Genomic DNA, 288,358 nt, shown 5'->3' with positions numbered 1-288,358 from the left:
TGAAAAGGATATCATTGTTTGATATGGCAAAGCAAATAGTGTGTATTTAAGTGAAACAAACTGAAATTCATTGCTGAAACATTTTTGTTTGACAACAGTCAGACTTCAGAGGTATATATCATCAATAAAAATGGCTACAAACACGTGATGTGTAAAATGAATTATCTTTCTTAAAGTGGCTCTGAAAATATTTGAAGACCTCTTCTGGAAGGCTATTTAGCATGAGCAGTCCTGTATAATCAGATATTTTTCACAGAATTCTAACCATCCTCAGAGATGATGCTGTCATAATACAGCCGTGTTACATTATAGTAACCCATGTAGTTGCTTCATACAGCCCAGTCTTCCTTTGAAGTTTGTAACCACCACTGATCAGAGTATATAATTTTCTCAGATAGCCCTCTCATGTTGCCATGGTATGGTAAATACTGATGCATTCTGTTTCATTTTCTGTGTCTTCATTTACAGATGCATTAGCAGAGACTCCACATCTGAGGAGGAGAAGGGTGACACATCTGTTAGGCTAGGGATTATTTTAGAAGCTGATGTCTCACAGCATTCAGACAAGAAAGAAACACAAACCCACTCAATGGCACTTTCTCAGGGAAAACTGGAAAAAAATGAGCTCACTTTTTCCAGTTTTTAATGAGGAAATGCAATTGATTGGTTTTGTTTTTCTTTTGGTTGGCTTTACCACTATTCAACTGGGACATTTGTTCTTTTTACCATTCAGAAAAGAGTGCAGTCATCATGCATGCACACCAAGGTGTGTCTTTCAGTTCTGGAGACTGCAGACTTGCAAGGCATGACTAATCTAGTTTGTTGATGCTGTTTCTTCCCCACTTGTTATCAAAATAGTGGGCATATCCAAAACAATGAGAACTTGATTAAGTGATCATGAGTGCATAAAGTTTTACCTCTTCTTGGGAAGGTGTTTAAGCCTCATGACATCTGGCCCAGTTGTGTCAACTAGCATTCCCTCTTAATGACATTTTCTACATTGCCCCAATCTGCAATCACATGTGCCATACCTATGCAGGAGTCTATTGACTGCAATATTCTATGTATTTAGGCCATTAACTGTGAGACTGATATACCAAAATGCAGATAATGTCTGGAATGAATAGGACATATATTGCCGGACACAATGTGTGTCATCTTTGTCCTGACATTAGATGAAAACTGTGAAAGAACTTTTATGCATACATCTACTGCCTTCTTTATAAAGCACATCTATGCACTGGATTCCCTCATGGAGTGCATTGTATGTGGCCTCTGCCTTATGGCTTTTTTTATTATATGCATGCATAGTCATTCAGCACATCCGCAACTATTGGGTTCTCAGTAAACTGTGGTTTGATTTCATGCCCATTTCATACATATGCACAAACTCTTTTTATCCCTTTCTAGTTATATTAAACTAATCCCTGTTTGCATTAGTTTACTAGTTTGTCTTCTTTTATATGTATCACGCCTTCTTTCACTTTAATTTACAGGTTTGCTTTTTACTATGTGACTTCCTTATTTGCTATCATTGTGTCCTATACTGATTTCTTAAAAATGAGCTTTGCTTTCAACATTTACTAATATACTATCTCTCTCTGTACATACGTATATGAGTGTAAATGGTTAGGTTGAAAGTGTGTTTAGTCAGTATCACTTTAGTTGTACGCTATTGATTGAACAGATGGTCGGCAGGTGTATGAGATTGTAAAATTCTAGGGGTTTGGGAATATTTCCTTTTACAATGTTGTATGATCTCTGAATTAGTACATTTAATTAGTAGGTAGGTGTAAGGGGGTGCAAGGGGGAAAACATTGTTTTTATGTTTCTTTTTATTTTTGTTTTTGTATGCACTGAGGCTGTTTCTTGGTACGTGCATAGCGTTGCGCTCACAGTCTTACTTTTCCCATATCGTGGATGCTGTTTTACTTGTCAACAAGTCTGAATGTCCATGTAGCATAAGATAATCATATATATATATATATATGCATATATATATATATATATATATATATATATATATATATATATATATATATACACACACACACATGGGCATAGGGTAAATGGTTGAAGTGGACTTAGTTCAAATTCTTTTGCTCCATAGCAAGGTTCTAAAACAAAAGAATTATCAAACTAAGGCAGTATTTTTCTTTCTTTCTGGATTTGACATTTTGGGATAATATCTCATTTTTAGCAGAGTCCCCATTGTCAATAGATAATGTATTCACAACTTGCAGTTCATACAGATGCCATTAAACACACACAGCACACTCCTTGGAACAGAAATGACTTGGTAATATAGCCTATCCAAAATACATATTTGATCTTTGTCTAAGAAATTTTATTAATTCTTTCTCTCTGAATATAGTCAAAATATGCTGGTGGCTGAAGGAGGGGGGACTAATTCAGCCTGAAGTAATGCAGGATCAGAGGCAGGTTTTATTTAGGTAGTTTTTTAATAGTTGTTTGTAGATGGAGAGGTTAGAAGTAGATCTAATCTGCACTGGGATAGAATTCTAAGAGTATGAGTAGAGACATCCAGAAAATTTGTGGGACTTATATTTGCTGAGAAGATGCTCATTAAAGCAAAGTAGTTTATTAGGATGATATGAACAGAGTATAGGAGTAAAATCAGGGCAGTCATTGGCTTTGTGAATAATGTTGTGTGTGGAGATAAGCTGTATGTAATCTAACTGGTGAGACAGTTCAAGCCAATTCTAGGCCTTAAGGGTAATACAGTGGTGGCTGTGGTATTGTTTGTTGGTGGAAATTTTGAAACCTTATTACTGCATGCCGCCAGCTTATTTTTAACGGTAGCCTGAAGGTTGGTTAGGACGAGTGCACCGTGTAAGAGAGAAGTAAGAAGGTAGGTAGTGGAAGAGTGGTTTTGCTAAAGAATTTTTTATGCCTTAATAACATTATTTCTAATTTTGGTGAGTCATTTTTATGTTATTTTGAGCATGCAGATAAAAATTAAGGTTATCATCTATAATTATCTATAATCCAAGAATTTCTGGATGAGACACTGCTTCAATTATCGTTTTGTTTAGTGAAAAGATTCTGAAATTCATTTTACCAGGTGTGTGTGTGATTTTGGAAAAAACAGCAGCAACTTTGTTTTTTAGGGTTGAGTAGTAACTAGGCATTATGGAGACATTTCTTAACTAAGGAAAACGCTTCTTGCATGAAATGGAGGAGTTGAGGCAAGTTATTAGATGCATGTATAAGTAAAGTATCCTCATCAAATTGCATGAGAGAGGCTGGACCTATACCTCCATAAATATCATTGATAAAGATATTAGAGAAGGGAACCAATAACAGAGTCTTGTAGAACACCTGGGGAAAATTACAGGTATGGAGAGAAAGAGTATCCGGCCATTTTAGGGAATGGACACTGTCAGTTAAATAGCTATGAGCCACAGTAATTAAGAAGGGGATAGTCCAAGCTGAGGACAGTATTTTCACTGTGTTTTGCATGGATGTTAACAATCATTTTTACAGAAGATAGTGGAGGAGTTGCTTATGAATACATCTTTCAAGAAGTTTTGAGAGAGGTGATAATATTGTAATAGGCCAATGTCATCCGAGATACCACCTTTATAAAAAGAGATAATATTGGATTTTTCCAAATTGAGGGTGCATAGAAGTCAGGTTTTGATCTATTGATAAGGATAGACACTGTGTGTGTTATGGCATGTTATGGCACTGGCAGCTGTTTTTAGGAATTCAGGTGGGAGGTTGTCAGCTGCAGTAGAATAAGATTTTAGTTTTAGTGTTTTTTTTTATCTTTGATGAGGAGAAAGGCCCAAACTGAAAGCTACTGTCAATGGCTATAGCAGATAAATTAGGTTCAGGTGGAGATGCTTGAGGGGGGGAGTAAAAAGTGGTAGTGTGAATGGTTTATGGAAAATGCTGGTTTTGGTCTAAGCTGCTGTTTGTTGAATTACTAGGAGTCGATGTTATTGACTAGCACTGAAAGGGGGTTAAGAATTTTTAATTAGAGGGCAATGCTTTCTATGAAGAATATGTTGAATAAGGTTACAATTTTTACTGGAGAATTGTTATGAGAAGGGTTATGTTCCTTGTTTGATCCTGGATGCAATGTTACCTGTTGATGGCCAACATTTTTGAAGATCATTTTTGTGCTGAAGTTGTAGATGGCTATAATATTGCTTTTTTTCTAGGTAAACTTGGTTTTTAATCAGTTTGCATAATTCTCTATGAAGTTGTAGGTTATAGTGAGTTTTAAGTTGAAGTTATTTTTTCCAAGCTTTGGCTCTGTTAGACATTATAGTTTTAGTCTGGGTAGTCAGCCATGGTGCATGGTTAACTTTCACTCTTTTTGTGGACTGAGGAGAGGCTGTCTAAAGAAAAAGGTATTAAAAGTGTTGACTGCCTGCCTCACTGAGTGTAAGAGTTTTTAGGATAGACCAGCTAAAGGCATTCATTGTATTAATGAAAAAGTCTATGTTGAATTTAGAAAGGGTTGGGGTTGTTTTAAGTTGGTGAGTGTTAGGTTGGTGGCTGGGTGGTATTTCTATGGGTATAACTTGGAAATTGGTTTCTAAGTGAGTTTGGATAGATCCCAGAGGTTATATAGTTATTAGGGTCAGAGACCATTATCCAGTCTAAAACCGCACCTTTACCGTTGGTATTATTACATCTAGCGGGTATTTTCATAAATTGTGAGTAACCTTAAAGGTTTATACTAACTGAGGGAAAGTCTGATGTAAGGTTTTGCCAGTCAATATTTACATTTCCCAGTATGATTTTTTTTCATATGGTGTATAGCTAGACAGGATTTCTTCTAAAGTTGTTATTTTATTTCCAGGTAGAATACAAAACATAGCTGTTTGCTATTATTAAGCTTTAGCACTGATACTAGTAATTTTGGCATTTTGGAATTTGGGGATGTTTTATTAATGTTAGGCTTAAGACAGGGTTCTGTGATGGAAAGAATATCAGGGTTATACTGTGATATACAATCATGTAGTTCTGTAATTGTGTTACAAATGCTACTGAGGTTGATAGTGACAGTATTCAATATTTTTGGAATCCAAATGGGAGAATGAGGTGGGAGGTTTATTAGTATGGACAGGTGGTTATTTAATGATAGGGCAGTACAGCTGAGAAGAAGTATAGTTAGAGGTGATAGATGATACCACCTCACAAATGAGAGACCACCACACAGATCATAGACCACCACATGTACCGAATGTTACACCTTCAGGATGGTGGACTGCAACCACCACACTCCTGCTAACTTAAGTATACAAGCTCTGGTTGTTTTTGTATATTGCATTTCTGCTTTCAGATCACAACTGTTGCCGGTGCTATTCAACTGTAATCCTCACACAGTTTCAGTGACACAATACAAAATTACATTTTTATGTCTTTCTGGGATGCTATGCCACAGATGTATATGATCGTGAATCATGTGTATGATGATTCTAAAGACATGCTTCTGGAGCATTTCTCCCCAGGCCTCTGCTGAAAACAGGATCTGTGGAACCTAGTCAGACTTTCCCGGTCAACAAATGTTAAATAAATAAATAAATAAATCATGCATGGTTTTGTGAAATGTTCACACAGACACAAAGATACTCACTCACACACACACACACACACACACACACACACACACACACACACACACACACACACACACACACACACATGCATGTATACACGTGCAAACAAATGCTCCCACATTGAAAAGCGTACACAAGTACATATACACAAGCACAGACAGAAAATGAATCTGTCTATGGGGACTCTGCATTACACCTGCAAATATGTGCGCACTTTGCGGGCATTACCATGTATGTTCATATTAGCATTCATTTAGTTAATTGCATAGAATGGAGATTTTTGAAAGAGTGAAAAAAAGAATATTGTGCAAGATAAGTTTTCAGTGAGCTAGGTTTTTCGAGTGGAACTGCATATACTGCTTATTCTGCTTCATTTTAGCTACAGTGAACTTATTAAAATATTTTTCAATAACATTGTATAATATCATTCATTCATAGTTCAGCACTGCAGATTATTTTCAGCAAAACAAACGCATATGCACACAGACAGATACACTAATACACATACTTTCTATATACATGTGTCTATCTATAACTATATATAACTATATATATATATATATATATATATATATATATATATATATATATATATATATATATATATATAGATATAGATGTCTCTACTTTACAAGCTTGAAGTTTCAAACTTTGAACTGCATATGGTTGAGACCATAAGATCAAAGTTTTGAGACTTCAAAATTGTAATAAAAAAAAAAATGTATGCTTTTATAGGGGGCCAAGCCCCTTGCACCCCCATATCCCCTATTAAATAAATATACCAACTCTGAGATTGCACTACAGTGAGGTAAAACAGTAAATTTTCCATTCCGTGCTGTACGATGATCTCCATTCATAATGTTGAAAGTTTCAAAACTTCACTCTTATGGTCTAAGCCATTTTCAGTTCTACATTTTGAAACTTTGAGCTTGTGAAGTAGATCCATATAGATATATATATATATATATATATATATATATATATATATATATATATATATATATATACACACACACATGTATATATATATATATATATATATATATATATATATATATATATATATATAGATATAGATATATCACAAGGTTGAAGCCCACAATCCTGAAATGCATAATCACAATAACATAACCCAGAAGACAAAATGCTGAAGAGAACAATGTCAAAAAATCTTGAATACTGAAAATTCCTACCAGTATAAACCCAGGAATAAGATATAAGATGCGTCCTTTGAGAAAAGTAAGCCCAGAAGTTCAACATTGTGGTCTACTTCACCTATTTTGATTATCTGAGTCCTATCTGTGGCCCAGATGGCAATCCAATGAGTGACATAGGTGTTTATTCCCAGCTTATTTAGCTTTTCTATTATACTTGAGAGGGGTATTGCATCAAAAGCTTTGGCCAAGTCAAAGTATGCAGTGTGTTCCATTTTGCCTTCATCCATTGCTTTAAAATCCACCAGGCTGAGTAAGCATGGGTTCCCCATGTCTTGAGTGATTAATTCCATGATAAGCCTTTCCATGGGTTTTCATATGATGCTGGTCAAATTTATGGGTCTGTAACTACCTGGGTCTGTAAAAGGTCCTCCCTTATGCAGGGGAATGACTGTAGCTATTCTACAGGGTCTATAACTACCTTTGTCTGTGGAAAGTCCTCCCTTATGCAGGGGAATGACTGTAGCTATTCTCCATTCATTTGGTATAAAACCTGTATGGATGCTGAGATTGAGCAGTGTTGTTAGAACTGTGGCCAAATCATGCTTCATGCTATTTAAAATGCATCCAGGAATATTATCAGGACCCATGGATACATTATTTTTAGCTTTTGATACCACTTTTAGGACTTGGTCTTGCATGATAGCTGGAGGAGAACCAGTTTCAGGTATATCTTGAGGGACAGACAGAGGGGAGAGAGTGATAAAATTAGAGCTAAATTTATCAGCCAGTAGGCTCGCTATATCTTCAGCCTCATTGTAGGTAACATTGTTCACAATAAGCTCAGTGCATTGCTGCATTGTGCTTTTGAGACTGTCTTTGGCTAGGACAGCTATTTTAGCCTCAAACTTGACTTTGGTGGATTTTATTAAGCTCCTGAGTTGTTTGTTTATTTGAGTGACAAGGACTCTAGCATTCTGGGAAGTATACGTCTTACTTTTTATCAGAATTTTCTTCTTTTTATTATAAAGTTTGCTGATACAGTTCTACCATGTAGGTTTGCTTCTGGGGTTTCACCCGCCCTACACATGTTCCTACAGGGGTACAGCATCTGTTTACATGGTGGTATAGTGTGGTGGTGGACATTTCTGCATATTCAGTGGAGTTAACTGAGTTTGGTAGTTATATGAAGCTTGTCAATGTTATCACTACAGAGTATGCAGTTTGTTTTAAAGAAATTTCTAAAGGTATCTTAATACCAATTTTATTTCAAAGGAGATGGCTTTATGGTCAGACCTAAAACATGATTAAGACATGCAAGGGATGGTGCAAGATGTCTCATATATTAATTCCCTGTAGCCTGATTAACTGTTTCAGGGCATTTGAATTGATGAAGTCCAGGAATTTCTGTTCTTGTCCACTAGTGGTGGTGTAAGTTCCCCAGTCTATTGTTGGATAGTTTAGATCATGAATGAAAATGGTACTGGGTTTAATACTAAATAATTCTACTTCCTGTAGATAGGTGTTGTGGCTTTATTTAGAAAGAGCTGGAGGTCTTTAGCTAGCTAATATATGGTATGGGACCTTTCTGATGGTTACTGGGACAAGAAACTCTAGTGTATCATGCTACCTTGATGTGAGTCTCTTCTGAAAGTTGACAGATACACCTCTATCTTTTTTCCTGTCTTGCGCAGTAGCTGGTCTGTGGAAGGTGTTATAACCCTGCTCAGCCAGAGTGCTCCACGCTATTTCAAACCAAGTCTCCATCACTACATAGATATCAGTGTCATCCAGGGTATGAAGGGCTTGTAGGAAGTGGATTTTAAGCTTCTAGTGTTGATTAGTAACACCATCATATTTTCCTTTTCTTGTTTCGTTATGTTGCTAGGTTTAACAGGCTGACATTGCCTAAAAAGGCACTATGGAGGTGGACAACATCTTCGCCAATAAGCAAAACTGTAGATGTGACAAATACAGGCCATCCCTAGAGAAGTTTCATGATCTGTTTTTCATGTCCTCCCAGGCTGACAAATGTTGGACCCCCATTGAATGACACCAAAACCAAAGCCAATTATTTAAGTTGATTATTTTTTGATGATATCAATGCTTCATCCTTTGTGAAGGTAGAATACTGCTTAATCCTAGGCTCATACCTGCCTTGCTCAAATAGTCTGGAAGCTCCAGTATGTCTCTCATCATATATTTAAAAAAACAGAGATAAACCAAAAGATTTGAGTCAAGTCTACTCTCCCACATGTGACCCAGAAGGTGAAAGGACTAGCAAGAAACAGTGTACAAAGGATTAGTCCAGATAAATTCACTTTAACTAGCAGATTTAGGAGCCGCTTTCACTCCCCATGATACCCTGCCTGTGGAAGGAATAAATATGCCTTCTTGAAAGGGAGGAAATCATGGAGATGGAAAAACAAGGAGTCAATCCAGTGCTTAGAGTTAAATCCCAAGGCTTAACAAGTTTATTTAAAATGTTGTCATGTTTTTTTTTTTTTTTTAATTGTTAAAAACAATTGTTAAAAAATAAAAATAACAATCTTTTAACTAAGAAAAAGGTTCCACAGGCTGCTGAGCTGGTAAACCCTCATGGGTCTTTCAGGAATATTCAAGTAACAGACTGACCTCTAAGAATTGGGATTGGCCACTTGCTTTTCCATCTCCCTGATTTTCCTCCATTCAGATCCCCTGGACCCTCTCACCATTGTCTGTATCTAACTTTAAATTAATAACCTGTTGAATGCAATGTATTAGAACAAGAACACTCATCCACCTATCTATTTAATTGAATTTGAAAATTTAGCAAGACAACTTTATTCCTCTCAAAAGTGTGGGTATTGGAATGAAAGTCTCCTAGATCTGCTATTTTGGATCTGGACTAATCCTTTGTATTCTGCTTTATCATATAATCCAGGGGAGTACATCTCAAGTCATTGACACCCATATGTACAATGAAAGAGTCATATGTTACTTGTTGTTCAAGGACTTGAGTGCATGCATGATTTGATGGATCCTGGCAACAGACAGGTAACTAACCATCACTCTTTCCTTGCTCAGACTGGTAAGAGGAACATCTGTATATTGTACAATGAAGTCACATATAACAAGAACGCTTGGTTGGGTCAATAACTGTGTTACAGGCTCAGCATCTGTGACTTTGTAACTCTTGTGCTATGTGAGAAAGTGGACTTAATATGGTTAGTGTCCTTTGTGCTTGTGCTGTTTTTGGTAGTGTTTTTGGTTTAGGCAAGTTAATCTTCAGAACCTCAGCATATAATGGATTATGTGCATTTTTATGGCCTTGAAGAGGTGTGATGTGTGGTGTACTGCTGAGGATTTTGTTATCTGAGTTTACTGTGTGTGAGATTTTTGCCTTCAAGGTTAATATGTGTGTACATGTCTCACCCACTGGCTTATGCTATTTAAATAATAGATAACCATCAGAAAACATGAGACAATTTTTACACTGTCTCAAGATACCCATCTCAATCAGGCTGGCAGGAGAAATTGTGGGGATATGCTGGTCTGTGATGCCAACAGGAATGACGCTGGGGCTGGGTTAAGTATAACTGCTTGGAGTCTTGTTTTAGAATAATGCTTAGGTGAACTTGCTACTGAGTATTTAAATTTCAATACAAAACTTCTAGCCTGGAAACCTTTTTCTGCCACCAGCAAAAAACAGTAAACTAATTATAGTTAAAAAAAATAAAATAAAAATAATCCTCACTAAAGTCAGTGCAAGTATTATCTGAATCGCAAACATTTTTATCAAAATACTTTTAACATGGTGAGTAGTTTAAGGGGATAAACTTTGAAAAATTATAGTTATCTCCTTATTGTAAAAAGCTAATAAATGGGGAGAGGAAAGGAATTATTTTGTCAAATTATCATAAGCAAGCAACAACAGATATACTTGGTTTAAGAATACAACTGCAACAGGATGGGTGGGAGGGAAAAACAATTAGATCCTTAGCTCTGAGCTGACTGGCCTGGAACTGCCCCAATGCAAAGACATGTCCTGGACTAGCCTGACATACACTCACTACACGAGAATGTAACAAGGACTTAATAACAACAGTTAGACCACCTGAAAGTAAAAACACAGTACAACTATGTACTGGAATTACTAATATAAGCTTAAAGATCTTAGCTAAAGCAGATACAGACTGTTAAAATGAATGCAAAACAGATCGAGACATGAAAACACTTAACTGTCTTTCACTGTGTAGTAGAACTAATACAATGTGATAGTAATTGCAAAAAAATCACAGCAAACAGCAACTTTGGAATTCTCAGACCCTTAGCTCTGAGCTGACTGGTCTGGAACTGCCCCAATGCAAAGACAAGTCATGATGTAGCCTGACATACACTTAGTACGCAGGAATGAAACTAGGGCTTAAAAACAGCAGTTAAACTAATTAAACAGCAAAAATGCAGTGCAGCTATGTACTGAAATACTAATACAGACTTAAAGACCTTAGTTTACACACTCTTAAAATTAATTTAAAATCAGATCAAAAAATGGAAACACTTATCTGTCTTTCTCTGTCTAGTAGAACTATTACAATGCAACTGTAATTTAAAAAGAAAATCATAACATATAGCAAGTATGGAATTCTGACCCTTCACTCTGAGCTGACTGACTCAGAATTATGTTATATATTATGTTATGCTATGAGTTGGTTATATTATCATATTAGATTATGTTGCATATTTATAGTAATCTACCTGAACAATGGCTTAATGAAGCATTTGTTGTTAGAGCAGCAGGCCAAACTCCTGCTGACAGTGGATACATTGTTCTGATAAATGGCGACAAGATGAATTCATTACTATTTCAAATATAACACCAATAATTTGGTTAATCAGTCTACACACCTTACCTTATCGCCGCAATGTGTTATGCATAAGAATTACCTCATCCAAGTTCTAATGCCAGCTGTTAAGCATTTTTGCTGGTTCTCAAGAGCTAAAATAATGTGAGGAAGTGCCATAAGTTGTTCATTTCAATCTACAACACTTCATGCTAAGCATGCTAAACTCCAAATTAGGCTCTTAAGTGTAAAACTAAACTGTTGTATGCATCTAAACCAACATTGTCTGCATCTTTGCATCGGTTAAATACTAGAATGGAAATATTATCTGTGGATTTGAAAGAGTAAAGAGGTGAAACTAAAATCCAAAAAAATATATTAAAAAATGCAGAATGCCTGTAAAATATTTGAGGAAGGCAACTGATTTCCATGGGAATGACCTGCCTTGAATGTCCCAGCAACAGAGGAATTCTGGGAGAATGTGGTACACTAGAGGCAAGCAGCAAATACATAGAACTCTTTCTCTTCAACTGCAGCTTCTTCTGACAGCAGAAAGGTGAAGAGTGATTATAATGAAGGAGATGTGGGATAAAAAAACAGCAACTCCATTTTGCAAAAACAAGAGCAATTTTACTCAAAGAAGTTAATTGTTTTTAGGCCTGGGACTGTAGTTTCTTCTTAGACTGACTCTGATTTAAATAAGAGGTGATAGTGATTTTTCTGTGCATAGTACTTTCTACAGGAGCAGAGAATTACTTGCGAGTCATGTTGGGGGGTATTTAGAATGCATTCTAACCTCACGGATGTCGAGTTCTGAGGTTCTGTTGGACCGTTGGCATTTTTATTAATGTTTCAACTAAATGATTACTTTTGTAATAAACCAAGGACTTCAGCATAGCATGAAATGATATGGGACAAAACTGTTAAATTAGGGAATTTTAAAAGTCAAAAATGTTTCATTCCCCTTTTTAAATATGGGAGTGAATTTTATCATAATTATATTATGAAGGAAATTAGGGAATATCTGACTCACTGCTCCTTAAGTGTTTTTGTAAAAAACAATCTAACCACAAGTGAATTGTTAAGTTAGACTCAATTAAGTGTCTAATTTGTATAAAGTAATTATCCTTGCAAACAAACAGGAACAAAACCAAAGTTCCAAACATTTAAATACTTAATCTTGTATTATGACTGACACTATTTAAACTCTAATCAACTTATTGCTTATATCCTTGAACTTGTTGTTTATTATTGTACATAACTCTTACTGTATTATAACTGTTTTAGCTTTCTTAAGCAATATTATGTTCACTGTTACTTTTCTTAATGTGTTCTGATCTCTGAAATGTAAAAACTTCCTGTTTTATTTGGTTATTATAACTGTTTTAGCTTTCTTAAGCAATATTATGTTCACTGTTACTTTTCTTATTGTGTTCTGATCTCTGAAATGTAAAATCTTCCTGTTTTATCTGGTTTATTAATCCTGTATTTACCATGTAACAATATTTTTATACTTTTTATATTTTCGTTTATCTGTGTGGAGCTTTTCTCCCCGGGCCTCTACTGAAAATGGATTTATATCCAGCTAGACTAGCCTGGTCAACAAATGTAAAATAAATAAATAAATGACAAAGGAGATTTATTTAAAGATATTTTCTGATTGTTGGATAATACTGATGAATATCTTAGGCTCTAGGACAATCCTTTGAAGGAGCTACAAGACAGGCTCTTATCTTTTCATTACTAAGAATCCAAGGCTTTCTGCTTTTCATGGCCTACCCAAAATATATAAGAACAAAATAACCCACCTGGTAGACCTATTGTGCCCCAAGTTGGGTATTATTTAGAGAAGAAAGGTACAGTGTTATACATGCTTTTGTAATGCAGTGCTTTAACACTAAAGTCATATATAGGAACAGTGTTCATTTTTTCCCAATGAACTTAATTAAGTAAATAGCATGAAAGTTATAGTTCTGTGTCAGTAAACATTAATAGATGATAGGTTATCCATAATTCATGAACTTGGTCTAGCATCAGTTGAGTCACTTCTTAGAAACATGGATGGAATTGTGTATGCGGTTCATAGATTAGTACTAGGCTAACTGCCCTTGCGAGCCATTTTTTAAGCCTAGCCAATTATACTTTGTGAGACTCAAACCCTGCACCTTATGTTTGTAAGGCAAACACCTTAACAATTAGGCCACCCTCCCAACCAATGTGTTGTGATTGTTGGATATTTATTTGTATTCTAATGATTTATTTTTTTCATGGAGACTATTTTAAGCAAGTGAAAGCAGAAGCTATGGATGTTAAATTTGAACCAGGTTGTACTGACCCATTTATAGGGAAATCCAAAGATGAGGTATTATATGTGGATTCCTGTTTCTTCTAAAGTGATGTCTTATAATCATTATATAGGCAACTTCCTTTTAATTACTAACAGTCCCTCATCTCATTTTATGATTCTTGAGAGGCTAAAACACAATAACAGCTAAGGCAAATTTAACCTGAGCCCCAGTGAAGTTCCTGTTCTCCATCAGTAGGGGATTTTGGTGGTACAATGATGGCTGTTAGTCTAGTGGCAGCTGTATAGGAAGTTACAGCACATCAAAAAGAGGTGATTGTGACTTACAACCTGGGGGTTTAAGTAAACAACAGTTACAAGAGATGAAGGTACAGAATGCAAATGACTCCTTGGATAGAGTGTTATTATCTAAAATTATGGATAAAATTGCAACGAGTTACAATATGGTAGATTTCAATAATTTTACTATAGCACTTGATCTGATTTTTCATTTGAGAATTTCTTCACCTATGCAGAATAAAACTGGAGGCTTGAGAAAGAAAAATCTGTTGTCTTTAGCTGTTATCAGTGATCCCTGGTCACAAGAAATGGTACTGTTTTAGGTCATGGGTCATTTACTGATGTAGGAAGAAGGAGGCTAGGGAAAATGGAGCTGTTATGAGCTGCAGGATGTTTGAGTCAATGTAAATTCTTAGTTAGATTCCGATATCATCTTAACGGGACCTTATGGGTCATTATAACTTTTGGAATAAAATAATACCACCCATTAGTGTAATGGTTTTACAGCTGAAAACACTGGTTCACTTTAACATGGAAACAATTTATGATGTTTCTTTAGTGACAAAAATAGCTCTGCTAACTATAGTCAAAACTTTGCGAAAAAAAAGGCTTGTGTACTATGGTCAGACTTTATAAGATTTATATCTCTTCACTAAGAGTAATGTGCAAATCTTGTAGAAATATGTACTTCACAGAAGCATATGTTTACATAGAACTATTGAAACATTGTGACACTGCACGTTTTGAAGAAAATAAATGACAAACTGCGATTACGGTCTAGGGGCTGGGAAGGAAATATAGATCTGTTTGTAGTAAACAAGCATGTAAAACACATTAATAATCAACTTTTTTTGTACAAAATAACTGTATCTTAAAATATGCAAGCTATCAAAAAACTGTTTTATTTGTGGTAAAATGGGCCATTTTGCATGAAATTGTCCTCATTTAGTATGATAGGATTGTGACCAAATACATTACAATAAACTGAACTGTGATCAAATGTATATTAGGGGTGTTAGGATGGAGGAAGGTAAGATAAGTTTTGAATAGATTACCCAAAAAATAATTAACAGAACAATGATGAAGGAAAAAAAAGAAAGTTAGAAATGTTTTAGAGTTGGATCCAGGTCATGTGGAGTTTTCTGAGGGACACACTACTGAGCCAAAGGCTGATGAGGGTTGTTCTGAGACCCGTATTTCATTTACTATAATGAATTGGCTTAGGAGACTGAGGATGATGGAAATGAATAGGTACGAAAAGGCAAAATGGCTAAAGAAATAAATGAACCAAAAAAAAACGAGAAGTTTTAATGATAAAGGGGCTAATAAAAAATAGTTGTGGAAATGAAAGTGTAACAAAAGGTGAAGCAGGTAAATGAATACATGAACCAAAACAAAAAATAAAACTTAATAACAGAGGGAAAAACAATTGATTATATTTTGAGTGTTCACATGTACAGAACTAGGCAGTTTGGTTGAAATGTTTAAATGTTTCAGGATATTAAGAGGTTTCTGATACGGAGCCGTACTGTTAAGAGAATGTTTTGGATGGAACAGGTTCTGTTTGTTTGGACCAAACCAATGTTCTTACTATACAGCAATCTGCTTGTATTTTACATGTCAATATAGCTGAACCATTAAGAATCTTGGTAGTGAACACAGAAAGTGAAAGTAACAGGCAGAGAATAAGTAACTCTTATACATATATAGCATCAGAAACAAACATGTAAGAGATGTGTTTTAATGTGGTTAAGGAGTTGTGGCAAGATGGATGGATATACAGAATACAGTTTTATATGATGGTATTTTAACTAAAATTTGTTATAAGTGCTAAATTTCATAAATGTGAGGTAAGAATAAAGAGAACATGTGGCTGTTAGATTTTACAGGGTCTTGGTAAATAAAAACAGACAGACCTGGATTCAAGAAAGCCTACATTACTCACTAAGCACATGTCAAGATGCTCAGTGAAGCCCGCACTGTTTTGCATTCATTATACAGCTCTAACCATCCCACCTGTTCACAAAACAAGGGTAATATGCTAATGAGGGAATAAGTAGGTGAATTAAATAATAATAAAGCAATTCAGAATGGTGGAGAGATTCAGGAATGTATAAAACCTGATCCTAAATGCCACCCTCCCTTTAGCCTTCAGTCCCAATACTCCTTGGAATACAGCCATGAACACACTTAGTAACAAATCTTAGGGGTTGATGCTGCTATTGCTAATGTGTATGTGCAGCACACCTTGATACAAGGTGCTGCTGCTACCAGACCTCGGCTTAGAAGGAGAAGAGTGTTCAGTCTGTGTCTGATCTATCATGGACTTATGATTTTAAAACATTAGAGTGCTAGATGGTGGGCTGGGATACCATATAACAAATAGTCAGTCTCTGCTACCCTCACCTAAGACCCCAGGGAAATCATGGAGAATCCATCCCAGTGGAAATCAAGGCATGTGTAGCATTATATATCCTAGCTAGAGTCACTTCTCAAAGACCCACAGGGTCATATTAGGAGTGCTACAGTTCACATCTTCTAGAGGATTACACTGCTGTTTTACTGTAATGTTGCAAAATATAATGAAACATATCTGTTTTTTACATGTGCCAAAGGAGAGAGCTACCTCCATGCAACATGCCATAGCACATTTCCCTGAGTTTTTTTTGGGCCACAGACTGTACACATATTGAAATAAAAAACCCACCAGGTGAACAAGGAATGAGGTACATTAACAGAAAAGGATATCACTCTGTCAACTAATAGGTGGTCTGTAATGCTCAAGAAATCACCTATAGCATGAGTGCATGTTAACACTGGCAGTTTCCACAACTCCCACATATGGTAAATTTGTGCCCTGTATCTTTGTAGACATGACTTTTTACAAGGGCATCTAGTGGAGAATGCAGGTTGTGCTCTTGAACCTTGGCTCATGACATCCATGATAAAACCACAGAACCCCACTGAGCAAGGTTACAGTGATGTACACACACAACTATAAATATTACAGAACATGCATTTGGATTGTTCAAATCATGTTACTGATTTCTAGCTGTAGCTGGAGGTGCTCTGCATTATGACCCAGCCACTTCAACCAAAATACTGATAGTTACACAATATAATTGTTAGGAAACAGTTGCAGCAGGGACAGTAAAGCCATGGACCACAGTTCCTAGCACCACAGGCAGGGCCAGGAGACACAGATGAAGAGTCTGATGAAAAAACAGCATCTAGGGATAGTGGAGAGGTGCACAACATGCTATTTCCTGGGCTAAGAGGCAGTGAATAGTGCACACACTCACTACTTAAGTGAAAAACATAAGAAGCTAAGCACATACAAATAATAAAATTAATGCATGAGAAATTATCAGTCTTTACTTAACCATGCAATAGTTGTGTTCTGTGAGCATTAGAGTAAACCTTAGAAGATGAAAATAAACTAAATTGCTCAGAGTGCAGAGAGGTGCAGAATAGCAAGACCAAGTGAAAAAAGAAAGCTGCACCAAACTTACAACCACTACATTTATTAGCAAAAAAATAAAAATACGATACTGTTAGTGCTTTCACGACTGCTCTTGTCGCTTCATCAGACAAACTGAACAACTCTCCAACCAGTTTATATCATGTTAGCTATCAGCTGATAGGAATCAAATGTTCCAATTATACAATTAAAGCAAGCTAATGTTCTAGTCAGAGAATGCCATAGTAAATTACATCTAAAATTTTAAAAAGCCAGTCCATAAAAATGCATATGTAAAAGTATAAATAAACATCTCTAAATATATATATATATATATATATATATATATATATATATATATATATATATATATATATATATATATATATATATATATATATATATATATATAAATATAGGAAAACCTATATACACAATCCCCAGGATTCATGAAGCTCAGCGCAAGGCCGGTGTAAGGCTTGCGCCGGCAGAGCAGTGTATAATCGGCGTAGCAGCGCCACATGCATAGTAATGAGTGCGCGCCGCAACCACAGACATGTGCAGAGGGCACGTGTGCAAGCCCAAGTAGGATGCGCCCGTAGGCGTGGCCAAGCCGGCAGGCGATGAGCAACCTAAAGTGCTGACTGTCACAGGCTGCCTGCAATAGTAACCGCACCAGCCAGGGTCCGTGGATAATGAAACGTATGCAGAGTATGCAACATAGTACCCGTTCACACAAAACGGAGTACCAAACATTAACCCACGAAGTCCAAATTGTACCCATCCAAGGAACAAAGGATACGCGTAATACCGTGTCCGTCACGCAATGCACTGTCAGTGGGCATACCCAGTGAAGGTGTACCGCAGCATGTCAGCGTGCCGCACCTACACACAAGTAGCCACATGGGCATGGTCACCAGCAGTAGTGAGAGTACACAGCCGGGCAGCCGTGTCGATACAACAACCAGAAGGAAACCAGATACCCTAAACACAGACAAACATGTGCATAGCAACATGTACTACACCCAGCGACGTGCCCGTCGCATACACATAGGACGGCGTATGCCTAAGCGTAATATCCAGAAGCAGAACCCATGCATGCAAATGTAATACACAACAGCCCCATCATAGCACGTAACCCGCACCCATGTACGACCATGCACCCAACCCAGCTAGCAGCCTTGTGCAGCTGCACACCTACACACAATGGGTATACCTGAAATGTAGTAAGAAGTATTGTCCTAGGCAGTGCCACACGGGCAAATATGTACCCCACATGTCAACATCCCACCTCAGGTACTGATATCCAAATGGCTGCATGTGAATGTGTCGGCAGAATGTGTACATCCCGCATGTGGTATGGACCTGTCGAAACCCCATAGGAGTGCACATGCCACGGTGCCCATAACTGTACACATCTGGACAAGGCAGTATGTTCAGCCACCGTACTGATGATTAGCTATGCAGACATGTCAAACACAACACATATAGCGGAACATCTGCCCACCAAGCAGGACACCCCAACAGGGTGCCACATGCACAGAAGGTGAAGGTGGGACATCACACGTTGAGAATAGCGTTGCCGGATGGCCAAACACCCACGGCCAACGCAAAGGATGGAATAGCATGTATATGCCTGGTTGAATGGGTATGTCATAGCATGGGAATAGGCCAAGCTATCCAACATAATAGCCATGCGTACCAGATACAAACTGCCAGTAACACGCAGTAGTAATGCAGGAAGGCATACACGACTGTGGGAATAGCACAGGACATATGGCACGTGCCAAGTGTTGACGCATGACACAAATGTCCAGGATGGGGCTCCCTGCGAAGAGGAACATGTGCCAACCCCACCCCCCACAGATGTACCGGCAGTGGAAACACATCCCAAACACACACCAACACTACCGTCCATCCCACGATAGCAACGGAGGCTGGTCAAAGACCACCATGATGCGTGCACAAACAGGGACACGTGTAACCGTTGCCCTAACAACCCCCCACAGGCCAACGAATAATAGTATGGACATATGCATGTAATGCTGTGAAGGATGTGTGGTAGTCCTCAGTATCACAGAGGTAGGTACACAGATACACTGTAATCAACCGTGACGTATGTGCACTGTACACAGCATACCTGCAGGTAATACATAGTTCAATCATGTGCCACAGAAATATACACATACGAATGAGGATAGGGATAGACAAGTGTGAATGGGACAAACTATGAACATAGGTTCATAGGTCCATAGGTACATAGTAGGCTATCTGCCCAAGGGCAGCTATAACCCTAGCCCATAGTTATGTTGCCTTTGCCAACCCTCCAGTCCGAAGATAACAATGCCTATTATATTGCTGTACCTCTGTCAAGCAGTGACAATGAAGTAATCCCTGGGGTATATCTGCAATCTCCCATCCATTGGTCAAGATCCCTCGAACAAGGCCAGCGAGGTGCTCTGCCTCACATGTACTGGGATGTTGTTCCACAGCATAGTGAGTGTCTGGGTGATGAATCTGTCCCTCCAACACATTCTATTAATGACCGTGTCAAGGTTCACGTCACCTGCCCCTGTGGTTCTGAGGGATGTAGATCCATTAGGTGAAGCATAGTCATCAAATATGGGTCGACATGGCCTTGTATGTCAGGCACAGGTCACCACTGAGCAAGTGGTATGTGACTGAATGGAGCAGGAGTCCTTTCAGTCGGGCAGCATAACACAAATTCCTGAGACCCTGCATCCGTTTGACGATGAACCTATGGGGCCTTCCCAGCTGCTGCAGGTGTCGGGTCAGATACCTTCCGAACGGAAGTACTCAATCATAGGTCTAATGAGTGATGAGTACAAGGAGACGATGACCTCCCCTGATCTAGATGTGAATCCCTGCACGATCAGGTGGGCAATGTAGAAGGTCTACCTAACTACATTAGCAACGTGTGTGTCGAACGAATGGTGACTGACAACCTGGGTCCCCAGATCCCTGGTAACTCCCTCTGTGCTCAGTGGATTGCCACCTATATGGCAGCTAGGGGTAACCTTGTTCTTCCCGAAGGGTATGACTATGCATTTCCCAGCATTTAGCTGTAGGCCATGTCCCTGGCACCAGATATCCATATCTGTGAGGCCCTTCTGAAGGATATCTGTGTCAGATGTCCGTCCCACTATGGTACCCAGGTCGCAGTCATCTGCAAACATTGTCAGCCATAACCCCCCTGTGTTTGCTTGTACTTTGGAAATGTAGATGCAGAAAAAGAGTGGACCCAGGACTGAGCCCCGTGGGACACCGCCTGTGACCGGCTGTGAGTCTGACATGGTGCCAGCAACTATGACCGTGTGGGTTCTGTCACCTAGCCAGTTTGCAACCCATCCTGCGATGTACGGGTTCACATTCAAGCCGATGGGTTTATCAATGATACCTGAGGGGGGTATTGTGTTGAAAGCCTTTGCCAGGTCGAGGTAGGCTGTATGGACTGCCTGACCCTCATCAATGGCCTCGGTGACTGTTCCTAAAACGTCAACCAAGTTTTAAATGCATGATCTGCCTTTGACCAAGCCAAACTGGGTTGGATGCAAAGTATGCAAGTCCCCTATGTCTTCATCTATGAGTTCCATTATGATCCTTCCCCATGGCTTTGCAGATAAGGCTTGTCAAGCTAATGGGATGGTAATTACCAGGGTCAGTGGAGGCACTGCCCCTGTGAAGTGGGACTACAGTTGCCGTGCGCCACAACTTGGGTACGTTACCTGAGGTGAGGCTAAGATTAAACAGCTGTCCTAACTGTGGGTCTAATTCCTCATAGAGTTCGTGGAGTACACAGCTTGGACACCATCTGGTCCCATGGATGCTGTGTTCACTGCCTTGGAGAGAGCATGTCCCACCTGTGCGTTACAGAAGTTTCGGGGGCCACAATCCTCTGGTACAGACATCTCTCCATGTGGTGGGGAGGGGGGGGATGTTTGCACCGAACCTGTCAGCCAGTATGTTGGCAATGTGTGTAGGTTCAGTAAACTTCACATCATTCTAAACCCAGTCCGAGCATATCTGGGAGTGTCCTCCCAGGTGTCCAACATAGCTAAAGAAGGCCGTATGATTGTCTGTCGAGTCCTTGGTGATATATCTGTCGGATTTGCCCTGGATGATGTCATGAGAGCTTGTAGTTCTTCACATATAATGAGCAAGGGTGTCATACCTTACAAGGATTCTGCTCTGTCTTGTAGTAGCTACCTCCTTTCGTTGTAGAGCTTGTGTATGGCTGGGGTACACCAGACTGGATGCTTGGCATTGGTACAAAGACTCACAGTTGTGTAAGGGATTGCCTGATCCATGCAGTCCTGTAGGTGCTGGTAGAAGGCATATGTAAGTGATTCAGTGGCTTGAGTAATGTTTACCACTGGCTCAGGGGCCTTAAAGGAGACCACACTAATGTTTAGAACTGTGAAGTCGGCTTTTGAGAAAGCCATATGTATGGTAACCGGCACCAACCACAGCATTGTATGCCAATAGCAGAAGCTATTGTATGTTGTCCAAGCACACGTGTCCGTACACATGGAACATCATAGCAATAAACCATGCCTGGATGTGAGTAATGCTAGACATACCCATGGCAGACGTGGTGCGTTCCCGAGCCCAACGCCCGAGGGACCACACACATAGCCGGCTTTAGGCATAGGCCAAGTAGGCAGCTGCCTAGGGCAACGCTCTGCTAGGGGCACCTTACCAGCCTTTATTCGGTGTAGGTAGACCAGGATGGGGGTAGCGGGTGATGTGGTGGGGGCACCATGGAGTCCTTCTGCCTAGGGCACCACCTGACCCAAGGCCACACCTACAGTACCCACACCCAGACGCGGGTCATTGCTAGTATGCTATATCATCTATGGAAAGAAACCATATATTCCCAGACATAATGGCACATCATAATGCCTGTCCACCGCCCAAAGCAGACATACGGCACCCGCGGCGGTGCGGACGTACTGCGCGAGATGTCCATAACCAATGTCGACACAGTCACGCTATGTGAAATAATGTCAACATAGCGATTCAATACTAAACAGTGACGGAGAGCCCGATGTCCCCGTTGCTGAGCTGTACAACTTATTCCGCCATGTTAAATGTGTGTAGCAGAGCGGGACTGCCCCAAACTAAGTAACGGACATGTCCATGGCTCGGTGGAAGCCGTCACGCAATGTTAAACCCATGTAATATAGCGATACAGGTTATAAATACCGAAGTTTAGTAATGGAAATAGGTCCGTTCGACCAGACCGTGTGCAATTACTATAACAAGATCTACAACGGGCACGCCGGCCAATCAGCGCACACGGTTAGGAATAATGGGGGGGGGATATGGTATCATAGACACGGACAAACCGTGCCCATGTGACTCGTCTGACATTCGTACACGGTCAAGGCAGTTCCGTACACTAGGCGGACAAGACCAAACCCAAAGCACCACAGGAACACCCTGACAATCAAAGGCCTGTATGCGTAGGGGATATAAGCCCCTGTGATCTGAATATCCCTGCAGTCACGACATATGCATCCTGGGCCATGAGCGGGAGGGAATGAGGAATGTTTAACATGTAGTACCGCACCTTTCCCAGCAGGAGAATGGATGCCTGTGACGTACGTGAGTGCGGGGGGGGATATGTAAATTTAGCTAAGTACCATGGGTATGCATGTAAATGAGACCGAACAGCTAATGTGTAGTGGTCACAGTAACCGGCAAACGTGAATGCAGTCCCGTTTGAATTACGACTATAGAACATATAAATGTGCACGTGTACGTAATGCGTCCATGCCGCAAAGACTGTTACATGTGTAAAGGTGAAAGTGCGTTTGCACGTCCGTCAACTGGATCAGAGATATGTTACTGGAACAGTCACAACTAACACAGGCCACGTAACCACACAGACCCAGTAAACATATGTAACCAGAATACGGATATGCATGTGCGCCTGCGCGTAACCCACAATTAGGAAATGCAAGTGCGCGTGTGCGTGTGTGATCCGCTCACAGCAGGGAATGTTAAGGCCGTGTCCTCCATGTCAATCATACATGTCTCAAAACTGTCAGCCCCTGAAAGTATGGAATCGGGCAGTGCCATGTAAAGTACCGTTAGAAGTAGTGAGAAACACACGCTATGTGATAAGACAAACATAGAATGTGGATAGAATAACGTGTGCATTAGTAGTATGGATAGACGACGGTTATGCATCTGTAACTCGACCCACTTGTCAGAAGGTGCACCCGTATGAAAAGTGTTCAGTGGGCTCACACTTGTTGACCGGGCTAGGCTAGCTGGATATATATCCAGTGTCAGCAGAGGCCCGTGGAGAAATGCTCCACACAATAATAGCACAACATACCAGAGTACTCATATATGTACCAAAGAACAACAACAATAGAAAGTGTCCTGAAAGGACTGGTTACACACAGATCACAGACGACAGAGAAATATATGGCCAGTGGAAGCACGTCACAATTATGGGATCATGTCCCTATAGAAGCAAGAAGGTCTCACATGTAACACACAGCAACATTAAGGGCCAACCAGCCATACACCATGCCCGAACCTGTACAGTGGAAAGGTATGGCATGGTAATTGATGTGTGTACACAGGTAATCCACAGACAGTAACAAAGCAAGGTATGAAACGAGGGATTCACATGTATATATCTACACACAGCAGTCCGACGGCCCGTATATATGACGCATGGACATAGATTTGTCACCTGAAAACAAGATGTGAACAACTACAGTTTAGTCCATATCATATTGATATAGTAATAATACAGTCATATCAATATTTAACATTGTGACCCTTATTTACATTCATATTTATACAAAATATGCATGTAATTGTACTTATTTATTACATGAATTGGAATCTTAATGCAACAATTATACACATTGATAAACAAAAGCATTACCAACACACTACATTCTAAGGTTTACTCACAACAATTATCAACTATGTTTCAATATACTGATGGTATTGACCAATATTGTATTTATATTAACACATCGTTGTTGTATCATTGTTTCCATTCAGTAATGTATGCAACACCGAGTTCTACATGTCACTTTATCATCAGGACTTGGAGCACGATCCACTGAACTATGAGCAAGTCTATTAATTAGTTGACATTAAACTGACTCAGAAGGAAGTATATAAGGGCCGACTATCGAATATATCACGTACTCCGACGTTGCCCCATGTTAGTGGGTGAAAGAGCTCAGTATCCTATGACTGTGGAGTGTATCGTTTTTGTCATCATCTGTCTTGGCATGGTTTATGTTCAAGAATGTATTTTATGAAGATGAGCAGGACTCAGGGTCTGCTGTATTTCCGCTTACTGGAACATGGATATAGATAGGCCAAGTAATACATAATATGGGTAAGAAGAAAGGAACAGTTTACCAAGAAAAAACTAGGAAAAGGACCCACCAGGTCCTAAACCGAGAGCACCAAGCAAACACAATGTAGTGCTACAAAAACCAAGTGTTTCAAAAATGAACCCAAATGGTGTAAATCCAAAGATGCAAGTTAGCAACTGCTCTAAATAATCCTCAGAAGTCCCAATAGGAAAGATGCGCCACTGTATTGTCAAAATAACACCACCAAAACAAGTAGATCACGAGCGCTGTCGCCCGGTCTTACCGGGCTTTTTCAGGTGTAATTAGCTAAACCAATAACTCTAGCTTTTATAGAACTAATTGATTAAAATATCACCATGGTACTGATGTTTTATTTGGTTCAAATGGTTCACAAACAACTTTGAACATAAAGAATGAATTTTGTTTGAATTCATATAAGTTGCATACATACATTTTAACAATGCATTTATTGTGTCGAGCATTTTTAAATATGTATTTGTCTCTTTAATGCTTGTAGAAGTGGATTTAATTTATTTACAATATGGTGATATTTTAATCAATTAGTTAATTAACAGAACGCACTTGCGCTATAAAAGCTAGAGTTATTGTTTTAGCTAATTACACTTGAAAATGCCTGGTAAGACCGGGCGAAAGTGCTCGTGATCTACTTGTTTTGGTGGTGTTATTTTGACAATAAAGTGGCAAATCTTTCCTATTGGGACTTCTGAGGATTATTTAAAGCAGTTGCTAACTTGCATCTTTGGATGTACACCATTTGGGTTCAGTTTTGAAAAACCTGGTTTTCGTAGCACTACATAATATGGGTAGTCAAACAGACATCCGCGATTGGGGAACATACAGCAGCAGTCAAAACCACTGGCCAGATGGACACAGTCCAACAAGTTCTACACTTTACATATGCACATTGGTGTCCATTGTAGGACCCCAAAAATTGATCCGTATGCAATATCTACCAGCTGCGATCGAGCGACCCTGAAGGAGTGACAGCCGTGACTACGGCACAGCTAGACATATGCACCACCAGCATGTTTAAGGTTGATGACAAGTGTCCATGAAATGCAGGACATATGAACAGAAATCCCCAGATTGTCGAGTCCATAGAAGTGCGTCCACATCCCAGTCCCGCACACATGAAGGATGTGTAATGGGTACCATCGTGGGTTGCAGCCATGGGATCCTGGCTATGCAGAAATGGGGCTCGGTGTTGTTTGGCAGATAATCCGTTGTCCCGCCTCGTGGGAGGGATGTGGGTATAGCACATGCCTTACTCCCCACTAATAATGCAAAGCATCCACTGGATAATGCTAAATGCAGGTGTGAAATGTGTACAGCCCTATACCAGTGTCCAGTAGGCAATTTCCATGGATGGACAAGCGTACGACCAAGATGGCACCCATAACTGGAAACCTGGTGGAATTACACAGCTGCAGTAAGGCATAACACAGGGAATACAGATAGGGACTACAGTAGACACTCCCCATACAAAGTCAGAGCGCCGTGCGAATACCGGCGTACACAGCACTCAATCTGCCAGCACCAAAATGGGGATCACTCGCTTCCATACTGCGGAACAAATGGGCGACATGTGGAACACATACTAATGGCACACCAACAACATCAACTAGGAAGGTCATAGGATGGTTAAACTATGGCGTTCCCACTTATAAAGAATATCCTTCAATGAATTAATAGGATCTACATGTTTTGGTGGTGTTATTTTGACAATACAGTGGAGGATATTTCCTATTAGGACTTCTGAGGATTATTTAAGCCAGTTGCTAACCTGCATCATTGGATTTACACCATTTGGGTTCATTTTAGAAAAACCTGGTTTTCGTAGCACTACATAATATGGGTAGTCAAACAGACATCCGCGATTGGGGAACATACAGCAGCAGTCAAAACCACTGGCCAGATGGACACAGTCCAACAAGTTCTACACTTTACATATGCACATTGGTGTCCATTGTAGGACCCCAAGAATTGATCCGTACGCAATATCTACCAGCTGCGATCGATCGATCCAGAAGAAGTGACAGCCGTGACTACGGCACAGCTAGACATATGCACCACCAGCGTGTTTAAAGTTGATGACAAGTGTCCATGAAATGCAGGACATATGAACAGAAATCCCCAGATTGTCGAGTCCATAGAAGTGCGTCCACATCCCAGTCCTGCACACATGAAGGATGTGTAATGGGTACCGTCGAGGGTTGCAGCCATGGGATCCTGGGTATGCAGAAATGGGGCTCGGTGTTGTTTGGCAGATAATCCGTTGTCCCGCCCCGTGGGAGGGATGTGGGTACAGCACATGCCTTACTCCCCACTAATAATGCAAAGCATCCACCGGATAATGCTAAATGCAGGTGTGAAATGTGTATAGCCCTATACCAGTGTCCAGTAGGCAATTCCCATGGATGGACAAGCGTACGACCAAGATGGCACCCATAACTGGAAACCTGGTGGAATTACACAGCTGCACTAAGGCATAACACAGGAAATACAGATAGGGACTACAGTAGACACTCCCCATACAAAGTCAGACCGCCGTGTGAATACCGGCGTACACAGCACTCAATCTGCCAGCACCAAAATGGGGATCACTCGCTTCCATACTGCGGAACAAATGGGCGACCTGTGGAACACATACCAATGGCACACTAACAACTTCAACTAGGAAGGTCATAGGATGGTTAAACTATGGCGTTCCCACTTATAAAGAATATCCTTCAGTGAATTAATAGGATTAATGTCAATTGACCATGGAATACACCTAATCAACATCAAAGAACCGCTGGCACCTTATGGCACACAATCCAAAACACACATCTCCAAAAACATCCTATTGAAACATGTATTATATGATATTGTACTATGCCTAATACTTATCAATCAAAGATCTAACAATATATATAGAAGATATGTATATCATATCAATGTAATACCGTGGTAAACAACTGAAAGAGTGGACTAATGTGTGTTAACTGTATATCTGTACCTAAACTACATTCCTGTTACTTGGGTTTAAGCCACCTGCTTCTCAAAAGAGGCTTAATCAGTGTTTCATCAGTCAGCCCTGGTGTGTGGTCAACTCTCCACCTAATAATCCATCTCAATCCGCATTCTAAAGCATAGTTGATGAGGTCCCCCCTCTGGTATTATAACCTAGCCTTTGTAAAACACTGAATGTAAACGTATGCCTTGTGATGTGCTCATAGCCGGCCATAGGCATACGCCAATCCTGCGGCTGCCTAGGGCGCCGCACTAGTAGGGCCATCTGTCTAGTAGGTATGTCATGTAGGTACACCAGGATGGGGGCACCATGTGTTGTGGTGTTGGGCGCCATGGAGCCCTATAGCCTAGGGCAGCGGTCGATCTAAGGCCGCTGCAGTAAGGAGGGGTAGTACAGTCTGCAGGTATGTGCCGAAGTGCACATGAAACAGCGGTCTACAAGGATTACCCATAGTGGCGACACCTGCACAGACGGCTATAGCGGGACACACACATGACCATGCATACAGCAGAGATAGACATACACACACCATAAACAGGAAATTATACACAAGGTTTATGGCGTGTACAGGTACAGTGTCAGTACAGCAAGGATAGCTGTCTGCCACGATATCCAGCAGATGTCTCTAGGGCGTTCTGGAATACGGACGTTGCATGGACAATGAGTGGATATGCATCGTACCACAGTTCCATGTGTCAGCCGTGCAAATATGCGATACATGGGACAGACAGCTGTCCATGCAAGAGCAGTGCTATGGGCACAACATAGGTATGTATATATACAACGAGACAGATACAGACGGACACATGTGGCAAGGCCGTGAGTGTAACGTACACAGCACCATCCCACCACACCACAGCAGGGTGCACGTGGAAAACACGCTACGGAGGTCGCCAACCACAGCAGGCACACAGGCAGTCCACGAGCTGCATCTCACCATCCACAAACACAGGGATGGCGGCAGGATATAAGTGTTCTGCGGAAACTCTAAAGCCATACCCTATGAACCCATGCGGCTGGGAGCATAGACACACACACACACATCTGGCAGGCATGGTGATTGACCACACCCCCACATACCCAACCGCACAACAGTATGACACAGGTATGGAACGCGCTACGTGGACCACTGAACACAGCACCGTCAGAGGCACACGTACAGGTGGGTGACAACATCCGTAAAGGAATAGCCGCCGATAGCCAAGGTATGTGTTGCCAAGTGTCTAAAATAACTACACTCTACTAGGGCAGCTGTGAACACACACACCCCACACACACACGGGGAAGAGCCGGGAGTCGAACCTACGCCTACCTACATGAACTCACTACAGCATGATGCATTTACAGAATGCGCTACCGAGATTACTGAGCACAGCACTGTCAGAGGCATACTTCTAGGCGGGTGACATCAACCGTAAGGGAATAGCTGGCAATAGCCAAGGTATGTGTTGCGAAGCGTCTAAAAGCATGTCCATCCACAGAGGCAGCTGGAAACACACACACACACACACACACACCTCACACACACACAGGGAAGGGCCGGGAGTCGAACCTACGCCTACCTACATGAACACACTACAGCATGATGCATTTACAGAACGCGCTACCGAGATTACTGAGCACAGCGCTGTCAGAGGCATTCTTCTAGGCGGGTGACATCATCCGTAAGGGAATAGCTGGCAATAGCCAAGGTATGTGTTGCGAAGCGTCTAAAAGCATGTCCATCCTCAGAGGCAGTTGGAAACACACACACGCACACACCTCACACACACACACGGGGAAGGGCCGGGAGTCAAACCTACGCCTACCTACATGAACACACTACAGCATGATGAACTTACAGAAAGCGCTACCGAGATTACTGAGCACAGCGCTGTCAGAGGCATACTTCTAGGTGGGTGACATCATCTGTAAGGGAATAGCTGACAATAGCCAAGGTATGTGTTGCGAAGCGTCTAAAAGCATGTTCATCTGCAGAGGCAGCTGGAAACACACACACACACACACACACATGGGGAAGGGCCGGGAGTCAAACCTACGCCTACCTACATGTACTTACTACAGCATGATGCATTTACAGAACGCGCTACCGAGATTACTGAGCACAGTGCTGTCAGAGGCATACTTCTAGGCGGGTGACATCATCCGTAAGGGAATAGCTGGCAATAGCCAAGGTATGTGTTGCGAAGCGTCTAAAAGCATGTCCATCCGCAGAGGCAACTGGAAACACACACACACACACACACACACACACACACACACACACACACACACACACACACACACACACACAGGGAAGGGCCGTGAGTCGAACCTACGCCTACCTACATGAACACACTACAGCATGATGCATTTACAGAATGCGCTACCGAGATTACTGAGCACAGCACTGTCAGGAGGCATACCCCTAGGTGGGTGATATCATCTGCAGAGGCAAGGCAGCCGATAGGGAATGAAGACAGAGTGCGCAGTCACACAGCATGTTACCATCCCAAGGTGGGCGTACACTAACACGGTAGTGCTGCAGTCGGGAATACCAACTAACTACGGAGTAGTACATCACGACATGGATACGGGATGCACCACATACAGTATACCCTATGAGAGGGCATCCGGCGTGCACGATGTAGGCAGCCGTTGTGGCATAACAACCACATATGACTCACCTGGATGGTCACCATGGCTATGCAGGATGTCATTGGCCATGGCTACATGCCTAGTAGCAGACATCGGTGCCGACTGTAGTGTGTACCCCCGAATGGTGTACTGGCCATGTCCTCACACCTAGCGGTTGCGAAGGGGAGACAGACATGCTCACAGGGTATCAACGCAGACGGGTGCGGTGTGCACTGTACTGTGTGTCCATCTACACAGCTGCTTACTGGGCATGCTCAGACACTTAGAATCTGCACAGTGCAGACATGCATACACATGGGGTGAAATCATGGGAGGCAGAATGTGGACCGTCGTGTGTGTCCACCCACACAACAGCAACCCGGCCATGCCACAGACGTGGCGGTTGTGAAGGGGAAACAGGCATGCACACGGGGTATCAACGCAGACGGGCGCGGTGTGCACTGTACTGTGTGTCCATCTACACAGCTGCTTACTGGGCATGCTCAGACACTTAGAATCTGCACAGTGCAGACATGCATAGACATGGGGCGAAATCATGGGAGGCAGAATGTGGACCATCGTGTGTGTCCACCCACACAACAGCAACCCGGCCATGCCACAGATGTGGCGGTTGAGAAGGGGAAACAGGCATGCACATGGGGTATCAATGCAGACGGGCGTGGTGTGCACTGTACTGTGTGTCCATCTACACAGCTGCTTACTGGGCATGCTCAGACACTTAGAATCTGCACAGTGCAGACATGCATACACATGGGGCGAAATCATGGGAGGCAGAATGTGGACCGTCGTGTGTGTCCACCCACACAACAGCAACCTGGCCATGCCACAAACATGGCGGTTGCGAAGGGGAAACAGGCATGCACACGGGGTATCAACGCAGACGGGCGCGGTGTGCACTGTACTGTGTGTCCATCTACACAGCTGCTTACTGGGCATGCTCAGACACTTAGAATCTGCACAGTGCAGACATGCATACACATGGGGCGAAATCATGGGAGGCAGAATGTGGACCGTCGTGTGTGTCCACCCACACAACAGCAACCCGGCCATGCTCACACACATAGTATGTGCTACGTGCCGTCCGGCATGCAGACGGAGTGCACACACCACAAGTCATGGCCAGGTAAACCCGTACACACGCACAGGGTGGACACACATGCAGTTACACGTACACACACAGATGACAGCACAGGCATCACGGGTGCAGGCTGAACATGTACACACTGCAGTGAACACTGTAGCTGCCATGCCAGCACCATGTCATCAGTGCAGCAGTATGCCTCACGGTCCAGCAACAGCATGTGACATATGTCCACAAGACTATGTGGCGGTGTACGTCCGTCGTGCAGAGTACACATGTACTATCAATGATCCCACAGGTGTGATGTAGTCCACCCATACCGGTATACATGGACAGGCGTGCTCCACACATACCACGGGCCTGACACAGATATGACACATGACTGCAGCTGTACCACAGTGAAACAATGTCTGGTTATGTCACATATGTTATTTCCTGGCTGTGTGCATGGACTGCACGCAGGACACATACAAAGCCTGTGATGTACCACATGCATAACACAGGCATACGTGGTAATACACACACGAAGGGAAGGCGGACACATGTCTGTGGTATGCACCCCCTACAGGGTGTAGCGGTGTTCACTGGGACACATACCCTTGTACAGTTTGCCTGGGACAGCTGTGATACCATACCACAGTCCATGTTCCATGTATGTCGACACACATGTCACAACGTAGCAATGCATACACACATGGCAACAGGGGATACATGTGACACGTGTACTGTGCACGGTGCAGCCGTGCATGAGCGGTGTCCAGTGTCCATAACACAGTTGCAACCCCCTACCACATGCATACCCATCATGGGGCCCGTCATATGGTGGCATAGTAACAGCACGCATGGCAGTCTGTGTGTACACCATGTGTTTAAACACCTGTCCACATGCATGTGTGCAGGTGCTGGTCACAGGTGTGTCACACACCATCCTACCCTGCCATGTGCATACAGTCTGCTATGTCGCCTTTACATGACAGCGCTGCCATAATGCATACCCATCGGCCATGCGGCATCGACCATATGTCACATGGCCACTGTAACCCCTACCACCTCCCAAGTGCAAATATTGGCACAGCTGCCAGATACAGTTGTAGTACGCAAGATGCACTACATACCGCTGCATGCCTGCACATATCCCATATAGCGGGTGTGGCATTCCTAGCACCAACATGTGTGCAGGAATGTGTGCCCATGTATGCCACAGATCGGGGGGACTATGTGCCACGTGCCACACATCACTGTACACCATGGTAGAGATCTGTACCTACCTCAGTGTGGGGTGCATGGATGTGGATGGTGCAGTACATGCAACACGTCATCCCTCCATGTAGACATGTGTGGTCACCACCATGTCAGTGTGTCAACATGTGTGTATGTCTGCTGTTGTTGTGAGGGTGTATGCAGATATAGTGTTGTGACTGGACACTGACCACACAGGGTGACCATCCCGTACTGGTGCTGCATTGTACAGCCCTGTCAGTGCCATACCTGTGAGCCTTACTGGCCACCTGTGCAAGACCACCCCCTGTGACATGGCGCGTGGGTGCATTGTCTTGTGAGGGTGCTGACCACACTAACAGGTGTCCCCATCTGCACACAATGGGGTGTGTGCCATAGAGGTGTACGCACCGCAATTGCGGACATATTCCTGTACCGTTTCAGCATCCGACTGCTGCACACTGTGCACCACAGCTGACAGGTGACACCTGCGGTCAGTAGCCAGCACACTGCGTATGACACCTGCAGAATGTCACCATACCTGTACTGTGTCATGCCATGTATGTGATGTCTCTGTCCACCGTAGCCTGTGGCACCGACCACAGGCGTCAGGTGCAGTATATGTGTGGACATGTGCGTCATGTACCATGTAAGCAACGTTGCACTGTATCTGGCTCCGTGCTCCGCAGGTTTATGTGTATAACCTCTCTTCTTGCAATCCCGACTGTCTGTTCTCTATATCACAAAAGCTCTGTACCTGCTCCCATAGTATTCCTACATAGGTAAAGTACATGTATACTAAATGGAGTACTACACTGGCCTAGAATCCCCTTGTGTACCCACTTCCCTATAGGTGCCTTCTGACCCAGTTACACAGCAAATGCATTCACATTCTCTGGCATGTCGAAGGGTCAATTGCTAGCGACCTCTCCTCTTCAGATGGTGAATCTGGGCATCCTGGGCACTGTTACAGGTGCCTCATGGACACAGACAAGCCGCACCTCCCCCACTGAACATAATACATGTGACAGATGCAACTATATAGCCAGACAGGGGGCTGTGCTCTCTCAAACCATGACCGGCAAGACCAAACGGGAGGGAAAGGACACCATGCACACCACAAACCCAGTGTCACATGTGACTATCGCAAATGCTAATCAAACACATGAACACACTAAGACATACCTGGAGGCACTGTTAAAACATGTCACGAACCTAACGAGCCCTCTGAAGCAGACAACCAAGCAACTGCCTCATGGACACAGACAAGCCGCACCTCCCCCACTGAACATAATACATGTGACAGATGCAACTATATAGCCAGACAGGGGGCTGTGCTCTCTCAAACCATGACCGGCAAGACCAAACGGGAGGGAAAGGACACCATGCACACCACAAACCCAGTGTCACATGTGACTATCGCAAATGCTAATCAAACACATGAACACACTAAGACATACCTGGAGGCACTGTTAAAACATGTCACGAACCTAACGAGCCCTCTGAAGCAGACAACCAAGCAACTGCCTCCACAAGACATAGGACATGCAACACATAGTTCTCAACGTCAGTGTGCTAAACATTCAGAGCCCCAAAGGCAACACACGCAATGCCAGACACACTTGTAATGGGTGACTCCACTGTCAGACACACCGACGTCCCACCCACCAGACTGAACAAGGGAATGATCACAGTAGGCTGCCTGTCGGGCGCTGGAATCTGCCACATAACACACGCACTCAGGTCACTCCGCAGCATGTACAGGTATGACGCGATCATTGCCCATGCTGGTGTCAATGACTGGAGACATACCACCCTGGGATACATTAAAGGAGACATAGAGGGCCACTCAGATTGTGTAGCCCAGGCCAGCATGTCCCTGACCCTGGGCAGTATCCCACTCTCATCAAGTATGATGCCACTATACTGGCTCCAAGTGGTCACCCTTGATAATGTGCCTGGTTATTGGTGTCAGTCTGAGGGGATCCAGATTCCTCATACCTGGGATGACATGCTTGGCACGCCACGCCCCTTCGCAAGGGATGGCTCGCACCTGTCGCCCCTGGTCTTCAAGGGTTTGGCTAAGGCACCTGCCACCCCCACAGTGCCCACTGCAGGAAAGGCTGGAATGATAAACCTACCACCCTACACTACAAACCTGGAGAACAGACAGGGTAATACTGCTCAGTGCCAGTGGTCTACGCCCAAGCTGCACACCCTCAAATGCCCTCCTCAGCATGGAGGACATTGATGTCAGTGCTGTGACTGAAACATTGTTCAGGGCTGCTGAGAGCACCCCATCACTATCAGGTCATACCCCATATCACGCGTTCAGGACCATAACCCGGACCTAACACAGAAGGAGGGGGAGTCTCCATTTCCATGAAGGATACACACACCTCCAGGTTGGCAGAAATGCACGTAGCAGCGGGGAATATCCAGGTGCAATTAACCATGGGTAGGACTGCCCTACAGTTTGTTGCATGCTACAGACCACCCTCCCAAACCCAGGATACCTGCACAGCCTTCCTGAAGACACTGGTGAGTATGAATGCTCTCACAACACCGTCATATTGGGTGACATCAACCACCCATACATAGACCGGGAACATTACCCAGGACACAACACCCTACACCAAAGGTTCCAGGTGTTCATACACCTGAATGCTGTGGAACAACCATGCACCATACCCACAAGGGGGGGAACTATACTAGTTCTGATCATCACACATGGGGACGACATGCTCCACACAGGATGTACATCCCTCAATGGTGAGGTCAGACCATATAGTGAACTCACTGGAGATCCGCATCCTGCACCCAACACCGGCATGGGAGACCACAGTGAAGACCTCCCCACAGCGAACCACACACGTCATATGACTGGTGTGGTACCCTACAAGGCCTCCATGCCAGTGGTAAACACAGGCCACACTGATGAAACCCTTACAAATGCCTTCTATGAGCACCCCCAGGAATGTCTGCACCAAGCAATCCTGATAACATCAGGACCTTGTCCACCAAAGGCAGGCACATGGTCTGGTGGACCCCAGCCATTGACAAACCGTACAACAAGAGTTGAAAGCTAATACATGACAGAGCAATATCAGTACCAGGGAAGGCATCACTGATTAATACCGGCGTTAACATACGATCACTCATACAATCATCCAAGGCCGCCTGTGGGACTGGTACTGCAAAGGACACATAAGACAACCATAGGGCCTTCCTTAGCTATGGTAGGAACATGGGTGGAAGCACACAGTTATGCTCGGAATTACTCCAGAATGGTACAATGATCACTGAACCCACAGACATTGCCAACAAATCAGCGGACAGGTTCCGTGCATACATCTACCCCCCCCAAGAGGGGACGTATCCATCCCACCAGAGTCTAGCCTCCCAAACATCCCGTATGCCCAGGAGAGAGCTGATATCTGTTAAGCAGTGAACACAGCATCAATGGGACCAGATGGTGTCCCCGGCTGTGTGCTACACAACCTCATTGAGGCCCTCACCCCGCACATAAGACTGCTGTTTCATCTTAGCCTTACTACGGGCTACGTCCCCAATGGATGGCATACGGCAACTGTGGTCCCACTACACCAGGGTAGTGCTCTTATGGACTCTATACATCCTTGCCCTATCAGCTTGACAAGCCTTGTCTGCAAAGCTGTGGAGAGGTCCATACTGGAGCCCATAAATAAAGACATTGGTGTATGGCAAATACCGGAACATACCCACATCGGCTTAGTCAAGGGCAGATCCTGCCTCCCAAACCTGGTCGACCTGTTTGGAGGAGTCACTAAGGCCATTGATGGGGGTACGTCGGTTTGCACAGACTACCATGACCTGGTGGGAGCGTTCAAACCACACTCCACATGGGCATCATAGAAAGGCTCACCAGCGTAGATGTAGAGACATATGTCACACGATGGTTTGCCAACTGGATGGAGGTCAAGGGTTTGTGTTCCTGGTGCCATGTCAGACTCCAAGCTGGTCCCGAGTGGTGGCCCACAGGGCTCAGTCCTGGGGCCCCTCCTGTTCGGCATTCAACTTTCCAATGTACATGCAAACATAGGGGGATTGTGGCAGACAAGGTATGCAGACGACTGCACACCGGCCACCATACTCAACACCCCATCAGACACGGACATCCACCTGGGGTTTCATAGAAATGGATAACTGGTGCCAGAGCCATGGCCTGATGCTACATGCCAGGGAAGGTATAGACCTACCCTTTGGGAAAGACATGTTCACCCCAAATTACCATATAGGTGGTAATCCATTAAACATGGTGGACGTGATCAGGGACATGGGTACCAAACCTGTTGGTAACCTCTCTCAACACTCACATTGCCAATGTGGTTGGGAAGACATTCCACTGTGCCCACCTGGTCATGAAGGGATTCACATCCACATCAGGGGAGGTCATTGTACCCCTGTACTCTTCACACATCAGACCAATGATTGGGTACAACGCCACATTTGGAATGTACCTAACCTGACACCTGCAGCACTCGGAAGGACCTCAAACATTCCACAACACAGGGATAAAGGTGCTGAAACATATGTCACACGCTGCCCGAATGAGGGGACTCCGGCTGTATACCTTCTCATACCGTCTGCTCTGAGGTGATCTGTGCCTGACATACACGGCCATGTCCGACCTGGGTGACATGGACATGTTCCACCTCCTAGGCTCCAAACAACCACGGGCACAGAAGCAACTGACAGAAACCTCAACACGGACATAAATAAGACGTGCTGGAGGGACAGGGTCATCGCCCAGAGACCCCCTACAACATGGAAAAGATTCCCAGCCCATGTGAAGCAGAGCCCCTCACTGACTCTGTCCAAGAGTAATCCTGATGTGTGGATGGGTGATCATAGGTATGCGCCAGGCATCATCTCTGTGTCACTGCTGGACATAGTATCCTCATCCTAAGGGGTGGTAAAAGCCACACACACTCTGGCTAGGCTTACACATGCCGTAGGGCACATAGCCATGTATGTACCTATGCACCTATGTACCTATGTAGGAGTCCATGCAGGTTGCGGGTACCTGTGGTATGCTGATATTGCCAGATGTGCCTGTGGGTAACCCACAGCTACACGTGGGGGACTGATAACAGTGTTCCCAGTAGGCACATGCAAGTACATCATATGAAGCATACAGGTTAACAGAACCAACATGGTGCTACACATGTAACCGTCACGCATATCGTGTACACAGCTCAATGTATGCTGCACCTGCACTACATGGTATGTCTGCTGCATGATGTCAGTACACAACCCACGTCACATACGCACCTGTCACCTGTCATACACAACCACTGCAACATACACATCACGCACTATGCAGACACAGGTATCACATACACCTCTCACTAACTTGTCCATCCTGTGCATCAGAAAATATTTGCATAACCGTGCACCGATGGTGTGGATGACAGTGCTGCAGCAGAGGCTTCATCATATGCACACGGTGATATGTGTGCCAGGGGCATAGGCTGTACCAATGGATGACATCATGTGTGTGTGTAAGGGCCGGTGCATTTACTGGGCATGACTGTGCAGAATGCATGTGGATGTGGTGGAGCCCTACAGTTGTGTCTGCTGTGTGTGGGTATGTGTGTACACAGTTCAGCCATCTGTGATGCCTACACGGGGTATACTTGGCAGCCCCAGATTGTACAGTGCAGGTTGTACGGCTCACTGTGTCCATCTGCGGCCACGTGACCCGTGCCTGCCTGAGGTCGCACGGGCACTACCGGGTGGAGGTATGGAGTGGCCACTCTCCGATGACACGTGTCCGCTGGAACTGTGTCCACGCTGGGACCGGCCAGGGCCACATCCACGTGGCCTGCTGTGTCCTGGTGTGGTTGGTGTAGCACCAGCTGCACTGCTGCTGCTACTGGCACTGTGTGAGTGGGCATGAGAGGTGGCACGCACACGTCGACCTACACTAGGTGGTGTTGCTGGCCTATGGCCACGTGTCCTACGCCTCACCCCTACCAGGTGTTCCAGCACAGACAGCTCACACTCGCGGATTGACATGCCTCGGTCGAGGATTCCAACCATCTCACCTAATCGCCTATCCAGAACATCAGCAAGCTGCTGTTGAGCATTCGCCAATGACTGGATGTTCTCATTTAGGGAATGGATTGTGGCCCTCTGCAGCCTCTGCCCTTCTTGGTTCTGCCATTCAGCACGTGCCTGTGCCGCCATTACAGTCTGGAACATGCATCTGGTGATACCAGCTGCTGCACCCTGTACAGCATGTGCATGTCTACCAGAGCTCCTCCTACGAACAGCACCAGCCACATGCCTGTGTGGCACATCACCAGTCATTACACTGGCAAAATGGTGTGTACCCGCACCTTCTGTAGCCACCACACATTCCTGCTCAATGCCAACAGACGCTGACTGTCCTTCCTCTATGGGCAATGGTGATGTGGTATGTGTCGGCATCAGAACCGTGTGCGGAGATGAAGGGGACATAGGTGGGATGTTAACCAATGGCACAGCTTCTGCCCTGACAACCCTGCCTGTGCCTCATGCATATGGTCATCACCGCTAGTATCTCTGGGGACACTAGCATCAGATGGACCGCAGGAGGGGAACGCACCTACACCACCTGTGAATACAAAGACATACTGTAAGATACATTACACACACTCAGACACACACGCAGACACACACACACACACACACACACACACACACACACACAGACACACACACAGACAAACACACACACACAGACACACACACACACGCAGACACACACATGCAGAGACACACACACGCTGACACACACACGCAGACACACACACATGCAGACACATCATGCATGTGATATTGCAGATGGCATGCAGCATTCCCACACCACAGCTCAGTGAATGCAGGCCAGACATTAATAGTGGTAGTATGCATACTGCCCTGTGGTACAGACTACATCAAGCAGGTGTCATTTCAGTAGGCATGCAGTACACACATTCATGGTAGTTTGCATGCATCACCGTGATACACCGTGTGGCCACAGGCAGGTTAACAGTACACATGGCTGGCGTCACTTGGTCATGTACTCCGCCAACATGTGCGATAACATGTGGACATGTGACAATGGTGTCCCACCACATGCACCACATCAAACTGGATGTCACAGTGCAGTGTTTTGTGTACAGGCTACAGATAGAGTGCATGTGTAACAAAGATGTCTGTGCAGGTGTGGTTGGTGTGAGCTGTGTACATAGCTATACAGTGGGGAGTACAGGCACTGTGCCACTGCATGGCAGCAAGACACAGGTATGTTTCTGTGCGATGCGTAACATGGACGCATTGCATTGCCATGTCTGCAACACAGTCATGCTGTTCCACAGCACGTATATGGTAGACATTGGTGGCACCTCCAGTGGCTGCAGACAGGCATTGCGGTTGTCTGGTGTGCCACATCAGATGTACAGGTGGTCCACTACAGCTATGATCGCACTATGTGTGGACAAAGTGCAACGGTGACTACCCACTCCAGATGTACTGTGTGGCAACATGCCTGTGGGTATCACCCATGGCCATGTTTGACTGGGTCATGGACAATTGTGTGTGATGGGCATCATGTACACATCCCTGTGGTGGCCCATGTGACATACACCCATACTAGTCTGAGGTGTCACAATCCCGAGGGCTATGCAGACAGTGTGGATGTCTGCTATGTCGGGCGTAGGTCATGTCATGGTGTGACAATGTTGCAGACAGAACACCATGTGCATGGGACATGTCATGTGCCATGTCACAACGTGTGCACACAATGCAGGGGCATAGGTCACATTGGTAACACCTGTGTGCTGGCCAGATCACATCTCACTATGTGGTACTGTGTGCATACCGCAAATGGCATTCCGATGCATACTACATATACAGCCATTGTAGAACACCTCCACCATTGTATGCATAGCTGACTGCACATATCACACCGATGGGTTATGTGGTGTCATGCCGGTGTATACTAATGGTTGTATCTACTGTACATGGGTGGCGTGTGTGTCAGGTGGTGCAACCTTTATACCATGACTGGAGCAGACCCAGGTGTGCATGTCATACCTGGCCACATGGCGAATATCTATACACTGTAACATGCCTGTTACTAGCAACAGTCTCACGACGGACCCATGGCTGTGCGACACGCCAGAGGTACCTGTATAGGGGCGACACAACAGTATACACATTATCCATTACTGTACCCACAGTAAGCACTGTGCATGTCACATCATGTATCTGTGTGGTAGCATGTGTTATGCACATGTCTGCAAACACAACGTAGCATACTGTAGTATGCAGCTTGTGTGGCCATATACCTGGCATGTGTTGGTACATTATGTGGTGTACTGTGACACCCACACCTACGTCAGTTATCATACACACATGCAAGACTGACTTACCAGGCAGCCCCAGGCTCGTTGGTTGGGAGACACCCACCTCCACGATGGCAGCGAGTGTTTCTGCATGATGTTCCCTGGGTGTCCCCAGACTGGCCAGGAGCTCCTCCGTGTGTGTGAGTGGGTGCTGGGTTGGTGGCCCACCACCTATCCCACCTTGTTCTCTGGCGATTGCGGTGGCACGCTGTTTCGTGTGCCATATTAGGTCTGTGCAGTGTCGGCGTATCTGCTGGTAGGTGCGGTTGTTGCCACCCACGTTGTTCACCTTCCTGCGCATATCCTGCCACAGGTCATCCCGCTGCTGTGCTTGCTGTGGAACATGGCTGAATAGCAGGTCATAGTTGTCATGGAGCAACGGTATGATTACGTCATCCTCCTGGTGGCTGAAGGCTGGCAGCCGGGAACGTGGCATTATCTGTAAGACATAATGATGGTGACAGGTCACATTTACACTGATGTACTGGCATACCGCTGGACATACATTGCTATGACATGTACGACATCTGCACAGTAATCTCTGCAATACATCATGGCACTGACACAGCTGACATGTTGCCGTCACACCATTAAGCAGTGGGTATCATATCATATCTGTGTGTCAACTCATCACACTGTACACACACCATGTTGATGGTAACCTGCTGTGGACATGTGTACCTGCCTGCACCTGTGTTCATACCAGTTGGCACGTGTCCCAATGTGCACACAGTTCTACTGTTCACCTGGATGCTGTGTATATGTCACTAGGCATCACGTACACAGCCATTTTGAACGTCAGCAGTGGCACTGCACACATACACATGGACACCTGTACATGCATGTGTTGTGCCATGTACATCTACACAGCACTGTACGGGTGTTGAACAATCTGCCACGGCTCACCTGTATTGCACATGTGATACACATGGGACATTGTGTAACCATATGACATTAGCAGGGAAGGTCATGCATAGCATGTGCGCGCGCACGTTGTACACACCAACACACAGCACCTGTGACACCACAGGGTGCATCAGTGCCACATTACTGCTCTGGACGGTTGATAGTGCATGTGCCATTTGTCCATCGCACCATGTATGACTGTGATAGCACGTGCAGCCTTGCTGGGCAGGGCTGCATGGTATGGCAGGGTATGTCACATACATGGCACAGGGATGTGTCCCACCTGGGGGGTACTGATATTGGCAGGGTGGCTGTCCATTCCATATGTCATTGCTATGTGTATATGCACATTACACATGTCTATCATCATGGTGTGGACAATGGCCTTCTGCAAGGTAGGCAGCATGCTGCTTGGTGGGGTGTGTATGGTGCATGCTGGTATCGCACATCCATGCATACACATTACCCCTGACAGGTGCTATGTGCTGCGATATTGTTCAACACAGTGCTGTATGTGCCCACACACTGCTATCCCGTGCACATGGATGGTTGCCTGGCCTGACATGGGTACCACATATGTCTACATCCAGTGCCTGCTGCCACCCCCATGTCAGCTGGTGCACCACACAGCACCATCCCTCCCACAGGGACCGTGGTGTTGGGCACAGCATAGGTATCCATGTATGGGGACAGGGATGTTCACATAGCAGGGGCACTGATGGTATCATCCATCGGACCATACAGGTATTACGCACACCTCACACACACAGCCCATTCAGTATGTTGTTCGCAACACTGACACAGCTATACTGCTAGGCCAGGGACATTCCCAGACGTACATACACAGATGCGTGAACATCTGTCTGTGGCATGGGCTACAATAATGGTGGGGTTCAACACATAACGTGTTTGAGTGTGGCTGGCTCAGACGTTCTGTGCACATGTCTACACAGTAAGCCTGTTCTACAGTAGCCAGCGGTGATGTGCTATGCACATGTCAATGCTGCACATTGTGTTGGTGTCTGTCTGTCCACAGGCCAGTGGTGGGACACACAGGGGTATTAGTGAACATATATGCATGCCAACCTGTACTGCTGTACTGCTAGCTTCTCGGGTGCTAATGTGTCATGGACATGCACACCTTACCCGGACAGGTGGTAGTGGGTTGCCACCCATACCCATCTCCTCTTGTGGGTTGCTATGATCCAACACCCTCTTTGTATTGTATGTTCAGGCTATGCACCTGTGTGGGGCATGTGGGCATGCAATGCACTACTGCGTACCTTTGCACCCATTGCAGAACATGTCACACAGGTACACTGGCAGCCATACACTTCACAGCTTGATGATGGTACAACACGTGTTGTACACACGTAACACATATCCTGTGGGACATGGTCATATGTACAGGCATGTCCAACAGTCACGTACCACTGCTACCCCTACATGACGGATATGCAGTACATGTGGCGGTACAGCAACTGTCACATGTAGTCGTGCAATGCCCCCCTACCTACATGGCGTGGTACTGCCTGTGGGGGATATGCGTTTGCATCCATGCTGTGCCCATAGCTGACAGTTGTACATCGATATGTGCAACATACCTCATTTGGTGTTCTCATGGGTGCATGTTCAACATGGCTCCGCATTGTTTGTGTCTGTCACACAGTCATTGTTGTACATGGTTTACATGCCAGCCATGGCTTACTGTGTGTGATTCCATGTACTTCATTGGGATACCAGCATTATACATTATAACAGCGTATTCCAGCCATCACATAGCCTTCCTAGATGACACTGTTAGCCAGCCAGTAGGAGGTGTTCCGCCATCTGCACATAGGTCACACAGTACGAGGGCGGCTGACACCCATTCTGGGGACAGGGTTCTGACAGCTGTGGATGGGTGTGATGCTGTCGACAACAATGACTGCGCCTGATGGTCACATCTGGATGGGTAACATTCACAACACACACCTACCTTCACGTAGTAACACATCATCTACAACAATGGACATTCCTGCCAGAACAATGTGTGCAGTATGTCTGTATGACCACTGCAGGCACCACTGGTGGCCCCCAGCATGGCAGCCAACACCACCAGTGTATATCCCGTGGAACCATGGGTTACACCATTCACAACACACCTGTCTCAGATGACCCTGTTGTGGATCACAGTGCAGTTTCACACATCATGTTACACTAGGCATCATGCACTGATATGTTGCGGATGTGTGAACGGCTGTGCAACTCAACATATGCACACATGACACATCACCTGGTACAACATATCTGTCATACAACATGTTATTGTGACCGCCCTGTGATGGCATTACACAGGCTACGTGTACTGGGACATGTGATGGCTCACCGGTATATTCACCCTCTGGGTGTGTGTCTAGCCAAGTGTACAGTAGGCAGTGGTCTGAACACAGGGACACTGTACATTGACCTACTCTGTCACTGCAACTGTTGACTATGCTCATACTGTACTTACACAGGCATGTGGTATCTGACCACTATGACAGTCCTAGTCGACCACACTGCGGTGGCACACATGACCTGTGGACATCTGCCTGGGGTGTGGAGCACACATGTACATCTTCACATGCTATACTGCCTCTCTGGCGGTGTCACATGACTGTCTCCAGCAGGGCTGTAACAGGCAGGCATGGCATGGGGTCATGTGGGACAATGCTTGCACCTTCCACTGTGCTGCACACAAGCAAGGCACACACACTAGTGCACCACTCACATTTATCTGCAGTGCCTGGGACCTGCCTCCATGCTCTGTACAGCACACCTGCAAGTACAGATTGTACACGGATCATACCTCCCAGGCACATACCTGGACTGCAACACACACAGGTGAGGGGATCCCACATCACACAGTGTTTTGCACACATACCACATACTGGATATTTGCCGAACACAATGCATCATAGGTGCTCCATGTTCAGATACCCATGTTTGTGACTGCTAGACACATTGTAACACGCAACAGAGCTTACATTGTACACCACAGGTTACATGCTGTCTGTGTTGTCATACTGTACATTGGGCCTCAGACAGCTGATACTGCCATGTGCTGACAGCAACCCACACTTCCCTAGAATGGACACCCATGTACCCACACATGCTTGAGGCATGCACTCCACCTAGCTGGGTGACACATTACACAACACATACCATACCTACACTACCCTCAGCATGCACGATACCTCCATGTGTCTGGTGTGTTAAACCTGGGGTTATCCCCCCTTTGGTAGATGAACATATATGCTTCACGGCCCTGCTAGCCACACCCTGGACACACACCCATTGCAGCATACATGGAACATGTGTTCTACAGCCAGTACTACTGATGTCTGCTGACAGGGGTTGTTAATGGCATGGCACCCCGGCAGATGGACAGTGTACATAACTATGCTGACACATACCACAGTGCACTTCCGTAGCATGTACGCAATGGTAGGGACCATGCTATTCCACACAGAGACATGGCGGTACTGGCCTTTTCACAGATGCCATGGTGGTGGTCATGTTCCATGCACATCTGCTGTATGGGCACATGTGCAGGCTGTTGCACGGTGGTGTATATTCACATGTGTGGGGTGCATCACTTGACAGCCATGGTGGGTCCTCGTGGTCCATCACATGCTCCAAGGCTAGCTACCTACACATGACTGCCGCACATTGCAGTGTGGGTCCTCAGGCAGTGTGGTGGTATGTCTGTGTTGTTTGGCTACATCCACATTCGATGTCGCATAACAGTCACCCAGGCATTGCAGACTGAGATAATGTTGGCAACATGCCAGGCAATGGTGTACTTACCAACAATACACACTCTCACTCACTACAGGGTTGCAATCCATACATGGACATTGTAGTGTCCCTGTGGACACATACATGGTACTGCCATGCACACGTTATGTCCTAAGACACTGTCCCAATGTCACCTTCCGATCTCCCTAGCTGTTATGTCCCGCCAACCTGTTTGGTATGTGTCTCCACACCAGCCCACTGAATTCACTGCTAGCCTGCTGTCGGACATTGTGTACCTTGACCGTCACACTGCCGCATCTATCACACTACACATGGGTGGCACTGCATTGCATGTGTGGGACTGCATTCGTACACCCATGACTGGACCATTCTGTATGGCACTGGGGCACATCCTCACAAACGTGCTTCACGCACTCATTGATGACCTCCATGCCTTTACTGGCACCCTTGTTGGGCTTCTGTGTGTCACAGCATGCCACATACACATGCTGGCCACCTGTCATACCATTGCATGGGTGGTTGGTGTGGTACAGAGGGCAACAGATCAGACATTGTCCTCACATTGCCCTTCAGCACCATTCCACGTTCTGGTATTGGCAACGTACACATCCACCTGCACATCATACCCTGTGTCTCAGGATGTTAGGCTATATGACTCCTGGACAGGGCACACAGTGGTGCAAGCATATCATGCTACCTACTACATGTCAGGTACATATGGCATTACACAGTCCTCAGTCATGGGGCCCCTCATGTTCACTATGTGCTTACATACACAACATGCTGTCACAGAGTACTGTCCATGCCTAGATATCCCACATCTACATACCTGGCACCATTATAGCTCCACCAGCTCATACTGATAACAACCATACGGGTGTCGGTGTGGCAGATACATCATGTGGGTGTCATGGCATCAGGATGCATGACACATGGTGCATGCACATCACCTTTGCATAGCAACATTCATCCACTGAGTATCACATGGATACTGTCCCCGTACATGCATATCAAATTGTACATGGTTGCTGTACACACAAATGCCCCACATGGTGCTGTGGTTACCGTATTCCACTGTGGCATGGGTACACATCTGCAGGGCCACACCTATCTGTACTGTGTGTGATGCTGGTACATAGGTAGCCATTGTACCTGTGGCATACACACATCTACACACGGGCAAGGTTACAATACCACATTCGTGGTGTACCTTCCACAATGGCTATGACTTTACATGGCACAGCATTGTCATGCCATGATGTGTACCAGGCTCAGACAGTTTACATATGCGGCTGACAGATGGAAAACACATCTGTACACATCTGCATACCACATACACAGGGTGTCTTCTGCTCTGACATGGACCATGTCCTCCGCATTACTGATGCATGTAGTACTCATACATGGCAATTGCAGTGGGCAGTGTGAACGGACCACTGATGGATATGTGCACACATGCCACATTGCATGGGCTGGGCTTCTGTGTTACTTCCGCAGACACAACACACACCATGCTGTGGAACATAGGTCCTGTGCACATCCCACAGGGACACACAGTGGCACTGTTCATGTGATAGCTCCCTTGCTGTTTGAGTGACACATAGTCATGGTACCACCACAGCAGCAGTACTGTGTAGACATGCAGTTGACACCTACCTCTGCTGTTCACTGGACACTACCATGGGGAGGTGACACTACTGTGTACACTGCACATGTGTTTACACATGGACCTGCCGGACTTCATTGTTGCCCACATTGCACCTGCTACAGATCGTTTGGCCATGGTTAATTGGTGTTCCTTCCATTTCGGATGGCTATTATGCTACTACTCTGTCCCATATCTACAGGCTATATGTATCCTGTTATTGTGCATACCAATAGGCAATAACTCCATTATACCAACGAAGCAGATGAAAACCAGAACAAAACCAGGAAAAGCTCACCAGACCCGGACCAAACCAAAACGGAAGATAGCAGTTTTCAATGGATGTAGTAAAATTTAGTAAACCTGCTGTAAGATACAAGCTGGTGAACCAAACAGAGCAAATAAAAAGTCAGCTGCATAAATGTTGAATTTCTTCCAAAGATGGTAAAAAGCAGTCCAAATAGTTCCACCACAAAGCTTTTATTCACAAAACACCAAGCGCTTTCGCCTGGACAATTCCAGGCTTTTTCAAGGTTAAATTTCAAATGAGGCCACACTGCTTTTATACACTAGTTAATTGGCCAATTGAACAATTAAGTTCATCATTAAGATGTTTCAATCTACTTTTAAAGTGCAAACGTGCAGTGTTGTTACTGAAATTCCTCTTATTTTAAAACAAGTGTGTTGCAGGTAAATACTAAACAAGACAAAATACCTAAACAAACATACAGTTCAAATATTGTTAGAACCTGAATCTTTTATAAAACCATTCAAGTTAGCAATTTCTACTAAACACTCTTAGGTCACAAGTTTGTCTAAACTTAAAACTACTCATTTAAAAACATCAGTAAAAATAAAAATAACAAAACTTATAACTATAAAAATTCTTAAGATATAAAATATCATATTGTTTTAGAAGGAACAGAAAAAATACCCATTGTAATTGCTATTGGAATTAATTTGTTGTCCACTATACTACAAAACAATTCGTGTTAATTCATTGTGTTATTCCTAATGTTCATAATTGATTTTTATTTAAATTAATTATATATTGTTTGTCTTTTTTAAAAACTACTAAGTTCAAATAGCCCAACTATTCCTAAAATTGTAAATTTATACACTTGTATATGTGAGTTGAAGGAATTTAAAGCTTGTTCCTTCTCATTTTCAGTATGCTATTAATGCTAATGCTTTCATTCATACCAGGACTCCTTGAAGCATCTAATTTAATTTGCCAGGTTAACTCTCTAGTTTCCAAATAGGTTTCCCAGTCACCTCCCCTGGGGTCATTGGTGACTCTTTCTAAGATGAAAAATTTTATACACATCTTGTCACAGATTAGAGAGTGTTTATAGAAAGCATTAGTATTTTTCTTTCTTTCAATTTCATATGTATGTTCGTATATACGCTTTTTAAGGGTTCTAGTGGTTTTACCCACGTAGAAACCATTACAAAAAGTGCAAATGTGCGAATGCCAAGGTAAACTATACCTGTAGTATTACAATTGTAGTGGCCCAACGCTCTTAAAGTGCAATTCCTAGCAGGAATGAATATTTTATCAGCATTTAACAGGAACTTACATTGTCTACATGCCCCACATTTGAAAGTTCCATTCTTCCTATGTGGGGATGTGGTGTTGAAGGTGTTCCTTATGCTGGTATTCTGTTCTAACATTCCTTTAATATTTATGTCCCGCTTTCTAATGAAAGTTAGTGACCTTGGTAAATAGTTCTTAATGTCTTCTTGTGATGTGAGCATGGACCAAAAGTTTGTAGTGTATTTTCAATAAAAGCAGCATCTTTAGTGTATGTGTAACTAAAACTGTTTTGTATGTCTTTATTTTCTTTGCTCCTGTTGTTGATAGCCAGAAGACCTTTACTTAACAAAGGTGGAAACTCAGAGTCTCTTTTCTTACTATCTCTTCAGTTATCATATTAATTAACTGAGGTGGGTACCCCTTTCTACTAGCATGTTAGCTAGATTTGCAGCCTCCTTCAAAAGGCTTCTAAGGTACTGCAGATTCTCGATGCTCTAATCAACTGGCTCCTTATAATTCCCTTCTTAGTATAAAAGGGATGTGAACTCTCAAAGTGCAGGAATGTGTTAGAATATAGGGCTTCCTAAAATAGTCGATTCAAAGTGTTCCCTTTGTTGTCCTTGGTAAGAAGGATGTCCAAATAATGCAATGAATTAGTGTCAAGTTCGTAAGTAAAGAACAAGAAGTTAGTTGTTGTGTTGATGTATTCAAAGAACTCCAAAAAACATTCTTTTGAACCCTGCCACAATAAACAAATGTCATCAAGGTATCGTTTGTAAAAAAGAATGTTATGCTTCCACCTTGAAGAATGTATGTAATCTTGTTCCCATTTGTGCAGGACAATGTTCGCATAAGATGAAGCACAAGGGGAGCCCATGGCTACCCCTTTTTCTGCCTAAAATGCTTTCCATTAAAAAAAATGTAATTGTTGTTGAGAATAATTTCCATAAATTCTATCAATAAGTTAATCTGGTTGTTACTTAATTCACTTAAGTTTATCAAAATGTCAGAAAACCAGTCAATTCCAGTATCGTGAGGTATACTTGGGAATAATTCTATTACGTCTATAGTAATCATCAAGACGTCTTTATGACAGATGTTAGATGGAATACTGGCCAAAATTCCCAAGAATCTTTACACACGTAAGGAAGTGTGGAAATAACTGGTTTAATTTTGTGTTCTACATATTTACCTAAAGGTTCAGTGATGCTGTTTGCTCCAGCTACAATTGGCCTAAATTTCAAAGGAAATATTCCTTTGTGAACCTTTGGTATCCCAAATAGTATTGGGTTTTTGGATGTGGAACATGTAAATAGTTAAATAGTTCTTCATTTATCACCCCTTGGAGTAAGTGGTCATTTAAAGTGTGTTTGATGTTAGCTTGGGCAACATTAAGTTCATTAATAGATGATTGTTCATAAGTGTTAGAATCCTGCAAAATGTCAAACATTGCTGTGTCATAGTCGGAGGTCTTCATTAAGACCATCCCACCCCCTTTGTCCGGTTTCATAACCCTGATTTTTTGCTCCCTTATCACTTCCATAGCTTCTACTAAGTAGGTGTTAAAATTAAGTGGAGAATCCTGTCTGTTTGATAAGTTACCTCTCAGGGTATTTTCAATAAGTTCTTCAAATATTTTTAAACTCGGGTGCAAAGGTGGGTTAAAAAGACTAGACCTAGTGATGTTACTACTGACAGTATGTTGCCCCTTGAAAAGAAGTGAAAGATTGAGATTCCTAATGAACAGTTTCAGTTCTATTATTAATTTAGGAACATACGCAGGTCTTGATGGAACATAGTTTAACCCTTTAGTAAATAATTCAAAATGAACCGGGGTGATTTCCAAGTTGGTATAATTATAAATGTTAAAGTTGTCAGATGAAACAACAGTAAAGTTAGCATTCGGATTAGAACTCAAACAGGTTTCAGTGCTACTGTTTAATTGTGTGTTCTCCCCCATGCTTGTTGGTATGGGGCATTCAAATTCCTCCCCCCTGGTCTGCCCTGGGAAAGTAAAACCCTGTGGAGAGTTACTATTTTCTTTTGTGCTAGTCTTTCACTCCTTCTTAACGGTTCAGGGTTCTGTACATTTCTAGCGTTCTGACCTGCATTTCTTTTTTCATATTCAACTTCATTAATCCTGGTAACTTGGTTAGATTTCAACCCTAAGGGATAAGCTCTCCCTTCTCTGTATTCTAAAGGTCTCTGTCTAACTTTTTATTTTTCTGTCAATAACTTTCTGACAGTGCTGGTCTACTTCTAAGAACACTTCATCATATTTCTTCTTGTGTCTAAGGAAATTCTTATGCTTTACAATATTGTCATTTAAAACAGTCAATTCATCCAAAAATACATTGCATTTATTCTGGTAGTCCTTCACCATCAAATCCAACATTTCCAGGCCAGTTTGATTAAAAAGTTCAAGTAGCTGTGTGTGTAAAACTGAACCAGCAGTAGCACTGTTGGGAAATTTATAACTTCTAAGGCCTTTCGGCACTCTTTTGCATTAATGCATTCTTTTAGATAACTAATTTCAAGCTGACAGTTCTTATATGAATACAGCTTGTTACTAAAAGAGTCAAAATCAACATCCAACTGCTGTGTATTCTGGTGAAAAGTACCTTTTTTGAACTCCGGTTGGAGTTCTGTCCATTTTTTAAAATTGAATGAATTCTCCATGTCTCCGCCGTTTGGCTCTGTTGTTAAAGTTCTCCTCATGTCTTAATGCTGTCCCAGCTCCTAGTATACCGCTTGTACTAGCGGTGCCATTCGCTCCTGCGCGTACGTAGTCTTTGTTGAAGCAATGTTGCTTGCTGTTGATGCGGTATTGCTAGTAGTTGATTTCCCGGAGGAAAAGAAAAGTCTGTAACTTCGGGCTCCGACTGCCCTGTAAGAACCCTGTTGATATTGGTCAACAGTGCTAGTACTTGATTAAACTCAGATCGAGTTACTGGAGCGTCATCGTTGGTATCCCTTAGAATAAGGGGAGTGTTCAAAAGATCCGTGGCTGGTGGTTCTTCCGACATCACAGCAAAGAACCAACGAAGCAGATGAAAACCAGAACAAAACCAGGAAAAGCTCACCAGACCCGACCAAACCAAACGGAAGATAGCAGTTTTCAATGGATGTAGTAAAATTTAGTAAACCTGCTGTAAGATACAAGCTGGTGAACCAAACAGAGCAAATAAAAGTCAGCTGCATAAATGTTGAATTTCTTCCAAAGATGGTAAAAAGCAGTCCAAATAGTTCCACCACAAAGCTTTTATTCACAAAACACCAAGCGCTTTCGCCTGGACAATTCCAGGCTTTTTCAAGGTTAAATTTCAAATGAGGCCACACTGCTTTTATACACTAGTTAATTGGCCAATTGAACAATTAAGTTCATCATTAAGATGTTTCAATCTACTTTTAAAGTGCAAACGTGCAGTGTTGTTACTGAAATTCCTCTTATTTTAAAACAAGTGTGTTGCAGGTAAATACTAAACAAGACAAAATACCTAAACAAACATACAGTTCAAATATTGTTAGAACCTGAATCTTTTTATAAAACCATTCAAGTTAGCAATTTCTACTAAACACTCTTAGGTCACAAGTTTGTCTAAACTTAAAAACTACTCATTTAAAAACATCAGTAAAAATAAAAATAACAAAACTTATAACTATAAAAATTCTTAAGATATAAAATATCATATTGTTTTAGAAGGAACAGAAAAATACCCATTGTAATTGCTATTGGAATTAATTTGTTGTCCACTATACTACAAAACAATTCGTGTTAATTCATTGTGTTATTCCTAATGTTCATAATTGATTTTTATTTAAATTAATTATATATTGTTTGTCTTTTTTTAAAAACTACTAAGTTCAAATAGCCCAACTATTCCTAAAAATTGTAAATTTATACACTTGTATATGTGAGTTGAAGGAATTTAAAGCTTGTTCCTTCTCATTTTCAGTATGCTATTAATGCTAATGCTTTCATTCATACCAGGACTCCTTGAAGCATCTAATTTAATTTGCCAGGTTAACTCTCTAGTTTCCAAATAGGTTTCCCAGTCACCTCCCCTGGGGTCATTGGTGACTCTTTCTAAGATGAAAAATTTTATACACATCTTGTCACAGATTAGAGAGTGTTTATAGAAAGCATTAGTATTTTTCTTTCTTTCAATTTCATATGTATGTTCAGATATATCGTTTTTAAGGGTTCTAGTGGTTTTACCCACATAGAAACCATTACAAAAGTGCAAATGCCAAGGTAAACTATACCTGTAGTATTACAATTGTAGTGGCCCAACGCTCTTAAAGTGCAATTCCTAGCAGGAATGAATATTTTATCAGCATTTAACAGGAACTTACATTGTCTACATGCCCCACATTTGAAAGTTCCATTCTTCCTATGTGGGGATGTGGTGTTGAAGGTGTTCCTTATGCTGGTATTCTGTTCTAACATTCCTTTAATATTTATGTCCCGCTTTCTAATGAAAGTTAGTGACCTTGGTAAATAGTTCTTAATGTCTTCTTGTGATGTGAGCATGGACCAAAAAGTTTGTAGTGTATTTTCAATAAAAGCAGCATCTTTAGTGTATGTGTAACTAAAACTGTTTTGTATGTCTTTATTTTCTTTGCTCCTGTTGTTGATAGCCAGAAGACCTTTACTTAACAAAGGTGGAAACTCAGAGTCTCTTTTTCTTACTATCTCTTCAGTTATCATATTAATTAACTGAGGTGGGTACCCCCTTTCTACTAGCATGTTAGCTAGATTTGCAGCCTCCTTCAAAAAGGCTTCTAAGGTACTGCAGATTCTCGATGCTCTAATCAACTGGCTCCTTATAATTCCCTTCTTAGTATAACAAGATGTGTATAAAATTTTTCATCTTAGAAAGAGTCACCAATGACCCCAGGGGAGGTGACTGGGAAACCTATTTGGAAACTAGAGAGTTAACCTGGCAAATTAAATTAGATGCTTCAAGGAGTCCTGGTATGAATGAAAGCATTAGCATTAATAGCATACTGAAAATGAGAAGGAACAAGCTTTAAATTCCTTCAACTCACATATACAAGTGTATAAATTTACAATTTTTAGGAATAGTTGGGCTATTTGAACTTAGTAGTTTTTAAAAAAAGACAAACAATATATAATTAATTTAAATAAAATCAATTATGAACATTAGGAATAACACAATGAATTAACACGAATTGTTTTGTAGTATAGTGGACAACAAATTAATTCCAATAGCAATTACAATGGGTATTTTTTCTGTTCCTTCTAAAACAATATGATATTTTATATCTTAAGAATTTTTATAGTTATAAGTTTTGTTATTTTTATTTTTACTGATGTTTTTAAATGAGTAGTTTTAAGTTTAGACAAACTTGTGACCTAAGAGTGTTTAGTAGAAATTGCTAACTTGAATGGTTTTATAAAAAGATTCAGGTTCTAACAATATTTGAACTGTATGTTTGTTTAGGTATTTTGTCTTGTTTAGTATTTACCTGCAACACACTTGTTTTAAAATAAGAGGAATTTCAGTAACAACACTGCACGCTTGCACTTTAAAAGTAGATTGAAACATCTTAATGATGAACTTAATTGTTCAATTGGCCAATTAACTAGTGTATAAAAGCAGTGTGGCCTCATTTGAAATTTAACCTTGAAAAAGCCTGGAATTGTCCAGGCGAAGCTTTGGTGTTTGTGAATAAAAGCTTTGTGGTGGAACTATTTGGACTGCTTTTTACCATCTTTGGAAGAAATTCAACATTTATGCAGCTGACTTTTTACTTGCTCTGTTTGGTTCACCAGCTTGTATCTTACAGCAGGTTTACTAAATTTTACTACATCCATTGAAAACTGCTATCTTCCGTTTTGGTCTAATAACTCCATTATGCATGATATGCCTGTGATACTGTGTATGATGTCTGTCATATCCACCATGACAGCTTTACATTACACATAGTTGACATAGTATCCCGTACTGCAAGGCATACGTGCACGTCGGGCGCACATTACGTATGACATCGATGGTATATACCCATACACATGTGTGCTGTGACAGTATACATACATGTCCTATCCCCTGCTATGGCACTTCCTTTTTGGACATCCACTGCCAGCATCGGCGTGTGGTGTGGCATTGTTCTCTGTTATGCCCCCCTGTGGCAGCCCTTGCGTTATCCCGGCTGTGTACATGATGTCCCACTGCTGTGCACACGGTGTTCACAGTCGTTGGTATGCTCAGCAGGATAGCACTACATAACCACCTTTCACCACTCTCTGCATTATGGACAAGTATCATTACTTACAAACACCATTCACATACAGTACAGCTTCGTCATACACATCATGCGTTACACACCCGTACATATCATGGGTTCTACATACCTTGTCAGTGTTTCGTTCCGTTTTTCGTTCCATGTATCGGTATTCCTATTTGTTACTCTTTCCGTTGTAGAGTACTGGTTCGGTATGAGCATACGGTTTGAATATCCTGGGAGTCATCCTTATATCCGTCGATACCTGCAACATGTGGGTTCATCACACCAATAGCTGTTCCTCAGTGTGTACTTGTGCGCATATCACCTGTGCATCTACTCCATTCGTACATTACGCGTCGTAACTAGGGTATGGTTGCATTCCTCACCTGGGTGTTGGCTATTTGCCCTACCTTCGTGGAGATGGTCTGTATTGTGTTATGTTATGTGTAACTGCAGCCGCTATGTGTGGCGACAGGTACATTTTGCAGTGGTGTTAGCCGTGGATTGTGTGTGTTGGGTATGGTATTATGTTCGACATGTGGGTGTCCCTGTCCTGACGGCATCTGTTGATGGCGTTTTGCATTCGGATGTGTAACATAGCTGTTGGATTCCTTTAAACAACGGATGCAAGTATGCATCTGCTGTTGATAGTATTTCCCACACGAGATGTTGCGGTTATGCAGCTGTCATTGACTGCCTGTATGTTTGTGCTGCTATTACGGCTTGTATCCCTTTGATATGTGCGATGGGGAATATCGGCGGTTGTAGGTGACGGATACGGATTGTGGGCCTTGCATCTCTACATACACGGTATGCTTGCCTGTGTGCTCCATCCCTGCCTGGGGAGTTGACAGTTAATTGTCTGTTGTTCTGGGAGTGTAGGTTGTGTTGTTGTCATGTGGTGTTGGTATCGCCTGCGTGTGTGCTTCCTGCATGTATTCCTCCGTCACATCAGTGGTATATCTGTGGTTGTTTGTACGTGATGACTATCCCTTGTCATTCTGTCCCAGATATTTACAGTCATTGTGGTCCTGTACTTGGGATGGCCTGTTTGCCAGTGGTTGCCACCTATTCAGGTGGTGATTGCTTGTTTGACACTTGTAGAACACACAGCGGTTTTTACGGGCCAATACGTGGCCACAGTCAGTACCGGGGTAGCACATGCGTATTTCCACGGTACATACCTATTGCTGTGTGACTTTGCCGACGTATCATTTTGCAATTAGCATATCGGTGTCATACATACGGTCATGATTAGTACATACGTCCTTTCCATTTCATGTGGGGTATATTCCTGTGGTACATTCTGGGACATTTTCACTTTGCATCGTTATACGTCGCCACACGCCTAGCCAGGGTGTGGCTCTCAGTACTACTTTGGGACTACTGGTGTACATATGCCTGTGGCTAGTGTACTGTATGCCTACACATGATATTCCACTCCGCCTCTAACATGGCACCAACATACACATTTTACAGAGGCACACACATTACACTCGCACAGCGAAACACACGGCACCCTCACCGCACACATACAAATACTGCGGCAGTCACAGGGACGGTTGCACACAGTACCTGCATGGGCCACATCACCGGCAGCAGTGTCTACCTCCCCCCTCATATCATCATAGTATTACCCGCGCATGTACTGTTTCTGTACTGTGGCCTGGTGATCATTCCGACTCGCGGTTATGCATTTCGGTATGTTGACCTTTCCATGGGTGGCGGTTTCCTCTTCTGTTAAACCTCCCGGATGCTCAGGTTGTCTTTCACTATGTATACTATGTACAGATATCGCGTGTTACTTCTCTGTCACCTTACATCCCTCTGATTCCCTGTCTTACCTGTAGTACTTATATGTATATGTGTACATATATGTCTATATATGTAATTATATCTATCTACATATCTGTATATGCACATATCTACATGTCTATATGTATACACCTTGCGGCGAACGTGGCAGCATACAGCAACGCTGTCTGCTGTAGGACCCGCGTACGGTTCAGGTGTTGGCGTTCCATGCTCCTCTGGCTGTTGGGTATACAGTGTTTGGGTGCTGCCTATGTTGGAGTCACACATGGGGCCACCCATACGGTACACTTTACGGGTGGCCATGTTTGTGTGCCGTCCATTTCACTGCGTGTGCAGGTAGGGTGGTGTCAGTCCATGGGGCCTATGCTGTCAGAGTATGTGCTATACGTTCCCTCTTTGCCAGGGCATAGGCATATTGGGTACGCCTCCATCTGCCTACTGGGGCTGGCACAGTGTGTTCATGGTCCTGAACCCTCTGTGCCTGGACTGGCCTTGGCAGTTGTGGTGGGCTTTGTGGCCCTTCACCATTATGTCCCTGCAGCAGCTGCTTCCGCAGGATCATATTATGTAGCATGGCACATACTATGAATATGTGGGCACATGTGCCTGGAGAGTACTGCAGGGCTCCACCGGATGTATCCAAGCACCGGAACCGTGATTTCAGCATCCCAAACACACGCTCTATGATTATTCTGGTTTGTGTGTGTGCCTCATTATGGCGTTCTTGCATGTGTGTGTGTGCATTTCTGATGGGAGTCATCATCCATGGCTCCAGTGCATAGCCAGCATCCCCCACAAGGTGGCCTTGTAGGATGTCCCCCTGGCGAATACCTGGTACAGCTGTGAGGCATGCCAGATATGGGAGTCGTGGTAGCTTCCAGGGCTGCCAGCACACACATCCATGATAATGCCCTGCGCATTGCACACGACCTGGCAATTGATGGAGGGGAATCCCTTGCGGTTTATGTAGCGTCTACCCTGATCCCCAGGTGGTGACTTGATTTGTATGTGTGTACAGTCTATCGCACCCAGTACCTCTGGGTATTGTGCCACACGGTGGAAGTGGCACATATTGCTAGCCAACTCCTCCTGAGATCTGGGGAAGTATATATGCTCATTGGCATGTGGTAACATGGCATCCAGAAACTGGTGTAGTACCCTGGATGCTGATGCCTGTGAGATGCCCATTATATCCCCAGTTGGCCTTTGAAAGGTACCTGTGGCCAGTATTCGCAAGCTTACACATACCTTTGTGTCCACTGGGATGGGCTCCCCTCTGTTGTTTCTTGTTCTCAGGCATGGCCGGCACAGCTCCACTATTTGCTGTAACGTGTCCCTATCCACCCTGTAACACTCTACTATCTCCAGGTCTTGTAGCCCCTGGTAGGTTACCCTTAGTCTGAACACTCAACTTCTCCTCTGAGGCCTACGGTAGTTGTCGGCACCCTCCTCTACAACTCCGTCTGTCTCTAACACATGCTGATGGATCACGGCCACGGCGGCACCCAACATGTACATTTTAAAAGTTCCCCGTGTGTTTACACCTATGGTGCGGCATTTGGGAATACACGGATGTATGTTGTGTGCATTCACACTTTATACTGTTGTGCTGTACACCCGGTGATGTCATAGGGTGTGTCTGGGCGGCCGTATCTGGGGATTATCTTCCGTGTTTTACCGTTGGCACTGCAACGCTGTTGCCTTTTGTGTTGCATTACTCTTGCCTGCAATGGATTAGCTTTCGACCTTCCCTTACTGTTTCTGCACGTTGCACCTACTATTTCCTGGCATGCATCCTGCAGAGCCCTGTCATGTGTAGTTTCTGGGACATGGCATATCGTGCGGTTTGTGTGCCGCCGCCGTTATGCTGCCTGTCTACTTGGCTCTGCTGTGTCAGGTCTTCACTCTTTACAATCTGCTACCTCCGCAACTTTCTTTGCATTCATATGCCTCCCCTATCCCGTTTTGCAGGTTTCTGCATGCAGAGTTGTCAGCTGCCGCCGATTGGCCTTCATGGGTTGATTACTGTTGATTGCTCATTACTACTCCAATTACACTGCTTCCGCATTTCCTCATATTCTCAACATCACCTTCCTGTATCCGATGTTATTTGCAGGGCGAGTGTCACATGACTGTGTTAAGGGAACGTAGTCATCCTCGTGCACATGCACCTCTGCGCGCATTGTGTGCTCTCAGCTCAACTATTTCCCCACACGCCGGTCCTGCAGCTGTGATGTGCAATGTACAGCCCAGGTTTGCTGAGCTCCAATGTGCTTCCTCCTACAGTGGCACACCCCTCTGCAGGTGACATGTATTCCCTCTGAGCCACTCCTCGGTGTATTACCGCTGCGCCGTTTGGTACAGCCTTACGCCGGTGGGGGTTTTGCGATTCAGTATTATCTGCCTCATTTGCATGGCATTGACTACTAATTCATAGTTACCATGCCGAACACTGCCGCGACTCCTTGGCAACCCTTGCACCGTGGATGTGGCTTTCCATGCATACCATGGTGTATTGTGGCTGTGAAGCTGATGTGTGTTACACTGCTGTTTTATGACATTGTCATATTATTTCATTGTTTAGCACCTTCCGCAGACATGTCCTGGGGTTCTGCTGTGAGTTTCTGTGGACATACCATTTATGTTATTATTTACATGGTATGCATGTTTTCTTTTGATATTCTCTGTGTCTTTCGCCATTGGCATATGGCAACAGTGTGATACCTGACGTTGACAGCCTTCCGTTACTCCTATGTTATGTTTGGGTAAATGTAAACCATTTTATTTTGGTTTACATTGCCGTGCCCTTATGCTACGCCTGCGCCACTTCATGGATCGCTATATGCCTTCATTTGCATGGTGCAACACCGCACATGGGGTGTTTAGCATACCTACACCGGAGACAGCGCAGATCCGGCGCATGCCGGTAGTGCACGTCGGATTGGATCGTACCTGAATCGCTCGGCGGCCATATTTGGCGTTGTAACGCCTACGATGCGTCCGCCTGGTGCAGCGTTCATGAATCCCGGGGAATATCTATTAGAATATACATAAATATGCTATATTAAATTGTTTAAAACCCAGTCCATAAGTATGCATATGTAAAAGTATATATAGACATCTCTAAATACATATATAGAAAAGCTTGTATGCACACTGTCTATTTAAATGTATATATATATATATATATATATATATATATATATATATATATATATATATATATATATATATCAGAATATATTTACATGAAGCCATATACAGACTAATTCTTAAAAATATATATTACTATCTAAAAAGTACTAAGACAATCATCTTGGAACAAAAAATTCTTCATAAATGTTCATCTAAAACTCATATAAAGGCATATTAAGGCATAAAAAGGCACATCAAAAATATATTAAAAGCATATATGTATATATGTGTGAGAAGAAAAATTATACATACATAAATGACTATAAAAATACTTAACGCCTGAGATGGCGAGACTTCAAGAAAGGTTTTAAGGATGTTGTACTATTTAAACAAGGGTATCTCTCAGCATTCAGAGAGAGGATCCATTTTTGTTGAATGCTCTCAGTTAAATTTTCTATATCACCTCCTCTTACACTAAAGTGAACAACTTGAATAACAAACAATTTTAAATAGTGTGTGCAGTCTGTTTCCTTAAAGTGTGTGGCCAGGGCATTGCTATCCTTACAGTTGTTGATGTCCCTAATATGGTCAAGGATCCTGTCCTTGATCATTCTGTTAGTTTTGCCTATATAGAATACAAAAATTTCTGGCAGAAAGAGAAATAAACAACATTCATAAACCTTAAAAGAGATAACTTGTATCAGTAGCATTAACCAAGAAAAGTGATGAATCTGTAAAGAAGAGATAAAATGATTACATTTTTATCCAAGTTTTCAACTTAACTAAGATAAAGCATGATTCATTTGTATCGAATGTCAGCAATAACTCATGAGTGATATCTTCATCATGTGTAGTAAAAGATTAAAATGTATGTAAACATGACTTTTGGTTTGTGGCCTGTATGTCAAGCCAAAGCAGGCTCATGTCAAAACACCTATAATGTTAATTCAGAATTCACAATCATCCACATAGGTACATAAGCAAGCATACTTACACATCCAAGAAATAGAAAATATAACATTAATTGGCAAGACATGATTTAGGAGTGTATCATTCAAATGAGTAAAAAGACAGCTATGTATTGACCAAACAGGTATATTTGGCCTGCTCAATACTGTGCATCATGCATAAAAGTTACAGCTTAGGCACCCTAACACTGATCAGGGCAATCTCAGAATCGTCTGCACAAGGTGCTGAGCAAGCGCTATTTCCCGACTAATAAGATGGATTTACTGATAACAAAACTGCAAATACAATGAGAATAACAACCTAAATAATAATTATTAGAACTTGAGCACAATAACAAAATTGTGCAATGCAATACAATACTTTAGAATAAAACCGGCAACTGAGTAAGCAACCATTAGCTGTTCACACTGTCCATCAGACATAGGCAACACTGAGTCACAAAGAAATATGCAAAGGGTAGGACACAGTCATCATTTACAAAGGGTGGGGTGGGTGGGGTTACAGGCGGCCAAGCCTGACATCAAAGAAGTGTGTATGTGTGAGTGAGAATTCAGGTTAACAGCAAGTATCCATTGTCACAGCCTTTAGCAACATTTGTTAACTGGGAGAACTACTCAAGTACAAACTCCCTTGCCCAACATTTCCTTAAATTTATAAACTCAAATGCCCTGGATCAACTGGTCAACACCCCCACCAGAGGTGACAACATACTGGACCTGGTCATCACCAACATGGACGACTGGTGTTCCACAACAAAGGTCAACTCCTCGCTGATTAGATCTGACCATAAACTAATCACTCTGGATATCCACATTCCAGCACCATCCTGGTCAAAGAAACCACCATGAAAAACTTTTCAAAAGCAAACTTCACATTACTTAAGAACGAGGTGGGAAGTTTCAAAGCCCCCATGCTAAAGGATAACACTGTCCAAGCTGTAGAATCCTTTACTAATGCACTCTACAGGCACCTACAAGAATTCATAGATTGTGCTATCTCAAACAAAACCAGGACTCACTACTCCAAAAAAAGGAAACCAGTCTGGTGGACCCCTGCCATAAACAAGCTATACAATGGAAGGAGGAAACTAGTACAGAAAAGAGTAAAAGAGTCTCTGCTGAAAATAAGCCAAAAGCTCAGCCAGACTAACCCGGTTAACAAATATAAAATAAAAAATAAAAAAAAAAAAAATCCCAAGAAGGGAAGACATCCCTGATCAGTATCAGCAAGAAACTATGTTCCCTCATAAAATCATACAAGGCTAGCTTTGAAAGAAAAATTACCATGGACTCCAAAGATAACCACAAGGCATTCTTTAGCTATGTCAAGAATCTAAGTGGCAATTCTCAGATCTGCACAGAGTTAGTGCAGAATGGCACAAAATACACTGAACCGACTGATATAGCCAACATCCTGGCAGGCAGGTTCAGTGCAAACTACACCCCCCTCTCACCCCCAAAAGGGCCCATAACTATACCAGAAAAATGTAGTGCCCCTGAAATCACAGATACTCAGGTTAAAACAGCCCTCTCCAAAGCCAGAAACACAGCATCGATGGGACCAGATGGTGTCCCAGGCTACGTCCTACCGAGCTCAAAGATGAACTAACCCCTCACCTAAACACACTGTTTAAACTCAGCCTCTCCACAGGCTATGTGCCCACAGAGTGGTGCACAACAATGGTTATTCCGCTCCACAAAGGTGGAGCCACAAAGTACCCCGGGAACTATTGCCCTATAAGCCTAACAAGCTTGGTCTGCAAAGCTATGGAGTACATCATCATCATCATGGATCTCATTAACAGAGACATAGAAAATCTCCAAACACTGGACCCTACCCAGTTCGGCTTTGTTAAGGGCAGATCATGCCTCCTAAAACTGGTGGACTTCTTTGAGACATTTACCAAGGCTACAGACGAGGGAAAGGTGGTCCACACAGCCTACTTAGACCTTGCAAATGCCTTCAACACCATTCCCCACTCAGGTATTATAGACAAGCTCACCAGTCTGAACATAAACCCCTAACATCATGAGATGGGTTGCAAACTGGCTCACGGACAGAACCCACATGGGGAGAGTTGTGAGAGCTAGGTCTGACTCTAAACCAGTTACAAGTGGCATTCCCCAGGGCTCAGTCCTAGGACCCCTCCTGTTCGGCATATACTTCTCAGAGGTACAGGCAAGCACAGTAGGACTATGGCTGACCAAGTTCACAGACGACTGCAAACTTGGGGCTATAATTGTCTCTCCGGCTGAAGCAGACATCCTCCAAAATTGTCTCACTGAGACAGATACCTAGTGTCAAAATCATGGCCTCAAGCTATATGCCAAAAAGTGCATAGTCATTCCCTTTGAAAAAAACAAAGTACCCACAAACTACCACATAGGTGGTAGCCCCCTAAATACGAAAGATGTAATAAGCGATCTGGGGACCCAACTAGATAGTAACCTCTCATTTGATAATCACATTGCCAAAGTGGTTAGAAAATCCTTCAATGTGGCCCACGTAATCACAAAAGGGTTTGCATCCAGATCGAAAGAGGTCATTGGGCACCTCTTCTCATCACTCATCAGACCCATCATAGAGTACAATGCCCCATTTGGGATGTACCTTACAAGACACCTGCAACAACTGGAAAGACCACAGAAGTACCTCACCAAGAGGATCACTGGCCTCAAGCAGATGCCCTATGCAGCTCAACTGAAGAAACTCCAGCTGTCATCGGTTGCATACCGCCTAATCAGAGGTGATCTCTGCCTGACGTACAAGGCCATGTCCAACCCAGAATTGATGGACATGCTCCACCTAAAGAAAACCATATCCCCTCGAGCCACACACTCCAGGGATCTAAACCTCACCACAACAATAAATAGGAGGTGTGCAAGGGATAGATTCCTGTCCCAGGGTCTTCCCATGCTCTGGAACAAGATTCCAGTCTACATTAGGCAGAGTTCCTTGCTAACCCTCTTCAAGGGAAACCTTGAAGAGTGGATGGGAAACAGAAAGTTTACCCCAAGGATCACTTGAATTGCTCTGCTGGACAGAGGCACGGGGAACTAATCTAAGGGGGCGGCGAAAGCCAACACATTCTGGCTAGGCTTATAAATGTCTTTGGGCAGAGAGCCAAGTATCTACCTATGAATCTATGAACCTATGAACCTAAGACTTTCTATAAGAGACATGTGCCATGTTGATGGAATGCCTGCACACTAACCTCTTTCTCAGCATCTGAGAATGCAGGTTTATGTGGCTTAGATTTTTATGTCCCATATCTCTGTATGAGAGTAAAGAAAAAGAAAAAAAAATGAATGTATCAGAAAAATCAGCAGGGACTGGTCAGAAAAGAAATATGCATTTTTGCAGGCATCATTTAAAAATGTACATAACCGATGTATATGAATACACACATGTAACACATTACTATAACTCCACGCCCACCCCAGCACCAACAGACCTGAATAAGGACGAAGAAATGCAGAAGCATAGCTGGTTCAAATAGTGCCATGCTGGTGCTATGAACCAAAGCCTCACCCCCCTCAGCTCTTCAAATGAAGAGCAAAAAAAAACACTTTACTGTAATAGATCTATGCACCCCAGCAAAAAGAAAAAAAGGGACAGAGCGCTACAGTGTTCAGGTTTGACTGCAAATGCAATACTAGCTTTTAAAAGTCAGTATTACATTAAAGAGTGACTCAGATGGGCTGTTCACACTCCCTAAACACTTTGCACCTGGAGCTGTTGCCCCTCTCACCTCACCCTAGTCATGCTACTGAGGAAATGTGTTAGTCTGGAATATATAATAGAATTGCCAATGATTCAAGTGTATAAAATGACAATTGTGAAAAATATTTGCTTTCTATATTCAGATGTCTGTCAACAATGCTATAGATGTGGGCAGACTAAGACTTATGTATGCATGCATGTAGTACAAGTCAAGGATTCTTTTTTAATAGCAACCATTAAACTGTCCTTGCAAAAAGGAATTTGCAAATTGCAGAGAGCACATAGTTAAGTATTGAAAATCAAAGTCTCCCTATGAAACAATCATTCCCCCCACCCTACACTAGCAAACATAAATGTCAAGGATACAAAATCCTCCATATTTGTTAACAGATGTTTATGTCATGCATATACAATAGCCTTACCATGGAATATTTGCTGAAATGCAACTTTGACCATGCTGCTTCTAATGTAAGTTCATAAATGTGTCCACATCCTCAGAGAAATGTTGCTATAAAGCCATGTACATGCCACAATCCCACTACACCCCCACCAACTCTCAAAGCCCAATCAATTACCACCTCAATCACCACCCACTTCTCACTCAAATCCGTATCTATATTAACCATCCAAAAACTCCTAGCAAAACTTAAACCAACTACCCTAGCAGTCGACAGCTTCCCAGCCAAATACCTCCAACTTGCATCTAGGGCCATCACTTACTCAATCTCAATACTTATAAATAGATCCATTTATGAACACTACATTCCATCCTAATGAAAAACCTCTTACATCATCATCTGCCTTCACAAAGGTGACTCCTCCTCCAATCTTTCTGACTACCGGCCAATTGCAATCCTTTCACCCCTTTCAAGAATTCTCGAAAGATGTATCCATTACCAACTCCTTACCCATATACTCTCCAACAACCTGCTCTCTAAACCTCAAAATGGATTTTGACCATGCCATAGTACCACTACTGCCCTAACTAACTTCACCAGCACCATAAACCCATGCAGAAACCAAGGGAAACTTGTCTCCACCAACTTCCTAGAACTATCCAAAGCACTCAACATAGTTTCCCACAATAAACTCCTATCCTCCCTCTCCAAACACAACCTTGATAACGCTACCATACAGTGGTTCAGTAGCTACCTAGATAACCGCTCTCAGTCTGTAAAATGGCTCAACTCCCTATCCCCCCAGTCCCAGTCAATTGTGGCATACATCAGGGCTAAATACTTGGCTCCCTTCTCTTCAACATTGTTTCAAACCAATTCCATTTAGCAAACACAAAAGCCAATATAGTCCAATACAGTGATGATACTATCCTAATCTACTTTGCACCCAGCATCCATCTTCTACAAATCCAAGCCCAAAAATCCTTTTCAGAAATAGAAAACTGGCTAAACAATTCTCAGATCATACTGAACCATACAAAACACAAGTTGTGCTATTCCCCCCAGTAAAGTCTAATGACCCCACCTTCTCCATTCTCTCTGCCAATAATACCCTCATAACACCAGTTTCTGAGGCCAAACTACTAGGTCTTACAATTGACCACCAGCTTAAATACAGTAAACACATATCCCTAACCATCTCTAAAGCCCACAAAAAGCTAGGGTGCCTCTATCATAGCAAAAAGTTCTTAACCTCTGAATCCAGAGCTGCCATAGCCAGAACTCATCTCTTATCAAAATTACTCTATGCAACCCCAGTGTTAACAAATCTAAATAAAACTGACTTGAACAAACTTTAAACATGTTATAGCAAAATAGCTAGGTTTGCAACCAATGCTAAATCACAATCTCACCACTGCCAATCTCCTACATAACCTGCACTGGCTAGAATTTCCAAACTTACTTCACTACCACCAGCTCAACTTAGCCCATCAAATACTATACCGCCCAAATAAAATTCATGCCCTAGTAGGCTTCCTAAACGTCTATAGCACCAACAGGGAACTACAATCCAGTAACAAAGCCCTAATTGTCATTCTGTGTAAAAACAGCTCAGGGAATTCTCTATTCCCTAATGAAGTTGCAAAAACATGGAACACCCTACCACCAGACCTCAGGCTACTAAACCACACTACCACATTCAAAGAAACTCCTTAAATCACACCTTTACAAAAAACATATATGTAACTGCAATGACCCTCCCTGAACCCACCCCATCCTAGGCTAGCATTCATTTGATGGCCCTGATGTACACTGTTCCACTGACACTACCTAAGGAAATGTGTACATTGTGTAAATATCTAGTAAATCTGTTAATTACTATGAAGTTCAATTGTAGTGTATTATATTAAATTGCATTATACTCTGCAAGCTTGTTAAACTTTATCTATTTTTTACTCTCTATAACTCTGTGGAGCTTTTCCTCACCAGGACTCCACTGAAAATGGAAACCTGTTGTCCAGTCAGACTATCTTGGTAAACACGTTAAATAAGTAAATAAAAAAATAAAGGCAGCATTACATTCCAATCATTCCAATAGCAACTGCTATACTTTCTATACCACAGATGCAGACATCAGTCAGTTTTCTAGTAAAAAATAATAACATAATTGTGTAAGTATTATGTAAAAAAATAACATACCTGGACATGATTTGTATTAAAGTTTGCCAAAAATACTGCAATTTTAGCTGTCAAACAGCAGTATCTGAAATTGATGAATCCAAGCAGTCTTCCTTACGATAACACAAGTTCCTTAGCCCAAGGTTGTGCTTATATAATTCAGATTAACCCCTCTGGATATGGTGAATATATAAATCAGGCGTCATTTCATTATCATTCATGATCTGCTTGAAGTGCTAGGCAGGTAAACATGATTTGAGGACCTATATGATGCCATGCACATGGTCTTATAATACAAGGGCAAGTATTGAGTAGTGGGGCTAGCTAATATTTTTCAATTGTGACTCATTAGCAGTAGTAAATGAAAAAAATAAGTGTTTAATACACTTACTACTTTAATGTACACTTACTGAGGATGTATTATGAAGGATATACTTATAAAAAAGAATGTGATTACAATGACTGAGTTAAAAGATAATCTTTGGACCACCTTTATGAATATATACATAAGAAGTAAGTGTCTCTGAGTAAAATGTGTCTGTAAGTTATATCAAGTACATAAAACTTAAATATATAAACAGAAAAGATCTAAATAACTACAAGATATAATGCAATACAAACACTTCAAAACATAGTACTGCTTACAAAAGAAATGGCAATACACACTATTGCATTGCATATATTTGTTTGCACTGTGACATGCAAATATCCCATTCATCCAGATATCTACTGTGAGATGACAAATGACAAATGTGAAAAAGTGGGTATATTGGGTCTTTAATGTAAAGTGTTAGAATGTGAAAGTTTAAGTATATCAGCTCTGCTTTCTCAACCTCATAATGTCTATGTGAAAGTGTTAAACACTGTTAATCTTCTCAATGTTTCAAGTTAATACTAATGCTTCAAGATTCACATCTAGACACTATGATGTCTTCATGAAAGTAGGGCTGTCATGGTATAAGACCAAAAAGCTGAAGAATATCATAGACAGACAGTTTTTATTTGCTTCATCCATTGCACAACATTTGACATTGCAAATTGGTGACTGCCAGCAGTTTCTGATAGTGAACAACAGTGCAAAATCTAAAAAAAAAATAATTTGGAGTGCCATCTATGGTGCAAATAAGACTTGCACCAGTGCACATCCATCAGCACTCTGTACAGGACTGATTAAAGAAAATACACACATTATGTAACTGTCTCTGTGGTTCAATGTGTTAATGCAGTAAGGTTTGAAAAACAGCACCAATAATGCAAGTTTTGTTTCTAGCTTTAATATTTAGATTTTTATATCTTCTTGAAACTACTATTCACAGTTACACAAATGTTTTTATATTGGAACCTGTTAGTAATGCCACATTTTTATATACATGATATAACAAATATGACAAGGACTAAAGTGTGAAGAAATACAATCATCAACATAATGAATGCGAAAGCATGAATAATTAATCCAGATCATTTGAAATATTTCATAACATGTAATGATGACAGCAATGCATTTCATTTTAAAAGGTGTAATTCTTACTTCTATATGCTGCATATAAAATGAGCTTATATAATCTTTTGTGTGGCCCCTTCCTCAAGAAGAGACATTACATGAGGGCATGATGATGTGTAACAGAAAAGCAATTTATTGTGTAGCAAACAGTGTCAAAAGTTTAATGCCATAGGTGCTGGGTTCAGTGCTAGATATTTAAGAAGGCCACCACATTCATATATCAGCACAATACTCATTTTCTATTTATCCTTTTTTTGAGATGTTGTAATCTTTTGTCTTTGCATGACACTTGGGAATGTACACTGTTGATTGGCAGTGGTCACTAGTGGTGAGAAGCAGTTAATATCTTAAGGCAAAAACTGAAAAATATAATTTGGATGTCATCAGTGGTACAAATAAGACTGGTGCCATTGTATTTCCTTCAGCGCTCTGGACAGTACAAAATGAAGAAACTAAACCTGCTCTGTAATTTTCTCTGTGTCTCAGTGTGTCAATGCAGTACATTTGAAGTAACAGTTTTAATGAGGGGGTCAGAATAACTATTGTCACACACTTTTCATTAGGAATTGACATAAACTGCAACTGTCAAGTTACAAAATGAAATTTGCAACACAATCCTATCTAATTATTACAATGTTAGTCAGCTTTACTCTGTGTGCAGTATGTTAAGCATAATAACGATCATATTTAATGCAAATGTTTCTTGCATATGTATAATCTTCACAATATATTTTTTTGGAAAAAGTATGATGCAACACAAATATCATTAGTGGTATAAGGCTGTATGTCAACTAATGTTTGTATGACACCTGCAGCAACATGTTTTACTGAACTCACTCAAGTCAATAAATGGGAAATAGATTTATATCAATAAATGTTGGCTTCCACATATAACTTCAGTAACATAACAAGTAAACATCAAAAACATATAAGGTTGTCATAATTAGATCTCTGTTCATGTAGTAATTGTTACACCTCAACTTATAAGCTAAAATGTTAGTTAATGAATGGAAAATATCAATGTAGCCTTCTTTTTAGTAATGAGTTCAATTCCCAGATACTATCTGTGACAGTCTATAAAGTGAATATCCCAGAAGCCCATTGTGCCCCAATTTATATTCTTTTAACTATTATCAACTATGATTATTGCCAACATCATAAAATATGTCATACTTAATCAGTGTGCAGCAAGGGTATAGGCATGACTACCATCCATCACACAAGATAGCATGGCCAAAGGTGATAATATATCATTTGAAAGGTAATTTGTATATCATCAGCAAACGGTATTTGAGAATTTCACCATGGAACATGTGTAAATACTCTAGGAATCACATATGGCCAGTAAGATTGTGTCAAGGGGAGGCCAGTATGTTTGTGGCAGTCCTTGTAAAGTGCTACAGCTGTAGGCTTCTGCAGGAGGACTGTACCAGGTTTCTGTATAAGGCTGAGGCTTGGAATAGCTTAGCCAAGGCTGATACCAGTGCAAGTAGCATTCCACACTTTGGTGAATAATGTATTCATCATTATAGTGACACAAAGATGCACGAGCAGCACCTCCTGAGCTGATGGGAGGCAGAATTTATGACTATGAACACCCCTGAGTTGTGCAAGTATAGTGATCTATCAACAGTCAATAAAGTCCCATGGGTTGGCAAGACATACACTTTTTCATTATAATTCTTTTTTCTATTTTCTGTTCTGTACAGCTTTTGAAAAGATAAATAGAAATAGGGAATGACTGGCATGCCTCAAAGAGGGATATGTAAGTATGTCTCAGGTAAGAATGCAAGTAAAATCATATTATATCAGACCTTTAGATCATTTTGCCAAAATTCAGGGCATCAGTCCATATAAGCTTGAGATACACACAACAGAGTAGGCAGATCTCACCTATATATGAAGCATGCATGTCTGGTCAAATAGCTCTTGATAATTGTGTTAGGCAATGTATAAATCAAGTTATCTGTGTGTGGGTTCAAATCCAAGCAGCAGTGAGCTTTTATTACAGAAAAATGTGTAAAATCTATTTTATGTAATCATTAAACAGTATTAAACTTTACATATTTGTAAATAAATATCTTAAATTGGAATGCATGTATCTCATTCCATATTCACCTGTTTGTATAATGTATATTGTAGCAGTGGGGTTGACATATTTTATGACACATTTATAACTTCACATTTATGTATGGATATACTAAAGTTTATATTTTGAATCAACAAATGTCAGGTAGCTTTGCCCATCTGCTGGTGCAGTGGTACCCACCAGGAGTAGTGCTAGCGGAGATGGCAATTTTGTAACCTGTCAGGAGCTGACAGGGTTGGTGGAGGACATTATGTAGGAGGTCCTTGGTGCCCAACTCAGCAGAACTGAGAAAGTCCTGCATTAAATAGCCAGGTTGATGCCCTATCCAGCACTGAGCCAGGTTTTACCAACAGGAGACAGTGATGGCAGTTCTGAGGGTGAATGCTAGATTCTCACTGCTCTCAAGCTGGACATGGATGTGCCTCTGAGGTCACCTACCTATCCCCAATCATGATGTCACCAAACCCTTTGTGTCTTTACCATCTCTGTCTTTCTTGTATGTCCTGTATGTTTGTACCTGCTACCTAACATACTCTACCTACCTAATCCTCTTATTCCTAAATACATTCTGCAACATTATTTTGCTACAATTAAAACAATGGGCATCTGTTCCACAAATAATAATCCTCATACATAGCTCGTCACCTATGTATTTGCTTGACACACTTGATTTGATCTAATTAGCCATACAACATTATTCATTTCTTGTTACCAAGACCTGATGTGGTGACTATTCAAATTCATCAAATTATTGTTATAAGTATATATTTATCTTGTGAAAAAATGTATAGCTATGATATTTTACAACCAAAATCTTGCACATTCATTTATTTTGTCCCTATATTCTACCCGCTGCTTGCTCCCCCAAAAGTTTCACTACTTTCATATCAATCCCATTTTCAGACATCTAATCTGCTCAAAAAATAGAATCATGTGCACTTTCCTAGATGGCTGCACATTGATCAGCAGCTTAAATTCTGATCTCTCAGTATGAAAAATAAACTAGAACACAAGGGCCAAGAATTTTGTCACTTTTAGTAAATTCATTTACTGTCTAATAGGTACACTGCCTAGAGTCCAGTAAAGAAGAAACTAAGAGAGCATGAAAGAAAAATCAACTAAAGGAGAAAACACTGACTGGGAAAATCCAGCAGCTGTTCAACAAAAAGCAGTTCTAGCTCCAGCTTTGTTGCAAGACATGGCTTCCATTTCTCCAAAGGAAAAATTAAGTCAGATCAGCTCAGATCTGATTAAAATCAACAAAACACTGAAGGAGTATATCAACTCAAATAATAAAAGGCTTGAAAAAAATGGAAGAAGCTTTAAGCAGATATTTAGATGAGCTGATAAAACTGAAAAAAAATCAGATGCCGAAATGAAGAAAATGCTGCTGAGTATTAGACTGCTCAAGAAAAGATATTTTAAAAATGTAGAGTTACAGGATAGAGCATGTATGGAAAATCTGAGATTTTCTGCTGTAACAGAGAAACTATAAGGAACAGATGCTTTTACTTTTACAAAGGCACAAGTGAGCACTTGGACTTGTATTCCATAGTAGGAACTGTTCATTGAAAGGGGACACTGTGTGCATACTCCAAATCTGGCAAAAAGAAAGCAGCCAATATCTATATTAGCACAAATGTCAAAATACCAGCTTAAAGAATTGATCCTGACAAAGCTGTAGCAAATGGGCAAAAGGTTGAAGAGAGCAGCATGTTTGTGGAAAATGGCTGTTCACTGTATGCCAGGCAGAAGAGAAACAAATATATTCTAGTAATTATGGAATATTGAGAGGCAGGTTTAAGATTCAAGCTGCTGCATCCAGCTGTCTTCAGAATATTTTTCTTGGAGGATCAAAGTTATTTTGCGATACAGGACAGACTATGGAGGAAATACAAAAGTTTGTCCAGCAACAAAAAGTGACCCATCAAGCAGAAGGGGACTCTGCTACTCATTCTTCCAATAATAAAGCACACATAAAGACTTTGCCAGTGAAATATTTTCCACTGTTCCAAAGGAAAACACATAAAAGACAGAGGAAAGCACAGAATTTGACAGAAGAATCTGGAGTACCTTGAAATTGAACCAGAATCTGGAGATGGGAGATGGAGATGGATAGGAAGAAGAACAGCAACATGGAAATTATTGAATAAATGTGAGACTGAAAACATCAATTGCATTCTTGAAATATGGCTGTATAAGAAAAAGTAGAAAGAGTGAACTTTTTTGACTTTGTTGAACTTGTGGGGAACTTAAAAGCATTTGCCTCATTTCATGTTTGAGGTGAGGGGAAGAAGAATTAAAAAGGTCCAATTTCTGTTCCTAACTGTATTTCTATGAAGCTGGATGCAGGCCTTTAAGGATAAAATATTACATCTATAAAGTAGAAGAAAGTATCCTAAGAAATAAGCCAACATGGGAATGGAGAAAGGAGATTTAGTCAATAGGGATGATTGCATTTAGGGATACAGGCAATAGGTAAGATGGGACTAGAACTGATTGGAGAAAACTGGCAAAGGAACCAAAGTGTTGGGAGAAAATAACTTGAGAGGGAAAATGACAGAATGGGAAGACACCAATAATTTATTTGGACTGCCGATTTGAGATTGCTTTCCCTATCAAGAATTGATATCAGAGTATAGGCAAAGAGAAAGAAATAGGGGGTCCTAAACAAAAGACCAGCTCTATACAGCTTTTAGTAGAATCTAGAACAGAATTTGTCATTAAAAAAGGAAAAAGAATTAATAGAGCATATGAAATATCACATGATAACTATAAGAATCAACCAGAGGAGGTAAGAAAAGATTGGGAAGAGAGATTGGATAAGCAACTCACAAAGAAATGATAGGAGGATATATGTGGGTCTCCTAAATATGCAGCAAAACATAGAAGATTTAAGATTGTTGCTTGGAAATGTTTACATATATATTTTTATACCACACATAGACTCCAGAGAATTTTTCCTCAGGTAGACAGCAAATGTTGGTGGTGTGATGTGGAAGAAAGAGATAATTGGGAACATATTTTCTGGGAATGTGGTGAGTTGGCAGACTTAAGGATTCCTTGTAAGATGTACTGGAAGAGATTTTGGGTGGGTGGATTGGTTGGACAAGGGAGATGAGTTTTCTGAGCTATGATACAGAATCAGAATTGCCTAGACATGGTAAGGCCTTTCTGTGTCTAATTATGGTGGCTGCCAAAAAAACAATTACTAGAAAATGGAAATCAAAATCTAAGCCAACTATACTACAAGTAGTGAAAATAGTAAAAGAGATAAAACAACTGGCATTGAGATCTTTAGAAAAGGGTAGGTGCGAATTACATAGGAAAAATGGGAATTGTGGGAACAATGCACACAGGTGAGGAATGAGGTTTAAAAGATGGCAGGACTTAAATGAGCTATGTAATGTTTGATTGAAAATAATTGGGTAGCTTATAAGTGAAGTATAATGTTTCCAAACAGGAGTGTGCCATTATGTTTTGTGATGTAAAATGCTTGGAACTAGCATTGTGTCAGTGTGGTTTGTTTTAATTTATATAAATGCATGATTTTCTGTGCTGTAAGAGATGGTTTAAAAAAGAAAGTAAAGATTTTTTTTTTGTTTAAAAATAAATAAATACAACTTTTCACAATATGAATTCCATATTTTATAGTAAAGTATTTTTAGCTGTTCTTGTATATGATAAAGTTACTAAATAGATGCCCTTGTTTTCTTCCTCTTCTTCTTTTTCTCTTTCTTTCTTTTGTTCCTTTTTTGTTCTTTTTTGGCATTAATAAATGTAAGCATTACAGCGCAAAAACAAAAGAAAAGCTAGACAAAAGCATGTTTAAGTTAATAGGCTGTAACATTGTGTTATTGAGGTGGGGATGGGATGCATAAGTATACACAGATCATAATAACTGTAGAACTGATATGTTTTCTCTTACTTTTGCATAGGTGAATGTATGGATTTAGACCATTGGCAGAAATAAGTAAATATGAAAGCAACAAATATAATTAATTGTTTCCTTTAGCAATAAATGCTTCAGCTTGATTATAAAGTGTTTATCTCTATATTGGCTAAAAGAAGGGCAGATGTGATTCGAAAACTGATTGATATGGATCAATGTGTTTTTTGTGGAGGGGAGACAAACATTTGACAATCTTAGTAGTACACTGATGATCCAAAGGGAAGTACAATGTAAGAAAATAACATTGCTGTTGGTGGGTCTTGATGGAGACAAGTATTCAACAGAGTAAGCTGGGATTTTATGAGTAAGACATTGGAAGCATTTGCATTCCCTGATGCAATAATATGGATAATTGGAAGGATATATTGAGGGATTGGAGACAAATATCAAGTGAGAGGGTTCTTCTCTGATAAATTGTGTTTGAACAGAGGGACCAGGCAGAAATATCTTTTTTTCTCCTTTATTATTTGTGTTATATTTAAAACCATTGACAAAAAAAAGATAAGGGACTCAAAAATTCAAGGATATAATTGATATGGTGTTCAAGAAAAAATGGTTCACTTGCAGATGGTATTATTTTGCACCTAATGCACCAGATAAATACATTTCAATGGTGTGGAACATTCTGAGACAGTTCCATTTTTTCTGTATTTAAAATGAATGGAGATAAAACATAGGCTATAGCTATAAACTATGTACCTACACATGAATTGGTTAAGTAATACTCATACAGGAATACCGATATTTATGGGGACATGATAAAAATAAGTATTTTGGAGTATGGGTTAAAAAGGATTCTATTATGTCAGCTAAATATATGTGAGAAGAGACTAAACAAAAGATAATACCAAAATTGAGAAACTGGAAACTCTTTTCTATGGATATGGATAGCAAGATGCAAGCAGGAAAAATGTTTTTTAGTCCCTTTAGTTTAATACACAGATCAGTACAGGGATATTTTAGAGCAACACAGTTAAGGCTGTTATACATAACATAAACATAAATCTACAATTCAAAGTGGAAAGAGATGATGATGAAGGTAATTCAAGGAACAAGGAAACAGAGGGATTTTGGATGCAGATTCTTAAGGAGAATAACAATAGTCATATAGAATATTATATTCATAAAGTAGCGGAAAGTATACTAAGATCTAAGCCAACATAGGAATTGTGAAAGGAGATTCTGCCAATAGGATGACTGCAATTAGGAGTATAGAGAACAAGTAAGATGGAATTCACTGAAGGAAGCTGGCAAAGGAACCAATATATTGGAAACAAATAATTAAATAAAGAAAGGTAATAAAATAGGAAGATGCCAATAAGACATTTGGATTGTAGGCTAGTAATTGCATTCCCTATCAGTGACTGATATCAGAGTATAAGCAAAGAGAAGGGGCTAGGAGAATCCAAATCAAATGACCTGCAGTCATTGCGTTTCTATCTGAATTTAGAATGGAAGCTGGTGTTAAAAGGGGGGTAACTAGTAGGGTACATGAAATATTGCATGATAATTATAAGAATCAATTAGAGGAGGTCAGTACTGTTTTGGTATATTGGCAGGCTAGAAGGGCATTAATGCCCATGCTTGAAATATTTTGCAGGTATGTATGTAAAAAATATTGGGAAAAGTCATTAAATATGCAATTTACAAAGAAACAATAGACATATGCATGGCTCCCAAATATGGAACCAATCAGGAATATTTATGATTTTTGCCTGGAAGTATTTGCATAGATATTTTTATGCCCTATGTAGACTAAAAAGAATTTTTCCTCAGGTAGATGGAAACTGTTGCAGGTATAATGGGGGAGACAGAGATACCTGGCAGCATAAATCTTTGGAATGTAATGAACTGTCAGACTTTAAGCATTGCCTACAGAGTACTCTGTCAAGAATACTGGGTGAGCAAATGAATGTAACTAAAGAAATTATTTTTTTGAGCTGGGATATGGGATTTGAATTGCCTAGACATAAAAAGGACTTAGGACTTAGAAAAATGCTTTGGAAGAGGAATGTAGCTTAACCGAAGGCAGGAATTGAACAATGTATGTAATATTGTTTTGATTATATGGTATATAACAATATCTGTGATGCATAACGTTTGCAAATGTGCAGTTATTAATATGGTTTGATTACTTTGTATATAAATGCAAGTTTGCATGTGTCATAAGTGATAACTCAATAGCGGTGTTTAAAAAATAGAATCACACACAACACATATAGCCAGAAATGGCCCATAAAAAACTAAAATGTTTGTCCTCAGCACCAATTGAGAATAATACTACATGATGTTTCAAGTCCAATGGCAAAAACTGAAAATTTTATTTTGACTGTCCTAATACAGTTATTATCATGCAAATGTGCTTTACCTTGCTGTGCTGTTGAAATATAGCCTGATAGCTCTATTGTGAGACTGTTTCTCTAACATCTTAATTAGGCTGCTGGATGTAATGTACACCTTATGGGATGTTACAATTGTCATTACTGTGATGAAACATTCCTATATTGTCCCTTGCTTCAATCTTTTGTCAGTGTTCCTGCAAATAATTAAACTTTTACCATGCGTAATATGAGATCCTATGTGGTATGCTCAGAAAATGCTCATGTTTATAGACTGCATTTTGCATAATGTCAATGGTTCAAGTCCAGAATTATGTCAATCATTATATAATGGGGCTTTTTTCATATTAATATTGAATGTGTAAGGTTTGATTCTCACATGGTGTAATTGTCTAGTCTTAAAATTTGGCTCCCTATTTGGCTATGACTCTTTTCCTATATACCTGTATCTCTAATCTCTCTCTCTCTATTGTTGTCTCTCTCTCCTCCTTGGTCTTCCACTTTCTTTACCTGCTGTTAAACTTAAGCAAAAATGTTCAATATGATGTTATTTTAGATTATCCAGATAGTTAAACTCCTTTCCTTTTGGTAACAATGTACATTTCTCTGTCCTTGGTCTTTCAATTTTTTGTTTCCTTGTTTTTTAAACTATGTAATAATATTCATTATGATCGCATTTAGATTGTCTAGAAATTTTTAACTCCTACTCTTGTTTGGATAACAATATTCCTTGTTTAAGTCCTACCAGTCTGTAATCTGTAATCTCTATATGTGGAGCTTTTCTCCCCGGGCCTCTACTGAAAATGGAAATATATCCAGCTAGACTAGCCCGGTTAACAAATGTAAAATAAATAAATAAATAAATAAAATAAAATGGCCCACAAAAACAGTTAGCCAGTACTACTCTATAAACCTCTATAAACCTATATATGTTATTAATCTGCTATTATCCTGCTTAGGTCCTGTTCTTGGTTCTATTCTCTTACCCCTGCAAGCTCCCTATTGGGAAAAAAAAACGTTATTGTACAGAGCATGACATAATCATTCTGATAACAAACCTAATAGTAACACACCACAGAGATGGCCAGAAAAGACCATAAGCAAAACATGTTTTTGTATCTTTCTTGCTATCTTCCTTTCTCCTTGTATTATACTATTTTGACTCAGTATTTGTATGGTGACTGACATTGTGCAGCAATTCTAACTGATGGCAATTGACAGTTTACATCTTATGCCAAAAACTGATGGGTTTTTGCCTTTGGCCACATTAGTCTTCTGACCCTCACTCTAATGTGCTTAGCATCACTGTAGAAATAAAGACAGTGTACTATGAGCAGACTATTATTATCATATGTTGAACAGACTGCGGAGCTGAATGTACACCACAAGGGATGTTTCAGTTGTAACTACTGTTATAAAGCATGCAGTACACATGCTCCTTCGATTCATAATGTTTCCATAGTCCCTTCAAATGTGTGTGATTTAGCCCCACACATTCTCCTTGCCTTGTGCTGTGATCAACTATTGATCATGTCTATAGACTGTTGATGTAAATTGACAGCTGTTTAAATTCAGCATCAGGACTAAAATTATGAGCATTATCATTTCTCATTACATTTTGCTCATATGTGGACAGTCACCAGATATGAAGACAGCCTAAGTATGGACCTGCGTTATACATTTAATGAATAGTTTACTGCAATAATGCTGGCACGGGACTAAAAGATGACACAGAAGATATTACCATGAAATAGAAACATGCTCTGAAATAGATCAGAATCAGACCTGTATATATGTCTGTACTCTTTATTTGTGCAAAGCTTAGCATGGAGATCTAAGTTCAAAACCTCAAAAATAATTAGGCATGTGCTAATATTTTGCCATCTGACATGCAAATTATCTTGCTGGCAGTGTGCTTTAAGAAACAGTTTTGGACAAATAAAAATGCCACTGGATTATATTACTTATGCATGTTTTATTGGTTGTTGTGCATAATATACAAGTACACTGTGATGCTGTCTAAACATTGGATTATGCAAATTATGTTTGCACTTGCAAATGATGTACAATGGCATGAAACATTTGGAAACATACTTGCTGAGTGGTAGTAAGTAGTGTACATTCCTCTGTTTTACCTGAATTTTTATTTACATTACACATTGTCCAAGCATTCTGAAGTATTGACACATCAAATAATGTAGATTTGCGTACAATGATCCTGAGCTGAACAGTCAAAACTGTTTGGCTGTCACTCCACTGTTTCACAATAGCATTTGAGTCTAGCACAGTATAAATGCAGAGTATGTCAGGCAATGTTTACAGGCATTATTTAGTTTCCTGAAAATAATGATCTGTATTTCATGATTTAATGCAAATTTACGTATACCTTTTCTTGTTCTGATCACAGTAAATGGCTTTAAAAGCAATAATGTCTTATTCGTAAGTACATGATGCATGCCATGCTGCAAATTTGTCACAAAGTGTGAGTTGACCTGTGTTATGATACCTTTTTGTGGTTTTATGCTGGGTAGGTAATGGTATTGCAGTCATTGCTGTACTTACACATGACGATGCTCAGTATAATCATGGATGAGTTGCACATCATTTAGCAAAAAGTAATCAATCTTATGACATAGTTGTTGTCATTTGCTTATGCTGTTTTTGTCAATAAATAGTAGAATTTGCATCTGGAGGTTTAGCTTTGCCAACTTCCAAGCAAATGGAGTTATTGACCTGTGTGTGAAGGATTGCCTGTTTTAGACAATGTCAAAATGACATAACTACCAACATAGCAAAATAAAAGCTCAAAGTAACCTTAAGGTGTTACTGCACAATGCTAGGACCACAAATAAGAAATGCCATACCCTAAATGCTCTCCTTACTCTGTAGAATGCCAGCATCTGTGTTGTTACTGAGACTTGATATAAAACTACAGAAAGAACTCCGGCAGTGGACGATACAGTGCCTGCTACACATTTAGACCAACAGCAGCACAGACAGGGGCTAAAGGAAAAGGTGTCTATATCAGCAGCAAATAGAACTCTAGGTTGGTTAAACAGGATGATGTCCTAGACTTCATCTACATCCAAGTGTCCATAGACACAGTTCCTTATCAAGTTCTGGCCAGCTACAGGTCATTCTGTATGGCCCACAAAGCTCACAACTCTTACCTAGATCTAATAGATACATTCACCTTCCAACCAAATACCCTATTCATGAGAGAATTTAGTTACCTATCTATTAACTGAGAAACATTCACTGCCTCTAACTCACAGGCACAATGTTTCCTGAACTTTCTCAGCACAAACACCCTGGGCCAGATAGTGAACTCTGCAACCAGAAGATCAAACATATTCAACCTAGTACTCACCAACATGCGACAACATTGCAACCCCCCCCCCCCTTATGCCATGTCTTGATTGTTGAAGTCAGACCTCAAAGCCGTCTTTCTCGAAAAAAAATCAACCTGGAAAATGCAAGTAAGTCCATAATAGGAACTATTCAAATGACACCATTTTAAGCATCAGTTTGTCAAAATTCATGGCTTTCCCAAGCTCCAAGAGCAGTTATCTATACAGAATTATTTACAAAAACAGTGAACAAATATGTAAATGGCTGCATTGAAGTTGCTGTAATCACTAGAAGTAAGCCCAGATCTAACACCAAAATTAAACCACACTGGTGGAATCCTTACCTTAACTAGCTATATAACAAAAGAAAATGTCATGGCCAAAATCAGAAAGAGCAACTCTCATAGAAACAAGGCATCTCTGATTCATCTAAACAAGAAACTAAGAGGTCTAATAAAGTCCAACAAGGCTGATTATGAGATCAGGATAGCCTCCCAGGCTAAGGACAATCACAACAACTTCTTTAACTTTGTCAGGAACCTTAAAAGTAATACCCAGTAGTGTGCTGAACTGGTGGTAAATGGCACAAAGAACTTGTGGTAAATGGCACAACTTTTACTGACCAGGGTTCATAGGTTCGTAGGTTCATAGGTTCATACTAGGCTATCTGCCCTAGGGCATTTATAAGCCTAGCCAGGGTGTGTTTGGCTTTTGCCACCCATTTTAAATTAATTTTGCTATGCCCTTTTTCGAGGTTAGTATACTGTGCCTCTGTCTAACAGTGACACAGAAGTGATACCCGGGGTAAACCTATGATCTCCCATCCACTCATCAAGATTGAAGAGAGTCAGTGAGGGACTCTGCCTAACCTGGACTGGGATTTTATTCCAGAATGAAGGGAGCCTCTGGGTTATGAATCTGTCCCTCCAGCATGTTCTATTTATTTCAGTGCTGAGGTTCAAGTCTCTCGAGCGCATAGCTCGATGGGATTTGGGTTTTCTGAGGTGCAGCATGTCCATTAATTCCGAGTTGGACATGGCTTTATACGTCAGGCACAGGTCGCCTCTGAGCAGGCGGTATGCCACTGAGTAGAGCTGGAGTTTCTTTAACCGGGCAGCATATGGCATCTGTTTGAGCCCTTTGATCCTCTTGGTGAGGTACTTTTGGGGTCTTTCCAGTTGCTGCAGGTGTCTGGTAAGGTACATCCCAAAAGGGGCATTGTACTCAATTATGGGCCTGATGAGGGATGAGTAAAGAGGCACGATGACCTCCCCTGATCTAGATGTGAATCCCTTCATGATTAGGTGGGCTATATAAAATGTTTTTCTAACCACTTTGGCCACGTGGTTGTCAAATGAGAGATTGCTATCAACTTGGGTCCCCAGGTCCCTAATTACTTCTTCCAGTTAATGGATTACCACCTATGTGGTAATTTGTGGGCACTTTGTTTTGCCAAAGGGGATGACTATACACTTTTTGGTGTTTAGCTTGAGGCCATGGCTCTGGCACCAGTTGTCTGTTTCTATGAGGCCCTTTTGTAGGATGATTGTGTCGGCTGGAGAGTCGATTATGGTGCCCAGTTTGCAGTCATCTGCAAACTTGGTCAGCCACAGTCCTTCCGTGTTGGCCTGTACCTCCGAGAAATATATACCGAACAAGAGAGGTCCCAGGACTGAGCCTTGTGGGATGCCACTTGTAACTGGTTTGGAGTCTGACATGGCTCCAGCAATTCTAACCATGTGGGTTCTGTCCTTCAGCCAGTTTGCAACCCATCTAGTGACATAGGGGTGGTTTATATTTAAGCTGGTGAGCTTATCTATAATGCCCGAGTGGGGTACTGTATCGAAGGCTTTTGCGAGGTCCAGGTAGGCTGTGTGGACCACCTTCCCCTCGTCAATGGCCTCGGTGACTGTTTCAAAGAAATCAACCAGGTTTAAGAGGCAGGATCTGCCCTTAACAAAGCCAAACTGGGTAGGATCTTGTGTCTGTAGGTCCCCAATATCTTTATTTTTGAGGTCCATGATGATCCTTTCCATAGCTCTGCAGACCAAGCTAGTCAGGCTTATGGGGTGATAGTTTCCAGGATCCGTTGAGGAACCACCTTTGTGGAGAGGGACCACTGTTGCTGTACGCCACTGTTTGGGTACATATCCTGTAGTAAGGCTGAGATTGAACAGTAGTTTTATGTTTGGGTTTAGCTCTTCTTGCAGTTCATGTAGGACACAACCCGGGTATCGTCTGGTCCCATTGATGCTGTGTTTTTTGCTTTGGAGAGGGCAGCTTTTGATGGGGGGGGGGGGGAGTTTGCGCTGAACCTGTCAGCTAGGATGTTGGCAATGTCTGTGGGTTCGGTGTATATTTTGTCATTTTGGACTAATTCTGAGCATATCTTTGAATTCCCACCCAGGTTCCTAACATAACTAAAGAAAGCCTTGTGATTATCCTTAGTGTCCTGTGCAATTTTTCTCTCGAAGCTGGCCTTAGACGATTTTATGAGTGCCCGTAGTTTTTTGCTAATACTGATCAGAGATGCCTTCCCTTTTTGGGATTTTGCTCTATCATGTAGTAGCTTCCTCCTTCTGTTGTATAGTTTATTTATGGCTGGGGTCCACCAGACAAGACGTCTGCCTTTGGAGGATTGGGATTTGGTTTTATTTGGGATTGCATGATCCATGCATTCCTGAAGGTGTTCATAGAATGTGTTTATAAAGGATTCTGCAGTCTGGGCCGTATTTTCCACAGGCCCGGGGGCTTTGAAGGATTCCACCTCGGTTTGGAGGAGTGTGAAATTTGCTTTAGAGAAGTTTTTCACTGTGGTTTTCAGGTCAGGGGGTGGAGTTGGCATGTGAATGTACAGTGAGATTAGTTTATGGTCTGATCTTACCAGTGAGGGATGCACTTCTGGTCTGGAGCATAGAGTCCCCATGTTGGTGATGATGAGGTCCAGTATGTTTTTCCCTCTTGTGGGAGTGGTGACAAGTTGTTCCATAGCATTTGAGTTTATATATTCTAGGAACCTTTGGGCTATGGTGTTGGAGCTAGAGTAATGCTCCCAGTCTATGTTTGGGTAGTTGAAGTCTCCCAATATAATGGTGTTTGGAGAGACCTTCATATTTTCCAGTGTTCTTAGGAAGGCCAAGTGGGGTTCCTGGGTTTGGGAGGGTGGTCTGTAGCAGGCTATAAACTGGAAGGCAGTTTTACCCACTGTTAGTTGCACATGGATAGTCTCTGATGCTTTGTGCTGTGCCACCAACCTGGAGGTGTGGGTATCTTTGACAAATATTGATACGCCCCCTCCTTTTGTGGTTCGGTCCAAGTTTTGGGACCGAAAAGCATGGTATGAGGTATAACCTGGTAGTGCTGGGGTGCTCTCGGGAGCCTTGAACCAGGTTTCTGTTACTGCACAGATATCGATGTTCTCCATGCTAAGGAGAGTTTCGAGTGCATGCATCTTGAGGTTTAGACTTCTGGCGTTGAGTAGCATTACTCTTAGTTTCTTATCCCTTGTGATACCTATTGGTGATATAGAAAATCTACTTGCAGATAAATTTAGTTCTAACTTTAAACCCGACTGCCTCCACCACCCTCTGTTAAATCCTTTCTAGCATATACCCCCTTTACAGTCAACAGGGAGCAGGTCATGGAGGTGCTCTCTAAGGCCAAAAACACTGCTTCGATGGGCCATGACAATATCCCCATTTGCCTCCTAATTAGCTTAAAACATGACCTAGCAGGACCACTTGAGGTACTCTTCATCTACAGCCTCAAAACAGGCTATATGTCAGGTGAATTGAAGGCTGCAATGGTCATCCCTCTTCATAAGGGTGGAACATCAACTGACCCCGGAGGGTGGACCATCAACTGACTCTGGAAACTACAGACCTATCAGTCTGACAAGTCTAATATGCAAAGGCATAGAATGAATTATTATGGAAATGATCAGCAAGGACATTGGCAACCTACATATACAGGGCCCATTTCAGTTTGGCTTTAAGGGAAGGATTTGCCTACTTAACGTGGTAGGCCTCGTTGAGAGGATCACCATGGCTATGGGTTAGGGGAAAATGGTACATACCTCCTACATTGACCTGACCAAGGCATTCAATACAATATTCCACTCAAGTATTGTTGACATAGTCTTAAAACTTGGCATAAATCCCTAAATAACTCACTGGATTGCCAGAGGGATCACAGACAGGACCCAAGAATTCAGGATTGGTGAGACCACCCTCACCAAGAGAGTACCCAAGGAATCCATGTTTAGCCTGCTCATGTTTTGTTTACATCTACTTCACAGATGTTAAGGTTAATTTTAAAGGCCTCTGGCTCACCAAGTTAGCAGATGACTGTAAATTGGGAGCTGTCGTATATCACCCCACAACACCAACATCCTACAAGAGGATCTAACACAAACAAATGACTGGTGCAAAAACCACAGATTAAAACTCTATGCAAAAAAAATGCATTATAGTACCTTTTGGGAAATCATCCACCCAAGCTTATTACTTCATCAATAAAACAACCCTAGAAGTTGGATTGATAGTTAGAAATCTAGGAAAATATGTAGATAGTAATCTGGCATTTGAACAACATGTAGCCAAGACATTAAGAAAATCATTGTATGTCACCCAACTCATCAGCAAGGGTATAGCATTTAGGTCCAAATAAGTTATAGTACACCTCTTCTCAAACTTTATCAGAACCATCGAGTACAATGTACGACCTCACCCCCAGTCACTTGTAACAGTTGAAACCCCCCCAAAGGTTGCTCACCAGAAGAATCCAGGGTATGAATACCCTGTTGTACGCAGATTGCCTTAAGGTCCTATTTCTGTGCTCAGTCTTCTACAGGTTACTGAGATGCAATCAATGCTTAGCATATAAGGCATTCTCATATCTAGTTCTGATGGATCTCTTCAAATCTGAAAGGCAAACAGCACTGATGCACTAGATGCAAAGACATAAACTTTGCCTGTGACATAAATGGACCATGCCAGAGGGAACAATATGTGTCCAAAAGGATTTCCGTGCTATGGAATACATTCCCTGTCTACAGGAAGCAGAGCTCATCCTTGACCCTAACAGAAACCCTGATCATTAGATAAGAAACTGCAAATTCACCCATGGTCTGGTCCCCATATCTCTGATGGTTAGAGGCTGACAGTAAGAAAATGAATCCCCAAGTAATATATTCTGCCTCCACATAATGCTTAGCTATCTCTTTACAAACATACCCCACCTATAGGCGTCAAAGGAATGTGGGGACAAAACTGGGTTGGGTTGCAAAGCTAGGCTTGTAAAGACCCAAGTGGTCATTAGCCTAATATAAACCTATGAGCCTATGAACAAGATTTGTTACTGGCCAGTGTACAGTTACTGTATATGAAATATGCATGTTCAACAGTTCACTTAATAATAATACAATCTAATGAATAACTTTGTTGATGTTTATTTTAGTGTACTGTTATATAGGTATTACTAATGTGCTCAAACAAGTTCACTTCAGGCCAAAATGTGATGCACAACTTGATCCTATACTGCATTTACATGTGTAGTTTAATAGATTATTGTATTTCAGTGTGTATGGTGTGGAAATTGCAGCAGGAACGACACTAGTAATAAGACTGATTACACTCAAAGAAATGTATTATACTCAAATAATATTAAAATGGCAGGCAATACATTTCCCCTGTAGCTGATGTCATTATATAATACTGCTAGAGTTTAAATTATTTTGGGCTAAGTCTTCTATGGCAACTTATACATTTATTTATTTATTTGACATTTGTGGTCTTTCTTGTGATGATAGGAGGTATAGCCAGCCATGCCAGAAGTAGGGCAGTGAATGTATGACTTGTGCCAGCACAGCTAGCTGGAATTTTGTAAATAATTATATGTCATTTGTATATCAAACTGATTTGTACAGATGCCTGTGCTTAAAATGTATTTGTGAGGTTTGCTTGTGTTAAAATGTATCAACAGTCCACCCTGCTGGAATGAAAAGAAATGTACTTGTATTATTGTTACTAAATTAAATGTATATGTTTTAATAGAGGACACTGGGACAGCAGAGGTTAACAAACTAGCTTACTTTAAGAAAAATAATGGAAATGTAAGTGAACTGTTAAATGATTAAAATGGCACCTCACAGTGCTGAATATGACTGGAGATGGTGGGTCTGGAAGAAGCCTTTGTTCATTAGCTCAAAAAAAGAGGGGACGCCCCAGGCACTCCCATAAACATTTAGATGTATATTGTAGCTGTCTGTGCTAAATTCCAGTCTCAGCTTCAAAGGGGGTACTGTGAGAACCTAGAATCAGGTGACCAGATGAGGTCAATCTGCAAGCCATCTTGGATATTATATTTTACAGGGAGTAATCTCTGAGTATTGAGTATTCTGTTGGAGAAACTGACTTGAAAGACTGCTCTTGTATTTCATTATGCCTTGCGCTATCAAGTAATTTATTAGGAAATAGTAATTCTGGTAGATTTATTCAGAAATATAATGAAGCTAAGTTTAGAGATTGTTTTTTTTATTTGTATGAGTCTGTCTTTTAACATTATTTTCAATCTTTCCTGTTATTTGAACTCTGTGGTTTACTGTAAATTTGTATTCAGTGTTTTCATGCTCTTCTATTATTTATTATTAAATATATTTAAAACTTTTATTGTGGCTGATTCTTGTAGAAAGTATTTAACCTTTGAGAGTGCTTATATTTATTTGGCGACACTGTGTGGACCATTCCAGAAAGCCTAGCTTTGTTGATCAATTACTACCATTTGTACTAGTATTAATATTACTCATTATAATTGGACACCCTTTGTTAACAGCCTTAGAGTAGCTGATTATGGAGTGTCTGGTGGAGGTGATAACTACCCTATACTTTGGGAAGAAGGAGACACAGCAGGTAAATCTGTGCCAGCCTTTCTCAGGTGTGTGTATGTTTGAAAAATCAAATCTCACAGTGTGCTTGTGAGTGACTGTGTGTGTGTGTGTGTGTGTGTGTGTGTGTGTGTGTGTGTGTGTGTGTGTGTGTGTGTGTGTGTGTGTGTGTGTGTGTGTGTGTATGTGTGTGTGTGTGTGTGTGTGTGTGTGTGTGTGTGTGTGTGTGTGTGTGTGTGTGTGTGTCAGCTACATGGAGCAGGGACAGCAAGCAATGGGCTTACAAAGAGGGTGCTGGAGGTCTTGGGTTGGACACTCGGCTGTGGACTTAACCCTACAGCTGCACCAGTAGGTAGCCTTATTGGGGATCTGTAGGGAGACAGAAATAGTGATCTGGACCCTGGACTGAGTGCGTTCCCTATGTGCTCTTAAGGGAAATTGTGCTTGATGCAGAGAGGTCTGCATTTGGAAATACTGAGTGTATCCATTTGTATTCTAAGTGCATGTCCCTCTCCAGTGTCAATGGTGAGGATTCAGGCTCCTTGTTTACTGCCCCAGAGTGGGGACGTCACATTTCTATTACACATGCTTGCATCAGATGCATATTGATATACTGCCATTCCTTCACACACACAATACAGTTCACAAGGGACTAAATGCACATGAAGTATGCCTTTATTTATGTGCATGTTTGTATATGTCACATGATCATTCCCCTCAATTTGCAACTACATACATCTGACATCTCTTATAGTTAAACAACTGCAAGTATTGATAACAGTACACTATTTTGTTGATATGCTGGTTATAGGTTCATAGGTTGGTACTAGGCTATCAGCCCTAGGGCCTATAGAAGCCTAGCCATAACAATTCCCTGGCTATTTCTTCCCACAATATTTACTTCCCTGGACCCCTGTCTAGCAGGGCAACTGACGTGATCCCTGGGGTGAATTTACTTTCTCCCATCCAATCATCAAGGTTCCTTTTGAAGAGGTCCAAAGAGGTGCTCTGCTTGACATGCATGGGCTGTCTATTCCAGAGTCTGGGGAGTATCTGTGTCAGGAACCTATCCCTCCAGCATGTTTTGTTTATTGTGATGACAAGGTTTAGATCCCTGGAGTGTGTGGCTCTGAGGGATTGGGATTTCTTTAAGTGTAGCATGCCTAACAGTACTGGGTTTGACATGGCCTTGTATGTTAAGCAGAGATCACCTCGGAGTAGACGATATGTGACAGAGTATAGCTGGAGTTTTTTAAGGTGGTCAGCATAGGACATCTGCTTTAGGCCTGTGATTCTTTTAGTGAGGTATTTCTGCGGCCTTTCCAGTTGTTGTAGATGTCTTGAGAGGTACATACCAAATGGGGCATTGTATTCTATAATGGGTCTAATGAGGGATGAGTACAGTGGGACAATGGCCTCCTTTTTCTGGATGAAAAGCCCTTAGTAATGAGGTGTGCCACATAGAAGGATTTCCTGACTGTTGTGGCGATGTGGTTATTGAAGATGAGACCAATGTCCACCTGTGCCCCTAAGTCTCTTATCACACTTTCGGTGTTTAGTGTACTGCCACCTATGTGGTAATTCATGGGGACATGTTTTTTTCCCAAAGCAGATAACTATACATTTCTTGGCATTGAGCTTGAGCCCATGGCTCTGGCACCAAGCATCTGTTTCTGTAAGGCCTTTTTGTAGCGTATCAACATCATTTCTGGATTCAATAATGGCTCCCAGTTTGCAGTCATCTGCAAACTTTGTTAGCCAGAGTCCCTTAGTGTTGGCCTGTACTTCAGAGAAGTAGATGCCAAACATGAGAGGTCCCAGGACTGAACCCTGAGGTACTCCACTTGTCACTTGTCTGGAGCTGGATTTGGAGTCAGCTACTTTTACAGTGTAGGTTCTGTCAATAAGCCAGTTGGCAACCCATCGAGTGACGTATGGGTCCAGTGTTTTAAGGTTGCGGTTGCCAATGTCTTTGTTTATAAGTTCCATGATAATATATTCCATGGCCTTGCAGATCAGGCTCATCAGATCTCTCCTTGTGGAGTGGGATAACTAGCTGTGTGCCACTCAGTGCACATAAAGAGGGTAGGATTAAACATGATACTTAGGTGAGGTGCCAGTTCATTTTGTAGTTCATGTAGTACACAGCCTGGGATGTCATCTCGTCCCATGGATGCTGTATTCTTAGCTTTGGAGAGTGCGTTTTTTACCTGTGTGGCCATTATTACCAGAATTTGGCAATCTTCCGGTACTGAGATGGGCCATTTAGGCGATGAGAGGGTGGTGAAGTCGGCACTGAATCGATCTGCCAGGATATTGGCAATATCCTTGGGATCAGTATATTTAATGCCATTCTATTGTAGCTCAGAGCAGATCTGAGAAAGCTCTTTCCAGTGGTGAGAATCAAACCTTGCACCTTGTGGTTGAAAGACATATACCTTACCCACTGTACCACATGGCCGTTCAGGTTAAAGTGACAGTTCTGTTTATGTGCCCTGTCCTTCTGGATTGCAATAAATGTGAATGCACAGTCATATTTTCCACCATTTACAACATGCAGGTTGCTACCAGAAATGCTTGTTTCCCAAACTAATTCTACTATTGGAATGATTTCACAGGTGTGCATGATTCTTCTAAAGACCTCTCCATTGTTACAGGTGTGTATGTTCCCATTACAGCATCATTATTGTTTTCTTCAAACACACAAGGCAATGAAAGGATTATAATTCTTTCACCTGTATGTATGTTTTCACATTAGTTATCTGCATGCGGATTATTTCCTTTGATTACTCTTATAGTATACATGACAATAGCAGTTAAGTTCCATATGTCTGCATCACAGGTGACGGTAGGCATACTCAATGTTCTCCAGTGAGTACATTTCTTTCTGAGCATGTCTCAGAAATGTATAGTAGAAACAGTACATTATTTTTATAGCTGTCTGAACTACTGTATAATGTACATTCCTATACAACACAGACTTTCCTAACACAAATTTACCTAGAAAAATAACTTCTTATGGTTACACGTGGCAGCAACTGAAGTGTAAAGGGCAGCAGTATGAGAGTATGACAGCTGAGTACATTTTTTAAATTATAGGTGGGTGGTAGAGGCAACAACATAAGGTTTAGTATAAATTAGAAATTTATAGATACACACCTGATGTGCAATATCTGTAGTATATGCAATATCCAGTAATGTATCTGTTTTCCTTGTCAGCTCCGCTTTAACATCATTTGTCTTTATCACATTTACTCCCTTTGATCTACTGTAACTGTGTCCCTTTTACTTCTATTTGTAAACATTTCCTTTTTATAATGCAGATGTATCCCTGAGTGACAGGATTACTTTAATACTTAATAATAATTATTAGTGGCGGTGTTTACATAGTTGGTTATTTATATATAACTACACATTCCTTGTTAAACTCAATTTGCCCCTTAAATTTCTCTGACTATTAAATCATTCTCATACAATTTGTATCTGTTACTAGCTTCATAGATTAGTACTAGACTAACTGCACTTGTGGGCAATTTTAAACCTATCCAATTATGTAATGTGAGATCCAAATCCTGCACCTTGTCTCTACAAGCTAAATACCTTAACCATTATGTCAATCCCACAACCCATTATTAACCAATGCTTTTAAATTATGCCTAATTTGGTATAATTGTTTGTATTTCTTTTTTGCATTAATTTTAAAAACTGCAAAATTATTGTTTTTAAAATGTTTAGTAATACATTGGGGTTTTATCGCTGGGGGTCTGCTGAAAATGGACCCCTACCCAATCAGACCTTCCCTGTAATCAAATATACATAAATAAGTAAATAAATAAATAAATAATAGCGTAGTTCAAATTGCCTTTGCCTTGTATTGTGTTATCCATGCATGCTTACTTACTGAGAATAAACTTATTTATAACGTCTTGTTTATATTGTGTGCACAAGCCTAGCTACACCTCAGCATGGTTGCTAGGAGGTATTCATCACCATGAACAGGTGCTGCTTAATGTGTAGGGTTGCTTAGCAGCTTACATAGTCAATGAGCACTGCTGCTCATCATGCTAATATGATCGAACCATGTAGACTTAGCATGACATGTGCACATGTGAAAATTAATCCCTGGGAATATGTTCTAGCGACACCATAAGCCTACTTACTTAAGGTGGGATTTCACTACAAGAATATATTATGCCTTTAATTATAGTGAGTTATTTGAGCAAAAATGGAAAACACTGGGAAATGTGTTCTCTGACCATAAGGCTTTAGTGGTAAGCTTGGGAAATAACAAAACCTGTAAGCAGGATGGTCTTGGATTCCTTAAACTTAGTGAATACTTTAATGAGAAATATAAGGTTCATGTTATTTTATCCAGTCATGACAAAATCATTTAGGTTTCTTATGGTTACAAAAATATTGTTGAATGGTAGAACTGGTTCAAGAGGACATTTATTACAAAATGGAAGTGTCAGACAAATAAACGGAAAAGAAAATAGATGAATATAACAAGTGAATGCATGCATGTAATCAGGCCATCTTAGAAGAAGGAGATGTTAGTTGTAGTGATCTGCAATTAAGGAAGCATTGAGCTCAGAAGGCAAGTCTACTGTTAAAAGAGTTAAATGCTGGAAACGGGGTAGGACACATGAAGTGCTGCCTGCTGAGGTTAAACAGCATAAAAAGGCAATTATAAGCATAGTTGGAAAATGGACCTGGAGAATATGTGAGATGCATGAGTGATATTATTCAACGAGTACACAATGTTTTCTTTAAAATGTAATATAAGTCAGACTATCTATATTGATCTATAGGATGATAAATGTAAAATAAAGGGACAAGAAGCTGAGAAAATATTTACTTTATTATAGTTAAAATTAGTCTTAAACGTGTCAGTGGTGATTCATCCCCAGACGAAGACAGTGTTCTATTTTATTATAAAAATGTTATTAAAGAATGCCAATATGATAAATCATTACTGGTGTTTAATAAATGGGCATCTTTAGGTGTACCAGGTTCCATCAATGACCATTGTCATAGCAGAAAGGTGAAAGCTGAAATGTTATGTAAATGTTTAAGGAAATATTATGTTTACATGGACTTGTAAAGATTACAAAGCATGTTTTTTATGTGACCAGGTGAAACATTTTGGTAGGCTTTTTGTAAATTACAAATATTGCTTCATGTCTTGATAGGTGACTTGTCTACAGATTTCCCCAAAAACAACCAAAAACAAAATGAATGGCAAACTTTGAAACAAGCCTGGATTCCACAAACACAATCAGGCAATCAATCCTTGTAAAAAAAATGTTTTATTCTATAAAGTAAAAAATCTCTTAAAGGCGATAATAAAACATAAGCACTTAAAAGTGCTACTAGTTAAGCGCTTTCATCTACTAAAGTTGTAGACTTCTTTAGAACAAGTAGCACTATAGACCAATCCATTTAAATACATTACTTTTGACGCCAATGGGTGAATTTGAAAAAATTAAAGCTATAGCTGCCTAATTTCTGTAAAATACTGTTGCTTAATATAACACATATTAAATACAATGACAGTTTCACATATTATACTAAACCAAACCATCTTAAGAAATCATCAATCAAATAGGATGAAATCAACTATAAGGATGAATATTTTAAAACATCTATAAATAATTTATTACAACAAATAATCATGCCCTAGTTATTAAAATGGGCTTAATCGGAATGCTATCATTTAGTCCTGGGGAAGTGGTTGCATCCAATAGCAATTGCCATTATACTTCACTTGATGCCAGAATAGTCATTATATTCCTACCTCGGGGGCTTTCCGTAACCTGTTCAATGAATTTAAAACTATGATTGTTCCCCCACTTCTCAATGTGCCTATATAAGGCATTAGTTTTATCTTGCTTCCTGATCTTATATAAATGATCATAAATCCAATTTTTGAGACATCTATCAGTTTTCCCCACATAGTATCCTGGGCATGCCATACATTTAGCTAAATAAATCACGTGTTTAGTGTTACAGTTGCCAGTTTTAAATGTAACAGTAGTTCTATCCTTATTTTCCAAAAATATCTTATCATCCTCAAGTATGGCATGACATTGTCCACATGGCCCTATTATTCATCCTAGTGTTCTATCTACACTGTTCCAAAATACTTTTCAAGTTCCGTCCTTTTTTATACACGAAAACTGGGGTCTCTCTCACCATTTGTGTAATATTTTCATCGGTCATGAGGATGTTCCAATTGTGCGTAATGACTTTCTTAACCTCATTAACATAAGGACTGCACTGAAGCATGCAAGCACGATTAAATTGTTTGTCATTATTATTAGTTACACCGTGTGAGGAATTCTGTACCATTCCCATACCAAGCAAAGGTTTATATTTACCTCCCCATTCTCTGATAACATATCTAGTAATATCATAAATTAATCCTTTAGGGTATCCCCTTTCACTAAACATTTCTCCAATGTAATAAATTTCCTGTACCATATTCTCATATTGTGAAGTCATTCGGGCCTCTCAAATACACTGTCCTTTCAATATATTTCTCACTAAACCTCTTGGATGATTACTGAATATTCCAAGTAGGTATTACTAAATGTGACTTTTCTATGAATACGAGACTTGAAGCCCGTAGGTGTATGACTTATCAGAGTATCCAAATATGCTATACTGTTTGAATTGTAATTGTAAATAAATTTCAAGTATGCACTAGTTTTATTTATGTATTCCATAAATTGTTTAAATCTATCTAAGGAATCATCCCATAAAATGAAAATATCATCCAAAAAGCAAGTATAGTATCTAATACTACCTATATACTTGCTAGTAGAGACGTGTATTTTCCCAATCAAGCTTAATCAGGTTGGCAAAGATGGGAGCACAAGCGGCTCCCATCGCTACCCCTCTAGTTTGCCTGTAGTGTTCACCTTCATAAAAAATGTAATTATGATCTAATACCATAGACGTACATTCAACTAAAAGTCTAACATTATCCCAGTCCAAGTCACTATATTTCCTAATACTACTGCAAAAGGCTTCTAAGCATTCTTGCTTGGGAATACAAGAAAAAAGATCAACCACATCTATAATAATATATAATAACTCTTTTTTCCATAAGTCAATTGTTAATCTACTCAAAAAGTCCCAATAATCTTTAATAATTTGTGGGACCCTGTTGTAAATTTGTTTCAATCTTCTATCAATCACTACCCCTATGGGAAATGTCTTAGACTGACTACTTTTAATTTTGAAATGCGTTTTGCATTCTAGTGAAAACAGTGGTGCAGAGACAGCCACACTGAGCACACTATCAGCATATAAATGTGAGATAGTTGAGAAGTTTTCCATTAGTTCGAAGGTGCTAAACAGAGATAATATTTTTTATTTTATATTTAAAAGTACAAGAACTCCAACTCCTACGATAAATGGACTGAACTGAACCAAATAAAGTAAAAAATCCAAGAAAAAGTATGGTCCAAAACATGGCCAAAATAACAGCAACCAGTAGTTTATTTCACATAAAACAAGTAAACGCTTTCACGAGTAACAGACTCACTTCTTCAGACCTTATACAAAAGCTAAAACATACTGCCTGATTTAAAATCATTTAGCTGCCAGTACACTGTGCTAGAGCGATCACTTGACCTGAGCTGATACAAATTAACTAACATAAAGAAACATATAACTACATAACATTGTTGCAATATTCAGAAGCACTCAGCTGTCTACAAACTGCAAAACACCCATTGAGACCAATACTGAAAGCAAGGCCATTGTGTAAATGAATGACAGAGTAGTAGCAGTATATATTTTTTATATTAGAATGTTCCTGGATATATGCCTTTTACCCACTCATTTTACATTACTGCATATTGAGATATATAAGTTGAATTTTAATATATTTGTTTGTATGTATGATGGTTTATGAACATACATTTTTCAGCTGTTTCAGGAGTGAACAATGCTACAGTTTTACTTGCATTTGCTTGCAGGAATTTTCTCATTATTTTTCCTTTCCCACCCCTCCCCCACCCTTTTTACTCATCCGTTGTATAGATTTTGTTGATTTTGAAGTTTGCATAGAAAACTGGGTGGTTTTTGAACATGGAAACACCGTGATTTAATTATTTGTATCAGTGCAGGAAATTTTTATCTAAGGTGCAGCAGATTAGATCATGCTTTGTAGTTGCATAAGTAGTTGAGCGATCTTGAACATTTAATATGTTTTCCTAAGAAATAACTTGTATTAGTTGTGAAACTTTGTATCTAACATGTAGCAGTTCAGAGCATGTTTTGCAGTTTGCACAGAACGCGGAGTGTTTCTGAATATTGGAACAATGTTATTTAGTAATATGTTTCTTTAAGTTAGTTAATTTGGATTTTTACTTAATTTTATGTTTGTTTACCAGGAAAGCCCAACTTGAAACGCAGCCAATTTTCAGCAAAGGCCCAGAGAGAAATGCTCCAGATGCATGTCTTTGTAACCTGGGAGGAAATCGGAGTACCTAGAGAAAACCTACATGAATGCAGGGATGACAGGCAGACTCAGCACAGAAAGCACTCCAGCTGAGAATTGAACTGGACAACCTCTTACTGTGAGGTGCAATACTACTGCTGCACCACTGCACCATCCAGGCTTTCAGATAGCAAAAAAAAAAAAAAAAAACAAGTTGTTTCAAGGATTAAGCCTCAAAGGAACTCTGTTGATTTATGATGTGATAATGGGGAAAAAGGTATAAAAATCAGTTAAGCAAAAAGGTAAATGACCTACATACATCTTGTTAGACAAATGACTGAGGAAGATCCAGTTTATGTGCAAAACAATAAATGTATAACAACTACTCAGTTCAGTAGCACAATATAGATGAATCTAGCTCTACTCAGAAACATACCCAAATCATTTAATTACTAGAAATCTAGAGGACCAACTGGAAGAAGGAGCCATCAAATGTCATTTCTTCAACAATAGGGGGATAGGGTGGACACTTGTGGTAGCAGGACCACCTTCTAAGTGAGACCATATGGTAAAATGTCTATAACCAATCATATTTTCTCTGTTGTAATTCCAGTACAGACTGCATTTCTGTGAATTGGTGCAAAGCTGATAGATCTCCTGGCTGTGAGTAGAGTTGGAATCTATTCCAAACTGATAAGTATACTTTTTGCAACTTAATTTGCACTGTGGTGTATTTATACACTTGCTTAGTATTTATACAGTTGCTGTATTGTTTCTGTCCTTTGTTGTCTCCACTGTGTTTTTTTTCCTCAGGGTAGCTCAGAAGCTAGTTTCAGGTAGGGGCTTGTTGAGCCAGCCCACATCCTAGCTGTTAGTCATTGCCTGAGGTGTATTTTCTCTGTTGTAATTTCAGTACAGTCTGCATTTCTGTAAATTGGTGCAAAGCTGATAGATCTCCTGGCTGTGAACAGAGTTCAAATCTATTCCAAACTGATAAGTACACTTTTTGCGACTTAATTTGCACTGTGCTGTATTTATACATTTGGTTATTATTTATATTGGTGGTGTATTTCCACCCACCCTCCTTGTTGGTATCTTGTTCATATACTTAGTGACTTTGCAGTTGCCCGCCCCTACTGTAAATTTCATCTGGAACACTCCCCTCAGTCTAGTGTCATTAGTTCATTTTACCTATTACAGAGAGAACATCTGAAAAGGCCAACCCACTTAGTTTGTTAAGCTTGAATTATATTCTGCTCATCCTTTCTCCCTTTCCACTTTACTAAACAAAAAAAAAAAAAAAAAAAAACTTTGCTAGAATCTCCCTGTGTTCTGACTGAGTGTGCTTAGTATATTTTTGGCACTTTTTAACTGTTCAGAGTTGAATAAAACAATAATTGAATTCAATTCAGAATACATTTTGAATAAATTGCATTTATTTAAACTGTGTTTGCTTTAATACTGCTACACACTGACGTGTGCTAGCTTGCACTGCACTTAGATTTTTTTTTTAGAGAAAAGCAGTTAAAACAGCACTAAAAACAATTCAAGCCTGTTTCCTACCTTTCCTATAACGAGTGTAGTCCAGATACAGATTTGCTGTATCCAGGACTGTATGTAAGCTTCTGAGCCCCCCCCCCCCCCAGCCTTTCTGTGTTGGAGGGAAGCTGTCTAGCTTATCAGTGGGAGTGGTAAGCACTAGGTAGCCTATCTATCACAAAAGAAGTGGTTTCTGACCCAGAAATTGTAGTCTATTGGCTGTTTGGGTAGTTTTTCCATCTCTTTCAACTTCTGGTTTAAAAGCCCACGTTTGCACTTGTTTCCCACCTTTCCTGTAACTAGTCTAATCCAGATACAGATTTGTTGCATCCAGGACTACTTGTAGGCTTCTGAGCCTCCCAAGCCTTTCTGTGTTGGAGGGAAGCCTGCTAGCTTATCAGTGGGAGTGGTAAGCAGTAGGTAACCTATCTACCAGATAAGGAGTGGTTTCTGGCTCAGCAATTGTAGTTATTGGCCGTTTGGACAGTTTTTCCATCTCTCTCTCAACTTCCTGATTTAAAAGTCTGCATTTGCACTTGTCACCCCCCCCCCCTTCCTGTAACTAGTGTAGTCCAGATACAGATTTGCTCTATCCGGGACTGTTTGTAAGCTCCTGAGCCCCACAAGCCTTTCTGTGTTGGAGGGAAACCTTCTAACTTATGAGTGGGAGTGGTAAGCACTAGGTAACCTATCTGCCACATAAGGAGTGGTTCTGGCCTAGCAATTGTAGTTATTGGCCATTTGGGCAGTTTTTCCATCTCTCTCAACTTTCTGATTTAAAAGCCTGCATTTACACTTGTTTCCCCCTTTCCTGTAACTAGTCTAGTCCAGATACAGGTTTGCTGTATCCAGGACTATTTGTAAGCTATTGAGCCCCCCAAGCCTTTCTGTGTTGGAAGGAAGCCTGCTAGCTTATCAGTGGGAGTGGTAAGCACTAGGTAACTTATCTACCACATAAGGAGTGGTTTATGGCCCAGAAATTGTAGTTATTGGCCGTTTGGGTAATTTTCCATCTCTCTCAACTTTCTGATTTAAAAGCTCACATTTACACCTGTTTCTTTCCTGTAACTAGTCTAGTCCAGATACAGATTCTTAGTTTTAGCACTTGAATTTGCTTATTCATGCTCAGCACTTGTTCAGAAATTGTTGTAAGCACTAAATAAGCTGCAAATTACTACAGCACTCAACCTTCCTCATTACCTAGAGGAAAACAGTTTTTGTACTTACTTTCCTCACTTGCTTAGAGAAAAACAGCTCTTGTACTCACTTTCCAAACTTATCTAAAGGAAAATAGTTTTTTTATTCAGGTGTGTCCAAGGGTCAGCTCCCAGTGTTCTCTCCTGTCTATCTGATGAATCTGGGCATATTAGGGCAATGTAGCAATTGCCTCATGTTCACAGACAACCCTCTCCTCCTACTACCCAACACTGCAACCTGTGAGAGATACACTTATCTAGCCAAACTGGAGGTAAAGCTCTCTCCAACCAAGACTGAACTTGACAGTCAAAAGGAGAAGGTAAACACTTGCACCACACCACACTCATCACATAGTCCCACTAAATCTCCACCACCAAAATCCACACATAGTAACACAAAAACATTTATAGAGGCTCTCAATAATAACCTGCTCAAGCAACAAAGACCTCCAAAGCAGAAATGCAAGCAACCTCCACCCCCACAACATAACCCAAAGGACACATAGCCCACAGACTCAGTGTGCCTCTTAACCACAGCCCATAAGGCAAAACAATATACCCAACACACTAGTCATAGGTGACTCTATTGTCAGGCACACTGATGTCCCACTCACCAGGCTAAAGAAGGAGACGGTTACTGTCAGCTGCCCGTTGGGTTCCAGGATCTGCCATGTAACCCATGCACTTAGGTCACTCCACAACAAGTACAAATATGACTCTGTCATTGTCCATGTTGGTGTGAACAACCTGAGATGTACCTCCCTGGACTATATGAAAAGAGACATGGAAGAGCTCTCTGATCTTGTAGTCCAGGCAGGTATGATCCTAGCCCTGAGTAGCATTCTGCCATCACCCAGAAAGATACCGCAGTACATGGACAAAATGATTGACTTTAACAATTGGCTAAGCTTCTGGTGTCATTCTAAGGGGATCCAGTATCTGTCTGCCTGGGACGACATGGATGACAGACCATGATGCTTTGCCAGAGATGGCCTGCCCTTGTCACCCCTGGGATTCTGGATACTGGCTAAGGCTCTTGCCACTCCTATAGTGTCTTTTTTTAGGCAAGGTTCAAATGACAAATTCACCACTGTAACAGGGAACAGCAAGCAAAAACTGAGGGTAATGCAAAATGCCCTTACTCAAGGCACTCCTTAAAATGGAGAACATTGATATCTATGCAGTGACTGAGATCTGGTTCAAGGCTCCAGAGAGCACCCCTGCACTACCAGGCTATAACTCATATCACACACATGCAGAGGTGTGTCCATATTCATTAAGGATATCCACACCTCCAGGCTAGTTGCTCCGCATAATGCATCCTAGGTTATCCAAGTGCAACTAGCTCTGGGCAAAACTGCAATCCAAATTGTAGCTTGCTACAGATCCCCCACTATACCCCAGGATTCCCACTCCTCTTTTCTTGATATACTGGAAATATTAGGGTTCATCCAAACACCCTAATAATGGGTGAATTCAACTACCCCACCATTAACTGGGAAAACTACTCATGTACCATCTCCTTCGCTCAACGCTTTCTGAAATTCATAAATTCCAATGCCCTTGATCAACTAACTACCACCCCTCACCAGGGGCAACAATATCCTAGACCTAGTCATTACCAACATGAATGACTGGTGTTCCACACCTGAAGTCAACTTCTCGTTGGTCCGATCAGACCATAAGCTAATCACCCTAGATATCCACATCCTGCCCCCCCCCCCATTAAGGAAACCATGGTAAAAAAATTCTCAAAAGCCAACTTCATGCTTCTTAAGACAGAAGTGGTGAACTTCATGACATCCATGCAGATGGGCAATACAGTTACGACTGCTGAATCCTATACAAATGCACTCTATAAACACTTACATGAGAGCATGGATCGTGCTATCCCAAACAGAAACAAGATGCTATCCTCCAAAAATGGAAGCCAATCTGGTGGTCCCCTGCCATTAACAAACTGTACAACAGAAGGAAGAAACTGTTGCAAAAAAGAGTAAAATCCCATGAGTGGAGGAGCTCTCTGGTCAGCTTCAGTAAGAAGCTGATATCCCTTATAAGATCCTCCAAAGCTAGCTATGAAAACAAAATCACCACTGATTCTAAAAACAACCACAAAGCATTTTATAGGTATGTCAAGAATCTCAATGGCAACACCCAGATCTGCTCTGAGTTACAGCACAACAGCATGAAAATTACAGAACCAACTGATTATTGCCAACATCATGGCAGATAGGTTCAGTGCTAACTTTACCCCCCTCTCACCCCTGAAGGGCCCATATCTATAAAGGAAAAATGCAGAGTCCTGTAATCACAACTACGCAGGTAAAAACTGCACTCCCTAAAGCCAAAAACACAGCATCCATAGGAGTGGACAACATCCCAGGCTACATTTTACACAAACTTCAGAATGAACTGGCACCCCACCTAAGCACCATGTTCAATTATAGCTCACATCAGGCTTTGTGCCCACTGAATGGTGCACAGCAACCGTTATCCCACTCCACAAAGGGGGAGCTACCACTGAACCCAGGAATTTTCACCTTTTTAACCTGATGAGCCTGGTCTGCAAGGCCATGGAATGTATCATCATGGATCTCCTAAACAAAGACATTGGTAACCTCCAAACTCTGGAACCCACCCAGTTCGGGTTTGTGAAAGGCAGATCATGCCTCCTGAACCCAATCGACTTCTTTGAGGTAGTCACCAAAGCCGTAGATGAGGGTAAGGTGGTTTACACAGCCTATCTTGACCTTCCCAAGGCTTTCAACACCATCCCCCACTCTAGAATTATAGCTAAACTCACTAAACTAGGTATAAATCCCTACATCACAAGATGGGTTGCCAACTGACTCACTGAGAGAACCCACACTGTAAAAGTTGCACACTCCAAGTCTGACTTCAAACCAGTGACAAGTGGAGTACCACAGGGTTCAGTCCTGGGACCTCTCCTGTTTGGTATCTACTTTTCTGAAGTTCAGGCTAACACAGAAGGCCTCTGGCTAATGAAGTTTGCAGATGACTGCAAACTAGGAGCCATGGTCGAGTCCCCAAATGATGCGGACATCCTACAGAAGGGCTTCACTGAGACAGATGTCTGGTGTCAGAGCCATGGCCTCAAACTCAATGCCAAAACGTGCATTATCATCCGCTTTGTTAAAAACTCTGTACCCATGAGCTACCACATAGGCAGCAGTCTACTTAACATCAAATATGTGAGAAGAGACCTTGGGACCCAGGTGGACAGTAGTCTCTCCTTTGATAACCACATTGTCGCAGTAGTCAGGAAGTCCTTCTACCTGGCACACTTCATCACAAAACGGTTCTCATCCAGGAAAAAGAGTTCATTGTTCCCGTCTACTTGACACACATTAGACCCATTATAGAGTACAACACCCCTTTTGGAATGTACCTCACAAGACATCTGCAGCAACTGAAAAGGCCAAAGAAGTACTTCACAAAGGGGATTACTGGCCCCAAACAGATGCCCTACACTGACCATCTCAAAAAAATCCAGCTTCACTTCATAGCATATCGCCTACTCTGAGGTGATCTCTGCCTAACATATAAAGCAATGTCAAACCCAGAGCTGTTGGACATGCTACACCTAAAGAAATCCCAATCCCTCCCAGCTACATGCTCTAGGGATCTAAACCTTGTCAGCACAATAAACAGCACATACTGGAGGGATAGATTCTTGTCCCAGAGACTTCTCATACTCTGGAACAAGCTACGCATCTATGTCAAGCAAAGTTCCTCATTAGCACTCTTCAAGAAAAATCTTGACGAGTGGATGGGAAATACACCCTGGGGATCACTTCTGCGACTCTGCTCGGCAGTGGCCCAGGAAAATAACTTTCTTGGGTGGTGTAAGCCAGGGAACCTTGTTGCTAGGCTTACTTAGGCCCTTGGGCTGATAGCCTAGTACCTAATTATGAACCTATGAATCTATATAAATCGATGTAAGTGAAAGCTGATATCAATCTCATCAATCACATGTACGGGAGAGTAGTGAGGTGTTACATGCAAATAATCATTGCACACTTAACTGTCTTGGCAAAGAATTGTTTTTTCACATTCCTAGTTCGTTGTTCCCTCCAGTAAAACAAATATACCTACCACAGCCACAATATGGCATCCACTTCCTCACCTGTTACCTTACAAGGGGAAGATACCCTCCCAAGACAGTGCCAATAAGGACTTCTTCCTTGTACAGGGAGAACCAGATTGTCATTAGGGTTATGGCAGTACCTCATCACAGTGAAAACAATGAACAAATAAGCTAAAAGAGAAAAGTAAAAATGAAGGTTAACAGTGATGACAGGGATCCCTCCCAAAAAAGTGATGACCCCTAATACCTAATCCTTGGTGACAAACCCCTTAGATCCTAATACTCTAACCAAAGTAGCAATAGTATAACTACAGGCCAGATAATTCATCATAGCTTGTTCCAGAGAGAGAGAGAGAGAGAGAAGGAGAGAGACAGAAGGAGCAGGAGAGAAAGATGCCTGAATCATTTTGAACTCCAAGAGAGAGAACAGTGACTCCTTGGAAGACTGAAAAATGGACAAAGTCAAGCAACATCAAAGCTTGATTGAGATGTCTGTGTTGCAGTGAGTTAAGTCTCATGTGAGTCAAAATGTCAAACTCATTCAGACCACAGGTGAGGCAGAAAATATAAGAAGAGATTACAGTTTTGATTAAGAAACATTACAATTGTTAGTTAAAAAAATAGATTATTGGAAATTGTTACTGACATCAATTGATTGTGTTCACAGGTTCATAGGCTGATGTTTGCCAATCACTCTTCAGGCCATTATGAAGCTAGCCAATAAATCATATGGCTATATCCTTTTACCTCAAGAAAGGTAACACATGCTAGACCCAAGGACAATTTGTATATAATTCGGTATTCTCACTGACCAAACATTCAAATTTCTGATTGAATAATCCTAGCTTAATTTTGCTTTGCTTTATTCTTAAACTTATATATATGTAATCCTTATCAATTGTTGAATTAATAACTTGTGATGTTACGGGAACTTTTCTCCACAGGCCTCTGCTGAAAAAGGACTTGTGTCCAGTCAGACTTTCCCGGTTACCAAATGTAAAATAAAATAAATAAATAATCGCCCATTCCCAAGGTTTACTGCACTGTTTGACATGTAGTAGTTTGCAATTTGTTCCTGAGGCAGGATACACTTGGATATGAATCTATTATTCCACTATATCTTATTAATTTGTTAATAAAGATTTATGAGTACTTGTGGAACCATTGTGAAGATATAAGACTTTAATGAAGGTAGGACAGTTCCTGGCACAAAAGGCCTTCTGAGATGAACATGGTAGAGTCTGTAAGACACAGAGTACAGGAGAAGGTATCCCATGATGAGTAACATGTTTCAAAATGTAGAAATCGCAAGGGCCATTACTCTAAATAATAGGACTAATAACAGATTAGCAAAGATGAAATCTTCTTTGGGCCTAGAGAAAATATTGTTAGATATTAGTTGAGATAGATAAAAGAATTTCCTAAGTATTGTGGCAACATGTCTGTCAAAAGAAAAGGACATACTAACAAAGGTGCCTAGGTCTCGATGCCAGTGTCCATTTGAAGGGTATGTAAACTATGTTGTTGGATGCAGTAATTTTTGTTTACTAAACTAAACTGTACTACATGTTTTTCATTTAAATTGAGAGAATTGTCTTTGCACTAATTTTTGGCCCAGTCTAATGCTTGTTATAGGGAGTGTGTATCAGTGGATGACTTAATAACAACATCCAGTTTGCATTCATCTGCAAACTCTGGTAACATTAGGCCATGTATATTAGGTTGAAGATCCAAAAACTAAATGCCAAATAAGAGCAGGTTGTACACTGAGGCCTGTATGATGCTGTTACAAAAGGAGATGCTGCCAGCCTGGCTATCTGAAATTTTGTAAATAATAATATGTCATTTGTGAATATCAACATGATTCATGTGCTTGTGTTACAAATGTTTTCAAATTGTATGTTATGTGCATATCAAAATGCTAGTACAGAAGTGTGTGTTGAAACGGGTTGTAAAGTACTGAGCTTTAAAAATGTATCCACTGTGCACCCTATTGGGACAGAACAGAAATGTACATACACTGTTGTAACTGTTGAGATGTATATATTTTAAAAGGGGAAACTGGAATACAGAAGGTTAAATTGCAAAACTTCAGAAAAATAGTTGAAATTAAATTACTTTACAGCCACACCATAAAAATAATGTTATCTTTCAGTTTCAGTGCAGTAACAGACACAATGCCTAGAACTAGAGGTTCACTGTATTGTCTTGGAAGTGTTTTTTTAATGTTTAATGACTTCCAGGATGTGCCTTAGATCTAAGAAAAACCCTTGTTTATGTATTTCCACAGGTAGATGCTACTGCATCAATGGTTGTTTTTCACCTGGGATAGAGTCAGATGACAAAAAGTGATGTCATCCTGCAAGCCATACCAGCAGTAATATTTGCGATATTAATTTAAGTACTCTCTGAGAGAGACTGAGTATTCTGTATTTTTCTTTGACCTGACAACATCAGCTGGAAGGCCCACTCACCACATCTGCCTTGTTTACTCTGTAAATAAGTTAACTAGGATATAGTAATTTTCTAGATATAGTCAGAAATATAGCAAAGCTTAATTTAGATGTTTTTCTTTATTTATTTGGGACTGTCCTGCAATGTTTTTTTTTTAATATTTCCTGTGGCTTTGAACTCTGTTACTGTGATTATATACTGAGTATTTTCTTGTTATTATTTATTATTAAATACATTTAAACCTTTCCTTGTGGCTGATATTTGTGACACACGTTTAAGTTCTGAGAGTACTTGCATATTTATTTGGTGACACTGTGGGCCAGTCCTAATACCTTTGTTCTTGGTCAAACTACCATTTGTATTGATAGTAACATTACACAGCAAGATTGGACACCCTTTGTTAGGGGCCTTAAAGTAGCTGATAAGGATGCGGTTGGTGGCAGTGTTAACTCCCTTATAGTCTGGGCAGAAGGGAGCATAGCTAGTAAACCTGCGCCAGCCTTTCCCAGATGTGTGTGTCTGTGTATAAATCAAACCTCGAAGTGTGTGCGTATCAACTACTTGGTCAGGGACATGAAGCACTGGTTGGACAGAGAGGGTGCTGGAAGTCTTGGCTTGGCCACTCACCTGAGATCTTAACTCTATAGTTGTACCAGTGTGAGTCTTATTGGAGATCTTGAGAAAGGGAGAAACCAGCCCAGGACTGACTGTGGTCTCTGTGGGCTCTTAAGAGAAATTGCAGTTGATGCAGGGAGCTGCATCTGGAAATACTGTGTGTGTACTTGTCATCCTCCCAATGTACATCTCCCACTGTTGCCAGTGGTGAGGACTGAGGCTCCTTGATTACTGGGACAGTGGTAGGGCATCACATATATTCGTGGGCAGAGGTGGAATATCCACATCACAGTTGCTACTCATAATATTTTGATTTTCAGAAAAGGCATCGGTAACTCTAACATTGTGCATTTTGTTAGTTATGCAGCAAGCTATCTACTACACAACACATGGATTTATACTGAGGTTTACAAATGTATCTATAATGCATTCATGGGGAGTAGTGCCAAAGGACTTAGTGAGACCAAGATAATTTGTAAGATTCATTTATGTACCATTTACTACTTCAGTTATTTTTTCAAAGACTATAACAAGGTTAAATCCACAAGGCCTGTCCTGACAAAGCTGAACTGATGTGCTTACAGGCATAGGAGGTCCTCAATATCTTGGATTGTGAGGCTAGGAATGATGCTTTCCATATCTTTACATATGTGGCTAGTGAAGTTGATGGGCACATAGTTTTCAGATTCAGTGGTGGAGCCACCTTTATGTAAAGGCATACAATAGCTGTTCTTCAGATTTCAGGAATGTAAACTGCTCAGAGTCTTGGATTAAAGACACCAAGAAGTGATTCATATAGGTCATATCTGGTGCTAATAATCAGACACCCAGTTCACAGGATGATAGGGTCATAGGACAATACTAGGCTATTAGCCCAGAGGTCCTTATAAGCCTAGCCAATAATTTCACCCATGTCCCCACAAAGTTAGTATCTGTTTTCCCTGTCCAACAGGGACACAGGTGGGATCCCATGGGCATATTTTCTGTTTTCCATCCAGTAGTCCAGGTCCCTCTTAAAGAGGGCTAGTGAGGTACTCTGCTTGACATGGAGATGAAGTCTATTCCACAGAAGGGGGAATCATTGGGACACAAATCTATCCCACCAACAAGTTCTATTAATGTTACACATTAGGTTGAGACCTTGCATGTGGGTTGCGAGAGTGGAGTTTGACTTATGGATATGCAGCAACTCCACCAAGGCTGAGTCACCTCTGAGCAGTCTGTATGAAACTGAGTAGAGGGACAGGGATTTTAGCCTATCTGTGTAGGTGTTTGAGACCCTGGATTTTCCTGGTCAGGAACCTCTGTGGTCTATCTAACTGCTGCATGTGCTTGGTAAGGTACATGCCGAAGGGGGCATTGTACTTAATAATGGATCTGATAAGGGAGGAGTACAGGGATGTTATGACCTCCTTGTTCCCAGATGAAATATCCTTACTTATATGGTGGGCCATGTATGAAGCCTTCCGTACAATGGAGGTAACATGGTGGTTAAAAGTCAAGTTGCTATCAACCTGGGTGCCCAAGTCCCTCACGACTGACTCCATGCTTAGTACACTGTTATTAATGTGATAATTAGTGGGGACCCCATTTTCCACAAAGGGGATACTGATGCATTTCTTGGCATTCAGTTTGAGGCCATGGTTCTGGCACCAGTCATTAGTTTTGTTAAGGCCCTCTTACAGGATGTTCACATCACTAGGAAAATTTTTGACAGTGCCCAGCTTGCAGTCATCTGCAAACTTGGTCAGTCACAGACCACTGGTTTTGACTTGCACTTCAGAAAAGTATATCCCAAACAGTAGAAGCACCAAGACCAATCCTTGGGGAGTGCCACTTGTTATGGGTCTACTACTAGATGTGGCTTCCCCTATTTTGCCCGAGGAGTGGGTTCTATCAGTGAGCCATTTAGTTACCCATCTGGTAACATATGGGTTGATGCCTAGATGGGAGAGTTTATCTATTATGCCTGAGTGGGGAATAGTGTCAAAGGCTTTGGCTAGGTCAAGGTAGGTGGTGTGCAATGTCTTGCCCTCATCCATGACTTTGGTGACTATTTTGAAGAAGGCAACCAAGTTTAATAGGCATGATCTCCCTTTGACAAAACCAAACTGTGTGGGATCAACCATTTGGAGGTTGCCAATGTTCTTGTATATAAGGTTCATGATAATGCATTACATGGCCTTGCAGATCAGGCTAGTTAGGCTGATGGGCCTATAATTGACTGGGTTGATGGATGCTCCACCTTTGTGCAGAGGGATGACAGTGGATGCCCTCCATTCTGCTGGGATAAAGCTAGTGCACAGGCTTTGGTTGAATAGGGTGCCTGGTGGTGCTGAGAGCTCTTGCCTGAGTTCATGTTGGACAGAGCCAGGGAAGTTGTTGGGTCCCATGGAGGCTGTATTTTTTGCCTTTGAGAGGGCATTGATAACCTGCTGACAGGTGATGAGGGGAGGGGGTAAGTGCTGAGGATGTCCTGGTTTACTGATGGGGGACAGGGCAGTGAAGTTTTCACTGAACTTGTCTGCCAGCAGGTTGGCTATATCTATGGCATTTGTGTATGTGGTATTCTTGACCACCATTTCAGAGCAGATTGGGGATTTACCTTTAAGACTGTGGACGTATGCAAAGAAGGGAAGAAGGCCTTGTGATTGTCCATAGTGGATGTGGCCAATTTGGACTTGAAGTTAGCCTTAGAGGATTTCACCAGTGACCTTATTTACTTGTTCAGACAAAGGAGAGATTGCTTCCAACTTGACATCTGCTCCTTCTTGGTCCTGGACAGCAATTTCTTCCTTTTATTATAGAGTCTGTTTATTGCTGCTGTCCACCAGACAGGTTTACTGTTCCTTGAGGAAGATGATTTGGTCCTATCAGGTATTGCTGAGTCCATGCAGCTATATAGGTGCTCATATAGTTTTTTTGGTGTAGGCTTGGACTTTAGTGCTTGATTCAACTAAAGGGATAGTGGCTATGGAGCTGCTTATACCTGCTCTCAAGAGGTTGTAATCAGCTTTGGAAAAGTGATTGCTTTATGGTTGGACCTTACCAAGAAGGATGACACTGAAAGGGTGCTACAGTGGCTACTCATGTTGGTTAGTACAAGGTCTAGAATATTTTCACTTCTTGTGGGGATGTCGACCAGCTGATCCAATGCATTGGCATTGATGAAGTCGAGGAATCTCTGTGGATACCTGTTTGAGCTTGAATAGGTCTTTCACTCTATGGTTGGGTAGTTAAGGTCACCCAGGATCAAGGTAGAGGGTTGAATCTTGATGGATTCAAGTAAGTTCAGATAGGTGGAGTGGGCCTCCTGAGTCATGGTTGGGGGTCTGTACCTAGCTATGATTTGAATATGTGTTTTGTCAATAGTTAACTGCACCTGGAGTGTCTCCTGTGCATCATACTGTTTGACCAGCCTGGAGGTGTGTATGTCTTTGATAAATATTGAAACTCCACCTCCTTTGGCTTTGTTTGGGGTCTGAAAGTATGGTAGGACAAGTAACCTGGTAAGGCTGGGGTGGTCTCCACAGCTTTGAACTAGGTTTCAGTGGCTGCACAAATGTCAGCATCTTCCAGGGTGAGAAATGCTTGCAAAGAATGCAGTTCAATGTTAAGACTCCTAGCATTTAGCAGCATGACCTTTAAATTTCAATTAGAAGACTTTTTCACATTGGTAATTTTGTCCTCATAACTTTGCCTAAAAAAGGTGATATGGGGGAGGCAAGAGCCTTTGCCCGAAGCCTGAAAACCAGGGGAGACAGATGAAAGTCATCTCTGGCAAAGCATCGTGGTCTGTCAATCATGTCCTTCCAGGCTGTCAGATACTGGATCCCCTTAGAATGACACCAGAAACTAAGCCAATTGTTAAAGTCAATAATTTTCTGTTTGTACTGAGGCATCATTCTGGGTACAGTAGAATGCTGCTTAAGGCTAGGGACATATCTGTCTGGGGCTCATATTCAGCGAGCTCAATAATATCTCTTTTTATATAGTCCAATCATTCACACCAACATGGATTACAACAGAGTTATAAAAGTACCTGTTGTTGAGAGACTTGAGTGCGTGAGTGATATGGCATATTGTAGCACCTGACAAGCAACTTACTTTGACTTTACCCTTGTCTAGCCTGGTGAGGGGCACATCTGTGTGTCTCACGATAGAGTTTCCTATGACTAAGTAAGCTGGGTTTGTGGCTGGGCTTTAGAGGCTGTGAGACACAAGCATGTGTACTATGTGGGATGCTTGATGTGGTGGGTTGTGATGTGCATGTGTGGTTTTGCCTCTGAGGTCTCTTTTGTTTAGGTATGTTCTTGTTGAGCATTCAGGTCCCTCAACAGCAGGTACAAATATGACTCTGTCATTCTACATGTGGGTGTGAATGAACTGAGATGTACCTCCCTGGACTACATGAAAAGAGACATGGAGGAGCTCTCGGATTATGTAGCCCAGGCGGGTATGACCCTAGCCCTGAGCAGCATCCTACCATCACCCAGAATGATACCACAGTACAAGCAGAAAATGATTGATTTCAACAATTGACTAAGTTTCTGGTGTCATTCTAAGGGGATCCAGTATCTGTCTGCCTGGGGTGACATGATTGACAGACCTCGATGCTTTGCCAGAGATGGCCTGCATCTGTCACCCCTGGGCTTCCAGATACTGTCCAAGGCTCTTGGTACCCCTATAGTGCCTTTTTTAGGTGGTGTTTCAAAGACCAAATTACCACTGTAACAGCTAAAAAACAAATGCAATCTGAGGGTCATGTTGCTCAATGGCAGAAGTCTAAATCTCAAAATGCACTCGCTTGAAGTACTCCTTAAAATGGAGAACATTGATATTTGTGCTGTAACAGAGACCTGGTTCAAGGCAGCAGAAAGCACTTCTACACTACCAGGCTATAATTCTTTCCACGCCTTTCGGCCCCAGAACTTGGACAGAAGCTCCAAAAGGTGGTGGTGTTTCCATGTTCATAAAGGATGTGCACACCTCCAGACTGGTAGCCCAACATAATGCATCTCAGATACTTCAGGTACAGCTAACATTGAGTAAGACAGAGATTCAGGTCATAGCCTGTTATAGGTCCCAAGATACTCACTCCATGTTCCTAAGCTCCCTGGAGAATATTAGGGTCCAATCAAATACACTCATACTGGGCAACTTCAACTACCCCTCCATTAACTGGGAAAACTACTCATGTACCAATACACTTGCCAAATGTTTCCTGGAATTCATTAATTCCAGTGTCCAGGACCAGCTTTTTTTTACCTACACTAGAGGTAGCAACATCCTTGACTGGTCATTACTAACATGGGGCAACCGTTGCTCTATACAAATAGTCAACTCCTTCCTGGTTAGGGACCACAAATTAATCACCTTGGAAATCCACATCCCTCCCCCCAGCAAAGGTAACCACCATGAAAAACTTCTCCAAAACTAACTTTGGGCTCCTAAGAACAGAGGTGGCTAACTTCATGGCACCCATGCAAATGGAGAATAGTTGCATGACCACTGAATCATACACCAATGCACTGTACGAACATGTACATAAATGCATGGATCTCACCATACCCAATAGAACCAAGGTGCTCTCCTACAAAAAAAGGAAGACAATCTGCTGGTCCCTTGCCATAAATAACCTCTACAACAGAAGGAGGAAACTGATGCGGAATAAGGTTAAGTCCCAAGACTGGAAAAATTCCCTTATCAGCCTCAACAAAAAGTTGAGACCCCTCATCAAATCCTCTAAAGCTAGCTATGAAAACAGAATTGCAGCAGATAGCAAAGACAATCACAAGGCCTTCTATAGTTATGTTAAGAACCTCCACGGCAATACCCAGATTGCTCTGAGCTACTGCACAATGGTACCTCCTATACTGAGCCAACAGATATTGCCTATATACTGGCAGACAGATTCAGTGCCAACTTTAACCCCCCCCCCCCCCAAGGACCAATCACAATACCAGTAGATTGCCAGGGAACCAGTATTACTGCTGCACAGGTTAAAACAGCACTGTCCAAGGCCAAGAATACAGCTTCTATGGGACCTGACCGTATCCCTGACTGTGTTCTGCATGAACTAAAGAGTGAACTGGCACCTCACCTGTGTGCCCTGTTCAGTCACAGCCTCACCTCAGGCTTTGTCGCTACCAAATGGCACACTGCTACAGTCATCTCTCTCCACAAAGGAAGAGCGACAAAAGACCCTGGGAACTATCACCCCATTAGCCTGATAAGTCTAGTATGTAAAGCTATGGAACACATCATCATGGACCTAATAAACAAGGATATAGGGAATCTCCAAACTCTGGTCCCCACACATGCCTGCTCAACTTGGTTGACTTCTTTGAGTCAGTCACCACAGCTTTGGATGAAGGCAAGGTGGTTCACACAGCCTACCATGATCTGGCCAAGGCCTTTGATACCATTCCCCACTCATGAATTATGGAAAAACTCACTAAGCTAGGCATCGATCCCTATATCACTAGGCGGGTTGCAAACTGGCTTACAGATAGAACTCACAGTGAGAAAGTAGCTGACTCCAAGTCAGACTGTTGACCAGTCACCAGTGGAGTTCCACAGGGATCGGTCCTGGGTCCTCTCCTGTTTGGTATCTACTTCTCAGAAGTCCAGTCCAACACGAAGCGACTCTGGCTGACAAAGTTCACAGATGAATGCAAATTGGGAGCCATTATTAACTCCCTAAGTGATGCTGACATCCTACAGAAAGGCCTCACTAAGACCAAAGACTGGTGTCAGAACCATGGCCTTAAGCACAATGCCAAAAAATGTGTCATCATCCCCTGTGGGAAAAACCCAGTTTCCATGAACTACCACATTGATGTTAGTCCACTTAACACAGAATGTGTTATAAGAGATCTGGGAACACAGGTTAACAGCAACTTCTCTTTTGACAATCACACTGCCACTGTGGTCAGAAAGTCCTTCTATGTGGCACATCTCATTACTAAGGGTTTTGCATCCTGGAAGAAAGAGGTCATTGCCTCCCTCTACTTTTCCCTCATTAGGCCAATCATTGAGTACAATGCCCCATTCAGCATGTACCTGCTAGACACCTGCAACAACTGGAGAGGTCGCAAAAGTACTTCACAAAGAGGATCCTAGGCCTTAAACACTTGTCCTATATGGACAGACTCAAAAAACTCCAACTATTCTCTGTCTCATATCGCCTACTTAGAGGCGATCTCTGCTTGACTTACAAAGCCATGTCTGACTGAGCACTGTTAGAAATGCTACATCTAAAGAAATCTCAATCCCTCTGCACCACATGTTCCAGAGACCTCAACCTCATTACCACAATCAACAGAACGTGCTGGAAGTACAGGTTCATAACCCAGAGACTGCCCATGCAATGAAATAGACTTTCCAAACATGTCAAACAGAGCACCTCACTGGCCCTCTTCAAGAGAAATCTTAATGAGTGGATGGGAAACAGAAACTTCACCCCAGGATCACTCCAGTGGCTCTACTTGACAGAGGCACTGGAAACTAAGGTCGGGTGGCATGATCCCAGGATAATCCTATGGGCTCGGCTTGTAAAGGCTCCAGGGCCATTAGCCTAGTACACACCTATTAACCTATGAACCTATGAATTTCCACGTATGTATGAATGCACTGTACAGGTGAGGGTGGTGTTAGAGTTGTGGTGTTTTTGGTGTTTGTGCAGACAACCTTGTCAGTGCTAGATGTACTGGCTTGTGATTGACACACCAAGAATTCTAGGTTCTTAATGTAATTGCATCTCTCACATATTGTGTTCCTTGGTGGTAGAAGAAGAGGATTGTCCGTGTACATGAAGCAGTTGCTACACTGTCTCTGGATGCCCATATCCACAAAACTAGCAGGAAAAAACAGAGGAAATTGCCCATCCATGGTTGCCAGAATCTTTGGAAGACAGATAAAGGATAGTAGTGTGGGTGCTATCAGAATAGAGTACCTATAGCTGTGAATACAGCTGGATAAAGTCGCATCAGATACACAGGAGTGCTGGTAAGGGAAAAATGCAACTGAGATACCTCACAATGAGTTAAAACAGCACAGCGGCAGTGCATGATGGGCAATCAAGTACAACACCCTGCATACACAGGGTATAAATACCAGAAAACATGGAAGAATCTAGAGGCTTGAATTACTACCCAATCCTACTATCCCTTGCTCTTTCAAGCAATCACTCATGCTAGAGAAGGTCAGGCAACCCTGATACTCTCACTAACAGCAAAGACAGGACACTACCAGCAGAAGATGGCTGCCAGAAACACAGGAAACTCAAGAAGCAAAACAAGCAGGCCTGGATAACAGCAAGCCACTAGCCAGGCTATGGTATCTGGATAGAACACAGAAACCTCACAAAAATGCACAGAAGAGCACAGATAGAGCACTCACAAAGAGAAAATGCAACTCTCAGTATGAAGAAGCAGTTTACAGTTATGTAATTCAATAAAAATGCATTTACAGTAATGAAACACTATCTAGCAATGAAAATATAGTCAAAACAGTATACAACAGTACAAAAATGCAGTGAAACAGTAAAAAAGCTTTATAACAGTGCACAATATAGTAGATTAGCTGTATTCCACAACAATAAGTGTTAAGAAGTGCAATTCAATGAAATAAATGTAAGAAAATAGCTTACAGAAATTTGCTCTGCATCTATATATGTTATTGGATCCCATGGTTGTGGCATTCTTAGCTTTTGAGGAAGCTGAGTGGAATTGTTTCATAGTGATTATATGACAGAAGCAGGGTATGAGGACAGTGAGAAACAGTTATAACTCCTGATGAAATAAAACTGGAACTGCATTTTTCAGCAAGGTATTAGCTTTTTATGAATGTGTACTATTACTGTGGATAAGCTCAGAACACTATTAGGTATTAACTTCCTTACCTTGCTAAAGTAGGATTTATAGTCACTCCTTTTGGCTTTATGAGCTATTTTTAATTCATAATTAGGTTTCAGCTCCATAATAAAACTCTTTTAAGAGTTTTGCTAGCTTACTTGACTGATTCACTCTCCCCACTCTGCTCTGTCCCTAACACTGATGTGCATCTTAAATTTAGAAAAAAAAAATACCATAACTGTACCACTACCAAGGACAGCCAGGACACTCACCACATACACACACACACACACACACACACACACACACACACACACACACACACACACACACACTGATGTACGCTGCAGTCCAAGTGACTGTTTAGTTAGCTGCACTTTCAAGAGATATCATACAAACTTATTAGTAGCTACATTTTTGGTGCAGAGCAAATTTCTGTAAGGTAGTGTGTCCAGAGTGGCAGTATGTGCATGATGTATTTTTGTGAAGATAATTTTTTTTTTAATGATTGATATATATATATATATATATATATATATATATATATATATATATATATATCTATGGGTACATGTCAGTACATCAACAAGTTAGAAGATCGACATCCACTTCACCGACACATGAAATAATCGACACCGCAAATCACGGACATTTAACAGGTAAGAAATTTAAATTTCACTAATCATGCCTACCATGTTTTAGTAAGTGTAGCAGTGTTATGCATGTGTGGTAGGCATGATTAGCGAAATTTAAACTTCTTACCTGTTAAATGTCCGTGATTTGCGGTGTCGATTATTTCATGTGTCGGTGAAGTGGATGTCGATCTTCTAACTTGTCGATGTACTGACATGTACCCATATATATATATATATATATATATATATATATATATATATATATATATATATATTTATACACACGCACACACACACACACATATGTGTATATGGATTACCTTTTCTTGGTCGACTGAACAGAAGAACAAAGACCATATCCCCAGGACGAAAAGACTGGAAACCTGTATTTAACAAAACTCCAAAGTACCGAAACCTGAAATGCTGAAAAAGCAATTGCGCATATTGCAAACCACTCTTATGACTGCAGATCATGCAGTAGTCATAACAACACATTCTACAGGAAAAACAAAAAAGACAAACAAAAATACACTTTCACCAAAGCTTTTGCATGGGAGCACCCCCCCCTGCACCCACTGCACATTAAATATACTAACTCTGAGATCGCACTACAGTGGAGACAAGGCTACATTTCCCAATCCTCACTGCAACACAGACTATTCTAGGTGTTTCCTATGCTTGGTTTTCCTGTAGAATGTGTTCTGATGACTGTAGCATGATCTGCATTCATAAGCGTGGTTTGAGACATGCACAATTGCTTGTTCAGCATTTCAGGTTTCAGTGCTATGGAGTTTCATTAAATACAGGTTTCCAGTCTTATATAAAATGGCTCGCAAGGGTGGTTAGCTTAGTACTACTCTATGAACCTATGAACCTACAGACAGATAGATATAGATATATTTTATAAAAGGGTTATCTGCGGTTGTTTAAACTGCTCTATTTGTTGACACAATTTAGTTACCAAAACAATTGTGTGAGATCACAAAGTCCCTGCAGCTGGGAAATATCCCTTTTCACAGGGACTGTGTGATCATAGAGTTGGAATACATAGTTAGTAGTGGGTGTGGAAGGCAGAGGATTGCTTGCCCCCTTGCAGAAACACTCTTTCAAAACTTGCATGCCCTGAGGAATAACCTCAGAGCAAGCACAGAAGTATGTTTCATGGAAATTTCATCGATTCAGGTAATAGTATACTCATGCACACACAGACACACATACACACATGCACACACAGTGATGAATGTTGCAGTCAGAGTGAATGTTTATTTAGCTGCACTTTCAACAAATATCATACAAACTTGTAGCTAAATTTTTGATACAGACCTAATTTCTGTAAGGTAGTGTGTCCAGAGTGGTAGTATTTGCATGATATATTATTGTGAGTATAAGTTTTTAATTATGTTGAAATTTTGGGTAAGAATATTCTTTTTTAGATTGGCAGGAACAGATTTAGATATTTTAGGACATTAGAACTAAAAGCAATATTCTGTGCATTGTAATTTAGTTTTAGGAACCTGTAGGAAAGGACCTGGGTGGCTTTGATTTCTGAGATTGCAGGAAAAAAGATGCTCCTATTAATATGACTGCCACAAAGGAAATTGTACAACTGTGTAGGAGTTTGAAAATTTAAGAACATAATGCAGTCAGATCTTTGACTGAATGGGAGACAATTTGCTTTTTGTAGTTTTGTGCAGTGGTGTTTATGTCTTTTTAATTTCTTTAACTCTTTTGGGTTTCTAATACCATGATGCGAATGGACCTAATTCCCAAGTCAAAGTACGATTAAAGTTCATGAAATTAGTATTGTTTCAGTCTTTAATGTCAGGCAGTAGTGGTCTTTGCACCACCTGCAATGTACATTGTAATGACTAATGCAATTCATACGGGGTTACATATATTGGTAACATATGTAAATATGATTGTAGATTCTTTTTTATAAAACCTGTTGCTCCTACTACTACTGAAAATGTCTGGATGTCTTTTCTTCCATATTGCTCTCATTTCTGCAAATCCTGATATTTTATGACTTTGTGTCTGTCTGTATGCAATAGGGATTTCAATGATCAATGCTACTGCTGCCTTCTTTTCATGAACCACTATATACGGTTTTCTTGTATCTATCTTTTGAACTGTTGGTAATGGGTGATCCCATGTGATGTAGACTTCATAATTTTCTATGATGCTTTGTGCCTCATGCTTCCAGTGTTTTTCAGCCACTTCAGTACCATAATGTCTGCACAAGCCCCAGTGCAACAGTCTTGCCACATTATTATGCCTTTCAGTATACAGTCCTTCTGCCATTAGTATGTTACAACCAGCAACGAGGTCTGCAATTGTTTCCAATTCTGTTTTATGAAACCTACATTTCTCTGTTTCTTCCACATGTTCAATTGACTTTATAAACCAATGTGTATGCAACCCACTGTCTTGGGCTGCAAATATCAACCTTTCAACTCATGGTTTGAATTTGCCTCTCCTTAGCCATTCCTGCATTCCTTCCTTACCAACATGAGGTTCTTCCAGAAATTGTCTATACTTGTATCTATATTTATGCATTTTCCACATTTCTTGCCTTCTCATCTGGTCCTTCACTTATATTCTTTCTTTTGTTTTTTTGGTACATTCAGTTGCTGCCTCATTTTTATCTACTTCTGGTTTGATTTACATTTCTGCTTGATGCCGATATGCTTCTGCTAGACTATGCAGAGAAGTCATTTTAAATTTATTCTCCTCATGTTTCAAAACTTTCACTGTTTGGGTCTTGTGAGGTCAGCAGATATGTGTGCAGTCCCGTGATTGCAGATCTATACATGTAATGAGTTTCAAGGAGGCTCATCCCTCCTTCAGAATGGGGAATATATAACATGGTATGCACTGATTTTTATAAATCATTTGGTGAGCATGAAGCATCCTTCTTGTTTTCCTGTCTAATCTATCCAACATGTTTTGGGGCCAGTCAATCACTCCAAAACTGTAAGTTAGGACAGGAAGAGCAAACTGGTTTATAGCTTGAAATTTGTTTCTAGATGTCAGTGCTGTTTTCAGGAATAATTTAAGTCTTCTAAAATATTCCTTACTACGTTTTGTTCACATTTGTTCCATGTTTTATTGTTCATCCTTCATCAATTCCCAAATATTTATATACTCCCTCTTGCTCAAGTTCTTTATGCCATATTCTTTTCTCAAACTGATGTTTTCTTGGTGTTGCAGTTTTCTTGCTTTAAAGGCTGCTTTTTCACATTTAGCAAGACCAAATGACATTCTTATATCATTTAAAAAAGTTTGACAGCTTGCAGTTGTGTTTTCAATTTCTCATCTGATGAGCTATACAGTTTTAAATCATCGACAAAGAGAATATAAGAAGTCTTTACACTTTGTTGTTTTCTAGAAGTGAAATTACAGCCATGGCCAAAGCTGTTAAGTAGACAGCTTAATGGATTAAGAGCAAGACAGAATAACAACAGTGCCAGAGAGTCACCCTGGTGTTTAGGCTTTGGGGAGCATATGGTGAACCTGCAGACTCTGTTGGTGATTATCTAAATCATTGCGGAGTTTCTTTTTGAAGTGTATATAATTATTGGGTGTCCATATTTTAGTTTATTGTTATTCTGGTCTATTTGGAAAGAAAGCAGGAGACTTTGTTTCCTGGAATAGTAGTGGGTTAATCTTTTCTTTTTTCCTTTTTTTTTTTTCCAATAATTCTTTTATTTTCCATAATATGAAACAATGCATACAGCAAGAATGAAAAACATTGTAGTAATGAACATTAAAATGAAGCGTTGAATAGTTACAGAATATAATAAGTACCCAAACAATTTAACATAGATATAAGTGAGAGAGAGGATAAAACATAAGGAAAGCATTGTCAGCGGTATAACCAAACAAACTATTATATACACTATTTACAACATAATGTGCTGCACTTCCACTACAATAATAATGCATGAAGTAGTAAAAACAGCAAAAAAAGAAAGGAAATAATATTAATAGAATTAACAGTGGTTCTCCATAAGTTAACATGGATAAGAATATATGTTGCACTAAATGTACTAATGGGGGGGTTATTCACTAAGAACTAAATCTAAAAGTTTCTTCCATAATTTACTAAAATAAGCTCTTTTTTTGGACCCTTTATAATGAATTTATGAGCTGAAATATGTTTGTGAGCCATTTCTTTGAATTTTCTCCAACTAAGTTTGGTGCGATCCAACCAATTGTTAGTGATGTATAGCTTAATAAGTGAACAGAGAATAATTAAAATGTGAAGTTGCATTTTAGATACTTTGGATGTAGGAATGTGGAGAATGGCTGTTTCCCACGAGAGAGTGGAAGTGTAATAACCCATTTTTTCCAGGCGAACTTTCAGAGAACACCAGTTTGTAAGAATGCTTACAATACCACATAATGTGTAGCAAGTCCGCTCTCGGATATGAACAACAGGTGCAGGAGGAAGATGAGTTGGTGTTAAATTTATTAAGAATTACAGGAGTATAATAAGCGTTGTTGTTTAGCATCAGTTGTGTATATAGGAGCTTTTTGAAAAGGGAGAGCTCTAAAGTAGATTTTATAGCTGAGAGTTTTTGATCCTCTGTAATGGTAGGTCCAACGGTATTCCAGTAATTGGAGAAGAGACAATTTGAATCGTAAATCATGTTAATCAATAGCTTGTAAGAGGATGATATTGTTTTTTTAGTGCTCGAGATTGCAGAAATAACTTCAACTAGTTTGTTTATTTCCTGAGTATTGGGAGAAAGGTTAAAAGGTTGTGCCAGTATAATTTCTCTTAGTTGTCGAAGAATAACTGTGTATTTCTTATTAGTTCCTAAGATTAACCGTAACTCGGGCATAGTTTTAGACCTATATTTGAGAATATCCCATACATTGAGATCCTTGATAAGAGGGAATTTAGTAAGGTCAATCATTGCATTGTTAATTTTAAGGTTTGGATTCTGATGCAAAGGTTGGAGAAGAGGTAGAACCTTTTCCAGTTTGATATCTTTAATAATGTTTTGGAAAAGCCTGATTTTATGTTTCAGAGATTGAGCTAGATTACAGTTGTTCATAGAAATAGTGGAAAGAAAAGGGATAGCCTGGGGGTTAATTTTGTTAGTTATAATATGTTGATACCAAATTCTAACCCAGGCTGGAGAGTGCGTTTGCGTTTTGATGCTAAAATTTGAGATAGACCAAACCCTAATTGAGCAGATAATCTTGTAGTATAGTTGGAAGTTTGGAAGACTTAGCCCCCCCCTTTTTCCTTAGGGTAAGTTAATTTGGGGTAAGCGATCCTAACTGATTTAGGGAACCAAATGAATCCAGCTAGTTCTTTGTTGATTTTGGAGAAAAACTTATTATAAACTAACACATCCAAAGCATTGAGTTGAAATAGAAGTCTAGGTAGGATATTCATTTTCACAATTGCTGCTTTGGACAGGAAAGCTAAATTCATATGTTTCCATCTTTGTAAATCTTGCTGTATAGTAGACCATGTTTTAAGTAAGTTATTTTGAAGCATAGAGGCTTGATTATGTACAAAATGGATACCTAAATATTTAAGGCTATATGTTATTCGGAAAGAGGACTCAGGGAAATAAAAAGATTTATGGGAATTGGGGTTTATTGGGAATATATGAGATTTTTTGTTGTTAATTTGGTAATCTGATGCGATAGAGAAGTTCCTTATGGCATCCAGAATTTTGGGTAAGTCTGAATTGGGTGACTGAAAATATAAATTGAGATCATCAGCAAAAGCTGATAGTGCAACCTGTGTATTTAGGATTTTAGGTATATTGTGATAGGTATTCTGGGTGATATAAAGAAAGAAAGGCTCGATGAAAATGTTAAAAAGGAAGGGTGAAAGTGGGCACCCCTGTCTTGTTCCATTAGTGATCAAAATTGGCTCGGATCTCTGTTTATTTATGTAAAGGTAGGTTTGAGAATTTGTATAAAGTATTCTAATCATATCCGAAAAGGATTTAGGTACATTGAAATGGGACAAGGTAGCAAACAGAAATTCCCAGTTGACTCTGTCGAAAGCTTTGGAGGCATCTAAAGTTAAGGCGTATACTGGGTTTCTTCCTTTTTTGGTAAATTGCATTAGGGAATCCAAGGTTAACGTATTATCCCACGTGTGCCTATTACTCATAAAACCAGCTTGGTCAGGGGAAATTAAGGACAGAAGAACCTTTTTTAATCTATTTGCTAATATAGCAGCAAAAATCTTAATGTCAACATTTATTAACAAGATTGGTCTGTAATTGTGTGGATCTGCTTTGTCTTGTTTGTTTTTTAATAGTAAAATAGTTTTCGAATTATTCCAATGTATATCAGTAATACCCTCTTTAATAATATAGTTAAAGACTTTCAATAGTATGGGGGAGATTTTTGGGCAGAAAGCTTTGAAGAAGTTAGTAGTAAAGCCGTCAGGGCCCGGGGCTTTGCCTATTTTTAGATTTTTTATGATGTCCTGGACTTCTTGAATGTCGAACGGGGCAGATAAGAGGGAGATTTGATTAGTTTTAAGAGAGGGGAATTTAATGGAATTAAGAAAAGACTCCATCTGAGGCTTTAAAGTATTACATTTATGGCTACTATAGATATCTGAAAAAAGTTCGAAAAACAAGTGTATTATTTCAGGATCTGATTTGTAAATTTTCCCTTGGTATTGAAGGGTAGATATTCTAGGAGCACCATTATTATTTTTTAATATTCTTGCTAAGGTTCTTGAGGGCATTTGTGCCCATTCAGAATATGTTGCAATAAATTTTGTTCCTGTAAGGAATAATTCTGTGAATGAAGTTCAAATAAATCTTTGCGCGTTGCATTGATCAGTTCTACAGTTTGTGAGTCAGGGGATAGTCTCTGACTTTTTTCCAGAGAGGAGAGTTTTAAGGATAGAGTATTTTCTTTTTTAATGCTGAGCTTTTTAAGAAAAGAAGCTTGGCTGATCAGAAAACCCCTCATTTCAGCCTTGCAAGCCGCCCAATGTATGTCTGGAGGAATTTGGGACTCTGTGATATTAATACCAAGATCCATTAACATGTTGTTGATTTTTTTAATTATATCTTTATTATTTAGTAAATTATTGTTAAGGGTCCAGTTAGCAAAGGTAAAATCAGGTGTAGTGAACCTAATTATGAGAGAGATTTTGGCATGATCAGAGAAGCATCTGGGCTCAATATTAAAAGTATTTTTAAATTTGGCTAAGGGGTCTGAGATTAAAAGGAAGTCAAGACGTGACCAAGATTTGTGACAGTTGGAGTAGAAAGTATATAGATTTTCCTTGGTCGAAATATTACTAAAGGTAATAGTGTCTATAAGATTAAAATCAGATAAAAGCTCCTCCAATGCTATAGAGGCTTGGAAGTTGTAAGAGGAGGATTTGCTGGTGCGATCTAGGCTGGGATCTATAACTGCATTCCAGTCCCCACCTACTATGAATAGGTAATTTGGAAATGAATTCAGTATATTATAAATTTCTAAAATAAAAGTTTGCTGTTGCGAGCATGGACCATAAAGATTCAAGAACATAATTGGTTTAGAGGAGTCTGGGAGAGTAGATGTAAAGTAACACCATCTGCCATTTGTATCAGATTTATATTCATTGATAGTTTCCTGGAATTGTTTCTTAATTATGATGGCCACACCCTTCGAATTTGTGCTATCTCCAGCACTTATTATAGACCTAATCCATTTTCTATTTTTTACGTTCTCCCACTCAGCATTAGATAAGTGTGTTTCCTGTAGAAAACATACGCTAGCCTGAGATTTAAAAACAAGGTGTAATAGTAATTTTCTTTTGGCAGTATTTTGTAAGCCGTTAATATTCCAAGCGGCAATGGACCAGCTCATGGATGTTAAAACCAAACAAGGTATAGGCACATGATATAATTAGTATAGTTAAAATAATGTATGAATAAATTAATTGTGTGTTGAGAAGAGTTTACCTTAAGTTTGCAATAGGAAAGATGGGAAATGGAGAACCACTTCTGCTCTGTAACAGCAAAACATTTGAATGTAGAGGAGAAAGCAGCATAATACTTCTTCTGACATAACCCGGTGCCTACCCACCCGAACCCCTTAGGTGAAGAAGTATATAGACAAACCAAAAAAAAATTTAACAATTCTATACATATATACAAAGAAAATCTCATCCAAAAGATTATCAAACCAGATCTCACTTCGGTGCACATAAAGCCTCCGTGTGTGGATAATACACCAACTTTTATGTATAGTAACCATGACCTAAATTACATAAACACATATTTGTAAGCCTGAACATTTAAACGCAATGTATATAAAAAGTGAAACTCTATGAATACCATACATAACATATTTGTTACTAGAATCAACACTTCTTATAGAGATGCAATCACAACCGGAATACTGTAACATTGGCACACCACTAAAGCCTTGTTAAACTTATCTAATAGAAGAGCGTGTTGCTAGAGATTATAACAATATAATAGAGGTTGTGACTAATTAGTTAAGGAGCTGCACAGTATAAATAATTGTGAAGCATACTGAACGAAAATATGTTTACACTGAACATATTCTAATGATAACAAAACTATTTAGAAACTAAAAGTCTTGTTGTGTAAATGTATCCCACCCTTCATCTGTGTTTACCTTTTGCTAGTTTTAAGCAATTCTGATTAATATTTAAATGATCTTAGAAACCCCGTTATAACTAGTCCTAACCTATTTGGTTGAATCTTTAACTTATTATAACCATCTAATATCTAACTCTGTAACCAGCATGTCCCCACGAGTACTTTAAACACGTCTTTCTTTAATACCCAGTTCTGTGTAAATGATTATATAACTGTAAGCTACAGCTATTACAGTAGAACAGGAAGACACTATAGGTATATATGCAAAATCTCCACCTATGTGTCTTTTGTATTAAGTATACAAACATATATTATTACAAATAAACAAGTATTGCTATACTGAGAAATTCGCTTAGTTGATTAACTTGCACTATCCAGCTGCAATTCAGACAAAAAATCACTTCCTGACATCTAGTATGTGACTTGGAAATGTTTGGCGTTTATTAGTGCATTTGATTATGCCTTTGCACTTCATGCTTTATACATACTGGGGCAAAGGGTGTTAAACTGACCATCGAGGACTCTGCTCATTGAAAACTCAGAAGCCCTAACATCGGGAACTGTTTCTGGACCAAAACCATCTATAGGGAATGAAAAAACAGTATGCAGGACTTTTTTTTTTTTTTTAACATACAGCGCTGCAAGCGCGACTGATGGGGGAATGATAACACTAGAGTCACAGCAATGGATATCCCACTAGAAACCTCGCGACGAAGATACGTTCCTTGTTGACACGTGGATCTGCCTTAAAACGGAGAAATGGCTATTTTAAGTGATTTAAACAGTCCTGGACCTGCTAAACAACCTTTATAAATGCTGGATTAGTAAGCGACTGTGTCACTGAAGCCTCCGGTGAGTAGATTACATTTAGGAGGAGTACATCTGCAGAAACGCTCGTGTTGGAAGTTTGTGAGCTTATGCAAGTTCAGGAATCTTGTTAAATACTTTCTGAAAAGTCTCTCTTGCTTCATTTTGGGATGTTACAGTGTGTTTAATATCATTTTGAAAAAAGATCAGTGTGCTTGGAAAACGCATTTGAAATCTAATGTTTCTCTTGATGAGGTCTGAGCAGAACGGGGCTAGTTTTTGTCTGTTTTCTTTAATGGAGATGGGTAAATCTTGTGAGAAGGTTAGTTTATGCTTGTTCCACATAAAGTTTTTATTTTTTTTTGCTGCATATAAGATCTGTTGAGCAGTTTGGAAGTTAAGTAATCTTGTGTATACTTGACGAGGGGATGAAGCATCTTGTCTTTTATGCAGCGCACGGTGTGCTCTCTCAATTATAATGTTTCTTCCATCTTCTGAATGTAGAAGTGATTCAAATATTTGCTTTGTTATAGTAAGCAGGCCTTGGCTATCATAGCTTTCAGGGAGACCTCTTATTAAAATATTATTACGTCTGCTCCTAGCTTCAAGATCTGTAAGTTTTGTCTGTAGATCTGATAAGGAGGCTGTTTTGGCACGTAGTTCTTCTGATAGGGACTGTAGTTGGAACTCATTAGATTGTACTTTTTGTTCAAGTGTGTCTACCCTGTCCACAATTTGATTGATAGATTTTCCTATGGTTGAAAGTTGTTCCGAGAAACTTTGTATAGCTGAGTGAATGGGCTGAAGGGCCTGTTTTAGTTCTTCCATGTGAAAGCCGGAATCTTCTTTGTTGCTTGTGTCACTTTTGGTAGATTCAGTATTTTGTTTATTTGTTCTCTGCCTTTTTGAAAGAGCCTCTTTTTCAGGTGAGAAAATTGCTGATGCTTTAGCTTTTATTGTTTGAGTATCCATTGTAATAGAGTCATTTGTTGTTTTTATCTGCTTAGCCATGAGGGATTGGAGGTATTACAAGCAGCAATAGGCCTCCCTGGATCACTTGGGGAAGAAAAAAGAAAAAAAAAAAAACACTGTGAGAGAGCCAGAGAAGATGAAGATCTGTTTTGCGTTTTTCCCACTTCCAAGGTAATGCACGTTCCGCAGATATGAAGGTAAAGCAGCTCTTTTTGAAGTAAGTATAATCCTAAGAAAAGTACTTGAGGTGAGGAGCTCTGTGCATAAGCTGTTCACTAGTCGACCACCATTTTGGAATCTGTCAATCTTTTCTTTTTTCCTAATGTTTTACAACTGAAGGTTGATGTTAAGGGACAGGGCTACCCAAACTCCTGGGTATTTAAAAAAACAGTTATCTAATACAATGTACTTGTGATCAAATATTAACAATGGGGTTGGGGGGAGGGGGGTTGTTAGCACTTGGTTGGTTCCAAACAGAATTTTTTGTTTTGCAAAGAAAGAGAAAAAAGTGCTTTGTTGCTAAATCTAGTGGTCAGAGTGAGAATGTCAGTTTGTAGCTCTTTCAGTTTGCTGCAGCCTGAGCAGAAGCCATGCTGTTTGGATAAGAGGAGGTTGTTGTTTTGTGATATAGAATATTAATTGCATGTAGATAAGTTTCTCTAATATTTTAGGATGAGAATGGACAATAATGATAGCTTTGAGGATATAAATGTTTAGGGGGAGGGTGCTAAGTATTGCTACTTCCATATAGATGCCATAATGTTTTGTGTTAGGCAGAGGTTATACATGCATTGGACTGGGGCAATAATTTATTCTCTGCAAGGATAGATGGACCAGAGGTATCTGGGGGACTGTGAATCTTTAGTTGTTCAAAGAGAAGTGGTACTTCTTTGTTTTTAAGTGTTTGAAACAGAACACAAGAGGGATGTAAGGAAGGCTCAGACATAGAGATGCAGTGATAGTGCCAGAACACAGTGTGAGAAGGTTGCTAAATTCTGAGAATGAATCAGAAGGAGGTAAAGTGCTTAACATATTGTTTCTTCCTGTTAGTCTATTGATTTTTTTGCAGATCTGTTTAGGGGTATTAGTTAATAAATTTGTTTGTGCATGTGTGTATGTGTATGAGGGCACGTGTGTGTCTGTGCATGTGCATGTCCGTAAGACTAGATGTCTGACTAAAGTTGTCATTTGCAATAGAACAGACATTGGATTGCCAGACAACAGACTGAGGGTGTGTATGAATGTGGAAATCAGCAGGTTATTCTATACTTCAATGAGAGCATTTTATGTGATTTCTGTTTATCAGTTTGTCAGTTTGTCAAAACCACGTTAGCATATAGTTCAAAACAGTGGTTCATTTTAATGTTTTTTTTTTTCACTTTTATCTACTTTGGTGTACCATGGATTCAATGTAAAGGAGGTTTGATTTGCATTTTTTGGCACTGTCAAGTTATGATTCTTACTATAGAAGTCAACAAGGCATACTTAATTATGCAGTGAGTCACTTGAGCATATGTGAACCAGGTTATGTACCATTCTTACTGTCAGATGTCATAAAGAGGTAACATAAGTAGTCCAGAAGGCTCAAGTGAAGTCTGGTATACCACCTGTGACCCAGAGTGTGACTGGACTAAAACGAAACAGAGTATAAAGGATAAGCCCAGATAAAATCATTTTAGCTAGCAGATCTAGGAGACTATGTCATTGATACCCTCACCGTGGGAGGAATAAAGACACCTTGTTGAAGTTTCCAGCAGTTTATTCAGTTAATAGGTAGATGGATGAGTGTTCTTGTTCTAAACATAAACACAGATTAGAACAAGAACACTCATCCAGCTACCTACTTAACTGAATAAACTACTGGAAACTTCAACAAAGTATCATAGAGAAGCATGATAATAGTCTAGGAATGTGATTCCAGTCAATCTAGATGACACGTTGGATATATAAGGTAGCAGTGAGATAGGAAGTAGCTTAGCAAGCTCATTTAAATATAAGTTGCACAATAGCATACGTAAGGAATATCTGGATACTAAATATGCAGGGGTACAAGGGCAAAGATGAGATTTGTCCTGGGAATATTATTCTTGATGGATACTTACTCATATAATTGGAGATAGGATTGGGAGAATAAAAGAAGAAAGCTTAGAGCTCATTGAAAAGAGGATTTTTAAATGTAAACAGAATGAAAGATAAAACTGAGAACTCCTGTTATAGTTCTGAGTTTTAAAATTATTAATTAATAGCATATCTGTTAAAGGTGGAATGCCTGGCACTAAAAGACTTCAGTAAAAGATACCCTGTAAAACACATATGATTTTTGCCTATAAGTCAGCCTTGAAGATATGGATTCAGAGATTATATCGAGATTAAAAGGATTACTAAAGATGATTTATATAGTTGTATCTGACTATTCACAATTATCCAGCTTAATGTTACAGGAAGTTAATATTGTTGATTTGATGGGAAAAAATTAAACCAGAATTATTTTTGCCACTAATTTAAACTTTGCTATGACTTCATACTGCTTCTTACTTAGAAGTACTGTCCATGTCTACATATTCAGAAAGTATTCCCTGGGTAGCAGTGGACAAAAAAAATCAGATAGAAATTATGTGTTTATCATGCATGGACCTCAAGAGACATGTGAGATTATTTCTTTATGTCTACTTTATTTAATTAAAGAATGCTAATATGAGCACTATATCATTTAATAAATACAAGTTAAAATTATTTGTGTTGATTACTTTGCCAAAAAAAAACATCCAGCAACAAGATGTAAAATAATGAGAAATATAAGAAGTTTCCTACTTCAGGCTGGAAGAATAAAATAATACTAAATGTTCTTTATTGTTGTGGGACTTTGCAAGCTTAAGGTTTTCTCTAAGGAAATTGAAAATTGCCTCACACCAAGAATCATAATGTTATTCACTGAGCGGATGGGCTACGGTGTCATATATATGCAAAAACTAATGGGCATACAAAGTGCTGTAGGAAATAGTTTTTCCCATTTTGCACACTGTCTGCAGTGCTCTCTTTAATGGCTACCAAAATGAAAAGGCATTACAATGAGAACGTTTTGAAGTAAGCCCATTAAATAATGTCATTGCTGTATACTCCTACATGTTTTAAGATAGCTGGTCATCTTCCACTTTAGGCAAAACAATTTGCTGAGCTGACATTAAAATAAATTCCTGTCTGAATTTCTGTTCATAATATTGTTAGTCACAACAAGCTCTACAGCATTCTGACAGATATGGCTGAAATAACACAAACAGCTCTCAATTCTTGGGCAACATCATCACAGCATGAAAGACATGGTTATTCTGAAAGCAATGGAGATGTCAAGGGGTATGCATTGATTATTTATGTGGAATAGAAATACAGTGCAACCAAGGCCTGCCAAAAGTTTTTTTTTTTAACTTAGTTCTTCAAGTCAATTTTTTTAAAGAGAAGCATATTTCATATCTGTATACCTATGTACAAAGTATAAAAGTATAAATTTCCACAGGTGCTATCTATGAAAATATTTGATAATCCTGTACTACAAAGTAGTATATAACAATTTAAATAGAAAACCATTGAACTTCTCTGAGAATGATTAAAAAAAAAACAGTACAACAGATAAATACAGCATTTACCTCTCTGCAGTTACAACATGAAATGTATAATTGCTAGCCAGGTTCAGTTCATAGCTAATTGAAGGCAAGCTGTTATAAAGTAGTTTTGTCAATAAATTCAAAGATATCTAAATTAATTAAAAATGAGCCAAACACACCCTGTTTAATTTTGTACATTATCTCGACTTTTCCAGATAACAAGATGGTTGGCATGTTCAAAGAAGACGTGAATAATAGTCATGCCTTCATATAAAGTCTTTTCATGGTGAGCATGCCATTTCAGTTAGAAATTAGTTTTCCACAATATCCTAAAGCCTTATCTTGTAAAGGAGTATTTTAATGCAGTCTAGGTTTGCCTACCTATTAGAAAAATGTTGTTAAGCCTGCTGTACTGCTAAATGTATACACAAATACCCAAAAATGTGAATGTCTTTTCCTAGAAAAAACATATACAGCAATGCTAAATGTACTTAAAGACTGGAAGATATTTTTATCTTGACTGACGTAAACAAAAGCTGGCCATAACAGTTGTAATATATGATTGCACGCATTCAGTTTTCAACATTCCTCTGATTTTAGATAATGAGAAAAAGATATTTTCAGTGACCAAAATAAAACCTCTCCAGCACAACTACAAAAGGAATGCAATAATGCAAGAAGAAATCATTCAGAACTATATATAAGAGAGCAAAGGATTTTGGTGAGAAAACCATTACGCTTATTCTGTACTCATAAACATTTCAAAAATGCTGATATCTCACTGTGTGTTTATATATCTAATGAGTCAGTGAGTAAGTTAGTTAGTTAAAACGTTGCTGTTCCAAATACATTTCTGTCATGATTTAAGCAGTTAAGTCAAACATGGCAGTCCAGATATAAGGTATGCATTAATGTATTCTTGCTAATTTTCATTTTTGCCCTCTTTTTCCCCAGTTAACTGCTGATCACGCAACCCTCAGAAAATTGGTCTGTTCATTCCATTTCACCATGGTGAAGGTCACAAAGATGGTGCCTCACTCAAGCAGCCACGAGGAATGGTTTGAGGATTTTTGTGTTTTATGTCACAAACCTAATGTGCATGCTCAATAACATGCCCAGGGTTTAGCAGACAAGCAAAAATGATGGTGTCACTTCTTCAAGTGATGCAATCCCTTGGACAGGTCTTGTACCCTCAAGTTAACACTTCCCATGTGAAAGCCAGTGTCCACTAGAAATTCTACCATGAACTGTGTGCCTCAGGCATGTGCATCTACCCCCTCACCCGATGTCAGGTGAGAGAGCAAAGTTGGTCACTTCCTATCCTGTCCCACGTCAGCTCCAGCAGACACCTGAGTTAGCAATCAAACATGGCTGACCTGAGTCATATTCAGGGCTTTAACCCTTTGTGCCAGTGGAGACAGCATCTATTCTGTATTCTTATATCAGTTTCCTCAACAAATAGATAAATAAATAAATAAGCATAGTCACCTGTTTATAGCAATCTAGTAATTATGGTTATCATAAATTAAGGCTATGTAGGATATTGAAACCTAGCAGTAAAACACATATCTGAGGCACAGATGAGAAGTAATAAGGCTAGCAGCATTCTTCATAACTCATGGCAATTGTTCCCAAATTTGGACAGAAATTAGAAAATAACCAATCTCTCAGAATTACATGGAGTAACAAATGGCCTATACTATAACGTCACATAAACAGTAAGAGACCAGGATGTAGGTTCATCTCAACACTGAGCTTTTATGAACTAACTAAAGTCAAAGGTCTAAAAATAGCAAGTTATGCATGACAGAGTACACAGTCACAGCTATTATTTAAGAGGATGCCAGTTAACCCTTACAACAGTGGAGGTATAGAGGTCCTTCGTGTGGTAGAGAGAAATACATGCATGCATGTATTACAGAGAATCATCTAATAACCTTATGAAGCTCATAAAATATAATTGCTCTGGTTCCTTCCATTCCATATTTGGAACTTATTATTCAAGCAGATAGATTATATTGTGCCTTTCACCAACACACCACATACCTCCATCAATGGTTCCAAATTATTGTGAAACAGAAAACATGGACCTAACATGTTAAAGCATTTCTTCTATTACTTTGCCAAAATAATATAACCAGCACTTGAAAAGCAACAGCTTTCTAAGTTATATTCATCTCTGACCACTGTAAACAGATCAAAATCTACTCATCACACAGAACCATACCTCCTCAGGGCAAGAAATCTGTAGTGTGCAACTATTTTCTGGCATATTAACTCTTTTATTTTAGTTGTTCCTGTATTCAATGTGATAAACTTCAGAAAATGGTATTCTGTTATCTGCTAAGGAGTAGATGGTCCTCAAAGACTTATAAACGCAGACAAGGGGCTTACTGGCTTGTGAGTTCCTGCCATTACATTAGTAGTCTTTTCCTTTATTTATAGCCTTAGGAAGTCTTACTCTCATCTTGGTGAGATTCTACCATCTTTATAGGGTAAGCATAACAGTGATTGCTTTCATACTGGCTTTTATGCTCAGTAAGCTACAACATTCAGCTCTCCAAAGTGTTCTGTTATACATTACCCCAGCGTGTTCTCAATTTTCCTGTCATGAGATTGTTTGTGTCTACAATTAAAAGCTTTAAAGTTCTACAGAAAGAGACATGAACATTTTGAATACTTCTTTCTGATAAGTTCTGTAGTATCCCAAATGGTGTTAATTCTAAATAATCTGGACTGCCCCAACATTGGAATATAATACATACATGGACATGAGGGCAATATGTGGAATGCAAAACATGAAATATGGAAAGTCTATCAGAAAAAAATGCGTCCGCTCCCCCAAGTATATAGGCTGTTTATTAATGTTTAGATATATGCATAGTGATGAAGGCGACACCAATGGTGAAACTTTTTACTGTAGCACCAGGAATAGACTATACACATACCCATTATTCATTGTAAGTTTCTTATGTTCACTGTAGACATTATTAATGTTTCCAGAAATGAAAACTTATTCAGTATTCCTATCCTGCACCAGGATTTGCACCCTATTTGCCTCCGGAGTGACATGCTATTGTAATATCACCTAAAAAACTGGAACACAAATTAGCATTTATTATTGGCAGATATGCTGACTGCTATACAGGAACCTTACTGGAGAAACATTATTGTTAGATATTTTTTTAATAATGCTGATGCATTTCATTTTAAAGTGTATGTGTTTAATGCAAAGATGTCTGCTTAGGCTCATACAGTAATGTATCAGCTCCAAGTCATTCTATTCTGCGACAATATTTCTAATAAAATTGTTGATATACTGGGGTATCCAACAGTACAGACATGATTGTCAAATAGTTATACAAATGCATACACATATATATATTGCACAGAATATATATATATATAAAACACACACATACATACACGCAAACACGCACAGCAAGTTGATAGTTAATGGTAGTTATCACAGCAAAATAAACAAATAAACAAAAACATAGAACAATAATGTTTATTGTTATTACATATTCAGCCATGGTCCTCCCTGTGTATCTTATGTTAATGCACTAACAGCTCTTCTGTGATACTGTAACAAACAGCAGTATAAACAAAATGGGTAACTGTTCTTGGCTCATTCAGCAGCTAGTGGTGATAGTAGTGAAAACAGTTAATTCCTTCCTTCTGTGTTTCACACACGTGAGCAGGTACAGCTCATAGTTCTATTTCTCTCTGTTTCTGTTGTCCTGACTAGAAAAGGATTGCAGAAAAGCAACACAAGTAATACATTTCTCTCTTTTCTCAGTGCTCACACTAGTGATGGATTTCAACAAAGTAACATAAGTCATAGCTTTCTCTATGTCTCTCAGGTCTTACACTGGTGAGTGGTTGCAACAAAACCGAACAGTCAGTCTCTCTCTCTCTCTCTCTCTTACTCAGGTCTCAAACCTGCAAGCAGTTGCAACAAGGAAAAACAGCCAATAGTTGCCTTTTCCTGTGCCTGGATTTTCTGTGGTAGACAACAGAAACTCCAAAACATGAGAAATATATTAAAGCCGCTTTAATTAAATCTCCTGCAAATCTACAGGAGTAGGTTTACACTTGGTGAAAGCAAAATTTAGCCTTTCACCAGATGTTTGCCATGTGAACAGTGTCTAATTTATTCCTTGAAAGTAAAGTAAATTTAGCCAGTGAGATATCACACTAGATAAAACTGAAGCAAACTTATAGAAACAATCTTTTATGCAAAAACACCACTGAACAAATCAAAATATGTTCCTGCTGGCTTGAATAGAATTCTTGGCATTTTCCAGCAGTCAAGGCTTATTGGAGCTGAAGACCTCATGTAAAAACAGTTTCAGCAGTACAATCTCACTAGATGGATGCACCTCTCAGGTAAACTTCAAATACTCAGTGTGCAGATTCCCCAACGGCTGCTGCACTTGCCTCTATCTCTCTCATAGCAGAGCCATATTTACGATAGAGAAAAGGGGATGACTACACCAGGTGTAAGATGTTAGGGATTGTGACCAGCAGTTAATGATGGAGACTGACTACTGATATTAAAATTATGAATATTGTGGTGATATTGTAGCCTCCTAAATTATTGTCAACACTGCATTCAAACTTGTACTTAGGAATCCAACAAAACTCTTGTAGCTTGCTAATGTTACAGAAGACATTTTTAGGGGGGGCGACTATCCAAGCTGTCAGATGACCTAGTTAAAAATTTCCAGAACTGTGCTCAGAATTCCTCAGTCTATATAGGCTGCTGCCTCTACACTATGCATAAATAGCTTTCCTAGCACATAGATTCTTTAAGAGCCAACCACCAAGAACATGGCACTACAACCTGGCATCCAGTATTACTTGACTAAAGTCCCAAAGTGTTGCCTGAGGTACGTGTACGTAGCAGACCTAACTACACCCCCCTGATTGAAACCTGACTTATAGAGAAAAAAGCTCACGTGTCTTCTGCAGGGCATCTTTTAATGAAGTTTTTTAGTGCCGGGTGTTCTACCTTTTACATATATACTCTTAATTCATAATTTTAAAACTCAGAACTATAACAGGAGTTCTTTGTTTCATCTTTCAGTCTGTTCACATTTAAACTGCACTCATAGATACCACAGTCTAGGGTCTCTCAGTAGTACCATCACACTGATACAATACTGTCTGGTATGAACTTCCATTTATTAAGTACTAAGCCAATAATGTATTACTGAGTTTAGGAACCAGTCACTTATCGTCACATTTTATAAGTCTGGAATTAACACTTTGGATATGGTAAATCCAATATCCTGAAAGTCAATACAATTGTAGCTATTGTCAAAAATACACCATTGCCACAGAAGACATTCTTAAAAGACTCCCATATTTATTTATTTATTTGCATTTGTTTACCAGGATGGTCCAGCTGGGCCAGAAGTGTCTATTTTCAGGGGAGTCCCAGGGAGAAAAACTCCACACATAAAACATTTCACATACAATACAGAATTTAGATTAATAAAGACATTTAGTACATATTATTAGTCAGCTTATACAACTGGTGAAAAAACAGTACATAAGTTATCATTCTCAATCTTATGGTAAAAAATCTCTAGACTGGTTTGTAGAAAGGACAGCCTAGCAGAATACACCACTCCCTATGCATTTTTACCAGATGGCAGGAATATTCCTTAAAACATTCAAGTTTTCTTCCTTATTGTGCTCAGTTTACAATAGTAATTTGCAATCATATTCATTTTCCATAGGTCCAGCTCCTTATATAACAAAGCATATCACAACTCTTGGTTTCTTTTCTTACAGGTAGAGTTGCTGGACTGCTATGCATCACTGCACATGTATATACAACTAAAGCATTATGCTTAAAATTAGATAATTTACAATCACTCATTTCTAACTGTAGACACAACATCTACTGATTTAGTTTAACTCCTTTGGTTTCCTCACACAATTTCTCAGACCACCTAGATAGCCCTACCTCTGATAAATAGCTGAAGAGGAATGATTTCTTTAGCACTATCAATGGCCCAATGGTTTTAAGGCTTTAATTTTACCAAGAAAGTATACACCTTTTCCCCGCTTGATTGATTCAGCAAACGTTTCTTTTATAAAGGGTTAAGATTAGCATGTACAATATTCAGGCTAGTCAGTCTTAATCTGAACTCCAGATACTTTTGGACTATCTGACGTCAAAAAGCTTCTTTCTTTAGATGCATGTGCCCAACCCAACACGTGCAGTTTAAGAGAACTTAGTAAGGCTTCTGTTTACTGATTTGCAGTCTTCAAATGTGTTCAGACTCCCCATATATTATTTTGGACAGGTATGTGCTGTAGTTTTGCAGTTTTGGTAGACAGCCTATATGCAAACCAGTTGAATGTTATTTTATTCTTACCAGCAATAACTATTCAGTTCTAAGATAACTGAAACTGTCCCCACCAGTACAAGCAAAACAGATGGCAGGTGGCAAGCCTGTCTACTGCTTCTTAGCAACTGAAATTGGGTAAAACTATGCCTCAGGTCATGGCTGACAAGGGTTTCTGGACCAGTCCTCTTTCCCAGATATCCAGATATCAAGTAAGTGTATAAAATGTTCTTACCGAGATACCAGGCAGATAAGTAAGTTAATAAATATGCCATTATTGCAACTCTAACCCAGGGCCTCCATATACAGGCTTGTTTATACATTATAAAAGCCATACGTGTTCAGCACTGCTGAGAGATTTCAGAAAATCTAGCTTCAATGCTACTAGAGGAACAAAAGTTTTAGCGGCTGTTTTTGAATCAAAGCAAAAAAAAAATCATAATTATAGCCCACTTTTTTGTCTTTTTCATTTTTTTATTCAGTGGAATGACGTTATTATAAAATGGACTGCACTCATTATAATGAAGTATAAAGGAAAGCATATAAATTAAAGCATATTACTATTAACTCTGATACATATAGAAAATACATATTGCATCAATGAATATGTAAACAAATGTCAAATAAATAAATAAATAAATATTAAACCCAGTTGATGAAATTATGAAGCAAATTGTTTTCTTTTATTTGAAAATTCTACCACTCAATCAAGTTATATATAATGAACACTTAAAAATAAAAAAAAATATTCAAACAATTTTGAAAAATTTACCAGTACTGATTAAATTATGCTGTCATGTGGCCAGGTTTGAGCATCTGGCTAAGTTTATTACTATAGCAGTGAAAGTCTTTTTCAAAGTCTTTGGGAATTTTTTCCCAGTAACGGAAAATTATAGATGATTTTACAATAAGCAGATGCAAGAACTAGGTGAGTTCCTGGTCATGTGCTGTGAAAACTGGGGTTTAAGTCATAGAATCTAAAACTGTGTGGCAACTGAAGGAGGAATTGGTCATCTGACTACATAGGCTGCTGCATCATGAACATTATGCCACAGTTGGCAGATCTTTGAACAAGACCACATTAAGTGGTAGTAGTTGGTTTAAAGCTCTCCACATCGCCTGTACTTTCTCATACCAGCTTGAGAAGCTAATGGCGCAGTTTATTAAAATACATAAAAACAGTGTGTGTGTGTGTGTGTGTGTGTATGTGTGTGTGTGTGTGTGTGTGTGTGTGTGTGTTGTCTAGGCCAGGGTGGGGATATGACTATAGCTCTATCCCATGCATCTTGTGCAATATCAGTATTAAAGTTTACTTCCCATCACTTCCAAATATAATGGAGCTGTAATTATCCAATGCTTTATATAACGTAGATAGAAGATAGTGTTTGGGTACCAAATGGTGGGAATTTTGCTTTGTCACACATGTCAGTAATAGACTGTTTATATATAATTCCCAAGATAATATAATTGATTGTAAATACTGCCACCAGGGTAATAAGGTATTGCTGGCTTTTCCCCTGCATGCTACCAAAGACAGTAGTCTCAGACAATTGCAAGTAAACAGATCTACCAAATAAATAATACGTCCCTTCTTACATGTGCCTCAGAAAGTAGGATTATTGTCAGCTAATGCCTGCATTCCCATATTATTTCCTCTAAACTATGTTTTTATTGGCAGAGACAACTAGAAATCAAAAGTTGGGTAAGCTTTTCTTCCAGCCTATCTGGATCCCATACTTTCCTTCATTCTATAGTAGGGGATTGTGTGTCAATAAGGAGTAGTTCTGCTTTGAACTAAATCAGTCTAAGTAATGTGTTAGATCAGACTTGGGCTTAACAAACTACATTGAGTAGGCCAAAGCCCTCATATCATGCTGAGGTAATTAGTTTTTATTTGATATTCTGGGATGTTTAAAATTCTAAATAAAGTTAAGAAAGGGCTTCTACAATTTGTTAATGAGATTGTGGGATGCTACTGGTCCGTGACACCTAACAACCTAATAAAATTTTTGGAGCAAGCACATCCATACAGCAGGTATCTTGGTTAATAATAGAACCTTTTGTTAGATGATGCTGTAAGAAGCTTGTTTGTTTCAATTCTTTGTGATAATATCTTAGAATGATCTCATTCAAGAGATTCCTAAGTAGTTGTGGGAGTAGGAAAATTCTATACCCAGTGAGGTAGTGCCACCTTGCATTTCTTTGTTGTGGGAGCATTGTAGAAAAACAGACTATCTGCTCCAGTTTACTGAGGGACTAGATAATTCTGAGTGTAGGGATTTCTGGTATCCATTCATTGGGGTTTGTAATCCAAAGAATACAAGCTTTCACAAATCAAACAGCTATATGTTTCTGACTCTGGAGGTTGTGCATCCCAGACTAAGCACAGCCTTTTGAGAAGTTTATCATCTTGTTATCTGATGATGCCTCTTTAAAGTTGGCAACCAAATTACCTTCTGTGTTAGCTGTTATCTCAATATTCCATGCTTGTAAGGGGTATTTAAAACATAGCAATGTTTTAGCAAGTGGACATACTAGCAATTGAGTCATGTTGTCATCAAGCTCGTCATGTTCATAGGCATGCTCATAGGCTGGCAATACCTCAACTGCAGTGGTCATTTTTCAATGAAATCTGTTTACATACTTACATATATATGCAAATGAATGCTGTCAGTTTGCTCGTCAATGGTGTAAGAGATATGAAAAATGCTAACTTACAAATTAAGCTCATAAAATCTATATTTAATAGGTTGGTGTAGTTAGTTCTGTACTGAAAGAAGCACAATGAAACTTTAAAGCACATGAAATGTGTCACCTTTAAAAATGTAACAGTATGACTGGGCAATACCAGTTAGAGCATTTGGAGTAGTATAAAATGCAATGTAGATGAATAGCCTTTAAATATATTCTATTTATGTATAAAAACTGAAATACCTGAGTAAATTTGGATATCTGATGCACAAAATATAGCAAGTATTTCAATATTTTTGAATCAGAATGTACCTTTACTTTTACTGCAAAAATTGTTATGCTTCTTTATAAGTATTAAATATTTCTACTTCTTAAATATAAGTATGAATTATGTGAACACAGTGTGTTAAAAGCAAAACAGAAAAAATATATATATTCTTCTAACAGATTTTTTTTTGCATAAGTGGGAGTGTCTGCCACAGAGGCTTAAAACTTGTTTGATTAGCTTTTAAAATTTGGAATGTAATTTTTGGATAAACTGTGATTAATCAAGAGGCATATATAAAATTGTTAAACCTACCTGAATTATTATAATTTACTCGGACTTCATGTTGTACAATTAGAAGTATTATGAGTTAGTTGTTATTGTTAATGTAAGGAAAACTTTGCATGACAGAAAGTACAGAAATGCACAAAGTGTTTTTAATTCGTCTCATAGCAATTGTAATTTTAGCAAATACATTATAACTGAATTGAACTGAAGTCCTTGAGGTACTTAAATGTTTTGTCATGTCATCTATGTGCTTTAATTTTTCAAGAAAGTACATGTTAAGTTATAACGTGAAGAAAGGAAAATAACTGGTAGGCAGCAAAATTGTAAAACTCCAAGTTTAATATAAACAACAAAACAAGATAAGCACTTTCATACCAAACTAGGTACTTCATCAGATCTAGTATAAAAGACACTTCAAACAACCTTATATACATCAATGCTTGAAGTCACGTGACCTCAATAAAGGTTTAATTGGTATAAAATTATTTAAACCTTTGCCATTAGTAGCTTGCAGGATAGTCGTTCTCTTTATCTCAAGGCATTCAGTGCAAGTTCTAATATTGCCCCCTCTTATGCCAGATTTACAGATTTCTAAAACCATAAACCTAAACCAATGATTCTTGCCTGCAGAGTTGAGATGTTTATATAAGGCATTCCTATCATCACTTTTATTGATACTACACAGGTGCTCCTTAATACGGTCTCTGAGACATCTGTTAGTCTTGCCAATGTAGAGGGCTTTACAGATCTCACGGGAAGCATAGTAAACTATATTACATGAGCATGCACTGACATTTGCGGATGAAGCTCTGGTTCATACTATGGGGGAATTGGCTTGTACTCCTAATGATGTGCTGTAATGATGATGAATTACAATCTGTTGACATTGAATTGCCTTTGGTGAAATAGCCTTTTTTACAATTACAAGCTCCGGAACTTTTGAAAGTGAAGCAGAGAGGGAGGTCTGCGAGCCATGACAGGAATCTGAAGAAAAGGCAGTTTTCACAAGAAAAACAGGACATGGGTCCTGTGGTTTGCAGCAAGCTATGAAGGACTTGATTTTCAACATCTCTATGACCACTCTAAGCCCTGAGCAAATTAAGGTTTTGAATTATGGTCTTAGTTGCATACCAGCTGGACACTCCTCTTTGGTAGATGTTATTAATGATTTGAGGTTATTTATATGCAACATTTCTTTGAGACTTGAGTCTGGAAACAGTCAATGTGCTGTTCCCATGTTTAAAAAAACTAGTGTATATACCCCTGTTGGTATTCCTCTGGTTGAAGCTTTTTATAAGCTGTGTGAAGAGGATGTGTACAACTACTTTAATGGTAGACATGGTAAAGGTTTTTAGAATTTGACCCCTGATGAGTTCTCTGCATTAATGCAACTAGTTAAACATGATGATGTATGTTTTTTCCCTGCTGACAAAGGGGGGGGGGGTGGAACAGTTGTTATGGATTCTGCACAGTATTTGAATTCTGTGAATATGATGCTGAGTGATGTTAACACATATTTTACAATGACTAGGTTTGATGTTAATACATTAGTAGATAAGATACATGAAAGTATAGAGGATTTGTTAATGGAGGGTGTGCTAGATATATCATTGTATGACTATTTTTTTAATTGAGAATGCAGTTATACCCCAGATTTATGGGCTACCCAAAGTCCACAAAAGTTTAGTAGATCCACATATGTGGCCGATAATGTCTGATAAAGGATGGGCCATGGAGCCCATGTCTATATATAGAGAGAGGCAGCTTTGCCCTGTGTTAGATAAGGTGAGTAGTATAATAAAAGATATGAAGGACTTCTTACAAAAATTGTGTGCTTGGTCTAGTACAGATTTTAGGGAAGATACTATATTGGTTGCTATGGATGTCAGTTCAATTTTTACATGTATTCCCAATGGAATAGGAGTTGACTATGTTAGACTGTTTCTTAGATTTATGACTATACAAATAAAAAAGTGTATCTGATATGTAGCCTTCTTGAGACTGGCCTTGAACACAATGCTTTTGTTTTTGCTGATAAATTATTTTTACAGCATACGGGGGGTAGCCATGGGCACAGTCTGTGCTAACACTTATGCCAGTATTGTTTTGGCTGAGTGGGAGTCTCAGTATGTATTCTGTGGTGACAACAGTTTTTACAGATTTGTTCTATTTTATGGCCGCTATGTGGATGATACATTCTTTGCATGGGGTAACACACCTGAGTCACTGCATGAGTTCATACAGTACCTTAATGGTATTATTGACTTTCTCTAGTTTACCTATGAATACTCAAGAATGTAGGAGGTCTGGATACTGGGTTGTATAATAAATCCTGTAAAACCAATAATGTGATGCATGCCCATAGTATGCACCTGAGACATGTGGAAAGGAATGTTTTGAAGGGGCAATGTTTTAGGGCAGCACATCTCCATACAAGAGATAGCAATATGTATGAGTTGTTTGATAACCTGACTCATTTCTTGGCTAGAGGTTATACTGATATACATATTAATATGGCACAGAATGACACTATTGCTTTGAGGGATACCCGCACCAGATCATTTTTTGAGAGTCATATTAGTTGTGTCAGTGATACTGATGGTCATATAGCTCACTCGGTACAAATGAATGTTACTTATTCCAGTGACACTAAGTCTATATGTGACATAGTTAAGAGGCACTGGAGAGTATTCGTGTCAGATAGGAAATGCAAAGCAATATTGGGTAGCACACCTTCCTTCTGTTTCAAGAATCATCCATCTCTTAAAAGAATGTTATATTATAAATATTTGTCACCAGCTACTACTAGTCAGAATGTGCATATGTTTGCAGATATGTCAGAATGGACGACCAAATAGTTCACCCAGATACTGAACGTGTTTTTAACATTAACCTCTATGCCAACTGTAGTACCTGTGATATAGTTTACTATGCTTCCTGTGAGATCTGTAAAGCCTTCTACGTTGGCAAGACTAACAGATGTCTCAGAGACCGTGTTAAGGAGCACCTGTATAGTATCAATAAAGGTGATGATAGGAATGTCTTGTATAAACATGTTAACTCTGCAGGCAAGAATCATTGGTTTAGGTTTATGGTTTTAGAAATCTGTAAATCTGGCATAAGAGAGAGCGATATTAGAACTTTCACTGAATGCCTTGAGATAAAGTGGATGAGTATGCTGCAAGCTACTAATGGCAAAGAGTTAAATGATTTTATACCAATTAAACCTTTATTGAGGTCACGTGACCTCAAGCATTGATGTATATAAGGTTGTTTGAAGTGTCTTTTATACTAGATCTGATGAAGTAACTAGTTTGGTATGAAAGTGCTTATCTTCTTGTTTTGTTGTTTTTATTAAACTTTGAGTTTTACGCTTTTGCTGCTTACCAGTTATTTTCCTTTTTTTTCATGGTTGCACTTATTGCTTTGAAGCGGTTGCTCTGTTCTTGCTACATGTTAAGTTATCCCATTTATTGAAGTATGTGGCATATCTGCCTGCTAAACCATGGGTTGTATAGCTATACTATATGTTCACTCATTGGCTAGCTTAGTAAGAATCTATGAACCTCTTTTAACCTGACTTTTGTGAATATAATGCACATTTGTGTTGTATTAATTAAAATGACTGCCCTGTCTGTGTCCAGAGAAAAGCAACGGTGCAAAGTTAATAAAGGCTACATAGTCTGCTAAAACTGTGTGAAAGTAGTGGTGGGATGTGAACACTGTAGTGCACCATTTTGCATTCAGAAACTGGCTTTACATGGTGTGCAGAGCTGCACAAACCTGGCAAACATGCCATGCTAATTACAGCATAAACTGCTGAAATGTATGCTAATCAACCAATCCAAGATGGAGGAGCTATTCAACAAGTTATAAAGCAACTGTGTTGACTCATTGCTGGTTTCCCCTGCAAATTCCAAAACCTATTGGAATGCAGCCATGGAAACTAGGCTGCACTGAAAGAATGTTAGGGGCTGCTGCTGCTCTTATTCATGTGTATGTACAACATACCCAAGTCTGTGCTGCTGCTGCTGCTGCTAGTAGACCACAGCCAAGAAGGAGAAGGGTGTTTAGACCCTGTTTGACTTTTCATAATCTGTGTGAGGTTGAAATTGTGAAGTGCTACAGGGTAGATAGAGAAACACTACAGGTACTCTGCAACATCTGTTTTGCTCCACCCAGAGCAAGGGCAAACTGAGGGGAACCAATTCTGGTGGAGACTTAGGTATGTGTAGCACTTAGAATATTAGCTACAGGAACCTTCCAGAGACCAACAGAGGGCATGCTGGGGATGTCACAGGCATCAGCATCCAGAATCCTAGATCAATTCCTGAATGCTATGCTACCACATGCCAGTGACTACACCTGAGGACCGAGTCATAACTATGCAGGAGTTCTAACCTGTAGCACACTACCGTGAAGTCCTGGGAGCCATAGACTATATACATGTAGAAATCAAAGCACCACTCAGGGAACAGAGAAGGATGTATATAAATAGAAAGGGCTTCCACTCTATTAACTGTCAGGTGATGTGTTACCCTAAGGAAATTATCCTGAATGTGTGTGCTGGCAACCCAGGCAGTTACCACGACTCACATATCTGACTCAATTCTCAACTATATCAGATGATTTTTCTAGGGGGGCTATTCCACAGGGTCATTTACTGGGGGATGCAGGTTATGCACTGGAACCATGCTAACAAATCCCATCAGAAGTGCACACACACCAACTGAAAAACACTATAATGAGACACATGCTCAAAGAAGAAATATCATAGAGCATGTGCTTGTGCTGCTGAAGTCATGGTTCAGGTGCCTAGATACATCTGGGGGAGCCCTGCAATACAATCCTAATACATGTGCTAAAATATTCATCATCTGTGTCGTGCTTCACATTATCTTGAGAAAACAGTTTCAGCTGGAAAACCAATGGGAAGGGCCACACATCCAACCACCACTGACAAGAGCACCACAGCCACATGCAGTTGAGGAGTTAGGGGGGAACCAGCAGCTGCTGTGGGTGTAGGCAGACATAGGCTTGCACAATATGCCCTCATACTGGCCAAGAGGCAATGGACAGCACAAATCCTCATCACCTAAGGGGCTAAAACCTTTATCCTATGCTCATACATACAGTAACATTGAAGCCAGGCAATGCTCACAACCTTTACTCACCCAGTCAGCCCCAAATTAAAACTCTTGCAACTGCTGGATTTCTAAGGTAAGTGTTGAACCTGGAATAGAAAAATAAATGTCTAAAAATACAAATGAATGGTATATCCTTGCACTGTGTCACTTGATAATGTAAGTAAGTATAAGATGTGTGATTTTTACAGCAATGACATCAATATGTGACAGCAGTGACTTATGTGAATATGTGTCCTCTATCAACTAGTAGGTCTCATGCATCAAAGTTTCACACATTCATACCTCTCAAATGCACAGATTTTCACCGAATGTCCACAGTTTGGCCTCATACTTTTGTACTTGCAAGTCATTAAAGATTGAAGTTAAGAAATAATGATGCACGTTTCAGTTTCTGACTTCACATCTTTCAGAAAAATCATAATGCAAAACCTGTTATTTTATCAACTGTCTATGTTTTTAAGACCAAAATATTTAAAAATTCTCCCTATTGTTTGGCCTCTGTCCCAGTTTTATTCATGGCTTGGTCTTGCTTTGTTGGTCTAAGGGTTTGGGAGAGCTGTACAAGTTACAAAAAACTGTAAAAAAGCAATATAATTTGCAAAACAGCACCACAAACACAGATATACTAAACACTAAGTCTGCTGTGCACCCTGAGCAGCAGACAAAAGACTTGTATATCCCTGAATTCAAAAGGCAGAAATCAAGGATATGGCACAGTCATCATCATTTACACAGGGTGATGTGTGTGTGATTGGTGGGGGGGGGGAGAGAGACCAGGGCTGACACAAAAGGTCTGTGAGTGTGAATGAGTAAGAAAGAGAAGCAGGCAGACATTTGGATAAAGTATCAAATGGCCACTGAAACAGACTGAGCAGTAAGCCTCAGAACTGACCCATGTAAGTGTTATATGTGTGTATGTCTGTATGGGCACTCCATGTGAAACTGGTGTGCGAGTGTCTGCAAGAATGCAGCCAAACTCTGTGCTAGCTGTTGGACAGATGTGAGCCATGCATGGCAGAGATAACAGTTCATCATCATCCACAACCATGAGAAATGGCTCTGCCAGGAGTTGCACTAGGATGTCCATACGTAAGTCCAGATGCACTGCTGCTACATGAATGTGACTGATATCAGGTAAACAAGCTCTCCTCAAGAGTATGTCCAGGACCAGGATGCCATGTCCTACCACATCTGGGTGTGGACACCTGGAACACTGATGGAGCAGTGAAAATAGTCCCACTATGGAAGCAAGATCAGGCAGGGCCATGTCAGCTAAAATCAGATGATCTGGTGACCTACATCCACGTAGATGCCATCCCCCTCCCAGCAGATGTTCCTTCACAGACACCACCCATTCCAATATGTCATTCATCATCTGGAGGGAGTCATACATGTCAACCTGTGCCACATCTACTAACCATAAGCATTTCCTTGGAGGGCCTATTGGAATGTGCTTGTGCCTTCATGATGGCCCTAAACATACATTGAGTGGCATGGAAAGACACACCAGGTTCATGTGGAGGGTGGACAGCAGGCATCCTCTGAGCACCTGTAACAACCTTCCTGGATGGCGCCTCACCCACACTTTGACTATGGTCAGAACCAACAGGCACTGAAACCGCAGTTACCACACTACCCTGATCAGGTGTCTCACCCTCCACCTGAACAATAACTGAAAGCTCAATGGAATAGGTTTGCATAGGCCTACTGGCTGTGTCCACTGAAAATACAGGGGATGGCTGACTGTCAACCTCAGTGTCAGATTCAGCCTATCCTTCCCCTGACTGTGTCTGTGTTTGGCCACCATCATCATCAGAGTCTGCCAATACTCTGACATCAGGTGGTAAGAGTCATGCACTTCCATTGTCGGGATTACCTGTGATAATAAGCAACAAACAAAGTAAAGAAATTAAAACCTACACAACTACATTTTAATATATGCAAACAAATTAACACTGATACCAGTATCACAGATGGTACAGCAATTCACACACAGTCTTGACACCTCACACATACGGATAAATGCATATTTCTGTCAAATGCTCATCAGTACTGAAATAAAAAAGTTTTGCTTACCATGTGCAGATGACTCTACACTTGCTAGGGTGTATGGTCCTGGAAAGGGGGGGGGGGCAGGAGACCAGGGCTGACACAAAAGGTCTGTGAGTGTGAATGAGTTAGAAAGAGAAGCAGGCAGACATTTGGATAAAGTATCAAATGGCCACTGAAACAGACTGAGCAGTAAGCCTCAGAACTGACCCATGTAAGTGTTATATGTGTGTATGTCTGTATGGGCACTCCATGTGAAACTGGTGTGCGAGTGTCTGCAAGAACGCAGCCAAACTCTGTGCTAGCTGTTGGACAGATGTGAGCCATGCATGGCAGAGATAACAGTTCATCATCATCCACAACCATGAGAAATGGCTCTGCCAGGAGTTGCACTAGGATGTCCATACCCAAGTCCAGATGCACTGCTGCTACATGAACATGACTGATATCAGGTAAACAAGCTCTCCTCAAGAGTATGTCCAGGACCAGGATGCCATGTCCTACCACATCTGGGTGTGGACACCTGGACCACTGATGGAGCAGTGAAAATAGTCCCACTATGGAAGCAAGATCAGGCAGGGCCATGTCAGCTAAAATCAGATGATCTGGTGACCTACATCCACGTAGATGCCATCCCCCTCCCAGCAGATGTTCCTTCACAGACACCACCCATTCCAATATGTCATTCATCATCTGGAGGGAGTCATACATGTCAACCTGTGCCACATCTACTAACCATAAGCATTTCCTTGGAGGGCCTATTGGAATGTGCCTGTGCCTTCATGATGGCCCTAAACATACTTTGAATGGCATGGAAAGACACAGCAGGTTCATGTGGAGGGTGGACAGCAGGCATCCTCCGAGCACCTGTAACAACCTTCCTGCATGGCACCTCGCCCACACTTTGACTATGGTCAGAATCAACAGGCACTGAAACCACAGTTACCACACTACCCTGATCAGGTGTCTCACCCTCCACCTGTCCAATAACTGAGAGCTCAATGGAATAGGTTTGCATAGGCCTACTGGCTGTGTCCACTGAAAATACAGGGGATGGCTGACTGTCAACCTCAGTGTCAGATTCAGCCTCTCCTTCCCCTGACTGTGTCTGTATTTGGCCACCATCATCATCAGAGTCTGCCAATACTCTGACATCAGGTGGTAAGAGTCATGCACTTCCATTGTCAGGATTACCTGTGATAATAAGCAACAAACAAAGTAAAGAAATTAAAACCTACACAACTACATTTTAATATATGCAAACAAATTAACACTGATACCAGTATCACAGATGGTACAACAATTCACACACAGTCTTGACACTCACCTCACACATACGGATAAATGCATATTTCTGTCAAATGCTCATCAGTACTGAAATAAAAAAGTTTTGCTTACCATGTACAGATGACTCTACACTTGCTAGGGTGTATGGTCCTGGAAGAATTTATACAACATGTAAGAACACCGTCATCTCAATAATAATAACACAGGGGCCCAACTTATTGCCTATATATGTCCATTAATGATACTTTTAACTGAATCTTGGCTGACATGTCCACCTCAAGCCCATGTATAATGAACCAGAGTGTGTGGTTAACTGTATCAATCTATAAATAAGATCCCCCCAAAAAATTATTAAACCAATTAACTACTACTTTCAATATTTTACTAAACAGGAAATTGTTAAAAATGGACATATGTAAGCTTACCTGGAAGTACCTCCTGGGATATATTTGTCCTACCTAAAACAGCAGCACCAACATCAGTCACATGCTGTTGTGCACCTTCCACTGTACACTCTGGATCCCTTACAGTGGACAGGACTTCTTCATTTGAAGTCAGTGGTGGCTCTGTAGATGCCTCCCCACAGTAGCCAGCTGTCCATGTGCCACTGCAGCTGCTCTCTTTTGGGTCAGTGAAATCACATCAGTGGCCCTATTACACACCTGATCATATGTCCTGCTGCACCCCACTATGGCATTGATATCATTCACTATCTGGCTGCAAATCTGCATTCTGCCAGAAATATCCTCATGTCTTCTTTCAAGCAGAAAGGCACAATGTGACCAAAAGGCTTGGACAATGACTCTATTCTCAGAGGCACTGAAGAGGGGTTTGCAGGGATTGGATACTTGGGTGCCATAGTCATAGGTGAAATAAAACACAAAAGAAGGATACTAAATATAAATATCACATAAATAAAAGTAATGTTTAGATATAATATATATTATTAGTTTTTCAATATTACCCACTGGAGAAACACACAACTTCAGTTATTAAAATATAAACAATGTCATGTGGTTGTAACATATCACAGTCACACACAAACCAAGGTTTGATCCACAACTTGGCTCCCCCATCCCCAAAATAACAGGCAACGTAACAGTTTGTACCAAACAAAGAATAGCACATCAGCCAAATTGCTTTAAGTTTCCAGCAAAATCCCATAAAATGTGTACACATTTACTACAGAAAAGTCATTTTTATGCAATTGCCAGTTACCTCTACCTATGCCCAGCACTCCCCTAGAGATGTCTATGGGCCATCCTAGACTGTGAACACCCCTTTGTCATTGACAATCTAGGACATTTACATTTCACTGAAATAACATAGAAGGGTGTAAGAGAAACAGTTGTAAGAGTAACACTTGTGATGAAAGTTAATAAGGCTGTGTATCTGAAAAAGTGAAATGTCCTGACAAAATACCTATACCATTATATATATATATATATATATATATATATATATATATATATATATATATATATATACCCTAGTAACATGCAATCAAATCTAAGATCAGATCAATAGTCTTCTATGTTGTCCACATACAACATTCTCTCCACCTTCAGGTTCCCTAGCTACACAGTTAAATTTTTATACTATAGATTCAGGCCTGTGAGCATGGTGAAGATGCAGATGAGGTGTGAACTCATTAGAATTGCTGAATCCCAAAATCTTGGCTCCATGTACTAGGTGTGAAGGTACTCACTCAGTGTTAGTTGCTAATGGATTACAGCTATGAATGATTACTGGTAGAGACAAGGAAGACACAACAGCAATTCAGACTCCCTTACCTGCAATAGATGTTTCACCTAGGTTATACATTTTAAAGTATAGAAGTAATTGTATTAAGATTTTAAATGTAAGTAAGCAGCGCACATTTCTCAATTTCTGTTCACTAATATCCAAACTCCCCTGCCTTTGTTGAAAACTGTATATTATTGCCATTTAATACTCTTATAGATTTTAAGGACAAAGATACAAAATGTCTAACAGACTGCATGTCTGAAATGACTGCTCAGATAAGAGAAGAATGAACACCATTCAAAGACAAGACAGAGTTGCACTGCTGCAAACAATACTCATAAATGGTTGTGTGGTCACTCATTGCACTATATCTGTAATTAACACGTGCAAACAACTGAGAGTGTTATATGTCTTCCTAATACCGTGGATGAAATGGGACTTGCATGTATGTACAATTATTTGCATTCCTGTTGCAAAACTGTTTTTGTTGCAAAGAAGGATAAGAAACCTTTACTGTGTTATTTAAGTTCATTGCTGTGACAGATCAAATCCAGACTTGTGTAAAAATCTTTAATGCACACTAAAATTTCTTTTGTAACTTTTTTTAATATTACTATTTGCACTGCACACAGCTTAGCACAACCATGGTGAAGCAGATAAATAAAAAAAAAAAAATCATGTAATGCACTTCTATGATAAAGACTAGATAAACTAGACCTGTGAATCATGTGTGTGTAACACACTTGCTAAATACAGAGAACCATGCAGTATATATTATCCGTAGATGACTGTTTAAGTCTCACATTTATCTTTTAAGGATAAAACATGATAAACACTGCTTACAAGGATAAAACAAGTGACATTTGCCTGTTGCATTTGTTGTCCACTTAACCTCACACAAACTTGGCCTAACAACCCACTCTTGAAGCAGACAGAACATCTGCAGACAGAAGTTAATGTCAAAAATGGATACATTGTTGCATTTTTTCTTACAATTGTGCAAACCACTAAGCAGCTTTTTATGATGGTCAGCAATCTTCCACAATACCTGCAGGTCCAGAACACCTGCATACAGGAAGCAGACAGCAGACAATTTCAAAATGGATATCTTGTGTCATTTGTAGTTTGTCACTGCACAAACATGCTAAATGGCATTGCACAGTAGTCAGCACACATACAGAGCAATGAATGTGAAAATATACAACTTCTGTCTAGTTCTTCCTGGGGCAGCAGTTGTAAGTTAATTGTTATAATATTAGTGAACCTGGGTTCTAATCCAGCTAAGCCCAAACTTTTCTTACTGATATTCCGCGTTACCTTATACAAAAAGTAACACTATAAAATGCCTACACATTAGAATGAATATCTATAGCATGTGCATTGAGCATACACAGGATGTCAAAGATATATTACAAATGTAATTGTGGGTATCAGTACAACTATGTTTGTTCAGTTGCATAATTAACAAGCTCCCCCTTGCCATCCGAAATATAACAACACATTAATTTAAATTAGCACTCAAACAATACTTGCTCAACAACTCATCTTGTAACTGTACCTCTTAACTCTTCTCTGTCACTGCATACCTCACTATTCAGATCCTGTATACAGACTATTAACCTACTGCTCTCAGATACTATCTACTGCTTTTGACAATTAACTAATGTTCCACATACGCCTGACACTTACTTACTCTTCTGTAACTTGCTAACAGCTGATCCACTGTCTCAAGCAAATATGTCACCTTATTGGAACTTGTAAATAATAAATCTGATGTTCTCTTGTTAGAGTATTGAGACTAAGCTAGTGTCATAGTGTTGTTAATTAAGTATACTTAGAGTAAATGCTGCTTCATGTAAATACATGTTTGATGTGCTATACTCTATTAACTTAATGTACTCTGTGTTATTGTAGTGATAATCTGCTACTAACTTTTGTGTTATTGTGGAGCCTTTCTCCTCAGGCCTCCACTGAAAAAGGGATTTTGCTCAGTCGGATGCTCCCGGTCAACAAATGTCAAATAAACAAATTACAGAACCAGAATAATGCTTGTCCACTCAGTTTTATAAAAATAAAACAAGGTAAACATAATTACAAAAAATAAGTTTGTATAGCAATGGAGCTCATATGAATTATATGTGTGGCTAGGGGTATCCTGACAGTTATGTTTCTGTAATTATAATTGTCTTTTCTGGCCTTAGATAGACTTCAGACTTCAACGATACTCATACATGTATGAATTCATAAACTGGACCTTCTCAGGTCACACACATATGGTTAACCCGTCACTCCATCATGTATATTTATGTATAATTATTGAGGAGATCTGTGAAACACTTCTTCTGTGGCAAGGATGAAAAATCACTTATGTGGAAAAATATGTTTTGTCTGTGTTGCATAGGTTTGACTCCCACATTATACAAATCAACTTCATCAGTGTGTGAAGCCACACCAAAAATGTTCATGTCCTAAAATTTATACCCCAATGTATGTCTGCAAAGTTAAATCAACTAACAGGTATAGCAGCAACTAACCTATAAAGTAATGCCAACTGTCAGATTAAATTTCCTATATCGAAAACTGCTTTCATCTGGCCAAGGCTGTCAGCAGTGTGACTGGCATTCAGCACATGGGAGAACAGTGCAGGCACCATTTTAATGACCTGAAAAGGCACAAACAGGATACACTAAACCAGTGGTTGGCTGTGTTGAGGACTGCTGACATCCTGCAGTTGCATAAGTATACAGCTAAAGAGAATTTAAATTAGATAGAAAGCGGCATATAGGCGAGACTGGTATGAATAATACTCTTCTCTTGTTCTCTTCTTTTTATTCCACAGCCAACCAGGAGATAAACATAAACAGGGAAGCTTGTGATGAGCATTTAGAAAGACTAGAGGAAGCAAGAGGTATGTATTCAGCACATCATAACTGCTATTTTATCTAAAGAATTGCCCTTTATTTACAGTAGTAGCAAATTAAGCATATCTTAATTGTAAAATCAAGCATGCATATTTCAGTTTGTAACACACGACAGGTGTAGGTGTCAGTTTGAATACTGTAGTCAGATGTTGTGGGTTCAAATACCACAAGTAGCAAATACATAGTAAAATCATTAAAAAATTACATAATAATTTCAACAGAAGTGGTATAAAATGCCTTGTTGTTAAATTAATCTGTATTATTTGACGAAGCATATGTGCAATATATGCACATTGTAAGGATTACATGGTACAATCATCAGTTATAGTTTGTAGTTGTTAAAAAATATACTTAAATGTAAAAGTAGAAATAAATTCTTTATATTCCAACAATTTATTGTATGTCACATATGTCACATATGATGGTACTAATTGCAATTATCTTTTTTTTTCCTCTTACCCCAACCCTTATCTCTCTTTTTCATTTTTATACATGTGGTCACAACATTTTGATGCCATCCATTTCTGACAACTCACAAAATGCTTTACAGCACAGGGAGGTAGGCCAACCATTATGGCTCAGCCTGCCCCCATGCCACATGTGCCTGCAACGATGGTCAGCACATCAGGGGCCAAACTTGTCAGTACTGCCTCTGCTGCCCCTACACTACCTGTACCCTCCACATCAGGTGACATTACTCTAGCAGCTGCTGCAGCAGTACCCTCTGGGTGTATTGACAGAGGTAGGGATTATGTCACCTGCTAGGAGATGCAGGCTTGGTGTGTGCGGTCATGGAGAGCACCACTGGTACATGCCTTTGCCGGATGGAAAGGATGCCATCTATTATAGGTTCATAGGTTCATAGATTAGTACTAAGCTAACTGCCCTTGTGAGCCATTTTAAGCCTAGCCAATTATCCCTTGTGAGACTCAAACCCTGCACTTTGTGCTTGCAAGGCAAACACCTTATCCATTAGGCCACCCTCCCTGGGTGCATAAAGAAAGACTTCAAGCACTCTAATAGCCAGAAGAGTAAGGGAACAGTGATGACAGTGATGAGGACTAGATTCTTACTGTCTCCAGGTTTGACTGGCATGGGCATCCAATGTCCCCTCCCTATCCCCAATCATTGTGTCCCCCAACCTGTTGTATCCCTCACCATCCCTGTGTCTAGTCTTATTTATTATGTTTGTCTGCATCTGCTTCCTCACCTAGCTGCCTTACCTGATTCAGATATATCTACTTCCCTTAACCAATATTCTTCTGTTACTGAAATGAAATCCAAAAAATGGGCACCTCTCCCACAAAAACAAAATTTTATCCCATACATAGCTCTCCACTTCACACATCTGTCTTCTTGACACACTTGATTCAGTCCAGTTTGCTATACAACATGACTGCATTGTTGCCACCCATCTTGTTTGAGTTGACAGTCCAAATTCAGCCAACCATCTATACATATTTTCATTTTACAGTGTTAAAGAATTGGATAGATATGGTTCTTTCCTTCTTCACCCCTGCACATTCTTATATTGTTCACTTTGTTTTTCCCCCGCTTGCCCCCCACTTCACCATTTTCTTATCTACCCCATTTTAAAACCTTTAATCTGGTCAAAAATAGAATCAAGCACCACATATATGGCAAAGATGGCCCCTGATGAAGCTATTCACTTTTCATTTCCATGTTTGCATGGAGTTTTGCATTGTGCACAAATGCCAAGCAATTGTGAATGGCTCTTCCTGTCCTAAGGCATAGTGAAGTTAAGTCTGCACACAATGCTGCTTAAACCTGCTGTGTAAGGAAACGTGGTTATATTAGTTTTAAGAATTATTTCATTGCAAATACATATTTAATAGTATTAGATAATCTTCCTCAAGAAACCATCATACTAGGTGACCTAAATACTGAATCAATAGCCTGCACCTCTAACAACCACACTAACAATATTAACCTCTCCAGTTTTTCCCATATCATTCAAGAACCCACTAGAGTCAACAAAAAAAAACATAAACAATCTATTTTAAACTGGACTCTAGTCAACTCTCCCAAACAAAGCTATCTGACAGCTGCCTTCCAGATGGTCTCAGTGACCACCTCCTCACCTTCCTCCTGCAGAAACACACCAACATAGCCAAACACATACTTTTTAGACAATTCAGAGATGATTGTAAACTAAATACACAAGAATTTAACACTATTCTAAAACATTGTAACTGGAAACCACTGCTAACCCTAGGATTAGACCAGGATGTTAAATACTTTAACAGTATTCTGATCAATGTCCTTGACAGAGTCGCTCCCATTAGGAAAATCAGAGCCAAGGCAAACTATTCACCATGGCTAAGTAGAGAATCTAGAGCCCTACTAAAATCTAGGGACAAAGCTTGGAAAATATGGAAGAAGGATAATACAAGCCTAGCCAAACAAAACTACCTACAACTTAGGAATCAGGCCAAGAGACAAACCAAACTAGACAAACAGAATTACTTCCTTGATATCCAAAATAGTCACTCAAAAGATCCCCCAAAATTTTGGCATGCTATCAACTCTCTCCTAAAACCAAACAAAATTACCACACCCACTTCAAACTCCACCAAGGACAATAAGGACATAGCCTCCCAATTTAATCACCACTTCACTGTAGCTATCCTAAATTTATCCTCCCAACTATCCAAAAACAACCCTACATATAACCCAACCAAATGCCCTGAGAGTATTCCATGTTTTTCCCTTTCACCCATACTGACATCCACAATAAAGAAACTCCTCCTAAAACTGAAACCTACTGACAATCTACCAGCCAACTTCCTAAAAATAGCTGCTGAATCCTTATCCTACCCTATATCTATTCTTATCAACCGCTCCATACAATAATGTTACTTCCCACAACTATGGAAGGTATCATATGTTATTTCACTTCATAAAGGTGGAAATTCTTACAAATACTCAAATTATTGCCCCATTGCCATTCTATCTCTCTTATCCAAAATACATGAGAAATGTATACATTCTTAAGTGGCGCAATTCCTAAACTCACATGATCTCCTCTCCCACACACAACATGGTTTCAGGCAACACCATAGCACAACTGCTTTGCTCTGTTTTACTAGTCTAGTCAACCAACATGGAAATAATAACAACTTTGTATCTGCAATATTTTTAGACCTCTCCAAAGCATTTGATATGGTCTCACATTCCTTACTACTTGATACCTTGGCCTCCCTATCCTTTGCCCCATCTACTATAGCATGGTTTAAAAGTTATCTGTCTGAAAGGCAACAATCTGTCCAATGGCAAAGTGTACTATCCCGCATGCTCCCAAGTACCATAGGCATATAGTACCATAGGCATATCACTAGGCTCAATATTAGGCCCACTTATTTTCTCCATATTTACCAATAAGCTACATACCACCACACAGCATGCCTCACTTATAAAATATGCAGATGATTCAACACTCATATTTGTTCAGCACCATCAATCATCACTCTACAGCAACTCACTCAGGAATCTTTTACCTCTGTCAAAACAGGGATCACTCAAATCCAACTTATCCTAAACCCTAATAAAACTAAATTGCTACTTTTCACCTCCAACAAATCCATGCCTACTCCTCTATCCTTCACTATCTCCTACAAAAATGGTACTATTATCTTTCCCTCTGACCATGTCAAACTCCTAGGTGTTGAAATTGACAAAAACCTACTTTTCAACATCCATATTTCACAAACAATCAAAAAGGTCAATAAAAAATGGGAATACTATATAGACATAGAAAATCCCTCACAAAGCAAGCTCAGATTTCCCTTGCCCAAACTTGCCTATTGTCCACTCTAACATATGCCGCACCCATCCTCACCCATGTCAGAAAACTTGACCTTGCCAGACTTGAAACATGTTATAATAAAATTGCCAAATTTGCTAATAACTCCACCTTCAAAACCCACCACTGCCAGACTCTAAGGGATCTAAAATGGTTAGAACTTCCCCAGCTACTAAACTATTACCAGCTAGTCATTGCCTACAATGTTGTTAGACATCCTGAAAAAAACCCAGCACTAGGACAACTCCTCACCCACTATTATACAAATCGTCCTCTCTGCTCATCTGACAAATCTCTTCTCTGTATCTCAAAGGCTAACAATGCCACAGGAAAAGCTCTGTTCTCTCAGACCATTGCTAGAATCTGGAATAACCTCCCTTCTCCTCTGAGTTCGGTTCCTACTCTTACCCACTTTAAAAACTCACTTTGATCACACTTAATAGAATAATGGATATGCCCTTGCATCACATAATTCCTTCTGTTTCGCTCACTCCATAAACTCACTGCCCATCTCAACCACTGTAAAAATTTCTTTACAGTCTTATTGAAACTTTAACTGCTGATGTAATTTTAAACGTATCACATGAATATTTCTTTAAATATGTTTTTGTATATTTAGCTCTTTGTATTTCCATATTTGCCTATATATTTATCTCTTTGTATTTCCATATTTGCCTATACAGTATTTCCTCATTTTTTTTCTCATGGTGTTTTTTCTTCTCATAGTGTTTTTTCAAAATTGTTAATTAATTTGGTTATTTGTTAGTTACTGTGGAGCATTTCTCCCCGGGCCTCCGCTGAAAATGGACCTGTCCAGTCGGACCAACCCAGCAAACAAAAAATAAATAAAAAAAAATAAAATAGAGCTATACCTGGATTCAAACCCTGTATCATCTGGGCTCAAAAGAAAGATCTCAATGCACTTACACCTGCTGCCACAGAGTCAGTAAAGCAATAAGTATGTTTCTTACACTCAGTACTGTCAAAAGTCCTGACTACCATGCCTCTACACTTAGAGTGCATGAGCAGAGATAAACCAATACAGCTCTCATAATTGTATCAAAGAACAGATGCTCATGTTTGTTTAACTGTATGCAAACAGGGAAAGCAGTATAAATGTGTATCTCGCATACACAAACACTTTGCCATCCATCTTGCAAATGAGCTGCTCGGTGGTATGGTATGGAAAGTGCACATTAACATGTATTACTTATATTTACTGCCCATTAAGTCTTCATCCCATGAAAGTACACATAAAAGCACCACCAAAGGGAAGGAACATTTTAAGGAAAGAACATATATTTATTTTGTACTCATGTGTTACCTGCACCCATGCACTTGAAACTTGGTCTCTTGGTACTTATTCCCAAATATATCAATTACACTGCAAACATAAATACAAATGCTTTCTTATATACCATGTACATCTTTGTACAGACACTACATATTCAGATTTTCCAGTACTTGCAGTAATGTGGACAACTGTTTGCATGTAGTTTGTAAAGATGTTTCTAATACAATTTGAACACTCAGCAGTCTGGTAACATGCAGAACTTTAATATCCTGACAGGTGTACATGGCTTGCTATCCATTTCATACAGGCCTCCCAACATATTGTCTCAAACATCCAACCATGATGTCATCCACTATAAATTGTCTAACAGCATCATCAGAAACAGACTTGTTCCATTACACTTGTTTTAAGTACTGAGTTATGTAGCTGGTGAACCTAGTTTGGTAGGGTTTCTAAACTCACTGCGGTCAACTTGTGTGTGTCTAGTCAGGAAAGCATAACAGTATATCCTACAGTCATCTGTACAATCTCATGGATTCCATATATTTTGACAGTTGTACATGCCTACGCAGCCATTTAATTCAGGCTTCACAACATCATCTCTCAAACATCCAGTGATAATATCATCCACTATAAATTGTCCTGCAGCATTATAATATCAGAGTTGTGCTGTGGTGCTTGTGTTAAGTGCTGATTTCTGTAGCTGCTGTACCTAGGTAAGTAGGTATTCTAATCTCAATGCAGTCAGCTTGTGTGCATTCAGAAAAATGTGACTGCATTCTATAATCATCAGAACAATCTCATGGAGTACCAATATTTTGACAGTTATACATGCCTACACAGTCATTTAATTCAGGCCTCACACCATTTTCTCTCAAACATCCAATGATGATGTCTTCCACTACAAATTGTCCTGCAGCATTGTAAAGTCAGACTTGTGCTGTGGCACTTGGGTTAAATTCTGAGCTTTCTAGTCAGTGAATTTAGGTATGGAGGGGTTCTGTTCCCCCTGCAATCAACTGGTGTGTGTGTGTGTGTATGTGTGTGTGTGTATGTGTGTGTGTGTGTGTGTGTGTGTGTGTGTGTGTGTGTGTGTGTGTGTGTGTGTGTGTGTGTGTGTTTGTTGGCTGACATTTAAGAGACCATTTTACAATTGCATGTAGGACTCTGCTATTATCATCCTCTTCTCATCTGACAGTGTTGATGTCATCATTTATAAAGTGTTGTCCGACACTAAAAAAGCTGGACTTGTGCATTAAGAACAATATGCAAGCCCACAGCTATGTCAAACCCTACTCTGAACATCTCATTGTAGCATGCTATGATGATGTCATCTTTCATAACATGCACTCTGAGAGTATTCATGACAAGCCTGTGCTGTGGCAGTAAGATTACCTCCTGTGTTTTCAAGCTGTTTTACCTATATGTATAGGAGTTCTAACCTGACAGTAGGTAAGTTGGATGACTATACATACACCTATCATTTTTGAGGCAATTTTACACAATGAAGTGACTCCAGATCCATATATTACACTCCTCCCAACATATTCCCCTCAGCATACAATGATGCTATCATAATCCATAAAGTGCAATGTGACAGTGTTACACTCAGACATATGTGGTGTTACTACTGTGACATTGCATGGCATTTATCTTCTATACCTACACAGGTGTAATGTTCAAATCAGGCAGATCTGCTGCTGTGTGTTTGGTTGGTGTTTCATTATGGTCATTGGATGATCTTTAGAATTGCTCTTCATTTCACTACCACTTGGGGAACCTTTTACATAGCCTCATGCCTCCACTATATTCCTTTTTCCTCTGGCCATATGACATCCTTCCTGCAGAGGAGAGAATGATGTTTTCATTTCACATATGCATACACACATCATGAAGCAGAGTCCTTACATGAGCCTCTGCAAGCTACATCCGGACAACTGCATGTGTGATTGCTAATTCTGTCATGGTATTGTACACAAGCTCCATGTGGGCAGTGGCAGTATGTAATAAAATCTAACAAATATACACATGCACAATAGTCTTACAATCTCCCATAATACAGATATAGAGAATATTTTTTCATGGTATAATAATATCTAGGATTTCATGTGATGCTGGCCATTAGCCTGATAATGTTCTATGACCCTATGAACAGTTGACATGTCAATGTTTGTTGTCATTGACATGTCCTATATTGAAATGTGGATGTACAGTATGGCTACAAGAAGGTCTTACAATCTGTGATATGTATTGATGGCCAATGCTACCATTGAAGTACAGGCTCCTTAATATGCCTCCTAAGAACTTCTGATATGGTATGATACACTTTTATGTATATTGTTGGCTTATTAGGGCATGTGTTATAGTAGAGCAGATCACACTTCTACACAGCTCATATTCCACCATTGCAGTGATACTTGCAGTATGGCACAGGTGTGCATTTGTCTACATACCATCATTAAATGTTCTGTGACAGACATCAATATCACTTCATATTGATTACATGGTCACGTAAGTCTTATCTCATAACCATGTTGTTATGCTGTGATATACACAACCAATGTATTACATGTTTTAATGCAATTGCAGTCTTGTGGAATTAATTTCATGTGCAATTGTGTTGCTATTCACAAGGATTACTGAGGTGGTCAGCTGCATCATTGTGTGACTATTAGCATTTGTCTCAGGAAATGTTCTACATGAGCCAGAAACAACTGATCTGTAATGTGTCCTGATATGATATCAGGCTGCTGAAACACAGCTTGCCCACAAAACACATACAGGCATATGCTGTGCAAGTGATATAAGTGACATTGGTACAGTTGTGCAACTGTATGCATAGTAACAGTATGTGGAATGTGATGAATGACCAAGATTGTATTTGAAGGTATTTTCACAAATTGTTTATTCCAGTATTCCAATACATGTGTAATGTAAAGGAAGAATACACAACTAAGCAAAGATCTGTATGTGGATGCCACCAGACATACCAACCAGAGGAAATAGACAATCCAGTGGCTGACAGATTATCTCATGCAGCACCCTCCTGTCACCACTGGCCATCAGCCAAAGTATACATGCAAATATTAGTCATTTTTTATTCTAAGAAGGGCAGTTCATCTGTACACTCTCTATGGGTAATAACACAGACTTAATTGGCCTTGTCAACATCACAGATTGCCTATAACATGACTTTCCAGACACAGTTGGATCCATACTTTAACACAGTCTCTAGACAGCCTATGTTCTCATAGGCAGAAGTACATCAACATTCATCTTTCTCACTGGGGATGACCATCACCTGATACTTGGAGTTATAGGCACATCCTGACTCTCCTCGTCTGTGAGTTAGACCAACAAGTCATCGTGGACCTTCTCCAAAAGGGCACACGTAATATTCTGACTGTGTACCAAGTACATGTTTGTTAAGGCTACATATTGTCTGTTACATCTGTTTTCTGTCTTCAAAATGGTTACCAAGGGCATGCATGATGACAACACTATTATCCTGTGTAACTTGACATGCCATAGGTAAGCAGGTGTACATGTCTGTGGGTGCATGTGTTGCTTTACACAGTTTCCTGGCCAGCCATGTGGTACATGGCATGCATATGTAATTAGCACTGCTGCTTACCATGCAAATATGTAAACACCATGTAGGCTTCACACTAGCTTACAAGGAGCTTATTGAATTTCCCAGGAATGTCTTCAGCACTGCAAATAGAAATCCAGATGGTGTCTTGCTAACTCATTGTATAGAGATATATTAAATGCTTATTTTCTACAGTTGACACCCTTGCTATGTATCCCTTGTTCTGCTGGTCTTCCATGATACTTCTCTGAGTTGTTAAATTATCGATGGGTATATTCATTTGATTACTGCTATGACTATAACTCATTTGTTTTTGGTATTTTTTCCATTGTAGTTTAAAATCCTTTCATGGACATTGATTCCTTAAGGCCAAAAACAGTGGGCCATGGCTGACCAAGTCTGCAGATGACTGCAAGCTGGGTACTGTCATTAATTTCCCTAGTGATGTAGACATCCTCCACTCAGGGCCTCACTCAGACAAATGACTGCTGCCAGAAACATGGCCTTAAGCTGAATACCAAAAAATGCATCATCTTCCCCTTTGGGGAGAGTGACATCCCCACAAATTATCACATTAATAACAATGTCCTAAGCACGGAATCAGTCATGAGGTATTTGGGCACCCAGGTTGATAGGAACCTGACTTTTGACCACCATGTTGCTTCTGTTGTATGGAAAGCCTTCGTCATAGCCCACCTCATAAGTAAGGGTATCTCATCCAGGGACAAGGAGGTAATAACATCCCTGTATTCTTCCCTTATAAGGTCCACTATTAACTACAACACCCCTTTCGGCATGTACCTTGCAAAGCATATGCAGCAGCTGGAGAGACCACAGAGGTTCCTCACCAGGAGAATCCAGGGCCTCAAACATCTACCATACACAGATAGGCTAAAAGCTCTATCCCTCTACTCAGTTTTATACAGACTCCTCAGAGGTGACCTCTGTCTGGCATACAAGGCTATCACGGATGCCACCTTGATGGGACTGTTGCATATCTGCAAGTCAAGTTCCACTTGAGTAACTCACACAGGTGGACTCAACTTGGTCCGTGACATCAACAGGTTTTGTTGGTGGGACAGATTTGTGTCCCAGAGACTCCCCATCTATGGAATAGACTCCCTCTTCATGTCAAGCAGAGTACAGCTTTTACCCTTTTTAAGAGCAGCCTGGATAACAGGATGGGAAACAGAAAATATACCCCTGGGATTCCACCTGTGTCCCTGCTGGACAGGGGTATCTGGTGCTGACTTGTCTAAACATGGACTAAACTCTTGGCTAAACCTATAAGGGCTTCAGAGCCAATAGACTTGCAACATCCTATCATCCTGTGATATTAATTTCCATTGCATTTAAGCTGTCATGCTGTAGAAAAATTCTCCAGTTTAGACAGGTCTGTTCTTACCCTTTTTATAAATTATTTTATGGAAATCATGTTGCATAATTATGTATCATCAGGAAAAAAATGTAATACATCCATTCATAAAGACACCAAACAATGTTAACTCCATGTTTGTCTAGTACATGACTATGTACTGTTGACATGTTTTCATCTGACTCAATTTATTATGATCTGCTGCATTCTGTTGACCAGTCAGTGTTTTATTCATGCTATCAAATTGGTATTAACTCCAGACCAGTCTTACTGTTTCCCTACTCATGGAACTGTAGTATGTCAAATATTTGGCTATGGACTATTCTGAATCCTCATAGCACTCTCAATTTCTATGAAATCCAGCAAGAAAATGCCTCAGATTTTCCTGCCCTGACTATGCTCTTTGAAATTCATAATGTGCATGTCTGGCCTTTGGTCAACTGGTGCCCTAGGCAAAAGGTATCCACAGTGCCCCCCAACACCACTTGGTGCCCCCATCCTGGTCTGCCTACACCATCCAGATTACTGGAAAAGCGGCCCTGCTAGAGTGGCACCTTAGGCGGCTTCCTAGTTGACTTATGCATAAGGCCGGCTGTGATAATGTGGTTTTATTTCTGCTAAATTTATATTCTGAAACTGTAAAATTTCTTTTTTCATTATTGAGCCTATTATTTCTATGAATTAAACTGTACTGAATAAACAATTGTTTCCAGTCTCAGTTGTGAAGATTAACACCATCTCTCTTGTCATTTTTAGGGACCTTACTGTGCCTCATCAGTTGTTAAAAATATTTGATTGTTATTCTCACCTGTGCTCTCTCCGTTCTAGAAGAAGTGCCATCAAGTCCCTTTGTTGTATTCTCTCCGTTCTAGAAGCAGTGCCATTAAAGCCCCTTTGTTCTATTCCCTCAGTTCTAGAAGCAGTGCCATCAAGCCCCTTTGTTCTATACACTTTTAGTTTCTTATGACTTTCCTTTCAGTGAAATTACTGCATTTAATTTCTTTTATACAGGGGATGTTTTATAGCTGGCTTGGTAAATTTTCTTTCTCTTTCATTATCCATCCAGACAAGAACTTACCTTTAGGAAGCCTTTCTTTTCAATGCACAATACTTTTTTGTTTGCTTAGTGTCACTCAGCGCATCTTTATATTATCCTTTTTTTCACCAGTCTAATAGACTAAATAGGCTGTGGGTCTTCTAGTTTGTACATTTGCTCTTCTGGCTGTCTCTGTTTTTTTCTATTTTAATTGGCATTTTTCTTTTTTATAATAATTTATATTTCCTAAATGTGCTATAATTTACTCTAATCACTATCATCTCATTTGATATGAATATTTGATTTACAGCAAGTTTTTTTATTTCTTTGATGTAAACATATTGTGTTTCTACAGTATCATTGTACTCCATTTCAAAAGCACTTCTGAGGAATAGACTTATTGGCCTGACTTTCTGAAGTATGGATCTAACACGTTTTATAGGCTAAAATTTATAGTTAAACTAAGTGCTAACTTCATTCATGGGTAGTCACCAAATGATTGTTTATCTTTATGTATCCTGCAGATATCCTTTTGTTTTCTCTTTCTTCATTTGAGAACGCCATGCCCAATCCCGCACTTTCATAATTAGGTTCCAGTACCAAAACTATGACCCTCTTTACTTCAGGGTAATAAGAATGCCTCTGTTTTTTTGAGAGCTACACATAAAATGCCATCTGGTATATTATCACTTTTTCTCAACAATACCTCTCTTGTCATCTTAAAGGATATTCTATTATTTTCCAACTTACCTCCTCATTGGAAAGTTTTCTGCACATAACTGCTGTAATGACAGTGCTAACTGTCCGATCACCAGTGGGACAAACTATGTTATCTCTTTTCCTTGATTGCACAGTTATTCTTTTGACCTTTCTCCTACTTCAATCCCAGAAACTCCTTTAATCTGATCAGCCTTGTTCCCCTTGTGACTGCCAGTGTATAAATATCATAGCTGTGATTTTCTGAGCACATTATTTTTGTTGTGTCACATAACTAATGCTTTTTATCCATCTGTAATACTAGTTAAGACAACATTTTTTATTAGTACTCATTGTCTTTTATGTTTTCTTTTATCCATGCACTTTTTTTCAATTTCTTCTCTCTATATATTACATATCCTGGTACTATTCCATTATCGAGACAATAGTTTTAACCTGCTAGCAAGTGCATCTTTGCAATAATCCCACAGCTGTTGTTTCGATGATGAAGTAGTTTGGGTTAATGGCATTTTTGGATACTTCATATATACATATTTAAGCCAACTAATGTGTTTGTCATGCCTCTGCCCGCCTCTGTGAGTTATACTGCACCTATTCCTCAAAGTTAATTGTTTGTTCAGGGGATTTGGGTGAGAGTGCAGAAACACACTTCACTGATAGATGTAAAGTTTATCCAAACAAAATCCTCCCAGCATTAGCCAAACAGAAGAAGCATTTTTTTTCCTTTGTGGCCTGGCATAGGGGGCCTAACATCATGTTCCAGCTGTTGGCTTCACTTAAAAGGCTACTTACATGTCCCGCCAGTTGTGCTGTCACTCAGTTCACACATTTGCAAGCACGACAAGCCTTCACACTCAGTACTGCCAGCAGAGCGATGAAACAGGGAAATGAGTAAAGGTCAGAAGCCGACCAGTTCCTTGGCTCGTAACGGCCCTGCAACGTGCAAAGTTCATCTGATAAATGCAGACTTGCTCTTTTGTTTTACTGCTGACCTACAGGTATGACTCCGTCCTCAAAGATGCCTTTAAACACAAGGAGCTTAGTAGTTTAGTGACACGAGGAAGTTGAGCAAAACAAACAGAAACATGAAATTAGGAATCAAAGCAGGTATACTTTGATTTCAAGGAGATAAGTTGACAGTTTCAACATGCTCGTTCAGCTGTCATCTAGTAGCTTACCACGTCTATTAACCAGAGGTGCGTAAAATTTAAAAATAACCTATTTTTAACTGTATTATTAAAACAAATAATTCTTACAGATATGTGGTTATCAGACATGTTGAGGAACTGGATTACAGCTGAACAATCACGTTGAAACTGTTGTCCCGGTAATGGAAAAGTACCCATATCCTTTTACCTTTAATGTTGGCTTACATACACAGAGCATAACAATAAACTGCTGGGCTCATGAAAGTGCTGTATCATGCCAGAATTCAAATGGATAAAAGATCAATCCAAACCAGTTTACAAATGAATAAAAGATGAATATGATAGTCCACTGGTAAGATAATTACTTCATTAATAGTGATGAGCTTATAGAGACATAATTTGATGTACACTAGCAAATTAACAAGAAACTAACAAACTGCTTCTAAACAGAAGAAACATTCAGCACTTCTGAAATTATCTTTTAGTTGTATATATTTCAGTAAATGAAATGAGCAAAAATGACAGTACTGAGGAATACCTCAACAGTCTTCTGATGCTGGTTGCTTTGATACACAATTCTCTATTGATTTAACCATGCATAATACAGTATCTGTAGAATGTATTAATTCAACAGTGTATACATGTTATTTTATCATCTGTTTATTAAGAGCAAAATGTTGTATAAAATAATATGCAGCACATCAACAGTTACAGTGGAGAGAACAAACAAAAAATATTAATTTAAAAATAAAGGTAATTAATAGATTGTTGGTGTACAGCTGACATTTGGAACATAGGTTGAATACATACATAGTACGCAGGTACAGTACATGCATTGCAGATTAGCCAGTGTTTGTGAGTAAGAGTGAAAACTATTATCAAGTATTCTGGGTTTAGTATGTGTACCTTATCTGCTTTCACTAGCCTGGTGAGCAATCATGGCACTGCCAACTTTGCTTGAGATGTTGCCTAATGAGTTTTTTAAAGGAGGCTTTGGACGATGTGTTTTGTATGTTAGTGGGGAGAGAGTTCCAGTTTTTAGTCACTGAACTACTATATAGTGTGTACTGTAAAATATACAGTACTGTTAAGTTTTTATCATAACTGCAATGTAACTACAGACCTCTATAACAGTGTCATAAATTACCTGCTGTAAGCTGTAAACTGTAATCAATATAATGTGGACATACATATGTGCAATATATGCACAAGTCAAGGATTGCTTTCTGCAATCTGTACTACAGTGTGCATCTGTTATGAACTGTGTAGTCTTAAAAGTAATAAATACATTTGTTAGGAATTTGTAATCTTAAAAGTAAAGGTTACAGAATAGAGTCAAATAATTGTATCAATGCTTTGTATGCCACATATGAAGTTACTAATATCACTTTTTTTTCTTACCCCAACCCTTCTCTTCTCTTTTTTTTCCCCACAGCACAGCATGGTAGGCCTGTTCCACAGGATCCCCCTGTCCACACTCCACCGGCTACAGCACTGCTGCCCAGCACATCTGGGACACGACCTGGCAGCACACCCTCTGATAACCCCCATGGATATCAAGCTGGGTGACATTGAGAATTGAGTCAACACCCATTGGAGTGTCCTCATTGTCACCTCACTGCACTGATGGCTGCAGTGTCTGACATCTGCCTTTCCTTCTTGTATAATTAAGTACAATGATGAAGAGCAGTGTCTCAATCTGGTATAGGCATGCACCGTGTGGTGCACAGTCTTATGCACCAACCCTGGCAGTTCATCACTGTTGATTAAATCACCACCTCTGCCACTGCTCCTGGAGGGAACCACCAGCCTGTCCTGCAGGACAGATCTATTTGAAGGCCCAGGTAGTGCAGGGGCAGCAGAATAGTGCCACCATGTTATGTCTCAGATATGCTGGACCTCTGTGCTGTAGTTGGTGGAGTGTGGGCAGGAGAATCCTGTGGGGCAGTCCTACCCAAAAAGGACAAGATAAGGGTTCGGGTGAGAGAAAAAAAGGAGAACATTAGCAACTTCATATGTGACATACAATGCAGTGATACAGTTATTTGACTCGATTCTGTTACCTTTACTTTTAAGACTACCAATTCCAAACAAATACCTTTTTTACTTTTAAGACTAACCAGATCATAACAGATGCACACTATAGTGTTGGCCAAATTAATAGAAATATTGACACAATGGAAATCTCTTCATTTCTTTAGTGATTTTCAGTCTGGCTTTTTCAAAAATTCACAAAATCATTTCACTTTGCTAGTTCTTTAAAAAATCTGTTAGCACAAACGTATTACATGTTACTTACCTACTTAAAGAAAAATTATGTTATAATGACGTGGCTTTATAATCTTAAAAATGGGTAAATTGGCTGACTTAATGCCAGGAAAGCATGCAGATGTTGAGATTCTGCTCAAAGAAGGTGTTCCTGGATCAGAAATCACCAAGAAGATCTGAGTTAGTTAGCCATCTGTCAGACAAATTCAGAAGAAACTGAATACCTGTGAAGGGTTGTCACCCAGACATTCTGACAGATGTGGTCACAGAAGATCCATAACTCCTCAGGACAATTCATATCTGACCAGAGAATGCTGTAAAAATTGCAAGGCATCCAGTAGACAGCTGCAGTGGATGCTGAAACAACAGGGTGTTACAATGAATTCCAAAACTGCTCGACAGAGACTTCTGGACACTCGGCTTTGAGCTTGCAGACCTCTGAAGAAACAGAAGCGCTCCAAACAAATGAAGGCAAAACGACTGCACTGGGTGAGAGAATTTCAAAATTGGTTAGAATAAGATTGGGAATAGGTTGTTTTCAGTGATGATAGCATAATTGAGTCTTTGGATCAGCAAGTACAATATGACAGATGACAATCTGGAGAGCAGCTTTGGGATGATTGTATCATTCAGTGCACCAAGCACCCCAGTCAAGTGATTGGTGTGGAGCATTATGACTGTCTTCGGAACAGTTTGGCACTATACTGTTCAGGGAAACATGAAGCAGGAACAGTACAAATCTATACTACAGCAATGTCTGCTCCCCTCAGCTGTGTGACTGGGCTAAGAAGAAGGGATTTACTAGGACAGGGGACTTCACCTTCATGCACAATGGTGCCCCATGTCACAAAAGGTCAACAAGTGACAAGTTTCTGTGAGGTCTATGGTACTGAAGTGTTACCATAGCCAGATAACAGCCCAGATATGAATCCAATAGAGAACTTGTGGGCTATTCTGAAGTTAGTGATGAAGAAAAAGACCATAACAAACAAGCAGCGACTGACTGAAGAACTCATTTCAGCTTGGGTGTGCAATGCTTCTATGACTGAACATTACCAATAACGTGTTCATTCTATGCCTCAATAAGTTAAATCCTTGATAATGGGCAAAGGGTCATTCATGAAATATTAGAACATTGTATTAGAACATTTTCTTATATAACATGAATTATACTGTTTGTCATTTCATATACTTGTATTGAGTTATATGGCAAAACAACAATAAAAGCACCAATTTCTATTAATTTGGTCAACACTGTATACTACAGATTGCTGCAATCAATCCTTGATGTGTGCATATATTGCACATATGCGAGTTCCAGTTATTCAAATTACAGTCTACAGCAGGCCATTTGTGCCACTGCTATACAGGCTTGAATGTACCCTATAATATTAATGACAAATTAACAGTATTGTATAGCTGGGAAGTGTGGTATGTGAACCACAACCTCTGATTGCTGTCTAATACTGTACTGTTGGTTTGACCTATAGACTAATGTATGCATACTTGCTGTTATACTTGAAATATATATGCTCACTTTGATACAAATGTAGAAGATACTCCCCAGAAAAATATTGTAAATTTTAATGCTACAGTAGCAGTGCTGTTCTTCTGCATACATACCACATGCTTCTCTCATCCATGCCAATCTAGCAGCATGGGTTCTCATATTCAGTTCTCTGCCTGTGATGACTGCGGGAAAAACAGAACAGAACAGAATACCATTATGAATACCAGTCCTAACTATATTCAGCTTTTAACTCTGGCAAGTTGTCCCTGTAATTGCTACTTACACATCTGTGGGGTGCCTTCAGTCCTACATTCCTCGATCCAGTGTTCAACGCTATTCCTCTTCCTCCTCCATAGGTCACTGTAGTGACATTGCTCATCAGTGCTGGGGATACAGGTAGCACTGGTCAAAGCCCGGGCAAGACTATTCCATGACTCTGACTTGTAATCCGAGCCACAACAGTCCCTCTGCAATAGCCTGGGCCAATGCTCATTCACTAGGAGTACAACAAACATTTTGGAATCCTGGACACCCTGTCTTTGAGCATGAAATCTCAATCTCTCTTCACGAATGCCTGCCAGGCTACCACAGAGAAACACCAATGTAGAATGATATTTTCCCACCAAGTATAGGTATTGTGCTTACTAGGATTGCGCACTTTTTTGTTTTGCAACATCTGAAACTGTTGCTCATCGCTTAGCGTCATGCAGAGTGCTTTAGGGTGTACACTGCTGGGCAACATGTTTAGTATTAATTGAATGCATCTGATTTCTGTTGTGACTTCCTGGGTCCTGTCTGCTACCTGGGTGGTCCATTCATCCAGTTTGTGCACTATCACACTTCACACAAACCAGATGAGCAGAGCCAAACACATTTGTGCTAAGATGTGCATTGAGCAAAAACTGACCCTCCCAAAAAAATTTAAAAAAGGGAGAAATACTTAAAATTAGGAAAATCAATCTATGACATACACAGTAGAAAATGTTAGTACAGATGAGATATGTCTACCTTGATCTGGATTTTAACTCTCACTCCAATGCACCTTCAGAAAACAGGATGGGTGCCTTATCCCTCTTTGCCACACAAACAGTTTTGCAGCAAGGAGCTGAAGTTATTCCTCACACAACCAAGTGCAACTGAATGTACACTGATGTCAAGGTATAAATGGTTCTTTTTCCATTTATTATGTTTAGTATATTTTGATTTAGTGCACTCAGTAATCACACATGTTATGATTATTGCTTGCAAATATGCAGCTCTGTCTTATCTTTCTGTGTTTTTTGGTCATTCATCAGTTATCTGACCAATACTCTGAGATATGCAGTGCATAAGCCAGTCTATATCACTGATCTTAAAACATGTGAGGATATTAAATGGGAATACTGCTCTTTTGTGGGGAGAGGAGTGAGTTCCTGTTATGGCGCATGCAAGGGTAAACTGTTCTTTTGAGGGGGGATCAAAGCTTAGTTACTATTACGGCACAGACAAGCACAGAGTTTTCCGTTGGGGTGAGCAAATGTGAGTTACTGCTGTGGCACAAACAAGGATATGTTGCTCTTGTTACTGTCTGTATTTTGCATCCAGCTTGTTTGATCTCATGAGAGTTGTGACATCAGAAACTGCAATGTCTCATTACTTTCTGAATTCTGTCTTTAATGATTTTGTATTACAAACACATGTTGCTAAACTGAGGGCATGCAGCGATCATCAGTACTTTGGAGAGATATGACTGTGTGAATCTTTGATACGTGAGGCCTGCTACTTGCTAATGGACACATAAAAGTCAAATAAGTCTCTGCTGTCACCGTTTAAGGTAACTTCTGTACAGATCTCCCACCTTTGACTTGCTTACTGTACCAAGTGATGAAATACAAGGATATGCCATGATATTATTAAACAAGACACTCCATGTTTATGATTTACCTTGTAAATGCAACAGTTGTCACAGTGTTAGTTCAGGGCTGACTCTGTCTGATGCAGTACACAGCCAATACACGGGAAGGTAAAGGTTTTGTGAGTTGCCTGGCATCAATGTTACTATATGTATGTGAGTAGGAGGAAGGTTTTAGGCCCTTAGCTGGTGAGTGAGTGTGCTATGCATTGTCTCTTAGCCAGTGAAAGGGCATAATGAGCACGCCATTGTCTGCCTAAACCCAAAGCAGCTGGTGGTTCCCCTTCTGACACAAGTGCAAACAGTGGCAGCAAATAACTTTCAATGAAAAACACTAAGGAAAGGGAAATGGAAAAGAAATTGCTGTGCTGTCATGCAGTCCTATGATCAGAATATCATGGCATGACCTGTGACGTGCACCATACGTTTGGACTTGAAAATACTGTAAGAGACATGTCAGAAAGTAATTATGCACATTGTAGTTTCTTACTTCATAAACATCACAAGCGCATCCTCTATAACATTATGACATTTGATGCTATCAAATGTGGAATTTTCCAAGGCCGATATAAGTTAAATGTGCAATGATCAGTTAAACACCACAAATGTAGATATGCTATAATTGGGGGTCAATAGTTGTTCCTTAGGAGGGTCTCCACCTGTAACAAAGAGGTCATGGCCTACTGCAGCTGCTTGTCTTCTTCCAGAGGTGATCATATCAGTGGACTGTGGTGCACCTGTTCATAACATTGTCCATGGCCACCCACAGAGTTGAGATCTGCAACACTTTGCTGCCATATTTGCAGATGAAGGGTCATCTGTCTCATTCTCCTGTGAAGTAGGAAGACACTATGTTGGTGTAAATCATCAATGATAACCTGGTTTTTAACATCTGTAAATGGCCTTTGGTGTGGATTGAGGTGTCTCTTTGTTACTATTGTAGGTATTCTAAAAGAAAATAGACATATAATACACATAAGTATCACATAACTGAAAAATAACAGTTTACAGATGCAACATAAAAGGTAGTTAGTCAGTATTACCCACTGGAGAAACATTAAGTAGTGTACAGATGTGCTATACTAACAATAGGCAGGTTGCAAAACAAGGAGAGTAAGAAGCGCAACATACCCTTGTTTGTGCAATAAGAGTAACTCACCTTAGTCACCACCCCCACAAAACAGGCAAATGACCCTTTTGTCTAACAAAACATCTTTGAATTGCTAAAAGTGCTGTCAGAGCACCTGTCCCTGAAACATTTGTACATATTTCTCACACAGCTTTCCTTTCCCTGTATTTACATTTCTTGCCAATCATGTGTACCTCTGCAATTGCTTGACAAACATGGGCATGCCATCAGTACACTTCTAAGTAATGATACAGGTAACATTGTAAAAGCCTGTGCTTCACATTATTGTTAAGTACATTCCAGCACGTGCAGTATTTATTTATTATTTATATTACATTTGTTTACCAGGAAAGTCCAACTGGGTGTGAGCCCATTTTCAGTGGAGGCCCAGAAAGAAAAGCTCTACAATATGTACAACAGAGTAAAGTTTACATTATTACAAGGATACAAATAGACTAAACATTGCTTGAGAACATTATTGTAAGGACAAAGTTGAGCCATGTATGTAATTATAAATTCTTATACAATAGTTTAAGGAGAAAACGTGCAAAAAATAATTTTTTAGAGTCTACAAGCATAGATTTTATAGTTTGAGTAGAATGGAAGGGAGACAAAGTAAATGGTCATGTTTATAGTGTGATAAAATGACAGTAGAGACAGAGATTTAGTTAGAAGAAATGAAAGATTAAGTTTAGGCAGGAGGTTCAAGGGATGGCAAGAGTCAGTTTAATGTGGAAAAAGCAAGGACATGATGGGTATAGTCCCTAAATAGACTAGAAGGATGATTTTGTCTGTCTATAGGGACTGCTTTAGTAGTTGGGATGGAGTGGTGAAAAAGATGGTAATTTTATGATTAATAGGATAGCAATTAAAGTGAAAGATAGTCAGGATTACAGTGAAATTGGAGATGCACATACAGTTTCTGTAGGGTGGTTAAAGTAATAGGAAGAAAGTGTAGTGATAGTGGTTTGTGGAGGCAGATGCGGAAGTGTGTTTTATCCTGGATAAATACACAAGCATAACCATTAGTTAGACAGATGATCTTTGAGTGTTTCTTAAAGTGGGTGACTAAGATCTGGAGGCAGGGAGTTCCATAATTTGGTAACAAAGCTAGAGTAGAGAGCATCACCTGGTGAATTTGTGGACCTAGTAACTTTTATTAAGGATTTGTTGGTAGAACATAATATTCTTGGATTAGAGTACAGTTCTATTAAGTTTTGTAGGATAGGTGTTTTGCCTGGTTGGTTAAGTAATTTATGTGCTATCATCAGTTGATTGTAGTGAAGAAGGTGTGGGAATTCTAGCAATGATAATTTTTTTAGTGCTAGGCAATGGTGTGTACTATATGTGGAGTCAGTGGCAAATTTAGCTATTGAATTATAGCAAGTTTCTAGTTTTCTTAGATCAGACTTTCTAAGGTTTGTAAGCATGGGTGAAACATAAAGAAGTGTTGAGAGTAGGTGAATTCTTGCAATAGCTACTTTGGTATTATTAGTTAGGAAATGTTTGTTTTTGTATAGAGTACCCATTTTTTGTGAACTTTCTAAAAAGTTTGAGATATGTGTTGTTTGAATCTCATGTTGTGATCAATAGTAACACCTATGAGTTTACTTTTTGTAGTTGGACTGATTGTTGTGTTGTCTACACCAGTTATGGTAAAGTTGGGAGGGGGGGGGCAGTGGCCTTAGTAAGTTGGAAGATTATTATCTTGGTTTTATTAGGATTAAGTATGAGTTGAGCATTGGCAAGCCATGTTTCCACTGCTGAGAAAGAGTTTTGTGTTTTCTCTTATAGTGCCTGAAGGGTATGGGCTGCACACATCAGTGTGGAGTCATCTGAGTATTGAACTAAAGTAGTTAGAGAAGGTGCTGTATAGAGATTGTTGGGGGAGATATTGAAAAGAAGGGGGCCAAGAATAGAGCCTTCGGGTACTCCCAATGTTACTGGCAATTGAAATGTATTGTGACCATTTAACTGCTTGGTGTCTGTCAGTTAGGTAGCTTTGGAACAAGGTGAGGGCAGTTGGGCTAAGATTTAGGTTGGAGAGGGTTGTAAGGAGTTTTGTATGTGAGACCATATCAAAGGCTTTGGACATATCAAGGAAGACTAATGAGACAATGCTGCCTTCAATCTTATGCAGGTTGATAGTATTAGTGAAGCTTAAGAAGGTGATAGCTGCACTATGATTAGGTGTAAAACCATGTTGGCAGCTGAATAGTAGATTGTTATCAAAGAGGACTTGCATTAGTTGTGAATGAATACATCTCACTAAGATTTTTGATAGAGGTGGCAGTATACCAATAGGTCTGCAATTATGAAGTTCAGCTGAAGTGCCACCTTTGTGGAAGGGAATTATGCAAGAGATTTTCCAGAGATCAGGGACTTGGTGTTTATTAATAGATCTATTGATTAGAATTGATACTGGGTAGGCTGACATCTTGAGATTTTGTGCTGGGAGACAGTCAGCAGCAATGTTTGTTGGTTAGAGTTTTCTAATCAACTTTTTTATGGCATTTGTTGAGACAGGATGAAAGGAGAATGTATTGTTGTTCCTGTTTGCTAGTGTTGGTGAGATCAGTGGGGAGGGGGGGGGGCAGTTGTTTTTTAAATAATGCTAGGATACTTTTGGTATAATAGTTGCTAAATTGTCTGCAGTTGTGCCCAAGGTTGGGGTTATTGTGGGGGATGGTGTAGATGCTTGACCAGAGTGTAAGATATTTTTGATAGCCTTCCAGAATTTTTGAGGGTTTTTTCATGTTTGTTTTTTATGTTGGTATAGTAATTTTTTGTCTAGTTTGATTTGAGTTCTGGCTTTGTTTAGGAGTTGCTGGTAATTTAGATGGTTTTCTGGTGTCTTATTAGTGTTCCACTAAACCCAGGCTTTATCTCTAGTTTTAATAGGATTTCTCATTTCTTTGGTTAGCCAGGGGATGATGTTCCCTTTAGCTCTGACAGTTCTAGGGGGTGCAAGATTATTTAGGACATTTAGAAATGTACTATTGAAGAATTCTATGGCTGTGTTGAGGGGTAGTACTTTTAGAGTAGACCAGTTTCATTGACTGTTGGTGGTGACTAGTGTCTGGGAATTTAGTTTGCTCTTCTTTCTGATCTGATGGTAAACAACAGTTGTTGGAGTATTGGTCTTTTGTCCCAGTAGGAAGGTTGGTGAGTGGTCACTTAAGCTGTCAGGGAGGCAGCCTGATTGTTGATAGTTTGTTAGTAAGAGTCCAGTCAAGTATGGACTGTTTGTTTGATTTTTATCTATTCTAGTTGTGTTCTGAATTAGCTGTGTAAATCCATAGAGGTTTATGTGATTGGCAGGGTTCTGGGAATTACACATATACCAATCTATGTTAAAATCACCCATTATTATTGTTTCTTGGAAAAAGGTGTTTGTACTTCATTGAAGTAGGCTCTCTAATGTATTGAGATTGTTCCCATGCGGAATATACACTCCTGCTATGACTATGTGTTTATTATTATTATTAATTTATAGTTTTGTGGATATGATTTCTGTGTTATTAAAAGTCGAGGTACGTAGGTTTAAGCACTGTAGTGTTACATTATTTCTGTAAACTATGGCTAACCCTCCTCCTTTTTTACCTATCCGGCCCTGTCTGAGAATGTTATAAATAGGTGGGATGACATCATTGTGAGCATTTTGAGGTTTTAGCCAGTTTCTGTTAGTATGACTATGTCAGGAGAATACTGAGAGATTGTGGCATGAAAGTCTTGAACCTTGTTGATGAGGCTTTTGATATTTAAGTTTATTAGTAGAATGTCTGATTTTTGCAGAAGAGAGTATAATGGATTGAGAGGGTGGGAGATGGATTTGTTAGGTGAGACAGAGATAGCTGTGGGGCCAGGGGTTTGGGTTTATGTCACACTGGTTAGAAGTTTTGATGCTAGGCTAACTAAATTGTTGAAACAAGTGAAGATGGCATTTTGCACTCTAAGGGAAGTATAGTGTGGGCTATGCGATGGTAATAATTTGAATAAGAAATGGTCTATGAAAGTAGTATTGAAAATTGATGGGACTATTTTGAAGTTATTAGGAGCTATTTGGAATGTTGTGGTAGTTGTGAAAGTAAGACTTAGTGGCAGTGTTCTATGATGTGTAGGAAGTCAAGTAAGCAGCTAGTGAGAGAGTTATGTTATTGTTTGTGGAAGTAGTATTTAAATTTATGATGTTAGTTGCTCAGTGTGTTTTGATTGTGTGTAATAAGTCTGCGGAGTAGAATAAAGAGTTTATTTATTTTGTTAGAATTATTAGTGAGTATTAGTAGATGGTGGTTTGAACTGGTTAAGGGGGAAATATTGATGTTAAGAGTTGCTAGATAGAGTTGATTACAGTGATTAGGGCTGTGAGATATTCTTCGTTATTGGATAGTGAGAGAAAGGTTGAACAACTGGGTAGAAACATTGGAAGAAATTTGTGATTGAACAGTGAGGGAATGATTGAGTTAATGAGTGGACGGTTTGGATAGGATGATTATATGTGATGGGAAGGGGTGGTTAAGTTTAAGGTCAGGCATAGTGGGGATTGGTGGGAATTGGGGGCAGGGTAGGGGAGCAGATTAAGCCTGAGCATAGCAAGGGTGGAGTGGGAAGGACCTAGTTCTGTTCGGATGTTTTTCAGAGACTATCTGTAAGTTACTAATTTATCTCACTGTGTCAGAATGTGAAGACAATAGTCAGTTGGTGCAGAAGTTGCTATTGCAGATCAGAATTTATTCCAAAATGCCAAGAAGATAAACTAAGATATAGGGGATGGTCAAGGAGCAGTAAGTAAGAAAGAAAGTTGGTAGACTGGAGGTAATTGGTGGGAGTGCAAACTGGTACAGATACGCTGAAATAATGAGAAGATTGTTGCAGGAATAGTTAGACAGTAAAGGGTATTGTTGGTGAAAAGTAGGGGAGTGGCACCTGGAAAAAAGAAATAAATGGAAGTGGTGGCAGGCATTCTGGTAATGTGTGGCAGGTACTAGGTTACTGTACAGTATGTAGGTGACACAATGGAAACATACCTTCTGAGATGCAGTACTCCCCTATACAGATATATAGTAGTAAACGCTTGCAATTGCTGCAATAAACATGTAAAACTCTCCTCAACATCAGGTTTCCTAGCTACAGGATGGCCTTTTTATGAGGCGTAAATTAATACTGAGTTGCTGCTGTGGGTGATTACTGTTTGGGAGGAGGAATTCACAACAGTACTGCAGGCTGCCTTACTTCCACTGGTGGATCAGGTTAGATCTAGAAAGTGTCTCTGGAAAGCCCACAGGCCTTTCTCATTAACATAACACAGATGCTACAAAACATGCCAAGATATTGTGGATACATTAAAAGCAATGTCACTGTAACCTGTCTGGTATAGGATGAGGCCACATCTGCCTGGCCTCCAGCCCACTGTCTGATCATGCCCTGCTGGGATTACTGCATATATGTTAACTAACATATAGCTGATGAGATTAGCAGAGTCTGTTGACTAAGTTTCCCACATGCTGATATAAAATGCTCTCTGTAATGTCAAGTAACAGCTCATACACACAGACTCACCTAGTGGAGTGCAGTGAGAATAGAACCCCTTCCTAAGTACACAGACTAGAGAACACAGTAGTTGATGCATGCACCACAGATAAAGTCTGACTTGGAGTGTGTCAGTCAACAGTTTATAGCTGATGACATCAGCAGTACCTGTTGAGGACAGGATAACAGTGTCCCACATGCTGGTTTAAAATGCTCCCTGTGATGTCAAGCAACAGCTCTCTCTCTCCCTCTCTCTCTCTCTCTCACACACACACACACACACACACACACACACACACACACACACACACACACACACACACACTCATGCACACACACACACACACACACACACACACACACACACACACACACACACACACACACACACACACACACAGTCAACTGTAGTGAGAACTGATCCCCTATCTATTTAAGTGCACACACTACAGAACACAGTCCATAAAGCAAGCACCACAACACAAGTCTGAGTTATGCAAGAGTGTAGGTGCACTTACAGTAGATGACATCAACAGGCCACATGGTGCACAACAGCTTCATAGCATTATATTAGGATAGTAGTTGGATGTTTGAGTTTAGCAGAGTGAGGTTGTGAGCACCTCTAGCTGGCCCTGTCCATGATGGAGCAGAGTATTATACATTACACTTTGTAGTGTGGTTGATATATGTGTTGAAAACGTACTGAGATCCAGTGTTGTAGTGATTGGTGGTGTGGAGGGGGAGAAACACATGAATATATTGTAAATATATGATGCATTGTTAGATCGGGCCCTTGGTTTGTAATGTTTCCACATCCAGTTTTATGTCAGAAAAAGGAAATGGAGAATACACATCACCAATGAAGCATACACACACACACACACACACACACACACACACACACACACACATATATATATATATGGGTCTATATGACTTGGTCGACAGTTCATATGATCGACTGTTTATTTGGTCGACAGTTCATTTGATCGACAAGCATTTTAGGTGGGGGGCTTTGCCCCCCACACCCCCCAATGTGGGGGGCTGTGCCCCCCACACCCACCCTAACTATATATATCAACTCCAGGGTCACACAACATTGGGGAAGGGGCAAATGCTTGTCGATCAAATGAACTGTCGACCAAATAAACAGTTGATCATATGAACTGTCGACCAAGTCATATAGACCCATATATATATATATATATATATATATATATATATATATACATATATATGTATGTATATCTATAAATCTATACTCAGTCCCATAGTGCAGCAAGCAGCTAGTTTGCGTGATGGTAAACAAAGTATACATGCATACAAGATACATCTGTTTGTGCATAGGTAAGCATGGCACAAATGCGAGCTGCATTGCAAACATCTGCTAGTTCCATCTGTACTCCAGGCCTGTTTTTTTGTGACACCAAAGAATATTAATTCAATATATCCAGTTTATATTTGTGGCTCTCTGCTTACTAGGTGGTCTGGTTTGCTCTGTTTCTGCAATGTGACACTTCACACAAACCAAATGAGCACAGCCAAACCAGTACTTTTCTGGTAAATGTAACAGGAAGATGGAATTGAAAAAAAGGAGAAATACATGAAATGAGGAAAATCAATTTATGATGTACACAGTAGAACATGATAGTATACATGAGATATGTCTACATAGCTCAGGATTTGAACTCTAATACAAATGCATCTTCAGAAAACAGGATGGATGCTTCTCAGCAAAGATCTGAAGTCATTCTTCACACAACCAACTGCATCAGAATGTACACTGTTATCAAACTATCAGCTGTGATTTGTGCATTTAATTATCTTTATTATATTTGGACATTGTGGACTTAGTGATCACATAACTTGTTATGATTATGCTTGCAAATATACAGGTCTGTTTTATGTGTCTGTCTTTCTTGGTACTTCACCAGACCAGTTTGAGACATGGAGTGTGTAAGCCATTCCATATCATTGGTCTTAAAATGTGTGAGGATATTAACTGGGAGTTAAATGATGTACAGTTGCCAGCAACTGAAGGTCAGGTTGGATGTGACAAACTTGCATATATTGTTCTTTTGGGGGCCGAATAGCTGAGTTATTGTTAATGCATGAACAAGGGTACACTGCTGTTTTGAGAGAGGGGACAAAGTTCAGTTACTCTTATGTCAGAAACAAGCATAGCCTGTTCTTTAGTGGGGTAGCAAAACTGTTACTGCTATGACACAAAGAGGATATGTTGCCCTTGTTACTGTCCTTGTTCTGCATCCTGCCTGTAGTTTGATCTTGGGAAGGGTTGTGAAGTCAGAAACTGCAATGTATATCACTATTTTCTAATTTCTCTGTTTAATGATTTACCAATATAAAGGTATGGTGCTAAACTGAGGTCCTACAGTAATTATCAGTATTCTTAAGAGGTATGAGTATGTGAATCTTTGATGCCTGAGGCTTACTACTTACTATCGGACACTTATAAGCCAAATAAGTCTCTCCTGTTACATGTTAAACATACTTTATGTGCAAATCACCACTATTTACTTGACAAAATACAAGGATATGCCATAATATTATTCAGGAATAAAGTTTAGGTTCAGGGCTTACTTTGGAAATGCAGCAGTTGACACAATTTTAGTTCAGGTCTGGCTCTGTCTGATGCAAGCAGTATACAGCCAATACTTGGGGAGGTAAAGGTTGTGTGAGTTGCCTGGCATCAATTTTACTATATATACGTGAGTAGGAGAAAGGTATCAGGAATCTAGGTGGTCAGTGAATTTACTATGTGTTGTCTCTTAGCCAAAGCAATGGCATACTGAGCATGCCTACAAATGCCTCCAGGCACAGCAGCTGTTGGTTCCTCCTCTGAGTCATCCTCTGACTGTGGCTATGGTGACCTAGGTGTTGGTGGGGGGATGTGTGTCCCTTCCCCTTGCTGATCCTGCTGCAGCTGTTTCTGCAGGATCATATAGTGTAGCATAGCACATAATGTGAAAACTTACATGTGTGGATCATACTACAGGGCTCCACCAGATGTATCTAGGCACCATAACCATGATTTCAGCAGCTCAAACACATGCTCTATGATGTTTCTGGTTTGAGCATGTGCCTCATTATGGCATTTTTTTCCACGAATGTGTGTGTACTTCTGATGGATGTCATCAGTCTCATTTCCAGTGCATAGCCAACGTCTCCAGTACATGGTACTGTGGGATGTCCCCCCTAGCAAATATCTAGTACATCTGTGATGTGTGCCAGATATGAGAGTCATGATAACTGCCAAGTCTGCCAGCACACACATTCAAGATAATTCCCTGAGCATTACACATGACTTGTCAGTTGATGGAGTGGTATCCCTTGCGGTTAATGTAGATTCTACCCTGCTTACCAGGTGGTGCCTTAATGTGTACATGAGTGCAATCTATGGCACCCAGTAATTCAGGGTAGTGTGCTACATAGTAGAACTGCCGCATATTGCTAGCTTTCTTCTCAAAACTCTGGGGTAAACATATGTGCTCACTGGCATGTATGAGCAAAGCATCCAGGAACTGGCAGTGGATCCTGGATGCTGATGTCTGTGACACATCCATTATGTCCCGAGTTGGTCTTTCAAAAGTACCTGTAACTAATATTCTAAGTGCTACGCATACCTTAGTTTCCACTTGGATGGATTCCCCTCAGTTGGCTCTGGCTCTGAGGGAGGCAGAGCTCACAGAGTTCTTGTAATGTGTCCCTGTCCCCCTGTAGTGCTCTGTAATCTCCAGGTCATGTGTAGCATCTCATAAGTTACCCTGGGCCTTAACACTCTTCTCCTTCTTGCCTTAGGCCAATTGCCACTAACACCAGCAGCATTGGCTTCAACCTATAGTACATACATATGGAGCAAAGTTGCAGCAGCCACTAACATTGTGTCCAGTTAAATTTTTTTTGTCTCTACTCCAATGGTATTGAAGTATTCAGGAAAAAACAGAATGGCGGCTACATGGATGCTTTATATCTTTTTGAATAGCTCCACCATGTTGGCTTGGTTCATTAAAATGCAAGTTACCTGCTTATGCTCTCATTATCATCGATTAAACACATCTACTGCTTGCTCATTAGTGTGCTATGTGCACCTCCGTGCACCTCTGTGCACCTCTGTGCATCAAAATCTGAAATCAAAATAAAAAATAAAATCAAAGTCAAAATAAGGTAAGTATAAGCAAAATTGGTATTACTTTCCTTTGTTCTTATGATATTGTGCAAACATGGAACAGAAGATGTGAAGGAAAGGTTACACACCCTATACTAGAACCCAGGACTATCTATACTATAACCCTACACATACACATCCTGCCACAGGAATAGTTACATGGCAAGCAAAGTGAAACCTGACATTCATTCCTCCATTTGCTGTAATTGGGCTAAGCTCTGCATTGCAAACATTGACAAAAAAATAACTTAAAGTAGACAGAGATGACACATTTTAACATAAAATTCAGAAGATGAAACAGAACTTGTGCATTGTGCACTGCTTACATGCACTTTCACACTTGACAGACCAACATGTGCACCTTTCTAAGTGTAACTTGACAACCCATGATGTCATCATTTACTGTTGACAGACATTGAAAACATACACTGGTGCTTACAGTAGAGTGAAGATCCCTACAAGGTTACCGTTTTTTGCAGTTCATCAATTCTAATGAGGTTTGACCTCATTTGCATCTTCACCATGCTAACAGCCCTGACTCTATATGGTTGGAAACTGTGTAGGCATGGAAACTGAAGGGGATCCCAATATTGTAAACACCAGGGAGGGTATTACTTTGCTATATATCTGCAAAGAGGAACACAGTTTTGGATACAATTTGAATGTATTCCATCAGCTACATACTGCATATGCTTACATGACAGTATGAATAATCTGTTTCACGGGGATTGCATTTTTCAATTTTTACATTACTTAGGAGTATATTCTTAATTTGTGGGTGGGGGAGCAAGGCTGCATTTATGTCATGCACTTAAAAAGGATTGTTGCTATTGTTACTCCACTTTTGTAGTAGCATCAACCCTCTCTAATAATATAATGTGTCTGCTATTACATGATAATGTCAGTTCTGTACAACTCTAAGACATTTTACTTACTCCTGTTTCCATGTAGAATCCTTTCCGTTTCTATATTCAGAAAGCTTTTGAATACACAGGCAACAGAAACCTGGAGTCAACATGGTTGGTTTACAGCATGTTGAATAACTCCACTGTGTTAGTTTGCTTCATTGGCATACAATTCAGATACTTATGCTGTAATTACCATTCCACAGAAGTTACTGTGTTTGTGTGTGAGTGCTCACCCCTACATGGATTTACTGAATCTAAAAATATTTGTGGCCTTGTGGGCATCATGCTACGACATGCACATGGTAAAAATGACCATGTAGGATTTATTGAATCCCTCCGCTTGTCTTTACAAAAACAGTTGTCTTGGCTTCACTGCATACTGTATTCATTCAGCCATGTAAACTACAGTGTATGAAAGTTTTATTAATTCAGACTCATAAAGCCAGACATCAGAAAGTAAAACAAGTCTTTATATGGAAAAAATACAGTATGTTGTTTCCTCATGATCATTTTTTTCTTTGAAAGATATAAATCATGTAATCTTGACTGTTTTATGATGTTGATCTTTAAGCACCTGTCCAGGCATGTCTAAGGGTCAGCTCCCGGTGTTTTCTCCTGTCTACCTGATGAATATGGGCATCTTGGGGCAATGCAGCAATTGCCTCATGTACACAGACAACCCTCTCTTCCTACCACCCAACACTACAACCTGTGAGAGATGCACTTATATAACCAAACTGGAAGCAAAGCTCTCTTCACCCAAGACTGGACTAGACAGTCAAGAGGAAAAGGTAAACACTTGCACCACATCACACTCATCACATAGTCCCTCAAAACCTACACCACCAAAACACACACATAGAAACACAAAACACACACCTACATTCATGGAGGCTCTCAAAAAAAATCTACCCAAGCAACAGGGATCTCCAAAGCAGAAAAGCAAGCAACCTCCACCCCCCAACACAACCCAAATGACACATAGCTCACAAAGTCAGTGTACCACTCAACCACAGTCCATAAGGCATAACAACGTACCTAACACTCTAGTCATAGGTGACTCTATACTCAGGCAAACTGATGTTCCACTAACCAGGCTAAACAAGAAGAAAGTCACTGTTAGCTGCCTGTCAGGTGCCAGGATCCACCACATAATGCATGCACTCAGGTCACTCTACAGAAAGTACAAATATGACTCTGTCATTGTCCACATTGCTGTGAATGACCTGAGATGTACCTCCCTGGACTACATGAAAAGAGACATGGAGGAGCTTCCTGATCTTGTAGCCCAGGCAGGTATGACCCTAGCCCTGAGTAGGATCCTGCCATCACCCAGAATGATACCACAGTACAAGGACAAAATGAGTGACTTCAACAATTTGCTAAGCTTCTGGTGTCATTCTAAGGGGATCCAGTTTCTGTCTGCCTGTGATGACATGATCGGCAAACCATGATGCTTTGCCAGAGATGGCCTGCACCTGTCACCCTTGGGATTCCGGATACTGGTTAAGGCTCTTGCCACTCCTATAGTGGCTTTTTTAGGCAAGATTCAAATGACAAATTCACCACCGTAAAAGGTGCAAGCAAGCAAAATCTGAGGTAATGCTACTCAATGCTAGAAGTCTAAACCTCAAAATGCACTCACTCGAGGCACTCCTTAAAATAGAGAACATCGACACCTGTGCAGTGACAGAGACCTGGTTCAAGGCTCCAGAGACCACCCCTGCATTACCAGGCTATAATTCATACCACAATTTCAAGCCACCTAACTGGGACTGAAGCACTAAAGGCAGATGCGTGCCCATAATCATTAAGAATATCCACACCTCCAGGCTAGTTGCTCAGCATAATGCATCCGAGATTATCCAAGTGCAACTAACTCTGGCCAAGACTGCAATGCAAATTGTAGCTTGCTACAGATCCCCCACCATGCCCCAGGATTCCCACTCCTCATTTCTTGATACACTGGAAAATATTAAGGTACAACCTAACACCCTGATAATGGGCGATTTCAATTACCCCACCATTAACTGGGAAAACTATTCATGTACCAACTCTTGTGCTCAACGTTTTCTGGAATTCATAAATTCCAATGCCTTGGATCAACTTATCCACACTCCCACCAGGGGCAGCAATATCCTAGACCTGGTCATTACCAACATGGGCAACTGGTATTCCACACCAGATGTCACTTCCTCGTTGGTCAGATCTGACCACAAGCAAATGACCATAGACATCCACATCCCAGCCCCACACCCCGTTAGGGAAACCACCGTAAAAAATTTCTGCAAAGCCAACTTCACACTTCTTAAGACAAAAGTGGCAAACTTCATGACACCCATGCTGACAGACAATAGAAATACGACTGCTGAATCCTATACAATTGCACTTTATAAGCACTTACACGAGTGCATCGATCATGCAATCCCTAACAGAACCAAGATGCTATCCCCCATAAAAAGGAAGCCAATTTGGTGGCTCCCTGCTATAAACAAACTCTACAACAGAAGAAAGAAACTGTTGCAAAAAAGAGTAAAATCTCATGATTGGAGGAACTCCGTGGTCAGCCTCAGTAAGAAGCTGAGATCCCTCATAAAATCCTCCAAAGCTAGTTATGAAAACAAAATTGCCACTAATTCTAAAGACAACCACAAAGCATTCTATAGCTATGTCAAGAATCTCAATGGCAACACTCAGATCTGTTCTGAGTTACAGCACAATGGCACTAAATATACAGAACCAACTGATATTGCCAACATCCTGGCAGATAGGTTCATTGCTAACTTTACCCCTCTCTCATCCCCTAAAGGGCCCATCTCTATACCGGAAGAATTCAAAGTACCTTTAATCACGGCTGCACAGGTAAAAAACACACTCACCAAAGCCAAGAACACAGCATCCATGGGACTTGACAACATCCCAGGCTGTGTTCTACATGAACTACAGAACGAACTGGCACCCCACCTAATTACCATGTTTAATCATAGCCTCACCTCAGGCTTTGTGCCCACTGAATGGCGCACAGAAACGGTTATCCCACTCCACAAAGGGGGAGCCACCATGGACACCGGGAACTACCACCCCATTAGCCTGATGAGCCTGGTCTGCAAGGCTATGGAGTGTATCATCATGGAACTTAGAAACAATGACATTGGTAATCTCCAAACTCTGGACCCTACCCAGTTCGAGTTCGTAAAAGGCAGATCATGTCTCCTCAACCTGATAGACTTCTTTGAAGCGGTCACCAACGCTGTAGATGAGGATAAGGTGGTACACACAGCCTATCTAGATCTCGCCAAGGCTTTTGACACCAACCCCCACTCTGGAATTACAGACAAACTCACTAAACTAGGTATAAATCCCTATGTCACAAGATGGATTGCTAACTGGCTCACTGACCGAACCCACCTTGTGAAAGTAGCAGACTCTAAATCCAACTTCAGACCAGTGACAAGTGGAGTACCACAGGGTTCAGTCCTAGGCCCTCTCCTGTTTTGGTATCTACTTCTCTGAAGTACAGGCTAACACAGAAAGACTTTGGATAACAAAGTTCGCAGATGACTGCAAACTAGGAGCCATAATCAAGTCTCCTAATGATGTGGATATCCCACAAAAGGCAAAACAGTGAGCAAGAACAATGAATAAATACCACTATTGCAATCCAGAAGGAACCAGCATGCAGTAGGAGCAATAATACATCCTGTTTATTGATAGAAACTACACACAACAGTAAAAAATAAAAACTTAGAAACATAACACTCTTGTAACTACAAACAGATCAAGCACTTTCATCCACCAGCATGTAGACTTCATCAGAATCAATTAAAGAATTTAATTAAACCTTTTTAAACACTTTTTGGTGCCATTTCAGTTATTCTGTTTAAAGGGATAGTTCTCAAAAACAATCAATATTTACTAAAAAAATCCATTTGTTCATGATTACATTTTAAATATGATTTGTGCTCACTTCAAATCTTGTACTGTCTAAAAACTTAGATATCATATTGTTCTATTTTCATAATAATTACTGTTTTGAATGTGCTGTCATGGGTTTATCTTGCATATAATAGTCTATCTGACATTCCGTTCTCTAAAATAACATGAATGCATCCACTCATAGACTTGTGCTGTTAATCAGTAGTCTGTTTTTTGTATATATAGAGTAATACGATAATACATTAGTAGGTATCGATAGAAATATTCATGACAATATTAATAATAGTTGTTTTAAAAATATGTGATAAAAATAATTAACTTTTATACATTAATAAATATGTAAATATGTAAATAAACATATATATTATAATACACATATAATAGATGCTTCAATAATCCATATTAAATAATGCATACAAAATAATTCATATATAAAAGATGAGAAATATTGAAAAAATATATATTAAAAATATTAAAAAATATAAAAAATATAGATTACTTGTGCTGCACCAATAATATGAATTCAGTTGGACCGAACCATATTGTGACTGATTTTATATAAAATGCATGCAACATGATAAATAAATAAAAAAATTAAAAATAATATAAAAATATATAAGCTGCATGAATCATCACATAATAAATACCATTATCATAAAAATAAAACATAATAATCTATAATAATAAAATTTTACTATTCTACCTAATTAAATCTAAATGCTCAGTTATTCAAGAATTCTGTGTGAGCTTATCCTATTCTTCTATTTATAAGAAGGGCTTTAGTGTAATGTAGTCATTTAATCCTGGCAAATTGGAAGCATCCATTAATATTTGCCATTTAGCCTCTCTTTGGCTAAATATGCACTCGTATTGCCTCCTCTAACAAACTTAGTGACTTGTTCTAGTATGGCAAATTTAAAATGATGGGTGCTGTCGGTATGTTGTAAATGTCTGTAGAGTGCGTTTGTACTATCTTTTTTCTTTATGGCATATAGATGCTCATATATTCACTTCTTGAACATACGTTCAGTTTTACTTATATAATAACAGGTACAATTTGAGCATTTTGCCATATATATAACATTCTTTGTATTACAATTTCCTCTCCCAAATGTTATCTTTGTCCTATTGATGTTGTCCAATATTATTCCCTCTTCCTCTAATATAACCCGACAGTACCCACAGCTTCTACATTTCCGAGTTCCTCTAAGTTGTGAGACTACGTCCCCTACCCTATGTTTTCTCTCTAATATATGTTTTAAATTCATTCCCATTTTATATACAAAAATAGGGGTATCACCAACTATCTTCCTCAATCCATTATCAAATGTTAAGATGCTCCAATATTTTCTCAAAATATCCTTAATGTATATTGCTTGTGGTGTGTATTCCAATATGCAAGCTCTTTTGTATTCATTTCCACTTCCTGCATTGAGTCTTTGTTTATTAAAGGTTTCCCTAATACTGGGAAATACTTTTTCCCCCATTCTCCAATAAAGTATGTTTTAACCTCATTAATTAAATTGGATGGGTAACCTCTATTAGTGAACAACCTACTAATAAACTCAATTTCATCTAGCATCTCATTATAGTTGGAAGTCATTCTAGCAGCTCGGATACATTGTCCTTTGAAAATATTCTTTTTTGTCTTAAATGGATGATTACTAGTAAATTCCAGATAGTTATTAGAAAAAGTGTTCATCCTAAAAATGCGAGAGTGGAAACCATCATTACTACTAGATATATATGTGTCAAGATAGGATAAACCATCTTTACTGCTGTTATAGGTGAATTTCAAGAATTGACTAGTGCTATTCAAATAGCTAATGAATTTACCTATAATTTCCTCTTGTCCATCCCATAAAATAAATATATCGTCAAGGAACCTGGCGTAGTATTTAATATATTTATAATATTGACTTTTAAATACATTTTCAATTTCCCAGTCAAGCATGACTAAATTCGCAAAAATTGGAGCACAAGCAGCCCCTATGGCTACTCCACGGGTCTGCCTGTAAAACTCACCTTCAAAGTAAATGTAATTATATTCCAAGATCATACTCATCAATTCCATAATAACTTTAATATGTTCCCAGTCTAAATTAGAATATTGTTTGATACTGTTATAAAAACTTTCCAAACCCAACTCCTTTGGGATGCAGAAAAACAAATCTATGACGTCGATTGAAATATAACTCAATCCTTCCTTCCATACTGCTGATGTTAGATTTCCCCAAAACATCCACGAATCTTTAATTAAATGTGGGACTTTGCTATAGATATGCTTCAACCAGGTGTCAATTACTACACCCATAGGGAACGTCTTTGAATGGCTACCAGAAATTATGGGTCTAAACGGAGGGTCTATATAGTTTTTGTGGACTTTTGGCACTCCCACTATAGTAGCTAATATGTGATAATCCACTTTCATATAGTTGTATGGGTCAATATTAATTCTTCCATCCAGCAACATATCTTCCAAGAACATGTTAATACGCCGATATCCTACGTTTATTGCATTCATTGAAACTGTAGTATAATTTCCTGATTCTTCTAGTATATTGTGCATTTTGTTGATATAATCATTGTAGCCATATATTACTATCCCTCCCCCCTTATCCAGCTTCATAATTCTAATTGATTTATCTTCGGTCAACCATTGTAGTAAGACTAATTCGTCCTTATTTAAATTGCTGCTATTTTTATTCTCATTAATATTGTTCTTTAACTTGTAAATATCTCTAGTAACTAGTTTTTCGTATAGCGCAACATGTGGATGGGTAGGTGGGATAAATGTACTTTTTTTCTTTAACTTACAATTGTCAGCTTTTTTTGGCACATTATTAAAGTGTAAGGCTAAATTTATTTTCCTAAGATATTTTTTTAACTCTGTAATACAATCAACTACCCTGAATCTCTTTCTCGGGACATATTTTATTCCTTTTAATAGGAGTGTAAAAAATTCATTACTGATTTCCATCTCGGTGTAATTGAAAATATTAAACTCATTTTGTTGACATATTATTCTACTTTGGTCCACATTAGGTGTACTATTACAACTAGCATTATCATCACTAGAGTCTATATTAATATTAATATTCAAGGCTCTGTTACTTTCTGGGGTTGGTATTAATATTGTTTCCATTCTTGGTTGGGGTAATATCCCTGTCCCTTTCCTTTCTTGTTCTCCCTCCATTTCCAGTATCTTTGCCAGTTCGTCCTTATACCTTGATTCCTTCCCCCATAAAAATTTTCATTTCCCCTATATTCACGATAGAATTCATTATTACTCTCTGTATACTTGTTCTCATACATATCATAATATTTTCCATTTTCCATGGATATGCCGTTCTATTTTTATAATCATTCATATCCCTCCCCAGCTTCTTATGTTTCCTTTGCACAATACTTTGAGCTTTACGATCAGCTTCAATAAACTGTTTGTGATACAAATTTTCCCACTGATCAAACGACAGATCCTCTGATATTAATTTGTTTAATTTTTTCACTTTTTCTATACACTTACAAAGTTTCTCATTTTTCTTGATTAACAGCTTCATAAAGTCGAAACCAAATTGATTAAATAATTTTTCAAACTCATTACAATTCTGTTCATCTAAGTCTAAACCCATCGGTTTCTTAAAAAATCTAAGTCCCTTAGGCACAAATTTCATAGTTAAACATTTGTTTAAATAAGCATTGTCTATCTTGATGCCTCTAATTACACTAAGATGCTTACCTAGGTTATAAATAAGATCACGTAAAGTACCATGACAGCTTTCATTCATTACATTTCCAATAGAAACATTACTACCTTTAATATATATTTTTTTCAATATTTCTCATCTTTTATATATGAATTATTTTTATGCATTAATTATTTAATATGGATAATTGAAGCATCTATTATATGTGTATTATAATATATATATATTTATTTACATATTTACATATTTATTAATGTATAAAAGTTAATTATTTTTATTACATATTTTTAAAACAACCATTATTAATATTGTCATGAATATTTCTATCGATACCTACTAATGTATTATCATATTACTCTATATATACAAAAAACAGATTACTGATTAACAGCACAAGTCTACGAGTGGATGCATTCATGTTATTTTAGAGAACGGAATGTCAGATAGACTATTATATACAAGATAAACCCATGACAGCACATTCAAAACAGTAATTATTATGAAAATAGAACAATATGATATCTAAGTTTTTAGACAGTACAAGATCTGAAGCGAGCACAAATCATATTTAAAATGTAATGGTGAACAAATGGATTTTTTTAGTAAATATTGATTGTTTTTGAAAGCTATATCTTTAAACAGAATAACTGAAATGGTGCCAAAAAGTGTTTAAAAAGGTTTAATTAAATTCTTTAATTGACTCTGATGAAGTCCACATTCTGGTGGATGAAAGCGCTTGATCCGTTTGTAGTTACAAGAGTGTTATGTTTCTAAGTTTTTATTTTTTACTGTTGTGTGTAGTTTCTATCAATAAACAGTACGTTTTATTGCTCCTACTGCGTGTTGGTTCCTTCTGTATTGCAATAGTGGTATTTATTTGTTATCCTACAAAGGGGCCTGACTGAGACAGATGCCTGGTGTCAAAGCCATGGCCTCAAGCTCAATGCCAAAAAGTGCATTGTCATCCCTTTTGGTAAAAACTCTGTATCCATGAACTACCACATAAGCGGTAGTCTACTTAACACCGAAAGTGTGATAAGAGACCTTGGGACACAGGTGGACAGTAATCTCTCCTTTGATAATCACATTGCCACAGTAGTCAGGAAATCCTTCTATGTGGCACACCTCATCACAAAAGGTTTCTCATCCAGGAAAAAAGAGGCCATTGTTTCCCTTTACTCATCACTCATTAGACCCATTATAATGTACAGCGTCCCTTTTGGTATGTACCTCACAAGACATCTACAACAACTGGAAAGGCCACAGAAATACCTCACAAAGAGGATTATCAGCCTCAAACAGATGCCCTACGCAGACCGTTTAAAAAAACTCCAGCTTTACTCTGTCGCATATCACCTACTCAGAGGCGATATTTACCTAACATACAAAGCTATGTCAAACCCAGAGCTGTTGGACATGGTCCATGTAAAGAAATCCCAATCCCTCTGAGCTACATGCTCTAGGGACCTAAACCTTGTCACCACAATAAACAGAACATGCTGGAGGGATAGATTCCTGTCTCAGAGACTTCCCATACTCTGGAACAAACTACCTATCTATATCAAACAAACCTCCTCATTAGCACTCTTCAAGAAAAATCTTGATGATTGGATGGGAGATAGGAAATTCACCCCTGGGATCACTTCTGTGGCTCTGCTTGACAGGGGCACAGGAAAATAATTTTCTTGGGTGGCAAAAGCCAGGGTACCGTTTGGCTAGGCTTATATAGGCTCTAGGGCCAATAGCATAGTACCTACCTATGAACCTATGAACCTATGCTGTCCACATTTAGCTGTTCAAATGCAGCACTGGGGCTGCTAAAATAATGTATCTGGAGGCATACTAATTCTACTATGCAAATGTGCTTATAAAAATAAGGAATACATTCACAATGCTGAATTATCAAAATGCCAAATAATAATAAATCAACCACATAAGGTCAAAACTCACAATGCAGTGGACCTGGGCATACATTCTATGCAGGGATGGGGGAAGTGGGGGAAGCCCCACTGCACATCCTATATACCCTGCTAATTATATATACTAACTCTGAAGTTGCACTACAATGGGGAGTGTGAAAACAATATTCTCCACTGTACTGCAATCTTGGCATTTTGATTTTCGACCTTTTGCATGCTATAAAGCCATTCATCATTTTAGCTGTTTGTTATTATGGGTGCAACCCAAAAACATAGAACTGTGGAAGTAAAATGCAGCATTATGGCCATGAATTTAGAAAAGCACTAGTCTCCAATGACAGTCAGAGAAAAGAAATAGCCAAACATGGGCAACAGGAATATTTCAGTTTACTTTCAATGTTTGCAAATCCACTAATCATGACATTTTTCATACCATCTCCTATTTCAGCTAGTACTTTCCCTTCTGTGCATTACACCCTGATGCAATACTACAACTGAATTGCAAGCTAGCATTCAATGTTGACAAATGCTTGTCAATATTTTATCTTCTTTTGATCTTATTCTTAGTACTGGTATTTTAAATTACTAGGCTCTTTCATACTTTGATAGGAGAGGCATAAATGTCCTATATGCTTTTCTGTACCCACTGTCTTTAGCTACTTTGAATGTTTACTAATGAAATACCTAACCCTCTTCTCTTATCTTCTTTATTCTTCTCTGTCTGACACAGACTGTCATGAAACAACTTCATGTGCACTGCACCAAGTGATGAGCCATTCACTGAACCCTTTGATGTGACAGTACCTATTCACACCCATACTACAGATAGGCAGTATGTCTGGGAATGTAAGCACATATAGCATTTATTGAAAACCTTTCTTATGTATTTATTTACCGTTTGTTGATGAGGCTAGTCCCACTAAACCAGTGACCTCTTTTCAGAGCAGACCTGAGGTGATATTTATACTACTAGGGAAAATGTGGCCAGAACATCAGGGAATTTACCCACTCCTTGGGGCTGTTAGAGGGCTCCTACAGCAACATAAAAGAGGCCTAATGGAATAGCAGCATGGAGGAGGAGGAGGAGAGAAAATCTGTGAAGAGTTTGGGGAAAAAATTGTTCAATATGGTGCTTCAGAATGCGAAAAAAGATCCTTGTGAGGTAGATATCACAAATGAGCATTCTTTAGCTGTCTCCAAGGAGAAGTAAGTAAGTGAGTTTGCTGTTATGGTGCAGATCACCAAACTTGCATCAGGAGGGCTTTCAGATGATGTTCTGTTAAAAATAATCAGGCAGGGTGATTTTAGTGACCCTGCCCCATGCCGTTCCTGTTGCAATTGTTACTGCAGGATCAGATTGTGTAGCATAGCAAATACCATAACAATTTGTGTACATGCAGCTAGTGAATACTGCTGGGCACCACCGGAAGTGTCCAGATACCAGAACCGTGACCTGAGCATCCAAACACATGCTCAATTATGTCTTGCCTGTGCATCTGCCTCATTATGGTGTGAGTGTTCAGGTGTGTGTGCATTGCTGATGGCTGTCATCAGCCACGACACCAGTGGTTACCCAGCATCCCCCACTAGGAGACTGTAGGGGATGTTCACATTGGCAAAGGTGTGGTACAGCTGTGTCAGACTCCATATATTGGAGTCATCATAGCTTCCAGGGCAGACAGCACACACATTCAATGTAATGCCCTGGCCATCACATATGGCCTAGCTGTTGGAGGGTATGCCCCTGCAGTGAAGGTAGGCCCTACCCCGCTCACCGGGTGTTGCTTTGATGTGTATGTGTGTGCAGGCTATAGCACCCAGTACCCCAGGGTAGTCAGCCATGTGGTTGCAGAGATGCATATTGCTGGTCTACTAATCGCATGTGTTGAGGACATGTACGTGCTCACTAGCATGTGTTGACATGGCGTCTGTGAACTGGTGCAATACTCTGGATGCAGATGCCTGTGAGATCCCCATGATATCCCCAGTTGTGCTGTGGGAGGTACTTGTGGCTAGTATACCTAGGCCAACACATACCGTGGTATCCACTGTGATGGGTTTCCCTCGGCCTGTTTGATGTGTCAGGTGTGGCAGGCTCAGGTCAACAAGCCGCTGTAGGAGGTCTCTGTCCACCCCATAGTACCCCACCATCCCCAGCTCATGTAGCCCCTGGTAAGTCACCCTGGTTCTATAAAGTCTTATGACACCCCAGTAAGGGTTGTTTGGCAGCATAAACATCTTTACTGCCCTCGGCCTCCTGCACATGTTGGTCTATGTTGCCTGCTGCAGCCCTTCTTATTTGGTTGGACTGTGTTGTGAAATGTCCCCGCAGGTATACACCGGTGGTGTACAGTGTGGAAGAAAACTGTGTGTATGCTGCTTGCTCACATTACCGTACTGTTCAGGTGTGGGCTGGCCATGTAATCTGTTGATTGTGCTGATCATCACCTGTTTGTGCAGCCTGTTCACCCTGACTACCCCACTACTGTTTTTGTCCCCCCAGTGCCACCAGGCAGGTATAGACACACCCTTAGCTTAGGCGTGCTAAGGCAGGAGCACTCCCGAGGCACAGGTGTACAATGTACGTACAGTATGCCTGACCCCCCTCCCATGCTGTCAACTATATTCGAGCCCTGAACCTGGCTATCCACACACATATACTTCAGGGATCAGTATCACATCCTGGGGATAAATGGGGTACACTATTGTCAACCTCATCTGCATAGTATAGTCTTCTAATGAATAGTTATATGACCCATACCGAACCTCCAAATTAATAACCACTGCTTAGTGTCACTCAGATCCATACACAACTGCTAACAGGTGCCTTACTATCACCGTATTTGATGTCCCATGGTCTTCCCAGCAACAAAATAACTGGTGTCTACACGACTAAAACCCGGGACCCTGCACACAACAGATGATGTGCATTACCACTACTCCATGGCAGATATACATACATCTGAGGTTATCATGTACAGATCATCCAGCACAAACAATCAATAGTGCTGATGTCCCCAGACATATATGTATATATCACATGGCCCAACACCACTGCCAAGGCCTGTACAGGCACAGTGTGACTTGGTGAAGGAACTACCTGTGCAGGGCCCAGTGGGAGACAGGGCCATGCACAGTATGACCTGCCCTTGGCAAAGAGGCAACACAAGGCATATGCACTGACACAGTAGGTACCCAGGGATTTCACCCTCTCAGACCTGCACATAGTACAATGGATGCCAGACATTACAGTACCTGTGCTCGGCCATGTATAGGAGGTGCATTGTGTGCATCTGACATAGGCAGCCCTCCAGCACTGTCCTCAGGGCTGGAACACCCCAGGGTATGTCTATCGACCTAACAATTGGCAGTTGTATTAGAATTTGTCTTTCCCTGTTGCTATGGTATATATGTGAGCATACAAGAGACTTTGGTGGCCGAATGTTTGGGCAGCAGACAATACACGTCCATAGTGGCACCATGATATCTGTAGCACATATGGGGATCACAATGGTAGCCAGTGCACAGGGTGTCCTAACCCACTGCAGATTATGGGCTGAACATCATGTGTGTCCATACATCCCACACGTTCCATGCAGCTTGACAGATGTGGACCAATACAGACAAATGATATACAATGGCCTATGAATATGCCCAGTGAATGACCCCAACCCCCAGAGACACGCACAGACTACAGCAGGCCAGGCAGTTTGATGTAGGTTGTGAAAGATAGGACATCCAACACCCCTATGCTGGTATTTAAAGCTGGGATCTGACATACACTGGTATCCCTCCAAACAGCAATTTCGGTAGGTCCACACTCTGACATGGAGTACCTGGCATTCCAGTACAGTAGTGGGAGATGTGTACAACTGTCAGCTGTGCCCCCTGTCCAATGTACACATGTGAGAGTCATGTGTGCCACTCCTGGTGCTGTGTAGGACTGTGGATGCGGTTGGATGTCCCCCCACGCTATGCAGAAATGTAGCAACTGTCAATGCCACATGACCATTAGCTACCCTGCAGACACAGCATGACACCTGTCTGTGTAGAACGGTGGGGTCGGCAACACAGTACTGACTATCTGGACATGTGACATATGCGATGCAGTTGACCATACTTGGCATGCTCACACACATGATGGTATGATGGTAATGTCAGTCGACAACATGCATAACAGTCATAATGGGCATGCTCACACTGATGCACAGGATGGCCAGGCCTGCAAACACCAGTGGTCCGGACAAATCTGCCAGTACTTTGCTATACTGTTGGATGACTGTGCTGTTTGGTGTTTGTGTGGTCTATTGTCTGTACATGTGCCATGGTGTATTGTTAATTCACATGAGCTATGTGCGCAGGGTACTGCTACCAGCACGTGAATAGGATGGTTCTTTGTTTGTGGACAGAACGACGCCTTTGGATACGGAGTGGGTAAGGCACATTCAGCAGGTGTGAGCAGTTATGCGTGGGTTTGCACAGTGTTAAGCACTGCTGACCTCTGGTTACAGCACTTTATACCCATTCAGACTCCACATTTCTTTGACAGTGCACTACTGACATACTGGTAGACAAACATGCTTACACCCGCTCGCTCACCGAAATTTGTGCTTACATTTGTCACTCACGCTGGGTGTGTGCGATCCCTTGTGATGCGTATTACATCGGGCTACATGACTACAGTATCGGGTATGTCTAACCATTTGGCGATGGCAGGCATTCGACTGTATGGACTCGGCGGCCTGTCCAGTGATGTAATCATATTATATGCGTGTTCCTCATATGATCTGCTTCCATCTGCCTGATACATGGGAACCGATACTCTGCAATGCTGACATGTGAATGTTATTTTGTTAAGGCAGCTGTCCACCGAGTCATGCTACCATATACCTACTGTACATTTTCCACCTTTCAGATTGCACGACGGGAGACCGTAGGAGTAACACCTTTCCCACTTTGCATAGGACAGTCCCTCATTAGGCATATGTCATGTGACAATACTCTAGCCATTGCAACTGTCCTGATTAGGGGACATTGTCATATTCTACATGTCTGTAGTGGTTGCCTGTTACAAGTCTTGTATACCTGACATGTTGATATGTTATATGTAGTAGCATAAGCAACTTTACTGCTGCTAGACTAAGCTTTGATTTGTGCTGATATGTATATTTCTGTACTATGCATAGCTGTAGGTATGTTCTGCCCTGGTACATCTGACAGTTCTACAGAGCAGGTCCCACTTTGGCCATTCAGAATGGTGGCGGCCCTATAGATCCTATATGTAGAGCTATCACATGTGTCAAGGCAGCACATACCCACAGCCAGTAGTAAACTGACTACTTCAACGGTTTGCATACATTAAGGTTATTCTGGTAGCATTATAATTGCTAATACTGTTTCCTATTACATGTAGCTGTTTCTGATACAACAAATTAATTTCTGACACCACTACACACAATATATGGCCTCCTTTCCCGAACTCACAGGCCATGTGCCATAACATTCATTTTGCAGGACACAACTGCCCAGACGGGTGTGTCCCTCAAAGGCGTATGGGTGGTAAACCTCATCTTTTATGCTATCATCTACCTAAGGTGGTCAGCAAATTATGCACTTTCCATCACTAGCAGACCTCACATACCAATGGGGGAGATTGAACACTGTATCAGGAACACTGCATAACACCCTGTGGGACACGTTTAGATGATTGGTTCTAGTCACAGCGCATATGTATTCATTCACGTTTGTTGAGGTACATGCTGTTTATGACTCATACATGTTGTTATCTGTCATTACCTGTATTCCGCCACCTTTCCACCTAATATCACTAGTTCTGGAAGTGTTTAGTTGGACTTTGTTACATTCTGATTCATAACTATGGACGTCTATGCTAATTGGGTACACAGCACTGATTTGGTCCCTATGTATTCCCCCGAGGGTTTACAGACTATCTGGTAGATGTGCTCTTCAGGTTTGGGAAGTATAGGCATCTGCTATGCCTACATAGGAATATTAATGACTTCCACTGGGCAGGCCTACTACATCTCTGCCAACCAGCACCTTCACACTTAAGCCCATTATTGCATACCCATGGTTCACCTACCTGGCTCCCCTCTACAGCACTCATGACAAATACTTCCTGTGAGCGCAGCTGGGGTATGAGCTTCAACAGTCAGCTAATCCCATAGGGACCATATTCAACCACAGTCTGAATACTGCTGTTGTCCACATTGAAAGAAATACAGTCAGCATTTTCCAACCACACAAGAGATGGCTGACAAAATACAAGTGCAATTAAGCACCATAAATTTATGTAACCTCTGCCATAAGGCAATGGATACAGTTTGAATTCATCTCAGACACAAGGAGATAGGCGACCTCCAAACACTAGATGTGTTGCAGTTAGGTGTTCTCAAGGGTATCTTCTGGCTACAAAACCTGGTGGGAGTCACGACTGTGACCAGAGACATACACAGTGTCAGAGATGTGCACACATCCTATTGTAACTTGGCCGAGGCCTTCAACACAATCCAGCATTTGTTGTCAGTGGGAAACTAACAAAGGTGAATATCAAATCCTATGTTATCAGTTGGTTTTCAAATGGGATCACAGGCATTCAATCACAGCACAAGACTTTACCTCAAGCAGCAGACATGTCACCTGTGTGGTATGTGGTGACAGAAGTGTCAGTGCTGTATTTAACTTATATGTCTTAGATTTCCTGAACAAAACAAAGGGTCCATGGTAATAATGACTGCTGACAAAGCCATAGGTGTTACATGAACTGCACAGAAATGTATCAGCATATCCTGTGGTAATAATAAATGTCCTTGCTTATTATAAAATCACCATTAGTATACTATTCCCCACTTATGTATTGATAGACCTTGGAGCACATGTCAACTGCAACCTGGGTCTTTTATGGGTAGGTACACATTCACATTCTAGATCGTACATCTGATTAGCAACTCCATTACATCAATAGCAATATATGTTAGCAATCCCCTATGCTCATCCCTAATTGGCTGTATAAAAGAATATAAACCACCTTTTGAAATGTATTTTATTGGACAACTGCACCAATTTGACAGACCTCAGACATGTCTAGTAATAAAACATCAGAGGGTCTCCAACATGTGTCTTCTGTGGACATAATGACATATCTGTCAGTGTGTGCAGTATCATATAGATAGCTTTGAGGGAGATTATGTATGCTTTACTGGGCTATCTGTGTCCAAAATGGGATGAAAATGCTACACATATATAAGCAATGTGGGATTCAAATTATCTGTTCCAGGAACCTCAATGTACACTATGACATACATAGACATGCTGGAGAGACAGATACATCTCACAAAGATCATCTCTCCTCTGCAGTACGTTCCAAATCCATGTCAAGCAGAGCACCTCCATTACCCTGTTAAAGGACATGCTGGATGACTTGCTGTGAAAACGTCATCTGCCATGGATCACTGCAGCTTCACTCCTGGACATGGGTGGTCCTTGCTCGACAAAGCCTGGCCATGCATTATATCTGACTGTTAATATTATATTGTGATGTAACGGCTATGCTTCTAAACATCATCAGGTCAATACCCTAGTCACATCCTATGAACCTCAACCTATGGCAATGTGCATGCAAACAAGAACATTATACTGTATTACCATTTTAATGAGATTTGTCTTCAGTGCTGACATACAATCCTGAGCTCTAAATCTGATGCGTTAACTTTGGATGTGTACCCATATGTTTGTACTAAACAATCTTTAAAGAGAAAGTTAGATGTATTAATAAGACACATTTAATTGTCAGAATTCACAGCCCTTACAAAAGCATCCATTATAAAGTAGATAAATTATCATGCTAGCAACTGCCTAAACAGCTACGTACAATCTAAAGGACAGGTAAAATTATCAGTTCAATGGCACAAATAGAGGTAATAATATCATATTAATACAGACAGTCACACTGTACATCAGACACATAGCTTTAGTACCCCTGAATCCAAAAATAGACAACAGGGATGTGGCACAGTTATCATCCCTTGCACAGGGTGTTGTGTGATGGGCAGGAGGCCTAGGCTGACACAAAAGGCTAGTGAGTGTGTATGTGTGTGAATAGGCAAGGAAAGCAGGCAAGACTGACCATGTAAATGTTGCATGTGTGTCTGTAGGTACCCTTAATGTGACATTGTTGTGTGAGTATCTGCATGAACCCAGCCAAGCTCAGTGCTAGCCCTACATGTATGTATGTCAGACAGCTGTGACCCATGCATGTTAGAGCTGACAGTTCTTCGTCTTCATCCCCAATCCTGAGAACTGGCTCTGCCAGGAGTTGCACTGGCACCTCCATACCCAAGGTCAGATGCCGTGCTACTACCCGAAGGTGACAGATGTCTGCTGGATGTGCTCCCTACATGGGAATGCCTAGGAGCATGACTCCATGGCCTGCTACATCTGGGTGTGGACAGCACTCTCTCTGCTGGTGCAGTGGGATGTACTGCCACTCAGGGACCATGATCGGGCATGGCCACATTGGCTTTCAGCAGATGTAGTTGCTGACCTACGCCCACAAGGCTGATGCTCCCCTCCCAGCAGACATTCCATCACAATGTGCACTCCATGACAGGTACACTTTGCTCCTTCACAGACACATCCCATTCCAACATGTCATTCGAATGATTCAGGGAATCAACAACACAGTGGAGGCAGTCACGGATGTTAGACTGTGCTGCATCGGTAACCCTGAGCATTCTCCTGGAGTTTCTTTCTGAATGTGCCTGTGTCTCCATGATGGCCCTAAACATGCATTAAGTGACATGTGATGAGACACCTGCAACAGGTTGCGGAGGAGCAGCAGGCCTCCTACAAGCAGCCCTATCAATCCACCTGTGTGGCACCTCACCAACCTTTGGATATGGCCAGTGTCAACAGTGACTAAAGTTGCAGTAGTAGCCACACTTCCCTCGTCAATGTCCTTGCTCTCCAACTGTCCAATATCTATGGCCTCGGTGGACTGGGTATGCGTAGGCATACTGGCTGTGTCTGGTGATAATAAGGAGGGCTCGCTGGATGGCAACCTCTGTGTCAGAATCAGCATCTGCAACTTTGGCTACCATCATCATCAGAGTCTGATGAGACATTGACATCAGGTGGCATAGGGGACACAGAACCACTTTCATGTTCACTTGTAATAAAAGGAAGGAAAACAGGAATACATTAATACCTGCACTACTATGCTGCCATATATGTTAATCAATTTAGACTGCTGTCACTATTACAGACATTCATACCTCTCAACCTCTAAGGGTAAGGATTGTGGACAAAACCAAGAATAATGGGTGGACAAAGGGTGACATATTGCCCTTACAAACCTAGAAAGGTGATAGAATAGCAGGCATTGCTTCACCATGACATTAATGAGTGGTATGCATTTTTAATGTGAGATCTGTCATTATTTTATGTCTGTGCTCTATAATGACCTGTCAATAGTTTGAAACTCAATCACTATGATCTTAAATACAGCCCAGAGGTATGAATCACACATTTGGACAGTTTGCAAATATTTGTATAGTTGACAAGTATGCAGACAGTACAGCAATTCATGCAGCAGGCCTGAGATGACAGTTTAGCAGATATGTTGGAATATTTCTACATTACTGACATAAATGTTTTCTACTTACCAACTGCAGTAGGCCTAGATCTCTGGATGCCTGACAACCCTGGAAAAAATAAAGGGAGAGGTAATGGCAACCACACCACATTTAACAGTATACCAGAGGGAAATACTTTTAATAATCTATATCTACAGGAACTGCAATGTTAACAAGAATGTGTCTGACAACCTCTAAATTACCTGAAAACTCAGCTATCTTAAAATACCCCCACCAAAAAGGCAACCTGCCACACATTAAAACTATACACTATTACACAATGAATGCAACAGTATTCTAATGATGAACTAACAAGGCCTACCTGGAAGCTTCTCCTGAGACACAGGAGTGGCACCAACGTCTAGAACATACTGGCTGATGGACTGCTGGGAGCTTTCCTGAGTGGCAGTATTTGCCAGGAATTCCTCACTGGCAATGAGTGGTTATTCTGCTGCAGGCCCACCATGGGTGGCCTGACAATCACGTGCCACTTCAGCAGCACACCTCCTTGCAGTATGAGTCATGTCCATGGTTCTGTGTCACACCTGCTCATAGTTCAGGTTTGTAGCACAGCTGCATTTACATTTTGGACCAATTTGTCCGAAAGGGCCACACGTTGCAACATATTGGCCCACCCCCTGGACATAAGGACCGCATGATGTTGCCTTAAAGCTTCAGTGATGAGATCATTCTCTGCCTCTGAAAAAGGTGGCCTACATTGAGTGGGCATATTGTTGACTGAAAGACAAAATAATGAAAACACATATAAGGATTGCATAAGAATAAATAAAGTTACAGATAAGGCAGTAGAGGAAAGATCTCAGTATTCACCAAATGATTACAATTCAAAGATTCAACAGTGGTTAACAAATAACATGGGGGGCTACAAGACAAGGAGAGTAGCATGATGAACACATCCTTGTTTGTGCCATAACAGACACTTAAGCTCACACACCCAACACAATAGTCCATTCTAGTTTGTGCCATAGCAGGGTCTCAGTTCCACCCCCACCCCAAAAAAAACAAAACAATATAACAGGCTAAGGGACAAATGTGCTAAACAAACAACAGTGTAAATTCCAAAGTGCTCTCAAAGGACCTATCCATGAAACATGTGTGCATAGTTATCACACAGCATTAGAACTTCACCCTACTCTACATCCTCTGTACCTCTCAGATGGGTGGTAAACAAGGCCTTGTCATCAGTACAGTTCTAACAAATGCTTACTGATTTACTTCACATCATTGCTAAGTACATTCCAAAATATGCATTATTTAGATAACAAAATTGATATATACCTGATGAAGTACAATATTCCTCTGTCGAAATGTACTCTTCCAATATAAATGTGTACCAGAGTTTGAATTCCGCTATAACTTTCATCCACATTGGTTTGCCTAGCTACACATTTGCCTTTTTAAAATGGTGTACATTACTAATTGATTGCATATGACCTAGTCTGTGCTTCAGAGATGCTAATTTCAGCATGCACTGTTGCATTGCATGCTAATCAACCAATTCCGTGAAGCTAGTCAACACGATATAAGGCATCAATGTAGACACCATAACATTTCTTATATGAGCAGTGAGGGAATAGTGAAGTGCAGATACAGTGTAAGCACTGACAGATTGCTAGTAGCAGCTACAATTTACATACGTATGTGTATGCTACAGGCTGAAGGTGCTGCTGCTGCTGCCAATAGCCATAAACAGAGAGGGTGTGGACTTTGCAGGCCAAGAACACAGTAGAGGAAATGTCGACCCTCTGCCAGCCTTGAGTCACATACAGATCCAAATGCAGGAAATGTGTTTGAAGTTAGTATGTTAGCCACAGGTAGCATTAACAGACTACCAGGAGACATGCTTGGTGTTTCATAGGCAGCAGCATCCAGTATCTTCCAAACCTTCATGCATGCAATGCTACAACATGACAGAAAGCACATATATTTTAACATAAGTTTTGAGGAGAGGATCACAAGTATGCTACAATTGTAACATATATTGCACTATGCCCCAGTAATGTGTGCCATGCATCACAGTCATGCATACAGGAAAACAACACCTGGGGAGCATTGTAGGGTCTGCATTAACTGTAAGGTCTACCACTTGAACAACTGCCAAGTCATGTGTAATGTAATGGGAAACATGTGGAAAGTGTGTGCTGGCAACCCTTGACTTGCATATGTGCACATTTCCCAGGCACCAGATGTGTGCAGTGGGGGATATCTCCAAGGCTCATTTGCTCACTTAGGTGTGGATGCATGCGATGCACTGGAGTGACGACTGAGGAAACCCATTGAAGACACACACACACACACACACACACACACACACACACACACACACACACACACACACACACACACACACACACACACACACAGGAACACTGTAATGAGGCACACAGTCCAAACAGTATTGCCATAGAGCATGTTTTTAGCTACTGCACTCACAGGGAAAAAGAAAAAGCATTATGAATACCAGATTCTACCACATTCAGCTTGAAAGTTTACAAATACTACAGGTAAAGCATACATACATATCTTTGGGGTATGCCCTGTCTGACACTCCCTGATCCAGCAGTCAACAGTATCCCTTTTTTTGCGATATAAGTTGTCACAGTGATTATAACATTGTTCTCCAGTGCGGGGGATACCAATTGCACTGGTAAGGGCCCTGGCCAAACTATCTTAGGCTTTGGATTTATATTGGGAGCCAGTGTAGTTCTCCTACAGTAGCTGGGGCCCATGATCCTTAACCAGGATTCCAATAAAGACCTTGGACTCCTGTGCATCCCAGCTCTGTGCTCTGAAATGCACTCCCTCTCCAACACCTGCCATTGCTGCACAAGGTTGAGCTCAAAATATCTATGGTCAATTCCTGCCTAGTCACCTTTAAATAGCATGTTTTCCCGCCACTTGTGCTTACTAAGAGTGTACACTGTTTACATTTTGATACATTTGAAAAAGCTACATGCCACTTACTATCTCGCAACATGGTAAAACAAGTGCATTGGTTTGCATGATGCTAAGCGATGCACATCTTTTTCAAATGTATCCAAAAATAACTTACAACCAATGGTATTCTACAGTTATTTTTGTTACACTAACACTTTATTTGTATAAACTGCAGTGTCACAACAATATAAATAAAGTTTGCATACCCTGGACCATCTACATCGCAGTTCAACACACTACACATGTCACTACAGGATTTGTTATATGTAGTCTGTATTTTAAACAAGGCATACATGAAAAAAAAATTAGGAGGAAGATCAAACTATATAGATACGGGTTTTGGCTGGTATTTTTGTGGTATTCCTCATAAAATGTTTGGTTTTGTAATAATCATTCGGGATTGATGGCACTAAATGTTAAAAGATGTTTTAATTTAGGACTATGGTTCATCTCCTAGGCCCCTGCTTATAAATGTTTAATCTCCCAATCCTGCAGCATGTCTATGTGACAAATCCTTCCTTTTAGGGCATAACAAATTACCTGTTAAATCCTCATTATTACACAAAAGGATAAATGAAAGGCATTGGTTTTGTAGCTATTAGAAACTACTGATCATGTTTTTCTTAAATGTAATAGAGTTTAAAAAATGGAACATTTTTAAAAAATATGAACACCAATGATATGTTTCTGTTATTGATTTAACTAGTGGCTTAGTTTGTTATGGTACCTAAACAGTTAAGCAGTTCACTTTATTTTGAAACACTTACTTAGATGTATATCCCTTTTGGAGAATTTGGTGTGCCAGATGTACTAAAGTATTTTATAGCAACAACACTTTATGCCTTTGAAATAGACTAATGCCATGTCATTGTTGAGATCTGTTGTAATAAATCCCCTACTCTTTTCAATAACTGCAGCAGGATCTTTTACATCTACATGAACTATCACCAGATCAGGCAGGTGGGACCCAAAATTAATATCTCACCTGAAGAACAACACACTCAGAAGAGCAATCCCCCCACTACCACCATCATTCCTTACTGTCTTATCAGAGCTGGAACATCAACAAAAATATCTTGCTCACGTCCTTCTGATCTTCCTGCACCAAAAGCAAAGGTGCTACTGTGGTGGTACTCAGATCACTATTTTGACTGCAAAGGTTAACAGTGTCTACTCTGATGCATGTAAATAAGTTTATGTAAAAATGTATAATCTTAAACTTAGAATGTGTGCCATCTGTATAACTGTTATAGGACCAATACACTTTCCTAAACAAACAAGTAAAAAAAAGATATAAAGAAAGAAGAAACATTAGTTTCTATTTATTATTCTGTGTTAGTTATTTACTACTTCCAGCTAAGGGTATTGTGGAAAGGTCTATTCCTTTTTTTTATCTCACATTGATCTTTCCCATTACTTTCTGCTATGCACAGCAAGACAGTTTTGGTTTCATAACAGCAAAGTCCAAGAATGGATGCAAATTCCCTATATACGTCCATTACAGGTTATATGATTTGTTCAATGCACATCTCCATCACTAAATCATTGTCTATAGCCATATATCAAACTCTTGTCCCCCATCTTTGGCTTCTAGGTTTTTGGCAATATGCTGATTGCTTTATAGACCAGATCTGGAGAGAATAGGAGCCCTTGCATTGTAATTATTTTAAACAGTCTCTATTTACTGATATATCAAATTTGAGAATTTTATATAAGGCTTCCATCCAAGTTAAACATTTTGATCTACGGTCACTGAATTCTATTGCTGCTTTTATAAAATTCCAGTTTACATAGTCAAATATCTTTTAGACAGCAGAGAACAATAATCCAGCTTCTGCACGAATACTGGAATAGACGTCAGTAAAATTTGCTAGGGCCTACTAATTATCCTTAATGTGTCATATTTGGCAACATTTTATCTAACCTATTGCCAAGGGTTTTTGATAAGATCATCTGATTATATGGGACATCTTATCCTTGCACAGAGACCCTGCCCAGACATTTTATTATTGGAAATACTTTATCTAATCTATTGGCAAGAAATTTTGCCAAGATCCTTGCTTCTATATTTATCACAGAACTAGGCTTAAAATTCAGCATGCCTCTTGGGTCACCCTTACCTAGTACTACTATTCCTGTCTTATTCATAGACTGATGTCTGGTAGTAGGACAAATAATGCTACTGTGCATTTACATTAGGCTTTCATCCATATTTCCCCTTCTCATTTATAGAACTCACTTTGATAGCCATCAGGACCAGCAGCTTTGTTTGTTTTTAGTTGTTTCATTGTTTTGACTCTCTTCTTCCAATATACATTTCCATCCAACAGTGTCTTGTTACCTGCTTATTGATTTTTATCCAGACTGTTGTCCTGCTTGTCTACACCTGCTATATTTCTTAATATCTCAGAATATAATTATTTTAAAAAACATTTTAAAAGTCTTCTCAGATTTCTGTAACAATTGATTATAAAATTTCTGTAATCTCTTTTATAATACAATCTACCTTTTTTCTGCAAATTTTCAGCCTATAAAAGTGTGTTTTCCCCATCCACTGAAAAACTGAGTATCTCCTGTCCTTATTATGTCTATTGCTGCTTGTACTACTTTTTACATTACCTACACTTTTTTAACTTAATTTTACTTGCTTTTAATGGTAAGTAATAATGCCACATATGTGAAGTTAAACAACAGCTATATACAATAAAAATAAAGATTCAAATCATAACATCAAGAAAAAGAAAGAAAAAAAAAAACGTAACATTTCAGTAACATATTGACCATTTCAAAATATGTATAATGGTTTAATTATTCACTGATTAAAATAGGTGAATGTCAGTGAATAGAATGAAAGAAAAGAATGGCTAAACTTTCCAGCTATAATTATGAGGGAAATATTACATTATGCAACTATGGTTTCGCTCAACCTTTTTCACTAAGCGGGCTATTTTCCAGAATACCAGTATGTTTCATTGAATACAAAATATTACCAAGATGGTGCCTTAAGAAAGCATTTAAGGGTTCTTCTACAGTAACCTCTCGTTTTCCAGTTTTTAGCACAAAAGAGCTTAATAGCACTGTCAAGTACCCAGCATACTTCTAAGATTTGTCAGGCAATGCAACTTGCACTAGGAAATAAACCAAATATCCAACATTTCTATTTCAAAGCAGTAGGTAGTAATAAAACAGCATTTGGCTTGCTACTTAGGAAACCCTAATATGCCCAGACCTAAGGATAATTCCAAAACGTGCAAATGATCTACTCTACTCTGACCACATCACCAACATTACTAGCATTTAAACTACCCAGTTTAGTTATCTATGTGGTGCAAGATACCATCTAAATAAAATTCTCATTTGCTGATCATAATATTTAGGCCATTTTGCAACCTGCCTGCTGCTTTCAATAATTGATCCCATTTCCTCTTTGAACATATAACACTTTCTTGTCATCTTCATCTTGCTACCGTACAATGCTTCAGGGCTCTAGCCTTCTACTCCCATAAATCTTTATACATCATTTCTGCCTTGCCCATTTCACTTTTTCTCAGGGAAAAATATTCCACTTCTCTTCTCATAGATAAATATGGATAATTCATAATTGTGTAATCTGCCAAAAGTATACCATTCGCATTTGAGTAGACCAAATTCAATAGTTACAAATTCATAATATTTCCACTCAGAGCTGAATGAGGAGACAAAGACATGTAACCATTTGACTAGTCCCCTGTTTATCCAAACAAGTATGGCTCTATTAATTATTGAATTAAAAATTTCTTGGTGGAACCAGATCAAGTCTCTGAGTACTTGACCCCACATTTGATCACAAAGCATCAGTCCTTGCAAATTTTCCTAAGCCAATCATCCGAAAACTTAAAAATTCCTTATTGAGATGGGTTAGCCAGTAATATGTCTATCACAGTGTCATCTGCTAGCTTGTGTATACTATAATTTAGCTGGAAGCTTAATCTATATTCCCACTAAGATGCTACAAAATGGATGAGGAATATTTTGAAGAATGTAAAGAATATGTGCCAAAATCATTATTTGGATTGCTCTAACCTTCTCTAGAATGTACTAAAAATTGAAAAACTTTGGTAAAAGACTCTGCTAATTAGTTAACAATTGTTGGCAGTTTGCCTTAAGTGTATCAATGAGAGTATTTCTTTGTTTTAGATCCAAATAAACAGTCTCCAATACCACTAGGATAGAGAAACTCTCCAAATGTCCATTCATTGCAGCACCCTTCAGTATGGCTTATTTTAATGCATTATATTGCAGTCTTAAAACTTTGCTAAAAGAGTGTAAATGATGCATGATATTACCCAATGCTGTAGATAGATCTGGGCTTAATAGCATGTAATCCTCTGCAAGCATAAGGAAAGAATTTGTTGAACCATCCAGCTTAGTCTGTTTTATTAACACTATCCTCATCCGATATTCCAATTCTTCCATAGCCAATAGAAAAAGGGTGGGGAAAATTGGCATCCATGCCTGGTGTTTCTTGTAATGCATTCAGGATTGTACAACCCATCATTGTGTAAAGCACTAAAGGATGGAGAAGTGTATAGCCTCTTGACCAGTCTAAATACTGAGGACAACATTTCATTTTTTGAAGAATTTGAAATAAAAATACCCAGTCATCTCAGTCAAATGTATTCTTAATATCAAATAATACTATTCCAGCTTTACCATTCACCCTTCATAGTTGCTGAAGATGGAAACAAGTTCCCATAAATTGTCAGTCAACTCCCTTCCCTTTTTAAAATTGTATGCACTGTAGATTATACACAATAAAAGAGTTTCTAACCTGGTTGCTAAGACCTTTGGAAATATTTTTGATCCATTATTATGAGAGATGTCTGCCTAAAAATTATACCAGTGAGGAACCCCTCACGTCACTTTCAGGATAACTGCTGGTTGATGTCAGTACAGTTAAATACCCTAGTCAATATTTGCACCAGTTCTTCACCTCCCCATTTGCACAATTCAGCCATCTAAACACAGTGCCTTATGGTAGTTTAGCCTAAAAGGGACATTAGACACTTCCAGAGAGGAGAAATGGTGATTTTAGATAACCCATCCACACATCTGTGCTACCCAACAAGACCAAGTTTCACATAGACAATTATATTGTGAGTTGTATAGAGTAGTATATTTTTTTCATAAACCCTCACTAAGTCCATCATGAGTAACTATATCCCTGGTATCAGTCGTAATTACAGGTAAGGAAAGTTGATTTATATAGTGTTTGAAGGACCAGGAGATGCATTTTTCATTCCATTTCCTATGTAGTTAACAAAAGTGGCCTCTATGCAGTAATTCAGCTTCTCCCTTTGATGTCTCCAATAGGAGGATTCCTGCTGACAGCACTACCACATGATCCTTAAGGTCTGCCTTCCCTCCTTCCTCCACTAACCTTCGTTGTACCAATTCTTTCTGAGTTAATAGATGCTTTTTGTTCCTTCTTCTAATCCCCTCCATATCCATAATATCTCCCCTGTACTGAGCTTGCATCTTTCTCATTGTGATGTATTAAGCATTATATCATGATTAATATTTCTCTGTATCACATCTGAAAGCTTTGCCTTAAAATCCTTCTATCACTATCAGAAACCCATTTAAAATGTGACCATCTCTATCCATTAATGTCGGCTGGGGCTCCATCCAGCTCAATTACCATAGTAATTGGTGCATGGTCAGAAAGATTTATCTTAAGTATATTATCCAAATGCACTTTACTCCTATATTGTTCTAACAGCAGGAACAGATCTATCCTGCTGCCTTGTTGAGTAAGATTTCTAGGAAAAAGTATGGCTTATGTTGTCTGGATGGAGCTTTCGTATTATATCCAACCATCCATTAGTACACATTCAAGTTATGAGTAGTGCCTGAAGTTTTAAACTGTGCTCCATTTTCTGATATATACCCAATCTGGTCAGTCATCAAGTATCATATTAAAATTCCCAGCCAACACACTAAAATTAGTAGAGTTGATAAAACTCTGCCAAGAATGTTCAAAATTCATTGAAAAAGTCTACATCACCAGCATTTGTCTTTTGTTAACCGGGTTGGTCCAATTGGGATGGTGGCCTATTTTCAGTGGAGACCCGAGGAAAAAATCTCCACACAAACAAAAATAACAATAACAAAGTTACATTACAAATCATATGAATATGAATACATAACTAGGTATATTCATGCCATAATGAAAATTAACAAAAGATAAAAATCAGCAAAAAGAATGGTTAAAATATACTAGAGGTAGAAACATGGAGTAAATATGTGGATTTAAAATAAGGCACCAGAAATACAAAATAGCCCCAGAGACATCTTTAATGACTAAACCAAGTTGGTAGAGAAGAAAAAGTATTAAATAGAAAGGCTGAAGTAGAAGGGTGGAGAGGAATGTTTAGGAGAGTCAAGTGAGTGAAAGAAAACAGTTATGAGAAGGGAGACAGGGAGTAGGAAGTATAGTAGTTAAGGAAGAGGAAGGATGAGATTTAAGTGTATAGTATTGCTCAGTGGCAGAGCTAAGGTACCACAACACTAGTTATTATGAATTTATATCAATGTAAGGAGAGAAGAATTGTTATAGTTTAACAATTGGGGGAGTATATGTTAGGTAGGGTGGTGACAGGGGTAGGAGGGAGAGTTAGCAAGATTTTTTTAACTCTGTTTTGAAATTAACCAAAGATTGGATATAACGTATATTAGTTGGGTATTTGTTCCAAGTTTGAGATATAGAGCATTTATAAAGTAACCTAGCTATTGTTTTGTTATGCCTGTAGGTGTCAGGTAGCAGTTGGTCAGCACTACGGAGAGGTCATGAAGGTTTATATGGGGATAGGAGGGTGGACAGGGAGGGACAGTTGGCAGGTTTGTAAAGTAGAGCATGTGTCATCAGTAGCTGAGAAAGTTGGAGTAGTTGAGGGAATTCAAGCCACTGTAGTTGTTTAAGGGCAAGGCAGTGATGGGATTTGTAATGGAAGTTACAGACAAATCTGGCTATCTGGTTGTAAATTTGTTCAAGTTTGGTTAAAAGATTTGCTTGTGGGTGGGTAAATATAGGGGAAGCATAGAGTAGGCAGAGGAGGAAGTAGGCTTGAGCAAGTGAAGTCCTCGAGGTGATGGATAAGAATTTTTTGTTTCTATACAGTATACTGAGTTTTTGATTGGTCTTTTCGATGGATTGTTGGATATGATGGTCAAATTTCAGTTGATCACCAATTATAATTCCTATAACGTTGGTATGGTAGTCAGCATGAATGATGGTGTTGTCTATGGAATAGAGAGTGAAGGAAGTTTTAAGATTGGACATATATTTTGGAAGGAAAATAAGAAGCTTAGTTTTCTTTGGGTTAAGGATGAGTTGGCTACTGATTAACTGTTGTTCAATGCTGTTAAAAGAAGTCTGTGTGAGGGAATGAAGGTCGATATTGTTGTCAGAGAGTGTAATAAGAGTAGAATCATTGGCCTGCTGGTTGAGGTGCAGCAGGTGGAGCATAGATTGTTAGTTAAGAGAAGAGGGCCTAAAAATGGATCCTTGGGGAACACTAGTTTGGATATTGTGAAAGGTTAGCAGGAGGTCTGGCATCTAACAGACTGCAGTCTGTTGTTAAGATAACTAGAGAACTAGAGAGTAGTGGATGTGAAGACACTGAGTTCAGTTAGTTTAGTAAGAAGCTTAGGGTGGGAGGGGGTGTTGAATGCTTTGGAGAGGCCAACAAATTGACATGACACCAGTTTATTGTTATCTCTTGCCTCTGCTATTGTCTGTGTGAAGGATAGAAGGGTTGTGACATGCTGTGATAGGGCCTAAATCCATGTTGGGAGGGGGTGAGGAGGTTTTCCTGGAGATGATATTTAAGAAGTTGTCTATGAATGCATTTCTCTAGACTGTTTGAGACAGGGGAGAGGATGGCCATAAGTTGGAAGGGTTGGTGGAGTTACCTCCTTTGTGAAATGGAATTGCATAACATGATTTCTCAATTTCAGGAACCGAAGATTCTTTGATAGAATGGTTGATAAGAATTGAGATGGGATATGCTATAGAAAATTGGCTGCAAGTTTGAGAAATTGTGGGGATAGGTTGTCGAAGGAAGGAAAACAGGGTTTAAGTTTCTGCAAAAAGGATTTTATATAGGCAGTGATTACATATTTCAGGGAGAAGGCTGAGTGGAGGCAGGCGGTGGAGGGAGTGGGGGCTTGTGATTGGTTAATGTTTGGGGGAGTAAGTTTGCAGACAGAGTCTATGAAGTAATTGTTTAGCAGAGTTGCAGTTTCAAGAGGTGTTTTATTGGGGAAGGGGTTGGAGGCAGAAGGTTTCCCTGGATGGACAATATTGTTCATGGTGTGTTCCCCGGATGGAGAATATTGATCATGGTGTGCCAAAATTTTTGGGGCTTTGAAGTGTGGGTAGATTGAGCTTCTTGATAGAATTTTTTCTTGTTATGCATAACAAGTTTTTTAGTAAGGTCTCTTAGTTCTTTGAATTTAAGGAAGACAGAAAAAGATTTTGACTTTATCCATTGTTTCTAGGTACTGTTTCTAAGTTTCATAGTCTAAAGGGTATCTTTAGACAGCCAGGATGCACTATTAGATTTGATACTAATTATCCTGATGGGTGCCAAGGCATTTAGTATGTTTAGGAAAATATCGTTGCACTCAAGAACAGCATCATTTAGAGGAAGGTTATACAGGCGAGTCCAACTGACAAGGGAGAGTTAGTTGTTGAAAGTTTCTCCATTACAGTTGGACAGGTTGCAGCAGTCTCTATAAAGGTGGATTTTTGGGGTTTGAGAAGGTAGTCCCAGTACTGAGATAAGGAGATGATCACTTAAGGAGTCTGGTAAAGTGGTGGGATTATGGTATAGATTAGAGTTGGAAGTTAAGATCCAATCAAGAATGGAGCTGGAGTTTTTTTTTGATCCAGGCAGGAGTAGAAATACGTTGACTGGAACCAAAAAGGTTAACACTAATGCTAGGGGAGTGGGGGGAATAGTTTATTCCAATCAGTATTGACGTCACCTAGCATAATTTTCTCATATGATGGATGTTGAGAGATCCAGGATAAAATAGATTCAAGAATTGGAATATGATTACCAGGAGGAATATAGATAGATGCTATGGCAAATTTTTTGTGTAGGCTAAGGTGACAGTTGAGAAAGATAAGTTCTACAGGGGGAGATGACAGAAAGGGGTAGGGAGAGGGGGAGGAGGTTAAGCTGTTCTGAATACATGATAGCAACACCACCCCCTTTTTTGGAAAGTCTGTCTTGCCAGAAAATGTTATAGCTGGGGGGGGGGTAGAATTTCTGAGTTTGTGATATGAGGTTTGAGTTAGGCTTCCAAGAGAGATAAGATGTGGGGAGAGTGATAGACAACCCAAGCGTGTAATTATGTTATTTTGTTTTGGACACTTTGTAAGTTTATGGAGTAGATAGACAGGTGTTTAGTTGGAAAGGTGAGGAGGTGATAAATGTTACCTAGCAACCAACTTTCCTTATTAAGAGTTCCTTTCCAGATCAACCATCTACTCTTACCACTGCCCTTGCCTTGGTATGTAACGACCATTAGTGACCTATGAAATGAAGTACACCTCGTTTATCACTGTCAGGCATATGGTCAGCAAACACAGTAGGAGCTAAACTTATGGGCTTCACATAGCTTAAGCTTAGCTTTGTGAAGGCACATGACCTGTGCTTCTTCCCCTTTTGAGTTGTATAATCCTATCGTTCAGTATTGAGAGTGAGCTCCCCCTACATTCAGTAAGAGAAATGTAATAGTCTCATCAGGTGTTTGCATCAAAGGCCGCATAGAGCCCTGACCTCCCCATCAAAGTAATTGGGAGAGCCATTCCCCCAAAACAATCAAGAGAGAAAATACTCCAGGAATCCCCTGAGGCTGGAGACCTAAATGATCCCCTAGGGTGTTAGTCAAGTACCTACATCCAGGTGGAGTGTCCCGGTGGCTGTAACAGAGTCAATGAACTTTCATGAATCTAATCAGTACCCATTATGTTCCCCTGACCCTGGGTCTGCTGATAATCTGTTGAGCTCCCAAGTAACAAAGTTACTAGAGTGTCATTGTAAAACAAAGTAAAGGTAAATAATAACATAAACAACAGTACCTTTCTCCAAGTGAACAGCTTTATAAGAGACTCACATCCATTCTGCAATTATTCTTGGCCAAAGCTAAAACAGAGAATGGAAAAGAACATTTTATTTCTCAAATTATCTATAACCATACATGGAAAGGGCCTTTCACCAACAACCCCCCCCCCCAAAAAAAAAAGAAAGAAAGGGATACATGTTACACCTATTTAATAAAAACAGCTCACTCTAAACACTGGACATTAACTGGACAGCATCTAAAAACAAATAAAGGAAAACGGGGAAGAACTATTGTACATAAAATGCAGTTTGAAGTATTGCACGATGATCAATAATTTTATTTATGTATGTCCATATTTATTTATTTGCATTTGTTTACTTGGGTAGAACAAAATTACAGGCTCACCATTGCCCTTTCCCTTTTAAACATCACTTTTGATACTCAACATTAGTAAATGATGAGGATACAACACAATCTAGGCCAGGAGAGAACCCCAGCCTATAGAACCATAAGACAATAAGCCAAAATGTTTTGAAGATATAGCTATGCATCCCTCAGCTTTACTATACTATCAGATTACTTGTTCCTTCACCAAAATGTTGTCCAGTTTCTCAAATAATTCATTCAGTAATCCAGCAGTTCTTATTTGTAGATTCAGGGGGAGCCTGACTCTCTTACTGATCTCCATTCCGGACGTCTGCAACTAGACCCTTCTGGAGTCCGAGATGCATGATATTCCTTTTCATGTCCTTGTTGGTATCTACTTCAGTCTTTCTGGATAGCACTTGTCACTCCTGATGGCTGCTCACAGACAGATTTGCCTACAAACAGAGCCTTCTTTGCCTGACCTTGGCTTACTTTACTAGGAGGGACATCTTTCAATGGACTATCAATGACTGACCCATGATTTTAACTGGGAAGGTCATTTGGCTGGAGACTAGGGCCATGTTTTTCTTTCTTAGCCATTTCTCACTCCATCTCCTGTTCAGACCAATAACCTTCTCCTCCTCTTCCTTCATGCTGGCAAGCTGGGATTTAATTGTCTGTGCAAAGTCCTTAGCTTTCCTAAACTTCCTGAAGGGTGTGTAATGGAACTCTCTCTCCAGATTTCTCAGCCATTTATATCAGAGGATAAATCAACACAGTGAAAGCCCATAACTCACTAAATGGACGCACTACCTGTTGCAACTCATATAGTCACTGTGCAAAATAATCTAGGAAATATATGACATATTCCCAACATTTTATACCCTTTTTCTTCTGACTGTAATTAACTAGACAGTCTCTCATGCATGCAGAATAGTTAAAGGCAATCAGTATATTTTGTGCAAAAGGTTTATTTTTATTTTGAGAACCTAGTAGATGCAATGTCTCAATAGATTTAATCACATATGAAGAGACTGAAATCACTCTGTGCAACAAATATTTAAAAAGAGCATCTTCCTTCTTGGGAGTGTTTGTATGGATGCCAGCCACTCTTACATTCATTCCATGTAACTTATTATCAAAGTTGTCTATTTTGTTTACCTGCTCCTGGCAGTAATTTTAATTTAATATCAATGCCTCTTGCAGTGAGTTGACTATTTTTTATGATCTTCAGCCTTTCTCTCAAGTGTGCGTATTTGCAACTGCTGGGTATTTTGATGGGATTCTAGACTGGTGCCAACAACCAAAAGGCATTCAAACAGGAGCAGGAGAGATGCTGTCTTAAATCAATCAAACGGATTTTTTGGCACATCAGAGATATAAATGCTATCTTCTTGATTATAACCCACCATCAGGAGCTTTTACCAATAAATTAAAATAAAAAAAATACTTGAGATTGGTAAGAGAAAATGGATTGAGCCTCCCTCGTGCAATGGGCCAGCCGTACCCCTTCTCAACTTTATCTCTAATTTTAATGTTAACTCCTCTTTCCCTAGCTGTTCTTTTATTTTGAGGGGCTATTGCTGCTATCTCATTGCAATTCTCTTACCTTCATTTCTTTTTACTTAAGATGTTTTATCTTATTTTACATTTCCTACCCTCCTCTGCCATTAGCTCTGTATGCATTGCTGTCTTTATTCCATTTCAGAACATCAAACTCTTTTCTTCTTCTCTTTGATATTCCCTCTCTTACTTGTTTTACAACTTGTTTTAGTCTGGTTTTGCCCCTTGAAAAAGTGAACTGTATATCTTTTTTCCTCTATGTGTCTACTCATTCCAGTAATTCTAATTTTCTAATATTTTCATAGGTTATGCTTTCCCTTTAAATGATCTATCTCTGAGGATATAGTATGACATTTAAGTATCAGATGACTGATACTCTTCAGTGTAGTTTTCACACTGTTCAAAAAAACGAGAACAGAATGTGTGGTTATCTTGATTAAGGCCACATACATTCCCATTCATCTAGCTATGTGAATTGATCCTTCTCTTTCTTTTCAACAGTCTTTCTATGTTGATAACTGTATAACTTTTTTTTCTGTGACCATATGAAAGTTATTTCTGAGCATAGTGGCAGATTTTGTTTTCCTTCCTGGGTTATGGTCAGAAGTAAATATTGGCAGTTTTGTATATTTTCCTTAATTTGAATTGTGTTTCTTTGAGACATACTATTTGTCTTTTTTCTGCATTTAGTCATTTAATTATTTGCTTTTCTTTTAGGTGTGTGCTTCTCCTAATGTTCTGATTAGTTTTATTTGATATGTCTATTTTCTTCCGGATCATATACACACTGGTCCAATCACCAAGGACTGAATTCTATTCCTTGGGCTAATTCCTCCATAGGAGGTCCATGAGAGAATGCATGTGAAGTGTTGCCTATGCCCAGATGTCTTGCACCAGTGGTCTGAGAGCTGTGCAGCAGACCCCTCCCAGTGAATTTTCTGCTGAACTAAGATGTCTTGGCAGCCATATATTTCAGAAATTTCTAATTCCCTTCTAATCCCAGAAAAATATTGGAAATGCTTACCACATGAAAAGAGAAACAGACGTAGTAGTATGCAAGTAATTATATTATACAGGCTTCTGTAACTAGGTAGTGATTATTATAGTGCTGATACAGACACTTACTTCATGATCATACAACAGCTGGGGAAAAGGCAATGTGAACAGTTACTGAAAATGATATTCAGTGATACTGACTCACAAAACCAGGATTAACACAACTGTCTGACATAAAGTCAGATTCTCAACAGCATTCTGTAATATTATTCATAGTTTATATCATAACACAAGTCTGTGAAACTAGGTAATAGCTATTGACTTCATAATTTGTGCAACTTCTGAAAACCAGATAGAAAGCCAAAAGAGAGTCATTAAGTACTAACCATTACCTATGTACCTTACTACAGAAAAAAACAGGGTTGCTAAGACAACATCAGTATGCACTTTATAATGCTCTTTTCAAGAATATTTTCTTTGCATGTATCCCTGTAATTTTATACTAAAATAATTCATAGTGATGCTTGTACAGAAATGACTAACATCTGTAGAATGTCAGACTTGTACTAAAGTAATTTGTTGCTTTTAAATCTATATTTTTACATTGCCAGTTCCCTCTCCCAATTAATTCAAATTTGCAGTCACCTCTTTATATTTGTTATGTTTATTGTCTCAGGTTTTCTCATTTTATATATGTATGATACTTGCTTTTATTAGTGTGTTTAGGGCCTGTACTTGGTGTTAGTTTTGCTGTGTGCAGTTTTGTTAGGTAGTAGGCTCTGAGTATTTGTGTAAAACAAGACATGTTTTGCCTTGTCTTTATTATTTTTTTTCTTCAAGCTGGAAATGTTGTGGTTTATTATAGCAATAACCCATGCCTGGGTGTGGGTAATGCTAAATTTACCCACGGTTGGCGTGGTTTGGTCCCGAGGGCGAAGCCCGAGAGACCAAACAAAGCCAACCGTGGGTAAATTTAGCATTACCCACACCCAGAAGTGGGTTATTGCTATTATACCATGACATTATTTAAGAAAAGAAACTGTTACTTTTCTTAAATAATGGCATAGTATAATGCCTGTTTACTGCCCTTCCGCAGATGTCTGGCATCCGCGACAGTTCTGATGTACTGCACGCAGTACATCAGAGCTGTGGGCAAAAGCAACGGAGAAAGCAAGACCTCCGTTACTTTTTTTTAGTGTCTCGCTATGTTAAATGAGTTTAACATAGCGAGACAGTTTTAAAATAAGCAACGGACATCTCCGTTGCTTATTTTAAAACTGTCTCGCTATGTTAAACTAATTTAACATAGCGAGACACTAAAAAAAGCAACGGAGATCTTGCTTTCTCCGTTGCTTTTTTTAAAACACTGTCTTGCTATGTTAAATGGGTTTAACATAGCGAGACAGCTTTAAAATAAGCAACTGAGATCTCCGTTGCTTATTTTAAAGCTGTCTCGCTATGTTAAACCCATTTAACATAGCGAGACAGTGTTTTAAAAAAACGAGTTATACTAATGGAAAAAGTCCGGCGACGGACCTTTTTCCATTAGTATAACTCGATTTACAACGGGCACGCTGGCCAATCAGCGTGCACATTTTGGGGGGGTCATGGTATAATAGTGCTTATTACATTCCTGCACTCATCCTAACTCCCTTCATTCCACTAAATGTTACTTCTGAATAGGATTAATATGCTGATAAATTCCTTTCAACTAGAGATGTTTTGCCTTACACAGACTAAAACAATTCTAAAATAAATACATGTAAGTAACCAGCTACTGCATTTTCTATAGACTTCCTAGCAGTTATCACAGTAGAAGATGCATTCATTTCATATTTTAATGTAATATGCATGCTGGCTACTTCATGAACATTACATACCTTCTTGGATTATATTAAATATACTAATTAAGCTTATGCATATTCTGATGCCAGCACTGTAATTGTGGTCATGCTCAGTGCATTGCTTAGCCTTGATTCTGACTACAGACTGGGGCAGAAACTGATCCAGGAACTGAGGTAAAATATTTTCAAAAGAGAAGAAAGACAATACGACTTCAAAAGTTTATACCCTATCAGTGTGTAGCCATTCCTCAAAACTGTGCCTGAGCTACAGAATTGTTTATTGTAGAAAATCTACTAAGATTAGAACACTACATATCTAAAGGAACCGTTGTTAAAGTACTGTGCACAGATATTCCAGAGAAGGAAGACAGGAAAAGCAATGTAATTAGAGCATGCTGGGAAGCTTAATTATAATTAATTAGTTCTAAAGTAAAAGATTTATGATTACTTTAATTTCTATCTTGCCTTTTAGATTGTGTAGTTCTGTAATATCTTTCTCTGAATCTTATTGAAGTACCACAGGTTTTATATAATTACAACAGTTTTAGTAATTAAGATATAAAAAGCAGAATGCAGAAGTTTTACCACAGCATCTAGACCACTGGCAGATGGTGCCTTATTTGTGTGCTGCTTCTATGGGGCCATTAAAGCTGGTCCACCTGAAGCCATCATTCTGCTAATACATCACCTCACCCTGTATCAGCTCTATAGGAACAACAATGGCAAACAAATTGGATAAACTGTGGCATGGATGCAAGTAGCCTCTAGCAAACACAGTACCAAGGTTTAAATAATTCAGGGGAAAAAAACACTATTTATTAAGACATAGAACATAAATGCTTTCATCTAGTTATAGTTAACAAGACTTTTTCAGCTACTCAACAATGTTCACCAAACGATTTTAAAAAAATTCCAAAAGGTCACATGATTTTTCCCTTCAAAATTTTTAAAGGACCAACATCTACTTAACAGTTCTAATGAATCCAAAAGGTAACATAAACCATTTTTTAAACAGTTAAAACAGTGCAAGCAAAGAATAGTGTAATACATATTCTTAAAATCAGTACAAAAATACATAAAAATCAATAAAATATAAATAAAATAGGTGGAATGCACCTTGAAAAATCAACTCTGTTGGGCTTTAAGTTTAAATAAACAGGTAATGGAAAAACATCATTCAAACTGGGGGGGGTACCTCATCAAGCCATATTTGCCACATAACTTTTCTTTTTCAAGCATTAGACACCACTGTCCTCCTCTAGAATTATGTCAAAAATGTTCTAATATTGCAAACTTAAAGTTGTGTTTTGGTTGTTCTGCAATATGCTTAGAAAGTGCACTGGTGCTGCAATTCTTCTTGATTTCATATAAATGTTCTTAAATTCTTTATTTCAACATTCTTTCAATCTTACCTATATAAAAACTCCTGCATAGCTGCAATGTACACAACACATTTTGTAGTACATTCCTAACTACCTGTGATCTGTGCAAGTTGTTTATTAAGTTTAATGTTTATACAACAAAGAATATCCTTGCAATAATTGTAGAGGTGTCCCCACCCCAACCACAAGTACTGGGCCCATTACAGATGTGGCAGTGTGATCCAAGAAGGTGGCTCTGTCTGCCCTGCTAGGGGATCCCCTGCCGGCCTTATCATAGCCTGTCCTATGTGACATCTAACAATTTAGAATCACTGTAATATCTGGAGGTTGGTCCGAACGTATTATGTACAGAAGATGATGCTCCCCCTGTGTATATCTCCTGTGTGGTGTCAGCAGTGCCTACATCCAGAGGGACACTGCTAATATTACCTGTAACACAGCACATATGAGTGTCCATGTATCCAGTCTTCCAACCGCTGAGGTATTGTATAGTCTCCATGCAATGGCTGCATGGCACATAGTGGCTTGAGTAGATGATTCCTCACTAATATAAACTGTGCATATGCAAAGCACCTTTACAGTACAGCATGAATACATATGTACTCTGACTCTGTAGTACTGTCAAGAAACATAGTACAATTGTTTAACTCACAACCTACATGAGGTTCCCCCAACTAACCCCTACCCAGGATACCTAAGATGGATATGTTTGGGACAGAGACCATGAGTAGGTTCCATTCATCTGTCAGTAGTATATCTGGGTGTCTTATAACAGGACAGCCCTGTTTATGGTGTAAAGCTTTAAATCTGTGATAGTCTGGCAGGCCCATTTCTTGCCTTTCCTTGGCCAACTACTGCATTCCCATCAGCCACAATCTCTGCTCAGCACCTCTGATCGTCCTAATAGTTCCATCCATAATGAAGAAAAAAATGCCCTAGCCTAACAGAAATTATACAGAAGGATCAGTGTATGTCATACGATGAAACTGCAGCCATTACAAAAAATAAATAAATAAATCAAATACATAAACACATATACTCGTACAGACTCAAAAACATAGGTAAATGCCACTTAGCATACTAATTCAAGACTTCTTAGTTCTCTTTTCTTTAAGCTCCTATGCCAAGACACAGTGCCAAATATGAGACTAACCACATTCAACCCACGCTAAGAAGCCCAGACCCCGAATAATCCTATTTTTATAATTCCATCCACTAAGCTTCATTCCACAGACCAGTTTCTCTGTTAATTCTCATAAACTGTGGTGATCATTGCCACCTGATCTTACTGAAATCAGACTACAAACAGTTTAGACCTTAGTTCAGGCAATACCTAACTTAAAAATATAAGTTCACATGTTAGAATATAGACTGTGTCACCTAACTCTAGTGGTTGCACTATTGCATTCATCCCAGAAAATCTTGTCTGCTTAATCTACTAACCTCTCCAACACATAACATCCACTTATTTCTCATCTGTCCTATCCATTCTCTACATTATACCTAATGTCCACTTCTCCTTTAATGAACTCTTCTATTACAATTATTATTCAATTTCTATTCTGTTCTCTATTCACTGCTAAAATGTACCTCCATACTTCCATATACTATGTCTGTTCTTTTGGCTAAAACAGAATTACCTCACCAATAAGTTCTTTATTATACATTGTATGCTCTTAATCTTACTTCTTTTTAAACCTTCTTGTAAATATGTGTATATGTTTTTTATCTCTATGTTATGTTATGTTATTTCACTATACTGTAACTTAGCTATACCTTTTATCTTACTTTACTCTTGTTACTATGTATGTAACCAGGGCTGAGTTTGCAAATGGTTAAATGTGAACAGTACTCTACCCTGGTATACAAAACTAAGTAAATAAATGATTGTATGTCTGTGTGGAGTCTGCATGTCCTCCCCTTTGGTTGGGTAGCGTTCAAAAGACATGCGTGCATAAATGGGCGTGCCTTCGTTGAAGGTTGGGTGTCAAGCTGGCACCTCGGCATTTCGTAAAAATCTATTGCCAATCATTAGCGGACCGGAGTTCCGCTGTGGCGACCCCTTACCGGAAAAAAGCCTAAAGACAAACAACATGTGTGAGTACAAGTATACACATTTCACAGTCTAATATACTGTACTACAGGCTTCCAAGATTGCATATATGCTTGTACAGCATGGCAATACCAAGTTTAGCAATGTACAATTCAACACAGATGGGCACTGACATGCAAATGACCTACAAGTAAAATCTAGAGTGCATGCATATACAGTGACACATGGAATGTCAGAGATGTTAGTAATCACAGTGGATTTATGTTTATTTTGTACAATAGTAGCAAACATATTACAGTGGTAGGGTACATGTATGCACTTGAGAAATGCGTGCAAACACAGGGCTGTGTACATACTTCTTTAATAGCACCAGTTCAGGTGCAATTGTGCAGTGTCATGTACTGAAGGGTATCCTACCAGTATCCCTTTCCCCACTTTTTAGTGACTGACAGATCAGTTACCTAATGAAAACAATGTTACCTGGATGTGGTCATGAGTGTATCATTTGCTTCATGCTGTTTAAAATAGAAGTTCAATGGGCAGAATATTCAATGGGTACAAAGGACTCTTACATGGGTGGACATAGAGGTGTGCCTGTTTGTATGCTGTGTGTTCCTGATGCATGGCATTATATTTGGTGCTGTTCTCTTGCCTGATCGGCAATCATGGGCTGTCAGATGGATAGATGTGGGAGCATAACTGATGGGACAAATGGACATTCAATTCAGTACTGAAAGATCCAGACAGAAATGATCTTCCCTGCAATGCAAGGATCCAGATCTCCTGAGGACCCTAAAGGATCATAAATGCACATGCGCTATTGCATTTCCTGGTCAGTATGTTTTGCACATAACAGCACAGAAATGGTTGGCCCTTGTTCAGTGCTCATACACTGCTGTTATTTTTTGCCCATTAGATGATGGAAAGTGATGTGAAAACCAGCAGTTCAACCAGAAATACGAGAAGCTGTTCATGCATAATGATAGTAAGCATACCCAGTCAGTATGTGTGTGTGTGTGCGTGTATGTATGTATGTATGTATGTAGTTATGTATGTAAAACCATCTGGCTGCCAAAGGCTGTACTGCACACCTATGAATATAGTGCTGTGAAGGCAGCATTATGGCAGACAGCAGGCACTGTGTTTGCACAGTGTGGATGTCATTTGGGTAGTTGTTGTTGTATCATGGTATGGCATTAAAGCAGATGGCATATAGATCATAGCTACCCCAAGTTCTGCTATGCATACCTCTTCATTTTAGATGACACTCTGCATGACCATCACTATAGGAATGGAACATGTAGTTTGTGCATGCATACTGTATATGTTGGCACTCCCTCCCAGTCATTGTCTAGGTTGGAGCATTCCCTATCAAAAACTTTGTTACATGGCAATATGCAGTTAGCTTTTACTATTGTATCAATACTAGCATGCCGGACCTGCTATGCAGCAGCTTCTTATAAGCCGATAGCACTTCATGTCTACATAATATCATGGTGCTGTTTTTATGGATAGAACTGAGGTGCATAATATGTCTTCCATTGTGTTATGTTTTGCAAACCCATTCTTGTCTCAGAGACCTGTACAACTGTAGTGAGATATCACGGCTGCCATTTCTCTGGGGTGGCACATATGCATGCATATGTGTGCTGTCTGGAATATTATGGGAGAAAGTGACAGGATATATGACATCTACTGTACTGGGCTGTACTGGAGCATGATGGTGGCATGTCTTTGCATCCTACAGCAGAACCACAGTATCCTAGCCAATGTTATACTGTAACTATGTTGTACTGTACTGGAGTCCATAGATAGGCTGGGTAAACAATTGTCTGCTCCTCCAGATCACATAGGGCCAATATCAATCCACATATTTCCTAACATCTGATGCACCAAAGCAACCTATGTTGGTGCCACAGATGGCAGCAAATGCTGGCATTACTGACTACACAGCCTGATGTTTAATCCACACAGCCACTCCAGCAAGTGCAGTGGGTCATCCATTCTAGAAGACATCATTAGGCCAGGAAATTGCTGATAATGTAGTTTAATAACTTTATAAAGTGTATATAGTTTTGTGAGTTCTGTAGGGTAGGGTAAATGTTGACTCCAGGATACTGTAAATATGTTTTTATACTAATGACATATGCAGCATGTTCCTGAACAACCTATTGTCTGCTTTATTCCTTGTTTACTTGTCTAATTATGTATAGCAGGGTGGTGTTGATGTGGCCTTGTTTGTGTATACTGTAGGATACTTTGTTAGGCAGTAAGTGAAGTCTGGTTCAAGTTTTAGAATAACATATCCTACCTGTCTAAGATTATGTACAGTAGCTGTGCACTGTTATGTACTATTTCTGTCCATCTTCGTGTGCCACTGTGCCATCCAGGGTAATCTCATGTATAACTGCTGAATGGGCACAATATTTGGATACCATTGGTGGATTATTCTGTATCATGACATGTTCTACAAACCACATACATAACACGGGCATTTTCTGATGTAAATCATCTTTGCACACAGTGTTGTTTTATATACATGAATCCTGGGGCAATCTTATTCTTTCTTTTAGGAAAGTTTAATTTATAGCTGTGAAGAAATAAAATCTGTCTTAAGTTTAATAACATGTGACTTGAATGCACTTCTGTCCTTTTTAATTATTTCCAGTGCAGATAAAATCAGTTGCCATGGCTTGGGATGAAAGTGCATGTCACTGAACAGAAGTAGTTCCAAGTCTATTAATATAGCCATGCTTCTAGACAGGAAAGCTCTAATACATTGGACACCTCTCCAAACTAAACTTAAGCTGTAACACTTTCCATGTGTAACAGAAATTGACATCATTATGTATTTTTAATTTAGCTCAAGAGATGTAAGTTGCAGGAGGCTGTTCTCATTTAACTAAAGGAACTTGCAGTATCTCTTTTCAGAAGCATGACCTTCCCATATAGAAGGAACTCCTTACCTGCTTTAAACTTCAAAAGGGTATATCTGTGGAAAAGTCCCATAAGATATCATTCTTGTATCCCACCAACTGCTGCTATAAATCAAGTACACAAATGCAGCCCTGCTTCGAGAAAAGGAAAGACAAAAATTTCTCAATAAGCCAACTTCACACTTCTTAAGACAAAAGTGGCCAACTTCACAACACCCATGCAGACAGACAATAGAGGTATGACTGCTGAATCCTACACTAATGCACTTTATAAGCACTTAGACGAGTGCATGGATTGTTCTATCCCTAACAGAACCAAGATGCTATCCTCCAAAAAAAGAAAGCCAATCTGGTGGTCCCATGCCATAAACAAACTCTACATCAGAAGAAAGAAACTGCTGCAAAAAATAGTAAAATCCCATGATTGGAGGAACTCCCTGGTCAGCCTCAGTAAGAAGCTAAGATCCTTCATAAAATCCTCCAAAGCTAGTTATGAAAACAAAATCGCCACTGTTTCTAAAGACAACCACAAAGCATTCTATAGCTATGTCAAGAATCTCAATGGCAATACTCAGATCTGCTCTGAGTTACAGCACAATGACACTAAATATACAGAACCAACTGATATTGCCATCATGCTGGCAGATAGGTTCAGTGCTAACTTTACCCCTCTCTCACTCCCTAAAGGACCCATCTCTACACTGGAACAATGCAAAGTTCCTGTAATTACGGCTGCACAGGTAAAACAACACTCTCCAAAGGCAAGAACACAGCATCCATGGAAACTGACAACATCCCAGGCTGTGTCCTACATGAACTACAGAACAAACTGACACTCCACCTAAGTATCATGTTCAATCATAGCCTCACCTCAGGCTTTGTGCCCACTGAATGGCGCACAGTGACGGTTATCCCACTCCACAAAGGGGTATCCACCATGGACCCTGGGAACTACCACCCCATTAGCCTGACGAGCCTGGTCTGCAAGGCCATAGAATGTATCATCATGGAACTTATAAACAAAGACATTGGTAATCTCCAAACTATGGACCCACCCTGTTCGGGTTTGTAAAAGGCAGAGCATGACTCCTAAACCTGATAGACTTCTTTGAAGCAGTCACCAAAGCCGTAGATGAGGGTAAGGTGTTTCACACAGCCTATCTAGATCTCGCCAAGGTATTCAACACCATCCCCCACTCTGGAATTATAGATAAACTGACTAAACTAGATATAAATCCCTATGTCACAAGATGGGTTGCCAACTTGCTCACTGACAGAACTCACACTGTGAAAGTAGCAGACTCCAAATCCGACTTCAGACCTGTGACAAGTGGAGTACCACAGGCTTCAGTCCTGGGTCCTCTCCTGTTTGGTATCTACTTCTCTGAAGTACAGGCTAACACAGAAGGTCTTTGGCTAATGAAGTTTGCAGTTGACTGCAAACTAGGAGCCATAATCAAAACTCCTAATGATGTGGACATCCTACAAAAGAGCCTCACTGAGACAGATGCCTGGTGTCAAAGCCATGGCCTCAGGCCCAATGCCAAAAAGTGCATTGTCATCCCTTTTGGTAAAAACTCTGTACCCATGAACTACCACATAGGTGGTAGTCTACTTAACACCAAAAGTGTGATAAGAGACCTTGGGACACAGGTGGGCAGTAGTCTCTCCTTTGATAATCACATCACCACAGTAGTCAGGAAATCCTTCTATGTGGCACACCTTATCACAAAAGGTTTCTCTTCCAGGAAAAAAGAGGTACTTGTTCCCCTCTACTCATCACTCATTAGACCCATTATAAAGTACAATATCCCTTTTAGTATGTACCTCTCAAGACATCTAAAACAACTGGAAAGGTTGCAGAAATACCTCAAAAAGAAGATTACTGGCCTCAAACAGATGCTCTATGCAGACCATCTCAAAAAACTCCAACTTTACTCCGTCGCATATTGCCTACTCAGAGGTGATCTCTGCCTAATATACAAAGCTATGTCCAACCCAGATCTGTTGGACATGCTCCACTTAAAAAAATCCCAATCCCTCCGAGCTACACGCTAAAGGGATCTAAACCTTGTCACCACAAAAGCAGAGCATGCTGGAGGGATAGATTCCAGTCCCAGAGACTTCCCATACTCTGGAACAAACTACCTATCTATATCAAACAAAGCCCCTCATTAGCACTCTTCAAGAAAAATCTTGATGATTGGATGGGAAATAGGAAATTCACCCCAGGGATCACCTCTGTGGCTCTGCTCGATAGGGGCACAGGAAAATAACTTTCTTGCATGGCAAAAGCCAGTGTACCTTATTGGCTAGGCTTATATAGCCCCTAGGGCCAATAGCCTAGTACCTACCTATGAAACTATGAAAACTATAAAAGTAATTATGTGTAAGCAACTTCTCACTACACTGTAAACTAAGTGAAATACAAAATGCAGCTGCATTAATAAAGTAACAAAAAAGTGAAAAAAAAAAGAAATAGCAGACAGTGGACACAAGGAGCACAAGGTATGGCCATAACGATATTTCAGAAAAGTGCTGCTTGGTAGAACAATGTATTTGACTAGGAAGGAAATAAAATTAAAATATCAACAAAGCAGTTCGCTATTTCTGTAATACTTCTCAAGATAAATTTAAATACTATACAGGCAAATGTATGTAATGCATGGAAAAACTACCATAGGAAAATTAAAATGTAAGCATAAATGATAAAAATCAGTATTCAACATCTACATTAAGATACTGGGTAGAAATCAGAAAGGTTACTGAGAATGGTAAACCCATTTCACCAACCTTGGTTACCATTTTTGATTCAGAAACAGCCCTTCCACAGCACTGCAACACAAAGAGATGCAGGTCTGTAGTGGGATTTCTCTGGCCTACTGGAAATGCTAATGAGACATTCTGGTGCAGCGATCATAAGCCATGTGCTATACCCCAAGAAATGACTGCAGTAAGACCATTACTCAGCTGAGTGATTTAAGAGAATCGCTCAGCTGAGTAGATTACCTTAGCCAGCCTTGATAATGAATATGACCAAAAGCTCATGTTAACCCATTGCTTGAAATGGGTGAGACTGCAAGAGAGGTAAGTGCAGGTAAGTTGGTGAGTTTAGTGGCAAGGTAGTGGTTGGTGTGTGTGTGTGTGTGTGTGTGTGTGTGTGTGTGTGTGTGTGTGTGTGTGTGTGTGTGTGTGTGTGTGTGTATGTGTGTGCGTGAGTGTGTGTGTGTGTGTGTGTGTGTGTGTGTGTGTGTGTGTGTGTGAATATGTGTGAGTGCATATATGAGTGTATGCACAAAAATGAGAAGACGCAGTTGCTTATATGTGTGCATTTCTGTGATTTTCTAGGTGGCCACAGTGGGAGGGATTTAGTTGAGGTAGATTTTGTGTGTGTGTGTGTGCGTGTGTGCGCTTGCGTGCGTGTGTGTGTGCGTGTGTGTGTGTGTGTGTGTGTGTGTGTGTGTGTGTGTGTGTGTGTGTGTGTGTGTGTATGTATGTGCTCACTTATGTGTGAATGGGTAAGTGTGCCCGTGACTGCAATTGGGTGAGGGTGGATATATATGTATGTGTGTACATGCATATGTAAATGTGTATGGCGGCTAACATATCTTCACCCTTCCCTAGAATAATGAGCAAAACTTTCAATATTGGGGGTGGCACTAGACTTCAGGGCTATTCTTTATCATATCCTCAAGGTACATAAAGGGATAACAGAAAAGTTATGCAACACAAAACAGTGGGGGGCACAAGACATTGGGATAGTCTTCACATTGTACCCTAAACGTACATAAAAAGTGAAGAAAAAAAGTTTTGCAACATGAAAGACATGTTGCTAGGAAATACTGGGCACCAGTAACTTTTATATCATTCCCTAAAGGAATTAAAAAGATTTAAAACCTGTACCGAAAAAAATGTAAACCCTGTACCGGAAAAGATTTAAACCTGTACCCACAGCACTCATAAACAACTCTGCAGCAGAGCTTAACTCATCTATACTACCACAGAGCCAAGACATCTTCTTGTATATTACCTGAAGTTTAAAAAAAAAGTTGAAGTAAATAGGAGGGAATATTCAAACCATGTATCCTCAGCCACATAACCCAGATCTTGAGTGGAGTGTTAGTCCTCTGCACCATCACTAGACAATAGGTGGTTTGTTAACATATTACCTTAAGTCTTATAAAAAAGCAGGAGTAAACAGAAAAGGTGGGAAAGATTGCAAAGTTGCATCCTTGGCACAGAAAGCAGAGTTAAGTAAGGGGGGCTAGTGTGTGTTCTTGTGTTCTAGTGCCCTTAATAAAATATTAAGAAGTTTGCAACTCTAATGTCTAGCATTATTCACTGACTGCAATTGTCTGTGAGTTACAATGGATAGTTCACATATAACATGCAACATCGGGGGTATTCTATAAATTTGTGGGCAACAGGTCTAGCATCAAAATGTACGAGCAATAAGAAGAATAAAACTGTAATGTCTGTCATTACTGACATAGTGTAAGGATCTGTGATTTATTAGGGCAGGACAAAAATATGAAGAGAGTTCAGGGATGTTCTTTCATCTATGGGACAGATAATAAGCATGCTGTTTTGTGTGTGTGTGTGTGTTTGTGCACGCGTGCATGCATGTGTGTGTATGTGTGTGTGTGTGTGTGTGTGTGTGTGTGTGTGTGTGTGTGAGAGAGACACTGAATGAGGAGTGCCCTATTAAGTGCAAAGCATAGGCTGACATTAATGGCTACCACTGGTAGTTATGGGTGATTTGGACACATGCAGATTAGCCAATAATTAGATCTTGCATCATTCTGACTAACATTTCTCTGAATTACATTTTTTGCAATTGTAGTGACAGTCCCTTCGGGTCACAGCTCTTACTGTTGGCAGTTGGATTCTTTCTGAATCCCTGGGTTGTTTATTTATTTATTTTACAATTTGATAACCAGATAAGTGAACTGGTATACTAACCTTTTGAGTCACAATTCAGTTAGAAAAGCACAGTATAAAAGTGTAAAATACAGAAAAAAATAAAATGCATATTGCAACTTGATATAGTGAATTAATAAAAAAAATATAAAAAAGTTATGGTAATATACACAAAGAAATTCTAATGAATGATTGTTCATATGTTCACAGGTATACACTACAACAACAAACACCAGGGCCTTTATAAGCCAATCCATGCAACCTAACACAACTGTGTCTCCATGTAACTTGGGTGTCTATTAAGAGGGTAAGTTACCTTGGAGGTGGGTAAGGGATTGCATGTGTGAGTGTGTGTGTGCGTGCGTGTGTGTGTGTGTGTGTGTGTGTGTGTGTGTGTGTGTGTGTGTGTGTGTGTGTGTGTGTGTGTGTGTGTGTGTGTGTGTGTGTGTGTGTGTGTGTGTGTGTGTGTGTGTGTGTGTGTGTGTGTGTGTGCGTGTGTGTGTGTGTGTGTGTGGGGGTGTTCTTAGTTAACTAATATTTTACTTACTTTTTGACCTGTCCATCTGATACATGGGGGCCAGACTGGGATGAGTTTATGATTTCCCATCCAATGATCAAGGTTACATTTTAATAGGGTCAGGAATGAAGCTTGTTGCACATGGATGGGGAACCTATTCCACAGAGGGGGGATCCTTTGAGGCACATTTCAGTCTCATTGTCATGCTCTATCCACATCACAGACAAAGTTAAAATCCTAGGATCTAGTGTTTCTAGTGTTGTGTGTTTTGCAGATGTGCAAAAGATCCATCAGGGCTGGATGTGAGGATGCCTTATATGCCAGGAATAGATCACCTCACAGTAACCTGTAGGATAATGATTCTGGATATAGACCTAGAGCTGTAGCAAGTATCATGGCAATGTATTTATATGCAGTCAGTATATGTCTTATATAGTTATTCTGTTTCAAACATATACAAGTAAGATTGTTTGGAATATAAAAGTTACTACTTTTTGTAACAAGCTGCAGGATTTGCCTTGGTCATGAATGCTGGTCCACTTAGATTAATTTGATATTGACCATTTTTTTAAATGTTCGCAGAGTTTAATTTTTTTGTCATTACATAGAGGATTTTGTATGGTAGATCCATTAATTAAAAGACATTTCCACTATGGCAAGTTTAAATCTGTCTGACAAGTGTGTGCGGTATCTTGATTGTTTCTAAAGGAGCAACTTTGCTCCATAATTTGAATTGTTTTTTAAGGCAAGGGTGATGGCCTCAAGTTAGGATTTTAAATATCAGAGTACTTAGTAGATAAGCAGCTTTGTTAGTAAGACAAACCCAGTGTGTGTGCCTGTTCATATAAGATGCAATGGTGACAATTCAGATCTGCAAGGAGAGCTAATCTAAATATTTTATTTTTAGCTTCTTGGACTTTTTTTTTGTTTTTTGGAATATTCAGTGAGAAGTATAGGGCACTCAGGGGTAGGGCATAACTGATCTTGGGAATGATTGTCTATGGCCATATGTACAACTAATGTGAGAAAGTGTGAACGCCTAGCTATTGGGCATGAAAGCACTAACCCTCTATTTATATTAAAAATTGTGGATTTTATCACTGTGTTTGTTCCACTGTCCTTTGTTTTGCTTATTGGATTGATTTTGGCACTGGGACTTCACTGTTCCTGATACTTCATTTCTTTTATTACTAACAATTTTAGATGTGTCAGAACTTTGATGGTCATTAACAGAAAGGTGACAGCTTTTGCTCCAGATGTTTATTATCAAGAGGAATATTGGCCAAATTCCACAGCTGACGACCTTCCAATGCAAATTGCTTTTTGGAAATTTGCTAGATTTATAATAGTATGTACAAAGCCCTAACTGTTCTGGGTAGAATTATGTCTAACTGCATCACTAATATTTTTTTAAGATTGTTATTTCCAGATTTATTAAGGCAATTGGCTTAAAAATCCTGGATTTGTCATGTGCTCTTGTTAGGAAAAATTTCTATCAATGTCATCCTTTTAAAGGACACCACACTCCAAAACCTAAAAAAAAAAGGCACGTGCATTTCAGAATGTTTTGAACTTTCATGTATTACTAATTTCTCTGTATTGACGTAAGAGGTTATTATCTCTTAATTTATTATACCTCAAAGTGGGCAAAAAGGGAAGTGTCATGCTGCATGATTGTAATTTACAATGAAGGGTTTTGTAGCAATCATGCCAGTGATTGTGATTTCCAATTTTTAACTATCAACATCAGCCTGTCGTTTTCATTTCTTTGCTTCCATTGAATGTTTTGGCGGCCATCTATGATGCAGCATTTTAAAGAACATTTGAATGTCATACATAAAAAAATTTAAATATCTGAGTTGGTTGCCCTTTTTAAATTAATAACTGTAGCTCATAGCCAAAATGTGAACATTCTGTTCCTTCTGATTAGTAGGTGTTACTCAGGCTAAGGTGACTTTTGTCATACAGAATTTTAACACTGTAGTAAGGATTAGTGTAATTAATATTAATCATCCCTCCCAACCCACTGACTTGTGTAAACCAATACACATAATGCAAACCTCCTGTCACAAGCATGATGAGAACATAAAATTCACTTTGACAAAAAGTGCAGTAATTGCAGAAAAAACTGCAAAGTACCAACATAATATCTTGAATGTACGATGAAGATATTTTCCTTCTTTGAGGCAGTCTTAGGATTTGATTAATAGGAAAAAAAAAACAATTAATTTGTGATAAGAAAAATTAAATTATTAAATTAATGTGTGGGTTGAGTTCTCTTTTTGTTTTACATCTGACAATATAGCTTGATGCCCTTATTTTTGTTGAGACTTAAACCTATAGCTTTAGTGTAGATTATTTACCTGAGTTGTGATGCTGGCAGTCTGTGACTCATAAAGTACATTTAAATACTGAAAGACATTTTTAATGACTAGTAGATAGAGCCAATTACCTACCGTAGTTACTCGGCCTTTCCTTTCCTGTATGATATAATAGCATGCTGAGACAAACAGGAGACAATGTGAGACTTACAAAAAGGCAAATAAAAACAGATTCAGGTATAAAATCATTTGAATAATTATTAAATTATGTTTTTTTCTGTATGTGGCACTTTTAATATTAAATTACAGGAAAAGAAAATCTCATTTTGGGAAGGTAAACTTGACATTTGGGTGCAGTTCTTGTTTAAACACCTGCTGCAGTACTATTAGCACAACATCCATCCCTGATAACAAAATCATTTGAGCTACTCATCACATCCTTTTGCTTTTCCTCCGTTCATGTCTTCAGTTGGGTATCCTTCACTCCAGCAAGTATTGTTCATGTGTGCAGCTTTACTCCCATTACTTTTAACAGCAGATTGTCAAAAGCATATTCACTTATACTGTGTGAGTAGACAGTGCACTGAAGTGGGATTTCTCACAATCCTCCAGTGCTGTGTGATGGTGGAGTTCACATATAACTTTGGCTTGTCCTCCTGCAGAGAAATCACTTTTTGTATGTTTTTGACCATCTTAGGGCTATGTTTCTAGATATAGGAAAATCAGTGAAGCATATCCTGGAATTGGATGGCTTGAAGAACATAGATAGGTGGTTTAAATTGCATTAGTTATATCTGCAATTGTAATCTTCTCATCCTGAATATGTACATATTCTCCAGACTATGAGCATTGAAATAATGTCATCATATTCAACTTTCTTTCATCTTTTGAAATTTCGTGCATTGCATTTTTGTCCATACAATCCCTTATGCCTCAGCCAAATACATTTGTTATCCTTTTTGACGCTCTTCCCTACTTTTAATTGCTTTTCATCATTTAATTTCCTTCTACTTTTGAATTTCCTAAGCAAATATTTATTTGCCTTATTCCCTGCAGCCAAGAAATATCTCTTCAACAGATACTCCTCACCTCCTTCTTTATCTTCCATCTTTCTGTTTATATCATTGACTACATTTCCTTCTCCTCTATTCCTTTTGATACTCCCACTTGCCACACTTATTCTCCATTTGCTTGGAAAATGTTTTACTTTTGCAATCTTCGTCCTCTATCATGTACTTTTGTGTAGTTTCCACCAATCTCACATTCTAGACTCTCATTTATTCCATTATATTGTGCTGAAATATATGATTTAACTTCTTCAAGTCTTGCTTTTCAATCATTGGCCTCCAATTATAACTTATCAAAGCCTAATTATACATATCCCAGTGTTTTCATCAGGAGGATTTACTGCTTTTTGACAACAAATTATGGCCTCACATCCATCCATGTGTAATGGACGTATTCGTGATCAATCATTCCTCTATTTCCCTCCCCAACGATTGTTGTAAGTATCTGTCTTGTACTCGACAGTTGATATGAATGTAGAGCAAGGTTTTTCCACATTCATCTTCCACCATAGATTTTATTATGATTGAAAGCCACGCTGCTTCCCATTCAGAATGCCACATCTTGCAATGCAGTTTAAAACCTGTTTGTAGAGAAGTTTCTGAACAATTTCTTTTCAGGGGATTGAGTGAAAACTGGGAGATTTAGGAGAGGGAATAATGAGGGCATGTTTTAAACTGCATGGTGCATTACTGATAGTGTGTGAAAGGTTAAAGATGTGAACAATAGGCATGTAGAGATACAGGCTGACAAGCTGAAAGGTAAGATGATGGATATAGCAGAATTCATGCTGTTCAAACTTCTCTAGCAACTACATAAGCTGATTAGAGGTGACAACTCTGAAACAGAATCTTGAGTAACCTCATGATTCTGTGTAGAGGTGCAAAGACTCTGGAAGAATGAGTGTTTTGAAATTAAGTGTACTGAGGGTAGTGGGACAGCAATATTTTCTTCTAGCTGTTATAGTAAATTGCGAGCAAAAGCCTTTGTTTAAGATATTTAGTGAAGACTTTATTTGCAACAGATATGATGGTATTCCAAAATCTTTTAGGTTGCACCTGAGCTTCATGTTGGGTTTTCTTAAGTTACTAAGTGATAGCAGCTTTAGTTACAATCCTCACTTCTGTACCAAGCTGGTAATATTGGTTATATGAGTTTAGATTCTGTGGAATTACTTTTGAAGCTTCCCATATTTGTCCCTTAGTTTATCCTTGTCTGAATCTTAATGGATAGCCATCGAGAGGGCAAATCTTGACTACTTGACACTTTTTCCTTGAACTGAAGAGAAAAGGTAATATAATCTTGATATAGTAGTAGTAAAATCAAAGCAATTGTAAACTGTAGACCAGTCAGTCGCCAGGAGTTCAATGGTAAGGTTCTTCTGAGTAACTGTCTTGTGTCTCTAAAGTGGAAGATGTTTGAGTGGTGCTTCTGCAGCTTCAGTTACAAGATGTTGTTATTGGGTTATGGTCACTGAATGTATCTGGCAAGTTCATTTAAGTAACAAGGTTTTTCCAGAATGTTAGTTTGAACTCCTTCCTGTGGGGATGAGATTTTTTTGTTAGTAGATTTGCATTTGTACATGTTGTACATAGCTTGGTTGATCATAGAAAGATGGCAGATCTGGAAAGTTCTGCTTTGTGCCTGACCTTCTAGTCCAGATTGAGGTCCCCTAAAATTACTGTTTTGCTGTGTTTGCTTAAATTTAGGATGGTGTTTAGGATGTCTTACTTTAAAAGTAAAAGTAAATTAAGGCACCAAAGTTACACACTGGAAATCAGTCACTGTACTTTATTGCAGAAGACATACGGTAAGCGCTTTCACAACTTAATGTTGCTTCATCAGACCACATCACTACAACTGATGCTTGGTTAAATACTAGGACAATTAGTATGACATCACAATTTAAAGAGATATTACTCCACTAACATAAGAACATATATCAATATCCATAAGAAAAATGCATAAAATATATAGAAAGGTGTGTATTTACACACAATAATATTTAAAAAAGGGGAAAAGGGGGGGGGATGTCATCCCTGATGGTTATTAATATATATATATATATATATATATATATATATATATATATATATATATATAGATATATATATATATATATATATATATATATATATATATATGTACATATACACACACATATAACCATAATAGTACAATAAAAAATATATATATAAAAAAACTCATATTTAGTGTTTAAGGAGCCTGGCCTTAAGGTAAGGAACTAATGAGGTGCAGCCATTCAAACCAGGATATCTATCTGCTTGTAATTTAGTGATCCATTGTTGTTCTAATTCTTCAGTGTGGTTTTCTACGTCACCACCTCTGTTTGTCCTTACTATTTGTTGTAAGATTAAAAATTTAAAACAATGGCTACTGTCTGTATTCAGGACATGAATAGCTAGAGCATCTGATTGCTTCTGGTTCGGTATGTCCCTTATATGTTCTAACATTCTTTCTTTAAGGCTCCTATTTGTTTTGCCTACATAATAGGCATGGCATGCTTGGCAAAAACAAAAATAAACAACATTGACACTTTTACAATCATAGTAATTCTTCGTATAAAGTTTAAAACATTTCACAGGATGAATGTACTCATTTTTAGTGTAGACATGCTGACAAGCAGCACAATTCCTGCACGGGAAGGTGCCCTGTCTGTTTGAGAGAGTTTTTCAAAAAGACTGATGTTCTCTATTACAGAGCTGCTGCTTTAAAGACACATTATTTCTAAAACTGAAGTTTGGGGTGTCACCAACTGTGGAAACCAGACCTGGTATTTTGTGTAATAAGTGCCAATTCTTTTTAATAATTTCCGTATACTTATTGATGTCACTTGCAAATCTAAAAACTATTCTAAACTTATTTCTATCAATACTTGTATCATAAGGTATACTTGTATCAGCACTATAAGAGCTCATGTATGGTTTACATCTTGTAGATCTCAATTTCCATGCATCTGCTATCACTCTAGTGATTTCTGAGCTAGAATAGCCTCTTGTTTGAAATTCGTCTTGTAACTTATTTAAAGCAACTACTGCCTCTTCATCATTAGTATGTAGGCGTAGGGTTCTATAGACTTGTCCTTTGAGGACATTTCTAGGTATGTGTCTCGGGTGCATGCTTGACCTGTGCAGACAGGCATTGGCTCTTGTGGGTTTGTGATAAATGCTGGTTCTTATCTGCTTTAAATCAGTAAGGGTGACACTCACATCCAAGAAATCAACACATGTATCAGAAAAAGTAAAAGTAAACTTCAAAAAGTCTGTAGTACTATGCAGGTAATCAATGAAATTACTGATATTTTCACCATGCCCTTTCCACAAGACAAAAACATCATCCACGAAACGGACGTACCAGAGAATGTAGCCAAAAAATGGTTTAACATCTGACAAAACATATTGTTCTTCCCATCGTACTAGTGATAGATTGGCGTAGCTATTTGCACACGAAGTGCCCATAGCCACGGCAATCTTCTGTAGAAAAAATTGATCCTGAAAAGCTACAATGTTATTTTCAAGTATAATCTCCAATAGTGCATAGACTAGCATAATCTTATTAGTAGTCAGCTTCTTATTCATATCGAGGAATTCTCTTATTCTATCAATACCCCAAACATTTGGAATACTAGTAAAAAGAGATTCAATGTCCATGGTAAGGAATACAAATTCTTCATCATTATCAATGGTTTCCATTCTATTTTGCAACAGCTGTAAAAACATTTTTGTGTCTCTAAGAACTGTATAACAACTATCCAAGAACTCATGTAAAATGCCTTCTACATAAATAGATAGAGGCTCAGTGCACCATCCTGCTCCTGATACCATGTGGCGTAAAGGAGGAACCGTGGGATGTTTATGGATTTTAGGGAGTCCATAGATCCCAGGAACTAGAGGTTTTTGTACTGAATAATAATTAAATAAGGATTCATCAATTAATCCTGTAATCAGTAAATCAAACACTAAAAAAGACACTTTATCTGTGATAGCAATTACAGCTGTTTTTGTCAGCATTTGATAGGTACAAGTATCTAATAGCAAAACCTTCATCTGGTTAACATATAAATCTTTGTCCATTAATACAATTTTACCACCTTTATCTGCTTGTTTAATAATAAGAGAATGTAAATCCTGCAATTCATGTAGAGCCCTATATTCTTCTGTATTTAAATTATGAAAGGTGCAGCCTTATGCACCAGGAGTATAAGCTTCATTAAAAGCATTTTCACAGATATCTAAAAATCTTTGTATGCCTGGAGGGGTGGGGGGTACAAAAGTGCTAGGTTTCTTGTATATATTTACATTGACATTTTTATTATTACAAAACATGCATTTTAATGATAAATTCCTACCAAGCAATTTCAAGTCTGTTAGCATTTCAGTTAAATCTGCCTTCCTGGCAGGTATAAAAGACAAACCCTTATTAAGCAAACTGTTTTGTTCATTAGTTAGAGTAAAGGAAGAAATGTTAACAATACGGTCAGTTTTTACACCCTCCTTTTCTTTGAAAAGTGTGCAGTTCTGTCCATTTGATTTTCCCTTGCTGTCTTTCCCATATTGGGATTGCTTTTGGCTCGAGCTCTGAATGGAAGAGCTGCTTTCAAAGTGAATTCTCCCACTTTCAAATTCTTTAAAAAAACACTAGTATCTGTAGCATTTGCTTGTGAAGTGTCTATTGGAGTCTTACCTATAGTGTTTGCATTCCTTTGTTCTTCTGACTTCGAATTTTTATCCATATTCGATGTAGATGTATTCCCATTCACTATAGAAGCAAAGGATGCAACTTGGACAGTAGGAACACTAGAATTTACATGTTCTTGGTCAGTTTGTTGTATTGCCATGCTTTCCCTCATCTCAATAGTGCGAGAACAGGAAGTGGAAGCCTGTGTCTCAGTATTTAGTGTCCTACTAGTTCCTCTGTTCACTGTAGCAGGATTATACAAAGTGGTTCTATTTATAGGGTCTCTTGGCCATGAGAAGACATTATTGTTGCTAAAATCAATTTTATCTATGTTTAATTTATTTAATTTAACATTTTGAAGCTTTTTCTCATAGGCACTAATGCTTTCATGCAACTGGCCCATTTTATTAAGGGTGATAGTAGCAGGAAAGGTTACAGATAACTGGTTTTCTAGTGTCACAATTTCAGTTTTGAGCTCAGTTACAAGAGGTGTAAAAAACTCTATAAGGAGCTCCATATACTTGGAGCTAAAAGATAAATTCAATTCTTGCCACTTACGTAAGAGTTCAGGATATGTATTCCCATAAGTTGGCATATTTAAGATACGTAGACCTCGAGGTATTACTTTAGCTTCCAATGAAGCTTGTAGGTGTAGTCTTTGCCATTGTAGTCGTTTGTACTTATATTGAAGGTTTTCTAGCCCCCTATATTGTGCCTGAAACTCAAGCATTTTTTCCATCTCTGAACCAATATCCACTGTATTTACCTGTACGTCAGCGTTTAATAATGGATTCACTGGTACTTCAAGAAGCTTTAAAAATCGACGATGCTCATTAGATGATTCTTGGTTGTTATCCATGTCCATATTATATCCACATGCAGTGTGTCCTTAGCCAAATAAAAAATAGGAACTGAAGATGCAAAAACCAAATGGCTGCAAGTACACTGAGGTGCCCAAAACACACAACAACAGCAAAAGTAAATTAAGGCACCAAAGTTACACACTGGAAATCAGTCACTGTACTTTATTGCAGAAGACAAACGGTAAGCGCTTTCACAACTTAATGTTGCTTCATCAGACCACATCACTACAACTGATGCTTGGTTAAATACTAGGACAATTAGTATGACATCACAATTTAAAGAGATATTACTCCACTAACATAAGAACATATATCAATATCCATAAGAAAATTGCATAAAATATACAGAAAGGTGTGTATTTACACACAATAATATTTAAAAAAGGGGGGGATGTCATCCCTGATGGTTATTAAAATATATATATATATATCTACATATATATATATATATATATATATATATGTATATATATATATATATATATATATATATATATATATATATATATATATATTTATATGGTTCCCTATCAGAAGCCTGAAGCACTATAAGCTTGAAAATCAAAATCCTGAAACCAAAAGCCTGAAAATTCAAAATCCCGAAAACCCAAAATCCTGAAACTCAAAATCCTGAAAACACAAATAATGCTAATATGTCACTACAAAGACACTAATATCTACCAACTGACCCTGACCCTAACCCTAACCCTAAGGTCTGTCACTATCGCACACTCACCTGACCCGCGCCCTAACTCACTTAAACCGTCCCTAACCCCAATATTTGTCACTATTGCATACTTGCCTAACCTGTGCCCTAACCCTAACTCACTTAAACCGCCCCTAACCCTAACATAACACCAACCACACACTTACCTGAACCCAACGCATGACCTAACACCACAGGGCTAACAATAGCAAAGCCACAATGACGTCAGTATGTCCATTTTGTGTTTTCAGTATTTTGGGTTTCGGGATTTTGAATTTTCAGGCTTTTGGTTTCAGGATTTTGATTTTCAAGCTTATAGTGTTTCAGGCTTCTGATAGGGAACCATATATATATATATATATATATATATATATATATATATATATATATATATATGGGTCTACTTCTATTCACTGACTCTCATTTCGTCGAACTTTCATTTCACTGAAACTTCATTACATCGACAAGCATTTGCCCCCTTCCCCAATGTTGTGCGACCCTGGAGTTGATATATATAGTAGGGGGTGTGTGGGGGGCACAGCCCCCCACATTGGGGGGTGTGGGGGGCGAAGCCCCCCACCTAAAATGCTTGTCGATGTAATGAAGTTTCAGTGAAATGAAAGTTCGACGAAATGGGAGTCAGTGAATAGAAGTAGACCCATATATATATATATATATATATATATATATATATATATACATATACACACACATAACCATAATAGTACAATAAAAAATATATATATAAAAAAACTCATATTTAGTGTTTAAGGTGCCTGGCCTTAAGGTAAGGAACTAATGAGGTGCAGCCATTCAAACCAGGATATCTATCTGCTTGTAATTTAGTGATCCATTGTTGTTCTAATTCTTCAGTGTGGATTTTTACGTCACCACCTCTGTTTGTCCTTACTATTTGTTGTAAGATTAAAAATTTTAAACAATGGCTACTGTCTGTATTCAGGACATGAATAGCTAGAGCATTTGATTGCTTCTGGTTCGGTATGTCCCTTATATGTTCTAACATTCTTTCTTTAAAGCTCCTATTTGTTTTGCCTACATAATAGGCATGGCATGCTTGGCAAAAACAAAAATAAACAACATTGACACTTTTACAATCATAGTAATTTTTCGTATAAAGTTTAAAACATTTCACAGGATGAATGTACTCATTTTTAGTGTAGACATGCTGACAAGCAGCACAATTCCTGCACGGGAAGGTGCCCTGTCTGTTTGAGAGATTTTTTCTAAAAGACTGATGTTCTCTATTACAGAGCTGCTGCTTTAAAGACACATTATTTCTAAAACTGAAGTTTGGGGTGTCACCAACTGTGGAAACCAGACCTGGTATTTCATGTAATAAGTGCCAATTCTTTTTAATAATTTCCGTATACTTATTGATGTCACTTGCACATCTAAAAACAATTCTAAACTTATTTCTATCAATATTTGTATCATAAGGTATACTTGTATCAGCACTATAAGAGCTCATGTATGGTTTACATCTTGTAGATCTCAATTTCCATGCATCTGCTATCACTCTAGTGATTTCTGAGCTAGAATAGCCTCTTGTTTGAAATTTGTCTTGTAACTTATTTAAAGCAACTACTGCCTCTTCATCATTATTATGTAGGCGTAGGGTTCTATAGACTTGTCCATTGAGGACATTTCTAGGTATGTGTCTCGGGTGCATGCTTGACCTGTGCAGACAGGCATTGGTTCTTGTGGGATTGTGATAAATGCTGGTTCTTATCTGCTTTAAATCAGTAAGGGTGACACTCACATCCAAGAAATCAACACATGTATCAGAAAAAGTAAAAGTAAACTTCAAAAATCAACACATGTATCAGAAAAAGTAAAAGTAAACTTCAAAAAGTCTGTAGTACTATGCAAGTAATCAATGAAATTACTGATATTTTCACCATGCCCTTTCCACAAGACAAAAACATCATCCACGAAACGGACGTAACAGAGAATGTAGCCAAAAAATGGGTTAACATCTGACAAAAAATATTGTTCTTCCCATCGTACTAGTGATAGATTGGCATAGCTATTTGCACACAAAGTGCCCATAGCCACGCCAATCTTCTGTAGAAAAAATTGATCCTGAAAAGCTAGAATGTTATTTTCAAGTATAATCTCCAATAGTGCATAGACTAGCATAATCTTATTAATAGTCAGCTTTTTTTCATAACGAGGAATTCTCTTATTCTATCAATACCCCAAACATTTGGAATACTAGTAAAAAGAGATTCAATGTCCATGGTAAGAAATACAAATTCTTCATCATTATCAATGGTTTCGATTCTATTTTGCAACCGCTGTAAAAACATTCTTGTGTCTCTAAGAACTGTATAACAACTATCCAAGAACTCATGTAAAATGCCTTCTACATAAATAGATAGAGGCTCAGTGCACCATCCTGCTCCTGATACGATGTGGCGTAAAGGAGGAACCGTGGGATGTTTATGGATTTTAGGGAGTCCATAGTTCCTAGGAACTAGAGGTTTTTGTACTGAATAATAATTAAATAAGGATTCATTAATTAATCCTGTAATCAATAAATCAAACACTAAAAAAGACACTTTATCTGTGATAGCAATTACAGCTGTTTTTGTCAGCATTTGATAGGTACAAGTATCTAATAGCAAAACCTTCATCTGGTTAACATATAAATCTTTGTCCATTAATACAATTTTACCACCTTTATCTGCTTGTTTAATAATAAGAGAATGTAAATCCTGCAAGTCATGTAGAGCCCTATATTCTTCTGTATTTAAATTATGAAAGGTGCAGCCTTGCGTACCAGGAGTATAAGCTTCATTAAAAGCATTTTCACAGATATCTAAAAATCTTTGTATGCCTGGAGGGGTGGGAGGTACAAAAGTGCTAGGTTTCTTGTATATATTTACATTGACATTTTTATTATTACAAAACATGCATTTTAATGATAAATTCCTACCAAGCAATTTCAAGTCTGTTAGCATTTCAGTTAAATCTGCCTTCTTGGCAGGTATAAAAGGCAAACCCTTATTAAGCCAACTGTTTTGTTCATTAGTTAGAGTAAATGAAGAAATGTTAACAATAAGATCAGTCTTTACACCCTCCTTTTCTTTGAATAGTGTGCAGTTCTGTCCATTTGATTTTCCCTTGCTGTCTTTCCCATATTGGGATTGCTTTTGGCTCGAGCTCTGAATGGAAGAGCTGCTTTCAAAGTGAATTCTCCCACTTTCAAATTCTCTAAAAAAACACTAGTATCTGTAGCATTTGCGAAAGCGCTTACCGTTTGTCTTCTGCAATAAAGTACAGTGACTGATTTCCAGTGTGTAACTTTGGTGCCTTAATTTACTCTTGCAGTTGTTGTGTGTTTTGGGCACCTCAGTGTACCTGCAGCCATTTGATTTTTGCATCTTCAGTTCCTATTTTTTATTCGGCTAAGGACACACTGCACATGGATATAATATGGAAATGGATACCAACCACGAATCATCTAATGAGCATCGTCGATTTTTAAAGCTTCTTGAAGTACCAGTGAATCCATTATTAAACGCTGACGTACAGGCAAATACAGTGGATATTGGTTCAGAGATGGAAAAAATGCTTGAGTTTCAGGCACAATATAGGGGGCTGGAAAACCTTCTATATAAGTACAAATGACTACAATGGCAAAGACTACACCTACAAGCTTCATTGGAAGTTAAAGTAATACCTCGAGGTCTACGTATCTTAAATATGCCAACTTATGGGAATACATATCCTGAACTCTTACGTAAGTGGCAAGAATTTAATTTATCTTTTAGCTCCAAGTATATGGAGCTCCTTATAGAGTTTTTTACACCTCTTAAAACTGAGCTCAAAACTGAAATTGTGACACTAGAAAACCAGATATCTGCAACCTTTCCTGCTACTATCACCCTTAATAAAATGGGCCAGTTGCATGAAAGCATTAGTGCCTATGAGAAAAAGCTTCAAAATGTTAAATTAAATAAATTAAACAGAGATAAAACTGATTTTAGCAACAATAATGTCTTCTCATGGCCGAGAGACCCTATAAATAGAACCACTTTGTATAATCCTGCTACAGTGAACAGAGGAACTAGTAGGACACTAAATACTGAGACACAGGCTTCCACTTCCTGTTCTCGCACTATTGAGATGAGGGAAAGCATGGCAATACAACAAACTGACCAAGAACATGTAAATTCTAGTGTTCCTACTGTCCAAGTTGCATCCTTTGCTTCTATAGTGAATGGGAATACATCTACATCGAATATGGATAAAAATTCGAAGTCAGAAGAACAAAGGAATGCAAACACTATAGGTAAGACTCCAATAGACACTTCACAAGCAAATGCTACAGATACTAGTGTTTTTTTAGAGAATGCAAAAGTGGGAGAGTTTACTTTGAAAGCAGCTCTTCCATTCAGAGCTCGAGCCAAAAGCAATCCCAATATGGGAAAGACAGCAAGGGAATATCAAATGGACAAAACTGCACACTTTTCAAAGAAAAGGAGGGTGTAAAAGCTGACCTTATTGTTAACATTTCTTCCTTTACTCTAACTAATGAAAAAAACAGTTTGCTTAATAAGGGTTTGTCTTTTATACCTGCCAAGAATGCAGATTTAACTGAAATGCTAACAGACTTGAAATTGCTTGGTAGGAATTTATCATTAAAATGCATGTTTCGTAATAATAAAAATGTCAATGTAAATATATACGAGAAACCTAGCACTTTTGTACCCCCCACCACTCCAGGCATACAAAGGTTTTTAGATATCTGTGAAAATGCTTTAAATGAAGCTTATACTCCTGGTACGCAAGGCTGCACCTTTCATAATTTAAATACAGAAGAATATAGGGCTCTACATGAATTGCAGGATTTACATTCTCTTATTATTAAACAAGCAGATAAAGGTGGTAAAATTGTATTAATGGACAAAGATTTATATGTTAACCAGATGAAGGTTTTGCTATTCGATACTTGTACCTATCAAATGCTGACAAAAACAGCTGTAATTGCTATCATTGATAAAGTGTCTTTTTTAGTGTTTTATTTACTGAATACAGGATTAATTGATGAATCCTTATTTAATTATTTTTCAGTACAAAAACCTCTAGTTCCTAGGATCTATGGACTCCCTAAAATCCATAAACATCCCACGGTTCCTCCTTTACGCCCCATCGTATCAGGAGCAGGATGGTGCACTGCGCCTCTATCTATTTATGTAGAAGGCATTTTACATGAGTTCTCGGATAGTTGTTATAGAGTACTTAGAGACAAAAAAATGTTTTTACAGCGGTTGCAAAATAGAATGGAAACCATTGATAATGATGAAGAATTTGTATTCCTTACCATGGACATTGAATCTCTTTTTACTAGTATTCCAAATGTTTGCGGTATTGATAGAATAAGAGAATTCCTCGATATGAATAAGAAGCTGACTACTAATAAGATTATGCTAGTCTGTGCACTATTGGAGATTATACTTGAAAATAACATTGTAGCTTTTCAGGATCAATTTTTTCTACAGAAGATTGGCGTGGCTATGGGCACTTCATGTGCAAATAGCTACGCCAATCTATCACTAGTACGATGGGAAGAACAATATGTTTTGTCAGATGTTAAACCATTTTTTGGCTACATTCTCTGGTACGTCCGTTTCGTGGATGATGTTTTTGTCATGTGGAAAGGGCATGGTGAAAATATCAGTAATTTCATTGATTACCTGCTTAGTACTACAGACTTTTTGAAGTTTACTTTTACTTTTTCTGATACATGTGTTGATTTCTTGGATGTGAGTGTCACCCTTACTGATTTAAAGCAGATAAGAACCAGTACTTGTCACAATCCCACAAGAACCAATGCCTGTCTGCACAGGTCAAGCATGCACCCGAGACACATGCCTAGAAATGTCCTCAAAGGAAAAGTCTATAGAACCCTACACCTACATAATAATGATGAAGAGGCAGTAGTTGCTTTAAATAAGTTACAAGATGAATTTCAAACAAGAGGCTATTCTAGCTCAGAAATCACTAGAGTGATAGCAGATGCATGGAAATTGAGATCTACAAGATGTAAACCATACATGAGCTCTTATAGTGCTGATACAAGTATACCTTATGATACAAGTATTGATAGAAATAAGTTTAGAATAGTTTTTAGATTTGCAAGTGACATCATTAAGTATACGGAAATTATTAAAAAGAATTGGCACTTATTACATGAAATACCAGGTCTGGTTTCCACAGTTGGTGACACCCCAAACTTCAGTTTTAGAAATAATGTGACTTTAAAGCAGCAGCTCTGTAATAGAGAACATCAGTCTTTTAGAAAAAATCTCTCAAACAGACAGGGCACCTTCCCGTGCAGGAATTGTGCTGCTTGTCAGCATGTCTACACTAAAAATGAGTACATTCATCCTGTGAAATGTTTTAAACTTTATACGAAGAATTACTATGATTGTAAAAGTGTCGATGTTGTTTATTTTTGTTTTTGCCAAGCATGCCATGCCTATTATGTAGGCAAAACAAATAGGAGCTTTAAAGAATGAATGTTAGAACATATAAGGGACATACTGAACCAGAAGCAATCAAATGCTCTAGCGAATCATGTCCTGAATACAGACAGTAGCCATTGTTTTAAATTTTTAATCTTACAACAAATAGTAAGGACAAACAGAGGTGGTGACATAGAAACCACACTGAAGAATTAGAACAACAATGGATCACTAAATTACAAGCAGATAGATATCCTGGTTTGAATGGCTGCACCTCATTAGTTCCTTACCTTAAGGCCAGGCGCCTTAAACACTAAATATGAGTTTTTTTATATATAATAACCATCAGGGCTGACATCCTCCCCCCTTTTTAAATATTATTGTGTGAAAATACACACCTTTCTATATATTTTATGCATTTTTCTTATGGATATTGATATATGTTCTTATGTTAGTGGAGTAATATCTCTTTAAATTGTGATGTCATACTAATTGTCCTAGAATTTAACCAAGCATCAGTTGTAGTGATGTGGTCTGATGAAGCAACATTAAGTTGTGAAAGCACTTTACCGTTTGTCTTCTGCAACAAAGTACAGTGACTGATTTCCAGTGTAACTTTGGTGCCTTAATTTACTTTTGCTGTTGTTGTGTGTTTTGGGCACCTTAGTGTACCTGCAGCCGTTTGGTTTTTGCATCTTCAGTTACTTTAAAAGTAGGTTGTTGTAGATGGGATATAGACTATAACCATATATATATATATATATATATATGTGTGTGTGTGTGTGTGTGTGTGTGTGCGTGTGTGTGTATATATATATATATATATATATATATATATATATATATATATATATATATGTATACATGTATGTGGTCTAGGACTATTCACTGAAAGCACATTTCACTGAAACACATTTGACTGTGCACAATTCACTAAAAGCTCAATTCACTGAAAACACAATTCACTGAAACACATTTCACTGAAAGTTATATATGGCCTTTTCCCCACTGTTGTGTGACGCTGGAATTAGTATATATAGTAAGGGTGTGTGTGTGGGGGGCACACCCGTCTATTTTAAATATTTTGAACTATATACATGGATACTTGCAATTCAAATAAATTACTCTTTCATGAACTTAATATATAGCCAAAATATGTGGGGGGCGGTGCCTCCCACGCACACCCTCCCCTTACTATATATACTAACTCAAGGGTTGCACAACAGTGGCGAAAAGGCCATATATAACTTTCAGTGAAATGTGTTTCAGTTAATTGAGTTTCAGTGAACTGAGCTTTCAATGATTTGTGCACAGTCATTTGACTTTTTATATATGTAAAGTGTGTGTGTGTGTGTGTGTGTGTGTGTGTGTGTGTGTGTGTGTGTGTGTGTGTGTGTGTGTGTGTATTTCCTCACCCCTTGCCTGCATCTCAAGTCTTCCACCGCATCATCCTCTAGCTAAGTGAGCAACACCTACCAAACTCCCTAGTTCACACAAGATAACTCTAATGAAATGCCTCTGTTCAGAGATGAAAAACTTTACAATGATCAGCGATCATCCTACTGTACAGAGACATATGTTACTTAAGGGAAATGTCTCCATGCTTAAACACAGAGATGGGTGAACTCAGCAGAGGCAAAGTAGAGTAGAGAATCCCTTAATAATGTAGGCAGTAAGTTCATTAAATGTCACCCCATTTTTTTGCTTTGCTTGAGGAGTCAGTGAGAGCTGGATGTTATCAAAGTAGGGTTCCTAGCCTATTAAAATTAACCATGGTAACTGGTATGTTATCCAGTTGATAAACAGTTAGTTACATAAGCTAATTATCTGTTCAAAAAATTATCTAATGGATTGCTGTATTTGGCAGTAATGACAGAGTAGAGAGTAGCTGTACCCTAATGCACATAGGGAAAATGAATTGAAAGATAGTCCGGCACAAATGAATGGCAGTCAACAGTGGTGGACAGGACAGACATAAATTAATATGGGTACTGAACATAACAAACATATTTAACTACAATTAACAGAAATAGTGCCTGGTACAAATTTACTGTACAGAAGATAAATTTGATTGTCACCCTGAAATATTAATATCCAACACCCCTGCAATATTAATATTCAGCACTCAAAGGTTAGGAGTACAACAAGTGCACTACATTTCAGCGAATAGAAGGTAATAGATATTAGCAGTGGTTGTAACTTTAACCAGTGGCTGTATTCAGTAAAGCCTCACAGTGAGCTAATACCATGTGCCCATCGTGGCATGACTCACACACAGTACCGCACAGTTTTGTATTCAGTGAGTGTCTCTACATGCCATGTAGAGCTGCACAAACATGGTAAACATCAAGGCATGCTAATTACAAGATAAGCAGCTGAATTTTACGCTAATCAACTAATCAAAGATGGGAGAGCTATTCACAAAGCTATAAAGCAATTGTGTATACTCAGTGCAGGTTTTGCCTGTGAATTCCAAAACCAGTTGGCATGCAGCCATGGAAACTAGTCTACACAGAAAAAAATGTTAGGGTCTGCTGTTGCCCTTACACATTTGTATGTGCAACAGGCCCAGGTCTATGCTGGTGTTGCTGCTGTTAATAGACCTTGGCCAAGAAGAAGGGTGTTGAGACTTTGTTTAACTTTTCATAGTCTGCATGAGGTAGACAACTGAGTACAAGTGCAAACCGAGGGGGAACCAATACTTGTGAACATTAAGGTATGTGTAGCACTTAGAATATTAGCTACAGGAACATTCAAGAGACCAAAAGGGGATATTCTGGGGGTGTCACAGGCAGTAGCATCCAGGATACTGCATCAATTCCTGAATGTTATGCTAAAACATGTCACTGACTACATACATTTTCCATGTACGCCTGAGGACAGAACTACAACTATGCAAGATTTCTACCTTGTAACATACTACCCTGAAGTCTTGGGTGCCAAAGACTGCATGAACAATGAAATCAAAGCACTGCCCAGCCCAGCTAACAGAGAATGGTGTATATAAAGAGAAAGGGCTTTGATTCCATTAACCGACAGGTTGTCTGTAATGCTAAGGGAATCATCCTGAAAATGTGTGCTGGCAATCCAGGCAGTTACCACAATTCCCATATCTGGTGCAACTCTCAGATCTATCAGAGGTTCTCTAAGGGAGATATCCCACAGGGTTACTTTCTTGGGGATCCAGGTTATGCACTCCGGCCATGGCTGATGACACCCATCACAAATCTACACCCACCACCGAAGAATGCTATAATGAGGCACATGCTCAAACAAGAAATATCACAGAGCATGTGTTTGGTCTGCTGAATTCACAGTTCCAGTGCCTAGATACATCTGGAGGAGCCTTGCACTACAATCCTCATACTTGTGCTGAAATTTTCACTGCCTGTGCAATCCTTCACAATATTATTCCTGAGAAAACAGTTTCAGCAGGAACACCAAGGGGAAGGGGCACACATCCCACCACCACTGGCAATGTCACTACAGCCACATGCAGGAGAGGAGTCAGAGGGGAAACCACAAGACACTGTCCTTGCCCTGGACAAGAGGTAATGAGCAGCATACATGCTTACCACCTAAGGGCATAAACATTTTATCCTATGCACATACATAAGTAACATTGATGCCAGTCAATGTCCACAACCTTTAATCACCCATGTAATGGCATTGTACTGCTAGAATCACACAAAGTCAGCCCCAAATGAAAACTCTTTTAACTTCTGGACTGTCAAGGTAAGTGTTGAAAATAGGAATAGGAAAATAAATGACTAAGAACACAAATAAATTACATATTCTTGCATACTGTTACTTGCTAATGTAATTAAGTAGAAGGTGGGTGATCTTTACAGCAGTGACATCAATATGTGACAGCATTGACTTATATTAGTAGATGTATTCTCTATTATACAATGACCACCATTAATATTCCAAATTGTGCATGCTGATTGTCCAGCGTGCCCGTTGTAAATCCCACAATATACCAAAGGAAAAAGGTCTGGTCGCCCTGACTTTTTTCCATTGGTATAAAGTGCTCAAAGCATTTTTTTTTAAAACATAAAACAAAAAAAAAAAGAAGAAAAAATGGAGCAACAGAGACTTTCTTTTCTCTGTTGCTTCCATTTCAAAGCATTGATGTACTGGGTATGCATGGGACGCAAGTCCCATATGCATGCTCAGTACATCAAAACAAGGGAGCAGTGTACCACAACCAGCAGAAGGACAGTAAAGCATTGTTATACAAAGGCATTATTTAGGAAAAGTAAGTATTTTTTTCCTTAAATAATGTCATTGTATAATAGCAATAATTGACTCTGTGGTTGTAGTATATTGAAATTTACCCACAGTTGGCATATTTTAATCACTCGGGCTTCTCCCTCATGATTAAACCACAACAACAATGGATAAATCTTCAATATACCATACCATGTCGTCGGTTATTGCTTAATTAACTAATAGGTCTCATGCAGCAAAGATTCACACATTAAAAAAAATGCGTAAGAAAGCAGTACAATTTTCAAAAGAGTATCACAAACACATATATACTAAGCATTCAGCCAGCTATGGAACTGGGCATCAGACAAAAAGATTATGTATCCCTGAATCCAAAAGATAGAAAAATCAAGGATGTGGCACAGTTATCATTGCTTGCACAGAGTGTTGTTGGGAGGGAGGGGGCAGAAGGCCAATGTTGACACAAAAGGTAGTGAGTGTGTGTGAGTAAGAGACAGGCAGACAGAAATTTAGATAAAGCAAGAAATGGCTACTGAGACAGAATGAGCTGTAAGCCTCATTACTGACCCATGTAACTGTTATGTGTACACATCTGTATGGGCACTCAAGGTGAAACATGTATGTGAGTGTCTGTGAGAACACAGCCAAGCTTTGCGCTAGGGCTACATCCTGGCATGTTAGACAGGTTTGAGCCATTCATAGTTTAGATAAGAGTTCATCGTCGCCACCCCCGACTGTCAGAACTGGCTCACTCAGGAGTTGCACTGGCATGTCCATGCCCATAATTAGATGAACTACTGACACAAGAATATAACTGATGTCTGTCAGATGAGCTCTCCTCATGAGTATGCCCATGACCACATCCCCATGGCCTCAATCACTGATGGAGCAGTGGAAGAATTGCCCCTATGGGAGTGTGATCAGGCATGATCACATTGGCAAAAATCAAATGATTCTGCTGACACTGCCCATTCCATTATGTTATTCATCTTATCCACTGTTTCGGCCACATGGCAACAGTTATGCATGTCAGTCTGTGCCAAATATACAACCTTAAGCATGTTATTGGTATGTGCCTGTGCCTCCATGATGGCCCTAAACATATGTCAAGTGGCACTTAAAAACACAGCAGGATCTTGTGTAGTGTGGACAGCAGGCCTCCTCTGAGCACCCCTAACAATCCTCCTGCTTTGCATCTTGTCCACACTTTGGCCAGAGTCAACCAGCACTGATGCTGCAATAACCAAACTCCCCTGATCAAGTGTGCCACCCTCCACATGTCAAACATCTGAGGGCTCACTGGAATAAGTATGGGTAGGCCTGCAGGCTGTGCCTAATAGAAATACAGGGAATGGCTGAATGTCAAACGCAGTGTCAGATTCAAAGTCTGTACCCCCCGACTGTGCTTCTGTTTGGCCATCATCATCATCAGAGTCTGCCAATACTCTGACATCAGGTGGTAAGATTCCTACACTTACACTGTCAGGATCACCTTTGATAATAAACAACTAACACAGGAATGAAATTAATACCTACACTACAATTTAATATATGATAACAAACTAACACTAGTGCCACTATCACAGATGGTACAGCAATACACACATTCATGACACCCACCTCACACATACGGATAAGTGCATATTTATGGCAAATGGTCATCAATAGTCAAACAAAAATGTTTGGCTTACCATGTGCAGATGACTCCACACTTGCTAGGGCAGATGTTACTTGAAGAATTTAAGCAAAGTAAGAACACAATCATCATAATTACAATAACACAGGAGGACAGTAAAGACACAATTTTTGCTTATATGTCCATTAACCATACTTTTAACTGAAACATGGCTGACACATCCACCTGTGTAATGAACAAAAATGTGTCGTTAACTATATCAAATTGGTGAAGCAGTGGTGTAGAGGTTAACCTTTTCACTTCACAGCAAGAGGTTCTCTGGTTCAATTCTTGGCTGGCGTGCCTTCTGTGAGGAGTCTGCATGTTCTCCCTACATTTGTGTAGGTTTCCTCTGGTTTCTACCCACATTCCAAAGACTAATTACCACATCGATGGGAGCCCACTATATACTGAAGGTGTTATAAGAGATCTGGGGACGCAGGTTGACAGCAACCTCTCCTTTGACCACCACATTGCTACTGTGGTCAGAAAGTCCTTCTATGTGGCACATCTCATTACCAAGGGCTTAGCATCCAGGAAGAAAGAGGTCATTGTCTCTCTCTACTCTTCCCTCATTAGACTAATCATTGAGTATAATGCCCCATTTGGCATGTACCTCACTAGATACCTGCAACAGCTGGAGAAGCCACAGAAGTACCTCATGAAGAGGATCCTAGGCATTAAACAGATGTCCTACAGGGACAGACTCAAAAGACTCCAGCTATTCTCTGTCTCATATTGCCTACTTAGAGACGATCTTTGCTTGACTTACAAAGCCATGCCTGACCCAACTCTGTTAGAAATGCTACACCTAAAGAAATCCCAATCCCTCCACACCACATGCTCCAGAGACCTCAACCTCATTACCACAATCAACAGAACATGCTGAAGGGACAGGTTTCTCACCCATAGACTGCCCATGCTGTGGAATAGACTTCCCATACATGTCAAGCAGAGCACCTCACTGTCCCTCTTCAAGAGAAATTATGATGAGTGAATGGGTAATAGAAAGTTCACCCCAGGGATCACTCCAGTGGCTCTACTTGATAGAGGCATTGGGAACTAACTTCAGGTGGCACGATGCCAAGGCACATCTATGGGCTAGGCTTGTAAAGACTCCAGGGCCATTAGTCTAGTGCACACCTATGAACCTATGATCTTATGCATCTGGACTGTTTATCCCCAGGCCTCCACTGAGAATAGGCTCTGTCCTAGTCAGCCTTTCCTGGTCAACAAATATTAAAAAATATGTTCATCCAAAATAAATAAATAAATACAAAATCATCAACTATTACTTACAGTATTTTACTATATAAGAAAATCTTACAAACTGACATATGTAAGCTTACCTGGAAGCTCCTCCTTGCACATACTTGTCCTTCCAGAAATATGAGCACCAACATCAATCACATGTTGTTGTGCATTTTCCACCAAGCTTTCTGGATCTCTGATAGTCAACAAGAACTTTTCATTTGGTGTCAGTGGTGGCTCTGTAGCAGTCCATCCCCATAGCCAACTGTTCATGGGCAACTGCAGCTGCTTTTCACTGTGCTGAAGAAATCATATCAGAGGCCCTATGACACACCTGATCATAAGTCCTGGTGCACCCCCCCCCCCCCATGGCATTTACATCATTGACTATCTGGTTCCAAATCTGCATTCTGTTAGCCATATCCCCACGTCCTCTCTCAAACAGAAAGGGACTGTGGCACCTGAATGCCTCATTAAAAGTCATTAAAAGGGGGGGGGGGGGCGTTACATGGATTGGTATGCTTGGGTGCCATAATCCTAGATGACATAAAATAGAAAAGGATACGAAACATAAATATAGGTTTAGCTTTATAATGTTGATCACGTATTACCGAACGGCCGCATATCACCGAACTGTTTCTATGAAACAGAAACCACGAACACTTTAAAAGTTCAAAAAATCCTTGAATTCCAACATTTCCGACTGTGCCACACCTACAAACAAATGCTAACATGGGTCAAAAAGGGGGCAAGATTTTGCAGTTCGGAAATTTGGTATTTAAGGTTTTATGAAGTCACAGCTCTGTGTTCGCTGAAGCAGGTTTGACATTCCGGCTGCCGGCATTATAAAGGTAAACCTAAATATCACATAATTAAATTCCTGCTTATATACACATATATATATTACCAGCATTAACCAGTGGAGACACACAGTTCAGTTATTAAAATTTAAGGTTATGTGGTTGCATCATATCACATTCACAAACAAATCAATGTTTGATCCAAAACAAAGAATACCTATGGAGTAATGTCATTTACCATGGAAAGAACAGGATGAGTGTACAATTTCAAGAGCATACCTTTTGAAAGCAACTTGTGATGTGGCAACACACAAATGGTACTTGGCTCCCCCACCCACAAAGCAATAGGCAAATGACGGTTTGTACAAACGAAGGAATACCACATTAGTCCATTGTTATAAATGCTTTAAACAAACTTCTCACAAAATGTGTACACATTTACAACAGAAAGTCAGATTTATATGATTGCCAGTCACCTTTCATTGTGCCCAGTACCATGTATGCAGCATTAAATCAACTAACAGGCATAGCTGCATCGAAACAAAAAACTAATTTCAACTGTCACATTACACTTCCTATTTCATAAACTGCTTTCCTCTCATTCTTGACATTGTTGTGCTCTGCTTAACATCATGCAAACACAGTTGGCATGGTTGTTCAGGTTTGCACACTAATGGTAAAATGCGATAACACAAATTGGCGGGAAAACACTTTAACTGTTGATGTTTGACATGTGCTAACATGTCAGGAGCAAGAAAGGAAGATGTCCAGTTTAAGGCTTAAAGATGTAGCGTAAAGGAGTCCAGAATATTCAATGGACTCCCTACAAAGTGCCACAGCAGCTGGCTATTGCAGGGGGACTATACCAGGTCTCAATTAAAATCAGAGGCTTGTAATAGTCTTGCTAAGGCTATCCCCAATGCACAGAAGTGCAGACACCACTACAGCGACCTGAAAAGGTGCAAGCAGGAACAACTCAACCAGTGGCTGGATGAGTTTAGGACTGCTGACATCCTACACTTATGTAACTATTCAGATAAAGATACTTTAAATTATATAGAAAGCTGGATATAGACAGGACTGGTATGCATAATGCTACTCTCTTTTTTCTCCCCTTTTTCTTTTACAGCAGCCCAGGAGATTGCAGTGAACAGAAATGCCCATGCTGAAAATTTGGAAGACTGCTTAAACTCGCTGCATTAAGAAAACACACTGTTAAAGCAGAAAAAAGGCACTCATATTAAATATTTCTTATAATATTGATTTAGACCGTTGAATATATAAATATGCTAATCCATATGGGTACTGTTGACATAAATCAATTGAGTAGTGTTCATTTTCATATGCTACTTCACTGTAGTCATTCCTTCTCACATTTGCAAATAATGCTTCTGTGGAGGAAGGTGAATCAATAGAACTCTTATAATTTTCTCAATGAAGCAGATACCCACATTTGCTTGTCGCTTAACTATGTGCAAACGGGGAAGCAGGACAAATATTTTTTAATGTCATAAAATGTATAACACAACATTTGCAATATAAACTGCTTATGAACACCATAGTATCTGTTAGCTACTTTTACTATAGCCAATATGGATAAGTACTTTTCAAGTTCAAGTAGTATTAATTAAATGTGAATCTCGCATGCAGAAACACTTTGCCACTGATTGCTCAAACCATCTGCTTGGCAGTACGCTATGGGAAGTGTTGATTAGCATGTATTACTATGTTTATTGCCCAGTTAGTCTTCATCCCATTAAAATCCATGTAAAAACACAACCAAAGGGAAGGCACTTGTTAAAGACTCAACACGTTTTTGCACAGACTCATGTATGCTCTACATCCATGCACTTGACAATGGATATGTCAGTACTAGTCAGTACATGTACCAGCCTTAATAACTTCAAAACCCAACTTCATTCCTACCTCTATCTAAACAGGCATTGCAACTGCAATCTTCAGCCCTTACCTCTCAAGCTATCTTCTCCTTTCTCTCCAGGTTAACCTCTTCTCCTTCCTAGCCTCTTTTAAATAGACTTAGCATAGGCAACTAAATAGTAGAATTTTGATTTTTATGATATAAGCCTATTTTCCTCCTGAACAAAATTAGAAATTGCTAGTGTTTATTCTCTTTGTTTGCTACCTGTTATATGTTATACAAACTGTCTTTGAATTTTCATGTTATTAAACTCTTGTATTTCCTGTTGGAGCTTTTCTCCCCGGGTCTCCACTGAAATGAGCCCCCAAGCCCAGTGGACCTCCCCGGTAATCAAACTGAAATAAATAAATAAATAAAATAGTTCCTAAATGTCAACTACACTACACAAATAAATAGCACAGTTACATTGTTACATCATCTAAACCTTTATACTGACAATAGACATTCAGATTATCTTAAAAACATATTAATATGGACAATTCTTCATAAATATGCACCCATGATGAGCACACAAATATGCGTGTCTGTATGTGACAATAAGTGTGCAATGTACACAAAATACTGAGAAACAGATGCATATGTCTCACCTCTGCTACATTCATTCCTGACAGCTTTTTGCATCTATTTGGAGAAGCTGTCTTTTAAAGTATACCTACACATTGAAAACACAACAGGAAATACAAAGTCCAAACATTGCAGAATACTATCATAACAGGATATGTTACCCACATCATATAATGATGATGGCATCATATATAAAGACTACTATGAGAAGGCAAAAACATAAATAAATACTTCAGGGATATTGCAATCATGAACTACTGTGTTGTTCAGATGGGAACAAAATACATGTGTGTTAAATTGCCACAGCAGCCACATTATGTGTGTTTCTCTGTGTATGTATAAGTGTGTGTGCATAGTCAGACAGACATCAGTCTGTATCTTACTATCATCAATCCGGTCTCATGCAGAACTAATTTCTTGACAGTAATACATGCCTACCCAGCCATTTCATACAGGCCTAGGTGCTTGCATTAAGCACTGAGTTCTCTAGCTGGTGTAACTAGTTAGATAGGGGTACTAATCTCACTGTACTCAACTGGTGTGTGTGCATGTGTGTGTAGTCAGAAGAGCATCAGTTTGTATCCTACTGACAGCAATCCATTGCCATGGAGAACAAATATTTTGACAGTCAGACATACCTACCTATCCATTTCATGCAGGCCTCCTAACATCTTCTCTCAAATATCTAGTAAGGATGTCATCAACTAGAAATTGTCCAACAGCAATGTAAAGGTCAGAGTTGGCCCATGGTACCTGTGTTAAGTACTGAGAACTCTAGATGGTGTAACTAGTTATGTAGAGGCTCTAATCTTGCTGCAATTAACTCGTGTGTGTCTGTGTGTGTGTGTGTGTGTGTGTGCGTGTGTGTGTGTGTGTGTGTGTGTGTGTGTGTGTGTGTGTGTAATCAGAAGAGAGTCAGTCTATATCCTATTGACAGAAATCCATTCCCATGGAGAACAAATATTTTGACAGTCATACATGCCTACCCAGCCATTTCATACAGGCCTCCCCACATCTTCTCACAAACATCCAATGAGGATATCATCCACTAGAAATTGTCCAGCAACAATGCAAAAGTCAAACTTGTGTTGTGGTCCATGCATTAAGTACTTTACATTAAGTACTGAGCTCTCACTGCAGTCAACTGTGAGTGTGTGTGTGTGTGTGTGTGTGTGTGTGTGTGTGTTTTCAGAACAACATGAGTTGTATCCTACTATCATCAATCCAGTCCCATGCAGAACAAATGTTTTGAGAGTCGGACATGCCTACACATCCTTTTTATACAGGCCTCCTCACATCTTCTCACAAACATATACTTCTGATGTCATCAAGTATAAAGTGTTGTCTGACACTATACAAAAAAGACTTTTGGTGCGGCGCTTGTGTTAAGCACTGTGCTCTGTAGATAGGTAGAGTTTCTAGTCTCACTCCAGTCAACTGTTTTTTGTGTGTGTGTGTGTGTGTGTGTGTGTGTGTGTGTGTGTGTGTGTTTGTGTTCAGTTATTTCACATTCAAAAGACCATTTTAGAACAGCATGTGAGACACTCCTGCTAGCATTTTCTTCTCACAAACATACAATGTTCATGTAATCAGCTATAAAGTGTTGTCTGACATGATAAAAGCTATATTTGTTCTGTGGTGCTTATGTTAAGTACTGCTGTTCCTATATAGTTAAATAGGGGTTCTAGTCTCACGGTGGTCAACTGCTGTGTGTTCATGTTCAGTTAATTCACATTCAAGTGACCATTTTGGAACAGCATGTGAGACACTGCTACTACCATCTTCTTCTCAGCAGACACTGCTAATGTTATCAGCTATAAACTGTTGTATAAAGGACAGATGTGTGCTGTGGTGCTTGCATTAAGTACTGTACTCTGTAAGTAGTTAAGTACGGGTTCTAGTCTCACTGCAGTCAATGTGTGTGTATGTGTGGTTTGTTCAGTTAGTTCACATTCAAGAGACCATTTTAGAACAGCATGTGAGACACTCCTACTACCATCTTCTTCTCACAAACATACAATGCTGATATCATCAGTTATAAATTATTGTCTGACACTACAAATGCCAGAATTGCTCTGTGGGGCTTGTGTTAAGTAGTATGCTTCCTAGATAATTAGGTTGGGGGTTCTAGTCTCACTGCAGTCAATTATTGTATTAGTCTGTGCTTGTGTTCAGTTAGTTTACAGTCAATAGACCACTTCAGAACAACATATGAGACCACAGCTATGTCAGAAACTCTTCCGGTCATCTTCTTGGCACATACACTGATGATGTCATGCTGCATAAAGTGCACTCTGACATTTGTGCTGTGGCTGTAACATTAAGTACAGTTTTGTCTAACTTCTGTAACTCTGGTAACTGCCAAGCAATAAAAAGTCAAAAACAATCTGGCTGCACAGAATCCAAGTCACAAAGTGTAAAGCGCTTTTCGTTAGGAAACACTTCTCCTAACTTCTTCAGACAATAGTGCTCAGAAAGAAAAAACAAGTTTAAGTACTATCCTAGTGACTCATACTTGTTAATACAATTAAGCCAATTAAGCACAGTCACATAATTTAAAGGTATAATCCTAAAATAATGAAGTTTCTTTTTGTTGAGTCATTAGGTAAAAATGAGTGCCTTAGTTTTATAAAAAAACAAAGTTCTGTTGTCTTGTAATGGAACATGTAGTCAATTAAATAGTATTAATTAAAATCATAGTTAGTTCACTTTACTTATAGCTAATGTTCAGGGACCTGTGGAAGTAGTAATCTTTTCATAAAAAACTGTGTTGTGTAACGTTTCTTTTAACCTATAAAAGGTGGGTGTAACTTAGCAATAATAACCTCCCTAGGGTTAATGAGCATCTATTATTTAACCATCCAACAAAAATAATGTATGTACAGCTACTAACTCTTATGGCTCTTTAATTTTAGCACACATAGAATAGAAGTAATTTCATTCAAGCCCAATGGAAAGCATGCATTAAGTCTAAGCTGCAACAAAAGTTCTGTGCAGCCAGATCGTTTTTAACTTTTTATTGCGTGGCAGTTACCGAAGTGTGCACCGGACTACTGATTGCTGTAAGCTTGTTTTACTCAGCTATTAAACCTTGTTGGACTTTGCAGTGTACGCTCGTCTTGTCTTGTGCCTATTAGTTTTTGGACATTTTTAGTAAACATAACTTTTGTAACTCGATATTTATAGTTTCTAATCTGACAGCAGGCAACTTGCGTGTATATCCATTCCAATAATGTTTTTGAGACAATTTTACACAGACATGTGACTCCACATCCATGTCACACACTTATTCCAACATGTTCTTCTCAGCATACAGAGCTGCTATCATATGCCATAAAGTTCAATATGACAGTGTTAAAGTCAGACATATGTGGTGGTGCTACTGTTACATTGTATAGAATTCAGCTTATATAACTACACTTGTGTAATGCTCAAATCAGACCCAGTCTACTGCTGTGTGTATGTGTGTGTGTGTGTGTGTGTGTGTGTGTGTGTGTGTGTGTGTGTGTGTGTGTGTGTGGTTGGTGCTACATTACAGTCATTCTATGATCTTTTAAATTGCTTTTCATTTCACTACCACTTTGGAGATCCTTTAACATAGCCCCATGCATCCAATAGTGGGTCTATATCATATGAGTGAATCGCACAAATTGCAAATGCAGATAATATCAAATGTTTCGGACCTCAAAGTGCTTTTTCTGAGATTGCGGTACAGTGAAGAATGGGATATTTTCCCTTTCCTCACTGTAGTGGGATCTCAGAGTTGGAATATATATTTATCAGGGGTGTGGGGGGCACAGACTCCCACAATAGGAAGTTCAAGGTCTGGAATGTTCGACATTATGACCATTCGCAATTTGTGCTTTTTCTGAGATCACGGTACAGTGAAAAATGGGATATTTTCCCTTGCGATCTCAAAGTTGGAATATATATTTAGCAGGGGTGCGGGGGGCACAGACCCCCACAACAGGAAGTTCGAGATCTGGTATGTTCGATATTATAACCATTCGCAATTTGTGTGATTTGCTCATATGATATAGACCCTTCAACAGCCCTTTTTTCCCTCTGGCCACATGACATCCTTCCTGCAGAAGAGTGGAGGATGTCCTCATGTCAGAGATGCATACACCCATCATGAAGCAGAGTCCTTCCATGAGCCTCTGCAAGCCATTTCCAGACCACTGGGTGTGTTACTGCTAATTCTATCATGGAGTGATACATGTCACATATGCAGAGAGGCACTATGTAATTAATGCAATCTGACAAATACACACATAACCTTAATATCTTCCATCATATTGATATAGGGAGTTTCCTTTAAATGTTATAATAATAACTAGGATTTTATGTGATGTTGGCCAGTAACTTAGTAATGACACATGACCCTTTGAACATTTCACAAATACACAAGCTAACAAATCCACACTCACATCACTGCTATGTTGAGGTATGTATGTACAGTAGGCCTACAGCAGTGTATTATAATCTGTGATGTGAGGCAATGTACTGATGGCCGCTACTGCCATTTCATTAAATGTTCCTTCTATAACACCTGTAACAATATTGCCTCCTCAGAACAGTTGACATGGGATGATACTATGTATATTGTTGGCTTATTAAGGCATGTGTTTTTGTAGTGGAGCAGATTGACATTCTACACAGTTCTCATTCAACCTTCACATTTTATTTATTTATTTAACATTTGTTTGCTGGGAAAGTCCAACTTGGAATGAGCCAATTTTCAGCAGAGGACCAGGAGAAACACTCTAGATGCATGTCTTTTTAATGTGGGAGGAAACCAGACCACCCAAAAGAAACCCACACAAATGCAGGGAAGATATGCAGAATCTACACAGAAGGAACCCCAGTCAAGAATCAAACCAGAAAACCTCTTGCTGTGAGGCAACAATACAAACCTCTGCACCACTGCACCATCCACTTTTACACTTGCATTATGGCACATGTGTGGATGTGTATACCTACCGTAATTAAATGGTCTCTGACATATATCAATATAAATTCATACTGATTACATGGGCACATAAGTCTTGTTTCATCCATGCATTGCAGTACTGTGATAATACAAAAATATCATATGTTTTTATTCAATTTCAACCTTGTGCAATTCATTGTATGTGCAATTGCATTGCTATTCCCAAGGATTATTGATGTGGTCAGCAACACCATTGTGTGACTATCAACATTTGTGTCAGTAAATATTCTGCATAAGCCAAAACTAACTCATTAGTAATGTGTCCTGTCAAACAGAGCTTTCCATGAAATGCATATAGTTATATGTTGTGCAATTGATGTGATTATGTGACATTGATACAGTTGTATGACTCTGTGAACTTTACCAGTGTGTAGGATATGATGCATAGCCAAGGTTGTATTTGGAGGTATTCTCACAAATCATTTATTTAAATAGGTGTGACATTTTAGGGGGAATACACAACTAAATGCAGAGCAGATGCCACCAGCCATCCTCAACCAGAGAAAATAGACAATCTGCTAGCTGACAGTTTGTCTCACACTTCACAATACCCTCCCTCCCCCCTGTCACCACTGGCCATTAGCCAAAGTATACATGCAAACATTACTCAGTTTATCTTCTCAGGAGAGTGGCCAATTTGTTTGCTCTCTAAGGCTAAAATCACAGAATCAATAGGCTCTGACAACATCCCAGGTTGCCTATAGTGTGACTTAAAATCTGACCTAGCAGATGCAGGTGGATCCCTCCTTAAAAATAGCATCCAGATAGGCTATATTCTTGTAGAAGGGTGTACAGCAACAATCATCTATCTGAACAGGGGGAACCATCATCTGATGCAGAGACTTATAGACCCAAACTCCTGACTCTGCTCATTTGTGAGGTAGACCAATGAGTTAACCTGGACCTTACCAAAAGGGCACAAATAATATCCTGACTGTGTACCAAATCCATGTTTGATTTGTTAAGGCTACATCATGTCTGTTAAATCTGTTTGATGTCTTTAAAAATGTCACCTAGGCCACGTATGAGAAAAAGACTATCATCCCGTGTAACTTGACCTGGCCAAGGCATTTAAAACAAATCCACACTCACATCACTGTCTCAAGTGGGCATAAACACCTGCATCACCAAGTGGGTAGAAAAATGAATGACACACAGGATACATAATGTCGAAGTGTGTAAGTCACCTCTAGTTAGAGTCCAAGGACAAAGTCAGTACCTCAGTATTTAGTATTAGGCCCTTTCTTGTTCAGTATTTAAGTCTCAGAAGTCAAGATAAACTTACATATCCTTTGTCTAACCAGCCTTGTGGATGACTACAAATTGTGAACAATTACTGAGTCCAAGAACAGTATTGGTATAATACAGAAAGTATTAACACACACAAAGGATTGTTGCCAGAGCCACAGAGACACAGTTGATAAACAAAAATCATGATTATTTCCTTTATGAAAGCAAATACACAAGCTAATTATAATATAGGCAGCAAACCTCTATGAGTAAATAATAAGTGGAACTTCAAGCAGCGTATGATAGCAGTGATGACAAATCTCTTGTATGTAACACAGCTCTTGAGTATGGGCAGGCCATTCACATCAAAGGACATTATAGTCCATCACACCAATAATTGAGTACAACGCACTCATTTGCATGTACCTCACCATACATCTCCCAGGGATCATTTACCCAAGTGCATCACTTTCGCAACAGTGAGCTCACACACATTATATCAGCCATACCTAAGTATTCTTTGTGATGTATAACTATTAGGAGTTGACAGTGCAGAACTCCCTTCGAGGTGTTATAGAAGATGTATGTGGGATATGTCTTCCTGTGATGCACCCAGAATATACATAGCTCATTGACAACATTGATGGCATGGGTTACAGTCTTGCAAGTGTGAATTGTAACATATATATGCCATGCATACCTGTTAACTAGCCAGGATTGCTTGTAATTTAAACTACAGGTGAAACACTGCCCCTCAATACCTCCTAAAAGTGGTAATTTTTGAAGAAGATGTGCTTGTTACCCTTATAGATTAATAAATTATCATTACAGTTCCACATGTGTTAATGTAGAACATGTATAATGTCACACTCACATATTTTATGTCAATGACACAGATTAATTGTGGCATTATTCTGATATTGTCCATGATTGTGCATGCTTCTGTCTACTGTTGTCCATGAGCATGTTGCTATGTGTTCTGATTGGTTGAGACCTATGCTGAGATTAAATTCATATTCCAGCAAAACATTTTGAACATCTTCACAATATGCACATACCCCCCTATTGTATAAACTGACCTTGATAAATGTCCTCTCCAGTGGCCATGTCAGTGTACTTATATCACAACCAGTCATCTCCATTGATATGTCACCTTGTGTGACAGTCACATAATTTACAATAATTGCGTGATGATATGACTATAATCACACAGGAGGTGGAAACAGCAGCATGTACTGTATTGTGTACATATGTGATTACTGTTCATGCTACAACTGTTTTGTCTTGACATACCCTTATCTGGTGTAAAATAACATGTTTCACTTGTCCTCTTCCCCTTTCTTCATTCCTAACATTCATGTATGTGGCCCTTTTCAATGCACACACTTGTCTAGAATAGTGTGTTCATTAAGCAGTCTATGTACCCTTGATGATCCCCACCAAAACTGTATTTTAGTATACCTAAAACAGGGTTGCACAGTACTTTGCAATGATTACACTTCCCTATAATGTGTTAGAACTGTATTTATTTTCTTTTATTAAACCCTGGTAGTCATTGTGGTTGTCCATGCAATCATACAGAACTAGTTTGCATGTAGGTAAACATGTCTGCATGACTGCAGGTGTTCGTGCTGTTTTACATAGTTTCCTGGCTAGCCACAAAACTGTACTTGTGCCCATGTAAGGGTAATGTGCTGCATGCATATGAAATGAGTACTGCTGCTCATCGCACAAACATGTAAACTCCATGGGGGCTTTGCGCTAAGCCTACACGGCATTTACTGAATCCCTGGGAGTCTCAGCCATTAGGATTATGAACTCTGTAGTCTGTTGGACCTTGTTATTGTCACCTAGGGAATGATATAAGATGATTATTCAATCCCAGTAGGAAATTAAGATGTCATGTGATGCCATCAACTACAACAGCAAATTAAGATTGTGGGGGATACCAGTGTTAAAGACTGCCCAGATTGGCATACACAGCAGAGACATACCTTTGTGGGAGCAATTATTACAAACAGAAGGTGAATTCATCCATTCTTACAGCCCGTAATCCCATAATAAAGAATTCAATAGTAGTGAACTGCTAGTATATACATTTACGGACACATCAGAAAGTAAGTTCCAGAGTTAAAATCACTGAACAGCAAATTCTCAACATTGCAGAGATGGATCAGTATGGTGTAAGCCAAGTAATCAATGCAAAGCACTTGTGATAATGCAGAACACTTCAAAATGCATGCAAGACAAACTGTTTTCACAAATTATCTGCTATAATATTGATAAACATATCTGTGCTTGATAACTGATATGCTGATATTAGCATACATTGCTACTTCAGTGCATGACAGACAGCCCAGGAAGGAGATTGTGTGTTGTCAGTGAACAGCAATGGCGTGAGGAAAGGAAGAATACTGGAGAAGGAAAAATGTCCCACAGGATGCCTATCCACTGCCAAAAAAGACATGGTTGAGATCTGAATATTGGCAGCAGTAGAACTGCAATATCACCAACCTCCCTGCAATCAAACAAACAGTCATAGCCTGGAGCACCCGAACAAAACATAGCCCCACCCTACATTGTGAGACTTCTGCTACACAATGGAAAACCTGACAACTGAGGAGATCAGACCTGCTGTAGGCAGACATGTTACAGCAACAGAAGTAGACTCTGGGTGACTAAGTAAACATTTAGAAGTGGAGAAGGGGAAATCAACATCTACCATACTTCTTAGTCCATACAAAGTAACCCTTTGCCACAAGCCCCTAACAGCGATCAGAGGAAAAGTCTCTGTTCTGAGATGAAAAAATTTAACAATGGTTAGTAATCATCTTATAGTATAGAGAAGGATTGTACTTAAGTACAATGTCCCGATACGTAACCACAGAGATGGAGGAACGAAGCAGCTGTAAAACTGAAGAGTGAATCCCTTAATACTGTGGGCAATTATTTCATTCATTCACTGCCCCATCGGATGGCTTCCTCTTTAGCTTTCTTATTCTGTATCTTCATTATACTAAAATATTTTTTTCTAATAGCCTGTCTTTTGTCAAGCTCTTTACTTACATTAAAGTTCCCAGTAAAATCCTGATCTGCTTCCAGTCTTGCACAGCTTAAAAAATTGCTGTGGAATTATCATGTAATTTTTGTGTGTTTGTGCATTTGTACATTACTTGAGTAGATGATTTTGTCCTATAATCCTTTTCATCATTGTCCCAAGTCTCAGGCAGGATAACTGCAAAATTCTGTTATCTGAGCAAATTTAAAATTGTGCAAGGCAATTAATTATATGTTGTTATAAATCAGTTATACATCTGCTGCATGCATCCTTATGGGCTGGAACAGGAATCAAAGAATCCAATTTTACAATTGAAAGAGGCGACATTGTTTGGTAACATTCAGGATTAGAAGCAATATTTGTACATTGGTTAGCAGAAATGTTGCCCTCAACCCCAATTGAACAAGATATACCAGTGGCAATTTTAGAAATCTGGATACAAGTATTCAGCAATCAAAGGATTCTCATGTGTAAAAGAAAATTAAAAAAAGAAAGAAAGGAAAACATTTACAGTAAATAACAAGGAAGAAAAAGAAACTTATAAATGTCTATAAAGCAAAAAGAATACATCGAGGACATTGATTCCTTATGTAACATACAGATTAAAAAGAATGATAACATTTTTCTATCAGAAAACCTTCAGTCTAAAGAAAAAGGATTTTTTTTTAAAGAGAATGTAGAAAAAAGAGGAAAGGAGCAAATTAAAGGAAGATACAAAAAATTAACATGGAAGAACTGAAAAACATCACTGTAAGAAAAAGGGAAAAACACTACACTGAAAACATGGCTCAAGCTTTTGATGAACAAAGTAAGATGGATGAGAACTGTATGCTTACAAATGTAATAAGCAATAAAAACAATGTGATTAATAAGATTATTGGTGATGAAGATCATTCCTGTACCAACTGATAGGGCCGATATTACTCAATTAGAAGTTGAAGATTCTTCAGATCTGTTCAGAAAGGATATTCTTATTGTGATGCCCTTGCACTGGCCCAGTAATCAAGGAGACGCAACAGTAGGAGACATACACACTGGGAGGATAAGTACACACACAGAAAAGTGCAATTTCCCTTAATGCACACAGTGATCACTGTCAGTCTGGGGCTGGTTTCTCCCTCTTTCTCCAGATACCCAGTAAGACTCCCCACTGGCACATCTATAGAGTTGAGATCTCAGCTGAGTGGTCAAGCTAAGAACTGCAGCACTCTCTCTGTCCAACCAGTGGTCCGTATCCCTGCCCAAGTAGCTGACACACACACACACTTTGATATTTGATTTATACACAAGCACACACACACAGCTGGGAAAGGCTGGCAGAGATTTGCTAGCTATGCCCCCTTCTGCCCAGACTGTAAGATAGTTCTGAATGCCACCAGCCACTCTTTATCAGCTACTTTAAGGCCCTTAACAAAGGGTGACCAATCCTACTGTGTAATGTTACTATTAATCCAAATGGTAGTTTGACCAAGAGCCAGGCTAAGCAGTGCCCTGTATAGTGTCACTAAATAGATATGCAAACACTCTAAGAGCTTACATATCTGTAAATAGATCAGCCACAATAGAAAAGTTTAAATATATTTAATAATAAATAATAAAAGAACAAGGCAATACTCAGTAAGTAATCAGTTACTTCAGAGTTCAAAATCACAGGACATATTTGAAACAGCATTTCAGGACAGTCTCAAATGAAAAAAAGAAAACATCTAAAAGAGTTACTATGCCCTAAAAACTTTACTTACAGCAAGGAAAGTGCAGATGTAGTGAGAGTGGATGTTTCCAGGTCAGAGACAAAATACAAAATCCCGTTTCTCTCTCTCTCAGAGAGTTCTTCAAATAATATCAAATATTGTCACTTGACTTTAGTTCCCAGGGTAAACCCCCAGTGTCAGAAACTACCAACATTTAACATCTCTCTGTGAAAATACATAGCCTTCAGATGTTTTCAACTGCTAGAGGACATAAAACAATAAAACAGTTACAAAACAGCATAGAGAGTCGCCTAATGTAGACATCCTGTCTCCTGTTGACCGAAATCGAAAGATAACTTTTATAGCACAATCATAAAACAATTTAATTTTAACTATTTTCTTGAAGTTTTGCAAGTTAACTCTCTATGTTCTAGTTCCCACCATAAAACATATACATTTACACAATTACAGTAGTTTATATACATTTCTGTTCTAAGCCAGCAGGGCATGCTGGAGTTACATTTTACCTCAGTACACAAGCATCTTACATGAAGCATGTTGGCATCCACAAATGACATACAACCACTTAAAAATTCTAGATAGCTGGGCTGGTAGTATCCCCTTCTGTTACATTTCTATATAAATCATATTATTGTTCACAAATGACATAGAATTATTTACAAACTTCCAGCTAGCTGGGCTGGCAGTATTTCCCTTTGTTATCACCCCCCCAAAAAAAACTCAAGCTAGTTTTCCAAGTGACCCTTGAAAAATGTTGTTTGAGAGGGTGAGCCTATCTGGGAATACCTTACCCCATTCCCTGTCTTGATATTCCAGCTGCTTTGGCATTGCTGACCCCAGTACAGTGCTGCACTATCCCATCATAGGCCTGAAACCCTAGGCTCCACCATAGTAATTTGGGATTTGGATAGCTGGCTCACTGTAGTCATAGATCCCCCTCAGATTCCTCCTGCCTTGTACTGCAAATACTCAACACAAGGGCCTCCCTATCATGGTAAAGTTGCATCAAGTTAACATGGTACAGTTTGTGCTCCTGCCTAGCGGTTCTACCATGTAGTTAACATCACTGACTTTCATTACCACCTTTAAGGGTCCCTCCCAAGCTTCCTGCAGCTTGTTGTGTCTGACAGGAATGAGAACCATAACCTACTGCCCTACAGCATACTCTCTAGCTCAAGCATTCCTGTCATACCAGACCTTTTTTGCAGTTGGGCTTCGGCCAGGTTCACCTGGGCCAAACCCATGAGTTCCAAGAGCCTTGTCCTGAGGTTTAGGACATGTGCCACAACAGGCTCCTTGTGGAATTCACACTCACCCTCCCACATATCATGAATCATATTTAGAGGTCCCCTCACTCTATGCCCATACAGCAACTCAAAGGGTGAAAAACCTGTGGTTTCCTGGGAAACCTCTCTGTAACCAAACAACAGAGGGGGCAAATATTTATCCCACTCCCTCTTGAACTGGTCTGAAAATGCCTGTAGCATGAACTTGAGTGTTGAATTTAATGTCTCCACAAGACCATTAGTCTGGGGATGGTATGGGGTGGTCTTTAGGTGCTTCACCCCACAGTACTTCCACAGACAAGCCAGCAGGTCTGACATGAAATTAGCAGCTCTGTCAGTCAGTATCTCTTTTGGAACACCTACCCTACTGAAAATCTCTAACAAGGCATTTGCCACCTTTTCTGCCTCAATGGAGGACAGAGCCACCGCCTCAAGGTATTTGGTAGCATAATCTACTACCATGGGGATATACTTTTTCATGTGGAACGTGGGGTACTCAGAGGCCTCAGAATATCCATAGTTACCCTATGAAATGGCTCCTCAATCACAGGCAAAGGTATCAAAGGAGTTTTCACCTTGTCTCCTGCCTTGTTTAACTTTTGGCACTGCTCACAGGTCCTGCAGTACCCTACTACATCTCTAGAAATCTCAAGCCAATAAAGGTTATGTATAATACATCTCTGTGTACCCTTTGTACCCATATGACCTGCAAAGGGAATATCATGGGCTATTGCTAAAAGTGCCAGATGGTAGAGTCTGGGCACTACCAACTGCTGTATTCTCTCACCCTCTAGCCCTCCCTGAGGGGTCCACTCTCTATACAGTAACCCTTTGTCCAAGTATACAGATCCCCTTCCCTTGAAAATCAGGTGCCTCACTAGCTACCTCTCTCAGGCCTTGTAATGTAAGGTCTGAGAGATGAGCCTGTCTCAACTTTCTCTTGGTAACCTTACCCAACTCTCCTTCCATAGGAAGTCTGGTATCCTCTGACAGCGGTGCCTCATTGTCAGCCTGAGTACTACTACTCACTTTTGCCCTTACAGGGATATCCTCAAGCACACCTACTTGCTTGCTTCCTTTTTAACCCTTCCAGTGAAGGTGAACCTTAGCCAAATGTATTTGGAATGAGATCCCTCCTAAAGCTCTAACTGACATAGACTGCCAAAGCAAGTAGTGCTCCTCTTTAACCACTGCAGGCTTCACAATTGTTAGGTCAGAGATGATGTCTCTCTTAGCAGTGGCCAGATGCCCATTTACTAAACTAGGCTATAACCTCCTGTGGTAGTTTGGTACTCCTGTTGTCTCGAGACAACTTACTGCTGGCATTCTTTTATTCCTACTTACTGGCTTTCCCACTTTTGTTCCCCACCTTGCCTCCATGGACATCTATATGCTATGTGACCCCATTGGTTGCATTTAAAACATTTAACCCTTGGTCCTGTATGTGTACCTGGACTAGTGGCTTCCCCTGCTACTGGCAGACTCTGTTGGGGCAGTCTGGGCTGCCCACCATGGGTTCTCTTAGACCCATGAGCAGCACTGGGTATCCCTTTCCTGCAAAGTGATGCCCTGCTTGCTAGGTATAGGTCTCCCTTTTTCCCCATCTCATCTGCTGTACTACATTCTTTATCTGCTAACCAGATTATCATGTCCTCAGGCAAAGTGCTAAGGGCTTATCCCCTCCCCAAAAAGTCTGCCAGCCCTTCAGAAATGGTGGCCTGCCATCTGCTCATCTTTCTATTAAAATAAGTACTTAGTTCAGCAATATATTCACACACTTTCATTTGCCTTGCATCTATGCTCACAAAACTTTTTCTTGTAAGCTTCAGTTGTTAACTTAAAACATTCTAACACACAATTTTTGACTGTATTATAATTTAAGCAATCAGTATCAGACAATTTAGAAATAGCAGTTACAGCTTTACCATGGAGTAAGGAGATCAGGAGCCATAACCAGAGCCAATGGTCAACATTATACTGTTTACATATCCTTTTTAAACATATGAATGAAACTATCAAAATTATCCCCCCTTTGTAAATTGTGCAGGAACTTTATTGACCATTGTTGCTTCTGTGGTTTGGTTACTCCCTTCCTCATTGCCTCCATGACCCTGGCGAAGATTCAGTATCTCCATTTTATGTTATGTCTGCCTTTCATTCACTTCAGCTTCCAGATGTCTTAGTCTCTCTGCTGTTTCTAACTCCATTTCTTTTTCCTGCCGCAGTCCCTCTGCTGATTATATTTACAAATTTTTGGCCTCCAGTTCAAGTCTCTTTAACTCCATATGGATTTTTAAGTCCTCTGTGGAAAGGTTGAACTGCCCATTTTTTGAGAGTTATACATTTCCAAGGCCAGCCTGGATGTCCTCCTGATACTTGGGGTGTGATGCAGCTGTGCCCAAGGCTGCAATCATTTCTGCTTTAGTCAAGTTAGCACGTGCCAGTCCTTTAGCCTGGCACATCTCAGCCAACTGGCTCTTTGTCAGCTTGCCATACTCCTCTGCTGACATGCTTGCCTGCTCTCCATGACTAACTAAGCTACCAAAAAAAAATAAAATAAAACAATTGGGATATGAAACCCTGAATGTTAACTGTGTGGCTGAGAGTACAAACACCTTCCTTAGTGACCACTGTTTACAGGCTACAAGAATTCAATACCCACACTACTGCAAGCCCATTCATATGTAATGTGGATATCTCACCACTGCCAATCAATTAATATGTGATGGCCCTGCACTGGCCCAGTAATCAAGCAGCTTCAGTCCTCACCACTGGCAACAGTGGGGACATACACACTGGGAGGATGACAAGTCCGCACACATAAAGTGCAATTTCCTTTAAGAGCACACAGAGATCACAGTCAGTCTAGGACTGGTTTCTCCTGCTTTCTCCAGATCCCCAGTAAAATTTCCCCACTAGCACAGCTATAGAGGTGAGAGTTTAGCTGAGTGGCCAGGCAAAGACCTCCAACACTCTCTCTCTGTCCAACTAGTGCTTCATGTCCCTGCCCGAGTAGCTGACACACACACACTTTGAGATTTGATTTATACACACACACACACACACACACACACACACACATGGGGAAGGCTGGCACAGGTTTACTACCTTTGCCCCCTTTTACCCGACTTTAAGTAAGTTCCGACTGCCATCAGCCACTCTTTATCAGCCACTTTAGGGCTCTTAATAAAGGGTGACCAATCCTACTGTGTAATGTTACTATTAATCCAAATGGTAGTTTGACCAAGAGCCAGGCTAATCAGTGGCCTGCACTGTGTCACCAAATAGATATGCAAGTACTCCAAGAGTTTAAATGTCTCTAAACAGTCCAGCCACAATTGAAAGGTTTAAATATATTTAATAATAAATAATAAAACAACAAGACAATATTCAGTAAGTAATCAGTTACATCAGAGTTCATTCAAAACCACAGGAAATATTTGAAGCAACATTGCAGGACAGTCCCAAATAAATAAAGAAAACATCTAAGCTATACTTTACTATATTCCTATCTGAATCTAAAAGAGTTACTGTGCCCTAAAAACTTACAACAAGACAAGTGCAGATGGGGTGAGAGTAGATGTTTCCAGGTCAAAGACAAAATACAAAATGCCCTGTTTCTCTCTCTGAGTGTTCTTGAATTAAAATCAAATATTACTGCTGGGTTAGCTTGGATGACATCACTTTTTGTCACCTGACTTTAGTTCCCAAGCTAAACCCCCAGTGTCAGAAATTACCAATGTTTAATATCTGTCTGTGAAAATACATAGCTAGAGGACATAAAACAATAAAAGACTTATAAAACAACACAGAGAGTCCCCTAGTGTAGACATCCTGTCTCCTGTTGACTGAAACTGAAATATATATTTTATATCACAATCATAAAACAATTTAATTTCAACTATTTTCTTAAAGTTTTGCAAGTTAACCCTCTATGTTCTACTTCCCATTGTCAAAACATAGACATTTACACAATTACAATAGTTTATATAACTTTCTGTTCTAAGCCAACAGGGCATGCTGTGGTTACATTTTACCTCAGTACATAACATACAGTTCTAACACAGGTGTAGCACAAGCATCTTACAAGAAGCATACTGACATTCACAAATAACACACAACCACTTACAAAATTCCAGCTAGCTGGGCTGGCAGTATTTCCCATTATCACACTTATAATTGGAGATTTAATTATTAGAGGAACTGATACATTTGCAGAGAAGATAATGAACATCAAACAGTGCTATGCTTTGCTGGAACAAAATAGAGAATGTGAGATAGGCCTTTGAGCCCCTTAATGTAAGGAAGTACAGCTCTGTTTTTATTCATACAGGTACAAATGACCTCATCTGCAGGGACTCTCTGACTATTTGCTGGGAACATACAGCCCTCTTAGACAGTATACCTTGTACAGTTACTGGGACATATTTTTCACAAATCACAAATAGAAAAAAGAGCCAGGTCACAGTGAATTGAATCAAAAGTTTTTTTGGGTAAATATCTACATGAAAAAAATGTATATGTGTGAAGCATCCAAGTTTTATTTTGGCACACGTGTTCAGACAGGATGGCGTGCACTTGACAGATCAGGGAAGAGAATTTTTGTAGCAGATATTGTTCAATATTTAACAAACACAAGGAATGATTTTTGCCAGGTCGAAAAATAACAGTTCACAGACAGCAACATCAGATGCATCTCTGATGGTTATTAATGCTAGGGGTATTAATAATAAAGTTTTTATTGGAAAATTTGCTGAGTTTCCTCAAGATTAATGCTACTGTTTGTAGAACATGTGTAAATTCAATGACTGGAAACCCAGTTCTGTTAGGATATAAATGTTTTTACTGAAACAAACATTTCAACAAAAAATCAGGTGGAGGTGTGACAGGGATTAAAGATAGTTTTGTGCCCTGTGATTATTACATGATCAGTGATAACACCAGTACTACAGATTGTGTAACCATGACAATAAAGGCAAGCCTGGAACATATAACAATTGCTGGAGTGTGTAGACCAGCAAAGGTAAGTGTTGATGACCTAGCAGAATCCATACACTACTTGCATGAAACACAGGAGGGAAGAATAATAATGGCTGGAGACTTAAATTTGGCAGAAACAGACGGGAAGAGTATTAATTTGACAACACTAGTAAGGAAATTATTTGCAAGATATGATCAGGAACAACAGTTGCTTCAGATTGTAAAACAACTACCGGAGAATGAAACATTCAAGACATTCTTGTGTTCTTAAAGAAATTACTGTTACTTTCTGCCAAGTTTAACCACCATTGATGTGCAGTGATCATGGGATTATAAGGGTTAATTTGTGGCTAGATAATTCTGCCAAACTGAAATCTAAACCAACTTACAGAAGATTAATAACAGATTATATGGAAGCAAAACAATCACTATGTAAAACTAATTGGAGTGATGCATTCAGTGGAAAAAACACAGAAGGAATGTGAAAACATTTTAAAGAGAAATTACTTGAATATAAAAAATCAAAGTAATGTTTAACATGACAGACTAGGCACACAACATCAGGAGGATATATTATCATAAGAACAAGATACTTAAATAAGGTGTGAGACAAAAATTATAAAAAAATGGAAAAGAGGTCACACTATGATTTTGAAAACTGAAATAAATAAGCTGGACAGACAAAATAAACATGGTATGAGACAATAAGACAAATTTGAAGAAAATTTATATAAATTTATATACAGACATTGAGCATAATAGGAAACTACTTTATAGATGCACAATATGTGGAAGGAGTAAAGACATAGAAATTGATAAACTGTGTGTAGATTCTAAAATTTATTCTCAGACACAATAGATTATAGATATATTTAAAAAATCTTATGCAAAGCAGTTACGCTCCAGAAAGCTGGTCATAAATTGTGCTAGTGACATTCAGGTAACCTCAGATACTGAAATCAAATTAGATTATATTGAAAAAAGATGCAAAATGGATCCAAACAAACTACAGGAATGAGACAGAAATAGTAATAATGCCCAGAGAACACTTCAACAAGAACTTGCAGTACCATTATATACAGTATTTACTGGGTTGTATAAATGTGAGGATATTCTTCAAGATTGGATTCATGCAATTGTTAAACCTGTCTTTAAGGGAAAGGGAGTAGGACAAACCCAAAGTAATACAGATTCTTAAGTTTTTTTTTTCATAATATTGAAAAATAATGGAGAAGCTAATATTGGATAAGTTAATCTCAGAGCTGGAAAGATTGGCACTTGAAACCATATATCAGAATGCATATATTGAGAATTGATCTATTACCACCTGTAACAAGATGTTTTAAAACAATATAATAACGGCTATGAATAAAAAATTGTGCTGTGATATAATTTATATAGATTTAACTTCAGCATTTGACAGGGTAATGCACAAAACATTGCTCAATAAATTAGAACAACTAGGTATTGATGTACTCTTGAGAAGATGCATAGCTTACAAATACATCATACAGCAATTGGACAGGTGAAATTCAAGGTTACAGTCATGGTGTCCCATAAGACTCTATCTTAGGCCTATACTTGTTTAGATTGCTATCTTTCAGACCTATCTTTTTCATCTAAGGTGTCTACAGTCTGCATGCAGGTGACTTGAAATCTGGTAAACTAATTACACATGGTGCAGATAAGGTACATCTGCAAACAAATGTGATTAAATTGACCATTTGAGCACAAAAGAATAATATGTTGATAAATACATCAAAATATATGCATATGAGATTTGGGAGACATAATTTAAAGGTGAATATTTAATACAGCACACAGTAATTGAAAACTTTAGATTCATTTAAGGACCTATGTGTAGACCCAGGTTTGAATTTTCCTAATTGTATCAACCGATCAGTTAATGATAGTTGCAGAAATATAAGGTATAAAAAATATTTATAAAGTCTGGGAAATAAGAAACTATGCAGTCAGTGTTTATTAATTATATTATACTCAAACTTGACTATGAAATAACAAAATTGAAAACTCATAAGAAAACAAGCATGGGTAAACTGGAAAGAGTACAGCTGAAATATACCAAGGGTATCTATAGATGAGGAAGTTTAAGTTATTATGAAAAACTTAAATGGGTGAACTTGTACAGTGTCTCATATACATGTTTAAAAGAAGATCTTATTCAGGTATATAGGGCATTTAGAGACAGCTACCTTTGGGAATGTTTGAGGTTATCAAAACGTACTAGAGAATTACCAGACAATCTACATAAAAAAATGCTATAGAATGAGAATTCTACTAATTGGTTCTCTAACAGAGCAGCTGATGCAGGGAACAGACTACCAAATTACATTAAGGCAAGAACTAGTTCAGATATTTTTAAGGACAGCCTGGACACTTACTATGGGAACAAGTGTTTTGGTATATTGGCAGGCTAGAAGGGCATTAATGCCTATGCTTGAAATATTTGTATATACGTATGCATCTTATATTCTTAAAAGTGTTGAACAATTGTATTACATATTGCACAATTTTAACTGACAGAAAACCTAAACAAAATCATTGCAAACAAATAATGTAGGTTGCACATTTACATGTCTACATTAGGCTTGCAAAAGCATTGCTAGCTGAACATTGAAAACATATTTAAAGGTTATCCTAAAGGTTATCTACGTACAAGAGGTTAGTAGGTAATTTAACACCTGTAAACTTAGTAGCTTATTTTGCAAAGAAAATGGTGTCGTGCTTTATATCTCATCATTTTGGATGATATATGTGATGAGCTGTAATGTATATTTAAACTTTTAACATTCAATGTTTAGTGTGAAGAAGTTCTGGTTGTATATTTGCAGTGAAAGCACTTAGTGCAAATAAAATAACGTGAGTGCTTTGGATATGATTCTTTTTTTTCTGTTTTTATATCATGAAATTCTGTTAGGAGGTGACCAAGAATGGATAATTTGCAACTTTAATTTGTCAAATGGTATTTATGAAGAAGGAAAATTATAGTTTTGTTGGTATAGTAGAAATTAAACAAATTTTGTGGGATATATAAATAAGTGATAATTCTGGAGAAGTTTTGATTCTATGAGACTAATACAAGGTATATAAATGAATTTTAGGAAGAAGGATTTACAATATTTGAAAGAAATAATCTGCCTGTAAATATTTCCTTCCTTTCATCATTTGCATTATTGTAATCTAGCCATATAATCCAATACTCTTTTCCACTTTTTCTAACTTCATTAATTTTCTGAATTATTTTCTTGAATAGGATTGCTGTTCTTTTTTGTCTTTCCTTGTTTTGCAATGTCATTCTACATTTTGAAAATCTATTTTCTTGTTTGATTCTCTCTTTCCTTTAACGTTCGCTTTTCATTTCTTGTAGTACATATTGTACAATTTTTACTGACAGAAAACCTAAAAAAATCAATGTAGACAAATAACATAGGTTGCACATTTACATGTCTACATAAGGCTTGCAAAAGCATTGCTAGCTGAACACTGAAAACATATTTAAAGGTTGTCTACATACAAGAGGTTTGTAGGTAACAATGTAACATCTGTAAACTTAGCTTATTTTGCAAAGAAAATTGTGTCTTGCATTATATCTAATAATTTTGGACGATATATGTGATGATCTGTATTGTATATTTAAACTTTTAACATTCAATGTTTAGTGTGAAGAAGTCCTGGTTGTATAATTGTAGTGAAAGCACTTCATGCAAATAAATAACGTGAGTGCTTTGGATATGATTCTTTTATTTTCTATTTTTACATCAAGAAATTCTGTTAGGAGGTGACCAAGAATGGATAATTTGCAACTTTAATTTGGTAAATGGTATTTATGGAGAAGGAAAATTATAGTTTTGTTGGTATAGCAGAGATGAAAAAAAATTGTGGGATATATAAATAAGTGATAATCCTGGAGAAGTTTTGATTCTATGGTACGAATACAAGGTATATAAATTAATTTTAGGAAGAGGGATTTACAATATTTGAAAGAAATAATCTGCCTGTAAATATTTCCTTCCTTTCATCATTTGCATTTTCGTAATCTAGCCATATAATCCAATACTCTTTTCCACTTTTCTTAACTTCATTAATTTTCTGAATTATTTTCTTGGGTACTTACGTATTATCGCAACCACATTTTCCGACGTGCTGGACTTTCTTGTCTTTTATTCAAACAACAAAAAGGGAGTGTAATCAGGAAGGGTAGACTGTTAAAAACTCTTCTGGGATGTTGGTGGTGGGTTTGTAAAATGTTTAATGGTTCAAATTTGAGGATTTGCGGCTAGCGTGCTTGAAAGACGTCAAGCATTGAATTCAGTGATCATCACAGCGGCTGCGGGTATATACGTACGTTGGCCGGAAAGGAGTGTGGGCAAGTTATAGCATACGATGTTTAGATACACACACACACACACACACACACACACACACACACACACACACACACACACACACACACACACACACACACATTTCCAATGGATTAGCTGCTTTTGAGCATGCTAGGCACAAATCCTCACATTTGAAAACCCTTAATCGTTTTTACAAACCCACCACCAAGATCCCACAAAAGATTATTTTAACAATCTACCCTTCCCAATTACTTTGTAAGAAGTTAGACAGGGTACTGCTTTGCTTCTCTTTTCTGATGGCTTTCTGTTCTCAGGGCAAAGGCTGTGAAAAAGGAATGCGTTTTAAATGGAATGGGGGACTTGCTTAACTGACATCATGAGATGCTGGCAGTAAATGGGGAAACCTGTTTCTCAGACCTTATTTCTTCAGCCGTTTCAGTGAGAAACCCTCCTGAAAACCAGAACACATTACAGAAAACATGTCTCTGAGTTTTTTTCATACTTCATTGGTCCCAGTTGACACAAGGAGAAGCAACCAGCAATAACGCGGAAATGTGGTTGTGATAATACGTAAGTACCTTTTCTTGAATAGGATTGCTGTTCTTTTTTGTCTTTCCTTGTTTTACAATGTCGTTCTACATTTTGAAAATCTATTTTCTCATTTGACTTTCTCTTTCCTTTAACTTCACTTTTCATTTCTGCTAATAACCCTTCACCCTTTAAGATAAATCTGTATCATTTGTCTTAATTGTATTTGAACACCCTCCCCAATTTTCCAGGTTAAAACCCTCCATATCTTTGCTGTCTCTGTCTTCCTCTCCCCTCTCTAAACACCTCAATATTTTCTCACCAGGGTAGATCACACCGTCCCTTCCTAAATATATCAGGTATCCTGAGGTAGTCTGTTTTTAATGTCTCCACTAAATCTACCCCAAAGTCTGGTATGTTGTAGGTTTGTCATATACAGCTAAAATCCTGAACTCATAGTTTCTGAAACCTTCCACAAACTTTCAGACCCTCCTTCCTTACCTGTTCTTTATTTATACACTTCTACCTCTTCTCAGCTACTTTGTGCCCATTAATATCTGGGCCAAATACAAACACTAATCTGTGTCAAGCTTCACTCTAAACCAGTTTTGTATGAGGATGTTGTTAATATTGACTCTAGGTGCAAACAAACATCTGTAACACCTATTAGATATGTAACTACATATAATTTAAGGACACCCGCTGTTAGAAAAATTATATCTGATAATTGGGTCATCTTGATGGCATCAGATGAACTAAGAAGTTTATTGGGACCTAAACCCAATTTCTCTTATAAGAATATGAGGACCCTTAAGAGTTCACTATGCTACAAGGACTTTGAGAGGACTACACCTGTATCTACTATAGTGAAATATGGTACTCACAAATGTCACAACTGTTCTTGTTGTGATGACATTTGTAGTACAGAAAATGATACGTTTGTGCATCCTATCAATGGTACTGCAGGTACATGTATTACTACCCATGTGGTTTACTTGGCTACCTGCCAGGCATGTAATGCTTTCTATGTAGGCAAAACTACCCGCAGGCTTAAGGACAGGATGACTGAACATAAGTCAGAAATTAGGAGATGCTATGACAGGAATGCACTATTCAAACATATAGAGGAATTTGGTCAGCAGCATTTTTTTAGGTTTAGAATTATTGACCACGTTACACCTACACCTAGGGGAGGGGACCTAAATAATCACTTAGAAATTAAAGAATATGAATGGATCTTGAGACTTATGAGTGATTCAAAACCAGGCTTGAATAGCCAAGTCAGTCTCAAACCTATTTTAGTTAAATTAAGTAGAGCTAATCTCTCTTAGCCTGAAGTTTTATCTAAATATATATATTTTTTAAAGTTTTATTAAAGTATTTCAAGTTTTTGTATTAAGTTTTTTAAAAAAGTTTTTTTAAAATGATTCTTTAAAATGTTTTTGTGATTTGGATGACATATCATGTGATTTTGGCTGCATGTCATGTGATATATTTGGACCTATATATAAAGAGCTGGTTCTGTGCATTGTTTTGTATTGAGAAAGGATTGTATCCGAAAGCTTTACTTATATAAAGTGTTTATCCAGTGGTTTCCTGCCTTGTTCTTTGCATCAAGCTTCACTCTACCCAGCAGCTCTGGCAATCATTTACTTTTTCATAATTGTGAGTCTTCATTTCTACTACTATCAATTCCTTTTTTTATCTTGTTCCTTACTTGTTTTGTTAACTTTTTTTATGACCTGTTTTCCTTTCCTGTTGACTTATTACAACATTCTGCTTCAGATATCCACTGCAGATGCTTTCCTTTAACCTTCATTTAATATTTTATCATTCTGTTTTTAAATGCATATCCTTGGATCAGAATGAAAAAAAAAGGAAGAGTACATTACAAAACCTTTATTATTTTAATTATATTTCTTCCACAGATGTGTCAGGCATTGAAGAGAGGCAAATTTCTAATTATTATTTAATTAATTATTTATTTATTTTTATTTTACATTTGTTGACTGGGATTGTCCGACTGAGCTGAAGAGCCCTTTTTAAGCAGAGGCCCAGGAAGAAAAGCTCCAAGAAATTATACAATTTTCATTATAAAATAGCATTAAACAGCAATGTTACAGGATTATTACAAGGCATTAAATAGTAATACAATGTTTTACAGTCAATAATCAGGAATATAGCAAAACTATTTCAAGATGTATAAAAAGAAATATGTCATTAAGATGAATATAGTTTTTGGGGTAAGTGGTTACAAAAACACAGTTTTATCATAATGTAGTTACATGAAGGCAAGACAATTACAATAGAATGTTTCTCTGAGGCGATTTGCTAACTAGATTTTAGAAGACCATAGAAAAAGTAATCAAGGAAGATTAGAGAGAGCTAGTGAGAACAGTGAGTTCAGGACAGAAAGTAGATTAAGGTATGAGAAGTAGGGGATGTTTAAGGAGGGAGAGTGCAGTGGCAGGACCAGTGACTTTTAAAGTGCTCTTTGGTGGCTGTCTTAAATTGTTTAGGATGTGTAAGAGTCCTGATTTCTAGTGGGAGCCTATTCCAGGCAATAGTCGGGTGATAGCTGTACATGTTGCGTCCAAATTTAGACTTGGGTTTTTGGAGAATTGTAGTAGGTCTTGGTTAGAGCTTCTGAGAGGTCTGGAGGGAGAATAATGGGAGATGAGAGGGGATAGTGCTGGGCAGTAGGAAGGCTGGTATATGATAGAATGGATGATCTGGAGCTGAGAGAGAAGAAGCTGGTGAAGTAATTCAAGCCACTTTATGTGTTTTAGAGAGAGACAGTGATGGAATTTGTAGGTTTGTTGGGCAGCAAATCTACTTTGTTGTAGGTAGATTCGGGTTTGGTCAGGAGTGCTGAGTTAAGATTTATGAGAATTTGAGAATTCCACATTAGACTGGGTAGAAGGTAGGTAAGAGATAGAGTAATCTTGGCTTCAGAGGTAAGGAACTTCTTGTTAAAGTAAAGGAGCCCTAGTTCTGAATGAGTCTTTTTTATACAGTTATTAACATGCAAGTCAAATTTAACTTGATCGTTGATGGTTACGCCTTAGAGTTTAGTGCTAGATTCTGCCTGAATGGGAGTGTTATTAAGGGACTGTATGGAGAAGGAGGGTTTAATATTGTTGAACTTTTTAAATAGGAAGAGTAAAGTACAGTTGTGTACCTACCATAAATGTAGATGTTCGAGGGTATTCACTGTTGCAGTCATTACTCTTGGGTTATCCTGCTGACAGGCTACCCGCAGTCAGCCTGAATTCCAAAGTCCTGGTCCAGCGTAGGTTGCTGTCACCTCTTCCCTGACATCAGTGCGCCAGGGGTATAAAAGATGCAGCCCATGCCATTTTCTTCAGTTTTTCTTGCCCCAGATGTCAGGTGCCCCCAAAAGGGTAGGCTAAATATATTATGCCAATAAACATACATGCACTAAAGTAACATTTCCTTCATCTACAAGCAATTACACCGCATAGGTTGTATAGGATAGAGAAGTACAGATAAACCCCAGCAAAAGAAAGGGGGACGGTGGGAGAGTAACCTGGACTGCAACAGTGAATACACTCAAACATCTATATTTATGGTAGGTACACAACTGTACTATGTTCATCGTGTTTCACTGTTGCAGCCATTACTCTTGGGTTGAATCCCAAAGCTGAGGATGGGTGGCTGGGCTACATAGGATTAGGAGAGGCTATGAGGCCCTGCAGAACTGCAGTGGCAAAGCCTGCTCTGGATTTAGAGTAAAGAGGTAAGTGGTAGTGCTTTGTAAAGGTGTGCACTGAACTCCAAGTTGCAGCCTCTAAGATGTCTTTGTTTGGTACTCCTCTGAGAAAGGCTGCTGAAGTGGCTGCTGCTCTGGTAGAATGAGGCCTAATGCCCTTAGGCACTGATTTGCCATGCTGTGAGTAGCAGAAATGAATGCAATGACCTATCTATTTTGAGATAGCCTTTCCTTGTGATCCTGCAGCATATGCCACTAAAAGTTGCTCAGTCTTTCTGAAAGCTTTAGTTCTGTCTAAGTAGAAGTGTAGCTGTCTGTGTATGTCCAAAGAATGTTGAATTTTCTCACCCTTGTTCTGTGGGTGTGGTTAAAAGGTAGGCAAGTGAATAATTTGGTTGAGGGCCACAATGGACACCACCTTAGGCATAAATGTAGGGTTTGTCCTCAGAGAAACCCTGTCTGGATGAAAAATGATAAAAGGTTCCACAGCTATGAGTGCTTGTAACACTGAGACTCATCTTGCAGAGGTTATTGCTAGGAGCAGAGCTGTTTTCCAGGATAAGAATTTTATATCAGCTGTTGAGGCTGGCTCAAAAAGAGGCAGTGTGAGTTTTTCCAAGACATAGTTGAGGTCCCATGCAGGTATTGGTGCTCTCCTTGGAGACCTGATGTTTTTGGCCCCTCTGAGGTACGGCCTTATTAAAGGATGAGAAAAAATAGGCGGTTCCATATTGTAATGGGCTGAAATGGCAGAGGCATGAATCTTAATTGATGAAAAGGAAAGGCCTTTGTCCAGCATCTCAGTTAAGTATTGTAAAATCTGAGGAATATTTGGTACCTGCATGTCAATGCCTTGCACCTGGTTCCAAGTACAGAATCTCTTCCATTTTTCTGAATAAGATTTTCTGATACTGGGCCTCCTGGCCTCCAGGATAACATCCATAACAGCTTTTAAAAGAGAAGTGTTTTGAATGGCTACATTATCCGCCATGCTGCCAGATTTAGGGTCCTGAGCTGGCTGTGCAGGATCTGATTGTTTTCTTGTTTTAGTAAGTGAGAAGTCTGAGGCAATGTCCATGCTGGACCATGAGACAAGTTCTTTAGGATTGGGTACCAGTGCTGGCGTGGCCAGTCTGGGGAAATCAGTATAATTTTTGGCTTCTCTTGTCTTACCTTTAGGAGTACCTTGGGAAGGAGAGGCAGTGGAGGAAAGGCATATACTGTTAGGTTTTTCCAGCTGAAGGATAGGGCATCCACTTTCCATGCTTGTTTGTGATAAATCCTTGTGCAAAATCTCTGTAACTGGCAGTTGTGAGGGGAGGCAAATAGATCTATGACTGGGCATCCCCATTTTCTTGTTATCATGCTGAAGACTTGAGGATCCAATTCCATTTGTTGGGATCCATGAAGTTTCTGCTTAGTTCGTCTGCCAGAGTGTTTATTTTTCTTGGCAGGAATTGTGCTTGCAGGTGAACTTGGTAAGTCAATGCTGTGTCCCACAAAGTCACTGCTTCTCTGCAGAGGGGGGTAGGAATGTGTGCCCCGCTGCTTGTTTATGTACCAAATGACTGGAGTATTGTCCTTCTTTATCAGTAGTTGTCCTGGATGAAGCAGATCCTTGAAAGCTGTCAGGGCTTTCTGAACAGCTAGCATCTCTTTTTGATTTATATGAAGTTGCATCTGGTTTGTGGGCCATGTGCCCTAAATACATTTTCCTGCCATGTGGGCTCCCCAGGCATAATCTGATGTATCCGTTGTGAGTGTCTGTCTGGCTGTGGATAGAGTGAATGGCAGACCCTTGTTGTGGTGACAGGCCTATGCCCACCATCGAAACTCCTGTTGCAGGCAGGGAATGAGAGTAACTAATGTTTCCAGGCTGTGGCAATGCTGTGTCCAAACACTTTTTAGATACCATTGTAGTTTCCTCATATGCAGTCTGGCATATGGAATTAGCAGAATGCAGGATGCCATGAAGCCCAAGGCCTGCAGGATTTTACTTGCAGATAACTGGGTCTTTGTTGCTAACTTTTTGAAGTATGAAATCAGTTGCCTTTGTTTGTCTGGCATGAGATAAGCCATCTGGGCAGTTGTATTTAAGATTGCACCCAGGAATATTATCTCTTGAGAGGGTACTAGTTTTGATTTCTTTTCGTTTACTGTGTACCCTAGGCAAATTGGTAATCTTTTTACAAATGCCAGATGCTTTAGAAGAATGTCTTTGTTCTCTGCTTGAATAACCCAGTCGTCCAAGTAAGGGTATATTTGAATTCTTCTTTGTCTGCAAAATGCAATTACTGGTGCCAGGCATTTTGTGAAGAACCTGGGTGCAGTAGATAAGCCAAAGGGCAGTACAGAGAATATGTAGTGCATTGAGCCAACTGTGAATCTGAGGTATCTTCTGCAACATTGTCTGATTGGAACATGCAGGTATGCCTCTTTTAGGTCCAAAGTTACGAGCCAAGCCTTCTTGCCCAGCATGGGCAGTAGCTGCTGCAGAGTTAACATCTTGAATTTTGGAACATCCAGAAACGTGTTTAGAATAGACAGGTCCAATATTGGTCTCCAGGCTTTGTCCTTTCTGGGCACCAAGAAAAGTCTCGAGTAAAAACCTTGTCCCTGATCTTGCTGTGGTACTTGTTGAATATCCCTCATGTCCATGAGGGATGCAGTTTGTTTTTGTGCATCTGCCCATTGATTGTGTGGCAGATCTGGCATACCTTTTGCCCTTGCAGGGTGTGAAAGTGGAACCTGTAGCCCTGGGACACTATGTTCAAGGCCCATTTGTCCTGGGTAATCATTTGCCAGTTTGGAGAAAAAAGTGCTAGTTTTCCCCCAAAGGGGGCTGCCAAAAGATAAGTGCTTGGATCTGGCAAAGGAAAGTCATTGGGACTGTTTCCTGTATGGTTGTGATTTGTCTACTCTGCTTTTTGGAGGTAGGAGCACCCCATTGTTTAGGCCTGTATGAGCCTTGGGGCTGAGATCTGCCTCTGGGACATCTGTATCTGCCTCTTTGTGGCCTGTCTGACACTGGAAAGGACCAATTCTTTGAAGGCCAGTTCCTGCTAAATCTGGGTGGCTGTACCTGTAGGAAATCCTTAACCGTCTGCACGGATTTTGCTTTATCCTCCATTTTCTTCAACACCTCTTCTGCCTTAGCACCAAACAAAGTATCATGTTGTAATGGAGCATCTAATAATTTTGCTTTAACATGATCAGGCAGATTCTGTTCCTTTAGCCAAGCATGCCTTCTAATGACAGAACCTGTAACAGCGGCCCTGCAAGAGGCCTCCAGTGAATCATAACCACATTGCAAAGTATGCTTTCCCACTTGTTCAGCTGCATGCAATAAATCCTGCATTTCCTTGTTCTCAGGACATTCAGAATTTGTCAACAGTTTCTGTATAAGCAGTGACATTAAGTATTGCTGATATTTAAGCATATGAAACTGACAATTTAAAGCCCTTACAGCCAAGGTAGCAGAAGTGTAAACTTTTTTCCCCTATCTGTCCAGTGCCCTAGAATCCCTATCAGAGGGGACAGGGTTTTTTGCAGTGGAAGCCTTGACCCCTTTGGGACCCTGAGATATAGTTTCTGGGTCAGCAGCTGGGTTTTTATATAGAAATTTATGAGAGTCTGGGACCCTGTAGTATCTGTCTGGCTTAGCAGGTGCAGAGGGTAAAGAGTCAGTAGACAGGCCGGACTCTGAAAATACATCATCTACAATGTCTAGAACAGGTGGAATAGCAAGAGGTCTGTGCTGAGGTAGTAGAAGAAAGTCTCTGAGCCTTTTCTTAGATTTTGAGTAATCTTGGCTCTCCCAGTGAAAATGCTCCCGCATGGTATTCAGGGTTTCCCCAAAAGAATAATCCTCTGGAGGAGAGGCTGAAGGAATGGATTCTTCAGCATCAAAATCCTCGTAGGGAGGAAAAGAGTATCCCTGTTCAGAATAGGAATCAGAGGAAATTGAAACCTGATCAGAAGAATCATATTCTGTCTCTTGCCTAGGCCTCTTATCAGGAGGGGGATGGGAACCCCTGATCAGAGTAATTAGGTGTTCGGCCATTTTAAGCATCTGTTTTTTAGGCATGGAAGTCTGAGTAGGAGAATGCTGTACTTGTTTCTTTGTCTTTAGAACTGCTTTAGTT

Source organism: Protopterus annectens, chromosome 3.part0 (assembly GCF_019279795.1).
Source record: "Protopterus annectens isolate FY-2018-M chromosome 3.part0, PAN1.0, whole genome shotgun sequence".
Lineage (NCBI taxonomy): Eukaryota > Metazoa > Chordata > Ceratodontiformes > Protopteridae > Protopterus > Protopterus annectens.
Note: the sequence above shows the minus strand (reverse complement) of the source record.